General features: G+C 41.5%; 6 protein-coding genes across 12 annotated transcripts in view; 4 read left to right on the forward strand and 2 right to left on the reverse strand.

Moving 5' to 3' along the window:
* The window catches only part of CDADC1 (cytidine and dCMP deaminase domain containing 1), a 25,147-nt gene extending 23,313 nt beyond the window's left edge, over window positions 1–1,834 (forward strand). For both annotated transcript variants that reach the window (XM_080926170.1, XM_080926173.1), the window contains one exon: window positions 1,193–1,834. In XM_080926170.1, the coding sequence (XP_080782296.1) occupies window positions 1,193–1,290 (98 nt within the window). In that variant the 3' untranslated portion in view covers window positions 1,291–1,834. The remainder of the gene's footprint in view (window positions 1–1,192) is intronic.
* A 15,422-nt stretch (window positions 1,835–17,256) lies between these two features.
* CAB39L (calcium binding protein 39 like) lies at window positions 17,257–104,737 on the reverse strand. Of its 3 annotated transcripts, XM_080926004.1 has the most exons (11): window positions 104,692–104,737; window positions 96,181–96,328; window positions 94,860–94,928; window positions 66,962–67,103; window positions 64,357–64,521; window positions 50,079–50,197; window positions 40,008–40,176; window positions 35,551–35,610; window positions 33,565–33,630; window positions 24,884–25,027; window positions 17,257–18,422 (listed from the first exon to the last, which is right to left on the reverse strand). In XM_080926004.1, the coding sequence occupies exons 4-11, from the start codon at window positions 67,070–67,072 to the stop codon at window positions 18,243–18,245; spliced, it is 1,014 nt and encodes a 337-aa protein (XP_080782130.1). In that variant the 5' UTR covers window positions 67,073–67,103; window positions 94,860–94,928; window positions 96,181–96,328; window positions 104,692–104,737; the 3' UTR covers window positions 17,257–18,242. The 3 variants fall into 3 exon arrangements, with proteins under 3 accessions (XP_080782130.1, XP_080782132.1, XP_080782131.1); XM_080926006.1 differs by lacking the exon at window positions 94,860–94,928; XM_080926005.1 differs by lacking the exons at window positions 94,860–94,928; window positions 96,181–96,328; window positions 104,692–104,737 and adding an exon at window positions 80,464–80,716.
* A 297-nt stretch (window positions 104,738–105,034) lies between these two features.
* Window positions 105,035–152,246, forward strand: SETDB2 (SET domain bifurcated histone lysine methyltransferase 2). Of its 2 annotated transcripts, XM_080926207.1 has the most exons (23): window positions 105,035–105,170; window positions 107,513–107,865; window positions 110,110–110,235; window positions 111,286–111,351; window positions 114,745–114,841; window positions 116,874–117,434; window positions 119,355–119,471; window positions 121,071–121,240; window positions 122,462–122,660; window positions 123,248–123,347; window positions 123,875–123,968; window positions 126,323–126,663; window positions 128,139–128,227; window positions 131,719–131,801; window positions 140,565–140,686; window positions 142,622–142,729; window positions 144,015–144,145; window positions 145,968–146,017; window positions 146,653–146,717; window positions 147,394–147,457; window positions 148,217–148,348; window positions 149,918–149,989; window positions 151,706–152,246. In XM_080926207.1, exons 2-23 carry the CDS (start codon window positions 107,850–107,852, stop codon window positions 151,924–151,926), a joined length of 3,024 nt encoding a protein of 1,007 aa, XP_080782333.1. In that variant the 5' UTR covers window positions 105,035–105,170; window positions 107,513–107,849; the 3' UTR covers window positions 151,927–152,246. The 2 variants fall into 2 exon arrangements, with proteins under 2 accessions (XP_080782333.1, XP_080782332.1); XM_080926206.1 differs by lacking the exons at window positions 105,035–105,170; window positions 107,513–107,865; window positions 110,110–110,235; ... (9 more) ...; window positions 128,139–128,227; window positions 131,719–131,801 and adding an exon at window positions 136,974–137,143.
* Window positions 152,247–157,625: 5,379 nt separating this feature from the next.
* On the forward strand, window positions 157,626–173,139 carry LOC308427930 (PHD finger protein 11-like; the record flags this gene model as incomplete). The annotated part of the gene is made up of 10 exons (XM_080926208.1): window positions 157,626–157,668; window positions 160,167–160,288; window positions 162,398–162,502; window positions 165,348–165,481; window positions 167,251–167,300; window positions 167,880–167,944; window positions 168,621–168,684; window positions 169,441–169,572; window positions 170,715–170,786; window positions 172,614–173,139. 10 exons carry the CDS (start codon window positions 157,626–157,628, stop codon window positions 172,712–172,714), a joined length of 888 nt encoding a protein of 295 aa, XP_080782334.1. The 3' UTR covers window positions 172,715–173,139.
* Window positions 173,140–174,895: 1,756 nt separating this feature from the next.
* RCBTB1 (RCC1 and BTB domain containing protein 1) lies at window positions 174,896–204,868 on the reverse strand. Of its 3 annotated transcripts, none has more exons than XM_080925955.1 (13): window positions 204,681–204,868; window positions 196,902–196,972; window positions 196,616–196,785; window positions 196,149–196,299; window positions 194,629–194,795; window positions 190,811–190,969; window positions 188,349–188,456; window positions 187,340–187,482; window positions 185,705–185,895; window positions 183,858–183,984; window positions 182,211–182,362; window positions 181,740–181,870; window positions 174,896–176,842 (listed from the first exon to the last, which is right to left on the reverse strand). In XM_080925955.1, the coding sequence occupies exons 3-13, from the start codon at window positions 196,739–196,741 to the stop codon at window positions 176,702–176,704; spliced, it is 1,596 nt and encodes a 531-aa protein (XP_080782081.1). In that variant the 5' UTR covers window positions 196,742–196,785; window positions 196,902–196,972; window positions 204,681–204,868; the 3' UTR covers window positions 174,896–176,701. The 3 variants fall into 3 exon arrangements, with proteins under 3 accessions (XP_080782081.1, XP_080782080.1, XP_080782082.1); XM_080925954.1 differs by having other exon boundaries at window positions 204,595–204,868; XM_080925956.1 differs by lacking the exon at window positions 204,681–204,868 and adding an exon at window positions 200,824–200,861.
* Window positions 204,869–225,375: 20,507 nt separating this feature from the next.
* On the forward strand, window positions 225,376–227,635 carry LOC308428378 (uncharacterized protein; the record flags this gene model as incomplete). The annotated part of the gene is made up of 3 exons (XM_080926770.1): window positions 225,376–225,768; window positions 226,028–226,108; window positions 227,564–227,635. 3 exons carry the CDS (start codon window positions 225,376–225,378, stop codon window positions 227,633–227,635), a joined length of 546 nt encoding a protein of 181 aa, XP_080782896.1.
* Window positions 227,636–288,358: the final 60,723 nt, after the last annotated feature.

Genomic DNA, 288,358 nt, shown 5'->3' on the forward strand with positions numbered 1-288,358 from the left:
ATTATCTGTAAAAACACCCATGGCACACCCAATGGCACAGCAAGTCAGTTTACAAAGATAAGCCCTGGAGGAACTCCTGTCATTCAGAAGTTATGGACAGTTCAATATAATGCTGTTCTTCAGAACGAAAGCTGGAAATGAATTGAAAGCTTCTCTTAACAGATTGTACTTTTAAAGAAATATGTGGTGTTCCCACCGCGGGGACCCACTGTGAAGTAAATGATGTGGCTGCACTTTCACAGGGATGGCTCACAGAGACACTGGAATGAGGGCCGCAAGCAGTGCCCAACTGTAGCATACCAGGAGGGAGCCGAGCAGTACATTGTTTCACAATGCGATAGAATTATCCAAGAGGCGGTGAAATGATAGACAAGTGGGCTGAAAGGGAGGGCGGAGAGGGCAGCATGTGGGGACCTGGGGATTCGGGGCAGCACATTCATCTCTTGGTCCCATCCAAAGTTACTGCAGATTAAATCAAACACAACTCATTGGGGACAGTAGATTCTTAAATGTCTGTTTCTTTGTTTTATTATTAGGCTAAGTTGTAAATATATTTTGAATGTTTCAAATGTAGCACAAAAATATCAGGTGGGCTTTCAGGTCCCCTTGGGAAGGTGAATATGGCAGTTTTATCAAGAAGCTGGAAGTAAAGGGTGGGAGGGAACTTGTAGGTGGTAGGTTTGTTTGATGGCGGATTCACCGATGTCTGGTTATGCCAAACTCATGGGTTTATGCTCTTAATATCCTGTAACTCATGTAGCTTATGGCACCGATAAAGCCATTAGAAACCGGAAGCCAGTCACCTCCCTGGCACGTCCCTTCTGAGAATGCCAGCTTCTTATCTTGGGAGTCTGTAAATGGGAGTCCGTCCTCGATGCCCCAAGCAGTGTGTGCCTCTCTCAGGAGGACATAGCTGTGTGTGTTGTCTCTTCTAGATGAATAACGATTCCTGCACACTCCCCACCCCAGGACAGTTGTGTCGTTTGTCACTGCTGAGTGAATCCTGTTTATCAAGGGTTCTCAGTTGCTGTGTTCAAGAGTGTGGGTGCTGAGACGGGTGAGAGGTTGACGATTGAGAGACAGTATATGTCTCTTTGCCATAAGCATGATTTATCCACCCAGCCGGAAAGGCTGGACCAAGTCCCTGTGTGCTCTGTGTGTGCTTCCTGACACGAAGTTGTTCTTGCACTAGACGGTGTGTTGAGGCACAGGTCTGCAAAAGAAGAGCAGCACAGCAGCAAGAGGCCGCGTCTGGAAACCCGCTCTGCAGGCCGGGCCACGCCGCAGTAACCCGCATGCTTTCTTACTGCATCTCTCAAATCCAGCCTGTGGGGTTGTGAATGGTGGAGAAGCTTTTACAGGCGGAGGTGAAGTCAACCTCTGCGTGATATTTCCTCGGATCTTTTTATTTCAGACGTGTTTCTCAGCACAGTGTGTTCTTCCATTACATTAACTGGGTAGCAACAGTTTGAGACCCGTGTAAGAACAATACCTGCTGTTTATCCAGACACTATGAAGCCAGTTTCAAAAGGCTTCATTCACAGGAGGGGATCTTCTTTTGACAAATAGTAGTTACTTTGGATCACAAGGATGACAATCTGTAACCCCTCCAGGGGACAAGATGACCTGGCCATCTTTTAAGACTTCATGTATAAACAACCAAAAGGCTGCATCACGCTGAATCCTTCTGCTAGGCAGGATCTTAAATAGATTAACTTAAAATGGCTGTGTCCAGTCTCCATTTTCCATGAGTTCTGTATGTGGCCTGGGGATTTAGGTCAGTGGAGCAGTTCTGTGAGAATGTGCGGTGGCCCCGAGTTCCCTCCTTAGCACCACAAACAAATAAAATGTTAATCTCACTTAAATGTGTTGTTGTTATTGTTGTAGGGTCTTGTTCTGCTCTGTAGCCCAGTTTCACTTCAAAAGTCACCATGTAGTCCAGTCTGGTCTCAACTCTCTGGTGGCCGTCCTGCCTTGCTCAGTCTCCAGAGTATTGGGTCCAGAGCCACCCACTGCCATGCCCAGCCTCTCCTAATATTTTTACTGTACATTCACAGTAGTGTGTTGGACCATAGGGCAGTTATGTCACTGGTTTGGGTGGCCACAGGAAGAGAATAGATTCCGAGGCAGTTCTGCTGTTTGATGTCACTGACTCACAATGGCAAGCCTCAAATTTGATCATGGTTTGATCCTGGGATGATAGCTCAGGCAGTAAAGTGCTTGCCTTTCAAGCAAGAGTTCCTAAGTTCAATCCCCACAGAAACCAACTTTAAAAACTAGCCTAGGCATGGTGATGCATGCTTGTACTCCCAGCACTGAAGAGGTGGGTGGTTCTCTTGGGTTTGCTGGCTGCCCATCCTAGCCCACTTGGTGAGTTCTGAACCAATGAAATACCCTGTCTCAGAAAATCAGGTGGCTAGCACCCAAGGAACAACAACTTAAGTTTGTTTGTGTGTGCATGCACACATAACCCTGTACACAGTACATACAAACTTTGATCATAATGTGAGTGGGAAAGAACCATTTGAGTATTAGTCATTTATATACCACCCCTGTATTGTATCTCCCCATCCACGTACCTAATGACAGTGTCTTAAGGCTTTGATTTTGAAGACTTTGAAGAGAAAACCTTTTAAGCACATTTGTCGATGTCAAACATACTCAGTCTTTAAGATAGACCTATCCTGAGTGTGTGAGTAAAGAGAGGGTCTTTGATTCTTGATCCTTCTCTCGGGGTTCTTCTCCTGTTAGTTAGGTAGTGTGGTTTTGTTATATTATGTTTTATTTTGTTTTAAGAAAATGATTATCTGAAAAGAAGAAGAAAAAAAAAGGCACTGAATGCCAGAAATGTTTTTTTTTTTTAAGGTACCACCTTCATTCTGAATTTGATAAACAAGACAAGATTCTAATTTAGAAATTCTGTGGCAGGTCATGCTGGTCAGACATAATAATCCAGGGGAATCAATATAATTCAAATGAGGAAATCTCATTGTGGCTACTCTTGACAATGTGACTGATGATTTAAAGGTAAAAGAAGTTTTTTTTTTTAACTCATAATCAGAATGTCCAAATTTTACACACAGAAATATTTGGCCATTTGCCAACAGGAACCAGGGGCCTCTTGACTGACATTCCCAGTTGTGATGGCATTGGTAGGTAATGCCCTCCATCTGCTGACTAACAGACTATCGCACAACTGCTTTTATTGTTTTACGTGGATCCTAACACCACAGCACACAGATGCTGGTAGTATAATATTTTAATTATTAAACCTGGAATCATAATAGGGACAAAAGAGTCATTTCCAGGATTTATTGGATACCCGTGCTGATATGTCAGTCACTGACTTGAATCACAGGCCTACTAACTTGGGCAAGGTGGAAATCCAACTCAGTTCTTTGATATAAAGACTGTGTCAAATATGACAGACCTCAAATTTTCTTAGATGCCTTAGGTAGAAAAAAAATTGGTTGTTTTAGTATCTGATATTTGATGCAGCCATAAATTTGTGGGGACATGTTTGGATATAGTAGTGGGAAACCATTCACAGTGACTAATAGGGAAGACCCTTTTTGATGGTGGTCATTGATCTAGAAAGGCCAAGATCACTTTTCTTTTAGGGAAAATGCACCACCTTATTTGGGTGAAGCAATGGCCCCACTGCAGGGAAAAACTGCCCTACAAAATCAGTGCCATAGTAGGCATATTGGGCCATTATTAGCACTTGAATTTGTATTTATTGTAAAAAACAAACATTTTCCAAAATCTTTTTTAAAAAGTTATGTAACCTAAAAAATAATTTAACTATCTGATTCTGATGTCTAAAATGATGCCTAGCATAGCATAAAGATTCATTCTTTAAAATGTGTTGTGTGTATATGGGTGTTTTCCTGCATGTATGCATGTGCTAGGACTTTAGAAGAGAGCATTAGCTGCCCTAGACTTAGAGTTAGGAATGGCTGTGGGCCACCACATGGATTCTGGGAGCCCAATCCCAGGCCTCTGCAGGAGCAAGTCTTCTTAATGCCGAACTGTCTCTCCAGACCCCTTGGTCATTTTTTTAGAGTCACTGAGTGACTGCTAGAACATCTGGACCTCAGGTATAAACTGCACGGAAAGCTTCCTAATCTCAAGCTATGCACAGTCTGGTGGGAGATCTTGCATGAAGTTGGTGATGCAGAAAATGATCAGCATGTTGTCCTTGGCCAGCCAAGGACACTTATTTAGAGATGTACATTCTTAGAGTCGATCCCAGAACCCAGGGAAGCAAGCCAGATTGCTTGTTAAGGGTGCCCCAGAGGATGCTAGTGACCCTGAAGGCTGAGATTCCAAATTGTGGATAAGCTGTAGAAACACAGAACAAGGGGCAAGAGAAGGCAACAAATGTCAGGGTCGAGGTGTGGAGGGAGGGAAGACCCTTGTAGACTTGGAGGTGCTGAGCTGAGTCCCAAAGCAGAGCTCAGGGCTTACCAGGCCAAACTGGGGAATGGGAGGAGCTGAGAGAAAGTAACCTTTCTGTGGATGGGGAGGGAGGATGGCTAACTGGCACTGCAGGCACTATCGAGATGTGCTCGGAGCTCATGGGGTTTGCAAAGCTGTTCACTCAATCTGCAAAGTCCCAGGCCAGAGGCTCCCTTCTGTCACTGGTGAGGTCAGTGTGTGCCAAACAACACTAAGTCTTCACTGCTTCCCAAGAAGACCATTTTAAACGGATCATTGGGAGCAAGCAGAGCAGCTGCCTGGGCACTCACTCATCAGCCAAGTAGGCATGGATTCTGTGTTACATCGGATTACTGCCACAACTTTGATTCTTTTGACTGTGGCTTTTCTGTGGTTTTCTTCCTCAATTTACCAAGTTTGAAAATATGGTCTTCACTCATAAGGTTTCTTCTTTGTGCATGAGTGGATCAGCCACAAAAGCTTGTTTTGACACACTTTGGGGCACATTCCATGAAGCACACTGACTTTTAGGAGCCCTGGTATTGGAGGTGAGTGAGTGGATAAAGGCACTTGCCACCAAGCCTGACAACCTGAGCTCAATCCCCAGAACCCCCTAGATTAGCATCAGCTGCCCCATGCACTGAACTGAAATAATTGTTTAACAAGAGAAAAATACAATGCACTTGCTCTAACCTGGGGTCTGGATGACTCAGGGCTGGTCACAGTCCAGGTGGAATGGACCAAGGTCTTGCAGTTTTCTGGCTTCTCTGTGGCCAAGCAGATCCCTTGTTAAGCACTTGGCTGCTGTTGAAGCTGGTAGGAAGACTCCTTTCTTAAGTCAGGAGGGCTGTCAGGAGGACTGTAAAGGAAACACCGCATGGTGGCTCTCTTCTGTCCCATCATCCCCGGAACTGTATCTGGTTCCAGCTACAGGTCTCATGATTTATTTACTGCAATTCAAGCACCTAAGAACCAAGCCCCCATGGTGGATATTCAGCTTGACAGGTAATGGAGGCTAATTGACTTTGGATATGTTTTTAAAGAGAAAAAAACACACAAAGAGAACTCTTGATTAACACAACAGAGTTGGGGGAAATGCAATTTGCTTATTGCAGACTGGACTGAAAGCAATCTTTATTTTCCAAGGAGGTGGGTATGCCTTCTCTTCAACCTGTTGTGCAAAGCTCTGTCAGGCAAACTGCCCTCCGAATTAAGTCCTTTGCTGGTGTCCTCCAGCCTCAGTGCTGTCCTTCTTTGTTTTTATAACACAAGAAAACCAACCTTGATTATAGTACTTTAGAGCTTGGCATTGCTGACATTTGAGGCTGTATCATGGGTGCTGGCTGAAGCTCTGGGGCTGAGCTGTGGGGACCGTCCTCCCACATCCATCCCAAGATACAGCTGCAGCAAATGCAAGCACTTGCCGTGAAGATCAGTGCATGTTACCATGTGGAATCTCAACTATGTATAATTTACTGCTTTCAGAGCTGACTGTGAAAGCCACTGACATGAAAACTTTTTAAAGTATTTGACTTTAAAAAAAAAGGTTCATCCAAAGACCATCTCATGCTGTGTGACCATGGTTCTATAATTTACATCTTTGCCAACTGAGCCATTGCCCTAACTCCACTCCTAGTTCAATGAAGCCGTCTTTCAGAGGGTGGCTGAGAAAGGGTGCACAGTGACTAGATGCCACCAAGCTCACCCTTTCTCATGACAGCATCTGACCCTCACACTGCAGCCTAGTGGATTATAGGCAGGTACAGCAGACAGGTCCACAGCTGTTAATCTCAGAAATCCTGAGCAAATGGCAGGTGTGTGTGTGTGTGTGTGTGTGTGTGTGTGTGTGTGTGTGTCTGTGTGTGTGTGTCTGTGTGTGTGTGTCTGCTGAAAGGGTTTGTATCATGTCTAAGGAGAAACCCCATGTTAGCCAGCTAGCAAGACTCCACCCTCATTGACAGGCAGAAAGCCACGTTTCAGATGAATACAAGCCAGGGATACATCTTTCTTTCTTGACTAGAGTTGCTGCCAAAGTGACAGGTAAACCCCAGCTCCTGCCTCTGCTCCCTGAGGATTGGCTAGAACCAGAAAAGCTGGAAGACATCCAGCCGCCCACACAGCTGTTCTCTAGAGAGCCTTTCAAGGCTTCCTGTAGCAAACAAAATAGCAGTCCAGTAAATGTGCACTGTGTATTGCAGTGGGCATAGTTTGGTTTCGATCTGAAGTCCTAGTGTGTATACTGGACCTCGAAAACAAGCACCACCCACCCAGTTTACCCTCCATAGCTCATGTGGTGTCGATACACAGGGTTGCTATCTCCTTATATACATGCTAAAACAATCTGCGTATGCACCCCGGTGAGTGCATCATAAGCATTTCTGTAACTGTGTGTGTGCATGCCTTTCACATGACTGGATATGATCTTCCGTAGATGCTTGCCTGCTGTGTGCTTCAGCAGCTGCCCGTTGAGTCGCGTCCAAGGGTTTTCTAAGTCAGACGCCCTTTCAGTTAGCGGAGTATAGTTTTGATGACACTTGTCACAGGCCTTCATGTGGTCTACTGGCATTAGCTAGTTGTGGGTTTCCTGCAAGGGACCAGAAGTGTTTTTGGTGTAATCATTTCCACTGTTAGGGTCATCCTGGGCATTGCAGGAGTGCAGCCACACCCACCTGGATGCCCTTGCATCAACCGGAAACTGAGTGGGTGCACTTGATGAACGGCCCTTGTTCAAAAAGCAGAAAATAGATCCCTGTGGTGGTAAATACTCTTTGGGGGTATCTACCACACATTAGACCACTTGGTTACCAAATAAAAGACATAAAGCCTTTGTATTTATGTAATAAGCCTCAAAGCACTGGAGCTGGGCAGAGATCAACTCTATGCTGTTTTGTCTACTTCCCTGCCTATAACCCTGTGATATCACTTGCCATGCTCTTCTTGGGCTGCTCCTTCTCCGACAGACCCACCTTCAAGGCACTCACAATCCACATACCCCATGGCACCCTCTTTCTTCTTCTCTCTCTTCCTGGTCTCTCCTCAGACCCAGAGCCCAGGAACTAAAATCCTGCTTACCTTTCATCTGCCCAGCTGGTGCCACCTTTATCCAACCAATAGTTTTAAACCAAGGAGCAAGGTTTTTACAACAAAAGCTGCACATGTGAGAATTCACTATCCTGGGGTAAGTAGACTTTGGGATACAGGATTTAGCATTCTAATACATAGCAACAGACCAAGCCTCAACAGACACCCCCCCCCAGCCCATCTGTGCAGCCATTTTTTGGGCCTTCTATAAGTTTGACTAGTCACTCAGGCTGGACTCTGAGGCCCTGATAAGGAAGAACTCACACCTCTCTTAAAACAACATTGGGATGTGTTTCTATATCAAACTTATTTTAGTGACATAGCCTCACCCAGCCATCCCCTCTTCTGTGTCGTTGGCCCTTCAGCAGGGACACAGACTTCTTTGTCTCATTCCCCACCACATGATTACCCACCAGTATCTGAAGTTAGCCCTTGTGTGCCAGCATTCTATGACAGCCTCCCACTCATTCTGAAGGCTCGCTGTGCCAGTCTTCTGAGGTCTGTAGTGGTTGTAAAGGACTTGCCACACAAGAGGAGGAGTGTGTGTAAGGAGAAGGGCTAAATTTCACCAGGTAAAGTCAGGGTAAGTTCCAACTTAGACAAGGAGATGGGGCCTCAGGATAACCGACTTAACCATTGTTTGATAATAATGGACAGGACGGTGCCCGGACCTACAGCTCCAAGTTCCTGATCTTCCCAGAAGTCATGACTCTTGTCCAGCCTCCCTCTGATGTGACCATTCTTCTTATGTAGAACTGTTTCCTATGTGAGAAACATCGATGGTCCCAAGTTTTTCCTTTCCTGTCACATTTGCCTTAGTCACTGTTTCATTGCTGTGAGGAGTCACCATTAAGGGCAAGTCTTGTAAAAGAAAACATTGCACTGGGGCTGGCTTACAGTTCAGAGGCTTCGTCCATTACCATCATAGCGGGGAGCAAGGCAGCAGGCAGGTCCTGGTCCACGGGCTGAGAGAAGAGAGAGAGACAGAGACAGCCAGAGACAGACAGCCAGAGACAGTGGCAGGATCTAGCATGGACTTTTGAAACCTTGAAGCCAACCTCCAGTTTCTCCAACAAGGCCACACTTAATCCTTCTCAAAAATCCACTCCCTGACTAAGCATTCAGATATTCATGTTTCGGCTACTGGCCTAGAATGTTTTCCTGGGTGTGAAGTTGCTGTGCTTTGGGGAATTTGTTTTATGACACTTCCTCAACGTTCAACAAGTGGAATCCACCGTATTCCTGTCCTTTCCTTAGTTGGAAGCATGGGCTTCCTCAGCATCTGCACCTTCCATCACAAACCAAAAGCTTGGGAAACATTTCCTAACAGCCAAGCCCTCCTGGGTTCCCACAGCCTTTACTACTGGACATCTAATTCTCTCACTCGCCTCTGGACACTGATGCCACCAAGTTCTTGTTCCCACAGCCGTGGTCCAGTGCTGACTCTACCCCACTCCTACGTCCCAGTTCCCTCTCACACCCACTCCATCTCTTGCTTTGTGTTTCTCATAGGAGCCTTAGTCTTCTTGCACACCCAGAGGGCCAGGTCCACTGGGGAGTTCCATCGGAGCGGTCTGGCCACTGGCTAGAACGATAGTGTACGTGAGTGACCCCGGTCGGGAGTGACCCAGGTTTAGACAGAGATACTGCAAGAGTTCCAAGTTGAGGTGACATAGCCTGGCACGCATCAGGCCAGTCCAGAAGCACTTGCTAGAATTGTCCTAAAGAAGTAGAAACCTGCGAGCTTAGGGTTTTCCACTCTATTTCTATCTTTAGTTCTATAGTGCTGTAGAGGAACTCAGGGCCTCCCACATGCCAGCAAGTACTAAGTAAGCTATGCCCCCTGCTTAGGAATTTTGTTTGAGGGCTTAACCATGCCACTATGTTTTGACCCGTGGTTACATTTAACCCAATTTTGTAACTTGATAAGCTTCTTGTCAATTTTTTTTTTTTTTTTTTTACTATTGAGTAGGCCTGGTAGACTCCTGACAGGCAGTCACTTTCAGTGATCTTCAACCTCACCACACAGATTCTGTTAGCCAAGAGTCCCCCAAGACTCCAATAGAGCATTGTTTGTTTCGGCCAGCAGAGGGCAGCATGTCCCAGAAGTTGAAGGAGAGGCCTTTCGGAAGAGAAAATGATTTGTGCATGATTACATCGGGATTCTGAATGAAATGGAAGGAAGGCAAGGGACAGACCTGTGAGACCTGGCACCCTTCAACAGGCAGGTGCGTTGTGAGCTCGGAGGTCTCAGGTCCTCAGGAGCCAAGAAGGTGACGTCATTGGGGTGTACTGATTCTAAAGTCAGTCGATGAAGACAAGTGGGGGGGGGGCACGAGGTGTGCTGCTTCTGAGATGGAGGGTAAGGCCTGTTGGTGGTAAGAGAAGACAGAGAGAAGACAGAGCTGTGACATGAGGCTACCGCTGGGTTGGGATGTGGTACTTCCCTAGCACGCATGAGGCCTCAGGTTCAATCCTCAGCCTTGCCATCTCAGTAGGTGGGTGGCAAGAAGAGACAGTGAGAAGTTTATGGTTGTACTAAGCTACACAGAGCATCAGAGGCCAGCTTGGGATGCAATAGACTGTCAAAAACGAAAGGCTGTATGTGGGTATATGTATGTGTCAGATGTACATAGGACCCCAGCCATGCAGAAAGTGACCTGCTGCATCAAAGGCTGGGCTGTGAGAAGAGGTAACAGTGCATGTTGTGGGACAGAAGCAGGGTTCGGGGCAGGCAATCTGCAGAAAGGTTTTAACGTGGGCTGCATTGAGCTAAGTAGTGCTGTCGTAACCAGGGTAAATGGCTCTGAAACAGGGCGTCTGTTTGTATGTTCTGGGGACAGAGTGTCAGTGTAGGTATCAGAAGTTGGGAGGTTTTGCGGTTTGGACAGGAAATGTATCTGAACGGCTCTGGTCACAGGCCAGCAATGCTAGGTGGAACTTCTGGGAAGTGACTGGATCATGGGGTGCTGATCTCATCAATGGGTTCATCCATGGATGGGGTCATAATAGAGGCTGGTGGGAACTGGAAGAGGAGGTGCCTGTTGAAGGAAGTAGGTCACTGAGGCACACCTGAAAAAGATTTACTGTCCCAGCGTCTTTACCCCACCCCCACCACAGACAATCTCTTTCTGCTTCATGGCTACCTTGAGGGAAGCTGTTTCCTTTCAATCCTCACCACACATCTAGAAGCATGGGGCAAAACAGATGGGGCAGGGGGGCAAAATAACCTTTTCCTCCTTTCTGTTGTTTTCCTCAGGCATTTTGTAACAGCAAGGGAAAGTTGACTAACAGTCACCTGGAGGAAAGGGCCATTAGTTTAAAATCAAGAGTTTGGGATTATGATTTAGCATTAAAATGTACCACCCAGGTGTCAGAAGGAGAGAGCTCTAAAACAAAGTGCTGCTGGCATGGCATTGAAGAATAGCAAACCTCAGAAAGGAGAGGACCATGGGTGGGTACACATGTTTTCATATTCCCAATTGACCTACAGGTAGACAGAACTAGGCTGGGGTTGTCCGGCATAGTGCATGGAGTAATATGTAGCATGAAAATTCATAATAAATAACATTAAATAACGCAGGAAGCACCCAAGAGATAACATGGGTCACAAGGCAGTGGATGCAGCTCATTGGTAGAACTTGTCTAGACTCTGCAGACAAAGCACAGCGACTCTGTGGTAACATTTTGAACAGTTACTATGTCACACACTAGGTGGCTCACCCATTTAAACAAATACTTCAATGATCTTAGTGAGTTAGCTTACAGATATGTGCAAGCACTACCATAATTAGTCCAAAAGTTTTCTGTTACCTCAGTGAGACAGCCTCACCTTTAGCTGTCTCTCCACATATCCGTCTCGCACACCACCCTCAAGTCTGGAGCTTTCTGTCTCTAGACTTCTCTGTGTTGGACTTTCTATGTGAACGTATCATTTGTTTTTTCCTACCTAGTCAGGTTTGTTTTTAATTTATCTTATTTGCTTTCTTTGTTCCTTTCTTTTCTTTTTTTCTTAGAATGCCTCTTTGTTTTTCAATGAGAGAAAAGGAGGGAGAGAGGGAAGTAGAGAGAGAGAGAGAGAGAGATGGGGGATAGGATGTGGATTTTGGAGGGTGGGAAGGTAGGGAGGAGCTGGGAGAGGAAATCATAATAATGTATAATAAAAATCTATTTCCAATAAAAAAGGTGAAAAGCTTAGATCATGGGCTCTGCCTTCATGTATGGCCATGATGCTGTTGTCTGGCCTCTGTTATTCTGTGCTGATGCAGTGAGGGTCCCTACCAGATGCTGGTGGCTCAGCGGTGGGCATCCCAGTCTCTAGAACACTAGCTGATGCATTTCTGTTCCTCTCACATGACTGGAGCTCAGATATTCTGTTTCAGCAGCAGAAGATGGGCAAATAGTGATCTTAAGTGTCTGGCTTCTTTCACTTAGCGCAGACTCACATGGTGTGAAATGGATCAGTGCATTGTTTACTTCAGTGGCTGGATAGTTTGTGTGGCTACAGCAGATTTTTGTCCTCTTACCAATAGATTGCCCTCTTTGGAGACTTCATCAGGATGCCTCTATAAACCTTTCCTCTTGTGAGTTCCTGTGTGGGCATGTCTTCATTTCTCTCGAGTGTACACCTGGGAGTGAAATTGCCGGGCCATATGACCAGTGTTGTGTTTCACCACATGGGGGACCGCTAGGCTGGCGACCATGATTTCAACCTCACTCATTTCCTGACTTGTAACTACCTATCTAGTATCTTCATATTTTTAGTGTGTGGGTGTGTATGTGTGTGAATGTTTGTGTGTGTGTGTGTGTGTGTGTGTGTGTGTGTAGTTTGATGTTACCCTGTAACTCTGCATTCAAAGCTGGCCTCAAACCACAAATCAGACATTTTGTCCTCTTATTTATTTGCCTATTGGTCAATCAATTGCTTTTTGATGGTTTTGATTTGCATTCAGCTTCCTGGGCTGTGCATCCTGGAGGAAGTAAGTTGAGTGGCAGTTGGGCTATCTCTAGGCTTCCTGCCTCTAGATACCATGTGTCTTCCCCACCATAACCAACTGAACCCTTTACCTGTGACTTCTCACTTTACTGTCAGAATCTAAACAACCCCCTTCTCCCCCCCCCCCAAAAAAAAACACTTTTCTCCTTAAGTTGCTGGGACCGTGACATCCCAGCAATCAGAGAAGACAAGGAGCCAGCTTGCTTTAATTCCACAGCTCCCCTTGCTCCCTGCCACAACATTCTTTCTCTATGTGACTCTGCTTTTAGGGTAAGCGTGATTGTAGGAAAGGCTGCCAGAGCTTCAGCAGGAGAGGAGCTAAACAGACACTGGGAGTTTTGTCTATTTCTCAGTCACGTGCCGGGTGGAATGTTATGGGAGGTTAACAACATACTTCTCACCATATGGCACATCTTGCCTAGGAGTGTACCCATCTATTTAGACTGTGGAAAGGGCCCTCATGATGGCTCTGGAGTCAGCCAGAGTGGGAAACTGAATCCGAAGAGTTCCCAGGTATGTATATATGTATGTGTATATCTGTATATGTATGTATGCATGTATATATGTATTTATAAATTGTTTTCTAGTGTTTTCATCCCTTGCAACTTGAAAAGGTCCTGTCCTATTTGGGTCCCCTTTATCACTATGATTTGGTGCTTCTGAGCTGGATGAAAACATTGCTTTAAGATGAGTCAGAGTGTAATCCTTCATAGGTTGCAGAAGACTTAGGAGTGGGGAGGGAACCTGTGTCTGGCAAAGGCAAACAGTAAAATGATGAGCTTCTAGGGGGTGAGCCTGCAGGCTAGCGGAGCAGGAGATGCTGCTAAAGCCAGTAATAAGCAGGAATGGGCTGAAGGGGGAGCATTCATCCAGGCAGGGAGGGCGGACTGTGGGAAATGGCTCTCCCAGCCCAGAGAAGCTGAGGTCATGAGAGGGCAGATGAAAACGGTTGCCTGCAGATTCAATCTCTGCAAGGACAGATCCAGTTACCAGCTAAAGAATCTAATTTGAGGACTCAGGGCCACTGAAAAATGCAAAAAAAAAAAAAAAAAAAAAAAAAGGTCGAGATGCAGAGGTGGTGCCAACTGTCTCCTGAACTCATCCATCCTTCTCTGTTCCTTGCAAGGCAGATCTTCCGTTTTCCACGTGGGAAGTTTCTTTAAAGGAGATTTTGAGCAACCTGAGCAGGAGGGAGGTGTCCAGCACCAGCCAGAAGGGCTAGGACTGACTGCCTTTGAGCACAGCTGTTAGGACAGGACCCCAGAGCCAAAAAGAGCCCTCATGGCAAAAGGTGACTGGCCACTCTCTGTACTAGCTAGGAGTGGCGCCAACAAAGACACTTATCTACCCGATTCAGGACAAAGTGGCAAATGTACCTAGGTGCCAAGGATGTCCCCTTCCTTCCCTACAGTCAGAGAGATGCAAACAGCCTGACCCAGGAGCAACCTAGGTTGGTGAGCCTCCTGGGAAGGTTGGTGGAGGTGCTGACAGCTGGACTCAGACCTTGCTGGGTTCAACTTGCCTCCTTTGTTCCTACATCGCCCACTGCCCAGAGGGCAGACGAAGCCTCAGTTACCCCAGCACCTCTCCAAGCTGGACCCCAAGGATGTCTCATTTTATGGCAAACTGGCAGACTTTCCTTCTGAGGTTGGTAGGAAACTCCTTTCTCAGGACCTTGCTAGAAAAGGGGATGACATCTGGCCAGAGTTGGAGCCTTCCCAGTATGGGTATGGAGATTTCAGGGGTGCTGTTGCTTTCCTTGGCTTGGCTCTCACATTGTGCGTATTCCCCGGGTGCTGGCCACAGTTCCGCCTGGATTCAGATGGGCGCCACAACTGGACAGCTGAGTAAAGTTTCTGTGCTCTAGTCAAGGTGAAGGTCACAGCTGAAGCTGCTAGAGGCTGACCAGCTGTGGGTGTGCTCTTTTCTTTCCTCCCACACCCCAGGGAATACAGAGTCTCATTCATCCAGGCAGGGCAGGGCAGGGCAGGGCATGGGCTAGTGAATGTCACACTGCCTGAACAAAGGGCAGAGGCTTTCTTTCCTCACAGTCAAAAGTCTGCAGCTAGGTCTTTGCCCTTCCTTTGAGTCCTGGGTCAAGAGGGCAGGCTGGGGACACAGTGAGACCCTGCTCTGTGGTCAGCTACTCTGGTATGATACTATGGTTTTTGTTGTTGAGGATGATGACTTTCTGATTTATCTGCCTCCACCTTCTGAGTAACAAGGTTACAGGCATGAGCCACGATGCCTGGTTTTAGGCAGTGGCTGAACCCATTCTTGCTAGGTGTACTACCACCAATTTGGCTACAGCCCTGCCCCCACACTCTTTGAGATTGATTTTACAATGCTGCTCAGGGAGCTCTGGAGTTCATGAGCTCAAGCAATCTTCCTGCTTCAGCCTCTGGTTAGTCAAAGCCGTAGGTACATAATTGGCCAGTGGATGCCACTTCTCAAAACGCTAGCCTACTTTGTTTAGTGATGGGGTTACCAAGCCCACGATGAGCTGTGGCTGACCCAAATGGCATGACAGCGCCACATGTGTGCAGGTCTGAGACCCAGATGCATGGCTGTGTGTTGCTGAGAGTTGTCCCAGTATCCGGGTCCTCTCTTCTTGGGCCATGTGGGGATGAAGAGCCTGCCTGTAATTCCAAGATTCTGACTTGGGCATCCCTGCTGTACTGCCAGTTGCTTGATCAGGGGAATCCCCCACCCTCTCTGAGGCTAAATGCTGTTCTCTGCCATGGGAGGCAAGGCTGTGTCTGCTGCGCTTTGTGCCAGTTACAACCCACTCTCCACACTTCAAAACCAAACCACGCTCCTGATAGCCATCCAGTTGACTCAGTTGGACCAAATCTAGACTTCCAAGGTCTCATGCTTCAGACCTTTATCCAGTGAACTCTCATTTCCATATCCAAAATCTTCCCGAAGGAATGTCAGTGAGAAGATGGTGGCTTTTCACACCACACATGCAGGTAATAGGAATGAAACATGTAAAATGCTGACTGTCTCTAATACTACTACATAAACTAGCATATTCTGTAAGTGAAGCAGTTTTGTACGGAAGCAGCTCAGGGTGGAGAGAATTAGGGAGGAAGGGGACCTGCAGGAACGGGTGGGGGTGGAAGGTGAGGGTCACAAATGTAATCAGTGTATGATGAGCCACGCATAAGGATGGCACAAGGAATCCTTATTGGGCATGGTGAATATAAACTAAAGAAAATGTCTGTGCTGGGTTTGACTTCTGTCCCCTTCATGCTATAATCGTCCTGGTTCTCATGTACTTTCCAGGTGCTGCTGTGGACTTGGCAGTTGTATCTGATGTGAAAGGGTCACAGCAACCCACAGCAGGGCTAGTGATGGAGACTTGGAGATGCTCACATATCTTTCCTCAGATATTCACCACAGGATGAGAAATGTCTGAGGCAGGGAGTCAAAAACATTTACAAGGGGTGTATGCTGCTTCCCAGCCTTTTCTCGAAGAACAGCCCTAACTTTGGGCAGATGCCTGGCTTTAGTCAAGAGCCTCATCTTCATCCAAGAACATTGTGATCTCAGTGATCTCCCCACTGGCCACATTCCAGGACCCTGCCACTGGGAGCCTCCCAGGTCTCAGGAGAACACCACATAGCTCCGAACACCATGGCCTCTCTCAGGTCACAGCCCTGATGATGCACAGAACAGAAGACAGTTTGGGCCTCAGGTCACTCTGGGTGTCAGTCTGGTGTGTCCCACCCTAGATTTGGGACATTCTTCTTACAACCTCCATGTCTATGTTAATGGAAATGGCTCTTAACTGATGAGGCAGCAACAGTGGGACTTAGTACCTGCTGGGTGGTGCTTGGTCCTAGGATGTAGACAGGGCCTCCTGCTGCACAGGATGGTGGCATTGGGGGCCTCCAGGGGGCCTTTCCTGTTTCAGGACAAGAACCCAAGTGCACAAGTGAAGGAAGAGAAATGAGATCAAGACTATGTGGTACTTTTTATTTGGTCTTTAAACTGTGCTTCTTATTAAATATGACCTTTTCCAAATTCAAGTCTCCCAGTATTTCAGTGCTTTCTGTGTAAACACACTGTGATGGTGCGCTCCATGTGTCCCCTTCTAAGTGAACCACTTATAAACTCACACCAACACCCCAGACACCTCATTTACTGCATCACAGACTCTACAGCCTTCTGTCCAGCAGGTACACAGCCAGGATAGAGGAATGCTGGGAAAGAGCCAATTCAAACCCAGAGAAAATAAGTGTTTTTAACCAAAACAAAATTAAAACATGGCCTTGCCTGTGCCCCATGATGCTATGGAAACACATTTAAAGGTTTTTTTCCATCTCTTTTAGTCAAATAAGCAAATCTAGAAAGGTCAAATTCTAAGGGGCTCCATGCTATCAGGAAATATTGTAAAAACCATCTGACTTCTATGACTGAAGAATCCGGACGCCGGGGAGCACATGGAAGTAAAGCACTTGGACCAGCCAGGAAGCCAGGTGCCTGGCCAGGGAGTTCTCTGGGTGGGGAACCCCTGAGGCATTTATACTGGAGAATACACTTCCCTTCCTTCTCCGGGTGGAGACATATGCCCAAAGGCAGGGAACACAGTAGGCCAGCACGTGGGGGCTGAGGCACAAGGCACAAAGAGCTGACAAGCAACTGCAGCTTTAGTGCCTGGGAAATGTCTCTTTAAAACCCCACTTTACTGGTTTGAGGTCTGAACACAAACCGTGGCCTTAAAAAAAAAATTCTTTCTGTCCCTGTTAAGGAGACACAAATGAACATCTTAGTTGTTCTAGTATGAAAGAGAGAGAGAGTACTTGGAGCCAACAACTTAAGACCTTTTAAGCTTCTCACTGAAGACACTGATAGGCGGTTACAGAATGACAGTTTATTACAGAACAAACTGGACAAGAGAGAACCTTTCTTTGGTTGTTTGAGACAGTTTTTATGCATGACTCACTTTTCCCTCTACTGACAGAAGGCTACCATGACCCTCTAGCCCCATGGTTTGTACCTACTGTGATTCCACCCCTCAAAACAGTCACCACAAAGCATTCTTTCCCTAACAGCTATTAGTGAAATACTCTCACACTCACTGACCCTCCAGAGCCCACAGAACTGGTGATTACAGACACTTGTTTGCAGTTCTCTGAAGGAATCACAGCCACGGGTGTTCTCTGTCCCTGTAACCTCTACTGATCACACTTGACCCTCAGCTGCTCCCAGACTAGCCCTCAAAAGTTGAAATGGGGTGCAAGTGGGAGGAAACTGAGTGGAAGATGGTCACCTGTTCTGTTCTCACATGAGTGAGGAACCACTTACTACTTGGGAAGGGAAGGAAAGGGCAGACAGAGCAGACAATGCAGTCCTGTCTCCCATCTCTTCAGTGTCTAAATGAACAAAAACAGATGGGTCCCCTCCACATTGTCTGTTTCAAGACACACTTGTGTTCCTTGACTTGATGTCCTGGGTGACCCAGGGTCTAGCTCTGGACTTACACTGCTTTTGATCAATGTTTAATATAATGGTTGATTCCATAAACAATCACAGGCTTGATTAAAATGATTATTCTAGATTGATTTCTTTCCACTCAAATGTTTATATTTCATCTACCTTGACCAATAAATTGAGAAATACAGGAGTTCCAGAACCTTCCCAAGAATGGAGACTTTGCAACAACAACACTCTACACACTGGGCAAGGGAGACAAATGGCTGTCAGGGCAGGACCGTCTTCATGGGGCTGCTTTCTTCAAGTCTCGGATCTGTTTAATCAGGTAGTTCTTCTCGTCAGCAAACTGCTCATCGTCTGTCCTTTCTTTCTGGAAGCTGCTCAGAAACTCAATGAGTTTGGGCTGATTTTTTAACAGAATCTCCACAATAGGCTGTGTTTTGTGGGGGCTGGCCACAAATACCTAGAACAGAGGTGAACATTTGACCAATGCATTTATGAAATGATTCACAAACAATAGGAATATGACATGTTGATCCTTGATGCTTCTGTTTTCTCCACTGCCAGTCTTCCTTGGGGAATTTGATCCCTCAGCAGGGCCTAAGCAGCACAGTCTCCCCTGACAACACTCATAAAATAAGTCTTTAGCATTGCTACACACAATAACTCCACATTCATAAGGCAAGAGGCCCACATAGGCCAGAAAGAGGGTCCCTAGACTCCCACCCAGCAGGTCCATAATCATAAGGGGACAAGAGTCTGGCCTTGGACTCCTGGCTACTGTATGTACCTTAAGCTCCTTAAGCCACTGGACCAAGGGAGCAGCGTGAACAGCGTGAACAGCGTGAGAGGAGTGCAGGTGAAATACAAGAAACAGCCGCAGGGAGGAAGCTGAGGATGTAATGCCCACATGCAGAGGAAAGAGCTCCAATCAGCAAACTAGCCTCACACATTAAAGGACCAGGAAAAGCAGGGATCAAAGCAATAAGCAAAAGGAGCAGAGACAGAGGGTCCCATGGGGGTCCCATGGAGCATGACTAAAGCCAGAGACTGGCTCTTGAGATGAAGCCCCTTGATGAGCTCTGGCTAGACTGTCAGACTAGGACTATGGAAAGCTAACCTTGAAGTGGAGCATTGCTAACAACTGAGCAGGGCTGAACAACAGTGGACTAGTTCCCTATCTCCATGCTGCAGAGACAGCAAGGCCGGCCTCAGCTTCCAGTCTCCATTTTACCTGGGCTCTGACTCCAGCCAATGAAAGACTCTTGCCTATATTTAGGATGGGTCTTCCCACTTCAGCTCACCTAATCCAGGCAGTCCCTCACTGACATGTCTGAACCTTGTCTCTTCAATTATTTAGGTCCTTTCAAGTGGACAATATTAACCATCACAGACAACTAAGAAAAATGGTTGAATTCCTTAAGAAATAGAAAACCTATCATGAGAGATGAAATCAGTAACCAAAGCCCACAATAAAGAGAAGCCAAGGGCTTTTGCTGGTAAATTTCTATCTAACATTTAAAAAAATGAACACTAGTGTTTCTCAATTACTTCATAGAAGAATTGTTCCTAGCCCATTCTGAGGCCTGCAATACCTTGACACCAAAGCCAGATTAAACAATGAGAGAGCTTTCAAAGCATGATAGCCCTTATGAATGAAAGAAAACATCAGCAAAGTAAGCCGCACTACCTAATAACAGTTATATACAATGACCAGCTGGGACTTAATTCCACATAAGACAATCAGCAATTCACCAGATGTATTGTTTTCTCCATACAGATGCATTTACATCCTAACCCTTACCATCCAAGCATCATTTTCTAAGGAAACATGGACTTTACAGATACAGTAGGCTAAGATGAAGTCATAGCGGATTAGAGGGCTCCAATCTAAGACAGGTAACATGGAACCTCAGATATAGGTATATAGGCATTCAAAGAGGAGTGCCACAAGCAGTCAGGGAATGGAGTAATGTGTCTACAAGGAAAGACTGCTGGTGATGCTCAAAAGCTAAGAGACAGGACTCAAAGAATCTTCTTGAGGCTTTCTACAAGAACCAACTCTACTGACACCTTCCTTGACCTTCTGGTTGCTGCACTGGGAAAGAATACCGCTTGTTCTTTCTAGCCCTCTGTGGGACTCTGCCATAGCTAAGGAAGCCAAGGCCACAGTGAGTGAATGCAGGAAAACCATGAAGTCATCTCAATTTTATGGTTTGACAAAATTCAATTCCTAAATAAAAAGCATCCATGATACAACTGGAATTCTATATACAAAAGAATGAAGCTGGGCCCCTGTTGCAGCAAATATTAAAAAATAAAAAGCGGTTATCTCTTTACCGGCCCTGAGGTCTCACTCCTCAGGCCCGGTTTTAGTTAGGAGCCCCACGCACCTCTGGAGCTGGGTCCGAGCCACCAACATGGCCCAACTTGTCCTCACAACTCCTGGACAGTTTTCTACTGCCTTTTCTCCGCCTCTGTCCCAGGGTATTTATGTACTCCCAAATCCCACACAAACATAACTCTACAGCCCGATAGCTTTTCATACAGGTTTATATATTCGACTCTCAATCCACAAACCCTCTACACAATAAGATTACATCAAATAGACAAAGATGCAAACTGCCCTTCTATATGAGATATTAGACCTGTAAAATCTTTAATGTTCATAGCTTTTTAACACCAATAAACCCCACCTGGGTCCAGCTGGTCCTTGGGAAGCTCCATGTGACCACGAACTCTAACCTCGGTCCTCTGACCTCTTCTGACCTCTCAGCCCTCTCTACTTCCCTCGCCCTACCCAGTCACTGGTTTTCCTTTATTTTACTATTTAAAATGGGGAGGGTCAGTTGGAGTCAGTTGATTAGCCTGCTTTTCTTGGAGAAGTGGAATTAACATTAAAATACAAACAGCTTTAGGATAATCTACAAGCCCCCACCTCACACCCTCTACAAAAATCATTAAAAATGAACCAAAAGCCAAAATAGAAGAGCTACCAAGACATCTAGAGAAAACTACAAAGGGTAAATTCATAACCTTGCCTAAGGCAGTCAGATGAGTTTCACCAATGGTTAATGCTTCCCTGTAAGAGTGTCAGGGGGTGAGATGTGGGAGAAAATATCTCTTAAGTCATGGATCTGCCTGATCTCAGACCTAGACTATATAAAGAACTACAACTAAGCCCAATCCATCCAGAATGCAAAGAATTTGAGTAGCACTTTCTTCAAACAGGAATAAAAGTAAGTGACCATTAACACACACACACACACACACACACACACTCCTCTTAGGGAAATTCAGATCATAAAATGTAAAACAATGAGTGTGCTGAGCACAAGGAGACACCCCAAGCTGGAATACACAGTGGTGCAGTGGCTGTAGAAAAGACTGGCATCTCCTTGGTAGGAAAACCAGTGAGTGACAAAAAATCCTGCCCCAACAGAAGGAAAGTGTTTGTTCAAATAGCAGCTGTGTTCTGGTATCCACAGCGGGAGCAGTGACCAGCCTCAAGGGCCAACAGCCCAAGTACCCACTAACTGAAGAATGGATGTGCGTGACACAGAGCCTGCCATGGCCATTACAAGGAGCGATGTGCTGATCCAGCTCTGTCATGGATTTGATGTCATTTATACAAACAGGCAAATCCTAACGTGAAAAGCAGAAGGGGGCTGCCAGGTGCTCAAGGAAAGGGAATGGAAAGTCTGCTTAGGGCAGAGGGCTTCCTTCTGGGTGGTGCTGACACAACCCGAGTGAACACTGAATACTGAGTTCTGCTGTTAAAATGGGCAACAAGTTAAGTTTTAGAGATGTGGCTTTTGTTACAATAAACTAAAATTGCTACTTACAAAAAAGGTATTCCAGGCTTGTTTACAGGGTTATACAAATGTTCCCACCTGCGTGCACGGTAGGAACTGCCTCGTTCTGGCCTTTTCTGGTTGGTGTTTGTTTATGAGAGCTGCTAAAGTTCTAATTACAAATTGCCTGGCATTTTGTGGTAAGTACATAAATAACTCAAAAGAACTCTCTACAAAAATCAAAGAAAGACTAGGTACATTAGGCAAACCAAGCTTCTTTCAGAAGCCTAGCAGAGTTTTCAGGCAGCCATGCTGGATGAACTCCAAAGCCCACACCCTGGACTAAAACCTAGCAAAAATGTTGAGGTTGTTTGCAAGCTTTAACATTTTCCCTTAGTTTTTTTTTTCCTTGTTCATGGCACCGAGCCCTCTGTTCAGGAGGCAGTTGTTCATTAGACTTTCATACTGACCCTGACTGTCTGAGGACGCTCACTGCCAACTGATGTGTACAGAACATGCTATTTTCAAAGTCTCTCTAAACAGAGATAAACACATTAAAACAGCCTGTGGCTTTCTAAACTGCTGTCTTATGCCTGCATCCTCAGTTTACATAACAGGTCTGAGAAATACACTGAGTTTTCCAGCACAGAGAAAAAGGCAGTAGCTACATTCAAGTATTTTTAACCCAGGAAACAAAATATTTTGTTTTCTGTTTTAATTCTGAATGCTTTTTTAAAAATGAAAATTAACTCTTGCATACATTTTCACTTACTTCATCCAAATTCTTTTTACCAGGAAGGATTTGAGCTGGCGAGGCACACAGGGCTTGCTACAACTTTGTTGTCTGCTAGAATACTTTGTGAATGTGACATGGAGCTGCCCATGTACAAGCCCATTCCATAGAAGTGTAAATAAAGTAACTATTCTTACACACACACACACACACACACACACACACACACACACACACACCCCTATGACCACCAACTGGTAATCTCAGATACACCTTGCTTCTGTTAAGAATGACTGACCAAGCTCTACCATGGCTGACTAGGCTTTCTGAACAACAATGCACACAGTGAGGGTGGCAGAGGCTGGCAGCTGAAGTCCCCAGAGGCACTTGCAACGCTGCTCTGACTGCTCTGCCTTGTGACACAGGTGAGAAATGATGTGTGAAAAGCACTTACATTTAGCTCTTGTGAGGGTGGGGCATCTGTGAGGCCTTGGGCTACATCTCAGCATCACAATAAATATGAAATCAATCAATATTATCATGTTCTTCAACTTACTACCAATATTACACAGTTGTTTCCCCAAATACCCGATGTGCATGCTAGTAAATTTGTCCTTGACTCTGTCATAGAAATGGCTTCCTCAGCCACAAAATAGGGTTCTCCAACTGCCTAACTTCAGGAGGGTAAGGGGCATGGAGTCCTGCTGAGGAAAGAACTAACACAAAGAGGTGGAATGCCAGCAATGCCCTGGCCTAGGTATTCTGATGTGGTGGAGGGTTCACACAATTGTTCTGCCTCCCACCTGTGCTTTCCAGGGCCATGGACTGCCTCCTTGAATTCAGGCAGGTAACTGAGGCAGGAAGCTGCATTACTAGCCTGCACAGCATTTCCAGGAGTGTGCCCAGGGGTCCTGCATCTTTACAGAGGCTGCTCTGAGGAGTGAGTAACCATTCATAGGAAATGAAAAAGCTTAGGACTCTTGCTTTTCTAAACAGCAAAATATTATTTTGGGAGGTAAGTGCCAGGGTGCAGGGTAGGCCCAGCTTACACACACACAAGTAAACAAGTGTTAGCTACTTTTAAATGTTCCTACTCTGTCCAATGATTAGGGGAACCAAATTCAGATTGTCTGCGAACAGAAGCAGGCTATTTCTAGTTTGCCATGAACTAAATCTTTTTGTAATCATGTATTTCTGAACAAGATTAGATGACACCAGATCTCACGTCGCAGGACAGGGTACAAAGTGGCATGGCACCATTTTCTGAACTGTCAATCCTCACGAGGGTCTGAGGTAGGTCTGCCACTCTCTGATGCTTGGTGTTTCCTGGAACTACACTCGCACTGTTGTTTATTCTGTTGGCTTCTTTTACGTGACAGTTGTAACACAAAGAAGACTGTTGGAATGCGATGCCATGTGTCGTTGCAGATGTACACAAGCTCCACAAGGTCAGCAGCCTGGCTTGCTCTGACTCTGAGCACAGCCATGGCCCCTCCCCTTCCCCACTCATCTCTCTCCTCAGGTGATCACTTTCCTGAACTTGTGTCTGTCTCTTTACCACAGGTTCTAGGACTGTAACTGCAAAACATAAATCTAGACAGCAGAGAAAAATGTTAGAAAAAAGACCCTATTTAAAAAGCAGTAACAAAGGAGCCCAGGGAGCTGGGTACATCCTCAGAACTTCCCCAGCATCTCCATCCTGGCTTCCATCCAGCCTCCGACTCCAGTTATAGTAATACCCTGCTGCGGGTGAGGAATATGCCTTTCTTTCTCTGTGAGATTTATTTTTATTTTCAATGTGTGTGTGTGTCTGCATATGAGCAGGTGCACATGACTGCAGGTACCTTTGGAGACAGAGGCACGTAATGCCCTGGAGCTAGAATTACAGACTATAGTGAGGCACCACATATGAGCCCTGGAAGAGCAGCAAGTGGTCTTAGCCTCATGAAGCCTTCTTTAAGAGGAAAGGAAGAACTGAACTGCTGAAGTGTGGTAGCAGAACCTGGATAAAGCTTTGCCTCATTGCCTTTCCCATACTCTTGGCCTCCGGGGAATACTAATGTGGCCTTTACCAGGCAAGTCAAGCTTTACTTATCAAATGATTTTTAATTTGAAAATGCCTCTTTATCTTACTGCAAAGTACTGGGCTGCAGGCTCTCTGAATTTGGGTCAGTTTGATACAGATGTGAGATTTCTCTAAGTTTATAAATTTGTACATAAAGGTCAAAGGCAAACTTGCCCAAGTGTAGCTAGCATTCAAGTAATGCTTTCTGCAATAGATTAGTAGGAGATTAAGACAAAAAGATTATTTAATTTCCTCTCAAGGAAAGGAAAGCAAAGAGCAGAGGCCTTGCCGTTTCGGTTAGAGAGAACCACACCCAGGCATCAGCTCTTTACCTTGAAGACATGGAAAGCTTCGAACTGGATGTTTGGACTTTTATCTCGAAGCAGGTTCATCATCAGTTTCAGGTTCTCTGGCTTGCTGATGTACTTGGTCATAATGCTGAAATTGTGGCGGTCCAGGATCAGCTCACCTAGCAACTGCAAAGACACACAAACCCAAAGCCATTATTTGATTCTTCAAATATATCTCACCTAAGCTGAATGGAAACCTAAGGCTGGTGTAAGAAGTGAACTATGAGGCGCTTAAAGAACAGGTGTACACCAGGCACAGTGGACCTGCCGTAGAACCAGCTCCTCAGGAGGTGGAGGCAGGAGGATCACCTGAGCCCATGAGCTGTGAGACCCCATCTCAAACAAACAACAACCCCAGTGAGCCAGGCCCTGACACGGTGTTTGCTATTTCTATAAACTTCCATGCCTGGCCGGAATCTATGTCCATCACTTTGTTTCCCGCATCCAGGACCAGTTAGACAGAACACAAGTAACAACACTCAACTGCGTTTCCTCTCCTGAATGGATGCCCTTATTGGTTTACTGAAAACTTTCATGTTCAATAAGTCTTACCCTGGACTTGAATTTTCTTATCAGATTTGTTTGCTTGGTTTTATGTGTTTTGCCTGCATGCATATACACACGGTGTATGTGATTGGTGCCTTCAGAGGTGAAAGGAGGATGCTGGAACCCCGAGAACTGGAGTTACAGCTGCCATGTGGGCGCTGGGAATCAAACCCCAGTCCTCTGGAAGAGCTGTATATACTTTTAACCACTGACTTGTATTATGAAATCTGATCTAAGGTCTAAAAAACAAACAAATACCCTGAGTCTATATCAAATATGTAGAAGTTTTTATAAAATTATATTATGGTGTGTGTGCATGTGTGCACAAGAGTGCAGGGACATGAAAGCAGAGAACCTAGTGAAAACCAATTATCCTCCACAGTAAGTCCCTCAAGCTTGGATCATAAGGTTTTGTGGCAGACATATATACCCGCTGAGCCATCTTTTGGCTCAAAAGTTTTACAAAAAAGTAAACAGCACTAAGGATACATCTCAGTGTAGAGTAACCTTAGCATGAGTGAGACTCTAGATTCAGTCTTTAACACAGCATTGCAAAGAGTGCAGTCAAAACACTGTATAGTGACATATCAAAGGTTCCCAAAAGGCAGCATTATTTTGAAGCAAAATTAAAATATTCAAAGTAAGACTTGCTGTGTCCTCTCCAGCAGCCCAGTAGCAGGAGCTCTTAAGAAATGCACCAACCAGCACACTTTACATACAGATTCCAGTCTCATTTTCTGATTGTTCCTAAAATTCCCCAGAGTGTCAGGCTACACAGGTGGTTACAGGAATCCTGGGCAGGAAGGAAAGAGCACAGCAAGCAGCAGCTATGTCTTTCAGAACAGAATCCCAGACTCGTGTGGAAATGCATATGGGAGGGTGTCTCTTAGGAGATAGCCATCTTGCTCACATTATTTTGTCTATTCGACAGTGAGAACCACACTCAAGATGAGAATTAGCCATTTGCTGGTCCTGTGCCTTCTCATCTTGGTGAGGTCCTGTGTAATTAAACTTTCTTGGAACTTCCCTGTCCCAGTAAAACTCCCAGGGCTCTCCTGGAAGCTGCCCTTGTTCCTGGCTTCCCACTCCCACAGCCTGTCTGTGGCCACTTGTCACTGTACCCTTTCTTCAGCACCACATTTGGGGAAGTCTGCTGGTCCTTTTCTTCCAAAACAGCACAACTTTGTCAGTGGGGACCGTTTTAACAGTGGTGTCTCTGGAATGTCTAGTCAGCACTGACCTACAATTCTGTCTGTTGCACAGACCCACCTGGATGTTGTTTGGCTCATTAACTTAACATCTTTAAAAACATTTCCTTTTTCTTTGTTGGTAACAGAGAGACCTGACAGCTCCTGAAGTTTTCCTCAATTCATTTTCCCTTTGTTCCTTTTGCAATAAAAGGGTTTTCTGGTTTTCAGTGACTCTTAACCACCAGTTCCTCATCTTTACCAGTTTCCTTATTCAAACACTCCCACTCTTCCATCTGGACAATTCCAAAATCACAATGATTTCCCTCAGTCTTTATTAGTCCTGTCCATTCAGCAACTAAAATGATATTCCCGAAAGCCAGCTGTACTCTCTATTAATTCTACCTATACAGCAAGTAAACACACGCTCATTTTTGAGGATTCAGTGGCGACAGCTCGATAGGATGGCGTGTTGGTCACTCACAGAGAATCACTTCTGCATTGCCTCATATAGTCTCCATGTCTGCTGGGACTCTGCTTGCTCTCTCCACTTGAATTTTGAGAAATGCCTTCATTCCTGTCTGTCCGAACGGCCACCTCTCATGTCTAGTTCTGAAGCTTTGCTGACCCTCCTCCTTGGTCTCCCAGTACTGCCTCTTGGCTTCTACTTGTTTCTGGTACACAGGATTTCCATGAATCTGTTTGAGGGGAACCCATAGAAAGCGTGGTGTCTCTGTTTGTGCTCTTCCAAGCTAAGCATGTGGGAGATATTGCTGGGGCTATCCTAGCAAGTAGCATCTCTTTCTTCTCAAAATGCAGAAAAGACATTTTATTATAGCAGGAGTGTAAAACTATGGGAAATCTGTGAAGACAGGACTCTGAAGGCTAAAGCCTACCTCAGGAACACAGCTAAGTACTGAGGTGGCTTGGCTGAGTCTCTCGGGGTGAAAGTAGACTTGCCCTGTGGGAGAATTAGAGCACCACCCCTGCATTTCTGCTTCACCTGAAATTCATCTGGTAACCCAGGGAGGTGTTTATCTCCCTAGACTGTCTTTGTCTGGATTTAAATTTCCTTTATCTCTCTCTGAGAGGCTTGAAAAACTTCTCATTACAAGGGAAAAGGGAGTGTTGCTTTCCTGAACCTTTAGCTCAAAGGGGTTTTCATCCTCAAAGATAAAGAAAGCACTTCTGACTGTAAAGCTAGCAAGGGCGTTTCAGCTCTAAAAATATTGACCTGTCTACCCAGCAAACACACAACAAAATAATGCAACACAAACACAAGCAACAAAGGAAGCTTCATGCTTTGAAACATCCTAACAGTGGCTTTATTTCATGGTCCTCTATCCAGTTCCAAGGGTCTACTTGTCTTTTTTTATTATGATGGCTCTGGAAAATCTGGAATCCGATACAGTGATTCCTCTGGCTTTGTTCTTTTTCCTCAGGGTTGCTCTAGCTATCTGGGATCTTTAGTATTTTTATACCGAGTGTAGGCTTGTGTTTTTCTATTCTGTAAAGAATAAAGAAATATACATATATAATGCATCTTTTTTTTTTTAGACAGAATTTCATGTAGCCCTGGTTGGCTTGTGTAGTCTAGGATGACCCTGAAATTCTGACCTATCTCCTTAGTGCTGGTTTGCAGGCACATGTCATCACACCTGAATTATGCAGCTCTGGAACCCAATGCAGAGCTTTGTCTGTACTAGTCAAGGACTCTACAGTTATAAATCTCACCCTACAACAGGGTTTCATTTAGTCATAAAGAAGAATAGAGTATGTTATTTGCTGGAAAGTGGATGTAACCAGAGATCTCCATATAAAACAAACTAGATCAGAAAGGCAAAAAACACCTGTTTTCTCTCATTTTTACTGACACATAAAATCACTTGTATGCACATACAAGATGCCATGAAGATGAGAGTCAAGACTGGAAAAATAAGGAGAACAGAGGGCACAGTATGATATGGTAGAATGCAAATATCTTTGTGAAGCTCATGCCAAGTACAGCCAATATACTGCAATAACTTTTTACATAAAATTATAAACATACAGATTCTTCCATAAGGATTTTTTAACATTACATTTGAATTCAATTCAGATTAAGTCATCCCAATTTTATCTTCTGTTCACACAAGTTTACAACTATAGCCAGATGTGGTGGTGCATACTTAAAAATGCCAGCTGTGAAGACATGAAGCAAATTTAAGGCAAGCCTAACCTCCATGAGAAAACCCTGTCTTGAAAACTGAAGGGGTGGGAGCATAGTTAAAGCAGTAGAACAGCGTGCTTAAGACCCTGGGATCCCCAGAACCCTCTACTCCCACACAAAATCTCTATGACCTTAGCTCAACATGCTCCAGACCTGTTACCACCATCTTTCCTTCTTGAACTACAACCTTAGAGTAAGTGTGTTGGGGGGGGGGTGGGAGGAGAGAGGGAGAGAGAGAGGGAGAGAGAGAGGGAGAGACAGACAGAGAGAGAGAGAGAGAGAGAGAGAGAGAGAGAGAGAGAGAGAGAGAGAGAGAGAGAGAGAATATGGCAGTAATGGCAGTAATATATCCACCTCTAAAATGATTTCCTATATGGAATAGCTTAGATGTCTTTAATTCAGTAGGGGCATTACTTTGGAACAACTCCTATATTCTTAGTACCACAGGTAGTAAGCATTTTTCTAGTTTTCTATTTTTGGGGAGCCATGCTTACTCAAGCTTTGTATTAATCAAGATGTGAAAAGTATGTTTAGTTTCAAGTCTTTTGGCCATTACCTGTCAATCTATTTTGTAACAGTGACTGGGACAACAATGAGCCATCCACAGAGCAATACAAAGAAGGGTTATTATCCTAAGTAAATGGAACACATCTAAACTTTACTTAATCAAGTAGCTAGTGTAACAAAGAGGTTCTCCTCCAAAATGTGTTGTTTTAATAAAACCGATCAGAGCCAAGAAACAAAACAAAACAACAACAACAACAACAAAAACCCAACCAAAAAAACCCCAAATCCACCAAGCTTCCATTTAATTATAATCTTTCTTGCTAGTAATTAAATGCCAACCTTCTGAATAAGATAAGAAATAATTTCCTAAGCTCCAGCTCACAAGGGACAGGAATTTCTCTCTTAATTACTTTTTACTGGCACCAGGAGTCTAAGTATCCTAAAGCCAAGAAAGTCTGGGAAACTTTAGAACATGACATTACTGGCAAAACCTTACAGAGTACACACTAGCAAATGTGGTTATTAGGACAGTTACGACTATGACCACAGATCTAAGAAAAAAACAAGCTTGCATCAGCAGAGTTCCCCAGGGTAACTCTTTTTCAGAGAAGGGAGGCAGCCATGTTGAATAAGCCTGATGTGGATGTGTGAACCATCAGCTCGCCTGCATCGGGTGCAGCACCATTTCAGCAGCATCTCTGTCTTATAACCCAGCACTTAAAGCCAACTCTCCCTGAAGCACGTTTGCATAGGTCTGCATTCTGACACACACTTTAGTCTATTCCCCTCTGCCCTCAAAGCTCTCCTTTACACACTCAGGCTAGAAAGGAACTTCAACAAGAAAAGCAGGTCTCAGTAGATTAATGCAGAACAGCAAACTAGCCTCATGGGAACAGAAGCATTTGTAAATAAGCCGGAGAGGGAAAGCTGTAGGTGTTTCTGAACTAGGTGCAAAGGTCCGTTCCAGGGCTTGAGTGAGAACCTCTGAGCAGGGGAAGGGTGCTGGGACAATAGGGACAGAGGACTTCTTGCCCACATAAGTTATCCAGCACTCGGGTGGTGTGGGTAGGTCCCCTCTCAGCCCACTAGTCCCAGAGTCACCCAAAGAATGTGGACACCTAAAGACTGAACTCTGGGGAAGGGAACTTGTGGGGCTAGTGACTAGCAATACTCATTTGAAGAACTTAGTTTAATGCACTGAGCACATACCTACAGTTCACAGTTCTGGGCAGAAATGCAGCACAGTGACTGAGGCCCTGGGGTTCCATCCCCACTACTACAAAAATAAACAGAAAACCCAGTAGTTCTTACCACAGTAAGGTTTCTTGGTTCCATATTAAAACATGAAGGGGGGGGGGGGGCTGGGTCAGTAGTTAAGAGCACTGACTGCTCTTCCAGAGGTCTTTAGTTCAATTCTCAGCAACCACATGGTGGCTTACAACCATCTGTAATAAGATCTGATGCCCTCTTCTGGCGTGTCTGAAGACAGCTACAGTGTACTTATATATAATAAATAAATAAATCTTTAAAAAAATATGAAGAGGGAAAGAGGACATGGTGGGGCAAAGGCAGCTAGAGATATGGGTGGGAAGAAGAAAATATGTTAGTCAGAAAGAAAAGGCAAGATAGGCCCAAAGGGACAGAACACTAGCTTTCTGACAGGGCCTGAGGTCTCGGGGGTGGTGGTGGTGGGGTCAGGAAAACTTTGGTTCAAGTTCTTATCAATGCTGAAAATTGATTAATTCTAAAGACCATACTCTTCATATTTTCTCCTTCAATCACATAGGAACTCTACTTTGGTCAGTATGTCAGAATTACACTGAAAAGAACTTAGGAAACACACAGCCATTTCTCATATGCTGGCCCTTAGAGCATTCCCATCTCTTTACTATTCCAATGGCCACCTCTCTCCTGTAATACTGATATACATCTCTGACCGTCCTTCTGCCTATTATACAGGTCTAAACTGAATTTTCTCTGTGACAACTGTGTGGGAGATACATTCCTGGTACTTCTGTTCCCTACTCTCATCTCCCTCTCTCCCTGTTAAGCCCCATAGATCCTTTCCCACATTCAGGCCTTTTTGTCTTGTAGCCTCCTCAGTCTAACCAGAGCCGCCTGTGTGATCATGGGTTTGGAGCTACGCAGTGGAATTTGATGGGCCATCACTGGGTAACAACTGAAGATAAGCACCCCTCCTCTCAGAACCTCCATTTTGAGGTCAATGCTCTGCCTGGAGTTCAGTTCCCTGCATCACTGGCCTCAATATGAGGAGCTCTGGCACAGCACAAAGTTCTCTAAATGGGTCACCTTGCTTTGGCTTCTAGGCAAGGAGAACCTCAATAACAAGTGCTGACTGACTGGCTGAGAACTGACCTGTCAATTGAATCAGAAGGTGGGACAGTGACAGCATAAATATAGGGACACTGCATGCGTGACTAATGCAAAACCACGGTGAGGGAGATGTAAAGGTATGGACAAAACAAACAAGTTCATGGCCTTCATTCAAAACTTCGTGCGATATTAAGAACATATGCACTGTCCCACAACTGTCACCATCCTGACATCACAAGTGAGCTTCTCGGCAGCTGGAAGGAATAAACCACATGGCTGGCACAGGATTACCAGCTGACAGAAAGTGCTACAAAATCCAACAGTGATGTGGAGGACAGAGGTGCAGCCCTCGCCACGCCACGTCACCCGCACTGACCCACGTGTTCTTCACAAATGGCCACCTCTGAGCAACTTTTTCTAGGAAGGGCAGGAACTTGGGGCCCAGAGCTGTACTGTGTTGGGCTCCTGAGCATTTCCACTGGTATCTCATAGGAGTAGGCTCGGCCTCTGGGTTTTAACACACACACCTTATTTGGACTCACTTTACATTTTCACACTTAGGTCTCAGCTCAAAAGCTAATTGCTGGAGAGGCCCGACTGCCATTCCAGCTGCTCTGACACACATCCAGCCCACAGACGTGCCTTTGTTTCTATCATACGAAACCCTGCTTAGAAGAACTGTGACTCTGTTAACTAAGGCTTTCTTTCTTAGTAGGAACATTCCAGATTCTACTGGAACATGGCCTTCAGTCTGCTAATCTTCTCTTTCAGTACTTAGAGCATCTGAAAGCCATCCAAGATCACCTGCTCTCTAAACTAGAGCCCAGGGTACAGTGCTGGCTTGTTGCCACTGCATATCTACAAGAGAAGCACATTAATATCTGCTGACTGAGTGAATGTTCTCCCTCCCTCTGCTTTCTCCAACAATTCACCCAGCATTTGTGAATAATTAAGAACCAGCACACTGTGTGTGTGTGTGTGTGTGTGTGTGTGTGTGTGTGTGTGTGTGTATTATGTGGACCATGGAACCTGTGCAGAGTTTAGAAGACTTGTTCCTAGCCTTCTACTTTGAGAAAGAGGTCTCTCTTGTAAGCTGCTGTGAATATCAGTCCCATAGCATTTAGGCTTCTAACTTCCATATTATAATAAACAGTTGTTTTCCCAGTCAGAATTTTAAACAGTTTGTCATTTACTGAACTTACAACCCTCAGGGGAACTTAAATGTTCACTTTGTCACTTTAAGTCCTCGCTGGCCCACAGGCTTCTGTAGGGCATGCTAGGATCACAGACACAAGTGCCATTGCATTATGCTTTTAACTGAACACATTTTATTTTAGTTTTATGTGCATGGGTGTGTTGGCTGTACCATTTCTACTTCTAGTGCCTTTGGAGGCATCCGATCCCCTGGACTGGAGTTACAGCTGGTTGTGAGCTGCCATGTGGGTACTTGGACTTGAACACTGATGCTCTGGAGGAGCAACAAGTGAGCCAGCCACCTTTCCAGCTTATGCGTCTCCTTGGATATAGGTTCTGGATGAGTGATTTATCCTCAGAGCCAGCTCCTCATCATTACTTTGCCCCTACTTTGCTTTCTTTCACAGCCAACTACACCATCTTCTTCCTTCCTTCCAGATTCTGTTCCAGTGAAGTCCTGCCAGGCTTTATTTTATTTATTTTTCTTTCAGCAAGGTTTTATTTATGTAAATAGACAGTTTTGTTCACATAAGCATGTCAGGCCTCTTATCAAACTCAGGGCCTTGTATATTCCAGTCAAGTGTCCTACTACTGAGCTGTACCCTAGCTTATTTACTTGTGCAGAGTAGATATTGTTTGTTAACAAGATGTTGGCTTATAAGGACTTAAAATAAATCTGGTATTACCTTTAAAGATTGTCTCTTTGTCACGTAGTTCTCAGATTGCAGCAGTTTCTCATAGTCTTCAAAAATCTAAGAAAAAGAAAATAAGTGTGTAAGAGTGGCAGTGTGCCCCCTGTAGCAGGAGTGTGCTCACTCCTTCAGACCCACGCGGCACCACTGCTCACAGCAATGTCTCAAAATGCAGACCTGGATAGGGAGGTGAAGGGATGAAGGATGCAGATGTTCATTAGCTTTACGGACTAGAAATTGTGTTGAAAGAATAACTTTGAATCCTCCCAATAAATCATTATGTTAACATTTATTAAAATTTCAAGGTAACTTATTTTAAAGAAATTTGTTTCTGTAGTTAGTAGCTGTGGGAAAAGACTAAATTAGAGTTAGGACTGTCAAATCTATAACGTCAACAGGTGAGGCTTGGGTGACCACTGCTACACAACGACCATGTCACCCCACTGGCCGGTATGAAGTCCATCCTTTCTCACAAGCAGCCATGACCATAGACATGGATCTTCCTGCATCCCAAGATAGTGACTGGTCATGGGGCCTTTGGGAGCATACAGCATCTCTTGGGGCAGCTTGGCACCAACTCCCCACCATTTGTGGACACACTACTCAGACAACACTGCAGCTGAAGGAGCAAATAGCCAGGAGCAAAAAAGCTCAGAGACAGAGTAGGACAGGACATCCTTAGAGCGCTGAGTGACAGGCTTCTGTGTGAGCCCACCGAAACTTTTGATTTAGAATTGAGAAGTTACAGCTCAGAAATGGAGGCTCTTCCTAAAAGCTTGGATATAGAAAACCTGGTCATCAGCTGTCGGTGCTATTGAAAAGCAATGGATAATAAGAGTGTTAACTCCCTCAATAGGCTAATCCCTTGATGAAGTCATAATTGAATGGATTTTTAGGAGAGGAGAGACAGGTCATTGAGGGTCATGATTCTCCCCTTTCCCCGTTTGTGTATGTGTGCAGTGTACGTACACGCATGTTTACATGTTGATGGTTGTCTTTTCTGATTGCTCTACAGTATATGAGACATGGTATCTTACTGAACCCAAGAGCTCACCAATTTAGCTAGTGGTTGGCCTGCTTGTTCCAAGGATCATCTGTTTTGGTCTCCTATGACTGGGATTGCTGGGGGGGGGGCTATGCCCACCTGGCCTTTTAAATGGGTTCTGAACCCAAACCCCGGTCCTCATGTTATAGCTGCTGAGCCATCTCCCTCTGACTCCGGGCTGCCATGGGGTATCTTTCCTTCACCACATTTTCCAACATGATGTCTGCTCCACAAAAGGTTCAGGAACAGAGCCAAGTGACCATGACTGAAGCCATAGTCCAAAATAAAGCTTTCCTTCTTCCAGGCTATTCCTCTTAGATATTTTGTCACAGCAGCAAAAAGATGGTCAACACACATGATATTTTATAGATCAATATATCCATCAGACAAATTATGTCAACTGTGAATCTAAAATACAAATATAGTAGACCCAGGGCCCCCTACTTCTTTTCCATTGTCCCTTTCAGCCTTTCCTTCTAGCCCAACTCCATTTCTGTACCATCCACCAATTGCAGAAATGCTTTCTGCCATAGCCACCATATGTGACCAGGACTCAGAGTAGGTAATAGCAACCAAACAATTGAATACTTTCCCACAGAAGAATAGATACCTACATAAAACATACTTCCTTCCAAGTGCCAGGCAACAGGCAATTGGAACACAGAGTAGTGAGCCTCAGTCCTGGGCATCTATAAAAAAGCAGTAAGCCTTGGTTCTGGGCATCTCGAAAACAGAGTAGTGAGCCTCAGTCCTGGGCATGTAGAACTGTAAGAACATAGGTTCTTAGTCTTCAGGTCTTGGAACTACAAGCCTTTGAGATGGCCAGCCCAGGCCACAAGCCTTCTGTACTCCCTACCTACATGTGGTTTTCATCTAAAACACAATAAAAGGACCCCAGCCAGCTCATTAGTAACAATTAAAAATGATTTACTTACAGCATCATAATTTTGTTCTAAGAAGTCTGCTACCAACACTTTATGTCTGGTTAACAAATCCTACAAGAGAGCAAGGAGTGAAGGAAAATTACTACAACTCGGGACCTTTATAATTCATTACACAAAAAAAATAACCTTTGCCTCTATGGCTTCATAAATCATTTCACTTGAAACACATGAAAGCTGGTAAAGAACATTTTCATTCATATCACAAAGTTATTTCCATCCCTACTTTAAGATGCAAAGCTCAAGTGTGTTTCAGATGAAAACAATGGCAGAACACAGAGTGTCAAACCTAAGTGTTCTAAACAGTAGAATAATTTAACTAGTAAACACACTTACGAGACAACTTCATAGAACATTTTACATTGTGATTATAATAAATATTCAAACAGTCTCATGATCTTTATCAAAGGTCAGTAACTAATTGCTACTCCCCACACACTTCCTAAGCTGACCTCCAACTCCTGAGAAGGACTGCTCTGAGGTAGCCCTTCTGCCTCACCATGAGTACAGGGATCACAGGTACTGTGGTTCTAACCATTTTTCAAGTAAGGATTCTGAATGGCATAAAACCTGACCTCAAAAATTAATATAAGGGATTAACAAGCATTCTGATCTTTCAGCATTTCCCTAACATTCGAGTGCTGAATGTACAAGTGCACATACTTATGTATGGGTAGGAGCCAGGGGTGATGCTGAGTCCTGCTCTATCCCCACTTTATTCCTTTGAGACAGGATCTCTCACTGAACCTGATGGCCAACATGCCGCAGGGATCCTCTTGTCTTTGCCCTCAACAACACTGGGGTAACAGGAAGGTGTGGTACACCCAGTTTTTTATGCTCCTAAAATGCTGGACCATTTCCCTAGCCCCGACCATTTGGATAATTTATTTCTTTTAAGGTTTCTTTCGTATTGTTGTATTATATGTGTGTGCAGCTCTTGTGTGGAGATGGGAGAGAACTCTGCAGAGCTGGCTCTCTCCTCCCCCTTCAGTGGGTTCTAAGAACTGAACTCAGATCAGGCTTGTGCAGTACCTGCTGTACCTGTTGAGCTATTTTTTGCCTCCCCTCACCGCTAAGGAGGCTGCTGAACTCAGGAGCACAGGAATGACATCAGGTCATCTGACCACCATCTGCTTACTTGTAGGTGAATGAGCCAAAGATACACACTGGGAGTTACTCAGTTCATAATGTGTCTTTTGAGATTTAAAGAGCATCAATCTTATCTTCCTACAGATACAAACTTAGAGAAAACTACAAGAAAGCAAAAGGAACTTCTGGTTGTCTTCAGCTCACACATAAGTCATATCTCCATTTCACTTCAATATTTGGGGAAAAAAAGCCCCATTTAATCCCTTTTATGTACTTAGAGGCTAAATAACCAACTCAGGTATTATGAAAAATTCAATTAAAAAAGGGTTTTTAACCTTTCCAGAATAAAGTTTAATACTTTAAGACACAGTAAATTAAAATTTCCCCAATACATAAAGAAGAGTCAGGCAGTAGAACTGGCAAATTTCAACTGATTCTATTCTGAACAGTTTTTTAGATGTATTTTTATTTGTGTGTTTGTGTGTATATGTGTGTGTTCATGTGTGTACATAGGTATGCAGCCATGTGAATATAGTTGCCTGTGGAAGCCAGAAGAGGGCACTGGATCCCCTGGAGCTAGAGTTATAGGCTACTGCAAGCTATATAAAATATGATTGGAATTACCTGGAATATGTCCTCTGAGACATCTCTTTAGCCACCTATTTCTATTTTAATAACAAGAAAACGTACTTAACGCATTTTGCACAATTTTAGAGTTAATTTTTTTGTAAAGCTGTGAGTACATTTAAAGTATACAAATGATACTTTGAAATATTGTGCAATGGTCCAAAGGTTTGATAGAGATTCTTTGGATCATTTTCCCCATGGTACTAAGGTTCACCTGCAGACTTTGGGTTAAATGTCCCCAAAAGGCCCAGTGCAGTGCTGCTGTTTGAGCTATTGGGAGAGGTATTTTTTCCTTCTTCTTCTGGAAATGAAGTCTCATGATGCTGCTCAGGCTAAAGCTGGTCTTGAAATACTGGGCTGCAGTGACCCTTGAGGCTGGGACTACAGGGTACACATAGATGCTCAGTTGGAAGGAGTGACAGCCTTGAAGGGAATACTGGAACCCAGAGCTCCCACCATTGCTTCATGGTCTACACTCAAGTGTGCAGCACTGATCCACCACACCTTCCTGCCAACAGATTCTGTCTAGTTACATTTTCTTTTTTTAAGTGTTTGTATGTATGATGTGTATTCAGTGTATGTGGATACAGTACATGAATGAACGTCAGAGCACAACTTTTGGGAGTTGTCTTTTTGTCTTCCACCTTTGTTTTAAGCAGTGTTCTCTCCTGTTTCTGTCACTGAGCTAGCTGCACATTACAGGCTAATGGGCCCTCAAGTTTCTGCATGGCTTTCCTTTCTTTGCCTCTCATCTCACTACAGAGGTGCTGCGATCACAAATGCATGTTACCACATTTGGCTTCTTATGTGGTTTTGTTCTGGGGATGAAATTCAGGTTGTCAGGTTTGCAGTGGGCCATCTCACCAGCTCCTGCCTCATTTATCATTTTTTTTATAATCCTGTCTGTCAGTGAGAACAACGATGCAATAATTCTTATTCTTCAATATGCCTGTTTCATTTTCTTTGGCAATATCCATGAATGGTTTTGTTAAGTCCTATTTCACATTTCTGAGTTGCTGATATACTGTTTTCCACAGCAGTATACTAATTTGAATACATGTAAACAATATGCAAAATTTACTTTTCTTGTATAGTCCAGACTACCTTCAAAGTCACTATATAGCTGAGATTGGCTTTGAGCTCCTGATCCTCCTGCTTCTATATCCTAACTGCTGAGAAGACAGGGCTAGGAAGCTCAGCAAGCTTCTCTCTTTTTCTTAAAGATGAAAAACGAAGGATGCTTTTGTAGTTTTATAATTTTCAAGTTCAACCACAATGCCACAAGTCTTTAGCTTGACTGACACTGTGCTAATATATGGAGATGTGTTATTACTTGTCCTAATGGAGCAGGAAATGGAGAATTGACCTCTAACTCGGGTTTTCAAGTAGGGATAAGCTCTATGAGGGCTGCGTTCCCCACCTGGCTGGGGTCTTGCTTAACTAGTTCCTGTGTCAATCCAGGACACAGTAAGCTGTTGCAAAGCATTTGGGGCAATCTCTAAGCAGACACATGGGATCCTCATGTGTAACTGCCCCTCCCTAGTCTGGTGGATCCTCTTGAGCAGCTGGTGGAATTTTCCATGCTCTGTGAGAACAGAAGTTGGTATATCTTTCTAGGTTGCAGCAGACACTGTGAACTGTGCACAGTGCATGTGTGTGTGTATGTGTGTGTGTGTGTGTGTGTGTGTGTGTGTATATGTGTGTATGTGTGTGTGTATGTGTGTATGTGTGTGTGTGTGCGTGCGTGTGTATGTGTGTGTATATGTGTGTGTATGTGTGTGTGTGTATGTGTGTGTATATGTGTGTATGTGTGTGTGTATGTGTGTATGTGTGTGTGTGTGCATGTGTATGTGTGTGTATATGTGTGTGTATGTGTGTGTGTGTGTGTGTGTGTGTTGGGAGGTTCTCTACTTGCTTTGCTAATCAGCAGTGACTGTAAGGACTAACTTCCTCAGGGCAATCAGAGAGCACCTGGCAGATCACAGGAGGATTTCTGAAAGAACAGAACCTTCAAATCAAACAGAAAAAAATAAAGTTGAAATTAACAACAACAACAAAAAAAACCAACAACAAAAACAAAACAAAACAAAACAAAACTAGGAAAAAAAGAAAGGAAAATATACTACAATAGGGTAGAATTCCCTTGTACACATGTGGTGAATTATCTATCCATTTATTTCTCTCAAATATTTGTACTTGAGTGTATATATGATATATACATCAACTTACGCTCAAATTCATATACATAGAGATCATACACTAAAATTGAGGGATCATATCACATATATATGTGCATAATAAGCTCACGCTTTCTTGTTTTAACTCAACTCTGCCTGGATCAGCTTATTAAAGAAGTTAATGAAAACAAAAAGAAACAGTAGAATGAAAGGAAGAAAATAATTTAAGACTTGAAAATAGAAACAGAATGAATAAAGAAAACCCAAAGTAAAGGAAAACTGAAAATGAAAAAGCTAGGAGCTTGGATAGAAGCCTCAGTGGATAGTCTCACCAACAAAATATAAGAGATGGGAGAGAGAATCTCAGGCATTGAGGATAAGATAGAAGAAATGGATATATTAGTCAAAGAAAATGTTAAGTTTTAAAAAAATTCAGGTACAAAACATCCACAAAATCTGGGACACTATGAAAAGATCAAATCTAAGAGTAGAAGTGCCTCTTTAGAGGTTAATCCACTTGAACTATATATGCTTTCTGATTTAGGGGAAAAAAATTACCTTAAAAGTAGCGAAGGCATCTGAAGCAATATCAAATGTGGACAGCTCCACATACTTGAAGAAATCTCTGAACTGATTAGAAAAGAGGATGATTTTGGCAAGTGGCTCATGTCGAATACATTCTCTTAGCATAATCCCACAGCGTAAGGCAATCTGTGGGGCTTCATAGCTAAAACACAAACAAGAGACAAAACAGAACAGTTATTCCATTAACCAAATCTTTCAATGGCATTAAAGAACCAGTTCAGTTCTGATAACAGAAACACAGACACCATTGTCACAGTTCATTCAAACACCATTCATTCAACCTACTGACAGTTATGTGCTAGGCACCATTCCAGATGTTGGGGACATTAGAGCAAACAGAGAAAGGTCACTGTCACTGCATCCTTAGCATTTTAGTGAGGGTGTGTCTGTTGGAAGAGGCAGAACAGAGGCAATGTAAAGGTCATTTCTAGGAAGTGCTGTGAAAACTGAAGGCAGCAAACCGAGCAATTTAGAGTGGGTATTTATTTGTGTACATGTGAGAGAGTATTAGGGAACATTTTTAATTTAGGCTAAAGGAAAGGGCAGAAGCTTCAAAGCAAGAAGAATTTAGTGAGTCAGAGCAGGGTGGGGGATGGAGGAAGCAGTGAGATGGAGTGAGAGGCAGGGAAGGAACAGCCATATATACATTTGAAAGTCAAGGAAAGCAGTTCAGTTTTAAGTGGGATGGGTAGTTTAAAGCAACAAATTAATCCATCCTAATTTATGTTTTAATAGATGGCACTAAGGTTGGGTTTTCCCAGTGATGCAGTAATTTTTTGGCATGCTGGAGGTCCTGGGTTCAATTCCATGTACCAACAAAAACAACAACATAGTGACCCTGGTTATGAGGAAATTAGGAATAGACTGGGCAGCTGGATTAGAAGGTGGGTGAAGGTAAGAACACATGTCTAGCAACAGTAATGGTGGCCTGGTATGGCAGCAGAGGCATGACAGAAAACCTTAGGCAGATGCTGATGCTGTCTAAAGAAAGAGCCAACAAGATTAGGAGATATTGGAGGTGGGGTTAGTGAGGATAAATCCAAGCTGAAGATTCAAGGATGATTGCTATGCATTTAGCTTAACTGGGTGGATGGAGGTACCATGCATAAATGGATAGAGAAGTTAGTGGAGAGGTTAAGAAGTTGCCCTGAGCATCAACATTAATTTGGAGATGGCTAATACCTAAGCAGTGATGACCCCTCAGCTTGACCTGAAAGTGACGGGTCGACAGTAGAGGACTGCCTACATACTGACATTGTGAAATAGAATTCTGACTCACAGGAAAAGTGCACTACAGAAACACACCATTTACTACAGAAACAGAGGAAAACTGGCACCCCAGATCTGCTCCCCTCCCAAATAACAAGTCCTTCCAATGTCAAATTAAGCATCTGCTTAACACAGGAGAGTTATATTTCATTGTGTGTTAGCATTCCAAGAAAATGGGTAAGAGCTAAATAAGACAATTCCCATACTGAATGATTCCAGGAAAACTGTGCTAAGTGCAGGGGAAAGAGCAAAGGCAGCTACAGCTGTAGAACATGGAGAGTTGGTACAAGAAGGTTCTACCACGGCTTTTTCCCATTCACAGATGCACACATACATAATAACTACCTATAAAAACAACTACAACTTTAAAAACTTTATGGAAATTTACCAACAACTAATGATAACATTTTGTTATCACTGTCCAGTGTAGGGGATGCCAGGGTGGGGAAGTGGGAGTGGGCGGGGAAGCACCCTCACAGAGGCAGGAGGAGGAAGGAGTGGGATAGGGGGATTCTGGAGGCAAAACTGGGAAAGGGGATAACATTTGATTTATAAATAAATAAAGTAGGTTACTTTATAATATTTAACTTTACAAAAAACAGCAGGAGAAATAGCAAAGAAAGTTTAGGGTGATACTGATTTATTTTCATTTATGCTAAATTGTAAGCACTATTCAGTATTATTTCAGTATTCCCTTGTTAGCTAACAATAGCACAAAATGCTAATATATTCAGATAGACATAACTCTCTTTAAACTGTAAGGAATGCCGATTTATGTCAGCAATCCCTCTTAAGAAAGGAATTTGGAAATTAGCCTGCTGGAATTCACAATGTTAGATATAATATGGGCTGTTATTAAAGATGTAAAGAGGGGCCTATTTTCTTAAATGTTAAGAAAGAAATACCAATTATACATATGTTATTATATAAGAGCATTGAAGAGTCTATAAAATAGCCTGGCAGTGGTACTGCACAACTTTAATCTCAGCACTTGGGAGACAGAAACAGGTGAATCTGAAGTAGAGGCCCACCTGGTCTACTGAGCAAGTCCCAGGACAGCTGGGGCTACACAGAAAAACCCTGTCTCAAAAACAAAACAAAATGAAACAAAACAGAGGCTATAAAATAAAGGCTATTAGCCTAATGCATTGTTTCTCAACCTTCTAATAGTGTGACTGTTCAATACAGTTCCTTGTGCTGTGATCACCGCCAACCATAAAATTATTCCAATATTATTCTATGAATGTAATTTTGTTATTGTTATGAATCAGGATGTAAACATCTGATACTCGGGTTATCTGATGTGTGACCCCAAAGGAGTTATGACCCACAGGTTGAGACGTGCTGGCTTGTAGATATAACAGGACTAGATAAAGACAGTATCTAGGACTAATTAAAATATACACTCACTAGTTAAGATACCCCCGTGGGCCTTCAGGTGACCAGTTTTGTGTTCCATCTCAGCCATGATCCCTAGAGGATGAAGCTCTCTCTGGAATGTTCTTCATACATGGGGCACCTCTGATGCATTTTTCAGGACTAGTTCAATGGCCCCCTCCACTCCTCTGCACCCCCACACAGTGTCCTTAACCTCACATCAGCACACTGGAAGTCACTACCAGTCAGTGTGGCCACTTCATTTCAAAACCTTTGCTTCTTTCACACGGTCTCTCTACAGTTCTCTCCCCAGTAGTAACTGCATCTTACCTACTGTTCCTTTCCCACCTTCCACATGCTTTTTCAGTGTAAGCACATGATGAATCCAATGAATCTCAAACTCAAATGGAATCTAAAAACACTAGAGAACTCCAATGAGAGTCAAAGTCCGGCTTACACAAAAGCTGAATGATCTCCAGCCAACATGTCTCATTCCTGAAAATAGTTTCCAAGCTGAGACCATCTATAAAACGTTTCCACTCCAAGCTTTGGGTATAATTAGTTCTATTTTTCCTTTCACTTCATGAAGTTTATTGGAACCATCTGTGATGGACTCATGGTTTATTTTTGAGACTCATGAGAACATTTACAAAGTATTCCACTGGGGAGAACACTTATCAATTCACCCAGCAGTTTGTCTCCAACAGTGGGAAATGTCATTCTCTGGCCCAGCAACTGGTTAAAAGTTAGGAAGACAATTGGATATCTGGGAATTTCCTAATTTTCCTCAATACCTTCTATGGGATCTATGACTCACACATATCATTTCAACCAGACAATCCTGAGTTGGTAAGTTACTGCTTACTATATAAAGAAGTGTCCCATATGCTAAGCCTGTCTTAAGTTTCTAAATTAGCCTTTATCCTACCTAATTTATTCTATTCCTACATAAGCTTCTTGGCAGCAGAGCCTGTGACTAATCATGGTGTTTCCCACAATGACTAGCTTAGGGAAAATCACCAGTTAAAATTAATCACTATTTTATAAAACTAAATCAATTTCCCCCCATGATTTATAGTTTAGACAACGCAGTAGGAACCCTACCTACCTGTATCAGTTTGAGAAGGTACACTATTATATATTTATGTTCACTCAAAAAAAATAGTAGCATATCAGAAGATCCTTCAAACTTACTGAGTGGAAAATGTAAGAGCAGACATCTCTAGAGAAATTAACCTTGACTGACCAGGAAGCTCTCTCCCTACTGGCTACCTTAGACAGTGCAGAAAGGCACTATGAAGGCTGCCACAGGAGAAAAGACAACAGTCTTACCCTCTACTGGATCCTGTATGTCATAATACTAACCTGGCTGGCAAGATGAGGATGTGTCATTGGTGCAACAATGGCATGACAGCTATGGGGGTAACCAAACAATATTTTAAACAATTAGATATGAGGCCTGTTCCATAGAAGGGATTTCAATGACTGGTACTGTAAAACTAGTCAAAAGACTATAACCGGGGAGATCCACAGGGCACACTTCCTGTTGTTATTAAATGGTCACATTGTTAAGCTGCCTTCTAAATGTTTGTTTATACCACAGATTTGCATTGTTCTCAGCTTAGGTTAGAAAAGTCACTTTCTGCAGCTCAGAGCAGTGAACACAAAGCTACACATGTGGGAAAGTACAATTAATCACAAGTGTTCAGTTGTGCTAAATAATCTATATTAACTCTTCAACCTCCACCCAAGGTTCAGGAAACACAGTGAAAGAGTGGCCAGAGAGACAATAATGGCAGATGAGGAGGAAAAGTGTGAAGAGTGAACTTTCAGAAATGACATGAATGCAGCACATATCAACTCAAGGAACTAGTGGTTATCTGCATAAGACCTCCATATAATTAAAGGGACTAGTGATTATCTGCATAAGACCTCCATATAATCAAAGGGACTACTGGTTATCTGCATAAGACCTCCATATAATCAAGACAATGAAAATTCTACTCAGAGGCCCTGCTCTTGGCAGAGGAGCTATTAGAAGCTGATGGTTACTGAAGGAAGGAAAGCCACTCTCTTTAGGGAATGTGACCATCGGTAGTTTGCCCATACCTCAGGGGATGGCCCTGTACCTGAGTACATGTGGACAGCATTAACTGGATCCATGGTATGATTCCTGCAGCATGGGGTTATTAATACCAAAAAGGAAGGCATGCCTGACAGGATAAAAATATTGTTTATGTGTATAAAAAATTTTAAATAAATAAAAAGTGTTATTTACCTAAAAAGAATTTTAAAAAAGCAAATGTTCAAATGGTAATGAGTGCAGTGATCATTACATAAAAATCGCCAGAAGAAAGATCTTGTGTAAGAACATCTCAAGAACAAAGACCGTATTATATAAAAGAAAATGACTTGTTGTTACTGTCAGGAACAAACAATGCCATGTGACAGCCCTTGGAAAAGGTCTCAGAAAATGATATTTACCAAAAGCCCTACTCAAGTGTAAAGAAGGCCTGCTTCTAATCTAGAAACATTTGCATAATTTAAAAATAATGAATAACCTTTGTCTACTTTGAAGGGTTATGAGAAGTACGAACCCAGTGTGAGTAAGAATCTGGAATATAGATTACTGTCTACAAGAACTATTCCTCACCAAAAGAGCCAGAATCTGGGTCTGTGTCAGGAGATATGAAGTTGGGTCTGGTAGATCTTCTTGCATCGAAAGGAAAGAAGCTCTTTCAAAATATGTTAGTGAGGTCAAAAACCTGTGTCCTGAAAGATCACAATTAGTTGAAGGTTAAGAAAATTGTGTTCAGTAACTGAGATATGTGGGAATACTTCATTAGTTAATAAGAGACCAGAAGGGTGGGTATGCTTGTGTGTGTGAGAGGAGATGGAGACAGATATGATACAGAGAAGAAGGAGAAATTCACGGGACACCAATGCAAGTTTCTAGGACAATAACCTATTTATTCTCCTAGCTGATAATAAAAGAGGCATTTATTCTGTTTCTCTGAGATGATTTCTGCTTAAGAATAACAGTTACAGTGCATAAAAGTTATTTTGCAGAAAACTACTCTAGCCAATGAATAATTTTGAAAATTATTTTGCTGTGACCCCTAACATAATGAGGAACTCAACAATATAAAAGGGTCAGAAAAGCTTATAATTGATTAGATGCTACCATCTGAGCCTAGAATTCAAGTCTCAGCATCACTAAAGGACTATCTCCCTGATGTGATGAAACACTGATTACATGGAACCATCTACAATATATTACTGCAAAATAAAAGTTCAATTTGAATGTAATCGAGCCTTTAAATAGAAATGCTAACCTAGAAACAGGTAATAAGGGAATAAGGGGGCTGGGGTGGCAGCCTGTGCTCCATGCATAGAGTCCAAAGAACTGTGAGGAGCAGGCTCTTTCCTTCCAGTGTGGGTTTAGTATCAGGTGCGTACAGCAAGCACTTCTACCTGCTTATCCATCTCCATGCTGGGTTACATAATAACTTACAGGATTCTATAAGAGAGCAGTGTCCCAACTCTACAGCACAGGACAGTGTAGGAGAACTTGTTCTTCATCAGACTCACAGCATAGAAGAAATATGTGGGTGGATGAGATGCTGAATGAGAGGGACTTAAAAACGTTTGGCTAAGAAAAATAACCAAATATAGTAAGTAGGCCTTGTTAGGGTACTTCTTTTAGTAAGTGAACTGTAGGGGGGAACAAACAATGTAAACAGAGCTGGCTGTAGGCTGAGTAACTTTTAAGTACCCTGTAGTTTTATGAAATTATTTTTGAACTGTTTCCTGAAGTGCTCAGAGGTTTGCTTTAAGCTGGGTGGGGAGAGATGGCACGCAGTTAAACAGCGACAGCTGAGTGATTAATACATGAGCTCCTGCGTTTGTTACTTTTGAAGATGGTTGCAAATTTTTTCAATCAATTTAAAAAATAAGATTTGGGGAGATGTGTGTAGTTTTAACATTAGATATGTCATGGCCATGGTTTCTTTAGGAAAGTTTAGTGATCGTGGAGTAACATTTATCTCAGCCAGGAGAGAAATTAATTTAGAATAAAATGGTTCTTTAAAGAGTCCTTTTCATAAAACGTGGAATCTAAATTCCTTAAGCCTAGCACGCAGTCCAAATGATGCTTCTTGTTATACAGGTATTCACTTCTGTCTGTGTGGCACATGGCTGGACTTGTGTTCACTATAGCATGCCTCTATTGAGCCCTAAATAATGCCACTGTTCAGTGTATAAACAGACCAATCAAGTTATTGCCTAAGTTTTCAAGAATCTTCAGAAAAGATAATTTAGTGAAAATTCTGAGCTTTAACAGAGGCTACATGTAAATGCTCCTTTCTACACTGGATGAAGCAGAGCTACTTCAGCCAATGCGTCTCATTATCTACTCTGTCCTTAGAAGCACCAACAGCTAATTCCCTCTTCCTTAACATCTGAACTGTCCTAGTGAATGAGAAGTCCTGGAAAGAAACTGTGTCTGCACAATCTGACTAGTAGAACTGTAATGATGAAGAGAGGCTTCTATACTTTAGGTCCAAAGTTTTATCCTGGGGCCAGATTTAGCTCCCTAAATAGCCATTTCTTTTGGCCATCTCTGTGCTAGAACACCCTGTGACTAACAGATTGGAATCTTTTGGAATCTATTAATCTAGCAGACCACTAGCTTCTATCCACCCAAAAGCTAAGAATGTCATCAGAAAGCATGAGGCCTATAGGAGGGATCTCCCCATCTTGCTGTAATTGCTCTGATACACATCAATGTATTTTTATAATTCTTGTTGCTCTGCTACTATCATGAATTGCTTCCATGTAGGAACCTGGATCTGAAGTAACCTAGTTTCATGTTTCCCAAGCCATTGTAATGTGACAGGGCAAATCGGTGAAGATTTCTCTCCATCTTGTATGCTTGCTGAGACCATTTTAGGTTTGACTAGAATATGATCTCCTTGATTGGAAGGTTTGTGGAAAATTACCCAACTCTATTCTAGGAACCAAGGAAAGTCAGGGTGTCCTACCTAACTTATCTTGTCTTGTACTAAATACCTACTTATGGAAACCTCCTCCAGCTAACTGCTTAGCTTCTGTTAAACTGTCTGCTTTAGCAAAACACCCCCTGCAGCTTCCAAGTGAGATACCAGGATGTGCTTTTTGCCTTTAAAAGCCCCTTTCTCCAAATGCTCATGGCTATACTTGGGTCTTAAACATCTGAGCATAGTTCCAATTGGCTGGAATAAAGACTTTAAATTGGCTACAGACTATGTCTCAGTGGTCTTCTCTGGTGGGCTCCTCATCATAGTCACTCAAACTTGGCTCCAGAATATCTTTTTCCTTTGAGGTGAAAGCTGTGTTCTTTGAATTGATGGCCCTTAAATCTTCCTTGGGACATAATAATATTTAAAGAGCATATAGGACTTAATCAAATCTGGATTTAAAATATGCTCCTTTAAGTTACATCTGAGTTACTGTGAATAATTACATTGACTGCAGCTCTAATTCAGAGCAAGCATTCACTGTGGCATCTACAAGACAGAATGTGAAGGAATGAACCCAAAGTAAATAACCATTAGAAGAGAAGAAACTTCAGAAGTGCAACCTCTAAATTGTCATTGATAGTTTTATTGGGAGAGTTTATGGAACACACTCCTTTCTTATATTAAGCATTTCCAAGATAAATAGGTTATTACCTTTGAATCAGAAAAGCGGGAAATCATTTAAAGATTATCTCCCTTGTTTACTACCGTATCACTAAAGTATGGTTCTAATTTTGGTCTCAGTCCCCACTGGACCATACAAGTCACTGTCCATGCTGTACCAGAAACCTTCAGGTATAGTTCAAGGAAGTCACAGAATGACATTCTAGTTCCTTGGGCAAGCATGGAAGGCTCTTACTAATGTGGTCTCTGCCTTTCCAGTCCTACCTCATCCTTTCCTGACTCCTCCTAACCTCCAGGCACACTGGGATTGTCATTATCTGTGCACACAAATGTGTCCATATATATTTTTTACCTGTTTGTGGGCTAGAAAGTCCACGAGCAGAGTGATCTTAGGAAGCATATGTAGAGATGAAACTAATCTGGATCATCTGCCTAGCAATATATTGTGGCACTTGTCCTGTGCTGAGTCACTTCATTTGGAGTGCATTTGCTATAAGAGTTTAGTGTTCTCTAACTAATAGAAAATCCAAGTGAATTTTCTTGTCCAAGGCTAAGAGAACAACCTCTAAAAAACATTACTTTGCATCAGCCCCAAAGCTATCACAGTATATTTCTTTGCTCAACAATGCATAGTAACTATAAGAGTAAGCAACCTCAATGTGATTCATTGTAAACATAAAATCTGTGCTAAAGTATACACAGAGGACAGAGAAGGGGATGAAATGCTGATGGTACTGGAAAAACTAAAAGAATCAGTTTAAATTTGATAAGTTGAAAAATTACGATAAGCACATTATTTACAGTGCAAAGGTAAATAGGTGATGTGTATATTTAAAAATGTATGACTTTCTTAAAAACCCAACAAGAAGAAAAAAAAGACTGTCATTGGGCAATGAGATTGAAGAATGATGAAAAAGCAAAGAGCTCCTGTTGGGTGGTATAGCTGATTTTCAAATTGTGTTATGTATCACTAACACAATTACTTAAAAGTTGACAAATGAGGAGGATGGCCCAGGTGAAGCAGACTTAATGTGGCTCTGTAGCACTGGAAAACTACACAGTAAAGTGAGCTGTGCTGGTGCGAGGTACGGAACAGCCAGGCAGCACAGGGCAGGACCGTCATCTGATGTTCATGCTTCAAGGTAGCTAGACTACCAGTCTTTAGGATTTAGAGTAGCCTCACTATGCTCAAGAAGCACGTGAGTAGATATAAAAAGCAATAATCAGGGCTTCTACATTTTTCCTCCTTTATAGTGCTGGTTAAAAACAGTAACATCGATTGCATTCCATACAGATACTTTATCTCTACCTTGGAGGATGTCAGCACTGCAAGAATGTGGACTTGTTTACGACTGAGAACTACAACATATATGAATTACTTGCATGCACACATGTGTGTGATGAAGGGACACAACATTATGCAAGTAGAAAAACAATACCTGGGCAGTTAGGGACAGGGATGATGAGGAAGGAGAAGAAATATGACAGGAAGAGGCATGGAGAGCAAAAACGTGAAGGAGAGGTAGGAGTCAGAATCTACGGAGACCAGAGGACAAAAGGAGCACGTCGTATAAGCTTGGGGCATTTAGAGATAGATCTGGAGGACCACTCTTACATGGCAAACCTGACCAGGCAGTTCCAAATGAGGCCAAGGAGGCACAGTGCATTCTTTTTAACAGCTATGTGAGACCTACTTCTAAGAAAATCAGGTACCTACCCTTTAAGAAGCATGAACAGGATGTGAGGGTGAGAGCTGATGTACTCCACAGTAGGATACCGTGTACCAATCTGTCTCCTCAGGATGTTATTGAATATCTGGGTCACATCTTTTTTTCCCTGTTGAAAAAACATGTCAACATTAAATGGTATGCTTTTAACAGATAAACTGTATGGCATGTGGGATACAAACATACATTCTCATATAGTGTCATCTGTGTAAAATGCAGAACCAATAATTTCCTATTTTCAATCGTCTTCACAAAGACCACTCAATGGGCACAACCCGTCACCAAATGTACAGGGTGGGAAACTTGGCGGGGGTTGAGGGGGTCTATTGGCACAACTGGAAATACAAAAGCACAGATGAGTACAAAGCAGCGGCAAGAATTGAAGCTTTGATGCTTTCTCCCCTTTTAGCTCTCATTTAGTGGAAACAGTGACTGATTTTTTTAAATCTTCATAAATGAGAGAAGATAGATGAAGCATGTAAGTTACAACTAAATAAAATGCTAAGAATCAAATTCCTTTTTCTTAACATCCAATTCTGGGTAATATTATGTCTTCACTTGATCTATTCATTAACCTTGAGGCTTTTAGAAAATGGTTTTAATGAGATGCAAATTTAAAATGTGTTTTCCCTATGAAATATATAATATGTATATGTATGTATATATATACATATGTGTGTGCATGTGTGTTGTATGTACCTGACATATATGAAGTAACACATAGCCTAGGGAAGAGATTTCTGGTCCCAGTTGCCTGAGCCACAGGAACTACTACTACCAGCAATCTTGAACAAGGTCTGTTAAGAGTCTTGGTGTGTCTTACGACCTGAGCTGAGTCAGGTTCTGCAAAAGAAGCCCCCAGTTGGACCCATATTTCATATATATAAAAAGAGGAGGACAAAATTATACCAATTATTACAGTACACCAATGATTCTGCCCTTTGTCTTTCAACTGTACTATTAAGTGTTCCAATAGTCACTCTGCATCCCTTCAAAGCATCTTCACCTGGGAGCATTAGCTACCAAGAAATGACAGCACTCTCTTCCCTGAGGTGCCTCAGTATTTCCCTTATGCTTAAAGTACAATGCCTTCCATAACACTGCCTCTGTCTATTGCTTTGCACTTCTGAATCAAGCTTTATTCTGTTAACTAACTGTGATGTATACTTGCACACAGTCTTTATTGTTCGTGCATCACTGCCTCACGTTCTCCTTGTGTCCTACGTACTGTTCCAGAGGACATTTTTAAAGACTCAATTCAGGATATTCTTCATTGAGATGAGTGACCCTAGTGTGTTATGGTTTAATACTACCCTTTGCCTACAATGACTGGTACCTCCTCTATATGCCTACTTCTGCCTCCACCTCCAACCAGAGCAGCAAACCTATGAGGAGGACTGATTCTGTACCAAGAACTAATGTTAACAGCTTTGCATGCACTACTCAATCTCTACAACAGTCTTATGAGGGACATATTATGGACAGGGAAAAACTGAAGACATGAAGTGTGGAACAGACAGGATTCTATCATCAGTTGCTGGAACCCAAGGTCCAGTTTTTAGCCTTCATCCTAAATTGATTCCCAACACACACAAGACAATGGATTAAAAGGAATGGGTTTTGTTTCTAACTTCTTAAAGAGGTTTGCTCTAAGGAATACAGGGCCCATTTGAATGTATATATTATAGACTGGAGTACAGTTTGCTCTCAATAAATAGTTATTAGACTGGGCAATTATCTTAGAAGTATGCCTCACCAGATACATAGGCCACCCAAGTATCTCTTACTAAATACATGGAACTTGTCTCTCTCATTTTTAAATTTAGCACCTTTTAAAACAACAGATACTTAAAAAAGAGAAAGAACTAAAACCCCAAAACAAGATCAATAAGATTATTCATTAATCACCCTGCCCTTCCTGGGATCTCAGGTACTCCAGGTTGGCCTTCAACTTGTTTTAGCTAACAATGACCATAAACTTTGATCCTGAGTGCTAACATGATGTGTGTGCCACCACCCCATGCCGATGCAGTGCAGAGATGTGCCCACCATCTGCACCACACTACAAGACTTTGAAGCTGTCAGTTTTATAAAACACAAAGTAAATGTGGGTTAAGGAAAGTAATACAGGGCTTGGAGAGATGTGTCACAATGGCTGCTCTTGCAGTGGACCTAGATTAGCGCCCAGATGATGGCTTAATTCATCTCTAACTCTAGTTCTAGGGGACTTGATATCCTCTTCTGGCCTCCACAGTCACTGGGCACTCTTGTGATACATACATATACATGTAGGCAAACTCTCACACGCATAAAACAAAAACTAAAAATAGTTTAAAGGGGAAAAAATAAAGAGAAAAATTCTGAAAGAGTAGCATTTACCTCATGAAAAACAGTATGTACAAGATCCTGTGTCTGATCTCTGACAATCTTTCTACACATGCAAATTCAGAATATAATTTAGTCTTTTAAAACTAAGATAGAAATTTCAAAAACTGAAAATTTCCGAGATCTATGATTAGGCAAAAAGTTCTTACCCTGGACAGGAACAAGAAGTGAAGTGATAATAAACTAATTTCATGGAGGCTTTAATCCCCTGGGAGCCAGAGGTAGGTAGATTTCTGTGAATCTAAGGCCAGCCTGGTCAACATAGTGAGTTCCAGGACAAATAGGGCTATGCAAATAGACCGTATCTCAAAAGCACACACACACACACACACACACACACACACACACACACACGAGAAGAGGAGAAAGGGAAGAGAGGAAAAAGGATAGAGAGAAAAAACATTGGGGGCTGGAGAAATGGCTCAGTAGTTAAGAGCACGGAATGCACTTCCAAAGGTTCTAGGTTCAATTGCAAGCATTCACATGGTTGCTCATAACAACCTATAGCTCCAGTCCTAAAGGATCTAACATCTTCCTCTGTGGGCACCACACATACATAGTATACAATTACATAGGAAGGTAAAACATCCATACATAGAAAAATAATTTTTTATAGTAAGATTAAAATATGATACAGAGGAGAGAGAGCCGGGTCACCGCCATCAGGACTCAGGACCTGCCTGTAGGCTGCAGAGCACCAAGAAGAGCCTCACAAGAGCTCTCCCACCTGAGCCCACAGGTGAGCTCCCCACTGACCATCAATGGACAGACCCCAGGGACCTCATGGAGTGTAGGTAGCATGGTGGTCTCTGGGAATGGGTGGGTCTGTCCCGGCCTGGGTCACTGCCATCAGGACTCAGGGCCCGCCTGAAGACTGCTGAGCACACAGAAGAGCCTCAGAAATGCTCTCCCACTTGAGCCCACAGAGACAGAGTTAAGTTACTGCCATCAGAACTCACTGCCTGACCTCAAAGAGCCAAACACCCAGGAGCAATCTCCTTCCTGAGCCCACAGGCCCTCAGACCCACGAGACAAGCTCCAGTCAGAGACAACAAGATCACTTAACATCACAGATAACAAGATGGCAAGAGGCAAGCACAAGAACTTAAGCAATGGAAACCAAGACAACTTGGCAACATCAGAACCCAGTTCTCTGATCACAGCAAGTAGTGGATTTCCCAACACACCAGAAAAACAAGATATGGACTTAAAATCATACTTCAAGATGATGATGGAGGTCCTTGAGAAGTGCATGGATAACTCCCTTAAACAATTACAGGAGAACCAGGAGAACACACATAAACTAGTAGAAGCTCTAATGGAGAAAACACAAAAATCACTTATAGAGCTACAGGAAAACACAACCAAACAGGTAAAGTAATTGAAAATGGAAATAGAAACAATAAAGAAATCGCAAAAGGAGAAGACTCAGAAGATAGAAAATGTAGGAAAGAGATCAGGAGTCATAGATGCAAGCATCACCAACAGACTACAAAAGATGGAGGAGAGGATCTAAAGAACAGAAGATAACACAGAAAACATTGACACAACAGTTAGAGAAAATGCAAAAATCAAAAAGCTCCTAACCCAAAACATCCAGGAAATCCAGGATATAATGAAAGACCAAACCTAAGGATAATAGGTGTAGAAGAGGGCGAAGACTCTCAACTAAAATAAAAGGCCCAGTAAATATCTTCAACAAAATCAATAAGCATACAAAGCCCCCAAATAGATTGGACCAGAAAAGAAACTCCTCCCAACACATAATAATCAAAACACTGAATGTTCAAAGCAAAGAAAGAATACTAAAAGCAGTAAGGGAAAAAGGACAAGTAACATACAAAAGCAGGCAGATCATAATTATACCAGACTTCTAAACAGACTTTGAAAGCTAGAACATCCTGCACAGACATCATACAGACCCTAAGAGAACACAAATGCAAGCCCAGGTTACTATGTCAGCAAAACTCTCAATCACCATAGATAGAGAAACCAGGATATTCTAGGACAAAACCAAATTTACACAATATCTGTCCTGAAATTCAGTCCTACAAAGGATAATAGATGGAAAATTCCAACACAAAGAGGAAAACTACACCCTAGAAAAAGCAAGAAAATAACCTTGCAAGAAAACCAAAAGAAGAAAAGCACACAAATATTTTACCTCTAACAACAAAAATAACAGGAAACAACAATCACTATTCCTTAATATCTCTTAACATCAATGGACTGAATTCCCCAACAAAAAGACATAGACTATCAGACTGAATATGTAAACAGGATCCAAAATTTTGCTAAATACAGGAAACTTATCTCAGCAACAAAAACAGGCCCTACATCAGAGTAAAAGGCTGGGAAAAAAACTTTCCAAGCAAATGGTCCCCAAGAAACAAGCTGGAGTAGCCAATCTAATATTGAATAAAATAGTTTTTCAACCAAAAGTTATCAAAAAAATTAAGGAAGAACACTTTTTACTCATCATAGGAAAACTCTATCAAGATGAACTCTCAATCCTGAATATCTATTCTCCAAATACGAGGGCACCCACATTTATAAAGAAACCTTACTAAATCTCAGAGCATACATTGCACCAAACACAATAATAGTGGGAGACTTCCATACTCCACTCTCATCAACAGATGAGAAACTGAACAGAGACACAGTAAAACTAACAGAAGTTATGAACCAAATGGATGTCACAGTCATCTATAGAACATTTTACCCCAAAACAAAAGAATATACTTTCTTCTCAGCACCTAAGAATTGACCATATTGTTGGTCACAAAACAGGCCTCAACACAAAGATTGAAATACTCTCATGCATCCTATCAGATCACCATGGACTAAGGCTCATCTTTAATAACAACAAAATCAACAAAAAGCCCACATACACATGGAAGCTGAACAATGCTATAATCAATGATAACATGGTCAAGGAAGAAATAAAGACAGATACTAAGGTTTTTTTAGAATTTAATAAAAATGAAGACACAACATACTCAAAGTTATGGGATGCAATGAAAGCAGTACTAAGAGGAAAACATAGCTCTGAGTGCCTCCAAAAAGAAACTGGAGAGAGCATGCACTAGGAGATTGACAACACACCTCAAAGTGCTAAAAAAAGAAGCAGATACATCCAAGAGGAGTAGATGGCAGGAAATAATCAAACTCAGAGCAGAAGTCAACCAAGTAAAAACAAAAAAGAACTATACAAAGAATCAACAAAACTGAGAGCTGGTTCTTTTAGAAAATCAACAAGAGCTCTCTCCTCCAGCCGAGCAAGATGCCCAAAGGGAAGAAGGCCAAGGGGAAGAAGGTAGCCCCGGCCCCCCGCCGTCGTCAAGAAGCCAGAGGCCAAAAAGGTAGTCAATCCTTCGTTTGAGAACAGGCTCAAGAACTTTGGCATTGGGCAGGACATCCAGCCCAAAAGAGATCTAACACGCTTCGTCAAATGGCCACGCTACATCAGGCTGCATCCTCTATAAGCGGCTCAAAGTACCTCCTGCCATTAACCAGTTCACGCAGGCCCTGGACAGGCAAACAGCTACCCAGGCCAGAGACAAAGTGAGAGAAGAAGCAAAGGCTGCTGGTCCGTGCTGAGAAGAAATCTGCTGGCAAAGGGGACGTCCCATCTAAGACCACCTGTCCTCCGAGCAGAAGTCAGTACAGTCACCACCTTGGTGGAGAACAAGAAGGTTCAGCTGGTGGTGACTGCCCATGATGTAGACCCCATTGAGCTGGTGGTTTTCCTGCCTGCCCTGTGTCAAAAGATGGGGGTGCCCTACTGCATCATCAAGGGAAAGGCCAGGAAGACATGCACCACTGTTGCCTTCACACAGGTTAACTCAGAAGACAAGGGTGCTCTGGCTAAGCTGGTGGAAGCTATTAGGACCAATTATAATGACAGATACGACGAGAACGTTCTGGGTCCTAAATCCGTGGCTCGCATTGCCAAGCTGGAAAAGGAAAAGGCTAAAGAACTCGCCACTAAACTGGGTTAAATGTACACTTAAGTTTTCTGTACATAAATATAATTACAAAATTAAAAAAAAAAAAAAAAGAAAATCAACAAGATAAATAAACCCTTAGCCAGACTAACTAGAGGGCACAGAGAGTATCCAAATTAACAAAATCAGAAATGAAAGGGAGACATAACAACAGAAACTGAGGAAATTCAAGAAATCATCAGATCCTACTACAAAAGCCTATACTCAACAAAACTGAAAAATCTAGAGGAAATGGACAAATTTCCAGACAGATACCAGGTACCAAAGTTAAATCAGGATCAGATAAACCATCTAAACAATCCCATAACACCTAAAGTAATAGAAGCAGTCATCTAAAACCTCCCAAGCAAAAAAAAAAAAATCCCAGGACCAGATGGGTTCAGTGCAGAATCTATCAGACTTTCATAGAAGACCTAATACCAATACTCTCCAAACTATTCCACAAAATGGAAACAGAAGGAACACTACTCACCTCATTTTTCAAAGCCACAATTATAATCATTCCTAAACCACACAAAGATCCTACAAAGAAAGAAAACTTCATACCAATTTCCCTCATGAATATTGATGCAAAATACTTAATAAAATTCCTGCAAACTGAATCAAGAATACATCAAAACGATCATTCACCATGATCAAGTAGGCTTCATTCCTGGGATGCAGGGATGATTCAATATACGGAAATCCATCAATGTAATACACCATATAAACAAACTCAAAGAAAAAAAACCACATGATCATCTCACTAGATGCTGAGAAAGCATTTGACAAGATTCAATACCCCCTCATGTTAAAAGTCTTGGAAAGATCAAGAATTCAAGGCCCATATCTAAACACAGTAAAAGCAATACACAGCACAGTAGCCAACATCAAACTGAATGGTGAGAAGCTTAAAGCAATTCCACTAAAATCAGGGACTAGAGAAGGATGCCCACTGTCCCCCTACCTATTTAATATAGTACTGGAAGTCCTGGCCAGGACTATCATATCATATCATCTGCAAATAGTGACACCTTGACTTCTTACTGTTCAGTTTGTATCCCTTTAACCTATTTTTGTTGTCTAATTACTCTTGCTAGGACTTTGAGTACTATATTGAATAAATAGGGAGAGAGTGGGCCTCCTAGTCTTGTACTTGATTTAATGGAATTGCTTTAAGTTTCTCTCCATTTAATTTGATGTTGGCTCCTGGTCTTCTATATACTGTTTTTATTATATTTGGTATGTGTCTTTAACTTCTAATCTTTCTAAGACTTTTAACAGGAAGGAATGCTGTATTTTGTCAAAGGCGTTTTCAGCATAACAAGATGATCATTTTTTTTTGAGTTTTATAAAGTGGATTATGTTGATGGATTTCCATATATTGAAATCCCTGGGATGAAGCCTCCTTGATTATGGTGAACGATCATTTTGATGTGTTCTTAAATTTATCCTAATATTCATAAGCAAAATTGGTCTGAAGTTCTCTTTTTTGTATCTTTGTTGGTTTACAAATCAGTGTAACTGTGGCTTCACTGAAGGAATTGAGTAGTGTTCCTTCTGTTTCTATTTTGGGGAATATTCTGCAGATACTACTTATCCATGGCTTTTCAGGTGGCTATCCTCACTCTTGGCTTGAAACTCCTTTGCTTCCACACTCTGTGACAGTAGCTTGTATCACTAGGATCACTAGGTTAGCATAATAAATGACCACTAGATCACAGTGCAGTTTCATGCCTTCGAGCTGCTTTCTAGTTTAGCTGGAACACTTTATATCTCTTACAAACATGCATTGCAAAATACAAGACGACATAAAGCTGGTCATGAATACTGGCCAAACCTCAAAAGACACAGCTCTGTTTCATCCTAAGCCCACAATATAATAGGCCTTGCCATTTTAGTCACAAGTCCCATTTCTTTTTCCTTTGTAAGACAGGGTTTCACTGTGATTCTGCTCCTGCCTGGCACCCAAAATGTACACTAAGCTGGCCTCAAACTAAGAGTTCAGGTGTTTCTTCCATCTGAATACTGGTGCTAAAGAATAAGACAAAGCTACCAGTTACAAAACTACACTAGTTCATTGTTTTCACAGTGAAAATGGTGAAATTTCTATTTGCCTTTCTTGAGGGTCTGGAGCACTGTAGGAGGCTGATCGTGCTGCTGGAGACTGGGGCACTGTCTTAGCATTTAGCAGACGGACTAGTAGAGAATCATCTAGTATCCTTCACTCAGCATACACTGCTCACACATGGTGAGAGCTTGTCACTTTTGGAAATGCTATGATCATCACTTAAGAGCCTAAGTTGTGTAGCAAACAAGTTTTTAGTTCCTTAAAAATGGCATCTTTCTCTCCTTCCCCCACCCCCAGTCAGTTTTCTAAGGAGATCTAGCTAGCCTAAAAGATGTGGTCCTCCTATCTCAGCCTCCTTTCTGAATCCTGAGGTTACAGAGGTGTGCACCACCATGATGGGCTTGAATACCTTTTATTCTATCCTACCTTCCCACATACCAACCAACTAACCAACCAACCAAGTGAAGATTAGCCCATGAAAAGAGCATGATCAAGAATAGGCTAAGCACAGCATGTTCAAAATGCTATGCAACATTACTGATAGAAAGGCATGCGCTAAAGAAAATTCCAGATACCTCATAGCTTTGTTTAGCAGTGGCTCAACTTGAGGAAACGCAGGCCTAACATCCAAGGTACTTTTAAACAGAAAGGGCTTCTGAGTACTCCTTATGAACTGAGAGAAAAGGATTGGGGGTTCTGTGTTGTTAGAAAAAAATTTGAAACCAGGAAGAATTTTATGAAGCTGTCATCACCTTAAATTGGCATTCTGTCTCAAGAAGGAAAACTGTTGCATACAGGCTGCTGGGCCTTGCCTGCAGTTCAGAGAGATGAGCAGCACATTTCTGTAAGCAGGCTATAAAAGCTGATGATCCTGCCTCCTTCACAGTGCTGTGGGCAGTTGACGGGATGCTCCAAATCTAACTGTCCCCAATTTAAATGTTTTCCATCATTCACTCAAGCAAGAATTATTCAGTTATTAGGGGTCAGGGGAGAAGAACAGCTGCGCATACTGAGTATCCGACTGACTCCTAACTGTGTTCTAGGCATTGTACCTTACACAAGAATACATAAAGTTAAGAGCGGTATCTGCTGCCTATTACTGCAGTAAGGACCTCATAGTGACATTGTCTGTGTATTTATTTTTTGTTGCTTTAGGAGTGTCTCACCATGTAGCTCAGGTGGCCTAGAACTCACCTAGTCTCTCACTAGGTAGAAAAACTAGGTCACTTTCTTTCAGCAGGCATTAGCTGGCTATTCGTTGTGTAGAGGTGAGCTCGTGATGCTCCCCTCCATGCTCAGAGCTTTATCCTTCCTACTGCACTCTTAAACGTTGGTCCTGTTGTTTTATGTCACTGCAGCTGACCTCATCTTCTTGGAGTCTTCAAAGCATAATCAATCCTTACTGTATCTCCTCTAGCACCCCTCTATAAACTCTTATCTTTAACTAATTCAAGCAAATCAATGGTAATAATAACTTACAGTGTGACTACTCTCAGGTAACTGTACAAAACAATAAGACAAAAATAAAATCATAATCCAAGAATGACGACTCTTTTTCTTATTCGAGGCTACTGCCCCAAAATATCTAAAACAAATTAAAAAATGGGCCTGCTGCATTGCTGAGTGGACAAACGGGATTGGCATTGAAGTCTGACAAGTTGAGTTGCATCCCAGGTGGAAAAAAGAGAATCAGCTTGTGAAAGATGGCACCTACTCTCCACATGTGAGACATGTTACTCGTGCCACTGCAAACACACCCCACTACCATCCCCCAATGATGATGATTAAGATAAACAAAAACTTCAAAGGTTATAACAAAACAATTCAGTCTGTATTTCATTTACTTGGAAACTAAGTGAAAATTCTCTTTTTTATAAACACTGCATTTATATTTAGTTTTTATAGGATGTAACACATATATGCATGTCTCTTACATAGTTCACTACTGACAGAGTGATGTGAGTTTTTGCCATTGCTCTATATAGATGAGACCATCTGGGCTAGAAGTTAATTTACTGGCTATACCATCAGTAGTAGAGGCTGGACTCCAGAAACCTACATCACCGTGTCAAATACTTTCCACCAGGAAAAGCTTCTACTATGTTCTTAAACTCAATAAAAGAAACGCTTAAGTATATGAACATAGTAACAGTATATTTGATTGCATGCAAACCCAGCTTAAAAAGAAAATGAGAATAAGATGGAAGCAGAGATTTAACAAACCAAGTGAACAGAAGAGAAGAGACTATGAGTTGGAAAATGTCAGAAAGAGAAACAGAATAAGGGAGAGAAAAAGGCAGGGCAACTGAAGGGAGGACTGAGTAAAGTCTGGGTCCTTTGAGGCCCTTCTTCAGCACGTCCTGATTTTACTATTACACCTGTCTTGCTCTGCACATATTTTGTTTATCTAACCCATCCAGGGAACTATATGCTAGTCTCTAGAACCTTAACTTCATGTCAGCTCAATTACTGTAATTTATTTCCTAAAAGCAACTCATTTAAAAACCAGCATCACTCTCATCTATGAAATTCATGGGACATGTTCTCATGCCTTGTCTGACCTCAGTGGAAGAGGAAGCATCTAGCCACACAGAAACATGAAGTGACGGGGTGGGGGGATGCCTGAAGAGGTCCAGAGAAGAAGGGGACAAGGCAAGGAGAAGGACTGTGGAAGGGGATGACCAGCAGGGGACTGTGAACCGGATGTAAAGTGAATTACTAAAAACGAATAAATAAGTAAATAAATAAAAATAATAAAACATGTCTAACTCCAATCTATGAAAATCAATGAGATCAGGTCCTTTGCCACCTGGAACAGAAGAGATCTGGGGACACAGGCCTGGTGATATTGCGCTGTGAGTAACCAAAGTGCAGAGAGGGCTAGGCAGAACTCATGGAAAACTTGCCCGTCCTGCTCACAGTAGGGCCAGACCTCTGGCAGAGGGACTCGTGGTCTGCTCAGAAAGCCCAGGCTCACAGACTAAACATACAGGCCCACAGTAAGGCACAGGCCCATGTAGGTGGGAACTGGGGTCTGCCCGGGAACAGCAGTGCTTGAAGTTCAACTCTATAGGCCCTCTTACATCTGGACCAGAGGGGAGCACACCAGGAGTTCTCAGAGCAGAAAGTACTGTGATATCTGAACAAGAGTCCGTTTTGGCCTAGAGAAAGAGCCAGGTCCCTACCAGTAGTAATCAGGACCTGTGGTACTGGTACAGAGATAGGCAGGTTGATCAATGGAACAGACTAGAAGATCCAAACATGAACCCTCATACATATGGTCACTTGATTTTTGATAAAGGAGCTGAAAACATTCAATGGAAAAAGGACAGCCTATTTAACAAATGGTGTTGGTCCAACTGGCACTCAGCACGAAGAATGAAAATAGACCCTTTCTTATCTCTTTGTACAAAGCTCAAGTGCAAGTGGATCAAAGATCTTTACATTAAAACAGGTACACTGAAACTATTAGAAGAGAAAGTAGGGAAAACCTTAGAACACATAGGCACAGGAGAAAATTTGCTGAACAGAACACCAATGGCTTGTGCTCTAAGACCAAAAATCGAGAAATGGGACTTAATGAGGTTGCAAAGTTTCTATAAGGCTAAGGACACTGTCAAGAAAACAAAATGACAGCCAACAGATTGGGAAAAGATCTTTACCAACCCCACATGTGATAGAGGTCTAATATCCAATATATACTAAGAACTTAAGAAGCTAGATGCCAGAGAATCAAACAATCCTATTAAAAATGGGGTACAGAGCTAAACAAAAAATTCTCAACTGAGGAATATCGAATAGCTGAGAAGCATCTAAGAAAGTGCTCGACATTCCTAGTCATCAGGGAAATGCAAATCAAAACAACCCGAGATTCCACCTCACACCAGTCAGAATGGCTAAGATCAAAAACTCAGATGACAGCAGATGCTGGGGAGGATGCAGAGAAAGAGGAACACTTCTCCACTGTTGGTGGGGTTATAAACTGGTACAACCACTCTGGAAATCAGTCTGGCGGTTCCTCAGAAAACTGGACATAGTCTTACCTGAGGACCCACTTATTCCACTTCTGGACATATACCCCAGAGATACTCTAAAATATAATAATGACACATGATCCACCATGTTTATAGCAGCCTTATTTATAATAGCCAGAAGCTGGAAAGGAGCCAGATGTCCTTCAGTAGATGAATGGATACAAAAATTGTGGTATATTTACACAATGGAGTACTACTCAGCTATCAGAAACAATGACTTTATGAAATTTCTAGAAAATGGATGCATCTAGAGAATATCATCCTGAGTGAGATAACCCAGTCAGAAAAGAACAGACATAATATGCTGTCACTGATAATTGGATACTAACCCCAGAAGCTCTGAACACCCCAGAAACAACTCACAGGCCATATGAAGCTCAAGAAAAACAAAGGCCAAAAAGTGAAAGCCTCAGTCATTCTTAGGAATAAAAAAAATAAGTGTATATATATCACCCTCTCAGAGTGTGGTACACCTGGACCTTAAATCATTAATAATCCAAGAGCTAAGAACATAGGCTTGTGGCAATTTTTGGTATTCAAAAATCATTATGTTTAGTCTGTACACACCAAGAAAATTTTGTTTCCATGTTACGTTCTGTTCTACATTTACTTTATGCTTATGGTAACTAGTAAGATTGCAATGTATACTAATAAACATCTAAAAGAATTAAGTACTGACAAATATATATTCATAAAGTTCTATGCCAAAATGCTTTTAAAAGTCTGTATATGTATCTCTCTTTTTAAAATAAAGTTGTAAGAAAAAAAGAGAGAACTATAGTTGTGTATGTAATAATGAAGAAGCACAAAATGTCTGTGTTTATAATTTTATATGAGAGGGAGATAGAGAAAAGGGAACATAAAGACAAACAAGTGAGACCAAGAAAGGCAAAATAAAATAAAATAAAATAAAATCAACAAGAGACACTTACTTGGAACTACCACGTATACTGGTAGAAAGAAAGCAAAAACCAGAAAAACAAAATGACTATTATCTAAACAGTAAATATACAAATCTTCCTATGTATACAATAAAAACAATATATAATAATAAAATGCGTATAACGTATTTACTGCTTTTATTTTTAGGTAAATTACCTAATTATTTAACTAGCATTTAACAAATTATTGGTTTGGTATAATACATTAATGAGAACAGGCTTGACAGCTATGGTCTCTGAATTCCAGCTTCCCCACTTTAGCTTTATGACTCTGGGAACATCACTTAAGACCTGAATTTTGGGGTCTCTATTTCTAATATGAGATGTACAGAGGCAGTGAGATGGCTCAGTGAGGGAAGGTTTGTGTGGAAGCCTAGAACCTGAGTTTGATCTCCAGATCCCACAATGAGTGAGGAGAGAACCCCTCCCAAGAGCTGTCCTCTGACTTCCACATGTGAAACAGCACATGAACACAAACACACACACCAAGAAGTGAACTCAATTTAAAATGGGATGAATAATGAAGTATTTGCCATAAAGGTAGTTCTAAGAATGAACTGTATGCATGAAATTGTACATTGTAGACACTAACTGTCATCTTTATCTCTTGTGAACAGTAGTAGTCATTAACCTAGTTACACAAAACTTAAATCCAGTATGTCTTTTTGCTTATTGTAAAGGTTTTATGAAAGCCACTGATATCATATGTAGACACTAATTGTTCAAGTTTAGTATGGACACTTGTTGTTTATTGCTAGGAACTAGGAGAGACATCAGTCCTTTTAGGTAAAAGGGATTCTCATTCTTTACTCTCGAGAAGCAGCAGGGACAGACTTGCACAGGTCTTTCACCTCAAAGTCTATGAGCTGCAGGTCAGCGATGAGTGTCACCAGCAACCCACTGCTGTAGAGCTCCTGGGCCAGCTGAGCCACTGCCTCTGTGGGGGGCTCCTTGTCGTTCGTTCCACACAGAGCTTCCTTCATTGCTTGCAGAGATTTTGACACTTCTTCTGAAGCCTAGTGAAGAATTAAAGTATGTTAACAGTTAAAACAAATACAAATTTTAGGCTTTAAGGAAGCAAACTGCTTTCTTCAACATGTACTACACACACACAAACACACACACACACACACACACACACACACACAACATCCATATACACACTTCTTGGGCCTATCTATTTGTAATCAAGTATCATTTTCTGGCTATAAATAAACAATAGTAGCAACACAAAAACATTAGTGGTGATGGGTTTGTTTTTTTAATCTTAAAAAATGTTATTAAATTTATGTGAAAAGTCCCCTAATATTTCCTTTTAGACAATATAACTGAAGTCTCAAGTAATAGTCATATTTTTGGTAGGAACTAAATAGAAAATGTATTCTTGAAAATTAAATTGAGTGTATTGAGGACTGCCAAACTGTTACAGTCTCTATTTAAGCCTTTTGCTGAGGTTTTTCAATAGATTCCTACCCTCTTCATCTTCTAATGCTTCAGGCATAAAATTTCAATTTGTTAAAAATTACATACTTGAACAAGCTTGTTCATCACACACAATCATATTTTTGTATTTTTAAAACTTAGAGCAGTTTACTACAGTTTAGGAACAATGTGCAAGCCACTGAGGCAGCATGTGGAATGGTGTCGGAGCTGGGGAGGGGTGTGAGGCATGTCTGCTGATGGGGGTGGGCTTCTTTTGGGAATGGGAGACATGTTCTCAAACTAGGTAGTGGTGATGGCCATACAATTGTGTGAATTGTAAAAACCCAGAGTTGAGAAATTATACAGAATGAGAAATATCTTTAAATCCTTCATTAAACTGGTACAACTGACAAAACAAAGACTTAATTCAGTTAGCAATTCATGTTTCAGTTGACTTTCCATTGTAGTATGACAGTAATCAAAAATAAGATGAAAATGTGTGGAACAAGACAAAAGAGAAGAAAGTGACTTACGTCAGCATGGCACTACGTTTGAAAGGCATTTCTCAGTCTTTAGCTTGTTACAGGCCTAAGGATAGGTATAAAGAAAGCTCTCCAAGATCACAAGTCCAGATCAAGAGACCATATCTTCTGTACCCTGTCACCTTCAGTGTGCCTTTTAACCCATATGCATGTCAAAAAATTGACAGTTTGTACTTTAAATGTCCCCCAAAGGTCCACGTGCTCGGTTGGGCACTCCTGGGTGGACGGACCTAATGGGAGGTCTCTTCGCCAGCCACTGGGAATGTGCTTTGGAATGAGACTGTGGGTGGACCACATCATTTGCTTTTTTCTGTCCTTTTCCATCCCAGCTGCAAGCTGTGTCACATGCTCCCCACATGTGTTGTCCCTACCAGCAGCCCACAGACTCAAGTTCCCCAAACCCTCCCTTTTTAGAAGCTGGGAGTCTCAGGTATTTGGTTATTCTGTCCACAGATGACTGTTCTACTTTTCTCCATCTTCTATGTCTTGCACCACCTCAGTCAGCCCCGCTGACCCTAACCCTGAAGACTCGCTCCCTTTCAGGTTATGCTCCTTACTCCGTCTCCACCAGTGCAGCTAATCTGCGTGCTGCACGGTGCAGCGGTTCAAGTGCCACCACCTCGACTGCTCCACTCACAGTGCTGCAACTTCTTAGTCCTATGGTTTGTGCACTTGGGAGCTGTTCTCATTGAGAAGCTGTGAACTACAACGTTGTGTTCATTTCACACGTTTCTCCTGTGTGCACGTGCATGGATGTGCTGGGTACCACTAGAGGGGATGTAGTAAGCACATGTGCATGTGAGCACAAGAAGTGTTCCTGCTATTAATCCTTGTCAGCATTGCTATGAATGTGATACAGGCTTAATTCGCCTTTTCCCAATTATTATACAAACTAGAAGTTTTTTGTTTGTTTTTGTTGTTTGCCATTTAGATTCATGCATACTTTATGAAGGTTATTTTTAGTTCCTATATGAACCAAAATTTGGCTCAACATCTCAATGAATATCAGAATCAGAACAAGATATCCAATCTCTTAGGATTATGTTTTTATCACATACTTGGACAGAAGCATACTATGACTCTAAGGTCTTTATTTTATAACAGGCCATCTTGATTCTAGTCACTGCAAAGAGAGTCAAATATTTAGGACTTAAAATTCTTTCAAAGGATGAACAGAAGCTGCTCCCTGCCCCCATGAGGAAGTCTTTGGTCAATGTGACATGAATGTGTGCCAGTTCTTTCTTTCACACCACTGTACACAATACAATAACAAAGCCCAGAGAGCCTGAAGCTCAATGTCTACAGAGACTTGGGGTGAGTCAGAGGCTCTGGACAATGAACCAAAGTCAACACCCAACTGCCACTGCTGTATAAAGGCTGCAACAGCCTATGCACATAACAGGGAGCACATCTAGCAATCCTTCATTAAGCTTTCACACAAGCTTCTCCTTCGAATACACACACTTTAATACGGTTTTGTTTTGAATCATACCTTGTCTGTCTTTTTGTCTTGCTTTTCCAAAATGGCCAGGTTGTCTTTCAGAATTTTGACAATTACTGCTGGATTTTTGTGTGATTTACTAAACAAAGGCATTTTTTTCATGTATAAAAATCTCTTCTTCCAATATGGAATGCTAAAAAACAAACAAGCCTAGTATTAAAAAAATGATAACTCCTAACATGTCTAATTGTTATATCATGGCATAAAGTAAGTTTTCAGTAACACCCATTCAATAATTTAAACATTAAACTGATCAAGTTAAGTTTCAACTTTAATTATTAGATATTTAATTAATAGATTGCTTGACATCATTAGCCATCAGGGAAATGCAAATCAAAACAACCCTGAGATGCCACCTCACACCAACCAGAATGGCTAAGATCAAAAACTCAGATGACAGCAGATGCTGGCGATGATGTGGAGAAAGAGGAACACTTCTCCACTGTTGGTGGGGTTGTAAACTGGTACAACCACTCTGGAAATCAGTCTGGTGATTCCTCAGAAAATTGGACATAGTACTACCTGAAGACCCAGTTATTCCACTTCTGGGCATATACCCCAGAGAAGCTCCAACATACAACAAAGACACATGCACCACAATGTTCATAGCAGCCCTGTTTATAATAGCTAGAAGCTGGAAAGAACCCAGATGTCCTTCAGTAGATGAATGGATACAAAAATTGTGGTATATTTACACAATGGAGTACTACTCAGCTATCAGAAACAATGACTTTATGAAATTCTTAAGAAAATGGATGCATCTAGAGAATATCATCCTGAGTGAGATAACCCAGTCACAAAAGAACAGACATAATATGCTGTCACTAATAATTGGATACTAACCTCAGAAAGCTCTGAACACCCCAGAAAAAAAAAAAAAAAACTCACAGACTATATGAAGTTCAAGAAAAACCAAAGGCCAAAAAAAAAAAAAAAAAAAGAAAGAAAATGAAAAACCATTATACTTAATCTTTACACATCAAGAAAACTTTGACTAATTCCAGGTTACATCTTGTTTTACATGTACTTTATGCTCATTGTAACTAGTAAGATTTTAATACACACTATCAAACCTTTAAAAAAATCAAGTACTCACAAAAATGTATTCGTATACTTTTATGCAAAAATGCTTAAAATCTGTACATTTATCTTTGTTTTTTTAAAATAAAGTTGTTCAATTAAAAAAATAAAATTAGAGATTTCATTTTTTTAACTTAAAAAATAACGATTTTATAAAGATGAAGAATATTTATTGAGAACAAACTGATACTTTAAAACAAACTCGGTTAAGATTCATATACTGCAAAAAAAAAAGTAGTATGAAAAAGTATTGTACCAAGTACAAATAGCAATTCAAACTGCAATGTAAAATCTTTTTTAAAAAAGATTTATTTATTATATATAAGGACACTGTAGCCGTCTTCAGACACACCAGAAGAGGGCATCAGATCCCATTACAGATGGTTGTGAGCCACCATGTGGTTGCTGGGATTTGAACTCAGGACTTGTGGAAGAGCAGTCAGTGCTTTTAACCACTACGCCATCTCTCCAGTCCCACAATGTAAAATCTTAAATCTTCACTGCCAGGGTAGAGGGTGAAAAGAATGGGCAAATTTTCATTTCCAAAGCCTGAGAATACTTGCTACATAGACTAGAGAAGTGGCTGTCACTGCCTGACTGAATTAAGAGAAACAAATCCTGTAATGGAAGGTTCCTTTTAGTAAAAGAATATCTGTTAATACTTCATGTGTTAAAAAATGATAAATACAGTAAAAGGTCTCTGTGACTCAAACACTCAGAGATGATGATTGCCATCTGAAATACATTCCCTATACAGTTTTCTACACATACAAAAATATGTTTAAGTAAACCTAGAATAACAGCAAACATAATATCTGACAATTTTCTATACTGTTTTATAGTCTATCACCCTTCTGCATATTTAGTTTTACTATAATGTTTAAATTTTTATATCATTACTTATATGTGTGTAAAATGTTTGTGCAGGTGGATTATAGGCATTTTTATTCCTTAATGCACATGTGGGGGTCAGAGGTCCGTTTTCTTAGACACTGAGTTCTTGACAAAACCTTAGTCATCAGGCTTGGGTGGCTATGTTTGTAGCCACACCATCCCTATGTCAACATTTTTAATACCAGCATAACATTATATAAATACACTATCATCTATTTTATCAGTACCTTACTGGTAGACGAGAGATTTTTCATTTTTGCCCAACAATTGACATATTAACAATGATGCAGTGAGTCAATGAAGAAATCACGTCAAACATAAAGAACACAGCACTGAAAGCAGCACTCCTGGTGACACTGAGCCACATCCCTCTCAGCTCACCAGAGTCCTATCTATTTCCAGTCTTTTCCCAGAATTTCTGCCACATCTGTATCCAACCAAAAATTCTTTCATAATAAAACCAGTATCTGTACCTGTGATCAAGAATTACAATGGAAGACATAATTTAAATAGAAATCAAGACAATTGGTATGAACTTTGATGATAAACAGCAAATTTAAAAACATTTCATACATTCAGAAGAGATGCCTCTATATGGGCAGGAATGTATGAAGTGAACTTACTAACTCTGAGTCCAAGGAAAAGTTTATATGTGCAAGCAAAATACCTACATAAAAATGCAACCATTAGAATCTTAAGATGTGAAATGCATATATAATCACTCTCTCTGTGCAGTCCTAACCTTGCCAACAGAAAGAACTAAAACACTAAGAATTTCAACTAGAAACTTTGAGACCTTAAAGAGTCCAAATTATCCCATGGTGTAATATAAATGATATGTAAGTCCATCAACCACTTCTCTGTGTGGTTTTCTCTGCATCAGTATAATTTAAATGTTAATTTGATGAAATTTTAAACATTCTCAGGACTTATTGTATTTCTCAACTTTTGCTTGTTTGTTGGTATGTATATATACTCACTCACCATACAAGCAACGTTTCATTAGATTTTATATAGAAACAAAAAGTCATGTGTATTTGTGCGTGTGTACACACACACAGACACACACAGACACACACAGACACACACACACACACACACTCACACACACACACACTCTGAAAGCTAATGAGGAGTGAGCAAGAAGCCAAGCAGGAGGAGGGAGATAAAGGCAAAGAAAAGAAAGGATGTGGGGATTGCATATGATCAAATTACATGATATGTTTAAAAGATAGTATCTTTATGGGCTCTATATAATTAACATGTAACAACAACAAAAGAAAATAAAAAGCTACTCTGCAAAATCCAAAATAATAAATGAACTTCTACTTGAGAGTATTTAGGAAAACAAACAGTTGAAGTCAAGTGTTCTGCAAAAAAACCTTGGTTAGTAGCAGAGTTTTGAGCCATGAACAAGTAAAACCCCCTCTGCTCTTTGGAACTCTGGATTATGGAAAAGCAAATACTTGAGGTACAAGGGGAGGATGCAATAGCACAGTGCTACACAGCACCCCTTTTTGAAACATTTTCTTATCTTAAATGTACTGATGGCTGAAATAAATACAATATTGGATTTATTTAATAACATTGTACAATTGACTGAAACGTTGAGGGAAATCAAGACACACCCTCAAACCATACAGCTCCATTCCCTAGGACCCCAGCAAACTAAGGCAGAGATTTCCTGCATTCCCATATCTCTCTCATCAAATTGGCCAGGCCATCCACTCTTAGCCTGGAACTTTGTTGCCAATTGTACTTTCTGGACACTGTTAGATATGTGTCTAGTTCATCTAGTCAGTCACACTGATCACTTAAAAATGAGACAACTGTTGACTTAGAACATGTACTACAAAAATGCAAACTCAGGTGAACATTTTGCTTGGTTGCCTAGCAAGTACAAAGGCCTCTCTGTAAATTAATCCAGAAAAGGTTAAGTAATAATAATGCTAATATTGTAAAATCTAGATGATGGCAACAGATTATGAAGAAATTAAAGTGCTACCACATATGAAACAATAGTAGAGAGGAAGTAGAATAAGTCAGACACAACAAAAGGAAACCAGGAACAGAATCACAATAGCAAAAGATGCAATTGCTCATGCTTTGTATAAAGACAACAAATAGTTAAAAGCTATCACTGAAAGAACATTTCTAATCAAGATTAATGATAAAATGCAAGCTTAAGTCTTATAGTTTTAAAAATAAACAATCCCATTTCAATGCACATTCCAACAGAATGGCCTTTAAAAAAACAACAGCAATGAAAAACAAAACAAAACAAAACAAAAGCCTAGAACTGGCCAGATCCATCCACCCTCACAGGACCATGAGAAAATAAACATGGTTCTGGGAAAAGTTTATAAAGCCTCACAATTAAATCTCTAGCTAACACATTATTTCTGTACACACAGATTATATACATATATCTATAAATACAAAGTAAAAATATTTACTAGAATCAAGCCAATAAATAGCTTAACAAAACTAATACTAGAAATAAAAACAAATGATTCTTGACAGGAAGCCTTTATATGGTTGGCAGGACATGCTACAGGGTGTGAATCTATAGTTACAATTCATTTGCATGGGAAGAACATTAAGAGAATTTTAAAAGTTAAGAGGAAACCTCCTCAAATATCTCCAAGAAAAGAATAGCAATTGATAGAAGTAGAAAGAACTGAACCAGAGACAAGAAAATTTCTCTGGAGCTACTTCATTTCTGGTCTGGTAACATTTGCCTACGCTGTGCCGCACTCCAACCCGAGGACGGGTGGGATGACCACCTGAGCAGAGCCAGAGCATGCACGACACCAGGCTCCTCAATTAGGTCACAAATGGATTGTGACACAAGCTGATCAAAATACAGAAAGATGAAAGACCACCGTTGGTGAGAATATCACAAAAGGAACTCCAGTATGCTGGCAATGGAGATATAAACTGCTATAGCTAGACAAGAAATGGTGTGTAGGTTCTCAAAAAGTCCTGGTAGAATTACCAACTAGTTGATCAATGTTTTCACTTCAGCAGACATATACAAAGGGACTGAACTCAACGTGTAAAGGGAAATATGTATCCCATGATCACTGAAGCATTGCTCACAGTTAACCCATGTCTCCTAATGGATGAATGAAGATACACCACAGAATGTTAATTGGCCTTAAAAACAGGAGTGATATCTCTCAGGGGGTAAAGCACTCACTGTGAAAGTCTGATGACCTGAGTTCAATCCCCAGAACCTATGTAAAGCCAGAGGGTGAAAGTCAATTCCACAAACACAGCCCACTGTAGACTGCGTGTATACCCAAAGGGAAGTGGGTCATGCCACTTCTGACATTTATGGCTCATTATTGAAATTAACCAAGCACAGAAAGACAAATATTCTAAAAAAACTGCCAAAGGTGGGGAACTGGAAAGAAAGAGAACAAGCAGTTTCTGACTAAGAACTGCAGAAAATTGGTGCATTTTTTGGGTATATGCCCAGGAATGGTATAGCTGGCTCTTCAGGTAGAACTATTTTCAATTTTCTGAGGAACCACCAGATTGTTTTCCAAAGTGGTTGTTCCAGCTTACAATCCCACCAGCAACTGGAGGACTGTTCCTCTTTCTCCACTTCTTTGCCAGTATCTGCTGTTGCCTGAGTTTTTGATCTTAAACATTCTGATTGGTATGAGGTAGAATCTCAGGGTTGGTTTGACTTGCATTTTCCCTGATGACTAAGGATGCTAAACATTTCTTTAGGTGCTTCTTGGCCATTGGAGATTCCTCAGTTGAAAATTCTTTGTTAGGCTCTGTACTCCATTTTCAGTAGGGTTACAGTTTTCTGAAGTCTAATCTCTTGAATTCTTTGTATATTAGCCCTCTAGCGGATGTAGAGTTGGTAAAGATCTTTCCCCAGTCTGTACGCTGGTGTTCTGTACTATTGATTTTGTCTTATAGAAGCTTTTCAATTATATGAGGTCCCATTTGTCAACTGTTGATCTTAGAGCTTGAGTCATTCTCCATTATGTTTATAGCAGCCTTATTTATAATTGCCAGAAGCTGGAAACAACCCAGATGTCCCTCAATGGAAGAATGGATACAGGAAATGTGATATTGCTACACAATGGATTACTACTACTCAGCTATTAAATACAATGACTTCATAAAATTTGCAGGCAAGTAGACGGAACTAGAAAATATCATCCTCAATGAGGTAACCCAAAAGGACCTGATAAGTGGATATTAACCCAAAAGCTCAAAATACCCATGATACAACTTACAGACCATATAAAGCTTAACAAGAAGGAAGACCAAAGTGTAGGTGCTTCAATCCTATTTAGAAGGGGGAACAAAATAATCATGGGAGGTAGAGGGAGGGAGAGAGGAAAAGGAGGGGAAAAAGTAGGGGTAAGATCAGGTATGGAAAGACAGAAGTTCAGAGTGATAGAAAAATGAATAAAAATATGTAACCGAAGGAGGTAGGGAACTTGGGGGAACCAAAACACCAGGGAAGGGAGAAGGGAGAGATTCCCAGGGTCCAATGGGGATGACATTAGCTGAAATACCCAACACAGGGGAGACAGATCTTGTAGAGACCACCTCTAGTAGAAGCACAGCCCATAGTTTAGGGATAGGGCCACCCACCCATCTAAAAATTTTTAGCCCAGAATTGTTTCTGTCTAAAGGAAATGCAGGTACAAAAATGAAGCAGAGAATGAAGGAAAGGCCATTCAGAGACTGCCCCACCTTGGGATCTACCCCATCTGCAAATAACAAACTCTGACACTATTGTTGATGCCAAGAAGTGCTAGCTGACAGGAGGCAGGTATAGATGTCCCCTGAGAGACTCTGCCAGCACCTGACTACCACAGAAACTCATAGCCAACCACTGGATTGAGCCCAGGGGCCCCAGTGGAAGAGCTTGGATAAGGACCAAAGGAGCTGAAGAGGACTGCAACCTCATAGGAAGAACAGGGACTAAACCATCACATGGGTGGGTCCATGACCCCAGCTACTTATACAGCAGAAAACTGGCTTATCTGGCATCAATGGAAGGGGAGGCCCTTGGTCATGTGGAGGTTCCATACACTAGTAAAAGAGGGTGCTAGAGAGGTAAGAAGGGAGTGGGTTGGTCCGCAGAGGAGTACTCTCTTAGAGGCAAAGGGGAGCGAGGATGGGATAGGTTGTTTGTGGAGGGGAGACCAGGAAGGGGTATAACATTTGAAATGTGAATAAATAAAATAACCAATAAAAATTGCAGACAGACAGAAGGAATCAAATTTTGGATATAGTACCATAAATGACTAAGAGTAGTAAAAAATATAGTCTAGTCTATAACTGAAAATAAAATTCCTCAATAGCACTTTCCTGTGTTATTTTAAGATAAACAAAATAATATATTCTCATATATGAAAGGTATTTTACTATAATATTTCATTTAATAACCAAGTATAGTTTTAATGCTCTAAATGGTTATATAAATAATTTAAATAAAATATTTTTTTATTTTTGTCACTTTTAATTATGTTTATTCATGTAGGTCTGTATATAAGAGAAGTGCTCGTAGGAACCAGAGGCATTAAGACCTTCTGAAGTCCTCAAAGTAACAGACCTTTGTCAGCTACCCTTTATGGGTGCATGAAAACAAAACAGCATTCCTCCACAAGAGAAGTTTGTGTTTTCACCTGCTCCTGGAACACCCTAATGCCCCAACTGACCTGTTCTCCAGGTTCTCACTACTCTTAATTATTTGCAATTGTAAACATTACTGTAGCACACATTCCTTTCAATGTCTGCTTACACTTCTGGGCCAGGGTTTCTATGGTGCAGTGGTTTCAACAGTTTTCTTGTCTGGAAAGTCTAAATAGTATTAAAATATCAATTATTCCTAAAATTCATGTTTTGATACAATTATAATGATAGGTTTAAAAAACACTCCTAATTGAATTTATTAACGAATAATAGTAAACAATAAAGATTAGATTTGGCTTTTTTATATTTTTACAATGTAAACTGAAACCAGGACCGTCAAGATATACTAAGCTTGTTTTCTACCATTATACTTTTCCCACATCTGAAAAATATTGCCAACAAGGGAATGACTAGAAAGGGCAATGAGCTACTGAGTGACAGTGACATCAGAAAACACATAGGAGAATGAGACAATAGCAGAGACAGATGCTAACACAGACATATCTCTGTAATTTTAGAAGCAATAAAACAAATCTCGAAGAAAGGGCTGGGGGAGGGAGGGTGTAATACCTTGGTGACATAGTGCTTGCTTAGAACATTAGGGGGTCAGAGTTCTATTATCCCCAGAGCAGCAAAACAAAAGACTGCAAAGTCAATGTTACTACAAATACAAAAATTTTGAATTTTCTATACATACAACAATTAAAACATTAGGCAAACAAGAGAATTCTGTGATAGGGATTCTAAGAATTTGCTAGCATTGCTCTAAAAGACTACAAGGCAGGCACTATGCTGCAGGTTGAAAGGGGTCATGAACTGACGTTCAGTTTGTTCTTCACAGCAAGGCACTGTAAGTTAACCAATTAAAACTCAACAACTCTTTGAGAAGAAAAAAAGAATTAACTCATAGATAACAGAAAAAGACAGAGGAAATAGTGTTATCAAATACATAGTAAAAATTTAAACATCCTCTTGGATTTAAAACTGACCTAAAAGCTGGATGAGGTGGTATACACTTGAAACTTGAATGATGGAAAAGTAGAGACAGGAGGATCACAAGGACTGCTGGCCAGCCAGTCTAGCCTAATCTGTTCAATCTCAGGGCCAAGTGAGACCTGTTTCAACAAGGCGGGCAGCCACTGTTTTCCAAATGCTATGTGTGTGCATGTGTACCTGCTCACATACATGCACCATAACACACATGCGTGCATACAGAGTCAAACTATTTGATGACTGGCAAATAGAAATACTTTTCATATAGTACTTAAAATTACTAAGCAACATTTTTGTTTTAAAGTTCACATTGTGGTGTTCTGCCCTCCCATCCTTTGAAGCCATTAGTTAAATATAATTTCTTTGGCTTTGAAATTTCATGAAGAGTGGTACTTGGCTCAGGTCCTGGAGAAAAAGCCAGAAAGATCATTAAACTCTGTGGCCAGCGAGCACAGCAGAGAGACTGCATAGTCTCTTTGGCAGCACTCTAACCAGTGTTTGAGAGTCACTAGAGATGGCCTGACGTTAGTCACCTGAGCAATTTAAACGGGACTGGGGTATGTGAAGCATTACATGTCCTTGTTGTTGTCTAACTCCAGATATCTCAAAGGTATAAATGCCTTTCTTGGGTGGTTACTGAATATTTTAGGCCTTTTTTCTCACTTCCAACTGTGCTGTTCAATAACAGTTCTTAAGTCAAAGGTTTCAAAGGGTTTTGAAGGGAATGATAAACCATTCCTGAAGTAGAAAGAAACCTCAGGATGAACATTCACAAAATCATCTCTATGACCTCAACTGCCAACTTGTTAGTTAAAAAAAAAAAAAAAAAAAAAAAAAACTCAAATCAATACTAACCTTTTTAAAACATGTTTATTTTTCAATCAAGATGAGACCATTTCTAAAATTCTCACAGCTTGTAACTTAAAGCACGCATATGTGTGTAACAATGTGTGTACATGTTCATAGCATGAGACTGGGAACTGATCATAGGATTTTTGGTATGCTCTACTACTGAACTATACCCACAGTCCCCCAAAAAAACCAAGGTACTATTTTTGATGCTTTGGCAGTGCTGGAGATGGAGTTGTGACTTCACTATAGCTTTTCTGAGCTACAACCCAGTCTTCCACATGCACGTTTCTTAAATGCCCTCAACATAAACCATCACCACATTTAAAAACTGTATCAGTAAGTTCCAAGGGTTGATATTCTTATCTGTCTTCCAAAAGGCAGCTATATAGGAACTAGAAAGAAATAAATGGCAAATGACTAGGTATATAAAGATTTTTTTTTTAATTCAACAACAAGAAGGTTACATCATGAGCATATACAATGCCAGTGCTCAATTGATAAATTTGGGGCTGGAGAGATGGCTCAGTCAGTACAATGTCTGCAATCCTAACACCCCCCCTAAAAACTCCAGGTGTGGTCGTACATCCCTGCAATGCAGGTGCTGGGTAGCTGAAGATAGGAGGTCCTGAGTTCAATTCCCAGCAACCACATGGTGGCCTCCAACCATCTATAATGGGATCTGATGCCATCTTCTGGTGTGACAAAGACACAAACTTACATAATAAAACAAATAAATAACTCTTTAAAAAACTATAATTTGATTAGATGTGAATTTTAAAACTGAAAAGTCTACCTTAAAGTTCTATATTTGCTATGTCCAAGAATACTCCATCAAAGTCAAAACTGAGAGTTGCTGTCACATAGGTAGATTACAAACTGCACCACTATAGTTAGATTTGCCATGGCACCAGCCATTATATATGCAAATACCTTCCAACTTTATCTCAACACTTAAGTATTCTTCACAATATTATTAGAAACCACAAGTGAATTTTGTACTTTAAAACTGACAGACAAAAGTGAAAATCAGCAGACTATTGATAAAGTACAAAAAATAATTTCACAGATAATCCATAAATTATTCCATTGCTATTTCACAGATGTAATTTTGCTGCTGTTATGAATCATGTCATGGTCTTACACAACCCTTGTGAAAGTCATATGACCCTCCAAGAGGGGTCCCAACCTATGAGTTGAGAACCACTGCTCTAGAGGTCAACTTGTTTGAATGACCTCCTTTGACTCTCTGATGCTATGATTACAGGCTTGTGCCACCAGGCCTAACAGTGTCTGAAGGAGAGAGACATTTTCTAAAACTGAATAATTTCCACAGAAATAGAAAACTTGTGAGAAATGGCTCATGAATTCTCATTAATCTAGACACTTTTGTCAAACTTATGTGATAATAAAGTCTTTTGTAAGAGAGACTTGTATCTTTTAGTAACTATGCTTTTTCTCCAATGCACTATATAACAAATAAAAAAATACATATAAGGCTAGAAAGACATAAAGCCACTAACATTTTTGCTGTGAGTTTAGGAACTTACTATTGCTCCAAAAATCCAGGAACTTTAGTTATTAGTCTCATAGTAACATTCCTGCTGACAGCTTCAGTCACTTCCAGAAGCAGTTAACTATAATTGATTATTAATGAAGTGGTATTTTTATTAGAGTTTCATAATCTCAATTTATAGTAGACACCTGTAGTAAATCAGTTATTTCCCCAAACCAGTAGCAGTATGAAAGCATTTAGGTTCACCACAATTCTCAAATGGATCAGGATGCTTTCCTGTTGTATGCACATGCATGCATGCATACATACATACAAACTACATAGATGCTTATTTTGTCACTTGGAGAAACTAGCCCATTGCTTTTAGAAGAAAACGATCATTACAACCATGTTGACATTCACATCAGTCATACTCATGCTTTCATTGGTGATTTAAATAATTGTCTTAAGCAGAAACCTTTACTGTCTGTGAGAAACATACTTTCTAACTTTGTGACTCACGTTTCCAGCACAGACTAATCAAGTATCTTCTTATTGCAAAGACAAAGGATTATCTTTACATCTCAGCCAGAAAAACTAATATTGTGGGTGTATGTTGAGTAATAATAATACTTTCGTGTGTATCCGAACTGGCCTCACAGAGAAGTAAAGGTTAGAAAGGTTCCTGTACCAAGAGATGTCTGACATCGATGTCAGACTGAATACTATATGAACTGCAAGCACTCTGGACATACCTAAGAATCCCATTTAAGCATCCTTCCAAATGCACCGAGCTTATATTATACTTACATTGTATTATATATTATACTTTAAGCATTGATATGTTGCAGAAATAAAACTTTCTCCTGGTTGTTTCAGACTTAAGTTTTGACATCAGAACTGATTTTCTAATCTCTCCCAAGGTGGTAATGGTCTTTCGTAGTATATATATATATATATATATATATATATATAAAATCAGCCTAGCAGCTACTTGATATATTATCTTTCAAGAAAATGGGCTCTTATATTCAATAGTCTGCTCACACGTGAACTTATGAAATGCAGTGTTTGTAAAGTGGAATGCCTGTTTCTTTCTTTCTTTCTTTCTTTCTTTCTTTCTTTCTTTCTTTTTCTTCCTTCCTTCCTGTATTTACATTACTGTGGGCTTAGGAAAGAGTGCCAACATTAAGGCAACACTAACAAATTACTAAAGCAGCCCCTCTAAAGACTATTAAGTTTAATGTAAATTTTCCATCTACCTAAGGATGGAGTATTGATATATTGACTTTAGTGTATTACAGTATTCAGAACTTTCCACAGATTAACTGAGTTCTTATACATAAATCAACAAACTGGAGGAAAATAAGTCACAAAACAAAACCTGTTCTACAGGCTTTTGTGCCCATGAGGACCGATTGGAAAAGCAAAGCCATTTTATGTCCAGGCTCTAAGCCTGCCATGTGTTTACTGGCTCTCTGCAGTCTTCATTTTAATTAATATTTTTCTGCCCTAAATAGACTCACTTGAATCAATAACTGAAGACACGTATTTCTTGAGGCTAGTACAGGGCAGAGTAGAAACTTTGCTCAAAATAGCCATCTTTATGTAATGAATCTACTTAATAGTTAATAATACATACTTCCTTCTACAGAAGAATGATCACATACTTTCTATGCATGCCTTTAAATAGAACACATATGTTTGAATCTATATGTATATATCTCTCACACACATATGTAGCTGTAGAGAGTATACAACAACATCCTATTAAAAATTATACAAATGAAGCCTTTATTGAAATGCAAATAAATATAAGAAGAATTTATTTCCTTTGCTTTTCTATACATTTCTAGTTATATTCTCTGTAAAAGAACTTGACATCACTTCAAGAAAAAAACAACTGTTTAACTCATATAACTCAGAAATGTATATATATATATTCATCTTATATCAATTATGAATTTTATATGTAGATTATCTTTTTATTTTTCTTACAGAGCTCTGGAGAAGCCAGGTATCACTTTGGATTTCATAGCAGCATTTAATGTTTAAATTAAATGTACTTTCAACTAATGCTAGCAATACTTTAAAGTATATTATGGCTGAATGATATTTTATAAAAACTTATAATATCAAACACCATAAGGGTAGTTTTAAATTTACTGATAATACACTTTCAGATTTTCAAGCACTTTGAAGAAAACATGAAAAACAGTACAGTGCCACTATTTTATTTTTAGAAACTGTAAATTAAAACCCATTTCCAAAATAAGATATTTGGTGAACACAAAATAGTTGGTAAGGATTCAAGTGCCTTAGGCAACAGAGAAGTATTGTTTTGTACTTTTTTTTCAAACTTCTCCTAGTAACAGCAGTTCATTATGCAGAGAAACGAGGCAACAGTCTAATTTAAAATGAATATAAACATAACAGTAGAAGTCAACTGTTCCTTATTAATTCATTTTCCTCAACCAAAACCAATACAGATAATCTTGTTGATACTCACCAAGAGCTATAGAAACTCCCAGCTTGTCTAAGCAACAAGAAGACCCATGGTGAGGTGCTGAAGACAGCTCTTTTCTCAGGTTCAAAACACTTTAGATGAAGTAGCCTTTATCTTCCATTTAATAAAAGATGCCTCCTCCTACTCAAGTGTAGTAGAGAAAAGACTTAGCACAAAGTCGTCTTGACTTTCTGACTCTGAGGAGTAACAGTTACCACCGGAAAACGTTAGCAGAAAACGATCACTTGAACACTCACAGAGCTGCAGTAAATTTCCACTCTGCTTGCTCTCAGATTCCAAGCCTTGCTTGTCTCTTAATCTGTCATAGGCAGTTCTGTTTCTAGTCAAACCAGCTTGCTGATTCGCTCTCTCCTCTCTAGCACGGGGTGTGAGAGACACACCACACAGTCACAGCTCCTTCTTTCTCCCTCCCTCTCCTATTGTGTAACATTACAAGAATGCCTGTAAAGCAATTAAGCGGAGGCAAAATTAATTCCTGGGCAAAAGAAAAGCCTAAAAAGAAGAAGAAGAGGAAGAAGAAGAAGAAAAATATGATATAACTTCTCTCCCTTTAAGTCTCAAACCAATTCCTGGAAGGGATTTTGTCAAATGATTGAGTTGCCTGGACCATCTTGCTTTAAAATGTAAATGAAGATTCCCAGCAACTGCTTATTGCTGTAATAATAACTGATCTGTGTAATGTGCAGCTCCCCAGGGAGGATTCGCCTCCCTGTTAGAACGAAAACGTGCAGTGAAGACATATGTAGGCACTACCAATTCAACCAAAAAGCTGGGAAAGCATAGGAAACTTTAGAATGTTTTCAATCCAACTTTAACTATACTTTCATAAAACGGCAGTGAATTTAGTAAATTATGTTTTTAAGTGCAGATCAATACTTGCAGTCATAATGAGACAATTGTAAGAACACAAAAAACATCAGAAATCTAACTAGAGCCTCTTAATGTTTTATTGCAGAGATGTAACTATTTCAATGGAAAGTTTTCTAAGCACTTGTGGCCAAGCTCCATCACACCTTTTCAGTAAGGACTGGAAAGGCCACAGAGAACATTTAAAAAATTCTCACATCTACAAATATATAGTAAAATACCTTAAAAGTATCGCTCTTTCTGCAAAGCTTGAAGACGAGGCACTGGGGAAGTCGAGTGGAAAGATGGCTCAGATGGCTTTCAGGTTTATTTGGATTTGCCAGCTCTGAGTTATAGCTGAGCTGGAGTTACATTCCAACTCCCAACCCCCAATGTGTAACAGGCCTTGAATTTTCTCCTGACATAACTTCCAATTATGAGTCTAACAGCAGTAGCTATGGGACCCATTACTCATACACTAATCCTTCTCAACAGAAATAATGTATCTCTAAGAATGTGAGCTCAATTAAAGTATAAATATTCCTAAATAGTTGTTTAAGTACCAGAAGAAAAATACATATATAAAATTTGGCCTTAAAATATAGATTCTTGGGCTAGTGAAATGGCTAGGCACATAAAGGTGCTTGCCATCAAGGCTGACGACTGAAATTCAATCTCCAGGACCCACATGGTAGACAGAAAGAACTAACAACTGCAAACTGTCCTCTGACCACATGCAAAGTGGGGCAAATGTGCACACATACACATACATAAATGTAATACACACACACACACACACACACACACACACACAATGTGGCTCATTTACAATAGTGAAATTGGGGAGTGAAAGGATCTGTTTTACGGGGATAGGATTCAAAGCCAGAGGTTTATGAATATTAGGCAGGTGCTCTCTGCCACTAAGTTATATTCCCAGGTAAAACAGAGTTTTCAATTTTAAATATACATCATTATTTGAATATTTCTTAGCACTTAAGAGTAGGTATCATATTTATCTAGAGATCAGCCAGCAAATTATTCTTTAAATCTTATTTGAAAAAAAATTAATTTTATTTCCTTCCTTCTCTTTTCTTGCAAAATAGAACCTCACTGCTTAAGTCAAGTCTGGCCTTGAGCTTCTGTCAGCTTCCCATGACTTTTTTATGTTTTAAAGAAGATATCAAATGCAAATTATTCTAAATTGATAAGGGTGATTCAGTACCCCATAACTTGGATATATTCTTAAAAGTCCTACCAAAATGAAAGAATTTCAGATTAAGAGTAGTTCTTGGGTCAACCACAAAGGCAATGTTTACAAGTTCTTTTATAATCGAAAGACCTTATATGAATCAGCAATGCATTCAAAACTCACCGTGGACAGTAAGATCCATAGAGAATAAGGCAAAGCAGCCACCTAATTTACCCAGCATGTACGAAGACCTAGGGTTCTGTCCCAGGCCTCACGGTTCCTCTCACACACAGATGTGTATGTATATATACAATTAATAAAAAGCCTACTAGGGCTGGAGAGATGGCTCAGTGGTTAAGAGCACTGACTGCTCTTCCAGAGATCCTGAGTTCAAATCCCAGCAACCACATGGTGGCTCACAACCATGTGTAATGGGATCTGATGCCCTCTTCTGATGTGTCTGAAGACAGCTACAGTGTACTTATATATAAAATAAATAAATCTTTAACAAAAAATAAAAATAAAAATAAAAAATAAAAAGCCTACTAGATCACAAAGACATCTATCCTACTTTCCCTAAAACAAAACAAAATGAAATGAAAATGGGATGGGCTTTCTTCTCTGACCATAGCAATGAAAACAGAAGTGATTTTAAACTTCTAGTAGATATCATTTAATTATCTTTTAAATAGTTGATTAACACTTGTAAACAAAAAAGAACATTCTTATAGAGATTGTTTAGAATTAAAAGCACAGCTGTAGGGACTTTTGCCTCGGGATAGATAAACATGGATGGGTGGATTCTTACTCTTACTACAGAACTTCAGAGATAAGCAGCACACAGTGAACACTGTGCATAGACAAGTTAAGTTGTAACCACTGCCTCATCCACAGCAGACCCCAAACACTGAGGTCATCTCCCCAGGAAACAGCTGAGAACTAAAGAAAGCAAATGGGACTGGAAGGCACCCCATGAGCACCAGACAGGAAGAGCGAGCGCTATAAGGACAGCCCTGGATATACAAAGGCTTCCCTGCAGCTTACAATCAGAAAGCTGGCAAACACAAGTCTGGGAGCTACTGGAAGGGAGCAGGTACATGGATCCTCAGGGTGTATAAGGCTGGTGCTAACCATCATTCCAACAGCACATGGAAAGAAATCAGGTACAGACTTAAAAACTATTGTCTAAGTTCTAAGACCACATTTGCACTAAAAATAGTATTGGTGCCTCTTAATAGAACTGAAAATAAGCCTTGAAAAGATAAAATTCTTTTGAAAAGATTTAAGTGACCCTAGAGAAGAGATTTAAAAGAAAAGACCCAGAGAAATTCTTTTTTTTAAGGTTGTAATTAAGTATTTGTGTGTACATATACATCCATACACATATGTATATATGTAACAATAATATAGGAAAAGAGGTTATTAATTTGAGGGGATAGGAAAGAAACTAGGAGGGGCTGTAGGGAGGAAAGGGGGATGTGAAACAGTTCTATTTTAATTTAAATATATTCTTTTTTTATTGTTGTTGAACTTCACACAGTCTATGAGTTGTTTCTGGGGTGTTCAGAGCTTTCTGGGGTTAGTATACCATTATCAGTGACTACATATTATGTCTGTTCTTTTGTGACTGGGTTATCTCACTCAGGATATTCTCTAGATGCATCCATTTTCTTAAGAATTTCATTACGTCATTGTTTCTGATAGCTGAGTAGTACTCCATTGTATAAATGTACCACAATTTTTGTATCCAATCATCTACTGAAGGACATCTGGGTTCTTTCCAGCTTCTGGCTATTATAAGTAGAGCTGCAATGAACATTGTGGTGCATGTGTCTTTGTTGTATGTTGGAGCATCACTGGGGTAAATGCCCAGAAGTGGAATAACTGGGTCTTCAAGTAGTACTATGTCCATTTTTCTGAGCAACCGCCAGGCTGATTTCCAGAGTGGTTGTATCAGTTTACAGCCCCACCAGCAGTGGAGAAGTGTTCCTCTTTCTCCACATCCTCGACAGCATCTGTTGTCAACAGAGAAATTCTTAAGTCTACCACACAACATAGACTTTACATAGAATTTTGGCATGTATTCAAAATAAATGTGCATAGTAGAAAGCCTGCTTAATTATTAGCCTGTGAGAACTCTTATCCTTAAAGAAATGGGGAGTGTGTATAGCACAGTCTAAGGAGAGACAAGGAGAGAGACAGAGGGGGGTGTATAGCACAGTCTAAGGAGAGACAACGAGAGTTGTTCCTTGGTCTCCACACAAGAGGACACACGCTGGTAACCAGTACATAGAAATACCCTCCTGTCCCCCATCAGCTAGGGTGTGGGGCTGTGAATGGTGCTCAGAGTAGAGTCCTCGCCCACCATCTGCCAAGCCCTGGGTTTGAATGCTAGTGCTAAAAAAATAAAAGACAAACACCAAAAACAAACCCAAAGAATAAGACAAACAAACCAATAAACCACCCAACATATAGTGTGCATATATGTGTGATATGTATGTATGTATGTATGTATGTAGTGTGTGTGTGTAGTAGGTACATGGGCAAACCTACTACTGCACGTGTGTGAGTTCAGAGGAAAAGCTGTGGGCATCAGTTCTCTCCTCCCATCATGTGGGTTCCAGAAGTCAAAATCAAGCCATCAACCTTGTTGACAAGAGGCTTTACCTACTGAGCAATCTTATCTTGATGGGGATGCACTCACATTTTAATTAAACTATAAACACACAAATCCAAGTACAAAAATCACCAAATGTGAGAAACAAGAAAATAATACCAACATATATCAAAATCAAATCACTTAAGAATGTCCTTAAAGAACTTTTAAGAAAAGGGTCATATTACATGTGAATAAACAAAACAATAAGAACAAACATCAAAACCCAGCAAATAAAAAGGCAATGAATGGAACAGTGACGTCAAAGTACTGAAAGGAAACAACTGTCAATTTCATTCAGAAATAAAGATGTGGTGATTTATCACCAGGCTCAAAACCATAAGAAATGGCATAGAATTTAATCCCAGCAATCAGAAGGCAAAGGCAGGCAGATCAAAGTCAGCCTGGGCTACAAGTGAATTCCAGGACACCCATAGCTACATTGAAACCCTATGCAACAAACAAAAAAATTAACAAACTAACTAACTAACTAACTAACTAACTAAGTAACTAACTAACTAAAGTCTCTTCTGAAAGCAGAATTACAGGAAATTTGCACCAAGCAGTCAACAATGGAAAAAATAAAACATGTTTATCTTTATTTCAAAAATACTTTTCAGGGCCAGCAAGATGCTTCAGTAGATAAAGATGCTTGCTGTCAAACCTGATAACCCATATGGTAAGAGAAGACAACCAGTTTCTCCAAGTTGTCTTCTGACCAAGCAAATATTTCTGCCCCCTGACCTAATACAAACACCAAGTTAAGATGCAAAACAAAACAAAGCATTTAAAAGCTAATGTATGATCCTCCACCAGGAACAGCAGAGATCCAGGGACATAGGCATGGTAAGAAGGTGTTCCGAGTAGCCTGGGAACAGGAGATCCAGAAACACAGGCCAGGTACAACACTGACAACAAGATCACATATAAACACAGACAACAAGATGGCAAGAGGAAAGTGAAAGAATGTACCCCAGGGAAACCAAGACAACCTGGCAACACCAGAACCCAGCTCTCCCATCACAGCAAACAGCGAAACGCCAAACACTCCAGAAAAAGAAGAATCAGACCTGAAATCATACCTCAAGATGATGATAGAGATCCTTAAACAAGAATGGTAGAAAAAGAATGAAGAATTAGAAGCTTTTAAAGAGGAAACAAGAAAAACACTCAAAGAACTAAAAAACTAGAGGAAAACAGAACCAAAAAGATGAAGGAATGAAAGAAGGAATTTAAAATGGGAATGGACACAATAAAGAAAACACTAAAAGAGACAACCCTAGAGGTAGAAAACCTAAAAAATAAATCAGGAGTCACAGATGCAAGCATTTCCAAAAGACTACAAGAGATGGAAGAGAGAATCTTGGGGGCCAAAGACAACATTGAAAACATAGACAAAACAGTCAGAGAAGATGCAAAAACCAAAAAGCTCCTAACCCAAAATGTCCAGGAGATCCAGGACACAATGAGAAGACCAAACCTAAGGATAATAGGAATAGAAGAGGGAAAAGAATATCAACTAAGAGGCACAGTAAATATCTTCAACAAAACTGTAGAAGAACACTTCCCAACCCTTAAGAATGAGATGACCATGAGCATAAAACAAGCTTACAGAACTCCAAATAGGTTGGACCAGAAAAGAAATTCCTCCCCACACATAATAGTGCCAAGTGCCCAAAGCAAAGAAAGAATACTAAAAGCAGTAAGGGAAAAAGGTCACGTAACATATAAAGGCAGACCAATCAGAATCACACTGGACTTCTCAACAGAGACTATGAAAGCTAGAAGAGCCTAGACAGATATCACGCAGACCCTAAGAGCCAGGCTGCTATACCCAGCAAAACTCTCAATCATCATAGATGGAGAGACTAAGATATTCCAAGACAAAACTAAATTTACACAATATCTGACCACAAACCCAGCACTACAATGAATTATAGGTGGAAAACCCAATAACGAGGGGAACTACAACCTAATAAAAACAAGAAAACTCCTAAGCAAGAAAACCAAAAGAAGAAAGACATACAGGCACAATTCAACTTCCAAAAGCAAAAATAGCAGGAAACAGCAACCATTATTCCTTAAAAAAAAAAAAAAAACAAGTACTGACAAAAATGTATTTGTATACTTTTATGCAAAAATGCTTAAAATCTGTATATTTATCTTTTTTTTAAATAAAGTTGTTCAATTAATAAAAATCAATTACTGACAAAAATATATTCATATAGTTTTATGCATTTAAAAATGCTTTAAAAATCTGTACGTTTATCTGTTTTTTTCAAAAAAAATAGCTGTTAAAAAAAATATAGAGTTGACATCATATCTCTTTACAGCACCAGAACACTGACTAAGACACACGTGACAAAACAAAGATGAAGAAACATCACCATATGTGGTCCACACACAAGGGAGGAAATGCTTTTCTTTTGACAGGCACCATGGGTTTTCCTTTCTGAGATCTTTCTGATTGAACCAGTAGATGTGTAGACACAGTAGCGTGTGTGCATATGCATGGATGTGTAGGTCTCTTGAGTATGATTCAGCTGAGTGGTTTCTATATGTATGTAGTGCTTCTGACTTATGAAATTTCCCCAAAGCACACAAGATACCTACCTACCTTATGCTCTAGTCATTCCCCCCAAAACAATTACATGGCAACAAGTTTATACTCAAAGCAAGTTACAGCCAAAATTATTGTATTACTTTACCTTCATAAAATAACCATACATGTATATGTTACACTATGAGATATACAAAAGATATACTGGAGGCCCGTAGTCAGAATTTTCTAAAATGAGTAAAAACAAGCCTTTGCTTTTAAAGTAATATTTATGTCTTCCCTCACCATCTTTCTAAAACTTCATTTGATTGTCAATAAAGATTTCAGTTGTTAACTAGGTGTATGTGTAGGCCTGTGTGCAGTTATGCAGACATGAGAACAGTTATGGAGAACAGAAGGGAGCAAGTCCCCGAAGTTGGAGCTGAAGGTGACTGTGAACCGCCTGACATGGGTCTTCATTCCTGGGCCCCTCTCTAGCAGCTTCGCACCGTCTTTTACACCCTCACTTTCTGTTTATCGTCTATCTCAACATTTCTCCCATCCTTAAACACCAGAACTTAGGTATAAATGATTATGGATTTCCCTTCAGCTGATATAATCAGCATAGTATTTAGTTCTCAATAGCCTTATACAAGAAAGGAGCCACAGAGCAAAGAACCTTTCTGGAGGACTGCTGGGCTGCCCATGTGTGGAGACAACTCTAGATTTTCTTTCTTCTCATTTCCATTTCAGGAAGAACTAACTGCATGGCTTTGGAAGTTGATAAAGATACGCAGTTTGGCTTTCATAAAATCAGAGCATGGAGGATGAATGCTTTGGAATATTCCAGATGTGCCTTGTTATTAATTATTAATCCAAGGTCAAACATAGAGTAACAGAACTCATCTGCTCTGGTTTCTCTTGGTTCATTCCCCATCTCCATTGGTTAATCCAGGGAAAGGAGTTGAATAACAAATCAAGGAATATCCCCATTTTAAATTATTGATTATTTTATTTATTTACATTTCAAAATTGTCTTCTTCCTGGTCTCCCCTCTGAAAACTCCCCATCCCATTTCCCCTCCCCCTTGCCTTTAAGAGGGTGTTCTCCTACATACCCACCCACTCCAGCCTCACCCCTCTAGCATCTCCCTGCCCTGGGGCAACAAGCTTCCACAAGACTAAGTACCTCCCCTCCCACTGATGCCAGATGAGGCAATCCTCTGCTATATATGTAGTGCGAGCCACAGAACATCTGATGTGTACTCTTTGGTTGGTGGTTTAGTGCCTGGGAGCTCTGAGAGGTCTGGCAAATTGATATTGTTTTTCCTATGTGGTTGCAAACCCCTCAAGCTCCTTCAGTCCTTCCCTTAACTCCTCCATTAGGGTCCTTGGGCTCAGTCCCATGGTTGGTTGTGAGGATCTGTATCTGTATTAGTCAGGTGCTGGCAGAGCCTCTTCAGGAGAGCCAAGGAGGCTCCTATCTGTGAGCACTTCTTGGTATCAGGAATAGTGTCAGGGTTTGGTGATGCATCCCAAGGTTGGGACAATCTTTGGATGATGGCCTTTCCTTCAGTCTCTGCTCCACTCTTTGTCCCTGCATTTCCTTTAGACAGAAACAATTCTGGGTTAAAAATTTTGAGATGGGTGGGTGGCCCCATCTCTCCACTGGGGGACATGTCTATCTACTGGAGGTGGTCGCTACAGGTTCCATCTCCCCTCTGTTGGGGATTTCAGCTAATGTCATCCCCATTGGGTCCTAGGAGCCTCTTGCATTCCTGGCATCTGGAACTTTCTAGTGGTCCACCCCGCTCCTTTACTCCCACCCACTGCTACATATTTCTATTCCTGGCCCTCTGGACTTCCATCCTGTCTCTTCTCATACTGTCTCTGACCCCCCTCCACTCTCTCATCCAGGTCCCTCCCTCCCTCTACCTCCTGTGATTATTTTATTTATTATTTAGTTTGCAAAGTACTATGGTGAAATTGCTATAATGATTCTCTTTACTTAGTGCTTAATTAGATTCTCCCAAGTTTCTTTGAGCCCTAATTGGCAACCTCATCAAAGGACACAAGTCTACAGCTTCCTTAAGGCCGGAACTTCATGCTTTCACTCAAGTAGATCTGCAAACCCCACTCACCAATCATCCATTACTGACCTCAAAGCTACATATACTTTACAAGTATTTGTTCTAAGGTTAGAGGGATGGCTCAGTGTTTAAGAACACTGACTGCTCTTCCAGAGGACACATTTCAATTTCTAGCACCCATAAGGCAGCTCACAGATCCTGTGCAATTCCAGTCTTAGTGATCTTATGCCCTCTTCTGGCCTTTGGAAGCATTGTCTGCAAGTGGTACAAAGACATATGTAAGCAGACACTCACTCGCATGAAATGAAATAAAATTAAATCTTTGTTCTAACAGCATCTTTCTTGTTCTGTTTAAGCTGCTACAATGTAATACACAGACATTTCTATCGTGTTTCTGAAGGTTGGAAAGTGTATGATCCTAGTTCACAGAGGTCAATCTGATCCTCTATTTTTTTAAATAAACTTTTTTTTTTTTTTTTACTGGATAGTTTGTGTATCTACATCCTCCTTCTATTTTTACATAGTATAGAGTTAAGCAAGCTTTTCACAAGGACTGTCAAGCCTTAAGACTTATCACTTAAAAAACCATCTCGCTGGACTTTAGGTTTCAATATCGTTCAATATAGAACTTTAGGTTTCTCCACTATTCTCCAAGTCCATCAGAGTACCTCTTGACTTCTTGCTAAGTCCAGTTCATGAACTTTTAGTACACATACAAAAGTAACAATTACATGACCTCTATATGCCAGATACCATGCTAGCTGCTTTTAGTTAAACTATTAATCCTCATCAGTGATTAAAGACACAACTCTACTATCCAGGGAATACACTTCTAAGACTTGCTGTCTGTTCCTCAACATTAAGGTCCTAACTAAATGGTACCCAAGAAGCCCATGGAGAAATGTAACTTGATTTCATGAGGCTGATTTCATAAAATGATTTAGGTTTGTTTCTTTTTATCATAATATCACATATATCCTGTAAATAAACTTTTTGTTCATATTTAAACTTTAAGGAGATTCAGGCATGAATTTGTTTGGAAGCCAGTTTTTCCATCTAGCTTTCCATTCTCTTCCCTTTCTATCTTTAATGTGGGACACTCTTGATTCATTCACATTTCATGTCGCCTTCACCCACCTCTTCTTTTCTGTGACATTGGTTCATAGATCAGTTTTCACCTATACTGCAGGATTTTTCTGTCAAATCTTTATCCAACAAACTGTAGCACCTGACTCAAAGTCTCTCCTAACTTTGTGACTTTCAGGATGCCTAAACAAACAGAATGCTACAATTTAAACATGTGATTTATTAACATTAATTAATGCATTTACTTCAATGCCAACTCAACAGAAAGGCACTCTCAAGCACCAGCAAGATGGCTCTGAAGGTAAAGGTGCTGCCACTAAGTCTAAAGGTCTGAGTCCCAGCCCCAGAACCATGTGATTGAAAGAACAAATTACAAAAGTTTACCTCTGATCTACACACGTGTATACAGCTCACCTCTCTCTCCTTCTCCCTCTCCTTCCCTCTCTCTCTCTCTCCTCATTGCTCAGGAATTAAAAGTATTCCAAACCAATACAGGTCATTCCATTGCCCTTAATTCCCTCCAGATATTGAAGGTAAGACCCTAGTGTTGAGCACAGAACTCGGAGGAACTGAGCTAGAACTGCCCTAGGAGTTTCCACTCTGGAGGTCTTACTCTCATGATACAAGGAGGAAGACCAATCAGTCATCTAGCTGTGAAATATATGAACCACAGGAGTGTCTGGACTGGCAAGCTATCTCCAGTCATTCAAGAGATGTACTTTGCTTGTGAGTAAAGAACATAAGTCTAACTGTATGAAATAAAGCCCACTCAATGGGGGTGGGGGGTGGGGAGTCATGCCTGGTACTATAAAACTAACCAACTCTCTATGGGTGAAGCAGGAAAACCTATTATATCTAAATTAATATAATTTTAACTGAATTCTAAGTACTTATCTTTATACCCACAGGTAAGTATGGTGGCCACCCCTCATCAAAGCTTCTTTATGGAACAGATATACATGATTACAGAGATCCATAACTGGTCAAACTGCAGAGCATAAGTATCCATGGGTCTTCAGCCCAAATTTCTATATTTGCAACATAATCCCCTATGCAAACCTTAGGGACTATCAAGAGGGGTGGAAAGTCAGAGGACCAGAGCTGCTAGTGTTCCCTATACATGCAGGGAAAATGCACCCATGGACTCTCAAAATCTGGTTGCCTGAACAAGACAGGCATAACGACAGTATCAACTGACATTCTAATGTGCGCAGGGGATCTCTACAAAGTTCTGCTTCTAGCTGAACTATTAGAGGCAGGTGAGCAATGGCAGCTTAGAGAGAATATGTTTCCTCTGGTATCAGCTACTGCATAGGTTGTTCAGTCCCAAGTGCTCAGTCACTGACACATGTACACATGAGCAAAGGTAAATGTACTTTAGTAGGCTGTGTGTGTGAGTTGTGAATTAGAGGAGGGAGATGGGAGGAGTCAGAGTAGGTAGAGATGAAAAGAGTCAGGTGGATATAGTTCCCATGTATAAAGTTCTCAAAAAAGTTAAAATGAAAACACAAGTGTCTAAACAGCATTATTATGGTTGGGGACATAGCTCAGCAATAAAGAGTTGGTCCAACAAAAGGGAGGTTCTCAGATCTATCTTCAACAAGGAAAGAGAAAGTCAGGAAAAGGCGAGGGGAAGGGAAGAAAGGAGATAGGAGGAGAGGGTTATAGATGTAGTAAACTCAGCAATGGCAGTTCTCAATTTCAAAAACATAACTTAGAAGACTGCAATACAGACAAACACACATACATATGCTCACAGACACACACATACATTTATAGATACACATGCATACATATACTTGTACACACATTTACAGACATCCCTCCTTCCCATTTTATTATTTTAATAAAAATAATACTAAAACTAAAGAAAAGGTCTAGATGTCACCTATCAGATAATTTGCATGATTAAAACACCTGTACATGCAACCTTTGTCTCTCTACAAGCCTATGAACTATAGCTTCCAATATACTCTTAAACCCATGAAAATTGATAGGACCAATTTGAATAAATATCATTCACAAATAAGGAGAATGTATCATACATTATATTAACATGAGTTCTTTTTTGTTTGTTTGGTGATTGGGGACTGAAGCCTGCCGCTCATACATGGTAAAACTCTACACTGAGCTCCCAGCCCTAAAGCACATTTCTTCCCTCCATAGCTTTACTATTCTTTACATGGTCTAGACTGACAGTGCATCACTCCATCACTAAGCTACATCCTCAGCCCTAGCAACACTGCTAAATGTGAAAGTATCAGACACGTACAACACAGTAATTACTTCTAAAAATTAAAGCAATTAAAAAGAAACCCTAATGTCAATGGACTTGAAAAGAGGCACTTAATTTCATTAAGTGCCTGGCAATAATATATAACAAAAACTTTAAGGGAAACACTGTCATTCAATGAGTTTATAAAGTATAGCATCTTTTGTATAGACATTTAGAAATACTATCACTTTGACAGCACATCATTAACCTATGGTAATTTTCTCATTTGTTTCCCTTTCATTTGGCTTTTTTAACAATATGTGTACAAAAACTGTTTTATGATCCCTAAAGACTCTTCAAGGTTTTTGTGTAACTCTTTACTGAAAAGCCAAGAAGCTACCAGTTACCAACAGAGTTAATAAATATTCTACTAGATTAATTAGCTAAATATCTGAAAGACTTTTTTTACTAAGTGAAGTGAAGGAACAGAAAGAACTGTGAGCAAAGAAAAAGTGTAAGCACAAGTAAGCCAAGTCAAACCAAACCTGGGAGAAGCAGACAGCAACAAACAGGGCTAAGCTAAAGCACTGTATTAAAACTTCAGTGCCAGGGCTGGAGAGATGGCGCAGTGGTTAGAGCACTGACTGCTCTTGCAAAGGTCCTGAGTTCAAATCCCAGCAACCACATGGTGGCTCACAATCATCTGTAATGGGATCAGATGCCCTCTTCTGGTCTGTCTGAAGACAGCTACAGTGTACTCATATAAATCAATCAATCTTAAAAAAAAAAAAAAACTTCATTGCCAGTTCCTAACCAAATACTCAAATAGGAAGTTGAATTTTAAAAATGCCTTATCATCAAGGAGATCAGTGGAAACATGAAGGGCTGGCTTGGTGAATGAAAGTGTGGGATCTTTATAATCTCTACCAGTACCTGAACCCAATACCAGGAAACAAAACTTATTTCAGTCAATCCTTTGTTTTCTACAAAAAGATATAGAATCCTTTGCTGATGTGACAATACTCTTTCTGTTGAAACTCTGAAGATGTCCTCAAAGTATCCAGTGACTTCAGAACCCATTCACCTTACACAATATACTTGTTTTGGTCCCAACCCCCAAAGTTCTTATTTTCTTACATGTTTGTCCCTTTGTTTTATATTTACACGTTCAGTAGAAGGGGGAGATCTAGCTCTGGTCTGTAAACTACTGAAAATGAAATTATACTTCTTAAATAGTTTTGTACAATGTCAGATTGAGATAGTGTACTGGCTGGTTTTGTGTCAACTTGACACAAGCTGAGTTATCACAGAGAAAGGAACCTTGGTTGAGGAAATACCTCCATGAGATCCAGCTGTAAGGCATTTTCTCAACTAGTGATCAAGGGGGGAGGGCCCAGCCCATTGTGGGTGGTGCCATCCCTGAGCTGGTAGACCTGGGTTCTATAAGAAAGCAGGCTGAGCAAGCCAGTGGAAGCAAGCCAGTAAGTGACATCCCTCCATGGCCTCTGTATCAGCTCCTGCTTCCTGACCTGCTTGGGTTCCAGTCCTGACTTCCTCTGGTGATGACCAGCGATATGGAAGTGTAAGCTGAATAAACCCTTTCCTCCCCAACTTGTTTCTTGGTCATGATGTTTGTGCAGGAATAGTAAACCCTGACTAAGACAGTGTATTTGTTCTTGTTAAACTCTTAATGTCCAACAGAGTTAGGAAAGTTTCCAGAGAAATGATAATGCAAATCTTACACCTTTATTATTTCACCTTAGAAACCCTTGTCTTCTGAAAATCTGTTCCAATGCTTGCAGCTTTCAATCACTGGTCAGCGCAGTTCTGACAACCAGAAAAGGCTCAGAATTAATTCTATAAAACTACAGAAAACATTTTATGCCAAATCTAACATAGTCTCTCACACTTTTCAGTTATAAAGAATGACAAATTGGATTCTCAAGCATAACTACACACAGACAAATAAAAACAGACCAAATTCCCTACCCAACTACACCAATAGGTAGCTGAATTTAAAGAATGCCTCATCATTGTGGAAACCTGTGGAAATATAAAGGGTTGGCTGGCTTCGGGAAGGGAACTCTGGGATTGCTGTAATCTCCATCAGCATCTGAACAATATGAGGAAACACACTTATTTCAGCCTATCCCTTGGCTTCTATAAAAAAAATATTGAGAGCCTTTGCTGATGTGAGAATATTGTCCTTTGTCTGTCTGGTAAACTTTAGCTCTTTTATTTCACAGCAAAAACAAAACAAAACAAAATCCACAAGAGAACTTTGAAATGTCACAAAGAGATAGATCATCTTCTGGGCTTTTCAATTTTAATTAACAGTATCATTAAAAACTCCACTTTAGGATTTTTCTTTTCTTTTATAGTGTGTGTGTGTGTGTGTGTGTGTGTGTGTGTGCAGAATTGCAAAGCAGGGGTCACGTCTCAGGGTATGTATGTAGGGGTCAGAGGACAACTATAAGGTTGCTTCTTTTTATATTTCATGGGTTCCAGGAATCAAGCTTAGTTGTCAGGGTTATCTGGTAACCACACTACCTGCTGAGCCTCCATGCCACCCACGTTTTATTGTTTTCTAGTTGTCCATAGTTAGCCACTTGGGCATAACTCTAATATTTATCTCTACATCAATATAGAAGTTTGTATATATATATGGGTATATGCTAGCTACTTTATATTAACTTGACACAAGCTAGAATAACTGGAAAGCAGGGAACCTCAATTGAGAAAAAGCCCCCAAAAGATCTAGCTTAGTGACTAATGAGGACCCAGCCCACTATGTGTAGGCTCATGCCTAGCTGGTGGTCCTGGGTTCTCTACAAAAGCAGGCTGAGCACATCATAGGGAGCAATCAAGTAAGCAACACGCCTTAATGGCCTCCACATCAGCTCTTGCTTCCAGGTACATGCTTTGTTTGAGTTCATATCCTGGCTGCCTTCAATGATGAACAGTGGTTTGTAATAATAAGCCAAAAAGCCCTATCCTCCCCAATTGCTTTGGTCATAGTGTCTTATTGCAGCAAGAGAAACCCTAAGACAATCCCTACCAGAAATGAAAGAAAACTTACACTTCTTTCCTTTAGGATGCTGCTCTTGCATGACGAACATATAAGCCAACAATCTGGAGTCTGCATCTTCATTTTCCAAGCAGCCACTACAGGTTTAAACTAAACTGTAGCTCCTGATGTTCTTTCTTCTTCACAGTAGGTGTTTATCCTGCAGTAATGTAGTACAGTTAAGAAAAGGAGAAAAGCTCAGGCTTTAAAGTCACATGGACCTGGGTTTATATATCAAGTCTCCTACTTAATTGTATAAACTGAATCAAATAACTTGAAAAACACTCTGAACCTACAAGAAAAATAGGCTGCAATGTATAGATATTTAATGTGACAACATAAATGAAAACCAAATGCCAGCACAGTGGTAAGCTGCTGTGTAAGTTGTCACGTTCCCACCTCCCCAGTTTTCTTCCCTACTCTTTCTTCTTCAGCATCTTCTCTCCCTCTTCCCTCTTTCTCAACAGGTTCTTACTGTATAGCCCAGGCAGGCCACAAATTGACTATTTTTCTGTTACCACCTTGCCAGTGTGGAGACTGAAAATGTGTGGCACATCGGGATCAAGGGACTACTATTGTTTGGTGTACTTCTATGTAATTTTTTACTTAATTCAATCCGTCCAAAGGCCTTCCCAGAATAAATCTGCCTAAGTCATGGGCTTGATAAACTTTTTCTGAGTGATTATCAACATTCAGCAATACATAAAATCACCTAGTAATGTATAAAACACATTCTCCTAAAAGCAACACACTCAAACCCTACTGCCAAATACACCACTGGGCGTCCAAATCTATGTCCAAAAACCACTAGAAAGTTCCTGTTATGTGGTGATGCTTGGAAAGTGTAAAAAAAGTCTTCGTTTTTCGGCTTTTCTTTCATTCTATCATTTAACTTTGTGTTTGAATATATATAAATACATGATTTTGTCATCAAAATATAAGCAAGTTAAGAAAAAGAACGACCTCTGTCATTGGCATCTTCTTGAAGATATTATTTAGATCCCTTGTCTGGATAAAGGTAATCTGAAAGGATATCATGTACCTAGAGACTGTGCTATTGGCTGCACAACATTACAATACATCCAGTCAGTTTCCTATTAATGGACATCTCAAATGGTTCTAATTTTTAAATTAAGTATGATGGTTAAAAACGTCAACTTGGTGAGATCTTGTGTCAATTAGCAGACATGACTGAGGACAGGTCTGTGAAAGAGTTTCTAGAAAGGACTGAGGTCAGGGAGACTCTCCACAGAATGAATGCATCATCCAAGACTGGCCCAGATACAGGGACCAGAAGAAAAGGTAGTGTGGCCTGTCTGCCTTTGTTTCTTGCTAGTGAGAATGTCTGCTGCTGCTGCTGCTAGAGACACCATGTTTTAGAGTTCAGACGACTGCTCCTTTGACTTTCCAACACTGAAATACAGAAACCTTCCAAGAATCCTCCAGGGCTTCAGCACCAAATTAAGCATCCAGTTTCACAGATGGAATAACTATTGGGTTCTTCAGCCTCTCCAGCATACCGATAGCCATTGTTGGAAGACCCAGCATTTAACATGTAAGCCATCTGAATGAATCTTTTAAAATGTATATTTATTTTACTGGTTCTGGATACCAGGGCACCCTGCCTAATAAAAGTGCTCAGGGAGCGCAAATCTGTAGAGTGTATTCTATTTAGTATTTTTAAAGTAGATTACTAAAAGTCTTAATGCCTGTGCCAAAGGATACATGTACGTGATTTCACTGACTACTGCAGGATTCTCTCCCAGGTACTCTGTGTTAATGTATCCAATGTACCCATTTGCCTATCTTCCCGCCAGCTGAAGTATAACTTCTAGATTTTGGTGAGAAATGTCTTAAAGTGGGTTTAACTTTGCATGTGTATGTATTGTGAGCACACAAGTAGATGTGGGCAGAGGTTCATTTTAGTTCATTATGATTCCACATCTTGGTCTTTGAGACAGAAACTGATCCCAGAGCTCACTGACTAGCTAGGCTGGCTGGCTAGTCAGCTCCAAGGATCCTGTCTCTACCATCCTCCTCCCTCCTCTCCCAGAGCTGGAGTTACAGAAGCATGCTGCTGCTCCTGTTCTTTATGTGGGTGCTGGGGTCCAGTTACCATTTTCCATCATCTTCTTTCTCTTCCTATGAAGTCTCTTAGTAAATCTATGGTTCATGATTTGCCCAGATTTTTAGAAACTGGTTTTAATTAAAATTAGCTTCAAACATTTCCCCCATTTTGTCACTTGTCTTTGCACATGTAATATTTCACTATGCAAATTCATGGTTATCAATAGTCTTTATCTGGGCTGTTCCACAGGTGTTTTGCTCAGTGTCACAGTTAAGAAGTCTGTTGCTAGCCTCTTTTCTTCCTGAAAACCCAAGGAAAAATGTAATTTTCTTGGAAGAGAACTAAGCTATAACTCGAAGGTAATCATTCTGGATTAATTTTCCTTGTAAACAGGAACTCTAAGATGGGGGAGGGGAAGCACTGTCCCACGGTGTTGGTACCATGAAGAACGTGGTACATCATGAGCACCACTGTGACACTGACATCTCCAGTCTGAAGGCATTTTTATTATGTATACTTGAGTCTTGTATACTTAAAGAACGCTTCCATAAGTTTAAATATCAGCCCTATTATTATTGCTTTTTTTCTTAGGAACTCAAATCTTTTACTCTATTTTAATCACTTCCCAGACACTGGTGATGGGACTCTGAAGTAGAACATACCTAGACTGTAAGGCCTAGTTCAAGCCTCAGGAGAATACAGGTGTCTGTTTCCCCGTGTGCACACACATCTGTGTAACTTTTCATTCCTCGATTCCCACTGCCGTTTTTCTGACTGTCATCATGACTTTGATCAGTATCCCTAATTTAGTGTTTCCCTTAACTAACTCAGAGTTTAGCTACATCTTAAAAAGATAAAAAAATTTAACAAGAATTTTATTTTCTAAGATTAGAAAATGTATCATCACTTTTTGCTGCTGTTCTTTGGAGTTCTGGACTTGGGTTTGGGGCTCTTGTGTCTGCAGCTGCTCTTCCTCCAGGAAGAAGCACAGCATGCAGGAGCGTACTGGAGTTCTCTTTAGCTCCACCCCAGTTCTCAGCAGATGACCAACACCTGAAATGTCTGGAATAACAGTCTGGTGGTTTGAATTACTGGTTTTCCTTCAATAGTTGTTTTTTTTTTTTTTTTTTTTTAAATGTTGCTTTATTATCTAGAAGAAAATATTGCTGCCAAAAGCACCAAATCCATGTGATTTTTTTTTCCAGGTCATTTGGTCTTTTTATCATGACTAAAAAAAAAGGTTAGTTTTTAAAATCCAACCATTTTACAAGACTGCATCTCAGTGTTGAGTGTTCTGGGCTGAGTTCCAGATGTTGGGGTACCTTCCACAGTCGGCCTTTACCCTTCAGTGCCAAGTGTTCAGAACTGTAGCTCTAACCATTGCTGCAGAGTATGCTTTGGGTCACAGATTTTGTTATGGCAGAATGAGCACACAGGCTCTAGTTCAAACTACTTTCAATCCACTGACATTAAGCACACAATGTTATACAACAACCATTCAACTTTGGTTTACATGAGAGGAACTCTATTTGGCTGCCTGTCTCTTTTATCTAAATAATGTTGTGGTAGTTTGAAAGAAAATAGCCCCTGTAGGCTCACAAGGAGTGGCACTATTAAGACATGTGCATTGTTGGAGGAAGTCTCTTCCTGCTGCCTTTGGATCCAGATGTAGAATTCTGATACTTCTGAAGCACCATGTATGTCTATATACCGCCATGCTTCCTATTATGTTGACAACAGACTAACTCTAAGCTGTAAGCTAGGCCCAATTCAATGTTTTGCCACAGTCATGGTGTCTCTTCACAGCAATAGAAACCCTAAGACTGAAGTAGTCCCAGGCTGGCCTAGAACTTAAGATATCCACCTGCCACTGTGTCCTAGGCTCTGGGATTAAAGGTCCCTACTACTGTATCAGTTTTTGTTTTGACTTGAGCTTTTAAAGACACTCATTTCTCATTTCTTTCATTTCCTCTTATTGGGCCATCATCTGGGGGACACATTCATTTTCACGAAGTGTTTCTCAAACCTGTCCTGAGTTCTACTAGCCTTCACATATCCTTACTTCTGACCTCCTTTTCTTTTTATTTATATGTTTCTTCATCTTAAACCAGACATGGTGACTCAAAGCTGCAACTCTAGCATTATGGAGATAAAGGTAGGAGGGTCCAGTGTTTCCAGCCAACCTCAGCTACAAGGGAAACAACAAAGGGATTTTACCTTAGCTACAATTTCTCTAAGCTGAAATACTTAAGATTACTATCTTTTTGTCTTATGGGCATTTATTTTTATTTATTTATAGGTATATGTTTATTTCTCTGGTGTCTTTTCTTAATAGAATCTAATATGGTATAAAATTTTGTTTTTTCTTATAATTTATATATTTACATAGCTTCCTGGACTAAAATGGTTACTGTGTTAGTTTTATGCTGTTTCTTCTCACTCTTTATCAGAGAAGGCCCTCATCACCATAAGAGAAATGCAGACTAAACCCACCATAAGATCCTATTCTATCTTTCCTGTAACAGCAGAAATTGAATCCACCGCCCCCCCTATAAAAGAATAATGCCAACTATGGCTGTAGCTCTGTGTAAATGCACTGTACCTAGGAGCCATGCTAGGCTGTGGACTCACTTCATCCAGGACCCCGGGACTGTACTGTTTGCACTACACATCAGCACATCAGCAACAGAAGACTTGCCCTGCTGTGCAATTTATTTATTTTTTCTCCATTTTCACAGCTTGTTTCCCTAGTTATCCCACGCCCTTTTCATCAGAGAGAAAATGGTTATCACTAACACCCTTTCAGAAGTTGAAACCCAGCAACCACAATGGTCTTTGCATTATGGAAACCACAGAGTAGTTCCTGTATCACAAGAATGAAGTTATAGGAGAGCATAAAGTTTGGTCTCATTTCCTCTGGATTCTCTTAGAAAACGTCAAGACAGACTTGGTTGTTGATGCATCTTTACACAATGTTTTCTGAAGAGTGATGCTGCCCTACCTGAGGCAACCAGGGACTTTGATCTTCTTATGTCCCAGAGATATTTATCTTGGAAAGCTTTTAAGAAAATAATTTCATTGATTCTATGTTCTTTATTTTTATAAGCTGTTCCTTGTAAAAGCTGGTTTTCCTTGTTCCTTTGTATTCTTTTCTATTTGGTACTGTTATTTGAAAGAAAGGAACAGATTATGAAGATAAAGACTTCCTGCACTAGTGTGTCCAACCTTTTGATACTACAACTCAATGTTGTCAATTACAAAGTCCATTCCTATAATCTGTACAGTCAGGTTACAAAGACTAGCTATGCTGGGCCTGAGTTCATTAGACCGCTCCACAAACCTTTTTGCTTTACTTGACATATACAAACATTCATCAAATATAAAATTAGTCCATTACTTTATGTAAGAGGTAGTATTTCCTCTGAAGAAATTCCCATTGGATTAACTGTAATTGAATGAACCCTGCCTACACTTTCAGGAGGCAGTTTGGCACTATAATCCAAGGATATATAAACCCTCCAGCTTCACTTTTAGTTGACAATGAAACAAAGAAATCCACTAACTCTGGTCAGATTTGTTGGTATAGGCCTCAATACTAGCATGTGTCAGGTAGAGAAGCTCTCAAGTCCCAAACTAGCCTGGATATATAATGACACTGAGTCTTTAAAACAAAAGAAAACAATATCACTGGACATAGTGACACACATCAGTAATGCCAGTGCTCAGCAGGCTACCAGCCTAGGCTACATAGTGTGGTTCTGTTTGATTAATTTCCCACTACTTCAACATCCTAATAGGCTCAAACTGTTATTTTCCTCCAGGAAAGTAAGCTTTAAAAAAAGTTTTTTTTATTGTTTTAAGTCTTATTATATGATTAGAGAATTCTTAATTCTCCTCCTGTAGGTCATAGGCATGAGTTAACTCACTCAGCTTCAAATTTGCAGCTTAGTGATTAACTGCAAGGTTAGTTACTTCTGGGGAAAGGAACTAAGTATCTACAGTGGGTGGGGGAACTCTCTCATAGAGGCAGGGGGATGGGGGATGGGATAGGGGAATCCCAAAAATTTGACATATAGGTCTCACTCGAATTAAAATGCTAATTTATGCAACAGGAACTAATGAGATTGTGAATACCTAAGTTAAAGGTTGGCCAAGATAGGATCTCTGTATCCTTTAACACACATAAACAAAGCAACAAAAGCCAATAAAGAGTTCCCAGGATTTCCTATATTTAATCCTCAGTATCTAAGGAGACACAAGGCAAATAGAGCTAGGAAGAGACCAAGTGCTTGCCTAGCACGTGCAAGGTCCTGACCTCAACCCTAAGCACTATGAACCTAAGCAATCACGAGTCCAAATATCCCACCATATAAAACACACTGGTTTATAGGAACTCTCTTGACATTTTAATTATTTATTTGGGTGCTGAGGATTCTCTAGCATGCTTAGTACATGATCTATCAATGAACCCTTTAAAATTATTTTTAAAGGGCTAGATGACACCTTAATAAGAATTATATAAGATACCATTTAGGGAACAAGTTGAATTTCCATAAATATATGTATACTGTATTTTAACTTGGTATATTTACCATCTACTTTCTAGTAATCCATTATGAGGATAAACAGTGCAACTAAACAAGGACTTAAAAGTCTAAAAGTCAAAATGACCAAAGGTTTTTTTTTTTTTTTTTTTTTTTTTTGTGACAGTCATCTAATCAATGAAACCTTAACATTTTAAAGACTCGTCTCACACCTCAATTTTCAAATTAGCCTTTGCCTCAAACCTTTCTGCAAATTAAGACCACTGACATAGCAAGGAGGAATTTAGACTTTTCTTCCACCACTGCCCTCAGCTAATCTAGAGACAAACACACTTTCCTTTATCAAACTGTTTCCTAATTCTTTTGAAAACAGGAAAAGTAAGTCAGTAACATCAATAATTCTGTGATCACAACTCACATTAAAGTATGACCAGTCAACCTTTTTGTTCAAGAAACATTTAGTATGGGTTGCAGCTTTAAAAAGTAAAGAAAGCCAACTTTTGTGTGTGTGATGTTTGTGTTTGGTTCTCTCTGTCACAAAATATCCCCATCCTCTACTGTTGACTCAGTGGATTCGCCAGTCAACCTTCAACCTTGAAAGAAACTGAAGTGAAGATACTGAGGTTTAGTCTCATGTTTATTAAAACTGTTAAAAGTTAATCACAAAATACCTGTCTCTAACAGGCTAGATTTTCAGATCTGGCAGCTACTTTCAAATGAAAAATAACAAATGCTTTCTACTTCCTTTTCTAATTTTTTTTTTCAAGAGAAAAGTGGAAAGTAGTGTCATATGCTTCCCAGCCTTGTAGCAAACTCAAACATCCTCCCTAAATAATACCCTGCTCCAAGATAGAGCCAGCCAGCATCACATGACAGATCCAGAAATGTACAAAGCTGTCATGGCTTTTTTGTTTGGTTTTGGCTAAGTGCATAAAACATATTCGACATGTGTAAAATTTAATGTGAAGCTTCACAACTTCCTTTCTGAATGTCTAATTTTAAATTGCATAGGCGTCTACATTGAGTTGTATTGTTTGGGGGTTTGGTTAATTTTGGTGTGATGTTTTGTATTTATTTGCAAAGTTCTTTTTTAAAATTAAGTTTATAATGTTAAAAATATGTAGAGAAATTAAAAAAAAATTCAGCACCCTTGAAACAAGGACAAGGGTGTGGCTCTCCTTTAAAACCAGCAGTGGCAGAAGGATCCGTTAGGGTCACCCTGAACTACAAACCTAGGTTGAAGCGAATCTGGAGTATACAAGACTCTGTCCCACAACAAAATGATAGTTTACTTCTGGCTACTGCGGACCAACCCTTTTTAGTTTTGTTGTTGTTGCCTCTCTCTAAGTCACTGAAGGAACGCTGGCTGCACGTTTATGAATAAAACTACTCTCACACAACCTGATGTCCATTTATACCAAAGAATGGCCTTAGTCTAAAGGGCCACTCCCAAGAACTCTCGAGAAGGGTAACAGTTCAGCAGTCGGTCCCTGGCAATTGACCAAAAACCAAAAAAGTTTTCTATGGACCCGGAGGCCAGTTGTTGGGACATCCCCCTCTCCCTTCCACGACTGGCTTTTCCATTCTGAATCCTGCAGCCAGCCTTCTTTAGTCATGGTAGGAATCTTCGCGCCACACTGTTGAGAGACTCTCGGAAGCCAAGAGATCAAGGTTAAGACATGTAAGCCCAGGCCAGACTTCTCAAGACCTGCAAAGCCGGGGCTACCACTACCACCATCACGCCTGCCTCCGAAACCCAGGGAGGAGACTCCGGCCGAGAAGAACCCCCGGCTAGGGAAGCCTCCCCGTCACTCCCAACACTCCCGTCACCCTCAGGGCTCTCCTTCCAGAACTAGTAGCTCCACACACACTTCCCGAGACAGAGAAGGCCCGCTGTAGCCACACACCTACCGAGGAAAGCGCTGCGCCACCACTCCAGCGAAGCGCGTCTCTAGACTGCGGCGAGCCCTATTGGCCAGAGCGGTGAGCGCGAGACAAGTCAAGAGACTCGCTGACCAATCAGGAGGCAGCGTGTTCTGCCCGGAGCCACCAGGGCGGCGGAAACCGCGCAGTTGAGCGGCAGGTGCTGCAGCCAATAGGCGTCTGAGCTGGCGCAGCGAAGGTGGAGCATGCCGTGGACTTGTTTCCTGGGCTGTTGTTTCCCGGGCTGAGTGAGGTGAGGGCGCCTCGGGACTCCAGGCTCTGGTGGGGCTGTGCAGGGCTCGACCCGCCGTCCTGGTAGCGGAGGTGGCAGGGGCTCTCAGCCGCGTTTCTCCCCATGCCTTGCGGAGCTCACTTTCATGGCTGGTGGTTCCTGAGTAATTTGGCTATAGTGGGCTGTAGGCAAGCGGTGCGCAGTGTAAATCTCAGGACGCGGGTCCATTCCACAGGTAAGATCACACTGGCCATAAACAAAGGAAATTATCAGTTGAAGTTGATTTTGTATCCTAGGAACGACGGACTGACTCACCACTCACAGTGCAAGATCAGTAAAGTGAGTGCACCACGGTATATATTAACAGCTCTCCAGCATAGCTTGCGGTTCTCTATGTATTAATGAAGAAAACCAAAGTGGAGGATTAATTTACGTTTAATCTTAGGTTGGGTAAACAGACTGCCACATCAGAAGCCTTTCCCCATTATTGTTGTGTGGGCTAAATAGGAAAACATGACTTATATTCCATAAATGGCATGCCTATCAAAGAACCGAGGAGATACCACTATCTTAGCTTTTTTTTTTTTTTTTTTAGTTTAGTTTATGCCCCGCCCCCGCCTCCCAGTAAAAAGGAAAATTAGATCTAAGTTAATTTGGCTGTATTTCTTTGCCAGATGAAAGCTTGAGATGGGAAAAGAACCAAATAAAATCCTACAGACAAGCTGGGAGGTAATGGCACAGGCCTTTAATCTCATCAAAAGGGAGGCAGAGGCTAGCAGATCTCTGAGCGCTCTGGACTGAGTTTCAAGACAGCCAGGATTACACAGAGAAAGGTCTCAAAATTAAACAAACAAATAAAAAGTACATTGACAGTGAAATATTAGTCTTGTCTTTGGAAGATGAGCTTGTGGTTTAAATTTTCTTAAGTTTTTTTGGCACTTTGTTTTCTTTTTGTAAATTAGCTTTCAAGCCGCACTGGTAAGAGCTTTTTTTCTAGTTTGTTTGCTATGTGGAAGTCCAGCCTAGTAGTTCAGGATGACCTTGAACTACTGGTCCTCCTGGGCCCACCTGCTCTTTGCTGGGATGTCAGGCTGTGAGTGTACTGAGGTGGAAGCTACTAGAACCATCTTGGAAGGCAGCTTGGCAGTGTCTCTTTGTGGTGCTTGGGTATCTGTAGTCTTAATTTACAGTGGGCAGGTTGATTGGCTGAGGTACAATTTATGGTTTTATGTTTACCTTTTAACAGTTTGCATTGCTGTTGAGTCTCATTACCAGAGTGATACATACTTCTTTTTGGTTAACAGATTTTTCAAGTTTCTAAGAATGTTTGGTATTCTGAAGCATATCATGATTGGTGGTCTATGCCAAAGTATGTTGTAGGCTGAAACTGTAGGCCAGTCAGAATGCTCGCCTTATGTGTACAAAGCCCTGGCTTGGAACTTGAGCACCATGTAAGTCCAGTGTGGTGGCACATGCAATTGATCCCATTACCTAAGTTTAAGGCCTTCCTCAGTGTCAAAGCCAGTTCAAGGCCAGCCTTTCCCAAAAGGAAAAGAGAGAAAAATTGTATTCCTCTTGGTTATTTTCAGAATTAGGCTTTGGAGGATCAAATATACTCACATTTGTTTTACAATATTTAATTCTCTTAAACACAATCCCAGCAGTTTAGTGTGCTTATTACTGCTTACCCACAATGCAACCTTCTTCCTGTGTTTCAGAACTCTCATCTCCTTGGAGAGTTTCCTGACATCCTTTTGTTGTGTTGTTGATTAGCATTATCTTAAATTCCCCATAGAGACCTCACAGACTGTCTGTTGACAGTTCCCTTTTGGTTTTAAAAATGACTGTTTACAGTGTTTTAAAGCCTTCTAACATCCCACTGGTTTATGGTGTGGAAAGGACAGAAAAATTTACCATGTATTGAATAACACTTTGATAATTCAAAAAAGTTTTATTAGTTCTGCCATTAAATATATAGCTTAAGGAAATAATCAGAAAAATACACAAAATGTTTATTCCAGCATTATATGTAACAATTTTAAAATATACAAAAACTTTATGCCAATAATTAATAATTTAAAAAATTTGCTAAAGCCTTCAATATATGAGCTATTGATTGAAGTATTTAATGTAGCCATTTACTTATATATAGATAATAGTGATGGGGAGAAATTTTTTAAATTATATACTAAAAAATAATTGCTACATTTGTGGAATACTTCCTGTGTGTTAAACATCATTCTAAGTGATAATGTGATCTTCTAACAACACATAGGCAGTTAGCATTATAATTCCTATTTTTTTAAGTTTCTGTGGTATATTAAGATAAGGTGGATAGTTTGTTGGTTGGTAATGCAATGTAAGTGTTAACATGTTAAATATAAACAATGGGATTATGAGTGGTTCTTTTTTTCACTTTACCTAATTTTGATGTTCTGTAGGTTTTTTTTCCAGTTAATGTTTATTTTTTTCTTAATGTTTTGTATTGTTTTTAAAGATAGAGTTGCTATAACAGTATCTTTTTCTTCTTCTTATTTTTTCTTTGCAAATATGTACCATTCTTTGTTTTCACTGCAGTGTTTCATGTATTTTGTGAACAAAAGCACGGGATGAACTTTTATTTTTAAAAAGACATTGTCAGTAGTCCTGAACCAGTTTTCAACCTGGCATTGATGAAGATGCTGTGCCTGTTTTTCTTGGACTGGTAGTCATTTTGAAAGTCTATCCAAGCACAGTTTCTATCTGAAAATTCAAATACTAAAGAATATTAGGAAGTGGCATACTCTGTGAAGACACACTCTACTTGAGGACTACAGATTTCATAGAGACTGCACTTGGACCCCAGTTAGTCTCCAATCAAAGTGGCTTTGATTAACTTAATTTTGAAGAATTTTATATTAAGCAACACCAGAAGATGGAAGAAAAAAATGGTAAGTCAAATAACTCATTTTTAAAATATTGTGTTTAAATTTTTATATAAATTCATTCTAAAGTTCTGAATTTCAGTGTTTTTCACTCTGTATGACTTCTTTTCTTTTTCCCACCCCTTTGGTGTGTGGGGAGCCAGCACAGCCTGGAAGGGTTTGAAGTTGAGTGAGGCACAGAGTTGGGTGAAGAGGAAGCTGTAAAGACTGACTTTCTAGCTCTCCATCAGTACTGAATGCTTGCTGATAACTTCTTAAAAATTCTACAAGCTTTCTGGTTATTCTGTGGCTAAAAGCTGCTGACTTGGGCAATTAACAACTGTTGCCTAGAAGCAGAGAATTAAGTCAAAATATTGCTATAGCTCCTTTCTCTGGCCAAGCAGCCAGGAAGCCTCTCTGGCTAGACTGGTTAACTTTAAGAACCAAAGAGGAAGAAAAGGAAAAGAACCAAAATCTTTTATGTGGGCAAAATGCACAGAAATATATACATTCATACACACATTTACATTTTCATTTACACATTAACACATTCACATTTTGTTGGGCCTTAACAATCTGCCTTATATACTCCACAAGTATTCACGCATGCTTTCACACACACACACACACACACACACACACAGAGAGAGAGAGAGAGAGAGAGAGAGAGAGAGAGAGAGAGAGAGAGAGAGAGAGACAAGCCGGCATATGGATGGATGGATGGATGGATGGATGGATGGATGGATGGATGGACGGACGGACGGACGGACGGGACGGGGCAAAGCTCCCCAAGCCAAACTATCCAACCAATAACTTAATTTCTTTTCTCTGTCCTTTTTGATACCTTCTTGGAAATTACCTCAGATATAAAATATTACATAAAATGGGAGTTACAGAAGGATGCTGGTATTAAGCTCAAAGCAGTGTTTCATTATAATATGCTCATTATAAGTTTAAAGCAACAGTTTTTTCATGGCCTTGCCTTAAAACAGTGCATACCCGTGGCTTTATCCTTGGATCCAAATGTTTTCAGTTGAATACAAAATTGTCCCAAGTCTACTTCTCTTTTTAATGTGATTATGAAAGCACATTGTATTTCTTTTCCTGCACCTTTACTTACTATTATAAGAATTGGACACATCCTATTTTTGATTCTAATGTTATTTAATTTCTGTAGCAAAGTAACTAAGACCATATGTTAAAACTTTCTATCTAAAATTATTTTAATCAAATCAGGAGTTATATAGAATCATTAATTCATCTAAGCAGCATTAATTCATCTAAACAGCATTAATTCATCTAAACAGCATTAATTCATGAAAGTTCCTCTTTATATTGATCTACAGCAAACTAATCAATAATATGGGCTAACCCCCAAGGATTATTATATTAATTTAATAATGACAGGAAAGGTATATCAGTTGCAAGAAGCAACCCTGAGATGAAATATCTTTGGTACCTTGCAAGAGGGAAAGGAGAATAACATTTGAAATGTAATACATAAAATATCCCGTTTTTAAGAAAGTAAGTAAGATTGTTAGACATTTGGTTATTTCAGAAATATCTTTGGTACCTTGCATGAGGGAAAGGAGAATAACATTTAAAATGTAATACATAAAATATCCAGTTTTTAAGAAAGTAAGTAAGATTGTTAGACATTTGGTTATTTCAGTGGCCATTGAGATGTTTCATTCTGAAATGATCTACTTGAAGAGGTTCTGTCCTAGAAATGCTGAAGATGTGTGTTATCTACATGTATGTCCTTCTGTGATTCTGACTTGGAGTCATTATTCCTGTTTTTCAGTTAAGAAATCGTGTCATTAAAATTATTTTATTTTTATTTTTTAACATAGGATGTCTTGTAACATATGCTGGCCTCAAGCAAATGTAGCGAGAGATGATCTTCAAATTTATTTCAATACTTTTGAGTGCTGGAATTATAGGGTATTCTACCACATGAAGTTTTATACAGAATTATACATAATAAAAATTCAGGGCTTCATCCATGGGACACAAACATTCACTCCTCTATCAACTAAGCTACACCCCCAACCCCACTTTCTGATATATTTTTTAATTTAGCAACAATGTATGAATGAGACTCTTGGGTCTTATTCTTGATATCTAGATCTTTGTAGGGAAATATTATCTAAATCTTTTTTTTCCTCAAAGTATTAGACCAATTGAATCTTAATTTTTGTTTGGAAGTGCTATGTTTTTTCTGTAACTTATGCCTTAAGGAAACTGGTGTGTTTTTTATTAAACTCTTAGGTGATGCAAAGACTTTCTGGATGGAACTACAAGATGATGGTAAAGTTGACATTATGTTTGAGAAAACACAAGATGTCCTACATTCACTGAAACAGAAGATAAAAGATGGGTCTGCCACAAATAGAGGTATGAAAAATAAAGACGTCTGATACTTCCTCCTAATGTTATATACTAGAAATGCAATATAATGCTACTGTTGTTTATTTTAAACAACATATAAATGCTTTTCTGAGGCCCTAGTGTGAATTTCATCTGCTTCGTGTATAATAAACTTGCTTTTCCCATATGTGATGGTTTGTGTATGCTTGGCTCAGCGAGTGGCCCTAACAAGAGGTATGGCCTTGTTAGAGGAGATCTGTCACATGGGGGTGGACTTTGAGACAGTCTGCTCCTGGCTTCCTTTGGTTGAAAATGTAGAACTCTCAGCTCCTCCAGCACCATGTATGCCTAGATGCTTCTGTGCTTTCTGCCATGATGATAATGGACTGAACCTCTGAACCTGGAAAGCAGTCACAATTAAATATTATCCTTTATAAGAGCTGCCTTGGTCACAGTGTCTGTTCAAAGCAGTGGAGCCCCTAACTAAGACACCATACATCCTATACAAGTGGATAACTCTGAGTTTTGTGATAGTTACTGAAGCTTCCCTTCGCCATGTGTGTCCTAGAACTCCCTTAAGCACTCCTCCTTCAGCCTCCCTCAGAGCTGAAATCAGGCTATGGTTTCCTCCTTTGTTTATAATTTTTCCTTTTATACCTTCATACCTGAAGTGGAGGGGAAGAATATTGCATAGATAATACCTGCTTCTTGTATAATTTTGGCATCAATAGAAAAATCCAACAGAATTTTGTTTACTCCATTTAGACAACTGGTCTATATATGATTCATTAGTGGTAATACAACAGCATAAAAATGTCCTAAGCAGCTGACTTCCAGGCTCTCTGTTACAGATGATCATAGGCTCTTTGCAGAGAGGTGTAAAGATTCGGTGTTAGTTGTTTACTATTGGAGTTTGGCAACCTGAATGGAAGTGATGATTGTGTTTCTCTCTGTCTGTCTCTCCCCCTATCTCTCTTTCTCTGTGTCTCTCCCCTCCCCCCATCTTTTCCTCCCTGTCTCCCTCCCTCCCTCTCTCTCCCTTCCTTCTTCTCTCCCTCCCTCTTTCTCTCTCAACAGACTATGTCCAAGCAATGATTCTAGTAAATGAAGCAACTCTGAGTAACAGTCAAATACTGGAAAAAGGTATGTTCATTGCTTACTCCAATCCTGGTGTCCTTTGTTCTTTTCTTGCCAACTGAAATCTGTCACGTTAATTAAAGGTAACTTGAGAACACACAAGATCCACATTACTAAGTATTATGAACTACGGTTTCTTTTATGAAAAGTCCTACTCCTTCAGAGATAGGGAGCACACTCCTACAAAGTGCCAAGAAGAATGAAAGTGTATGCCTTTTCTTCATAAAACATCATGTAAGGAGGGCAGATAGAATTCTAAGAGTCTATAGCACTGTGAACCTGTTTCCTATAAAGAGCACTGTTAGGAGGGTACATTCCATTATAAATGAGTTGATATTTATTTATTTATTTTGTTCTTTACTTATATTTCAAATGTTATCCCCTTTCTCGGTTTCCCCTCTGGAATCTTCTTATCCCTTGTCCCCTCTCCCTGCCTCTATGAAAGTGTCCCCCCCCACCCACTCACCCCCTCCCACCTCCCTGCCCTGGCATTCCCCTACACCGGGGTATTGATCCTTCATAGGACCAAGGGCCTCCCCTCTCACTGATGCCCGATAAGGCCATCCTCTGCTACATATACAGCTTGAGCCGTGGGTCCCTCCATATGTACTCCTTGGTTGGTGGTTTAGTGTCTGGGAGCTCTGGGAGTCTGGCTGGTTGATGTTCTTCCTATGGGATTGAAAACCCCTTTAGCTCCTTCAGTAACCTTTGGTTTCCTAAGAACTAAGCATGTTTAGTTTTAAAGGATCAAAGGTAATAAAGAAAAACTTTATTTATAGGACATGATATTAGATGTGTATTTTCCACAGCAAGCAAGTCTCCAGTTTAAAAAATATGGCTCCCTATGAGTCGTCACATGTTAAGTAGTCAGTACCCCAAGACTTGCCCTTACTTGAAATGTCAATCATAAACCTTGGGCCTCTGTTATTTCTGGCTGACTTGGCTAGAGATCAGGGGTTCTCATAGTACCCACTGTAGGTGTAATAATGTGATAGTTCAGTGCTTAAGACTGCTTTTTGCTTTTCCAGAGAATCCATGCTCAGTTCCCAGCACTCATGTTGGGCACCGTACATCCACCTGTAACTCCAGCTCTGGGAGCTCTGACACCCGTCTCTGGTGTCTGTGAGCACCTATACTAACTAATATGCACATAACTCCTCCACACACACGTAGAAGACATGTATACATATCATATAATAACAAAAATCTGTTGTAATTTTTTTTTGATGAAATAGCTCAAGAAACTGGAGGAAATTATTTCATCCTCTTACCAGTTTATTATGAAAAGTACAAGATACAAATTAACAACCTGATGAAGCAGCATATGCGATATGAGGAGCCTGAATGGTGGTGGGGGGTACTCCAGTCTCACGTTTGGCGAGTATGCCACCCTCCTAATACAGAAACGCTTTCATTAACCTAAAAATCTCTGTCACCCCCTTCCTATTATTTAGAGCACTTGTAGAGATCTCATACATAGGCATGGATGCATTAATATTGGCCACTGGTGATTGACTGTCTCTCCCTCTCTTGCTTCCTGAACTTTGAAAATTCCAACCCTGTATTTATTCTTTGTCTTTTTCTAGTGGGACAGCCACCATGCTGAAGCTCTCTGGGGATTCTAGTTAGTGGTCCTCTCAATAGCAATCTAGACAAACATCACCCTGGAGGTTCAAAGCCCTTAGAAATGTTTGGAACAAAGACCAAAAGTTATAATAGAAGATGCTGCTCTCTCCCTGACACTTGAGAGATCACAAGGATTTTAATAATTTGATATGGAACTAGGGCAGACCAAATACATATTTCTTGTTATGCCACAAATACCAAGACTAAAAAAGACAGTTTGACATTATTTTATCAGTATTATCATTCCATAAACTTTAATGTTTCATAACTGTGCCTTATGTGTTAAAAGTGCATTTATCAAATTTTCATTTACATTGTTAGATATCTTCAACAAACCTTGCATCAAAATTGGAGACTGAAAGTTTTTAATGCTGTCTCCAGTGTACTTTGGAAAATGTTTTTCTCATTATTCTTAATCTCAGTGCTAATGTGTATTTTTACAATAGGTTCTGAGAAACACATTTTTTTTTTTCACAGTTTTCTTCAGTAACATTTAAGATGTGCCTGGGATTGGGGACTGTAAATTGGACTCAGAGGTGTGCAGTTAGTTGTGTTGATGCGATGTACGTGTTGTAGAGTTGAACTTTCCACATAGCAGTGAGCTTTGATCAGTAGGCCGAGGTAAGGCAGAGGGATGTGTAGACAAGCAGTGGAAGAACAGAGAAGCAGGTGTGACTTTTGGGAGGTAAATGAATCCTGAGGAAAATCGATGTGATGTACAGTCTGCATCAGCATGTGACAACCTTCCTGTATTAAAACTTCTGGAAGAGAACACTTATAATTTTTTTTTTTTCCTCTCTTTTTGAGGATCTATTTTTAAACAGTTAAAAGAGGAGAAAGCCTTTTCCTGCACCTGTTGATAAATTTCAGTTCAACAATCCTTTTGCTACTCTGCACAGCTTCTGAATGAACACACCCTTCAGGGATTACAGTTTCATGGGGGAGGGAGAATGGTAACAAGGAATAAATCCTAAGAAACACTATTTTCCCTCTCTAAAATAACTTATTTTTAACTCAGTCAATTTGTTGTTTGGAGTCATTAGCAACAGAAATGATATGTCATAATTTTATGTTTTATATAGCCTATTCACCCGAATTGCAACAATTTTATGAAGACAAAATATATATTTATTTGTTAGTATAGAAAAACAAAAAGGGCTTGGTGTTAGTGTCAAAACAAGACCTTGGAAATCCAGTCTATACTCTCTAGATACTGATTAAACACTAATTACCTTTTCTTCCCTTACTTAGTTACAACTGTAATCACTTGTTATTTCCCCATATTAAAAAAAATAGAATAGAGGGTAAAAAGATACACGTGGAAATAATTAGACAAATAGATCAAAAGCGGTAATCCAATGCCTTAAACACTGTCTCCTCCAACACATAATTGTAGAACAATAAGGAAGCAAAAAATACCTCAACTTGACATTTTACGGCCTCCAAAGGCCTGAAAACACTATGTCACTTGTTTATAAAATATAGGCACAACTACCACTACTTTCAATAACTATTATTTTGATTGAATTGATATCAAACTCATTCTCAGGAGTAGTTTCTCCAAAGTTTTAAATTTTGTATTGAATTGTTTTCTTAATACTTTTAAAAATATCTGCAATCTTATGGCTAAATCTCAAAAAATTTTAGTATCTTTGGAAATTTTAGTGTTTCATTTGGGCAGAATTTCTGGTCAGTGAAAATATTATGGACTATTTTAGTGAATTATTTCTAACGTTGTGTTTCTATTGCTTGTGTTTGTACTTTTCCCTGTAGAACATATACCTGTGACTCAGAATGAACATGAAAATAAATCAAATGCACTTCCCTCTACGTCACATGAAAACTCCTCTCCTGAGGACTGTACCATTCCGTATGTATATATTATCAGTGTTAATACTCCCTCAATATGCTGTTTACTAAATATTCCTAAGTAATTAACTCCTTTTATAAAATTTAGCTCAGGATATCTGTGTTTTATTAATCAACTGAAATCTTCCAAATCAACTTTGAGGATATTTCATGTATTAAAATTGCCTCCAGTGTCAGCTCAGTGTTGACAGCAGCTTGTAAAATATCAATCGTGAGGAGAAGCTTTGTCTGACCCCTTCTCCTCTGTCACTGAGTTCAGTGAACATTCCTTAACTTTCAAAAGACTTACACAAGAGTAAATCTGATACCTGCCAAACAATAAGGCCAGCACCAAAACCTTCAAATGCTGGTGAAATTCCTAACTTGTTGCTCTAATCTTTTTCCTTTCAGCTAAAATTAAACTAGCCCTTAAAAAATTCTCAAGAAAAAAATTTTTTTCTGTTTTACTTTTATATCTTTTTGGCCATTGTCTTAGGGTTTTCCTGCACAAACATCATGACCAAGAAGCAAGTTGGGGAGGAAAGGGTTTATTCAGCTCACACTTCCACATTGCTGTTCATCACCAAAGGAAGTCAGGACTGGAACTCAAGCAGGTCAGGAAGCAGGAGCTGATGCAGAGGCCATGGAGGGATGTCACTTACTGGCTTGCTTCCCCTGGCTTGCTCAGCTTGCTTTCTTATAGAACCCAGGTCTACCAGCCCAGGGATGGCACCACCCACAATGGGCTGGTCCCTCCCCGCTTGATTACTGGTTGAGAAAATGCCTTACAGCTGGATATCATGGAGGCATTTTCTCCACTGACTCTGTGATAACTCCAGCTTGTGCCAAGTTGACACAAAAGCAGCCAGTACAGTCATTGTAGATAAAATCTGTTACATTTAATTTGCATTTGTCAATAGTAGAGATATCTTGTTGGGTTTTGTTTGGTTTAGTTTTTCAAACAAGGTCTCAGTAGGTAGCTGAGACTTCCCTTTAACTGTGACCTCAGCCTCCCAGTTGAGATGTTAATGTAGTCTCAAGTCTCAAAACAATTTAATATGCTCATACAGAAATCTAAGTCTGTGCTTTTATAACCCCTCTAACTGTGCCTGACAAAATTTTGATTTTAATTAGAAATGCTAACCCAATATACAGCATAAAATCTTATTAGTTTTAAAACACAGACCCAGCCATTCTAATATAAGATGTTTCACAAAATTGTCTGTCCATAACCTTAGAAGATTATACTATAGGTATAAAATTAGTTTTTACAATAAATTATAAATGTTTTAAAGCCATTGTGCTAGTTTGTTTGATTTTAGAGTACAAAGACTATAAATACACTATGTACTCAAGGAAGGAGTCACTGGGATGGAGGCTTTTTTTTGTTTTTGTTTTTTTGTTTTAAGATGTATTTAGTTTCTTTGAGTGCTCTATCTGCATGTATACATGCATGCCATAAGAGAGAATCAGATCCCATTACAGGTGTTTGAGAGCCACCACATGGTTTCTGGGAATTGACCTCAGGACCTGTGGAAGAGCAACCGGTGCTCTAACCACTGAGCCATCGCTTCAGCGAGACATTTTCTTAATGATTGGTGTGGGTGATGCTATCCCAGGGCAGATGGTCCAGAGTTGTACAAGAAAGTAAACAGAACAAGCCATGAGTAGTAAACCAGAAAGTAGCTTCCATCATTGCCTCTACTTGAAGTCCTGCCTGATTTCCCTCAGTGGTAGACTGTGATCTGAGACTTGCAAGCCAAAATTAACCCTTTCCTCCTCCAGGTGCTTTGTTCTCAGTGTTTTATGACAGAACTAGGAAGCCGAAGCCTGGTAGACAGTCACCACTATCATTAAGCTTCCTTGAATCGTCTTAATTACTTCTGACCTCTAAGTGCCCCCAGAGTATATAAAGTGTCCCAGAGTCTAGGTCATCTTACTGCTGTCCAAGAAGATATAATAAGTAATCGTCACCTTAGTGTGCAGTATTTTTAAAAATGAAGTTATGCTATAAGTTTATAAATTTGAGTTATAATGATTATTTATTCTAATAGATCTACAGGAAAAACAGTCTTTCTCCCTGTGAACAATAAAGCTGAAGACTTAGGGAAGAAGGAAACCCCTCTGCATACGTCTTTCCATCGCCATGTCTGCTCCAGGGCTTGTCTGATGGAGACACCACTGTCCTTGAAGGGAGAAAACCCTCTGCAGCTACCAATCAGATGTCACTTCCAAAGACGACATGCAAAGACAAACTCCCACTCTTCTGCCCTCCATGTGAATTATAAAACGCCCTGTGGACGGAGTCTGCGAAACATGGAGGAAGTTTTCCATTACCTGCTTGAAACAGAGTGTAACTTTTTATTCACGGACAACTTTTCTTTCAACACTTATGTTCAGTTGACTCGGAACCACCCAAAGCAAAATGAAGTTGTTTCCAATGTGGATATTAGTAATGGAGTGGAATCAGTGTCGATTTCTTTCTGTAATGAAATTGACAGTAGTAAACCTCCACAGTTTAAGTACAGAACGACCGTATGGCCCCGGATATATCACTTGAACTTTTCCAGCATGTTTTCTGATTCGTGCGACTGTTCTGAGGGCTGCATAGACATGTGAGTAGAAAAACATGGCATTTCAAACAATCTTCTGACTGTAGACACATTTGTCTAGTCTTGCTGTGTTCCTGTCTGTTGAAAACCAGTGGACAAATTGTATAAAATAGATGAAAAAAGATAGCTTGCCTCATAACTGCCCAAAATAGTAATTTGAAATTTAGGTGTTTTTTTTTTTTTCTTCTCTTATTTTATTTTATTTTCCCATACCTTCTCTCTGTACCCCTGTCTCCATGAGGATGTCTGGTCCCCACCCCACCCACCCTGCCAGAAGGATGAGTGTATGTAGAGGCATACTTAATAGAATTGCAGTGCCACTGATGGATGACACATATGCCCAAACACTTCCAATGCATTCTCCTCACCATCACAGCATCCGTGCATTAGGTAGTCTAAACTCAAGGAAGTCAAAGAGCAGACAAATTGGAGAGGCAATATTTGAACCTTTGCTCCTAGTTTCTCTGCCACTTGTTACATTTTAGTTTTACACATTACGTGTTATTCCTCTCTGATTGTTTTCGGAATGTAAATGTACTCACAACTTAACAACTGCATTGGCATTCCATCAGGAATATGAAAACATGCTCTGATACATCAAGATCTTGAGAAACATTACTTTTAAAGATGCATAATACACATGCATTTGTAGGTTTGCAGATATTTGAGTAGATTTGTGTTATATGTGTAGTTAACAGTGCAAATTTAGCTATTTATACTAAGCAAAAGAAAATGGGAAATCGTTTGAATATAGTTATTCCCTCATCTGAGAGGTATCTCCAGGGACTCCTGAATCTTAAAATCTTGTATTAGTACCAAAGTCTGTCTAGTTGTGCTTTTCCCATACTCTAAATCATTGCAAGTATGACACTCAATCTGTTAATTAATATGGCTACTAAGTGACTAACTGACTGGTAGGCAGTGGGATGTGCTTGTCCCTTTTCCCTTCATGTTCTGAGTAAGACAGTGGAACCTATATGACAGCAGGTTCTTCCTTTACAGTGGCTTTAGTTCCTGTGGCCATCTGTAGTCCCAAAAGATTGTCATGTGCCCAGCACCCAAGTGGTAATTCATATCCAGTGCCAAGGGAACTGCTGCCCTTCCTAGACAACAACTATGAGGCATGCAAGCTGTGCACAAACATGCAGACAAGATAGCCATGTACATGAATAATAATGGTAAAATATTAGGAGGAGAGCTCCATGTACACTTAAATCATAAATATTAAATCACATGCTGTTTGGAGTCGTGTGATGGAATGCCCCACTTCGTCCCACTTGGTGAATCATCTCTGTCCATACTATTCCCGACTTGCCAGCTAGTCACTTAACAGCCATGTTGAATTTTTCCAGTCAAGTTTCATACTTGGCAGTGCATTCTAGCAAAGCTTATTGCATTTTATAATGGCCTCAAAGGACGAAAGTAATGATATATAAAGTTAAAGCATGTGAGGAGATATTGACTGATAGTGTATGGTAGTGTTTGAGAGCACAAATAGGCTTTAGTACTGATACAGGGGTTAAGCATTCAGGAGTCCTTGACTATATGCCTCAGATAGTAAGGGAACATGAAAGTAATCTGTGGTAGAAGAGCATAATTAAGACTAGTCAAGAAATGAGCCTTTGCTGAGGAAAACATCCAGTTTTAAAAGTTAAAAATCCACATAATTAGATGTCTGTTTTAAGGTTAGAAAGCTCAGTGCAGTTTATATTAGTGTAATAAGCTTTTGGTTGGTATTATTTCTCAGATAGACCTATTGTGTTTAGAGAAGTTTATCATATAGTCCTTGAGCAAAACCTCTCTTATAAATAAAAGTCCAACATTATGAGTGTCATTTACACTTTTGCCAAGTCTCATAACTTGGTGGGTTTTTTTTTTTTTTTTTTAATTCTCACTTCTCTATCTCTACTGCCTTTCTTTTAGAAAAAAATGTGCGTGTCTTCAGTTGACAGCAAAGAATGCCAAAGCATGTGCCTTGCCGCCTGGTGGAGAATGTACTGGTTATAGATATAAAAGACTGCAGAGACTCATACCTACTGGGTAGGAACCTTAGGATTTGTTGCAAGTTATTTTTAACTATGAAGAATGTCGTGTTTCTTACGTCATATGCATGGGGGTGCAGTTCCTGTGCCTGTGAGTGCACATGTGGAAGCCAGAGGTGGAAACCAGGTGTCTTACTTGTTTTTTTCAGATAAAGTCTTTCACTGAGCCTGGAGCGTCCCACATTGGCTAAACTGTCTCTGCTGTCTGCCGGCAGCTGGAGCTACATATGTGGTCCACCATGCCCAGCTTTTATATGAGCTCTAGGGATCCAAACTCAGGCCCTCATCCTTGCAGAACAGGCATTTTACTGACTGAGCCATGTCCTCGGCCCTACAAGGACTTTTTTTTATCATGGTCTAAGGTCTTATAGGTTTTATTTATATTTGTTTCTCATTGAAAATTCTAAAGTATTAGGAAATAATAACATGAAACCATTGTATATTAGGAATGGAAGTCAGCGACCACACACACATTAGAGTATATTCAAATAATCTCTCATCTGCTTCAAATCTGGCTCTTCAGGAAATTCGTGACTCTCGGTAGCCATTTTCTCATTAAAACGTGTCTGTGGCACTTGGGAAGCAGAGGCTAAATGAGTGACGCTGAGCTGAGGACCAGCCTGGGCTACATCTCAGAAACAAGGGAAGTGCGTGAGTGCCTGAGGTCTATTCCCCAGTCCCCAGAATCTACATAAAAAGCTATACATGCCTATTAACATAGTTCTATTAGAGGCTGGAGATAGTCGGTCCTTGGGGCTTGCCTCCAGGCTCTGACGGGATCCTTCTCAAGGAAATAAAGCAGACACCTGACCTTCTCTGGCATTGTGTGTGTGTGTGTGTGTGTGTGTGTGTGTGTGTGGTGTGTGTGTGCTCGAGTGCGTGCGCATGCGCTCGTGCAGGCACACATGCATGGCAGCGAAAAACACATGCATGAGCATGATTTCCAGCCGCCCCCCCCACATCCTAATAGTGTTAAAGATACAACTTCTTAAAAGAAAAAGTGGTTGAAAGAAACAAACTTGACAGTTGATAATTTTCAGCATGTGGATTAATACTTAGAAATAGCACCAGCAGAACTAGAATTAGAAGAATTTGATCTTGGACATGTCCTTTACGTATTTTAAAAGCTAGCATTTACTGTGTGCCAAGCACCAGGATACATACCTTGTAAATACTGACATATAGATGTTAATGAAAAGCTGATAGGTTAATTTCTGTTATGTAAGCTTCTTGTTTGAGGTTGGAAAGATGGCTCAGTGCTGTTCTTCTAGAGGACTCAGGTTCAATTCCCAGCACCCACATGAATATTCACATTCAGTTGTAACTCTGGTCCCAGGGAATCAGTGCCCTCTTCTGTTTTCAGTGGGCACCAGGCGTGCACATGGTACTGTTATATACACAGGCAAAACACTAACACACAAAACATAAATAAAAATAAATTCCACTTTAAACATAGAAACTGTAGTCAACCCAGGCAGTCTAACCTTCCGCTTTCCCACCTCCCTCAGTTTCATTGTTAGCTGAGTGAAGTAGCAATATATACTTCATTTTGCTTTTTAGACTATCCACTGATACCGTCTTATGTGTATATTCCCAGCATTTATGAATGCAGCCTGCTCTGCAAGTGTAATCGGCAGGTGTGTCAAAACCGAGTCGTCCAGCATGGTCCCCAGGTGAGGCTGCAGGTGTTCAAAAGTGAGAAGAAGGGCTGGGGAGTGCGCTGCCTGGATGACATTGACAAGGGGACATTTGTGTGCATTTATTCAGGTAATGCAAAGATATGGGGTTTTTTATTTTTGTTTTTGTTTTTTAAAGAATTATTTATTTTAAGTATATGAGTACACTGTAGCTGTCTTCAGACATACCAGAAGAGGGCATCAGATCTCATTACAGATGGTTGTGAGCCACCATGTGGTTGCTGGGACTTGAACTCAGGACCACTTGGGAAGCAGTTCGTGCTCTTAGCTGCCAAGCCATCTCTCCAGCCCCAAAGATTTGTTTTTTAAAATTATACATCTGTATATAAATTGTCCTAGTCAGAGCCATTGGCATCCTATAGCCAGGTGCAGAACATGAAGATGTAGGGGCAGAGCACAAGGAGACAAGTGACTGGACCTTGGGTCCAAAAGGGCTGAGAGGTACCAGGTGATTCAGAAAGAACTTAAACAGCATAGTGCCTCCACAGCCACAGATGCTCTGGAGTAAAACCTAATGACCCACTTACTAAGGTAAAAGCAATCAATCAAAAGCTCCTTAATATTTTGAATTGACTAGAATTTCACAAGCTAGTATTGTAATGTTGATTCAGATAGTAACTTTAAGCATCTCACTTAGTTTCAAGGACTCCATAATAGTTGGTCATGCTTGAATCTGTCACATACCACTTCCATACACATTATGCTGCCCAGCCTGCCTAGACATTCTTCCTGTGTCTCAGACTAGCCCCCTAGCTGTCTGCTCACTCTAAGTGGTGTCCAGGAAGTGTCATTGGCAGTCTCTGCAGAGCTAGAGCATGGCCTGAGGCTGACCTAGAAAGGTGAGTGGCAATGTCTAGCCTCCAATTCTAGCTTGATTAGTATAATTTTGACTCTTGAAAGAAGATGCATTAAATGAGACAGACTTTAATATTAAACTGAGTTTGAGCATTATACTAGATTGAGGTCATACATTTTAAATAGGTCATTTTTCAGAAGAGTTTAAGATTTCAAACTTAAAAAACAAGTTTTGTTTAGAGTGCTTTTTTGTTTTTACATTACTGTGGAACTTTATAAAATTTCAAAATGGACTGGTGCTTCTTTCCTATAGTTTATTGTGAACATAAGACAATCTCCCATTGGTCTTCTTTAGTGTCTTGGAATGGTTTTCTTTGATGTGTTCTAGAATTTGTAGGGTGGATTTATCTCTCCAGAAACAAGGTACTCCTAGCACAGAGAAGACCCATGCCTACTTGTTGGTAGTGTCCTGTTTTGAACACTGACTTTATTTCAGGAAGGTTACTGAGCAGAGCCACTCCTAAGACAACTAATAGTGGTGAAAATGGAAAAGAGCAGCAGCACATTGTGAAAAATTCCTTTTCCAAAAAGAGGAAAGTAGAAGTTGCATGTTCAGATTGTGAAACACCCCATGAAAGTCCTAAAACTGAAGAATGTCCTCCTAAGTTTAACAGTGATCTCAAAGAGCCTGTTGTGTAAGTAAAAACTGAAAAATGTTTGGGGTTTGTTCTCTTCGTGTCTCTCTTTATTCTCTTCCCACCACTCTCCCCGAAACATAATCTAGCCTCACAATTTAAGTTTAGCACTTACAGAAATCCAGCATTTTTACCTTAATATCTAGCCAGCACGTTTCCTTCTGTGCCCCATTTCTGAGTTCACAGTGGCTAACTTTCATCTGATTCTTTAGGAATGGTATACATTTTAATTTTCTGTATCAGATATTATATAGATTAATGTATTAATATTTTAATTTTGAATTTATGTGTATGGATGTTTGGCCTGTATCACTTGTGTGCCTGGTGCCCTCAGGGGCCAGAAGTGGGTTTTGGATCTCCTGGAACTGGAGTTCTAGATGATTAGGAGCTGCCATGTGGGTGCTGGGAATTGAACCATGTACTCTGGAAGAGCAGCCAGGGCTCTCAACTTCTGAGCCATTTCTCCAGTCCCTAGATTAATTTTTAACAATAATGGGAATTTATCAAGTAATGATGTTACCTATGTTTAAGGTCTAATAAAATGAGCTTTTAGTGATACACAGAAAAACTTTTCTTTTCCATTTCAGGGAAATGAACTGTAGAAATATTTCAAGAACTCAGCGTCATTCAGTCATTAGAAGACCTAAATCCAAGACAGCTGTTTTTCATTACAATGAGGAAAACATGGTAAAAATCACAAAATGAAACTGGGCTCACCTGCAGTGTGAGTGCTTGGGGCTGGGGGGAGGGACAATTTAGTAGGATCATGAGTTTGAAGTCAGCTTGGGCTACATAGTAAGACACTATCTTGAAAACAAGAGAAATGCCTTTCCAAGGTCATCAACCATTGTCTTGCCTTCCTAACTTTAGTAAAATATTTATGCTACATAATACTGTTTAGGATCTATTTTGTTGTTTTTAACATACAGGCTATGTTCAAAAGTCTGAGATACAAATTTATTATGTTTTTAGCCCAAATAATATCTTGATAATTGTTGTAGTTGTAGCTTACTAACATGCCTAGAAATAGCTTAAAACGAACATCATGTTGGTCCCACTTATGCTGAGGCTCCTTATAATACCAGCTTTGAGGCTTTTCATATCTAACCAACTGTATGTCATCTATAACGAGTGACACTTGCTGAAGAGGCCCAGCTGCTAAGCACTTTCTCCTGGCTTAGAAAGCACACCTGTCTTTCTTAATTTCTTTGAAGGGATTTGTTTGCTCAGATTCTGCTGTCACAGAAGATAAGGATGGATTTAAACCAGCTCAAGAACACTTGAACTGTAAAGCTAGGAGAACTTATGGTAGGTTTCATTTCTTTATGGTGGCCTACCTGCCCTGCCTTTTTGTCCCTTTTATTCCAATCTACAGCTCCTGTCCATAGACTTCATGACAAATTGATGGGTTTATCAAGTGGACACTGGTAAACTATACTCCAAATCTGGTCTGCCAAATGTTAGTTGTGGCTGGTGAAAGAATGCTTTTTGCTTTTTATGCTTTTAAGTAGTTGAGAAAAATATCAGACTGTGCATAATATTTCATGACACTTGAGAATTAGGTCCATAAGTAGTTTTAGTTGACTATAAGCTGTAGGCATTGATTTTCAGGTTTCTATTTTTCCTCTACATCCTTATAATTGAATAGTCACAACAGTGACCCTATGATTGCCAAATTCTTGGTTAGTTCTGAATTTACAGGAGTTTTCAGACTTCTGGTTTGATTTCAGCAGTGACCTACCCATGGCTTTGGGTTGAGTGGATGGCTCTGACTACATGGTCCCCGGGTGTTGTCTGCGGCTTCAGAAGTGCTGTCCAAAGCAGCACATTTCAAATCTTTCCTTTGGACTCTCAAAGATACATCACCCTAGCAGTTCAGTCCACTGTACAGGATGCTCAGTGTAATGCTAGCGAGGGCATAAAACCCCTCCTGAACATGTCTTTCAGAGTACGGTCCCTGCAAGATAAATGTTACACCTTGCACAGACCTGGGTTTCTGAACCTGTGTATTCAGTGGATCCCTCAGTAGAGAGAGGGATGACAGATGTCCTGTTCAGAGAACAGGCCAGCCACTGCAGCCTCTTCTCCCATTCCATATCCTTAATCTACAACCCACACTCCCCAACTAGTGTGGAAGGATAGATTGGTGGAGGCATGGCTGCTCCTCTCTGGGAAAGTTCTATTAAGAACATTTTAATAATAGTTATTTTACTTGTTAATACACATGAGCCATAATGAGTGTGGCTGCTTCAGCTCTTTCACTATTTGCATCATTTGCTAAGCATATGTAGCAGGCAGTCCAAATAACATCATACAGCCAGAAGAAAGTATCAGAAATCTTTGACTAAATTACGGATACTGTAGGATCAGTATCCATGTGATAATGATTAAACCAGAAGCCTTTCTTTTTAGGAAATAGAATTTCTTTATAAAAACATTATAATTAACAGTTACTTTTATGTATTAGTGTAGCGTGACATTCAGTATACATTGTATAATGGTCATTTACCTCAGGGATTTGTCCTTTCTTCCCTACTGGCTATTTGGAAATATGCCATTAATTATTGCAACCACTGTTATCTTCCTGTGCTGTCTGGGACATTAGGAGTTACACCTCCTATTCAGCTGCACCCTATACTCATGAGCAGCCCCATTCTGCTCCTCCTTACTCATGTCCTTCCCAGGTTCTCGTATCCACTATTCTGCTCCTGCCTTCTTTGACATTAACTTTTGTTTTTTAAGAAAAAAGAAAAATACCTTCAAAAATTTTTACTCCCTCCTCTTTTAAATTTTTTTTTACCTATTTATTTGAAGAAAAAGAATGTTCACGTATGTATGGCATGGCAAGATCAGAGGACAGCTTTTGGGAATCTATTCTTTCTTCCATTATATGGGGTGCCAGGGATTGAACTCAGAACTTCAGGCTTGGCAGCAAGTACTTTTACCCACTATATCATATTGTCTGCCTAAGATCAACTTTTTAACTGAAGTATAATTGGGGGGAGGGACACTGGATTATTGCATTAGTGGGTTAGCTTTTTCCTTTCAAGTACATGAATTTACTTATTCTACCTGACATTAATTCATACCTTGTATGTTCACAAACAGTTAATTCCATTATGAATGCAAAACATAACTAGACAGCTCATCACCTTTATTGGTTCATCAAAGTCATTTAGTAAAGGCACCGAGCATTCAATATGTGCAAGCCCTTGGAAATGCAGTTGCTTTCGCTGGGGCTCAGGGAAAAAATAGCTCCTGACAGTTTCCTTAGGACTATGACACGTTAAAGGCCGAGCCACTCTCTTTGTTACATTTGTCTAGAGTATACTTAACTGTAGATTCCAGAGTCGATGAAAAGAAAGTCACTGTTTTTGGATTTGCTATTAAATACATTAATGAGAAAGGAGCATGTAGGTTCATTAAAAGAGGTGATGCCACAGAAAGAATCTTTAGAAGCTGAGCGCATAGGTGTGTGCAGCAGTTCCCTGTAAGAGTCCGGTAAATCTTCTAAGTTCATTTATAAAATTCAAGTAATACTGCCTATCTTAACTGTGGTAAAGATTAGTGATAACTAAAGCAACTGTCATCTAATTTAATCTCAGCACCATTACTCAGCCAGTTCTATGTCCTGACAATTCCTTCCTAACAATGTCTACTAGAGGACTTACGTTCAAACCAAGCTGGATGTTCTGCAGACAAGCCACTGGCGGAACCAGGTGTGATAGACATAACTGCAAGTAGAGAAGACATGTCCCCAGCACACACGTGTGAGCACACAGCCGAACTGAATAGTAAGGACATGAAACAGGTGCTTGAAGTCCCAGGAAAGAAGTCCCAAGAGGAAGAGCCTGCAGCCTCTCAAAGCCAGCAGGTCTTGTGTGATGAGGAGCTGCCAAGTGAAAGGACAAAGATTCCATCTGCCTCCCTGATGCAGCTCAGTAAGGAGAGTCTGTTTCTACTGGATGCTTCAAAAGAAGGAAACGTGGGCCGTTTCCTTAATGTGAGTATCAGGGTTGAGGTTTCTATTTTTAAGCACTATTTTCTTTAACATTTATCAGGAAGATAAGATTAATAGGTTCTAAAGACAAAACAGACTACCTGAGTCAGTCCCCTGTATATCTATCTGTGTGTGCTGTCTCCTGATGCTTAATTCCTGCTGCTGATATGGGAATGACAATTTGGGTTTTTTGAGGATCATACTAGACTAGAAATTGTTTGGGAGTGCTTCCCATACAATAAACACTTGCGTTAGAAAACATAAGAAATGCTGGGCCTGGTGACTCACACCTGCAGTCCCAGCACTTCTCAGGCTCAGGCAGGTGGGTTTCTTGAATCTTAGACCAGCCTGGGCTACACTGTAAGAACCTGTCTTTAAAACACAAAACAAGACAAAAACAAAACTGTAAAACCAGAGAATGTCAGAACATCAAGAAGTTTACAGGCTTGGAGGATGACTCACTAAAGTGCTTGTCAGGCTAAATAATTGATGCTGATTGATGGCTATACACAAGGATACTGTAGAGGGTCCTGCAAGTCTTCTGCAAGTCTTATGCTGAGAAAACAGTGGCAGCTAAGACGTGCTGGAATGGTGGTTAGCTGTTGGCCTGGAGTTCACATATCAGGCTGGGCTGTCTGGCCAGCAAGCCCAGGGATCCTCTTGCCTCTACTGTTCTGGTCCTAGTATGAGCACTTGCCACCACACATGGATTTCTCATATGGGGTCAGGAGATTGCGCTCAGGTATACATGCTTGCACACAAGTGCATTCCTGACTGAGTGTCTCTCATATTCACTTTTGAGCTGACAGCACTATCCCAGAGTTTATTCTGTATCAGTTCACAGGAGCTCTTGGTCCTCTCCTATTTTACATTTAGTTATTTATTTCGTATGTGAGGGAAGGGGATACACATATGCTGCATGTGTGGAAGCCATGGAATAACCTGAAGACTTGGTTCTCCCCTTTTTACTATATAAGCACAAGCTCAGGTTGCTCAGGTTGTTCGGCTTGTTGGTAAATGGCTTTCCCCACTGAGCCATCTCACTGGGCCTGATTCTTCTTGTTAGCATGTGTCTCCCATTATGCTGCATAGAATTCCATGTACCAATTTTAACTAGTTTCCAATAGGCAGGTATTAAGATTTTTATCAAATGTTTCCAGTATTTATTAATTGTCTTACACATAGATATCTATGCAGATGGTTCTATACAGAATATTTTAATATAGTATTAATGAGTCGGAAGAAAAGTGTATTTATAATAATATTAAGTACTGACAAACAGTCCCCATATGTGGGTTCTATTTTGTATTTCTATCAGCATGTGTTGGTTCCTGCTGTTAACTACACTGCTAAGTGGATTGCATACTGCTTAAACTGAGAAAGACAAGATCAGTGAGATGTGTAGGAAACAGAGATATTCACATCCTTTCTAAACTTTTTTCTGTGTCTAACCTCTGTTTAATTTTTTTTTTTAACAGCATAGTTGCTGCCCGAATCTATGGGTACAGAATGTTTTTGTAGAAACACATGACAGGAATTTTCCATTGGTGGCCTTCTTCACCAACAGGTTTGTGATTTATTTTGCTTATATAATTTAATGCTGCAGCTTTGGCTTTTAAGATACTAAATATGAAAAAATATGAAAAGATGCAGCATAACCCCAAACATCTATTATCATAACACAGTCAGTTTACTTAAACTGTTAACTATCCAGTAAAAATTTAAGTGGTTGGAATTTCTATTTTTATTTCATTTAAAATAAATTTCCTAAGGTGCTGAAGACATCAGATTACAAAATTCAGTTCAAGAAACATGAGGGAGAGTGCTGTTTTATTTTAATCAACAGAATTAGTTTTTATTGTGCATACTCACAATCACATACACAGTGGGACTGTGTTCCAGGGCTGGGTGCCAGAGGCCCCACATGGAGATCTCTGGTCAGGGAGGGGAATGGCTTCCACTGCCTACGCCACTTAGTCCTGCTAGGTGTGTGGGTTCCAGCAAGGAGGAAAGGGCTCAAGCAGGGAGGGGAAACTGGTTTCTGGCTTCTGCTGCTGCTGCTGCTGCAAGATGCCAGAGCAGGGCCAAGCCAGCAGGGGACTGACTAGCCACAGTGAAGGGTGCAGGAGCTCTTCCAGCAGTGATTTCAGGAGAGCAGATCTCTTCCTAGGTGGCGGTGTTACTGCTCTTATGACAGAAGGTCTCAGATGATGAAGTAATTCCTGCACACCTTTAATTTTGAACAAGCCTCACATATATAGGTGCTTCCTATTATCTTGGCCTGAGGGCTTGGGGAATACCTTATCTACGTATTTGGGGGTGTGGTCCTGCTTCTGTCCTGAGCCAAAGTGATGTGTGGTCACCTCCTCACCTGGGGAGGAGGGACTTGGGGTGTGACTGACAGCACTTTGGGTGGGGGGGCTGTGGGGTGCTGCAGCTGTGGGGGAGGGCGATTTCTCGGGAGACAAGGAAGCTTCCCTCATCCCTTGGGGTCCCCCGGTGCTTCACTTACCTTGATGGAGAATCAGGGTACCCTTCGCCGATTGCCCCACAATATAGTATACAATATAATGTAAAGACAAACTTTTTAATATGTAGTTTTATAATTTGACTTACTTATAAATATAAACATTTTCTTTTTACACCAGTTCATTGTATATATTGTAGAAAACAGACAGATTAATTTAGCTTTGTGTATTTTTTGTGACAGGGTTTTGCCATTTACTCTTTGATGACTTGGTACTCAGTACATAACCGAAAACTTTTTTGTTGTTGTTAATTTGCTTTTTGTTTGTTTGTTTTTCAAGACAGAATTTCTTTGTAGACCTGGCTTTGAACCCAGATCCTCCTGTCTCTGCCTCCCAAGTTCCAGTATTAAGGCATGGGCTACTACCACCAGGCTGGCCATGAACTCCTAGTCCTCCTACCTTGGCCTCCTGAGTGCTGGAATTGCTAGTGTGTACCGCCAGGTTTGGCTAAATGATTAGCTTTTTAATTTGCTTCTCTGTGCCCTCCTCACCACCAGTCAGGTGATCCAGTCCACCTTCCTCAGTTGTTCCTACCGTGGGTCCCTCCTCACAGACCCCCGTTACTTTTCTGGTTACGTAGAGTTTTGTTCTGTTATGTTTGCTTGTTTGTTTTTCTCTAAGATAGGATCTTATTTGTCCTTCAGTAGATGAATGGATACAAAAATTGTGGTACATTTACACAGTGGAGTACTACTCAGCTATCAGAAACAATGGCTTAACCAAATTCTTAAGAAAATGGATGCATCTAGAGAATATCATCCTGAGTGAGATAACCCAGTCACAAAAGAACAGACATAATATGCAGTCATTGATAATGGGATACTAACCCCAGAAAGCTCTGAACACCCCAGAAACAACTCACAGACTGTGTGAAGTTCAAGAAAAAAAAAAAAAAAAAGAATATATTTTAATTAAAATAGAAATGTATCACATCCCCCTTTCCTTCCTACAGCCCCTCCCAGTTTCTCTCCTATTTCCTCAAATTAATAACCTCTTTTCCTATTTTATTGTTACATATGTACATATGTGTATGTATATGTACCCACAAATACTTAATTACAACCTTATTAAAAATGTATTTATATACTTTTATGCAAAAATGCTTAAAAATCTGTACATTTATCTTTGCTTTTTAAAATAAAGTTTAAAAAAAGGAATCAAGAAGGAGTCCTTGATGGAGGAAAAAAAAAAGATAGGATCTTACTTTGAGGCTCGGGCTCGCCTGGGACTCACAGTGATCTACCTACCTTTGCTTCTCAAGTGCTGGGATTGAAGGCCTACCTTTACTTTTTTTTAGGATAATGGTTTTTCATCTACTTCAGATTTACTCCCAGTCTCACACAAGGTTTTACTAACCTTTAGGATTATTTACAAGTGTTAGAAAGTAAATGTACGAGAGTTGTATTTATGAAGAAATAAAGGGTGTGGACATGTGTTAGACAGCACTTTTAGAAGTGAAGTAGCTGTAGGGTGGGAAACATTAGAACATCCAACACATACAAAGCAGTGGCTCTGACCACCAGCTCAGGCAGAAAGCATGGGTGAGTATTGCAAAGTTAAGGCATAGTCAGTGCTTTAGACAGCATGCTGGGCATTGCTGTGGAACTGACAAGTGACTGGCTCTGTTGTAGGACACTGGTCATCAGATACATATGGCAATTCCACTTGAATTTCTAGGAAAGGGGTCGATGTTATGAGATCCTGTTCTATCACATGATCATCATAGCCAGGTGGAAAGGTCTGAGGAAACCAGGGGAGCCGACAGGGAACATGCGTGCCTACACAGGGAACATGTCTAGGTGCCATGTCATTCAGGCCCTCCGTATTTTTTGCATACACCATGTTCACAGTTGCATCCATAGAAGGAAGGTAGACAGATACCTCCATTTGGACAGCACATTTTATTTAGCATCTTACTGCAGGTTTCCCCTGGGTCTGAATGGAGTTGTCTCTCAACTGTCAAGTCTCCTAGAGATACGTTAACCAATAGCCCAACACAACAATGAGTCTAAATTCAGAGGTATTAGAAATGACCACAAGAAAACAAACAAAAACACTAGACAAGAAGTGAGGATTTTCTACAGTTCTTAAAAATTGTGGGAGAAAAATACAAGAAGAAAAATATTAAGGAAAAAGATAACATGGCTTTAATTCACAAAGTCATTGCCAAAACACTCAAATGAAAACATTTCTATCCTAAAGTAAAAATAGCAATTGAAAAAGAAAGCTATCCCACAGAAGAAATAAGCTCATGCCCTGTATCTTCTTTAAAGTCAGATTTATCCCATTTACTTGTATATCACAGCCTTCATGTTTGCAAAACACCTTTCCTCATGGATATTCCTTCGTACATAGGATTTTAAGAAACTTGATATAGAAGTCAAATGACTACTTTTAGTAAAGATTATTTTGAATGGTGGACAATGTGGAAAGAATAGACTGACTTTAGGGTGGCTGATTTTGTTAATTAAAATATTCAAGGTTGATAATTTAGCATGACTTACAGTTCTTTTTTATTCCTACTTTGTAGATATGTGAAAGCAAGAACAGAACTAACATGGGATTATGGTTATGAAGCTGGGACCATGCCTGAAAAGGAAGTTCTCTGCCAATGTGGGTTTAATAAGTGTCGGAAAAAAATAATATAACTTTTATATCCAATATCCATTCAAGAAATGAGCTGACCATTGTGAATCTACATCAGTTGTCAGTGAGATTGTGGTTAATACTTCTGTTTCCTTTGTTCAGGGTATTGATGTTTTATATCTACTTTTGTGTCTCAGGTTAGAAACAAAATGAGGACACTCATATGCATCAAGTATCACGTGTTATTACAGTTATTTAACTTTATACAAGTAGAATGTAAATAATATATTTTATGTACTTACAACTGTATAATTTATACATTTTGTATTTTATATAGTAATACAAAATTACAATAGAATTTATCCATTTCTAAATTGTTTTGTGATTATTATAATTTATGCTCCAAAGGACCAACTTTTATATCTTTAACCTAGAAGCGATGTTAATTGTAGATGACAATTCATTGACTATTACGGGTGTCTGGAGACTATGTAGGGGCTAACTTTATGCACAGTAATTGAAAGTATTTGTTGTTGGGGAGTAAACCCATGGCCTCCTGCATACAAGTACTCACTCTACCACAAAGCAACATCCTCACCCTCCCAAGTAATTTATTACTTCTTTGTCCCATCAACCATCCCTGCAGGGAGCCATTCTGAACACACTGTGAACTAGAAACTTTCCAGATTTTCTGTAGTGCCTGAGTACACAAGACAAGGAGCACAGGCAGAAAGTAAGAAAGGAGCAAGGAAGAGATTCTGTACAGAGAGTAGAGTTAGGAGTTGAGGGAATCTTAAAGCTAGTCAAATTTGTGCTGTGTAACCTGAAAGGAATTACATTCAAAGGAGAAGCAACAGTTGGAGCTGCAGGTAGGTATGGCAAGATAGTCTCAGTAGTGATGTAAGGACTCGGGGAAGTCACTAAGACGAAGCAAGAAGACTTGACTGTTGGGGTGGGTGGCTCTGTCTGAAAGGGACCATTTCCTTGAGGTCTCCTTTAAAACACGGTGTTTTATCAACGTCATCAATGTCATCCTTGGAGCAAGGTCCCAGAAGTCCTGATCTGCATTACCTGGTCTCCATCCATGGCCAGCACTGTCCAGTTCATACCCTACACTTCCCCTTTCCCTGTTTGTTGTTTGTTTGTTTCTTTCTTTCTTTCTTTCTTTTCCTCCAGAGGTGGATGAAACAGTTACCTTTGGAGCAAAAACTAAGAACTAGATGTTTTGAGAAAAATCCTTGAAAATGTCTGTTTTCTACTTTATTGATACTTACTTCAGGATATTAAATGCTTTTCTTTGCGTGTTTGGCAATGACTTTGTGAATGAAAGCCATTTGGCAGGGTACCAACCTCTTTGGCACTCTGTATTTGTATTTTCTTTGTCCTGCTGCGTGGTCTCTAGACAACATCTGTTTCACCCCTTCTATTGGTGCTTGGTGAGTTTTTCGGTCTGAAGTCTTTGTCCTTCAGTGTAAGAAAATCTTAAAACAGTTTAAGAATTTCTCTTCTCTTTGGAATTATTCATCAAAATGTTACAATTAAAAATGGCTTTCTGATTCCTAATGTAATATTTTTATTTTCTTAGAGAATTTTAAGCAATGTAGTTCGGTCTTATTCTCCTATATCCATCCACCATTTTTCACTCCCTCCCAACTTCATGTTTTCTTTTTTCTTTTCTTTTTTTAAAATAACCCTTCAACTCCTATTTATGTTGCTCTTTTATTCCTGAATATGAGGACACCAGGTGCCACATCCTTAAAGAAACTTATTTTCCTTTTCACAAAAGCCGTCAACTGTGGATATCTCCTCAGGCTGGGAGCTCATGAGATCTGGTTCCTATGGCTAGAAGGTTGACCAGTTTGATCAACCACTGTTGCCCAGGACAGTAGCGAACCCATGACATCCAGTAGACACTGCTTCAGTTCCCCCTGAATTCTAGCTTTTATTTTCACTATGCCCTCCTCTGTGACAATCCATGAGTCAGCTTTCTGATTTTCTTAAATTATAACTTTCTGTTATAATAAGATCATAATAAAATTATGTCACATTCCCTCTTTTCACTCTACAATACCTCCCATGTACCATTCCCCCACCCAGCTCTCTTCCAAATTCATGGCCTCTTTTCCTTTAATTGTGTGCATATCTATATGTGTGTTTATTTAGTGATATATCTATATTCCTATATATCTAATATATATTATGTAGACTGAGCATTTGGATATTCTATATGTTCTGCTCAGTCTGTATACTGATATTTGTATGTACTGGTTTTCATCATGCTATTGGATGACCAACTGATGTGTTCTTCCCTGGGGACGACTTATTCTGCTTTCAGCACTCCTTGGCTACCTGTAGTTCTTTTTATGTGAGCATGTCCTTTGGTGTCTGTTGTTCAGCCTGTGTTTAGGCAGCCATGTTGGGGAGACTTCATGGCTGTAGCTTCTCTATCAATCCTAGGAGACACAATCTCACAGCAGACTTCCTGTTCATCTGGCTCTTCCACAATGAATCTTAGGTGTAGAGAATGTGATGTGCTGATGCCTTAGTTGGGGCTGGGCTTCACAACTGTATATTGGTCAGTTGTGGTTTACCATTAGGATTTTCATCTGCCTTTGCAAAGAGAAGTTTCTTTGATGCAGGGCTAGAGCTGTGCTCACCTAAGGGTATCAGGACACATTTCCAATGGAGTTAGGGATCATGCTGGGTATCAGGACACATTTCCAATGGAGTTAGGGATCCTGTTGGATTAGTAAGGTGGCAGTTGTCAGTTCTCCTCCCTGATTCATGACTTCACTAGCCTTGAGTACATGGCTAGGTTTCCAGGCCCAGTTATGATGTCCTTCTTATTGAGCAGGCTTTAATACCAGTTAGAGATCTGTCGGTTCCTGTGTGTATTGGACAAACATATTAGGAAGTAACACCGAGTTTCCAGCTTTACATTTATGTGCAATTAAGGCAACAACTGAAAGCACTTCTCCAAGAGCAAGTCCAGATTCAGATTCTCTACTTTCACATTACATGTGTCTTCCATCTTGTCTGTTGCATGATTGTGAGTCTGTGCCTGCCTTTATCTATTACGCTGTAGTTCTCTGATATTTTTTTCTTTCAGTGTATATGAATGAGTATGGGCATTGGATATTACACTTTGTCAATCTCCATCTTGTCCCTTTGAGAAAGTCTGCAGTGAATCTGGCTTGCCATTCATCTAGACTGGGTGGCCAGCAAGCCAAAGAGTGCCCCTGTCTGTCCCCTGAGTCCTGAGATTGCTGGTGCACATCCCACCCCTGACTTTATGCAGTCCTTAGGAGTGGAGAACTTATGTCCTGTGTCCTTACACCTAGTGCTCTACCCACTGGTCCATCTCTCCAGCCCCTGCTACTTTGTATCTAAGAACATTCTTTTCCTTGAGGATTTGTTTGTTTGTTTGAGACAGGGTCTCATATGTAGGCCCAGCTGGCATCAGACTCATAGAGATTGGCCTGAGTTTGTCTCACAGGTTCTGGGGTTAAAGGTGTGTGCCATAATGCCCAGGGAGAATCCGTTAAAGAATTCTGTTTTGTTCTGCAGCTGTAATAGTTTTTTGTCTTTGAAGATATTAATTATGGGCCAAAGAGATGGCTCAGCAGGTAAAGACACATGCTGCAAAGCACAGCAGCCCGACAAGAAGAGAATTACTATAACATAAAGTGACTCTAACTGTCCTGTGTGTCATGGCACACATGAGCACACACTAAAGTGCAAACAACATGCAGTAAAAGCCTAATATACTATTTTAATGAGTATGTGTGTGTGTATATATATATACATATGTGTGTGTGTATATATATATATATATGCATTCATGTGATATTTCCCTTCAAGACCTCTACCCCCCACCCCCGCATGTGTCTGTCCCACCCCCAAACTTGCCTGGTTTTTATCTTGGAAGTTAGAGGCTTTCCTTAGAAGCACAGGTCTTGCCCATCTATTCATTCAGAAGAGTGTGAGAAACAATGTCTCCAGGACCTACCCAAGTCCCTTGCCGTCCTTTCATGAAAGGGTAGGACCTTTCATGTTGCCCAGTTGAGTTGCCTTTCTTCTGCCAGACACAGGCTGCCCTTTGTCCTCCCAGAGTGCAGGCCTCTCTGAGTTTATCTTTAATTCCCTAGCAAAGTACTGGGCTTTTAAATTTTTACTTTCTGTAACTTGTTGCCTGTGTGGATATTTTTATTTGTCACAGGAACTGAAAGGTCTGCATCTCTGTGGTGCTTTGTAGCCCATGGGTGCTAAATAGACCCTTTACTGGCACCTGAGTTTAGGGTTTTGACTTTTGTGTCATATAAAGATATTCCTGCATAGGCCAAAGGGTGTGCTACAAGTTTCAGGAGTACAGACCAGTTGTTTCTTAAGCACAGGCACAGTAGAGGTATACTAGTCAGGGTTCTCCATAGTCACAGAACTTATGGGTGGCCTCTATATAATAAGAGAATTTGTTGATGACTTACAGTCTATTATCCAACTCTCCTACAATGGTCAGCAGCAGCTAGATCTAGCAGTCCCTCAATCCTACAAGGCAAGCAGGCCAAGAGAGAGGGCCTTCCTTCTTCCAATGTCCTTATGTAGGTCTCCAGCAGAAAGCATGGCCTAAAACTGGGACTTGCTTATTCCCAGATGACCTTGAACTCAGAGATTTTTGCCTTAGTGTCCTGGGATTCATAGCCACTATGCCTCAAGATCTCCATGCCAAGACCCAGGTCAGAAACTTGTATCTCCCAGCCTCAAGGTCAGGATCACAGGTGAGCCTTCCTGTTCTGGATTGTGGTTCATTCCACATATAGTCAAGTTTGCAGCCAGGAATAGCCACTACAGGGTGTTTGGTGAGGTTTTTCTCAAGCTCCTTGGTGGCTGTTTGCAGTTGTGGACTTGACACACCTGGTCAGAGTGGCCTTGAGCATTTCCCAAGTGGTTGATGGGGGAAGGCACAGGCCACTGTGTGCAGCCCCAGCACAGGGCAGGTGGTTGTCTGCTGTACTGCACAGAGGTTTAGAGAGCCAAGGAAACAGACAGAAAGCCCCCTGCTCCTGCTTTCTTGTTCTCTGCATGGTGACTGGAACCCATTAGTCATATAAGCCCTTTCCTCCCCTACGTTGTTTTGGGCCTGGGTTTTCATCACATATGCAGAGAAACCAAACTAAACCACTCTTTATATGACTGTTTAGAGTTGAAAATCGACAAGGAAGCCGTACCTATCTTGTACTTCCTCCCAGGATGCTGCTTGCTATCACCACTCAGGTTTAGAGAAACGAAACTAGAAGCTTCCCCATTGCATTTTGAGGAGTGCAGGTGTCCAGTCATGGCCCAAGAGACGCCACCTGACCCAGTCCTCACTGGTGAGTATTACAGATTTGGTTTGCAGGAAGACCACATTCCACTTCACCTGGGGAGACTGCTGAGGCCTGAACTAGGCTTACAGCTTCTGGGAAAGCTGTAGGCTCTGAGGAAGGACCTCAGAAAGTTGAAACCTCTGGGTTGGCTGGTTCCTCCTATGGTCTTTGCTTCACTGGGAGCTCTCACTTTAAAGTTCGGAAATACTGAGGTCATGCTGTTAGGAAGGGAAGGTACACTTTATTGGAGATGTTGAAAACCTAGAAATGAAGACCCAGACTTTGGGGTAATTGGGGAATACTGAGGACCAGGTTGAAAGTAGCCATTAGTTTCCTAGGGGCTTGAATTTAGGCTGACATTTCAGGGCCACCCATAGTGACAATCTTCTTGAGATGTTTTCTCTTGTCTTGAGGGCACAGTGATCCTGGTTCTTGTCAGCTTTGTGGTTCACAGTTCTCTGGAATCATCTTAGAAAATCATGAATACAATAAAGCACAGAGGACAGCGGGAATAACAGGAAAGCTGGTGTTGACAGGCTAGTACAGCCCTGCCCCAACTTGTCTCTCCAGTAGAAATCTGACCCCCAGGTTAAAGCAGGAAATACAGAAACAACAGGAAGGCACTAATGCCAAAGCTTTTCAGCCCTTTAGAGCAACAGGGATCATTGCCTAAGGGAAGTCACTATTTTGAGCAAAAGTATCCTTCCATTCCTGAAACAACTCAGGGATCCATTATCCTCACCCACATGGTAGAGATGTCTACAGACAATCTTGTGGATGTCCAATGATTTATTCTAGGCTGTGACCTTTCTTCCCAGCTAGTGTACTTTTAAGACTTGGTATATGACTTTCTTGCCTGCTATGTACCACATTGTACTTGGCACTTGTGTTGTTTGGGAGAAGGCATGGGATTCTATCTGGACCTAGAGTTAAAATGTTTAAAGGTCACCATGTAGATGCTGAGAACCAATCCTGGGTCCTCTGCAAGAGCAACAAGACATCTTGTCTACAGAGCCATCTTTCTAGTTTCCAGTATGTATGTAGGTAGGGAGGTAGGTGGGTAGGTAGGTATGCACGTATGTATGTATGTATGTATATGCAGATGTATGGTGTGCGTGTATGTATGTGTATGTGTGTGTGTGTGTGTGTGTGTGTGTGTCTGTCTGTCTGTCCAAAAAAGTGTGTGGAGAACCTGGAGCTATAGTAACAAGAGTTTGTAAGCTGTCCAACATGAGGGCTTGAGTCCTCCAGAGGAAGAACAACTCATCTGTCTCTAGCCCCATTCTACTCTTAGTCCAGAGTCAGCCATAGGGAGGAAATGTGAAAGATTGTTTCAGGCAGAGGATGGCACAGGTAAGGGTAATAATGTCCAAAATAAATGGCAACCGATAGCCATCTGGTCAGCTATTTACTTAGCTATTCCATTTGTGGATTGTAGAGTAAGGAGCTGGAGAGAGAAGGCTCCATCTCACTCCTCACACTTTAGATTTGCAAAGTCAAAGTGGGTTTGTCTCAAAAGAAATACAGTTGATTTGCTTTGCTTTGAGACAAAACTTTAAAACAGATTCCATATTAATATTATAAAAACCAAGAGTTCACTAGTTTCTAAATACATCATCCTTCCTAAGACTAGAAACTGTAAAGTGGTTTTAATAGTGCATAAGCAGGTAGGCTTAAAACATTTATTATGTATGAGTATGGCGTGTATATATATGTGTGTATGTGGGGGTGTTTACTGGACCAGAGGAGGATGCCAGATGTACTTCTCTTGCCAAACTTTGTTTCACTAACAAAGTGATAATATTCTAACATGTGATAAGCTCTTAAAAATCAGTAAGACACTGATAATTAAAAAACAGGCAGAGGCATTGCTGCTAGTTAGGAAAAACAACTGTCATCCACTGAATTAGAAATGTGGGGTGTGGCCCATGTTTGCCTGTATTGTCAGTTCTTTGACTTGTTCATATAACTATATGTCTAAGTGATTGTATGAACATATGTTTTTAAATCAAGCAGGTAAGAGGCCTCTCTTGTTTTCTCCAAAGCATCCTCACTATCTGTGCTGATGTAGTCTTTCTAATAATTGCTTTTATTACACACATTTGAAACTTCCTTGGGGGAAGTTGTGCAGAATTGCCATCATTGTGTATCCAGCCTCTGGTCCAGACGCTGTGTAGTCTACATTTTCATATTGCTCCTCCCATGCTGAAAGGCATTTACCTTGTGTTTTTCTCCATTTAGACCGGTTTACTGTATCCAGATTATTCTGAACGTGTGTGTGTGTGTGTGTGTGTGTGTGAGAGAGAGAGAGAGAGAGAGAGAGAGAGAGAGAGAGAGAGAGAGAGAGAGAGAGAGAGAGTTTCCAACCACTGGTTCATGGCAGACCTAACAGGAACACACCCTAAAGGGAAACTAACACTTCCTCTCCCACAAACCATCAACTGATCTCTTCAGTTAGGGGTGAATGCTAGTGAGTGCAGCTCCCTAACCCCTACTACTATCCCAGCTTGAATTTTAACTAGTTAGATCCTAGGCAGGCCTTTTTCAGACTTCTACAGATGCTTTGAATTTATGCTTACAGCATTTCTATCATGTCTAGAAGATGCTGTTTCTACAGATCTTAGAACCTGTCCATCACCTCTCCCACAGTGTTCCCTGAGGTGAGGTGATTGTAGTTGTCCCCTTTATGGCAGAAATTTCTACACTTATTCTCTTCTCTATAGCCAGGTGAGAACTTAATAGGACCCTATTGCCAAAGGCATCACACTTTTCAGTAACAGGACATAGAAAAAAAAATCCTGTTATTTAAGGTTAGGTTATTTAAGCAGTAACCAGGAGGTTCTTTCTGCTGGCTAGCTTTCACAGCACTGAAAGGTGCCGTGTAGTTTGTTGGGGAAGAGTAACCCACAGTCTGACAGTGCTGTGAACACTGAGCTATAGTAACAACCAGCATGGCAGGACACGCTCCTGGGTGCAAGAGTGACAGTGTCATAGCAGTGACAACTGATTTCTAAGTGGAGTCAGGGCCAGCAGGGGAAGCACACGCCTCCTACTGTACATCTGGACAAGACCCCATGGCAAGGGAGCTCATAGGCCCCGGAGGTGAACCTACTTCTGCTGCCTTTGCTAAACAGACATGGGATAAACATTTGCTCCACATTCCTGTCTGCCCATGGATAAGTGCAGGCCTCAGACATCATCAGAGATTTCTTCCTGTATTATATGCGTTTCAGTAAGGTCCCAAGAATGTTTTCAGTGGCGGCATAGCCAACCTTTGTGGCTTGCTGTTTCTGTTGACAGCACTGCTCTTCAGCACTGAAGAGAGGCAGCACTATCACAAAAAGAAGGGCCTGCCCCCTTCTCAAAGACATGAGGAGCCACCAAGGCCATCAATCCTTTTCTGTTTTAACCTGGCTGTTATTTATAGGTTTCTGTCAGGTTACAGAAAAGATGGAAAAAAGGACATGTGCCCTCTGCCCTGAAGGCCACAACTGGAGTGTGATATACTTTGCACCATCAGCAAATATAGCTGCGCATGAAAACTGTTTGGTAAGTTACAGGTAAATAACTTTAAAGTTACTTGCGTAGGGCCAGGGACACGGCTCAGTGTTAGGAGCATTAGTTGTTCTTCCACAGGATCCTGGTTCCATTCCCAGCACCCACAGAGTGGCCCACATCCATCTGTAGCCACAGTCCCAGGATGTGTGGTACCTTCATCTGGCCTCTGAGGCTAGCCTAGGTCCTCCAGCTGAGCAGCAAGTGAGTTTTCTTGACAAGCCACCTTGCTGGCCCACCTTCTTCTGTCAGCATCTTTCAGGGAGCAACTTTTAATCCTGATAAAATATAACATATTAATGCACTGAGCTAGCAACTGGAACAGAACAGCAGAAACAGAGAGAAGCCCTACTCCAAACCATGGGGGAAGGAGAGAGCTAAACTCAGTCATTCTTACACTCCCACATGCAAGTATTAATATTTGCATTATGGTTTCTAATTCTTATACAATTCTTTGCATATAAGTATTATAATTTTCCCCACATATGTATATATGTTCTTTTTTTAAAGTTTATCTATAACATGAACCTTCACATGAAAGCAGGCAGATTGTTTATGTGACTCACAGTAACTTCAGCTCTCTGGAACTAGAGAGCTGGTGGCTCAGTTAATAAAGTGCCAGAGACAGAAGTGTCCATGAGTGTTCTGACGTCTATCCCCAGGACCCATGCAAGGAGCTGGACAAGGCCCTGTGAGCCTCCAATGCGATGGGAGGGTGGGATGGACAGGAGGAGTCGAGGAGCTCGCCGGCCAGCTTATTGAACTGAATTTATGAGCTCTCCAGGTTCACAAAATAAGCTGGAGAAGGGCTGAAGAGATGGCTCTGTGGGAAGCTGCTCTTGCAGAAGACCAAGGTCATGTTCCCAGCACACTGGGGTTACTTCACAAGCATTTGTAACTCCACTTCTGGGGATGCAATACCTTGTTTTAACCAGTGGAGAAACCAGCCCACACGTGATGCATAAAGATACATCATGGCAAAACACACATTTTCATAAAAAATCTTAGAAAAAAAGCTAAACAGGAGTAGACAACAACAGCCAAAGTAAATCTGTCTTCTACATGTAAACAGGCAGGTGCAAACACAGAGAGAACATATATACAATATTGCACAGATGCATACAACACACAAAGAACACACATGCATGCTTTTACAACATAAACATTTGATAAAATTTTCAAAAAGATTTTAGTGTGCGTATGTGTATATACGACATTCTGGAGTAAGAGTTCAAGTGTGAGCTGGGTGCTGGGAGCTGGTTGTAGGTCCTCTGGAACACTGGAAGAGCAGTACACATGCTGAACCACAGAGCTGTCTCAACATCCTCTAAAATGCTGAAGAGGAAAGAGACTTGTGGCCTCTAAAACACACAAGGGAATTTGGGGCTAGCTGTGGTCACAATGCCTGCATTTCCACTGCTCAGAAACTAAGGAAGAGGCCAAGGTCCAGGTAAAGTGGTTGTATAGCCAGATCCTATCCTTAAAAAACAACTAAAACCAGGTGCAATCGTGAACGGCTTTAGTCTCAGCACTCGGGGCAGAGACAGGTGGACTCTGGGTTTCAGTCCAGCTGGGCTACAGTGAGACCCTATCTCAACAGTGACAAGAACAAGGCCTGGAAAGCCATCAGGAATGGCCTCTGTCCCTTGCTTTGGCTTCTCTGACTGCATGGCTTCAGCCATTGCCTGCTCTGCATCCTTGAGCAGGGACAGTAGTGTCTGCCTGGGTAGAGATCAGTTACCAGGTACAACTGTGTCTACAGACTGAGGTCTCACAGGAGTCACATGGCTCCAGTCTGTTCATCTACTGCACAGTGGCCAGTGCTCTGAGCCATTGTCCTCTCTGCACTTCAGCCGTTTTCACAACCATCTCCAGCATGTGTGAGTCAGGACCACAAACACCAACTCTGGGTTTGTTCTCACTCTGCAGCTGTACTCATCAGGACTGGTGGAATGTGAGGCCCGTGATCCATGTAATATAGCTGGAAATTTTGACGTGAGATCAGTACTAGAAAATATCTGGAAAGGAAGCACGTTGGTAAGTTGGCATGTCCTTTTTGCTTACAAACGATGAGTCTTGGGGTCTACATTCAAAGGACGGTCTGTTGGGGGGGTGTGGAGAGATGGTTCTCAGGAATTCTTACTACCCTTTCAGCACTGCTACTCACAACTGCTTGTATCTCCGGCTCCAGGGCATCTGACACCCTTTGCTGGCTTCCACAGACACATGCACTTACATACTTGATCTCTCAGACACAGAAGTAAAAATAAAATAAATCTTTCATCTAGAATCAGTCTGTAAAGTACAGTTTGAGAAACCTGTGGAGAGCTGGAAACTGGACTGTGAGACAGGCCTCAGCTGATGCTGTCTGCTTATAACCCCAATGCAACTAGCTGACCCTCTTGTGCCACAAAGCTGCAGGCAGCAATGAGAACTCAGGACTTTATATTTGACATGGAGTAAGATGCCTTCTGAATGTCAAGGGTGGCTGAGTGTCTTTCTGTGTGTGGTGTGTGGTTATCACTGTCAGTGTCTGCCTGGGAGCTGGGGACATGAGGGGTCTAACCAGGGAAGGACAGGTAAGGCTTATCTCTGAATCGCACTGGGTCTCTGGGCTTCTTTATGGAAGGCCATTCACAGATTAATAAACAGGTTGGCAAGGTGAATGATTCATGGCTGGCCATAAGCAGCATAACGTGTGAATGACTGGAACCAAACAGTGCCTAAACATTGTACATCTACCTTCATATAAAATCACACAGGGACATTAAATCAAGGGATCAAGAAAAAACTCTGTCGTTCAGCTATGCTTTCAATGTTGTTTAGTTTCTACACACTGGAAACAGGTTTCATTCATTTTATAGCCACTCTGAAGAGCAGGCATCACCATCCCAGGGAGGAATGTCTAAGAGGAAGCACAGAAAGTGCCAGCTGAGGTCACATGTTTGGGTACAGCAGGAGCTGCTCTGAGGCTCAGAGTCTCCCAAACAACCTCTTGACTAGGGATAAAAAAGCCTGCTAGTCTCACTTTTAAGAAATCTTTATTTTAAAAAAATATTGGTTATTTAAACCATCTACATGTTTTTGCATTTATGTATTCCATGGTACAACTGCCTGTGACAGGCCTTTGATGACACTTGACTGCAGTTTTGCTGAAACTTCCACCTGGGTTGCCAATTCCTATTTAATGTGGTATGGAGGCTGGGATAGGCCAAAGATAGGCAGGACAAAAACACTGGGCTACTGGCTTAAACAACATTTAATATCATTCTCACTTTGCAGTAGTGAAACATGTACTAACTCATAATGATCTATTCTATAGATGTGTTCATTTTGTAATAACAACGGAGCCATCATTGGGTGTGGAGAAACATCCTGTGTCAAGAAATACCACTTACTCTGTGCCAAGGAGGACCATGCAATTCTACAAGTTGGAGTTAAAAGAACTTACAAGTAATCAAAGGGCTTTAAAACTCCATGGTGGAGGGGCAGGGTGCTTAAGGAATGCTAGACTGTGACAGTACTTCTCAAGTTCTATTTATGCAAATGAGTTTCACTTGAGAACAGGATAATGGGACACCTTCAGGAACTCAGCTTTACTTTTCTGCACATGACAGGGACAAGAGAAGTACTCTTGGGTTTGCTTGACTTTCTAAATCTCTGTGTCTCCTCCTTCTGGGAGAGCCTCATTCATGATGGCAGCATCATGTCCTACAAGAAGCAGGACTCCGCTCAGGCCTGTTCTCTCTGCAGCAGGAAGACAAGGTCCTTCACTCTGACACCCACAGGTCGTGCTGTCTTCCCACCCTGTGGGAATAGGCTCTCTGCTTCCAGGGTTGAACCCAGGCATGGAGCTGACTGCAAGCACCTTCACCTGTGGAGTCTCCTCAGCCCCGGCTTCTTATTGTTTGTAAAGGTTCATTCAGTTTGGAACAGTTCCTTTTACATCTGAATTATTGAGAAACTTTTATGTTTAAATTATTGAGAAACTGATAGGAGAGCTTCACATTCATTGTTTGTGTTTACGAAGATCTCACTTTACAGTCACTTTTATACACATAATCCATTGAGAGGACTGAAGTCCCTGCTGGATAAAGGTTTTATATTTGAGACAGAATCTTACCAAGTAGACCAATCTGCCCTTGAAATTACAGAGATAACTTAAAAATAAAAGGGCAAAAATGTATATTAATCACACTGGAAATACTTAATTCAATATTAAAAAAACTTTTTAATAGTTTCAGCAAGGAACAAGTGTTTTTTTTTTAATTTTTTTATTAAAAATTAAAAAAAATTGGGTTTTTGTTTTAATTTAAGCATTGCAGTCTAAATTTTAATTAAAATATTGAGGTGCATAGAATAACATATTTCACAAGGGGCTGAGGGATAATGAAACTGATAATTTGTCACCAAGTTTGGGTGGGGCAGAGGTACAGACAGGCAACTCTGAACACTGGCTCATGGGAGGGGCTGAAGCAGGAAGGGGCTTTGCCTAGACTTAAATATTACTGACACTGGGGATGGAGAGGACACTGGTGAGAGAGTCTATCCTAATATTTTCTATACTTCTCTATGTGTTACAAAAACTCATAGGCAAGCATGGTAGCAGAAGCCTAAAATGAATGTACAGGAGAGGTAAGGGCACAAATCCAAGTCCCTCTGGAAATGCAATATGAGACCAAAACAAAGGTACACAGGGGTCCCAGATCTGGAGGAGGTGACTTGAGCTGGTGTTGCTGGGAAGGCTGCATGGAGGGCACTGGAGTAACTGGAGGATCTTGGTCTCATAAGGGCTAAGACAAAGGCAAGCCAGGGCAGAGAAGTCCCTTAGAGCTCCTCACTCCAGTCCTCTAGCCTGCTGTGCTGGCTTCTCTAAAGACACTGGCCAAATGCTTGGAAAGTCATTCTCCACAGCACTGCACACGTGTCCGAGGGAACTGTGAAGCAAAATAGTGGGTAATCAGATAGAAGCTTCAGGTCTCGGAGCATAGTTCTTTAGATACACCTCGTCGAAACACAGGAACAAGACTGCTCCAAATATTCACCCAGCACTCAGGCCTTCAGAGACCAGAGTCTCCTCTCTGCTGCTCAAAGGACCCAAAGACAACCCACCCTCAACCACACTGCATGTGGGTTGACAATTTGACACAGTCTTAAGCACATTTCTTTTTAAACATGAACACTTCAGCCAGTGATGTGGCATGCAGCTTCCTTCCCAACACTGGATCTTTACAAATTAAAAGATTCAGTGACTCTTTAAAATCTGTATTTTCAGAGTATTTTGCCCAGAACATCCTCCACAACAAGAAGAGCCCACTGAACAGGGTAAGTTTCTAAAGTGAGTTTAAAGAAAGCCCCTTACTTACTTAAAACCTTCGATGAGGTAATTTCTTCTCCATTGTAATGTTTTATAAACATCTGTTTGTGTGGATACCTAGGTTACATATGGTTGTGAGTCACCAGTGGGTGCTGGGAACTGAACCTGGGTCCTGTGGAAGAGCAGTGAGTGCTTATGTCTTATCATTGTCATTAGTTTATAACTTACTGAAAAGCACTCTTAAAGGGTTCCTTTTAATTAGGGTATATTGACAGGGAATGGACATAGCAGTGTGTGTGTGTGTGTGTGTGTGTGTGTCTGTCTGTCTGTCTGTCTGTCTGTGTGTCTGTCTGTCTGTCTGTGTGTCTGTCTGTCGCTGTGTGTGTCTCTCTCTCTGTGAATATATATATATATATATATATATATATATATATATATATATATATATATATATATATATATATTCAGATACAAACACACACAAAGACAGACAGCTGTCCTGGATCTTACTCTGTTGATTTGGCTAGCCTTCACCTAGTAGGTCCACCTGCCTCAGCCTAAGTGCTGGGATTAAAGGTGTGCACTACCACAACTCAGCAATCTTGCTTCACATATTTTAACCCTTAAATTGTTTTTGTTTTAGCTGCTGGCCCAAGCATGAAGAAGAGGGGAAGGAAGAAACGCTCCTCCTCAGGCCCCTGTGCACAGGTAATTTTCTATAATGTTCTTACTTACAATTGTAAATGCCAGAGACTCAGTTTTCAGGTCATTGGAGGAGTTGGCATTTGCACACAATGGTTGGTGTGTGTTCTCTCCTCCATGGAGCTGAACTAGTAGTTAGGGTGGCATCTGGAGAGAACCCTGCACTCAGGAAGTCCTGACATGGCAGAAACAAACTGAGAGTAGTAAGAGGCTAGAGGCTCAGGAGATGACATCATTCCCTCAGCTCCTGTCAGTCATTCTATGGACCAAGCTAACACTTAGTCCTAAACAGGCTCAGAGTACAGACAAGCATCCTTTCAGAACCCAGTGTCTCCCAGCCACTTGCCCACACCTAAGCAAATTTCCAACTTACAATTTTCTGGATTAGTAGGTACAAAGTGTAAAAGAATTTGGAGAGATTTGAAACAGTTTTTATATCAGTTTCTAGTCATAATTAGTTTCTGACGACAATCTCTCCCTCTTATTCAACAGATGTTTTTCAGGCCATAAACAGCATACCCTATAGGTCCTAGCTCTTTGATGGTGCCTCTCAGGAGTTCATCAAGATAAAAACAAAACTTTATTTAATATTTCTATTTGATAATGTATCACAACATTTTAATTTTGTGTAGTATTCTAGGGCTACATGGAAATTCAATATAATCTTTGTTTTCTCTTCCAGGCAAAAATGGTGAAATTCACGAGATCTAAAAGACATGCAACAGGAGAGCCTCTAGGCAACAGAGGTAGTTTCTCAGTGATGACTGTACAAAAATGATGGAATCAGAACCCTTGTAGAAGTGCTGACACGTACCATTTTACGCTGGTCTTGTACTTTGATCTTTATTCTTCTGGGCTTTTGGTACTTAATAATCAGGAGACAAATCTTTATCATAACTGTACACTGTATTAGAACCCGTACCATAGCAAAGTTTTTGGAGCTGGAATGGCCTATTCTTCTCAGTCTGAGGAGACAGAAAAAGGCAGGTATGTATGCCTGAGGGCACAGTTTTGTGGTGTGCCACCCTCACAGTGACAAGTGAGATGTTTACCTGAGGCACAGTTCTGTGGTGTGTCCCTCACAGTGAGATGTGGGACATTTTGGAGGCCAAAGTTATGTGGTGTGTTACCCTCACACTGACAGGTGTGAAGTTTGTCTGAAGCCACAGTTCTGTGGTGTGCTACCCTCACAGTGACAGATGGAACATTTCTCTGAGGCCACAGTTCTGTGGTGTGCTACCCTCACAGTGACAGGTGACAATGTCCTCACTATGCCAAATCTGGCACAAGTACGAGGGGCTGTCATCTCAAGGGTTTAAAGTAAATTTTACAAAACCACTTCATACAGTTACTACAAGCAGATAAATGTTTCCGTTTTGACCTTTTCCTATTTGAGCTACATACAACGAGACAAGTATGGTCACCCATCGATTGGTAAAGTATAAAGTGACTCATGATGTGAACAGCTGCCTACCTCTTCCTAAAGATGCACCCTTTGTTTGTAGATGCAGCTGCTAAAGCTCCTTTTCTTAAGAAATGCCAGGAGGCAGGACTTCTCAATGAACTATTTGAACAGATACTAGAAAAAATAGATTCAGTTCATGGAAGATTCATGGATGAGACTGCTTCAGAGTCAGGTAGGGCTAAATGTAAACACATTTTTGGAAACACACCCTCCCTTCTTTCCCCTCCCTTCTTTAACCCTTTCTTTAAAGACACACATCAAGGGCTGAAGAGATGGCTCAGTGTCAAGAGCACTTGTTCCTCTTGCAGAGGACTCAAGGTTGGTTTCCAGCATCTGCATGGTGGTTCACAACCTTAACTCCAGTTAGAGGGGAATCCAGCACTGTCTGTCTTGTCCAGTTTCTAGGCATGCACACTCACACACAAAATCATAAATAAACCTAAAGATTTAAGTTAATAAATCAACAGAGTATGAAAGATACAGATTGTTTAGTTGGAGGAGAAAGTGCACTGATGCGAGGAGGTCTGCCTCCCAGGGGTGCCCACAGCTGGAAGGAGACATCATTACAACTGTGCTGTGCTGGTTCGGCTGCTTTTGTTGCTGCTGTATCTGCTGTTTTCAGACCAACTCTCGTTGTGCTTAATCATGTGAACATGTGTGCATGTGTGGAGGATATGGACAAGGTAGTGCACGTGTCCAAAACAGAACTGTCTGATCCTCTGCAGTCAGAGTCAGAGGTAGTTATAAGCCACCCAACATGGTGCTGGGGAGCATCCCTTAGGTTATTGTTCTGATGTGCTTCAAATCCTACTTCTTTACCAGTCCAGGGTCTTAAAAAACATTACAGGGGCTGGAGCAACAACACAGTGATAAAGAACATGTATTCTTTCTGAGGACTGGAGTTTGGTGCCCCACACCTATGTATAATAGCTCATAAAGCCTGGACCTGAAGCTTCTGGGCATCTGACACTGTTAAGGACTCTGAGGATACCAAACCCATACACACAGGCGTGCACACACACACACACACACACACTCACATGCTCCCACGCACACACACAGAAACCTGTTTTTAAAACATTACATTGTGCCCCTGCCACAGCAAATAGGTGTAGGACAGAGGATAAGACAGAGGAGTTGGTTCTACTTCTACCATGTGGGTTCCGGGGAGTGAACTTAAGTCATCGGGTTACCACCAAGCCCTCCCTGCTGAGCCATCTTGCCACACCAGGGATGGAGTAGTTGCTTAGGTCAACTGCATAGTGGACTATTCTTTCTGAATGGCCCCTAGGGAATAAAAACTCCACTTTCAGTGTACAAGTATATGGCTTCTGTGACACCCTGTCACTACAGCATAACAGCCAAGTCTTACAATTCCTTGTTAGTGTGACCTGAGTGTTTCATACTGTAAGGGACAATGTAAAATATTGACTCTTAAGTGACTTTTTCTATGACAAACCAAAACATAAATTAGCGGTTTACATTTCCCAGAGCTCATTTGTTGCATAATTTTATTTCCTAATTTTCTTAAAACCAAGAACGCTTAAATTAGTAGGCGCCTCCTAATCAACTAGGGGCCAGCTGCACAGAGATTGTGAGCTGATGCTTCTCCAGGTCCCTGCTGGGCCTGCACTGAGCTGTCCTCCTCTGATCCTGTCTCTTCCACAATGAGGTTATTTTTTTTCTCCCTGAGTGATTTATTCACAAGAAAATTAACACAAGAAATTGCTTTTTTCTCTAGACTATGAAGGGATTGAGACTTTGCTGTTTGGCTATGGATTATTTAAAGACACATTAATGAAATTCCAAGGAGGTAGGTGATTCATAGAATAAGGAACATGGGTCTTAGGAACATTTGTTATTCAGATAAAAGTGATTAGGTTATATAACAAGCAAATATTTCTAAAGAGAATATTTGTCAAATGAAAATGGCCATTACAGAAAAACACAACACATGGAGAGGAAAAACCTGGAAAAGGTAGTGTACACATAGTCACAGAAATAGTTGACATATGGATAGACAGACAGATAGACCAACCACACTATACAAAATGAATTAATTTGTGGGTGGTTGGATCACAATGCTGTGTTTTCCAGGTATACAGACAAATACTTTTGGGTACAGAAAAACAGACTGGCAAGGCAGAAACAAGCCAAGTTTTTGACTCCATAGACAGGCATAGGCTGGAGCTGAGGAGGCTTCCTGCAGCTTCTCTGCCCACAGGAAGCAAGATGGAAGCAACTCTGACCTACCCTGCAGCCTGACTCCCTCTTTCGAGAAGAGATGTCAAGTTCTTTTATTAAGGTTTGGCTTCAAAGCTTATCTCCCTAAGCAGTGAGTGCTATAATCTTAAATTAATCAAGTAAAAACAACACAAAGAATGACCAAGAAAGATTTGGGTTGTTGTTTTGGGGTTTTGTGTGTTGCTATTTTATTTAAATGGTAGTAGGCAGACAGGAATAGGGAGACCCTGTTTTCAAAAACATGACACATTTCTTCATTGATGGTGGTACACACTTGTAATCCCAGCACTTGACTGGGCGAGGCAGGAGGATTGGAAGCCAGTGAGACTTTCTCCGAAGAACATAATAAACTTGCATTTATTATGAACTCTTTGAGTACTAACCACCTCAGGATATAGGTGAGGGACAGAGTCACACAGAATGGCATGAGGAGCTTCTCCTTTTTGCTCATGGCCACGGCCCTAGTGTTCTTCTCTGCAGCTGTGCCTGTTAGTAAAACTGTGCAGTAGGTTTTCCCTAGAGTGGTCAGGTTGCCTGTACCACCTTAATATGCACAGCCTCTCACATTTTCATTTTCTGTTATTGTTCTTATTTGGACTCTGTAATACTCACTTTTGGCCAGCAAAAAAAGTTACATTAAAAATCATGTGAGAATGTCTGTTAATAAGACTTGCTTAAAAAAAAACAGCAAAAACCTGTATTTCCTTTGGGCTTACATGTGTCACTTATTATGAAAGTCATGTGTCTGGAATATATCACTCTGCATAGAATCAGGGCCCCTCAAGACACTAACTGATACGGTGCTATTCTGGTCAGGAAGAGTCAGCCCAGCATTTCAAACTAACTACAGGTATGCAGTCATCCTGACAAGAATTTAAAGATTCAATTGTGAGGATTCTAAACTCAACTACAGTCACCTTGGTAGGTTTCTACAGTAAACATTTTCTGTTCCTAAATCACACCCAAAGCTGAGATGTACCAATGTCCTTAGGGCCAGAGGTGGGCTCACTGGAAGGCCAGCCACATTCTCCAGACTCTGAATGGTTGAACAGCATGTAACCTTGTTCTACCATGAAGTACCAAAGTCATGTGACACATGCTGGTGTTCACACTGAGTCAGATAGGCAGCAAAGATGTTGACACTTGTCTCCTCAGACCACGCTGTCTTCTCATTTGAGGCCCAGTTACTATGGAGGGGATATTTGAACTGATCCAGACTAGAGACAGTATAACTATTCCTAATCAAACTCCTGCAAGCACTGAAGCCACTTTCCTTCTTTTAAAGTAATCAGGAGCAGAACTTGTGAATATGAAGAAAGGCAGAGGCAGATGAAGCAGCAGCTCGAGGCACTTGTAGACTTACAACTAAACTTGTCCTCATTTCAAGAAAATGGGGATCTGGACCGCTCAAGCTCTACTTCAGGATCCTTGCTACTTCCCGAGGAACACCAATTCAGATGCCAGGAGTCTCCTGAAGTGCAAGCAGGCTCAGGAGACAGCCCGTGACAGATCCAGTCCCCTCCTTCTCTGACCTGCTACTGCTCTCCTATGCTCCACACCTGACTGGGTGTTAGTTGTCTCCTCTCCTGCCATCTCACGTGTCCTGCTTCCCCCTGACAGTAAAAGCTGTTCCTCAGGCCAACTGGATCAGGCCCCCATGTTCTCCAAGGATTGAGGAAGTCCTCCCACCTACCCTGACCACCCCAGTGAAGGGCAGCAACACCAGAGCCTCTGCTCACCCTTTTGTGGAATCTTTCTCTTGCTTCTGCTGCTCCTGCTATAGGTCTCATAAAGATCTCCTCTCAGTATTAGTCACTCCATCAGAATAGAGCAGAGCCTCACTCCTGTGCATAGCTTGCTGTAATCCTGGCTTTCTGCCTACTACCACATTCCCAGTATTTAGCAGACTTAATAAATGCTTGACAAAAACACTGAAGAGTTGACAGTTTATTTAATACAGCCCTCAGCATCCCTCAGCTATAACAAGACATAATGCACTATTCTGCTTTTACCAACTTTGTGGGTCTTCATCAGTCTTTTTAGAAGTGTCTTTCTGGCCACAGTCATTACAAGGGCAAGCTTCATCTTCAAGACCGACTCCAGCATTTAGAACTGTGTTCTTTAAATAAGAGCACCCTGGGAATAGGGATTGTGGAGTACTAAGACTTTCCCACCTGACAGTATGCATCAGTTCTGTGCCCACACTGCCCCTGGCCCTTTATTTCTCTCAAGTTCACATACCTAATCTCCCATGATCCTCTGGGCTACAGTAATGCACCTGCCAGAATGGGTTGAACTGTGTCTCAGCATTGTGTCTCATTTGTAGCAAGTGCTCACACATACTTGTGAAGGAATCATTCCTGGTGCAATACTGTGGTTTCCAAGGCCCGTCTAAGCCCCTTCATGACGGATCAACCGGAAGGAGTAACGTCTGAGCCCCATCAGAACAGCTGGGACCCTCTCGGTGCTTCCTCTGCTGCTCTACACTCAGCTGGGGTGTGCTCATCAGGAACGTGTGCGGCACAAAAAGCACCTCTTGCTTGGTGTTTACAGAGTAGGTGCATATTGGGCAAACTGTTCAGATAAACCTGCTGTGTTACTACTGGAGAATGAGCCAAGTAATCACAGCCATAAGTTTAATACCAGAACCTAGTCAGCTGAACTGACTTACCAGTTGCTCTCTGGCCTCCACAAGGATGCCATGGCACATGCACCTCTCCATATAGCAAGCTCATGTTAAAAATATTACATATTCCATTATATCATTGGTTCTTAGCCCAATCTTCACTTTCTCCTAAGAACCAGTATTTCTCACAAGGATAGTGGCTTTTTCTATCTGATAGTTCACCTGTCCTCTTGTAACAGAAATAAGACGTTTTGGGTGGTGAGTTAGTTGAGAGTTAGTTGACACATTCAGTGTAGTGTCACGTGCCCCACGTCCCAGCGTCAGGAAAAGGCGTGCAACAACAGGATTCTTCTGCAAACAACCTTTATTGTACAACGCTCTGAGCAGGGGATCCCCCGTGGCAGAGAAATGCACTGCTTTTATATGCCCAGGAGATTGGTGCACTCTCCAGTAGCTCATTAGTGTGCCCTGAGAGCGGGCTATGACGTATGTGGCGCATGCACTCTAAGTCTCTTGGCTGGGCAACAGCTGTTTGCTGAGTCCTCGGCGGGAAGCCGGCGCCATGTTTGGGTGCGGCACAAACGGCTCTCTACAGTGTAGTACCTTACTTTCATTCTAACATTGCTAATTTTTAAAATTGTGATACAATGCATGTAACAAAATTTAACAAGTGCCTCCCTCTTTCAAGCTATATGTACTATACACATTTATTTATTTATTTATTTTTCTTAAATCATTTTTTACAATCCAGTCTTTATCCCCCTACTCCAACTGTTTCACATTCCATATCTCCACACCCTCCTCCACCCCACCAGACCTTCCTACTCCCTGAGGCCTCAAGTCTCCCAAGGGTTAGGTGCATCTTCTCTCACAGTCCTCTTCTGCGTATGTGTCAGGGACTTTATATCAGCTAGTGTATGTTGCCTGGTTGGTGGCTCCATGTCTGAGAGATCTCAGGGGTCTTGGTTAGTTGAAACTGCTCTTTTTCCTATGGGATCGCCGCCTTCCTCAGCTTCTTTCAGATTTTCCCTAATTCAGCCACAGGGGTAAGTAGCTTCTGTCCATTGGTTGGGTGTAAGTATCTGCATCTGACTCTTACAGTTGCTGTTGGGCGTCTCGGAGGTCAGCCACGAAACCACAGTGCCCCAAAGCACTCACTCATAAAGAAATGTATTGTGCTCAGTCTGTATACTGGTACTTGTATGTACTGGTTTTCATCGTGCTATTGGATGACCAACTGATGTGTTCTTCCCTGGGGATGACTTATTTCTTCTGCTTTCAGCACTCCTTGGCTACCTGTAGTTCTTTGTGGAGGGTTGAGGCCTTCTGGGCTCTTACCTTCCCATGTTAGCATGTCCTTTAGTACCTTTTGTTCAGCCTGTGTTTAGGCAGCCATGTTGGGAAGACTTCGTGGCTGTATCTCCTCTGTTGGTTCCAGAAGGCACAATTGTATTCCAGACGTCCTCCTGTTCATCTGGTTCTTCAGTCCCTTTGCCTCTTCATCAATGAATCTTAGGTGTAGAGGATGTGATGTGCTGATTGATGCCTTAGTTGGGGCTGGGCTTTGCAACTGTATATTGATCAGTTATGGTTTGCCATAAGGATTTCCATCTGCTTTTACAAACAGAAGATTCCTTAATGCAGGGTGAGAGCTGAGCTCAGCTATGGGAATCAGGACACACATTTACAATGGAGTTAGGGATCATGTTGGGTATCAGGACACATTTACAATGGAGTTAGGGATCATGCTGGGTATCAGGACACATTTACAATGGAGTTAGGGATCATGCTGGGTATCAGGACACATTTACAATGGAGTTAGGGATCATGCTGGGTATCAGGACACATTTACAATGGAGTTAGGGTGCCTGTTGGATTAGTAAGGTGGCAGTTGTCAGTTCTCCTCCCTGATTCATGACTTCACTAGCCTTGAGTACATGGCTAGGTTTCCAGGCTTAGTCACGATGTCCTTCTTGTTTGAGAAGGCCTTGAGACTAATTAGAGAACTGTTCATTACTCTGTGTATTGGACAAACATATTAGGAAGTAACACCAAGTTGCTGGCTTTACATCTATATGCAATTAAGGCAACAACTGAAAGCACTTCACCTCAAAGTCATTTACTAAGAGCGAGTCCAGCTTTGAATTCTCTGTTCTCCCATTCCCTCTTTCTTTCACCTTTAATCTGAATCTTGCCTAGCCCCCAATCGATTGCACTGCATTTTAAAATCTGGTTTTTTTTTTCTTTGTTGTTGTTCTTTTAGTGTATGTGTTGAATATGGATACAGGTGTTACACTTTATCAATCCCCAACTTGTTCTGTTCAGAAAGTCTGCTCTGAACCTGCTTTCCCATTTCACCAACTCTGGGTGGCCAGAAAACCCAGCAATCATGCTGTCTCTGTCCCTTAAGGTCCTGAGATTCCTGGTGCCCATCCCACCCCTGACTTTATGGCCTAATGGCAGGAGAACTCAGTCCCTTGTGTCTATACTACTCTTGCTCTACCCACTTGTGATAGTTTGTATGTGCTTGGGCCAGTGAGTGGCACTATTAGGAGGTGTGGCTTTATTGGTATGGGTGTGGCCTTGTTGGAGTAGGTGTGTCACTGTGGGTGTGGGTTTAAGACCCTCATTCTAGCTGCCTGGAATTGAGTATTCTACTAGCTGCCTTCAGATGAAGATGTAGAACTCTCAGCTCTCCCTGCACCATGCCTGCCTGGACACAATGCTCCTGCCTTGATGATAATGGATTGAACCTCTGAACTTGTAAAGCAGCCCCAATTAAATGTTGTCCTTACAAGACTTGCCTCGATCATGGTGTCTGTTCACAGCAGTAAAACCCCAACTAAGATACCACTGCTCCATCTCTCCAACCCCTGGTAATTTTCTTCCTAAGAGTTTCCTTTACCTCCTTTAGGATTCTTTGGTTGTTCTGGAGACAGGGTCTCACTCTGTAGGCCTGACTGGCCTCAAACTCAGAGATTGGCCTGACTCTGTCTAGGAGGTACCTTGGTTAGAGAACATTCCTTTCAAGAATCCTGTTTTGTTCTGTGGCTTTAATAGTACTTTGTCTTGTATGGGCCAAAGAGATGAGTCAGCAGCACATAAAGGCACATGCTGTGAAGCATGACATCCTGATCAGACCCTGGGACTCACGTGACAGGAAAGAATTACTGTAACCTGAACTGAGTCTAACTGCCCTATGTGTCGTGACACACATGTGCACACACTAAAATACACACAGAAAGGCTAGAGAGATGGTTCATCAGTTAAGAGCACTAACTGTTCTTCCAGAGGTCCTGAGTTCAATTCCCATCAACCACATGGCTCACAACCATCTGCAATGGGATCTGATGCCCTCTTCTGGTGTGTCTGAAGAGAGGGACAGTGCACTCATACACATAAAATAAATTAAAAATACACACAATAACATGCATTAAAAGCCTAATAAACTATTTTAATGAGTATGTGTATACACACACACACACACACACACACACACACACACATGCATTCATGTGATATTTCCCTCTAAGACCTCTTCACCCCCACCCTCCATGTGTCTGTCCCACCGCCATAATTGCCTGGTTTTTATCTTGGAAGTTAGAGGCTTTCCTTAGAAGCACAGGTCTTGCTCATCTATTCATTCAGGAGTGTGAGAAACAACGTCTCCAGGACCTACCCAAGTCCCTTGCCATCCTGGGCTAGGACCTTTCATTTTGCCCAGGCTGTTCATGTTGCCCTGTTGAGTTGCCTTTCTCTTACCAGGCACAGGCAGGCTGCCTCTTGTCTCCCTAGAGTTTATCTTTGATTTCCCCACCAAAAGAATGAAGTTTTAAAATCCTTCTTCCTATAAGTTGGTGCCTACATAGATATTTCTCTTTTTCACCGGGACTGAAAGGTCTGCATCTCTGTGGTGCTTCGTAGTCTATGGTTGATAAATAAAGACTCCTTACTGGCACCTGAGTCTAAGGTCTTAACTTTTGTGTCATTTAAAGATATTCTTGCATAGGCCAAAGGGTGTGCTACAAGTTTCAGGAGTACAGACCAGTTGTTTCTTCAGTTAAACACAGGTACAGTAGAGGTGTCTGGTGAGGTTTTTTTCAAGCTGCTTGATGGCTATTAGTGGTTGTGGACTTGACACACCTGGTCAGAGTGGCCTTGAGCATTTCCCGAGTGGTTGATGGGGGAAGGCACAGGCCACTGTGTGCAGCCCCAGCACAGGGCAGGTGGTTGTCTGCTGTACTGCACAGAGGTTTAAAGAGCCAAGGAAACAGACAGAAAGCCCCCTGCTCCTGCTTTCTTGTTCTCTGCATGGTGACTGGAACCCATTAGTCATATAAGCCGTTTCCTCCCCTACGTTGTTTTTGGCCATGGTTTTCATCACATTGGCAGAGAAACCAAACCCAAGCACCTTAGAAATGACATTTCAGAGTTGAAAATCTGCCAGCACAAAGCTCTCGATGTCCATTTCCTCCCAATTAGGTCTCTGCTTTCATCACACAGATTTAGAGAAACGAAAGTAAAAGCTATTCGTAGAATCTGGAAACCAGAAACTAGAAACTCAGTCACACTTCCAGTCATGGCCCAAGAGACAGCACTGCCAAGTGGCCCAGTCTCAACTGGTGAGTACTAGAGTAATGGCCAGCAGGAAAATGCCATACTCCACTTTCCCCCAACCCCTGGGAGACTGCAGGCTGCTGCTTAGGGTGGAGCCCGACATCCAATATCTGGGAAATCTGTAGGCACTGGAGTCCTCAGGAACATGAAACCTCTATGTTGGCCTGTTTCACCATCTTGTGTCCTTTCTCCAAAGTTCTGGAAGCTCTGCACTGTAACGTGAGTAGCCAAGACCTGCTCTTGGGAAAGGAGGCTAATCTTCACTGGGATGCTGGCAATCTAGGAAGGGAGGCCAGGTCTTTGTGGGCAAACGGAGAATACTGAGGGCCAGTTTGGAGGTACATGTTGCTTATAGTCATCAGTGTCCTAAAAGCTTGTGTTGTGTAGGCTGACATTTCAGGGACACCCGTGGTGACAATCTCTTTGAGATGTTTTCTCTTATTGTAAGAGCATAATGATCCAGGTTTTTGTCAGCTCTGTGGTCCCAGAACTGTCTTAGAAAACCATGAACTCAAGAATGCACACAGAAATGAAATGAAGACAGAAAACAGAAATGAAGCACAGAGGACAGCGAGAATAACAGGAAAGCTGGTGTTGACAGGCTAGTACAGCCCTGCCCCAACCTGTCTCTCCAGTAGAAATCTGACCCCAGGTTAAAGCAGGAAATACAGAAACAACAGGAAGGCACTAATGCCAAAACTTTTCAGCCCTTTTGAGCAACAGTGATCACTGCCCAAGGGAAGTCACTATATTGAGCAAAAGCATCCTTCCATTCCTGAAACAACTCAGGGATCCATTATCCTCACCCACATGGTAGAGATGTCTACAGTCAAATTTGCAGTTGACTAGTGATTTATTTCAGCTTGCAGCTAGTCTATGGTTGAGGCTTATTTTGTGTTTGACTATCTTGCCTGCATAAATATTTGTATAGTCCCTGTGTACTTGATGATCTGGTGTTTAGAAGAAGGATCCCCCCATCCGAGACCTAAAGGTAGAAATGACTATAGGTCATTGAGGTGCTTGGGACTGAGCCCGGGGTTCTCTGCAAGAAATATAAGAGTACTTGTCTATAAAACTATTACTCTATACCCTGGTATGTATGTATACATGTATGTATGTACTTTTGAATGAATTATTTCTATATGTATGTATATTGAGATTGCATTAAGCTTAAAACTTTCTTGAGGACAGTTGTGTAGAATTTCCATCTTTGTGTATCTAGTGTCCAGTACAGACATGGGGTGTTCTGGTATATCCATTGAAATCTTCATCTTGCTCTTGTATTGCTGATAGTCTTTACCTTGTGTTTATCAAATATTCCTATTTGCTTTTCTCTATCTGGACTAGTTCACTACCTCCAGATTGTGGTGAGCATATCCCCCCCCCCCCGTGTGTTTGTGTGTGTGTTCAACCACAGACGCAAGGTAGGCTTAATAGGGGCCACACCCTACAAGAAAACCAACACACCCTCCCCCACATACCATCAACTCACAGGTCTCCTCAGTTAGAGATGGAGGCTAGTGAGTGCTGCCTCCCAACCCCCACCACCATACCAAATAGACTTTTAACTGGTTCGATCCTATGCCGGCCTTTTGCAGGCAACCTCGGCTGCATACGTGGATGCTTTGAGGTTATGATCACAGCATTTCTGTCATGTCTCGAGGAAACTGCTTTTTTGGATTGTAGCAACCTTCTATCCAAACTTCTACCATGCTGCCTGAGCCTCAGGATCAGTGGTGTGATTGGTAGTTGTTAGTTGTCTAGACGCTGTTCCCTGTACAGTGACAAGGTGAGAACTTTATAATAAGGCCCTATTGCCAAAGACACTACATTGTTAGGTACAGGACACAGAGAAATTAAGGAATAACCAGGATTTTCCCTGCTGGCTAGCTTTCACAGCACTGAAAGGTGCCGTGTAGTTTGTTGGGGAAGAGTAACCCACAGTCTGACAGTGCTGTGAACACTGAGCTACAGTAACAACCAGCATGGCAGGACACGCTCCTGGGTGCAAGAGTGACAGTGTCATAGCAGTGACAACTGATTTCTAAGTGGAGTCAGGGCCAGCAGGGGAAGCACACGCCTCCTACTGTACATCTGGACAAGACCCCATGGCAAGGGAGCTCATAGGCCCCGGAGGTGAACCTACTTCTGCTGCCTTTGCTAAACAGACATGGGATAAACATTTGCTCCACATTCCTGTCTGCCCGTGGATAAGTGCAGGCCTCAGACATCATCAGAGATTTCTTCCTGTATTATATGCGTTTCAGTAAGGTCCCAAGAATGTTTTAAGTGGCGGCATAGCCAGCCTTTGTGGCTTGCTGTTTCTGTTGACAGCACTGCTCTTCAGCACTGAACATGAGATGTTAGCTTTCACTCATTAGATTCGCTGTTGTTCCAGGAGTTAAGACTCTATCGTAAGAACAGGGCCGTGCCTGCTCCTTAAGTTAGAGGAGCCACCAAGGCCATCAATCCTTTTCTGTTTTAACCTGCATGTTTTTTGTAGGTGACTCTCCAGTTCCAGAAAAGATGGAAAAAAGGACATGTGCCCTCTGCCCTGAAGGCCACGACTGGAGTGTGATATACTTTGCACCATCAGCGAATATAGCTGCTCATGAAAACTGTTTGGTAAGTTACTGGTAAATAAGTTTAAACTGCATGTTTAGGGCTGAAGAGGTAGCTCCGTGGTGGAAAGCACTAAATGCTTTCCCAGAGGAACCAGTTTCCTTCCCCAGTATCCATGTAGTGGCTCACAACCACCATGGAAGATCTCTGATAGAAAATTATCATCACATAAATCATGTTTCCACAGGCAGAGGGGCTTTGAGGTCGAAATGCTCATTTAGGTCTGTGCGTTCCAGTCTCCTGCATGCTAAGACTCATGGTGCATATGGCCACATCCACCTGTCAGATCTGTTTTGAATCATGTACCATCTGTCCTGTATGAGTGTGCAAGAACCTTCTCTCACACAAGTACAATTTAACAATCAACATTAGACATTAGCATTGGCCCAACTTGTTCAGCATCTTTCAAAGAGCAACTTTAAATCACAATAAAGTGCACCGTATCAATGCACTAAGCTTGCAACGGAAGCAGAGCAGCAGAAACACAGAGCGATCCTAACTCGAACCACCGCCAACAAACAACTACTTCCCAGGGCCAGCCTCTGACTTCTACATGCAAGGATTAACATTTGCATCATGATTTATCCATCATATGAAAAATCTCTGCTTATGAAAGTGTCACAACCTTTTCTCACATTTTACCTGCTCTTCTTTTTTTTTTTTTTTTTCTGTATCTGCATATTGACCTTCAATTGAAAGCTGGTAGATTGTTTAGGTTTATGTGACTCACAGTAACATCAGCTATCTGAAACTAGAAAGCTGGTGGCTCTGTTAGTGAGATGCTGGGAACATGAGCGTGGAGTCCAGACTCCCATCCCCAGGACACGTGTGAACTACTGCTAGCAATCCCATGCTGTGGAGTTCAGTTCTAGGACCCCGCTGGCCAGCCAGGTGAGCTGAATTCGAGAGCTCTCCAAGTTCAGGGAGCAACTATCTTATAAAATAAGGTAGGCTGGAGAGATGGTTCTGTGGTTAAGCTGCTCTTGCAGAGGACCCAGGTTCAGTTCCAAGCACACAGGCATTACTTCACAAGCAGTGCTAACTCCACTTCTGGGAATCCAATACCTTCTTCTAACATGTGTCAAAACCAGCCCACATGTGATACAAATAGATTCGTGCAGGCATAACACTCATTTTTATGTTAAAAAAACAACTTAGAAAAATGCCAAAGAGCAGCTGAGAACAAAAGCCAAAGTAAATCTTTGTCCTCTAGATGCAGACACACAAACAGACACAGACACACATACTCATGAACACTCACACATCAGGATACACACACATCAGAGAGAACCCACACATACACAAACACACACACACAAATGCCCACACACATTTAGTAAAATCTTAGAAAGATTTTAATATATGTGTGTGCCCATGTGTATAACCCTCTGGTGCTGAAGTTGAGACATTTGTAAGCTGGTGGCCTGGAGCTATGAGCTGGATGTAGGTCCTCTGGAACACTGGAAGAGCAGTACACATGCTGAACTACAGAGCTGTCTCAACATCCTCTAAAATGCTGAAGAGAAAAGAGTCTTGTGGCCTCTAAAACACACAAGGGAATTTGGGGCTAGCTGTGGTCACAATGCCTGCATTTCCACTGCTCAGAAACTAAGGAAGAGGCCAAGGTCCAGGTAAAGTGGATGTATAGCCAGATCCTATCCTTAAAAAACAATTAAAACCAGGTGCAGTCGTGAACGGCTTTAGTCCCAGCACTCAGGGGCAGAGACAGGTGGACTCTGGGTTTCAGTCCAGCTGGGCTACAGTGAGACCCTGTCTCAACAGTGACAAGAACAAGGCCTGGAAAGCCATCAGGAATGGCCTCTGTCCCTTGTTTTGGCTTCTCTGACTGCATGGCTTCAGCCTTTGCCTGCTCTGCATCCTTGAGCAGGGACCAGTAGTGTCTGCCTGGGTAGAGATCAGTTACCAGGTACAACTGTGTCTACAGACTGAGGTCTCACAGGAGTCACATGGCTCCAGTCTGTTCATCTACTGCACAGTGGCCAGTGCTCTGAGCCATTGTCCTCTCTGCACTTCAGCCGTTTTCACAACCATCTTCAGCATGTGTGAGTCAGGACCACAAACACCAACTCTGGGTTTGTTCTCACTCTGCAGCTGTACTCATCAGGACTGGTGGAATGTGAGGCCCGTGATCCATGTAACTCTAGAAACTTTGCTGTCCAATCAGTAAAGAAAGAGATCTGGAGAGGAAGAAGATTGGTAAGCCGACATGTTTGATTAGTAACATATTTTGAGTCTTCTGTACCACATTCAAAGGACATCCTGTCATGGAGAGATGGTACAGTCGTTCAGAATGCTTGCTATCCATCCAGAAGTCCTGAGTTTGTTCCCCAGCCATCAAATGGCAACTCACAACTGCTTGTAACTCCGGCTCCAGGGCATCTGACACCCTTTGCTGGCTTCCACAGACACATGCACTTACATACTTGATCTCTCAGACACAGAAGTAAAAATTAAATCGTTCATCTAAAAATAGAGCCTATGATAAAGTATGTTTTGAGGAACCTGTGGCGAGCTGGAAGCTAGACTGTGAGACAGGACTCAGCTGAAGCTGTCTGCTTACAGCTGACTGTGACTGTCCCACACATCAGGAGAGCAGGCTTGAGATACTTCTGTCTGAGTGAAAACTCTCTGGTCAGACAGGCTGTAACAGGTCCTTACTGTCATCGCAGCACAGCAAGCAGCAATTTCAGCATCTCAACAGCACCACCTAGGCTCTTCTGTTCTCCTGGCCCTCTGTTGCCAGGGATGCTGAAGGCAGCATCCTGAGCCAGAGGCTTCATCCTTGGCATGGAGTAAGATGCCTTCTGAATGTCAACGGTGGCTGCTGGTCTTTGTACCTGTTCTGGCTGGTTGTCATTGTCAGCAGCTGCCTTGGAGCTGAGGGCAGAAGGGACTTTTCAGGAAAGAAGGATGACTCGGAAGCTATCCTCTGAGGTCAACCATGTCTCCTGGCCACATTTATAAAAGGCCATTAGTAAACAGGATGGCAAGTGTGATTGTGTCATGGCTGACCACACCCACAGTAAGACATAAGAGACTGGAGGCTTGAGGCACACTGGTATGTTAGGTTACAAAGTGTCATTATCTATACCGACAAGAGCTATGCAAACTGTCCTAATTAGAAAGCGGCAGGTCATCAACAGAAACGTACTTTTTATTATTCTCTGCTAATTGGTTTTGAGGCAGAAGGAAAGTTCTCATTGGACTCTAGAGCAGTGGTTCTTTCTCAAACCGTGGGTCCTTTGCAACAGAAAGCACACATTTCACATGGTCATAGGAACCATCAACCATACATTTATTTTCTTTGGTCATTTATAGCTGTAATTTAGCCGCTGAGCTGATCCTAATTTCTTAAGCCTATCAGAAATATGTTTTCCTATGGTCGTGACTCACAACTTGAAAAACACTGTTGTAGAGTTTGTGCTTTGGGAGGGATCAGTATCATCCTCAAACAAAGGATCCTCATAAAATAGAGTCTATGAACCCTTTCACGGTGTCAAAAATAAAGGTAAGGAATTCCCAAGGGAAATGTCTAAGTTGGGATTGTCATTGCTATGAAGCACAAGGTCCCCAGCAAGTTGGGGAGGAAAGGGTTTGTTTGGCTTATACTTTCCCACCTCATAGAATGTAGCCAGACAGGAACTCAGAGCAGGAACCTGGAGGCAGGAGCTGAGGGCATGGATGGGTCCTGCTTAGTGACTGCTACACATGGCTTGCTCTGTCTGCTTCCTTATAGGACCCAGGGACGCCAACCCAGATGGCTCCATCCTCAGTATTCTGGACCCTCCCCTATCCATCACTAATTAAGTAAATGCTCTTCAGGCTTGCCTAACAGTTCAGTCTCCTGTAGGCATTTTGTCAGCTGACCTTCTATTCTCGGACAGGACTTACCCTCATTGCAGAACTGTCAGCAAGTGTATTGTGAGGTAGCAACTTCATGCATTTCTCAGTTCATGCAGCTACACTGTTCCTCCACAATTAAATATGTCCTTTAAACTAGGAGCTTTGGTTTAGAACTCTACCTATCTGTTAATCTTGTTATTCACCTACATTTGACTTTTCCTTGTGTGTTTTCTTATAAATTATGTTGGATTTTTACCTGGGATCCCAAGAGTGCTGTCTCTTGCTTTACAGAGTGGTCTCATCTGGGCTTAGACAAAGGGTGGAGCCAATCATCCTTGGTCATTGCTGGCTTGCCTGTCATCATAGGCTAAGACTCTAGCAGTGCACACAAGCTTCCTGCAGGCACACAGTGATTACGTGTCTATCCCACTTCCATGTAACACCAGATGGGGAAATATAACTAGGTTCCAAAGAGATAATGTGTTGTTCAGCTGTGTTTTCGGTGTTGTCCACTTTCTACACGGTCACAACAGGACCTCTTTATGCCACATTACCCCCAAGAGCAACTCTGTAGAATAGGTACCACCATCCCAGGGAGAAATGCTTACGAGGAAGTCAGAAAGTGCAGCTGAGGTGACAATGTTTAGTGACACAACAGGAGAGCCCTGACCTGAGAACCAAAGTCGCCCAACCAACTCCCTGCCTCGGGAAGAAGAAGCTGGCTAGCTTTGTTTAAAGAAAAAATCTTATAAAAATATTTACTTATTCTCTTTACAACCCAATGTCAGTCCTTCCTCTCCTCCCAGTACTCCTCAGCAAAGTATTCCCCCCATTCTGCCTTCCTCTTTGCTTTAGGAAAGGGGCAGGCCCTCTCTGGATGTCACCCTCCATGAAATCTCCCCAAGAAGACTTTATTAGAAAAGGAAATTTTTTTTTCTCATTTAAGAATGTTCCATGTAGCCACCTACATGCTTTGCATGTGTGTAGACCACGATGTGACTGTCTAGGCCAGTCTTCTGTTCCAGTGTGATGCAGTTTTGCAGAAACTTCTTCTTGGGTTGCAAATCTAAGTGACCTTTTGTGTGAGCAAAGACTGGGACAGGCCAGTGATATCCAGGACAAAAACACATGTCTGTTAGCTTAAATAATATTTAACCACATCCTAAATACTAACTCATTATGATCTGTTCTTCTATAGAAATGCTCACTGTGCAAGAAAGGAGGCGCCACCGTGGGATGTGATTTGTCCAACTGTAGGAGGAGTTACCACTATGTCTGTTCCAAGGAGGACAACGCAATTCCTCAAGTTGATAGACATCGTGGAACTTACAAGTAATCAAATAACTTTAAAACTCCATGGTGGGGATAAGTAAGAAATAGTGAGACTGTGACAGTACTTCTCAAGATCTATTTATGCAAATGAGTTTCACTTGAGAACAAGATAATGGGACACCTTCAGGAACTCAGCTTTACTTTTCTGCACATGACAGGGAAAAGAGAAGTACTCTTGGGTTTGCTTGACTTTCTAAATCTCTGTGTCTCCTCCTTCTGGGAGAGCCTCATTCATGATGGCAGCATCATGTCCTACAAGAGGCAAGACTCCGCTCAGGCCTGTTCTCTCTGCAGCAGGAAGACAAGGTCCTTCACTCTCACATCCACAGGTCATGCTGTCTTCCCACCCTGTGGGAATGAGCTCTCTGCTTCCAGGGTTGAACCCAGGCATGGAGCTGACTGCAAGCACCTTCACCTGTGGAGTCTCCTCAGCCCCAGCTTCTTATTGTTTGTAAAAGTTCATTCAGTTTGGAACAGTGCCTTTTACATCTGAATTATTGAGAAAATTTTATGTTTGAATTATTGAGAAACTGATAGGAGAGCTTCACATTCATTGTTTGTGTTTACGAAGATCTCACTTTACAGTCACTTTTATACACATAATCCATTGAGAGGACTGAAGTCCCTGCTGGATAAAGGTTTTATATTTGAGACAGAATCTTACCAAGTAGACCAATCTGCCCTTGAAATTACAGAGATAACTTAAAAATAAAAGGGCAAAAATGTATATTAATCACACTGGAAATACTTAATTCAATATTAAAAAAACTTTTTAATAGTTTCAGCAAGGAACAAGTGGGTTTTTGTTTTAATTTAAGCATTGCAGTCTAAATTTTAATTAAAATATTGAGGTGCATAGAATAACATATTTCACAAGGGGCTGAGGGATAATGAAACTGATAATTTGTCACCAAGTTTGGGTGGGGCAGAGGTACAGACAGGCAACTCTGAACACTGGCTCATGGGAGGGGCTGAAGCAGGAAGGGGCTTTGCCTAGACTTAAATATTACTGACACTGGGGATGGAGAGGACACTGGTGAGAGAGTCTATCCTAATATTTTCTATACTTCTCTATGTGTTACAAGAACTCATAGGCAAGCATGGTAGCAGAAGCCTAAAATCAATGTACAGGAGAGGTAAGGGCACAAATCCAAGTCCCTCTGGAAATGCAATATGGGACCAAAACAAAGGTACACAGGGGTCCCAGATCTGGAGGAGGTGACTGAGCTGGTGTTGCTGGGAAGGCTGCATGGAGGGCACTGGAGTAACTGGAGGATCTTGGTCTCATAAGGGCTAAGACAAAGGCAAGCCAGGGCAGAGAAGTCCCTTAGAGCTCCTCACTCCAAGCCTCTAGCCTGCTGTGCTGTCTTCTCTAAAGACACTGGCCAAATGCTTGGAAAGTCATTCTCCACAGCACTGCACACGTGTCCGAGGGAACTGTGAAGCAAAATAGTGGGTAATCAGATAGAAGCTTCAGGTCTCGGAGCATAGTTCTTTAGATGCCCCTCATCGAAACACAGGAACAAGACTGCTCCAAATATTCACCCAGCACTCAGGCCGTCAGAGACCAGAGTCTCCTCTCTGCTGCTCAAAGGACCCAAAGACAACCCACCCTCAACCACACTGCATGTGGGTTGACAATTTGACACAGTCTTAAGCACATTTCTTTTTAAACATGAACACTTCAGCCAGTGATGTGGCATGCAGCTTCCTTCCCAACACTTTACAAATTAAAAGATTCAGTGACTCTTTAAAATCTGTATTTTCAGAGTATTTTGCCCAGAACATCCTCCACAACAAGAAGAGCCCACTGAACAGGGTAAGTTTCTAAAGTGAGTTTAAAGAAAGCCCCTTACTTACTTAAAACCTTCGATGAGGTAATTTCTTCTCCATTGTAATGTTTTATAAACATCTGTTTGTGTGGATACCTAGGTTACATATGGTTGTGAGTCACCAGTGGGTGCTGGGAACTGAACCTGGGTCCTGTGGAAGAGCAGTGAGTGCTTATGTCTTGTCATTGTCATTAGTTTATAACTTACTGGAAAGCACTCTTAAAGGGTTCCTTTTAATTAGGGTATATTGACAGGGAATGGACATAGCAGTGTGTGTGTGTGTGTGTGTGTGTCTGTCTGTCTGTGTGTCTGTCTGTGTGTCTGTCTGTCGGTGTGTGTGTGTGTGTCTCTCTCTCTGTGAATATATATATATATATATATATATATTCAGATACAAACACACACAAAGACAGACAGCTGTCCTGGATCTTACTCTGTTGATTTGGCTAGCCTTCACCTAGTAGGTCCACCTGCCTCAGCCTAAGTGCTGGGATTAAAGGTGTGCACTACCACAACTCAGCAATCTTGCTTCATATATTTTAACCCTTAAATTGTTTTTGTTTTAGCTGCTGGCCCAAGCATGAAGAAGAGGGGAAGGAAGAAACGCTCCTCCTCAGGCCCCTGTGCACAGGTAATTTTCTATAATGTTCTTACTTACAATTGTAAATGCCAGAGACTCAGTTTTCAGGTCATTGGAGGAGTTGGCATTTGCACACAATGGTTGGTGTGTGTTCTCTCCTCCATGGAGCTGAACTAGTAGTTAGGGTGGCATCTGGAGAGAACCCTGCACTCAGGAAGTCCTGACATGGCAGAAACAAACTGAGAGTAGTAAGAGGCTAGAGGCTCAGGAGATGACATCATTCCCTCAGCTCCTGTCAGTCATTCTATGGACCAAGCTAACACTTAGTCCTAAACAGGCTCAGAGTACAGACAAGCATCCTTTCAGAACCCAGTGTCTCCCAGCCACTTGCCCACACCTAAGCAAATTTCCAACTTACAATTTTCTGGATTAGTAGGTACAAAGTGTAAAAGAATTTGGAGAGATTTGAAACAGTTTTTATATCAGTTTCTAGTCATAATTAGTTTCTGACGACAATCTCTCCCTCTTATTCAACAGATGTTTTTCAGGCCATAAACAGCATACCCTATAGGTCCTAGCTCTTTGATGGTGCCTCTCAGGAGTTCATCAAGATAAAAACAAAACTTTATTTAATATTTCTATTTGATAATGTATCACAACATTTTAATTTTGTGTAGTATTCTAGGGCTACATGGAAATTCAATATAATCTTTGTTTTCTATTCCAGGCAAAAATGGTGAAATTCACGAGATCTAAAAGACATGCAACAGGAGAGCCTCTAGGCAACAGAGGTAGTTTCTCAGTGATGACTGTACAAAAATGATGGAATCAGAACCCTTGTAGAAGTGCTGACACGTACCATTTTACGCTGGTCTTGTACTTTGATCTTTATTCTGGGCTTTTGGTACTTAATAATCAGGAGACAAATCTTTATCATAACTGTACACTGTATTAGAACCCGTACCATAGCAAAGTTTTTGGAGCTGGAATGGCCTATTCTTCTCAGTCTGAGGAGACAGAAAAAGGCAGGTATGTATGCCTGAGGGCACAGTTTTGTGGTGTGCCACCCTCACAGTGACAAGTGAGATGTTTACCTGAGGCACAGTTCTGTGGTGTGTCCCTCACAGTGAGATGTGGGACATTTTGGAGGCCAAAGTTATGTGGTGTGTTACCCTCACACTGACAGGTGTGAAGTTTGTCTGAAGCCACAGTTCTGTGGTGTGCTACCCTCACAGTGACAGATGGAACATTTCTCTGAGGCCACAGTTCTGTGGTGTGCTACCCTCACAGTGACAGGTGACAATGTCCTCACTATGCCAAATCTGGCACAAGTACGAGGGGCTGTCATCTCAAGGGTTTAAAGTAAATTTTACAAAACCACTTCATACAGTTACTACAAGCAGATAAATGTTTCCGTTTTGACCTTTTCCTATTTGAGCTACATACAACGAGACAAGTATGGTCACCCATCGATTGGTAAAGTATAAAGTGACTCATGATGTGAACAGCTGCCTACCTCTTCCTAAAGATGCACCCTTTGTTTGTAGATGCAGCTGCTAAAGCTCCTTTTCTTAAGAAATGCCAGGAGGCAGGACTTCTCAATGAACTATTTGAACAGATACTAGAAAAAATAGATTCAGTTCATGGAAGATTCATGGATGAGACTGCTTCAGAGTCAGGTAGGGCTAAATGTAAACACAGTTTTGGAAACACACCCTCCCTTCTTTCCCCTCCCTTCTTTAACCCTTTCTTTAAGGACACACATCAAGGGCTGCAGAGATGTCTCAGTGTCAAGAGCACTTGTTCCTCTTGCAGAGGACTCAAGGTTGGTTTCCAGCATCTGCATGGTGGTTCACAACCTTAACTCCAGTTAGAGGGGAATCCAGCACTGTCTGTCTTGTCCAGTTTCTAGGCATGCACACTCACACACAAAATCATAAATAAACCTAAAGATTTAAGTTAACAAATCAAGAAGATATGAAAGTCACAGATATTTTACTCAGTGCCAAAATACACTGATGCCAGGTGGTCTGTTTCTCAGACACAGCTGAGTGGAGAAATCAGTGAAACTGGGTTCTGTTAATTTTGCTGGTTCCAGCTGCAGCTTGAAGGTATATTTTCATCATATTTAAGAGAGAAAGGGAGAGAGATGGGAGGGAGGAAGGGGGAGAGAGAGAGAAACACATCATGGGTGCTAGAAGTCAGAACCAAGGTTATACTTTTGATTTGTCTCACATTCTATTCCTTAATAAATCAAGGGTCTTAAGAAAACTATAGCAGAGGCGAAGGAGATACGGTGGTGGTGAAGAACACATATGCTTGAAGAGGTCTTGAGTTCACTTTCTTTCAGCCACAACTTCCTGGGAATCTGACACTCATATGCACTCTAGGACACACACACACACACAGACACACACACACACACACACACACACACACACACACACAGGTTTTGTACTGCTCTGTCCCTGCCACAGCAGACACATACAGGTCATGACTAAACCAAAGGATATATTTGCAATAAAAATTTCAAGGATCCCTTTTGTTTCATAATTTTATTTACTTATTTTCTAAAGACTAAGAACTCTCAAATTTCGGGTGCCTCCTAATAACCTGGGGGCTCCTTGGAACACAGTTGTTCCCTCCCCAGAAGACCCAGCTACACAGAGTTCATGAGCTGATGCTTCTCCAGGTCCCTGCTGGGCCTGCACTGAGCTGTCCTCCTCTGATCCTGTCTCTTCCACAATGAGGTTATTTTCTCTTTCTTCCCATGTGATTTATTGACAAGAAAATTAACACAGGAAATTGCCTCTCCCTCTAGACTATGAAGGGATCGAGATCTTGCTCTTTGACTGCGGATTGTTTGGAGACACACTGCAAAAATTCCAGGAAGGTAGGTAATTCATAAAATAATGAACATGTGTTTTAGAAACATTTATCATTCAGATCAGAATAACAGGTGACAAAATAGTGCACACTTTTTTTTTTCCAAAGACAGTTTTTGTCAAATAAAAAAGCACATTGTAAAAGCAGCAGGACAGGGAGAGAAAGAACACATGCAGAAACTCCCCCATAATAATACATACCCAGAAATACACATACAATAGAAAAGTAGAAATGCAAGTAGTAGGACAGCTGGACAGGGGCTGGAGAGATGGCTCAGTGGTTAAGAGCACTGACTGCTCTTCCAGAGGTCCAGAGGTCAAATCCCTGCAACCATATGGTGGCTCACAACCATCTGTAATGTATCTGGTGCCCTCTTCTGGCGAGCAGGCAGAATGCTATATATAAATAATATATCTTTAAAAAAAAAACAGATGGACAGACAGAAGGATAGATAGACAGACAGACATAAAGAACGATAGACCATTGTTTAGAACAAGCAGCTATTTGTAGATCACTGGACTACAGTGCTGTGTTCTCCAGGGAGACACAAAATACTTTGCCAAGGCAGCAAGGTGGAAGCATGTATGATCTGTCCCACAGCCTGTGTCCCTCTCTCCAGTTCTTGTCCTAAGGTTGGTCATCAAAGTTCATCTCCCTAAGCACTGAGTACTATAGTTCTAAAATTAACCAGGCAAAGAAAAAAAAGTAAGACTCTTCAAGACAGCTTAATATTATTTTTGGTTGCTTATGCTTTTGAATTGTAGTATACAGGCAGGAATAGGGAGACCCAGTTTTTCAAGAGTGATGTGTTAGGCTGTATTTTGTGGTGCACGGCTTTAATACAGCAGTTGAAAGGGTGAGGCAGGAGGATTTCCAGCCTAGGTGACACAGTGAAACCTTGTCAGAAAAAAACCATGAATTATGACCCCTTTCAGTGGTAAAGACTTTGGTGTGCTGCACCTCTGGCTACAGGTGAGGAACAGATTGACACAGGATTGGTATGAGTAACTTCTCCATTCTCTTTGAATAACATACCAGCTGACAAAGTTCTTTTCTAGTATGTGCCTGTCAGTAAGACAAACAGCAGTTTTTCCCGCTGAGAAGACCGTGTATGTCCCATCAATGTGCACAGCCTGTCTCATTTTGATTTTAAGCTGCTCATTCCTATTTGAGCTCTGTAATCAGCAGTTGTAGTCAGCAGGAACGTCACATGAGACTGTTTGTGATTAAGACTAGCTTTAAAGAACCAGTCTGTAAAAACCTGCATTTCCTTTGGACTTGCATTCGTGTCTGGAATATATCACTCTGCATAGAATCAGGGCCCCTCAAGACACTAACTGATATGGTGCTATTCTGGTCTGGAAGAGTCAGCCCAGCATTTCAAACTAACTACAGGTATGCAGTCATCCTGACAACCAAGAATTTAAAGATTCAATTGTGAGGATTCTAAACTCAACTACAGTCACCTTGGTAGGTTTCTACAGTAAACATTTTCTGTTCCTAAATCACACCCAAAGCTGAGATGTACCAATGTCCTTAGGGCCAGAGGTGGGCTCACTGGAAGGCCAGCCACATTCTCCAGACTCTGAATGGTTGAACAGCATGTAACCTTGTTCTACCATGAAGTACCAAAGTCATGTGACACATGCTGGTGTTCACACTGAGTCAGATAGGCAGCAAAGATGTTGACACTTGTCTCCTCAGACCACGCTGTCTTCTCATTTGAGGCCCAGTTACTATGGAGGGGATATTTGAACTGATCCAGACTAGAGACAGTATAACTATTCCTAATCAAACTCCTGCAAGCACTGAAGCCACTTTCCTTCTTTTAAAGTAATCAGGAGCAGAACTTGTGAATATGAAGAAAGGCAGAGGCAGATGAAGCAGCAGCTCGAGGCACTTGTAGACTTACAACTAAACTTGTCCTCATTTTAAGAAAATGGGGATCTGGACCGCTCAAGCTCTACTTCGGGATCCTTGCTACTTCCCGAGGAACACCAATTCAGATGCCAGGAGTCTCCTGAAGTGCAAGCAGGCTCAGGAGACAGCCCGTGACAGATCCAGTCCCCTCCTTCTCTGACCTGCTACTGCTCTCCTATGCTCCACACCTGACTGGGTGTTAGTTGTCTCCTCTCCTGCCATCTCACGTGTCCTGCTTCCCCCTGACAGTAAAAGCTGTTCCTCAGGCCAACTGGATCAGGCCCCCATGTTCTCCAAGGATCGAGGAAGTCCTCCCACCTACCCTGACCACCCCAGTGAAGGGCAGCAACACCAGAGCCTCTGCTCACCCTTTTGTGGAATCTTTCTCTTGCTTCTGCTGCTCCTGCTATAGGTCTCATAAAGATCTCCTCTCAGTATTAGTCACTCCATCAGAATAGAGCAGAGCCTCACTCCTGTGCATAGCTTGCTGTAATCCTGGCTTTCTGCCTACTACCACATTCCCAGTATTTAGCAGACTTAATAAATGCTTGACAAAAACACTGAAGAGTTGACAGTTTATTTAATACAGCCCTCAGCATCCCTCAGCTATAACAAGACATAATGCACTATTCTGCTTTTACCAACTTTGTGGGTCTTCATCAGTCTTTTTAGAAGTGTCTTTCTGGCCACAGTCATTACAAGGGCAAGCTTCATCTTCAAGACCGACTCCAGCATTTAGAACTGTGTTCTTTAAATAAGAGCACCCTGGGAATAGGGATTGTGGAGTACTAAGACTTTCCCACCTGACAGTATGCATCAGTTCTGTGCCCACACTGCCCCTGGCCCTTTATTTCTCTCAAGTTCACATACCTAATCTCCCATGATCCTCTGGGCTACAGTAATGCACCTGCCAGAATGGGTTGAACTGTGTCTCAGCATTGTGTCTCATTTGTAGCAAGTGCTCACACATACTTGTGAAGGAATCATTCCTGGTGCAATACTGTGGTTTCCAAGGCCCGTCTAAGCCCCTTCATGACGGATCAACCGGAAGGAGTAACGTCTGAGCCCCATCAGAACAGCTGGGACCCTCTCGGTGCTTCCTCTGCTGCTCTACACTCAGCTGGGGTGTGCTCATCAGGAACGTGTGCGGCACAGAAAGCACCTCTTGCTTGGTGTTTACAGAGTAGGTGCATATTGGGCAAACTGTTCAGATAGACCTGCTGTGTTACTACTGAAGAATGCGGCACATAATCCCAGCCATCACCTCTCTAAGGAAGTGTATGGAGGCTGGGAGCCTAGCAGAGGGCACTGGGTGTAAGAGTTTGGGATCTAGAACACAGTATTCAATGCTGCATATTCCCCCAGACTTAGAGCCAGGTCCATGATCTGCCATGTCCGTTGTACTGTTTTCTAGGTGAGCTAACACTTCATGTTTTTGTCAGGAGGGTACAGAAAACATCTTCAAAACAATTGTGTGTTGAGACCAATCCATTTGGTTCCATTAAATAAAAAGAACTGCCTGTGAGATGTTCAGCATGCGTCACCAAGCCTGAGGCCTTGAGTTTATTTGCCAGATCCCACACAGCTGAACTTTTACCAGTAGTCTTGTGACCTCCACAAGAATGTCATGGCATACACACTCTGCCATGTACAAAGTTAAAGACTTTGCAAATATTCCATCACATTATTGGTTGTTAGTCCAATTTTCACAACTGATATGTATAACAAGGAAGCTTTTTCCATCTGATGATTCAACTGTCCTAGCAGAAACAAGCTCTTTTGCGGGTGAAGTAGTTGAGAAATAGATGACACGTTATCCATAGTGGTACTTTATTCTAACATTGATAATATTAATTGTGATACAATGCACTAACAAAATTTAATATTTCAACTACTTGTTTTCTCCATATCAACCCTTAAAATATATAGTTCAGTAGCATCAACTGAAGCCAAAATTGTCCTTCATTCTAAACCATGTCACCTTGCCAAACAGAAACTCTGCATTTAACGTCTCTGTTCTCTCCCAGCTCCTGCCACCCGTTCTCTGTCCTCCAGGAACTGGACCACACATTATTTGAAGTTTTTTGTATAACTTTTTTTTTTTTTTTACTGAAATCCACATATTAATCAAGTTCCTCCCCCCTTTTCAGGTATTTTATATTACTAAAGGGGAAAACAACCACAATTGTACACATGTGCCTTAAGAGATTGTTTATTAGCATGTCAATCAAGAAATTACATAAACATATCCTAGTTACTGAAGTATAAAAATTGGATACAGTTTGGGCTCTTTTACGAAATGTGTGACTTCTCTGGCTTCCATTATTATATCAGAAGAAAACAATTTCAAGAATAGTTTTTTTTGTTTTCTGATTATAACCAAAACCAAGTAGAAAAATAAAAAGATTGCATTAAAAAAATTAATCAAACCCCTTTTAAAGGACTTTTCTTTCACACACACACACACACACACACACACACACACACACACACACACTCACTCACTCACACTCACTAGCTGCTCAGCAAGCTAACAGTGTGTCTTCAGCTGTATCAGGAACTCAGTGTTTTGTCAGGTGAACTATCTATAGAAGTGGACTTGCACCTGTAATTTGTGCTTTTTTATGGAGAAGTTTTTCAAGTCAGACCACCAGTTCATTTTCTAAAGTTACTGCTTTGAGGCCCTAAGTCTACAGGACTGTGGTTCTACAGGTGATCTACTACAGCAAATCCCAACAATGTCCAGTCATCACCTGGTCAGGAAAACTGTCACCTGGGAGGCAGTCGTCACTTACCAATGCACCAGGCAACAGCTGTGACCTGATCAGGAAGAGGGGCTTTGAGCTCGAGTTTGTATTTAGCCTGTGAGCATGCCCGCCTCTCTTTGGTGCCTCAGTCACCATCCACCTGATCCAGCCTTTTACAAATGATCTTCTCAGGAAAAACATGACTAGGGAGCCCTAGCTTACCTAGGACAAAAATATTCCTAACTCAACTAAAGAAGGGAAAAACCAAACTGCAGAGCTTCAGTTACATTTGATGGAATCTGGCCCACACTCCTCCCACCAAACCAGTGAGCATTGTATGGAGTCCTGTAAGAGGGGCGGTTTTAACAATCACATCACGTCAGAAAAGAGCAGCCATGTAGAGTGTGTTGTGAGTAATTACAGGGAGAGGGAAGGGTAGTAGTGTCCTCCCTGATCTCCAGTGTCACTGGAGTGGAGCTCTATTGGGTAATCGGGGGAGACTCTCATTTATGAAACACTCTCCTTTTCTGAACAACGCTTCCTTATCATCAGCTTTTCACAGGTATTTCCAGTTACTTCTCGATAAGTACCTAAATCTTTTATTCTTCTTTATTGTGCTGTGTGTGGACATGGTACTCAGGTATCGATAAGAGGACAACTTGTAAGTTTGTTGTGTGTTTCCACATGTGGATCCCGGGGACTGCAGTTACGTCATTAGGCTTGGTGATAAAAGCCTTTACCTGCTGAGCCATCTTTCCAGCTGTAGGTGCCTATGCCTTACGAGCATCTCAGAAACCTAAATATTTCTTGACTGTTTAAGTGGGTTTACTGTACATTGAGAATATTCCTTAAGAGCTCCCACAGTCCTGGTGACCCCACAGGAGGTTGGTGACAGTGAACATCACCCAGGAAGCACTGGGCAGGGCCTGTCCTCCACAGGCAGTGTGGAAACGCTTGTGGCCAAAGGTTCAGGGATATTTTACTGACTTTGAAAATCCAAGTTCAAAAAGTCTTCTCATTAAAATTAAAAGAACAAAAGCATGTAAACTATCATCCTTTCCCAATGTTCAGTCAAATGTAAGAAAATCACATGTAAAATATACACATCTAGAAACAAGAGTTGTAAAAAACAGACTCACAAGAACCAAATATCCTTCACATATTCCTACGGAGCACTGTCCCTGTGGAGTGTTACCTGCAGTCACCTCACCCACAGTGCCCCAGAGCTCTCAGACCTAGCCCAGCAGCCTTGGCTTCAGTTCTTAAAGGCTCCACATTTACTGGCTTTAGCAATGAACTCCTTTAGCAGGGGACCGTCCATTTGCCAGAACGCCGCAGTCTGGGTAACTTCTGTCAAATGATTGATGCAAAACTTAAAGCAGAATTCTTCTAAATCCTGGACACACACAACAAAAACAAGAACAGGAAGAGGCCTTTGTTTATTAACTGTGAACTGTTTCGATGCTAAGCCCTCATCCCAACTCTCTTACCCTTCCCAAAAGAGATACTAGAGAGCAGATACCTCAAACCATGTTATCAGAAAACCACCTGCCATCTACTCAGCACAGTAAAAGCAAGGTTTCCCTAACTCAAGTTTGATACACATGCATGCACGCACGTACACACATGCACACAATCATCTGGGGCCTCCCACAGCTAGCACATACTACAAGTGTCTCAAAGCAATGTACAAAGCCCAACAGCACTTTAGTCCTAAGTATTTTGTTACATTTAAGAACAGAAAATTAAGATGTAGGCTAGTTAAAAGAAAAGGTTTATAGAAATAGATAAAATATGTGATCTACCTAAAATGATATTAAAAAAAATTCCACAAACTCTACTTTCCAGGTCTCCCAATAAAAATGACTTCATTTTTAAAGGCCCAAGTAGCATACAACATCTTATAGCATGCTGTTCATAAGGAACTGGTGAGTCTTAGACAAATTAGCATTCTCAGATAGATGAACGAAGTCACCAAACTACCAACATTAGGCAGTGAAGCACAGTACAGAAATGGTGTCTCTTACTACACACATTCACCAGTATCTGGGCCCCTAGTAGTGACTTGTGTAAACAAAAACTTATCACACAAATTGATATGTATATTGAGACCACTCCAATGTATGAATGTAAAACTGAGAGTCTTTGTACTAGAAACTAAAATGTGTAAGTCTGTGGAGAAATTACAAAGTGGATCTTGGGCAGACACAGTGTCAGATTTACTGTAATTAGAAGGGGAGAACACATTTTTAAATCGCTAATTTGAAAAAAAAATCCAAAACCCCAAATATTGTGTGTGTGTGTGTGTGTGTGTATGTGTGTGTGTGTGTCACAAGCATGGAGGTCACAGTACACCTTGGGGACCTAGTTCTCCTTGTCGTGTGTGGGTTCCAACTGAGCAGGGTCCCTGCTACCCACTGGGCTCTCACTCCTAAGCTCTCAAGATGAAATTATTCTAATCATCAATCTGAAAACTAAGCTGTTTCTTTCTTTCGACCAATTTTCTTAAAACACTGGGCTAGTGACCACAACACTCTGGTTGAAAATGCTAAAACACCAATAGTGTTCTTGATTAGTGGTGTTCTTACTTAGTCCAAAACTTCAGCGGTAACAGTCAAATACTACCCCGTCTTTAAAAAAATCACTCGGCCAGAGAAACAGTTTGTCCAGGGTTATCCCCAACAGTGAGGTCCACTCCTGGTGGTAGAGACCACCATCCACGCTTAGTCAAATGCAAACACTGCATGTTTACCTCAGTATATCAAATACTGCATTCTGGACCAACATGGCCTCCACTTTTGTTTTTCAGAACATATTTAAATGTGTTATTATGTGTATGTGTGGGGGGCAAGGGTGTTTTCTCTTACTACCCAAAGAATCTTGAGGCTCACTAAGGAAAACTGCATCTTGCCTTCTAGTACAACAATAACAACAATGCTGACAGCTTAGCGCTGGTGTTAAACAACATTCACACACAAAGCAAATTCCTGAACCCCTCAGTCACGGGAAGACTTCCCTCCGTAGGCGCAGCTACTGGAAAGGTTCTCCTGTAACTTAGTGTTTAAACACATCCTGTGCAGTGGCATGGAAGAGCTGCTCTGCTGAGGTCGTGCTTTAGCTCCTCACTGCTGTGCTGGAGCACTGAGGCGTGTACCAAGTCTGATAGCACGCATTCCTAAGTGTTCCCCACAGCACTGCTTTTGAACACACAGCTACTAGGCTCCATTTCTTTTGTACACTAACTTCAAGTTTCCTTCGCATGCAGGAGTGGACATTGTTACAAAGAAGGTAACTGAGGAGCGGGCTGCCTTCATCTTCTTGGCATAACCAACAGATCTGCTACCCCAGAGCTGGGTTTCCAAAATTCGTGTTTGTAGTTGATTTACCAATCTCAGTCACTTCCAATCAACTAACAATACACATAAGTGGATTTGATTTGAACACTCACTACTATGGACACTTACTACATGCCAAGGTCTGAAGAAAAAATGTGAACATTTACTCATTGATTATATCAGTATAAAAATCTAAGTGTGTCATAAGGATTCTACTCTTTTTCCACATCGAATGTGACATATTTGTGGAATTTAAGGTTTGTATGTTATCTTGAATACTTTATAGTGAAATGCCTTAAACATATTTTTCTATTCAATACATGTTTTTGGTGGTTCAAACATCCGATGATTCAGTCCAGCATGTTTTTGAGCACTGGCTCTGCTCTCACGGTGACAAGCTCCAGGCAAGCACATTCATTTGTAGTCTCTGTAAAGGAACAGTTCTTAATGTACTATGCATAAGAGAAGATGGGCAAAGGGTGTGGGCTGCTGCCAGCCACAGAGACAGAGTTCCTCCTGTCAGGTTGTTTCATTGCTTCTTTCTGAGGCAGGGTCTCACTGTGTAGCTCTGGCTAGACTGAAACTCATGCTAAGCAGGCTGCCTCAGCTCCTAACTGCTGGGATTACAGGTGCACGTCTGGCCTTTTCCTCTAAACCTTTAAAGGTAGGTTTTAGGTGAAAGTGGGGAACAAATTTCCAGTAACAGGATCTAGGTTGTGGCCTCTGGTCAGGTTGTCCTGGCTGTTGTAAACCAACAGGATTGATCACAGAACATGGAAAAGTATGGAAAAGGACAAGAGTGTAGAATCAATCTCCTCTAGAATCAATCCCCAAATGGAGAAAAAAGGGTTCTTCGAAGTGTCAGTTGTGTTGGATGGTGTTTTGCTGGGGCAAACACGTGAAGTGCTTTCCTGAAGTGGACACAGGTGAAAGGCTAAAGGCAGACTCGTGAAGGAACATTTTCTGAAGCAGACATAAAGCAAAAGGATGTTCTGCTAAAGCAAGCACATGAAAGGACACATGATGAAACATTCTTTGCTAAATACACACGTGTTGGTCTGCCTTACACTCTGGAGTTGAGTTCCATTTGTCAGGACACCATAGAAAGAAACCATAGCAAAAATCTTCTTGCTGCTTCTGAGGCAGAGTGATGTGAGCTGAGACAGACGCACATGCTGAGGCAAGCCCGGTGGGGGCCATGTGATGTTTGAAGGGATATAAAAAGGACTTGAAGGGGCTGCGTCAGGCTTGCTTATACAGCTAGCTGTGCAAGGCTTCTTGGTCTCATTTTCGATCTCTTCACTTTGACGAGACAGGCACAGCTGTGAACTTTTCCTGGTCCCTCCTGCTGACTCGTGCCAAGACCGAGGCCTGGCTGTCTCTGCTAGGTTGTGCTACTGCTGCAGCTGTGTGTTTGCTGTCCCGACTCTGCTGGACTGGACGGCTGGTGTGTGTGTTTGCTGTCCTGACTCAGCTGGACTGGATGGCTGGTATGTTCATGAACTATTTGCCAGGGGCTTGAGCTGCTGCTGCTGACCTGTGAACTGAACTGCTGATTTCCAGACAACACTGATGGGAGTTACCCCAAAGAACCTTTCTAAACAGGTCCACTTCACCCCTACCTTTGGTTGGTGGTGGGTTAAAAGGGAGGCTAAAGTGTTTAAGAACCATCATTAAAAGTAGCAAAAAAAAAAAAAATTAGTTACAATCAATCCAATTTAAAATTATACTGTTGTATAAGAATGAGTCTAACAGAGGCTCCCAGTGGTACAGGAAGGAAGGGAGGAAGTCAACCCCACCTCCATCTTTCATTAGCTGTAATTCATGCTAACCACATTTCCATTTGTTGTCAGGTTCCAAAATCATCTGCATCTGACCTTGTGAAATATTTATTACCATAAAAGAACCTCAAACAAAAATAGGACACATTTTGAAAATAAAAGGCATAATGGTCAACTCAACCCCCAAGTGTTACAGACTGTCTGTCCCCTGTGACACCTCAGGAGCTAGAATGTGTGTCTTTGATAAATTCCCAGTTATTGAGGCTGCATCGTCAAATGGCAAAGTACTCTAAAAGACAGGCTTCTGGTGTACTCAGCAAAGCCAGCCTTGTCCGCTGTGCGCTCATTAACATCTCCTGCAGCCTTTGTGGCATTGTCTCTACCGTTCACCAGCATGGCTGCCGTGCACCAGCACTGTACAGTCAGCCAGGGGCAGGTTCTGCTCAGAAGCTGTGGCTCTGCTCAATCAGGAATGGTCAGTGGCATACACACTCCAGAACACCACTCACCAGACTCTAGAAATCTGAGAAACGCAGACTTGAAAACAAACAAAATGGAAACTGCGGGGATGGCTTAGTGGGTAAGGACATCTGCAGCATAACCCTAACAACTCTGGAGTCCATGTAAAGGTGGAAGAAGGAACTGACTCCCCAGAGTTGTCTGAACATGTACACACACACACACACACACACACACACACACACACACACACACACACACACTGCATGTGCACTAAAAACCTTTAAGTTAATAAAAAGAGGCAGTACACAGTAGTCTTCACAGAGGAACTAAGCTACATGACAGTAACAGAATTCCAGACCCACACGGATGGAAAGCCAACAGTACTCTGGGCTTCTGACTGTGGACTCAGCAGAGCAGGTCTGCAGACAGACAGACAGATGCCCCAGGTCAGAAGACTGGAAGTAAAGCTCGCTGCCTGTCAGTCCAGCGGAGCCCAGCACCCCGTACTCCCACTGTACAGCCCTCAGCCAGTTACTTTAAAGCAGAGGCAGAAAAACACCGATTCTGAACTGTGAACAGAGATGTAAAGAAGCAAAGGCAGATTTCATCTGAGGCTTGCCACTGAGTCAGTAAAGGAGGTGAAGCGAGCCATGCTGTGTCACAGCAGAGAGGGAAGTGGGCTGGCAATGAGGGAGCTGGGGCACTGCGTTGTTACCTCTGCGTCATATCTGACTGCAGCAGAGAACAATGAAAAAGCATTCTCCACAGTAATCCCTCGCTTGATGATGTGCTGACAAAGCCTCTTCAGTCTGTTCTCACAGTACGATGTTGCCAAGTCCAAAAGGCCTGAAAGGCAGAAAGCGGAATCTCAGTGGCTCGCAGTGCACACTGTGACTGACAACGCTGTCACTCAGGCTCAGAGCTTGGATTTACTTCTTGATTTTGTTTCTAAAAGGTTAAATGCATTAGAAACTCATACTTTGATATTAAAAAAATTTAAATACATTTACAGTTACAAACTATGTCCATAATTTTAAACTATAGTAACATTTTAGAGATGTTCACTTACATATTATTATTTTTAAGTACATAAAAGTCTATACACCTGTAAATTACTACACATTAGAGCTCTCTAAGAATAGGATACAGCCATGGCCACATGGCCTGGCCAGTCCCAATGCCGTACCTATAGCATCCTCAGGTGGCAGATCCACGGTGTCTGTGTAGAGGTACTGGAGGAAGGCACGGTACACGGGGTAAGAAAACTGGTCTACCTCTATCACCTCCTTCATGTCCTCATTCCAGTAGGACTGAAACATGGACCGAAAGTGCTCACACCTACAACAAAAGCAAAGACTTACCTACTGAAAAGGCTGAGATAGAGTAACCAGATATTAGAGGTACCCTTTACCTTCTGTGCTGGCATAAGCTGGGATCATTAACTATTTAGCGTCAAAAGTAATTGCTATGGAAGGTCTTTTATGTATACCTGATAAAATTATTTTCATCTTAATATCACCATTTAACAGTATCAATTATCTAGAGAGCCCAGAAATCCCTAGCACTTCAGCAGCACTGCCCCCATTCTAAGCAAGTGTTTGGATCATTTTGTTTTGTTTTATGTATGCAGAAATGCATTTTAAACAACACACGGAGGGCTGGGGATGTAGCTTAGTGGTAGAGTGAAATATGGTACAGGAATACAAAATATTCACTCAGAGTCCAAACAAATCAGTTCAGGGATAGTTTCTTTGAGAAGTTAAAAAATATTTCTAAGCAAGGCACGATGGAGTAATGGGTTAGAAATTATAGAACACAAACACACACACACACACACACACACACACACACACACACACACACAGAGTTACAGAGTAGTAGGTAAAGACATACCTAGTCATCTTTTCATCTGCTTCTGTGGCTCATGCAGTTATTAGTCTAACTAACAACATACGGCTTTGCAATGGTCTTAAATTTATCGTTCTACTGCTTCCACCCATAAAGTGCTGGGAAGCACCGGTTTCCTGCAGTGCAAGTTCTAGCCCAAGGCCTCTCCTAAGTTAGGCAAGGACTCTGCCAACCGAGCTGTATCTCCACCCACCAATGGGTTTTAAACTTTGAGGAAACAAAGGCATAATGGTTAATTCAATGGTTTGAGTTTTCGTGTGTCTTCTCTGTGGTGGTGATCTAAGTAAACAATCATCTGATCATTACTAATTAGTGCTCCGGCCCTCACATTCATTCAGGAACTCCTGCCCCTTGTTCTGTTTAAACAACTTTCCTTTAGTTAGTAATCTGCATTCCTGATTATAAGTTTTCTATAAGGGGAAAACTAATCTTGAACAGAAGAGGATATATATTGACATTTACTCACAAATTCAGCATGCAAATAAAATATCTACAAAAGATATTTTCATTTATTTTTACTGTTGGGGAATCAAATTCAGGGCATTGGCTATGCTAGGCAAGTGCTGTACTACTGAGCTATATCGCTAGCCCATTTGTAATGTGGGCAAGAAAATAAGAACTAGGGATACTTGCCTACTATGCACAAGACTGGTTACAATTTCCAGGACTGGGAAAAACTAAACAATGGGAAAAAACCCACTCCTTCCCCCTCAAAATCTTCCAGAATATAAATATTTATACTCCCCCATTTTCTAAAAGTTGCATGAACACACATTAAAATACCCTTGGGAAGGAGAAGGAACTGTCTGTGGTACTTCTCTGTACTGCCATAGTACAGAGACATAGAACACATACTATGTCTGCTCTGGGCTGTAACAGACAAGTGGAGGTAACCACGTTACTGACAGCTCGAATGTGAAAATACCTGATTTTCAAAACAGCTTTATGGACGTGAATATATTTCCCATCAATTCGAAACTTGAGATCAGCCGTTTCTGGACTATCAAATTCTTTCTTCAGTGACTCTGCAACTGTTAAAAAGTCTTCATGCTCTGAGGGCAACAGAGAGACGGTTAACACACACAGCTCAAGAGAAAGAGTCAGGCATGAAAGGCTTCCAAATAGTAATCATGATGTTCAATTCCACTCAATTTCTGGTCAACAAAGCCCATGAGTCAGCTGGCAAATCTACTTCACAGTATTAAAGAAATTCATCTATAACCTACCAACAAAACAAAATACGTTGGGTTAAGTCAAATGACAGTCTTCCTGCGTAATTAGACATAAAAATAAACCTCGCAGGTAGTTTAGGGGGATACAACTCATCTCTCATGAGCTGAGTAGTTTCTCTTCTGGACTAACTGCTTACCAATTTCCTTAACTAAGAACATCTTGGCTCTGATTTGGGTAGTTAGTTGGCACATTCTAAAGGTAAAGAATCCAAAACACCTTACCATGCAAACAGTTCTTAAGCAGAGAAATTTTTAGCCATTTGAAATCTAAACATTGCACTTAGCTCTGAAAATTTATGGTGAAACAACAGTACTTCCATGTTGTCTTTTTCTGTAAGGAGTCAAGCATTTATAGGAAATTCAGTGGTGTTACCTGACATAAAATGCTGTGATGAGTCTACCTAAGGAGCACAGTGTTATTGTGAACACAGTCAAGGATCCAGAACAAATCCATCTGATACTTTGTATGTGTGAAGGAACAAAAGTAACAAATGGCACTGAGGAAGATCTACCCAGAAGCTGGATACTGAGCCATAGCAGACAAATCTCCACTGGCCTGGGCTAAGAACAGTGGATGAACCCGGAGTGCTGCTGGCTTTGAAAAGCAATTAGGCCTTATATGAAGGACCAGTCTCCCCTGACCCCATGGCCTACAGCACTCTAGAGAAAAGGGCAGGAATGCTGAGCTGGGAGTGTGCAGGGCACGAATGATGGCAAACTGCTCACCCACAACAAAGGTTTTCATAGCTCCTCAGCATCTCCTCACAGAATGGAAGTAATGCTTCCCCTCTTGGTCATGATGGTCAGTACAATCCTTCTGACTTTTAGGAAAGCAGCCATGTATGAGATAAGGTAAGTGGCTAGTTTTACTCTCCAAACAGTATTAAATAGTGTTCTGAGAAAGATCTCTGCACTTTAACATACAAAGACCTGGAGAAGCCTTTGAAAATACAGGCTGTGCTGCACAGACCTATCTGTCTGTGTGTGCTAAACATAAGTGTGATTATAATCAAACAGTCCCACCCACTGAACCAATTTTCTTTTTCTTTTTTTTCATCATTGTATTTATTGCAAATATACACTGTGTTACACTAACAGAGATGGTAAAATACATTTTAAAAATATTCTTTGTTTTTCCTTAAGTTAAGCAGCACCTTAATTCCTTTTCTCATTGAAAGGGCATGTGGATGAGGCTTGGCTGCTTAGTGAGCTGTGGGTGCCGTTAGGAGTAGTGAAAACATCTGGAGCTTCATCTGGTGCAACGTGGGTGCAAAGAATTATGAATGGACTAAATGCCACCTGACTGTATTGATTAATTTTGTTATTAAATATGAATTCAACTAAAATACAAGTACTCAGGGAAGAAAAACGAAGACCGTGGAAGTGTTTCATGATCTATGCATGAATCTGATTATTATTCAGGAAAAGCATTAAAGCCAGCATACAGAAAACACCCTAGAACCTAACAATGTACAATGTACCCAATATGTAGGGAATGGGAGTTGGTGACCCTGGGTGGAAGCAGGCTTAAGCAGCTTACCTACAGACAGGAGGCGCCACGAGACAGCTGGGGTGCCAAAGCAGGCAAACACATCGTCTGTGCAGGAGAAGTGGGTGAGGTGTGGAAGGGTCACTGACTGGCCGCGGCACTGGCCCCACATGTACACGTGCCCGCCTTGTGTCTTGGCAGCAGATGTGTGGGTGGAGTGACAGGCCGCAATCTCTATAACCCTGAAAAATTAAGAAAAATTCATGTTACCTCCTTTTCACATTTGTCTCTAAGCACACTCCGCAGAGTAACTTAGAAGTTCATGACTGAACAGCTCAGGTGCCAGCCCAAGATCAGTGACATCAGCAATAAATCCTGCTTACAAAACCAAAGGTCAGGAAACATCCCTGGTCCCCTAACCACACACACACACACACACACACACACACACAGACACACACACACACTCCTCTGAGGGTCCCATTTATCACCTAAGGTCATTTGAGAATATATAAATACCACATACTGTTGAGGCAAACCTGAAAAGGGACTGGAAGCTAAAAGCAATGAGGACAGTGGACAATGACAAAATGTCTTCCCTGTTCTGGGATAATAAACCGTAAACAAACAAACTGGAGAGATAGCTCAGAGGTTAAGAACACTTTTTTGTTTTTGTAGAGGACCTAGGTTGGGGTCACAGCACCAACATGGTGGCTCACAATCAACTATAATTCCAGTACTAGAATATCTGAGACACTTTTCTAACTCCACAGACATCAGCACACACACACTGTACACACATATACACCAAGGCAAAAAACTCATACATTAAACTTAAAAAAAAAAACTTAAAAAAACCTTTTTTCTCTCTGTGTGTGTTTTCATGGGGGTGTGTGTGAGGGTGAAGTGCACCTTTGTGTCAAGGCTGGAAGACAACCTCAGGTGTAATTCCGGATACCTTGTCCCCACCTTCCCAGTGCTGAGATTCCAAGTACACACACTACATCTGGCTTTTTACATATAGGTTCTGGGGACCAAACTCAGTTACTTACAAATACTTCCCTTATCCAACCATTCCTCTCCTCTCCCCCACACCCCCTTGGAAACATCTTCAATACATCATTTCCTTTAAGATACTTCCCCTCATCTCCATTCAGAGTTCAGCATCTTCATTAGGATAAACACCACGGGGCAGGGCAGGGCCCACAGACCCTGAACACTCCAAACCAAAAGCCAGACCTGCTTCAGTTTTCTCAATGCTCCTTAGGCAGGATTCCAAACAAATGCTCTGCATAACTCACAGTTTGATGAACAACATTAAGTATGTATCCCAATAGCAGACATTAAAGAGAAACCAATATTTAAACAGCAAATGCTCTTTAAAAAGCAATTTTAATTATTTAAAAGTGAATTTAGTTGGTACAGAGTTCGTGCTACACTCTGCATTTCAGTATTACAGACCCTAGATAACCTCCCTTTGTAATGGACAACTCCATGTCTTTCATAACTAAGAAGCTTTAGTTTCTACCAATCACAGGTGGGCACCTCAGAAGACAGGGCAAGATTACACATGTTCATTCTGACTCATAAATCACTTCCATCAAAATGAGAATGTTAAAAAACTAGAGTCCCAAGCCAAATGGCACAGCTCTGCTAACAGTCCCAAGACATGGCATGGCCAATTACCTTTCTTTTTCCACCATGATTTGTGTTGGGCTCAGCAGGTTGTTCTTACTTCCAGTTCCCAGTTGCCCATAGGTGTTAGCTCCCCAGGCATAGAGCAAGCCCTCGTCTGTGAGTGCTAGTGTATGTGCGTAACCGCAGACAATCTGAAAGGAAACACACATGCTCACCATACTAGGGGACAGGCAGAGCAGGGCAACCAACCGTTAGCCCAGCCAATCTCTGCGGACTGCATTTGCTGGGATAGTCAGAAACACCAGAGAACCCCAACCCTTTGACTACTGGACTTCTTCATGAGCTTCTTTACTCTGTGAAGAAGACCATGTTCAATACCAAGGGCCTCCCTTTTCTTATGGAGAAATCAGAAGGCTAAAATATTAAATATAAAAGGTAAAGGAATAAAGAGTTGCCAGAAATGAATGACAAAACAATTAACCTCCAACACATCCTTCATCACGTGGGAGCCATGAGATGGGGAGTGGGCTGGAGCAAGAGTGGCATTAAAGCATGTCCAAACCCAAAATCTGTCTCTAGACCTTCAGGAGTAGGACTGCCCCCTCACTGCCCTGGGCCTGCATGTCCTGACGCACATGTCCTTATCCTCCACCTTTGCTACCCTTGAGGTGGTCAAATAGCCCGGTGGCCAGGTTACAGGTTAGCTTCCTATATCCTTATAAGGTTTTGCCCAGCAAGCACCTAGAATTCCTCTTCATGCAAATAAGGCAGTCCCAAAATCTTGTCCCAGGCCAATGATGCACATTTATCCTGAAAGCTTTTACCCACTCCCCAGAGGTTTAGCCTTTGTTCCCCCAATTAAATGAGCGGTCTCACTGAAGCCATCTCCTTAGAGAGCTGTTTTTGGAGCCTCGCAGCTGCAGGCCAAGCGTCCCTCCCTCCAGTCCAGCTCCAGCTCAATAAGCCTGGACATCCCGAGGAAGAAGTAGACAAGGGGCAGCACCATCAAAGCGTGAAAGGTGAGTGGGGCTGCCTGGCCAGAAAATGCAGCGTGTACCTGGTTCACACACACACCGTGCAGGGCTGCCACTCTCACTGGGGTCAACTGGTTGCCGTTGTTTCCCAAGCCCAGCTGCCCATTGCCGTTGTAGCCCCAGCCATATACCTGAGAGGAGAGAAGAGAGGACGGTGGAAACTGCCCATGGGAGCACAAGTCCTGTCCTAAACTAATCAGAGCCCCCAGAACCTGTACTGTGCACGATGTCATCCTACAGGTGGAATTCAGAGACGTTGAGGGTGACAGTGATTGAACTGAGCATCTACTCCCATCTCTTCACTCCACAGATGAGGGAGCTGAGGGCCACTGATGATCAGAAGTACCTATCACACATCCTACATAGTAAAGACACTAAGGAGGAGTCTTTAGCCAAAGTTCAACAGAGGCAAAGAGCATGTGCACACTGGGTGAATGGGTAGCAGAAGCCATGCCAGAGGTCATCGAGGTCACAGGAACAGTGAGAACAGGAATTCTAAGAGGAACTGTTAGGAAAGGCTTTTAAGTGGAAGTACCAAGCAGGGCTAGATGATGGCATCCCAGGCAGAGGGCACACAGAACGTCCCAGAAGGAACTGAAAATGAGTAGGTACAAACGTGGTAGGAGAAGAGTCAGATAATAAACTGATTTAAAAAAAGCCAGGTATTATGTGAATGCCTGTCATACCAGCTCTAAGGTAGAGACAAGGAGACTGACTGCTACAAACTCAAGGCCAGACTGGGCTAAATATGAAGAACCAGACCAGCAAGTGCTACACACCAAGACGCCATCTCCAAAACAAAGGGACAGACAATCAGACAAAAAGCAAAGTGAAATATGAAATACATCTAAGAAGTTCTACTACAATATTTAAAATGGAGATTAAACTTTCACTTTTAAAAGGTCGGAGAGAGAATAGAGTAAATGGGTGAGAGACAGAAAACTATTTAGTAGGTAATTTCACATCCCATCAGTAACAAGTGAGCACTCACGGGCTCTGAACTAAGCAGTTACAGGGGATCTCAGAACCGGTCCCTATGCACCACGAGCTGGAAGCAGCAGCCAGCACAGGCTAGTCAGGGGGGCGAATGACCTGGAATGTACAATGAGGGTCACAGTAATAAAGTCTAACAAGAACAGATTTTAAAAGATTACGTTCAAATTAGAAGTCTACAACCTTTGGTGGCACCAAGCCCTGCACTGAGGTAGCGAATGCACGGTGAAGCTTTTAGGACAAAGTAGAGAGGGAGAGAGGGAGAGGCGGGCACATCAACAATTCCATAAAAACAGGCACCAGCCTTCTGGAGAGGAATCTCCAGTAGTTTGTCCATATTCTTAATGGCACACTTCATGACCTAGAAATTCTATGCTGGGCATGTATTCTATAGAAACACCTACATAATATATTAAGATATACACACTGATAGTGCAGTGTTACTCTCAATAGCAAAGTGACAGAAACAACTGAAATGCCCTTCTGCAGAGTTCCACGTGCACGTCACCACAGAAGCAAACCCAAGCAGCATGAAGATATGATACAGAGACATCTGAGACGCCAGAGACCACAGATGCTGTGAGGCGGGCCAAGGAACAGCAGGCCAAAGAATGACAGAGAGAGGCAGAGATGTATAATTGTCACATTTGTTAAAAAGTAATTAGACTCATCTGTAGAATACTGCTTATAGAGAAAAGTATGGAAGGACACACACGAGACTATTAACAAAATGAGGAAAAGGCTATTTAATGTATAGAAATGCATACAAATTTACACGCTTCATTATCTTCCCCTTTGTAAAAATATGTAACAATCATCTTAAAGTTAAGCTTACTAAAAGATGTAGTGACAGGTCTAGAGAAATGTTCAGCAATTAAGAGCTGGTACTGATCTCACAAATGTCTAGTGTCATAAGATATTAGATGACTGCCCACAGAATTCTGAAGTACTCAGGGATGATAACAGAATTGAATAAAGAAAAGAAGTCAACTTGGCTTGACTCTGTATAATTTCCATGTACCAAGGAAAGCATAGGTGGTAAGTGGTCCATTTAAGCTTCGCCGCAATTCCAAAGAAGTAACCATGGTTAAGGGTAAAAGAGAACAGTCTTATAAAAGTAGCTAGCAATGATCAACATCATGATGCTTCTTACAATAAAACATCTGAGATGCTGTTTTATGAAGAATTCCTTAGCTAACTTAAAAAACAGATGGTTCTTCCACTGGAAGAAAGGAAGTTCTTTCTCAGCAGATAGCACTAAATCCAAATACCTGAGTATTAGCCTACAGGATCTAACATTTACCCATCCTTTGCCTTTACCATGTGACTATGGGGATCTTTTGAAAACTAAAATTAAGACACATTATAATGTCTAGTGACGTCCTCAGATTTGCAGTCATTCTGAGGACTGAACACCGCGTTAACCAAGACACGTTCTCTCCACGTTCGCACCTTTGGATGGAGGCGAGGGAAGGGGATGAAGAGCACGCACCTCGCCACTGTCCAGAACAGCCATGGATGAGGTCTGACCACAGGCAATGCTGACCACTCTCTTGGTATGTAAACAGTTGGTAACTTTCCGAGGAGTTGGCTGGTTGGCTGTAGATCCTGATCCCACCTGACCACAGTTGTTATAGCCCCAGGCAAATAACTACAAGAGAAGAGGAAACCATGTCAGGGCTTTGGCATGGTCTTAAATGCTTCCTATGCACTTCCCTTCACCCCCTGGGATGAGCCCTGCTCTAAGTTACTTCTCACCATGTAAAATGTCTTTTCAGACTGTACCTTGCCCTGAGAGGCTCCATTTTCTAAGCAGCTTTTCACTCTAATATGAAGATGACCCTGCACTTTGTGGTCAAATAAACAGCACCATGTGCCTGGCACCACCCACAAGACAGTATTCAGGGATGATAACAGGAGGACGGTAAATAAGGGCACTACTATGTAAATTTAACAACACAATAAACAGGGACTGTAGGAACTGGGGCTGCACATCTATCCATGTGTCCATTCACTCCCTTAGACCCAACCCTACCCCTTGCCTCGACTCCACCTTGCTTCTGAAACTCAGTCTTGACCTCACACTTTGACTCTAGCAGCAGCAGCTGTCACCTCTCCCAGAGAGCTCCAGCCTGGCTTCAGCATTTTGTTCCCAGAGACTCTGCACTTCTGCTAGCTTTTACCTCTCAGGTCTCTTTGAAACTCCTGTAGCTTTGTTGTGGCCCCTTTAACTCCCATATAATATTTATGTTTTATATGCAAACACAAACACACACACACACACACACACACACAGAGAGAGAGAGAAAGAGAGAGAGAGAGAGAGAGAGAGAGAGAGAGAGAGAGAGAGAGGACGCACATTAACGTGTGTCTGAGAGTTAATGTAAGTAATCAATATTGGAATTATAAAAAAAAACTGGAATAGTCATTTGTGATGGCCTTCAGCCAGGATACTAAGGAAGGCTGGGCTACTTAAAGAATTGCTACTAAAGCTGTGTACTCAATACCCTGACATGTGAAGACACAAACATGCTCGACTATGTGTCTGACACAGTACATTACAACAACCATCAATCCTGTAATTTCTCACTATAACACAGTAATAGTTGTAAGTGCTAAGGACATGTCTGTTCCTATGGAAACACCATCAATTTTGAGATTGTTATTACAGCACTTGAGTTCTCACTTGCTATTTGTCAACTTTGCAAACCTGCTTTTGCTATTATTCACTGCAATCTGAACACTCGGTTATTATTGGAGACACAAAAACAGGTTTCTATGATACAGCAGCTATTAACTACCAATAGTTCTCAGAAAGGAGTGGAACCTAGTGATATTTCCCCACCTGTTGTGGAAATTTGGGTTGTCGTGGTCTTATGTGGGTAAGCACAGCTGTTGTGAGTTTCTGAGTAGGATGAGCATGTCATGTTCAGAAACAGTATTTTACAACACCCCATCACAGCCTCCAGCCCTTACTTTCATGACACCCATTTCATGACACTGAGCCAATTTCCAGTGAAGGACCCCACATGCATGCACACATGGGCAGTACATATTGTACCTGGATGGCTTATCAAGGAGTGGGGTGAAGTTAGGAGGGATGTAGGGGACCTGGAGGAGGAAATGGACAACAGAGAGGCTAAATGGCAGAAGAACTTCTTCCAACACTAGCAGAACTTCTAAGACCCCGACTCTACCCCATGCCTTTGCTGTGACAAGCAGTATCACACATTGCCATTTTGGCTTCTATATTCTATACTGGCATCTTCTTTCTATTTGACACATTCCAAGTTCACATGGCTGATGCTGTCCAGACAACAACAGTAAAACCTACTGTTCACATACTAGAAAATGTGCTATGACTATGAAAACCTAGATGAAAGATGGGTTTTACAGGTTCAAGAAAAATAACCTATACTTCACCAAGGGACATTTACAGAAATATCTAGTTTAACTATGTACCATTTATTACCCGAAGTAAAACATGCTAATAATCAAAAGAAAGCAAGAATCTAGGCTTCAGAAATAAACAAAATTTGTCTAACTTCAATAATCATTCTTCTGATACTTCTGAAATATTCCAAGTTCCTTTAAAATACCATTGCCTTTTATTATAAATGGGGACCATGGTTCCTCTGAACAAGCAATGGGCAGGGAGACAGTGGGTTTGGACATCGACGTGTGCTATGCCTACCTCTGGTACATCCCAACTACAAAACCTTGCTCCCCATCAGCTTTGTGGTCTTTTCTCTATAACTTGTTCCCACGTGATAGAACTAATTAACACCACTGGAGAACTTTAAACAAGGAACAATGTGATTGACCTAATTTATGCTTAAGAAATCACAGAGGGTGAGGGAAGTTAAGACTGGACAGGTAGATCTTAAAGTTACTCAACAAAGACCAATGGTACTAGACCAGCAAGAGATACGACCTGAGCAAAGGCATGAGGTAAAGAGCAACAGCCACATGAGAGCAGAGGGAAAGTGAACAGGGTGAATAGCCTTCCAGATAAGCAGGGGATATGAGGCTGAACAAGTTACTCAATGTAATGCTGGGAAAGTTGCTTTCTTCCAACATAGACACTGAGAAACACATACACCCTAAGAAAGGGGTCCTTAGGAGTTTATATATCACATCTGGTTTGTAATAATTGCAAAGAACGTGAACCTGAATAGTAAGTTTTCTCATCAAAAGGGTTTTTTTTGAGAGAAACAAGATAGCTCAGGGGTAAAGGCTCTTGAGTTCCATCTCCAGAAAAACATAGTAAAAGGAGAGGACTTCCACAGGTTGCCCTTTGACCTCTACATGTTCATCACGGCACAGCCCCCAAATAAATAAATAGATAAAATAATTAGATAAATAAATAAAAATTCTGCTTATTGTTTTCATTTGTTGAGATAAGCCCTTCCTCTGTGGCACAGGCTAGCCTAGAAATCTCCACCCTGCTTTCGGGTCTTTGTTGCTGAGACGGTGGGCACTTACATACCAGCTAATGGTGATTCTGACCACATGGCACAGGTATGACTGGAGAAAGAATGTGTTCACGTGGGTTTTATTGGTTGTTATTTTAGCTTCTACAAGGTGTAACAAGTAAAGCAGGAGATTTTTACAATGGCTGAATAGTGGGAATTCCCAATATATTCTTCAAGATCAAAGAAATGTGCCTAGAGTAGAGCACTTGCCTAGCATGTGTGAGGCCATGGGTTCAGTTCCCAATGCCCCCTTTTATACACATGAACAAAACGTAAGACACACACACTTGGAAAGGTGCTGTGAAATGCTGTCTTCTGGATAAGACATGGCGGTGCATTAAAGAACTCACTGCAATCACGGTTACCTGCACAGGATAAGATAGATCAGTCAACAGCCCAGCAGCACTAACTCAGTGGGTTACCCCCCAAACCCCCAAAGTGACACAAAGGTAGGAGGAGCATGCCGGAGGGGTCCAGAAGAGTGGTGGAGTAAGGTGGAGAGGATCAATACACTGTACAGATATGCATGAAAATGTCACACACTACAGAAGTGCATGGGCCTTGAGGATACTTTGCTAAGCAGAAGTGGTCACCAACTGACAGATATCTGATTCTATATGGGCAGTACCTAGAGCGATCAGTTACAGTGTCAAGGAGAACTGACATTTAGCAGATTTGGAGCTTCTGCTTTTTAGGAAGAAAGAGACCTGTGAATAGACAGACCAAACAGCGGGACTGTACTTAATGCTACTGAGCTGTGCACTCAGCATGCTTATGGTAATAACCTCTGTACCATGCACCTGACAGCGTAAGAGAAATCAAAGAGCACACTTACCTCTCCATCAGCTGCTAAAGCCATCGAGTGATGGGAACCACACGCTACCTCCACCACTTGCTTGATCAAGAGGTTGGTGCAGACTTGGACGGGAGCAATGCCTTGGTTGGTGGTCCCGTTTCCCAGCTGGCTGTATCCATTATGGCCCCAGGCATAGACAACTCCATCTACAAACACAAGCACATGAAGTACTAGCTCCAACAATGATGGTACCCCTGCACCTCCCACTGCGCCAGCATTTGTGCCTTCCTCTGTAAGACGACCACTGGTAGGGAGTGAGGGAGTGAAGGTTAAAGAAAGAACAGGAAGGGCAGAAACAACCTCTCATGACAGGACTTGACACTCACACACAAGATTAGCACTGTGGCCAAAGTCAATGTTTAAGTATAAAAATAGGCTTCTCTAGATTGGACATGAGGATATAGGGTTCAAGGTCACTGTTGGCTATACAATTCTTCTGAAGCCAGCCTTGGTTACATGAGACAAAAACTTTGGGAAACAGACAGTGTAATTAACAAGGTAAACCAGAAAAGACATCAACCAACATCTGCCAAAGGGGAAGCGGGCAGGAAACCAATTCCAGCCTAGATTTCCAAGGTGTGCCATTATTTATGAGAGACTCACAGCAAGAACATACTGGGTCCTGTCATCTCCAGCTGGGTACACACACACACACACACACACACACACACACACACACACACACACAGTAATTTTCCAGAACATATATAGGAAGGAAAATGTAAGATTAAGAAAATCAGGTCAAAATCTCTTATGTAAGAAAAATTCCAAAAAGAACAAAGTAGAAAAAAATGCGAGCAAGAAAGAAATTATCTATGAAAAGCTGTAAAAATCTTTTCTAGAAATGAAGGCAGGGCGTACAGATTACTAATATGTTAAAAAGTGCCTACTCCAGAACAGCCATGACTCTTAAAATACCCAGAATAAAAAAAAAAAAAAAAAAAAAAACTCTCTCCAATGTGGCAGATAGAATTTAGCTCTTTGTCTTCCATCTTTCTTGCCTTTATCCTTTAAACACAGGGCTGCTTTCAGTTAGATCAGTATTGCCATTTTCATTATTGGAGACTGTATAAGTATTATTTATAGCTGGGCTTCTTTTCTTCTTCAGAAAAGAAAAAAATAGTCTCACATAAAAGAGTAAAAAACAGCAGGATTGAGGAGATGGCCAAATGCTTGCAAGCACAAGCATGAGGCACTGAGTTCAGATCTCTAGCATGTGTAAGGAGCAGGCCTGACAACAGAACTGTAAGGCAGAAACAGGAGGGTCCAGGGTGCTCGCTGGCCAGACGCTAGTCCGTGGATGAACGCTAGGCTCCGTGGAAACTCACACTGCTGCTACTCTAGAGTTAGCGTCACGAGTCTGAAATCGTTCCTTCTTTGTATATACTCTCCGAGAGATAAAGCAAAATCCAAAGTTAGTTATCTGATCTGCTTTTTCTTTGGCTCAGAATTAACATTCAATTACCCACAAACAGAAGGCCACAGTTTTCCCTCTTTACCTTCAGTGCTGAGGAGGACATGGGGGCCACTCCCGTAACTAAGGCTTTTGATCTTTTTTCCACACAAAGCTTCTAGTTTCTTGGGCACCAGAGTGCTCTGGTTATCTCCAGTTCCTAGACAGTTACTGTAGTTCAGTCCAAACACGAAGACCTAGAAAACAAATACCTTGGCCTACATCATCTGACCTGATGTCACAGCCCCCTGCCCCCTGCTCAGAAAACAAGATAAACTCAAGTCTTGTGATAGCCCAGGTGACAAGAAGAGGCTAGTAAAGATATTAGAATTTGCGGTGCGACTTCGCAATGTCACACTACACTATAGAGCAGAAGGCACAAAAATACAACTAGAAACCCCATCAAGCTTTTCAGATTCTCTTTATCCAAAGCCTGTTCTCAGCTTTCAAGCTGTCAGGTTTCAAGTTCAACCCCACAACAGGCTCCCAAACCAAACTTGTTTCTGGCCTTACCTCATCACTGTCAGTGACATAGATCGCCTCGCTGGCCGAGGTACCAAAGACACATGCTTTCCTGATAGATCCAGTTTCCTGGGGCGAGAGCAGAGTGAAGATTGGCCACTTTCCTACGTCCACCATGACTGTGGCTTTGGGTGGCTCCTATAGATAAGCTGATATCTCTGCTGCAAGAAGTAAAAAATAATTCAAGAAAAAATTAACAGCCACTAAGCTAAATTTAACAAGTTTTAAGATTATTGATAAAAGCCACCAAAAGATAATTCCAGAAAAATCTACCTACCATTAGTGAAATGGATCACTCCTTCCCCAGTGTGTCAAGTCCTTCCATTACCTTCAGAACCAGGTCTTTTCCTGAAATGAGAGCACAACACACTAGGAAAAGGTGTTCCTCTTGCCAAACACTAGCAGACATGCACATGCTAGTATCCAACACAAAAGGCTGGCTACATACACAGATCTGGCCTCTCCCACGGATATTTCACTCAGGGATTCAGAAAAACATTACACAACTAAACCAGAATTCTGGAGGTAAGAGGTAGGTAGATCAGTGAGTTCCAATACAGCTAGCGCTACATAACAGAGATCCTGTCTCAAACAAACAGACGTTACAACCCTATTTTTTTCTGCAGGTTGGGGGTGGGAGGAAATTAAGAGAAATCAGAAGCATCATTTCCACCTCCACATTCACTGTGCCCAAACCAAACTGAAAAACTTCTTCCTTGCAGAAGGCCCCTACCACCCAGAGCCACTGCTTCATGACAAGAGCTAAGAGTAGGTGACGCTGCAAGAGGAAGCGAATGAAACTGTCTACAGACACACAGACATCACCTCACATTTACAAAGAGAAGGCTGTTTACTCCAGTCTGGGTGTTGGACTTTAGGCCAGGCTCAGTTAGCTTAAACTGTGTTCAGAACACAAACTCTGAACAACTGTTCATGAGCTTTATGCAAAGAATACTAGGAGCGGCTCCAATTTCTGTAATGCTGAAAAGTGGTGGTAATTCCAGGGGTCTGCTCAAACACAAAACCCTATCATGCTAGTTGGTGAATTTCCATTCTGGCGCCCAGTTCTGGAAACAACAAAAGTAGGCTTTCCTAGTGAGGACCCAAAGTGCTGATATTCCCACTAACGCTCCCTTTGCTCTTTAAAATCAGCCAGGAAGGGCAATTCTTTCTGCATTAACACCTGCCTTACTTAACGCACACTATTATCAATCAGCACACGAAAGCCTCAGTTCCTATCACCCAGAGACTCCCAACCGCACCAAGGATCTTACTACCCTAAACATATGTCACATTCAATGAGGAGTGAACACCATAAAACATCACTAGAGGCATCTGTTACTGCTGCCAGACACCTCTAGTGGTTTTTAACCAGTCATAAGGATATGGGTAGGGCAAAAAAAGCCCAAACAATAAAAACCGTTTCAAATGGTACAAAAGGACATTGGAGAGTTAAGTCCTCCCTATAGTGAAAGTGGTTTGTAATTCTTTCCAGGAATAGCAAATACGTGTGTGTGTGTGTGTGTGTGTGTGTGTGTGTGTGTGCGTGTGTGCGTGCGTGTGTATGTGTGTGTGTGTGTCTGTGTGATAGAGAGGGGGGGGGATCTTCGTGCACATGTCTAGCACAAGTGTGTTTTAGAACAGAACACAAACGGGAGTTTTATCTCTTCTTTGCAGTGGGGCTTGCTCCTGCTCAGCACTAGGAGAGTGGCAGCGCTCCAGCAGCCGTCAGTCCAGCTCACTGATGTAACAGTGTCTCTTACTAGAGGCATTAAGTAATTTGCTGCTTTATTCTCGGACACTGGAAGTACTGCTTAAATGTATGAAAATACTGAATAAATTTCCAATGTTATACATAAATTTCTAAGAATGAAATTGCTGGGTTCAGGTCCAGTAACTATTTTACCATTGACAACGATTCCAAACTGTCCTTTATAACTCACCATAAGTGTAGAGTAGTGTCTGTTTATAAGAAGGATGAGAGAACCTCAAAAGGCAGTGACAGAGGGGAGGGGAGAAGAAGGAGAAGGAAGCAAAAAGAAGAAATGTCCCCAAATGTCAGGTCTGCACCTCCTGAAGTAAATGCTGCTAAGCAGGATGCTGTTTCAAGAAAAGTCAGAAGCATCTTTTCTTTTTATAACGCAAAATACAGAATTAGTGTTTTCCATTCAAATTTTTATAATACAGAATTTATTGAAAACTTAAGATTCAAGGCCAGCAAAACTGGCCAATGACTAGTCAAGACTGGTCATCTCTTGCCAAGCCTGAGGACCCGAACTTAATGACAAGACCCAAATGGTAGAAAGACAGAACCAACTTCCAGAAACTGTCTATGCTGCCCACACCACAGAACACCCACATCAACAATGAACTGCCACACAAAATAAATGAAACTAATTAAAAAAGCTTTAATGTAAGACTCATAGCTGGGGACTGCAGCTCAGTTGGTAGTGTTTTCTCACCAGGCACAAAGCCCCAAGTTCAGTCCCTAGAATACCTACTCTATAGAAATGGAGGCAGAATCATAAAGTCCAAGTCTCTGCAATGAATTTGAGACCAGCTTGGGATGGATACCTGAGACAGACAGACAGACAGACAGAAGATACACACACACACACACACACACACACACACACACACACACACACACACAAGGCAGGTATGTTATGTAGAGTTAGAGACTGATTCAAAACACTGTTACTACTATTAAAACCATAAACTTTCAATGGTACAATTACTCTGACAGGTAACTCTGCCCTCAGGGCTTGGCAACTTCCCTCAAGACCGAGCTCACCTTGTAAATCAGAGTTAATTTTATGAGCTGAGTTTGAATATGGATAAATTAAATGAAGCTTTATTTTACAAGGTATTTATACAAAGGCCTGTAATTTAAGAGTCACTGTAAGAACCTGCTCAGACATATCACACAAGGAAGAGTACCACCTTGGTATAGCAGCAGGGACTGTGTCCTGAGTGAGTCCAGTGCTTTAGACTTTCAGCCAGTCAGTGTGCTATGCTTTGATCTTTTCTGAGCCTCATTTCTCAAAAATCTGTTCCAGGTCTAAAACTGTATAACTCATGTTCAACATGTAAAGAAGGAGGCGGAGGGGACTCTTGAGTACATGAAAGCCAGTGCTAACACTGGTCAGTCAGGAAGAAGGCCCGGCTAACAGTGTCACTGTTTATCATATAAAGAGTAATATTAGTTAGGCTGGTCCAAACAAGAAACATAAGTATCAACAGTTTTACTATCAGCATGGGTTATTGTGTATGTAATCATATAATTATAAATATGTTAATTTACTTATTGAGGTAGGTGGCTAAGTAAACACACACACACACACACACACACACACACACACACACACACACACACACGGATGCACACATCCATGCGTGTGCAGGTGGGAGCCAGAGGTCAAGCTCGGTATCTTCCTCTGTCTTACTCTCTGAGATTGTCTCTCACTAAACTTGGAGTTCCCTGGCTGGCTAGACTGACTGGAGCAAGCCTGGGGACCCACCTGCTTCTACCTCCTAGAAATAAGATCACTGACCAACATGATCACATTCTGCTCTAAGAAATACTTTCTTACCAACAGAATGAACACATTCAGCCCACATTATTGTTTTTTAATTATGTGTTTGTTTTTGGAGATAATGAGCAAAGGGAAGAACAGAGAAATGTCCAGCAGAGGTAGAAGTTAGAACACCTTTCACCCACTCTGACCTTAGCCACTAAGACCAGACCTTACATCCTCTTTGCCCATTAGCATTGCAGATCAATAACCCACTCTCCGGCAAGGCTTTTTCTAGCAACGGTGCTATCTCTCAGAGAGCCTGTGGCATACAGCGGAAAGATTATTTTATACTCTCAAAGGTAAATTCAGAGAATACACATGCATAACTTCCAAATTTAGAGCTGATAACTGAAGGAACAGTGAATCTTCTTACAAGCCTGTTTATCTTACTTTCCCCTAGGAACCAAGAGCAGGTGAGATGGAGAAATTTTTATTTTGTTGTCCTGGCAAAAACCATTCTTGAATGGCTTACAGAGTTTAAAAAACCAGGAAATCGAGATGAAGAGTATAAGAAAGTTTGCTTTTGATAAAACAGTCTCAATAATATAAAATATAGGAATTTACAGCTGACCTATACGTCTATCTCATCAATAGACCTCAGGGCTCCTCTCCCAGACTAACCAGGATGTATTTGGAACAAAGGAAATGATGTCACTCTCTGACCTGCTCTTCTGCTGACCTGAAAGGGAAAAAAAGAAAGAAAGCAACTCTTCCAAGCAAAATTCTTTTTTTTTTTTACTTACAACTTTATTTTTTTAAAAAAATCAGAGATACATGTAGATTATTAAAAGCATTTTAGCATAAAACTATATGAATATTTTTGTCAGTACTGATTTTTTTAAAGGTTTGATAGTATGCATTGGAATCTTACTATTTACAATGATCATAAAGTATATGTAAAACAAAATGTAACATGGAAACAGTCAAAGTTTTCTTGGTGTGTAAAGATTAAACATAATGATTTTTAAATACCAAAAATTGCCACAAGGCTATCTTCTTAGCTCTTGAGTTATTAATGATTTAAGGTCTAGGTGTACCCCACTCTGAGAGGAGCACCAAAATTCTAGCCAGTCTGCTGTGGTCTGGGGTGGAAAGAGCCAGGACTCCGGAGGCTGAATGTGCCCAACATCTGCTTTATAGCTGCACATAAGCTACGGGACACCGCAGTGTCAGATACACAGGACTCCTACACTGCAAATTGTGTTTAACCTTGAAGATCCCTACAGCAATGTCTTGTATAAACTGGATGGGATATGATTTTAGTCGTTGGCTTGAGAAGCGGAGCTGCTTTACAGCTCAGCTCTTTTTGTAGTGCATAAGGTATGAGGTATTGGTAAAGTCTAAGCCACACACATACACACACACAGCCAAATAATAATAAGTGAACCAAATTAATAGTGTAACTATTTCCTCTGCAGTTACCATAGAAACCACTGATGCTAGAGTCACTGTAAAGAACAATACAACCATGGCCTCTGCCCTCTGAAGGTCAAAGGGCCTGATAGGGATTCGCCCCCAAGTGGAAACCTTAAATGCAAAATCCATTCTGGACTAAGCAAATGATGGGAGAGAACATGCAATCACACATCACCATACCGGGATGATGGGAATGTGCTACACTGTTCAGCTCTAAGAGCCCATTTGTGGTCTTCTGCTCTACTTTTTAGTTCACTATATCTGTATTCTAGGAAAACTTTCAAATAAAGGGGTTCTAGGGTTTGGGGCAAACTTTTTGTTAGAGTAAGCTTTGCAACTATCATCCAGCTATGTTAAAACAGAAGATCAAGAAAGCCTTTGGCTTCCCACAGAGCCAAAATGCTACCTGTACCACCTCCTCCCATACCTACACTGGTGGGCTTCTGAAGACTGAGATACTAGCCCACCTTAGCTTGGCAGTACAGCTCACAGGTCCAGACAAGTCTCTAGGACAGATCAGCCTCAGATCTACCTCACAGTTCCTTCTCTCATTCGGAGTTGCAAGGGCTACGGGTACAACACACTTTCAAACATTTGCTGAGACACTAAGTCAGCGCTGTCCCAACTGCTACTACAGCTTACGGAACTGGAAAAGGGGACAGTGAGCCCTGAACTAGGACAGGACTTAAGTGTGGGAACACTGTATTCTCTCTTCATTACACACGGCTGAGGCCACCTGTGAATATCAGCCTCCCAGCTTCATTGACAGACAGCATGACTACTGTCCTAGAATTTCCCAACCATGGTGTGTCAAATTCATCGTTTAAGACAAGAATGGAAGGTCCTGTAGCTGTTCTTCCTCAAGAACCAGAAATTATTTGACTTGAAATACAACCTACAGTAATGGCCCCTGGGAACATTTCTTCAGCCATGTCACCCAAGGGGCTGCTTTTATTTCACTGGCTAGAAGTTTCTGGCAATTTTAGGACAGAGATTCTGACAGTTCATAGTTAAGTGAAGAAATCATGTGCTCTGGTTGGGAAACAAATCACCCAAGTGGCTATAGGATTAGTGGGAGAGAACGTATCCTGTAATGTAGACTATGACAAGGATTTCCGGCAGTCAGCAAACAGAGGCAGGAAAATCTATATGGGTTCAAGGCTAGACAAAGCCACTTCTAGGCCAGCCAAGGCTACATAGTGAGACCTAATGCTAAAAACAAACAAAACAAAACAAAAAAGTAAGACAGAGCCCAGAAGTCTAATACCATCATCTAGATTCTACAGTCTAAAGGTATGTCTCCATCTCAGAATTCTCTCCTCAGGAAACAGGTCTTTCTGTTGTTTTTAAAGCTGTGGTCTCCAGTGGAACAGGAAGCTGCTCAGAGTACTAGGAAAGCTAACCTTTTATTTGTCCATTTCTGAACTGAAAAACACATTAGAAACGAGTTTGCTTAAGATTCCTTCTCCCACATGTGCTTATGAAAGATTTTTTTGTGCGCAGGCTTCAATCTTGGGACTCTCTGCCCCTACAATTTTTTTCTCATAATTCTGAAAGTTACTCCAGCTAACAGTTGGATCCTTGAAATGTTCATTTTTGCAAACTACAGACTTCCCTAACATCTTCAGGTTTCGGAAGAGAGCTTCCTGAGTGGCCTGAACAACTATCATACCGTGAGTGTGATAATGTGCACCTACTACCCCCAAATACAGAACTCGTCTCGTTATTTGAACTGCTATTCAATATCTGGGTTCCAGAATCAATGTGACTTTGGTAACTTCAATGCCCAAACTCTTGCTAGTGGCTTTCTCTTATAATCTGAGATCTTACTATGTAGACCCTGGAACTCCCCAGTTTTCCAAAGTGAATAGAACTCAAACCCTAAAATACAGAATGTTTTATCTAGGTAGTAAAATTACAGATTATGTGCATTTTCTTTTATATTTATTTATATTTTTTAAAGCTTTCTTCATTCTTTGCTTGTAAATGTTTTGTTACCAAGACAGGGTTTCTCTGTAAAGTCCTGACTGTCCTGGAACTCGCTCTATAGACTTCTTATAAACCGTATATTATGGCCTAGATATGCTTGAAAACTTTAAAGTTTGAGTCCATATTATGAGCCAAACAGAGTAGACAATTATTGACTGCCATCTTAGGAAATCTATTCTAGTTAAATTTCGTCCAGCAGTTTTTCATCTCATTCCTGGGTATATACATGATAATGAAATGTCTTAAAAATTTGAACTATAGATCCTAGTAGGGAAGAAATGTATCTCAAAGTCTTGTCTGGCCTCTAGATTCATGAAAGGCCCAACCTTTGTTCCTTACCCTTCTTTTTAAGTACCAGATACAGAAAGAGCCATTCAATTGCACGACTCTCGGATAAAGATCTCAGACGTCTCAGCTCCTGGAACACACAGGCACTCAATGTTAAACCTTAGAAAACAAAGTTTAAGCTACAAGCTTCATAGCTTTGTTTTTTTGTTATTGTTGGGTGTGTGTGTGTGTGTGTGTGTATTTTCTGAAGACTTAAAAATCAGAGAAGAAACACTTCGAAGATTAACAAGCACATCACTTCCTCTTCTATAGGCACAAAGAGGGGGAACGAAAAGAAAAAAACCCGCCCAGAAGTACTAGCAAAGTCACTGGTGTTCACACAATGGAGTAAAACCCAGGCCACGTATGAAGAGAACCTAAATACTGTTGTGATTTAAATTGAAGTCAGCATGTAAAAGACACTCTAAACTTCCATCAAGGTCCAAGCATCATCTCCTGCCTGCCCGCATTTCTTGCTTTTGATGCTATCCCCGCTACAGCGCACGCCAGTCCCAGAAACTCCGATTTTTGCCCACCCCGAGCTTTTAAGGCTCGCAGTAACGGGGCTAAGGCAAGGGAGACTACGCACGCCTTTTTAAAAGCAAGCTTTATTGTTTTGTAAAACTGCAACCCTCGGCTTCCACGCTTCCCACCGCTAACCTGCGTGCCGGTGTCCCCCAGGAGGGCGGGCGGCGTTTCCTCAGCGGCAGGCCGCGGGCAGCGCCGATTCCCCAGCCGCCGCTCACCTGGGTGAAGTTCCCGCAAGACGCGATCCCGGAGTGCGGAGTGCGCGTGGCCCGAGAGTCGCGAACGCGCCTGGTGCGCACGGCCCTTCCGCGGCCGCCCAGCAAGGGCCCGGCCGGTTCGCCTGCTCGCCCGCCCTGCAGCGCTCTACCTTTCAGGCCGCTCGGCCAGGTCCAGACGCCACAGCGCCGCCACCGTAGCCGGCTCCTCCCCCCGCAGCCCGGGTGCGAGCGCAAGCGCCGGGGACACCGGTCACGTGGGCGGCTCGCGCCACGTGACCCCGGAGCTGGGGCGGAGGGGCACGCGCTCGGGTTGTGTTGTAGGCCCGGCTGCAGACCCAGCTCAGGCTCGCGTGGGTCGTCCCGAGAGAACCGCCGGAAGGCGAAGGAGTCCCGCGATGGCGGCGGAGCGTGGGCCGCTGTCTATCTGCACAGGAGTCTCCCTGTCCGGTCTGACGAAGGCCTGGACACCTAGGTCAAGCGGGCAGAGCAGGGATCCTGAAAGCTGCCCATCTGCCCCAGAGCTCTCCTTGTGCCAAGCGGGTAAACTGAGGCCCGGAAGGAAGCGGCTGCTTTGTGCATCATGAGTCCATCAGAAGAACAAAGTCCCCTACCGCCCTAGGCTCTCCCTCTTGGCACCAGAGACCGAAGTCTGTACTTCTTGGCACCCCAACATTCCAGCAATCTTGTTCAGACTCACCTTCCCCTTTTGAGGTCCCGGTGGTAAATATCAATCACCATTGTTTTCTGTTTACCACTAAGCAGAGAGGGTCGTGCAAAAAAGCCTTACAGTCGGCCAGTACTTTCCCCAGCTACAACGTTCTTCCCCCTATTGGGAATTCTTGTTTCTCTTGCGTACTTTCGGTGAATTACGTATTTTCCCCTTAAATTGCTGTAGTCCTCTCTGGGTTTGTTTATTCTTTTTGCCTTGATCTCAAATGTTCAGAAGCACCGTCACCTTTCTTGAAGAAAAACAAGGAGGAAGAGGTTAAAAACAGATTTTACTCAGAAATTATTGCAATATAGTACTTGAGCCACATTTTATATTCTAATGTCCTTTTCCCTATTGTAGTAATCTCTGAGTAAAATCTATTTTTTACCAGTTTAATGACTCAGGCTCTTTAAAAAAATTTTTTTTTTCCTAACAATTTCCAAAATATTCATTGGTCTCCTCTCATCTTTCAAAACTGTGGTCAGATACTATCTACTTTTCTTGCAGATTCAACATCTTCAGGGTTGTGAAAATTTATTCGGAAAGTTTATTTGGGCTGCCACTACTCCTCGTTTCCTTAACATTACATACTCAAAACAGGGATTTCACAATGCAGAAAAAAACATTACTGTCACTTCTGCTAAGAGATTAAGTATCTATTGTCACCCAATCCCACACAATGTGAACTTTTCATAACAGATCTGTATGGTGTTACTTGATAACTGACAACCGACCAGATTCTCACTATCAGACAATGGAGTAGCTCCACCAAAAGAATGGAAATTTGTTAGACTCAAGGGGGGATAGAAATGGAAAATTGTGGGGACACAGGGAAGAAAGGAGTCCCTTACCTCGGTCTTTCTGAAGCCTCTTGGCAGCTGTGATTAGAGTGCAATTAATGTTTATGCTGAAGGTTGCCCTAAGGAGAGACAGTAATACCTTTTAATATAGAAATATTTTCCAGTAAGAATGTTGAAAATACCGATGAACGATAAGGCCTGAGTGTATCTGACCTTAGAAAACCACCTTAATTCTTTTCCAGATGTTTTGTAGATTTCTCAAATAAAAGTCTTTCTCTGTGTATCTCTGTCTCTTTCTCCCCCACCCGTGTGTGTGTGTGTGTGTGTGTGTGTGTGTGTGTGAGAGAGAGAGAGAGAGAGAGAGAGAGAGAGAGAGAGTCTCAGGAATACACACACAGTTACACACAGTTTGCCTGCATATACATTTGCGCTCCCCCCCCCTCTCTCTTTTGCCTGCATCTACATTTGCGCTCTCTCTCTCTCTCTCTCTCTCTCTCTCTCTCTGTGTGTGTGTGTGTGTGTGTGAGAGAGAGAGAGAGATCAAGAGAGAGAGCAAATGTAGATGCAGGCAGACTGTGTGTGACTGCGTGTATTCCTAAGTCTCTCTGTGTGTGTGTCTGTAGTCTAAGTGTCTCAAGATAGGGCAGAGACAATGAGAATTTAAAAATTGAGTAGGGGATGAAGAGATGGATCAGTAATTAGAAACACTTAGTTTTCCCACAGGGATAAAAATGTACCCCTGCCACCTGGAGCAAATATGGATGCAGGCCAATTATATTCATAATGAAATATTAACTTCTGTAAACATTGAAAACACCCCACTTCCCCACACTTCCTTGTGATCTTAGATTTTGTTTTTACCTATTAGCTGTATCTGTATCCACTTTGCTGCAGGACTTCACCATAGCTGCTTTTAACCTTCCTTAAGAGCCCTCGGAGGTGCAACTCCAGAAGCCACCAGCATCCATATAACAAATTGAAAATATGGTGAGGATTTAAAAAGGGGGGAAAAAGCATTAAGATTGACATGAAGAAAGCGAGACGGTGAAAAGCCTGGAAATCACTCCCAGAAGGCACACGAAACAAAAGCAAGCATCCCAGAGAAAAGCCTCATGTGGGAGAATGCTCATGCCTTTCAGCCTACAAGAGTCATGACATTGGAACTGAGAGTGTTCCAGAATTGGCTCTGTCCCACCTCTCTGGGCTCCTCCCGTACTGAGGAGAGCTTCTCTCTCTTCTTACGGAACCTCTGTTTCCACCAGGCTCCTGTGTCCTGTATTATTTTGATGCTAGCAAAAGACAAAAACTTTGCACTTTGTGATCTCACGATCTCTTTACGCAGGAGGAACCAATCTAAAGGAGCATTAGTATTGTGCCATATGCTTTGAAGGTGCCTTTTCACAATGGTTCGGTTAAGCTGACTCTCATACGTTTTTGGAGTTCTACAGATCCAGAGATCACAAGCATGACATTCCAATGGCTCCTGACTTTCATTGCTTGTACCTCATCTCCCATGATCTGCACTTTATCACATAATGTGTTTATCTTTGTTCTAGACATCCTTCTAAAGGTGTGTCAGGAACAGATGCCCAGTTCGGCTTCCCCATCACCATTGTCAGAGCACTCACCAAGGCCACAGTCAGCGTCATTCTCTGTCTCAGCATCAGCATGCCTCACCAATCGCTCTGGCAGCCACTCTGCTTCTTCTGTATGGCTCAAAAAACACAAACTTCCCTCTTCCTCATATTAATACCATTGTGACAATGACATATGCCAGTGAGCAGATTCTTCCATTCACCTGGGCATAAGGATGCCTAGTTGTAGAATGCCACAGATGCTCAAAATTCAAAGAAAAATTTTGTGGTGAAGGAGTATACAGTTCTGCCCCTGTTTTTTTCTAACTGATTTTTTTAGAGCTCCATGGGCTCATTCCATAATTCTATGTCCTTGAAGACATGCAAAATTACATATTTTATATGGACTGTGACACATTTTATATATTTAACTGATTTTAAGTCATATTTTAACATAACATTTAATACATGGTTTATATTTACTGTATATATTAATGTATATAAATCATTAATTGATATAATTTATATTTTAGTTATATAATTTTTCTCTAATGTGGATAATTTATATATACACTTGCATGTGTGAATATGTATGTAGTTATTAAGGATGGGCCATAAAATATACATGTTTAATGTTTATGAATTCTAACTTTTGTGATATGTTAGTTTATATAATTTATATTTGGGCCACCTGCTAGATTGGATCAGAACAGGCAGGTGTGTTTATCTGGGGTACACTTGGTCTGTTACAGATGGGTTCAAGTCTTCGGAGTCTTGATTCCCTGAAGCTAATGTGACCTTTAGTTTACAAAAGGATGTACATTCGGATTTACCATTGTATCAAAACCCATATTTTAGAAAAAGCAGTCAATAGGCGCTTGTTAGACAACAGGAGGCAACTTGTGCCTCTGAGACCCAGTGAAAGCTATAGGTTACAGCTATAGATTTGCAGATTGAACAGAGGTGGTTTTAGAATGATGACGAATACCTTTAAGTTCATTTTCAGAAGATAACCAAAGGGAAATTAAAATTTTGAGCCTGTGACTAAATTGTAAGCTGCCAGTGTTCCATCAGCTTATCATAGCTCCATTGGTCAAAGTTACTATTCTGAACTTTGAAATAAGCTTAGCATGTGAGAGGAACATGAAACATCTCCCATTTTAATTATTTCTTACGTCTCTGTAACTTGCATTTATATACATTAAAACATCTTCTTAGACCCTCCAACATGTATACCTTGCATTAACCAACTTTAAACATCTTTCATCTGAAGCATCTGTTTTTACTAAGCCGTTGTTGTCCAAGTTTGTTTACATCCTCTAACCTTCATCACTTGCTATCATCAATCTCAAACATTTTACATAAACTATTCTTAGATCCTAACCTTCTGGATTGGATCATAAATGACCCAGGCCAGAGCTCAAGAGTCCATGATGCTGTCTGCTGTGGTGTTGCCTCTGGAGGAGGAGAGGGAGCCACGTGAGAAGGTAGGGGCAGGAGCAAGCTCTGGCAACTGGCTCCTCCAGCCACATAATGTTACCACTCCCTGTATCCTGTTGCCACTGCTGGGAGGGGACATTGAGACCAGTTCCTGAACAGCTAACTTCCACTTTTTCTCTTCTTTGCCAAAGTATCCCCAGACAGGGAGGATGGCTGCTTCTCCTAAACCAGTTGTCTCTCCTACCTCTAATTAAGGTCCAAAGACTAAAAGGATACACATTTTACCTAACACATGCACAGTGTAATAAATTTGAAGTCTTTCTCCAACTTTTTTCCGGGTTGCTAAATTTAGTGTACCTTACTCAGAAAACCAAGGACAAGCCTTCTCTACAAAATCTAAGAACAAAACAAAACACAACCATGTGTTTGCTGTTGCCCTGCTTTTCGCATGTGTACAAAAAGCATATGGGCACTTCTGTTTTTCTTTCTTTTCTTTTGATTTGATTTTCTTTTTCACTTTTACTTTTTACAAGTTCCCTTACTTTTTCTGAACTACCTTACCGATTTCGAGCTTTCTTACTCTTTCTGAGCTCCCTTATCTACGTTTTCCCATGTCTTTGCTCCTGAAAGTTACTCAGTGCATAAGATCCCCTTTTCTGATCTCCCTTTCCTTTTCCTTTTTCCGGAGCACTCACCTTTTCCACGCAGTTCTTCACTGCATCCCTCGTCATCGAACTGTCACTTCATCACATCGGGCACCATTCTGCCAGAGATTGCTGGTCAGTCAACGCTGTGGGAACCACTACTGGGGAGTGAGGATGACTGTGGGAAGGGCAGAAGGAAGATGCCAGCGACAGATATGGGAGGGCTGCTGGTTAATTCCATGTCAGCAACGAGTGTATTTTCTCAGTGTCGTTTAAAGGTGAGCAGCAGAAAGCAAAACCAGTTCCAGGAAGTTAAACAATGACCGCAAATACTTGTACATGGTGAGTTTTGGTACACACTAAGCCCATTTCCTTCGGGCTTGGACAGTCTCTCAAGCTGTATGTGTAAGTGGGAAACTTGGCAGAATATACAGCACATCTTAACTAAAAACAAAGGTAGATGTCAGCGGGCTCATTTATGATTAATCACAAGCAAGAAGTCAGCCAAAGTTAATTCCGGATTTGCTCCCCACAGACAAAGATCTAACCAACAGGATCTTGCTTGTCGTGATTGTCATTACTCAGAGACAGCAGCTCTGTTACACCATTGAAGAATATGTTTGCCACTGACCAGTCAATGTGTACGACTTTTAGTACATGCAGGTTCTGAGGTGAAGCAGGAGAGGAAATCGCACAGTGCTGGAATTCTGAGACACTTCATGAGGTAAGTCACTCGGACTTTCACAAGTGTTCATCCCCAGCAAGGATCTGGAAGGAAGACAACACAGAAGGGAGAGAATTGTTGCCTCTTGCAGCTTCAAGACCAGCTGCAGCTGCAGGGGTAGTAGCTCATCCTGCTAACCTTCTTTACAGGTTATTACCAAGAAAAGTGGTCTGCTAGTGTGCTAAAGGAGTTTCCCACAACTCACTGGGGGAGAGGCTCTGTTGGTACAGAGAACAGACCATCCCGGGTGATACATTGTCTTGCCTTAGTTACAGCCATTTGTCTTTTTTTGGATTGCTTCAGCCAAGGAAGGCCTCTTCTGGGCAGCAGGTGTCCACTGATTAGACTACCAGTATTGCTTCTTTCCTGTTCATCCAAGTTGATTAGATGCTTCTTTAAAATCAGTCTTGTTTATGTGAATGGGTGCAGACACGTACATGCTATGGTATGGGTGTGGAAGTCAGAGGACAAACATTAGGAGTCAACTTCCTCCTTCTGAAGTATAACAAGGTAGGAAAAAAGCATTGTTAGGTATTGATTTCTTCAGTGATTTACTTAAAGCACTGCTATTTGCCAAGCTTGACTTCACTTGCTACCTGGAACAGAATGACCTGCAGAAATTGCTGGAGCTATGGGCTGTTGCCTGTAACAATCCACTGGATGCCATGCATGCTTCTGTACAATCTTGGTTGCTCACCCCAATTTTTGATTTTAGCATAAAAAATGAGAATACAAACTAGACTTGATATAGCATCTCTTCAGGAGCTTCAGCCCACTAGTGACAACTCCTATTCTCTACTCTCATTGATGTCAGATCACTCATTCCAGAAAGATCTCCCCAACGCTGGTGCCTTCAGTAAAGGTCAGAGAAGGATACTGGAATGGAAATGGTTGTGAGACACCATGGATGTGCTGGGAATTGAATCCCCAGTCCCCTGCAAGAGCAGCAAGTGCTCTTAGCTACTGAAACATCTCTCCAGCACTTAAGACTAAGATTTTAAGTAAGGCTGCATGAGGGATATTTACTATACTAAACACTATGGACCTTTATATCTCCTATCTTACATGGTCTTTTAAAATAAAGTCCATGTATTTACTTTTATATAAAGTTCACTGATTTATTTCGAGGCAGGGTCTTACCATGTAGTCCTTAACTGGCCTGAAACTCACAGAGATACAACTGCCTCTGCCTCTTCTTTTCTTTTCTCTTCTATTTTCTTTTCTTTTCTTGGATATTTTCTGTATTTACATTTCAGTTGTTATCCCCTTCCCCCAGTCCAACTCCCTCCCCCTCTCATTGCCTCCATGAAGGTGCTCCCTCTCGCCACTACCCTGTCCCACCTCAGTGCCTTTGCATTCCCCTACACTGGGAAAATGAGCCTTCAATGGACCAGAGACTTCTCCTCCCATTGATGCCGGACAATGCTATCCTCTGCTGCATATGCACCTGGAGCCTAACCCTAACCCTAACTAACCCTAACCCTAACCCTAACCCATGCGAACTCATTGGTTGGTGTTTTAGTCCCTGGGAGCTGTGGTGGGTTTGGTTAGTTGATCATTTTGCTTTTCCCATGGGGTTGCAGACCCTTTCAGCTCCTTCAGTTCTTTCTCTAGCTCCTTCATTGGGGTCCCTGTGTTCAGTCCGAGGGTTAGCTGCCAGAATCCTCCTCTGTATGAGTATGGCTCTGGCAGAGCCTCTGAGGAGACATCTATATAGGGTTTCTTCCAGTAAGCACTACTTGGCATCAGCAATAATGCTTGAGTTTGGTGGCTGCATATGGGGTGGATCCCCAGGTGAGGCAGTCTCTGCTCTTCTATTTGTCCCTCTATTTCCTCCCATGAGCATTTTGTTCTCCCTTCTAAGAAGGACTGAGCCTTGGCCTTTTCTTAAATGCTAGATTAAGTCATCGTGCAGGTCCATTTTGATTATGGTAGACATAACTGATAATCCAGAATAATTTTCCATCATAAGATCTTTAGTCACATGTAGAGATGGTTACCACATAGCATGACATATCTGTAAGCTCTGAAGCATAGATAGCTGTGAGTATTCCGTTTATTGCGTCTTGTAGTCTTGCTGAAAGATTTTTACTTATGCCTAGGATGTTCCGTTAGGATTGTCTATTTGATCCCCATGTGCCCTAGAGAACTTTTTTCACTTTCTCTGTTGGAGTCATTTTAACTTGTAGCTTGTTCTGCCTTGCCTAGCGCATCCCAGGAAATATGCATAGAGGCGAGACCGAGCATCCTTGTCTTGTTGCTGATCTTAAGTGGTGTCCTGGTTTGCTTCCCAGTGCTGTGATAAAACACCATGACCAAAGGCAACTTGAGGAGAAAAGAGTTTATTTCCATTTATCGTTCTATATAGCAGTCCCACATAGAATAAAGTCAGGGCAGGAACTAGAGGCAGGAACCTAACTAGAAGCAGGAGCTGAAGCAGATACCACGGAGGGACACTGTTTATTGACTTGATCTTAAGCTCACAACCATCCCTGTCTATGCCTCCCAGGATCAGCTTCCCAGGGGCTGCACTGCCTTCATTCTGTTCATGTTTTGTTTAATTGTGAAAGCACAAGACTAAGCTATTGATATGAGACCTTGTTTCTTTTTAAATGCCACCATTTGAACTATAAACTTTCCTTTTTACCATAATACATTTGTATCCAGTACATTTGGGGATGCCTGATCTTCATTCTACACATTTTCAAACTCTTTTATTGTTTATCCTGTAGGTTTCTTTTAGTTCATTCGGTAGTGCACTGTTTCCTTCACTTTCAAAGCTCAGGAATTGTAGTGGATGTGGTGGTTGAAAGTGAATGGGCCACATTAGGATCAAATAAATATTTGAAAGCTTGGTCATCAGTGGAACTCTTTGGGAAGGATTTGAGGTGTGACATTTTGTAGAAGATGGGTCAGTAGGGGTGGACTTTGAGTTCCCCCCAGCCATGACAGTCATAGACTAACCCTCTGAAACTGTAAGAAAGCTCCCAATAATGTTTTCCTTTATAAATAGACTCAGTGAAGGTGTTACGTTATGGAGATAGAAAATTAACTAAGACAGCGAATTTCTGAATTCTTTTTGTCAAATACATAACACTATCAGATACTCTTTGGAATCACTACAGAACTGGAGTTTGATCACAAACTGACAAAACAACACACTATGGGATGTCAGATGGACATGAACACAATTTGCCTTATCCTTTGTACTTTTGTAGAGAAATAAGTGATTTAACTGTGATGCATGAGCGAGAATTAACTTCTGAACAATCTTGGATGATGATCACAGGTCCATTACATCACAGGTCCATCACACCACAGGTCCACCACACCACAGGTCCATCACATCACAGGTCCATCCCCACAGGTCCATCACAACACAGGTCCATCACACCACAGGTCCATCACATCACAGGTCCATCCCCACAGGTCCATCACATCACAGGTCCATCACAACACAGGTCCATCACATCACAGGTCCATCACATCACAGGTCCACCACAACACAGGTCCATCACACCACAGGTCCATCACACAATAGGTCTATCACACCACAGGTCCATCACATCACAGGTCTATCACACCACAGTTCCATCACACCACAGGTCCATCACACCACAGGTCCATCATATCACAGGTCCATCACAACACAGGTCCATCACATCACAGGTCCACCACACCACAGGTCCATCACACAATAGGTCTATTACACCACAGGTCCATCACATCACAGGTCCATCACACCACAGGTCCATCACATCACAGGTCCATCACACCACAGGTCCATCATATCACAGGTCCACCACACCACAGGTCTATCACACCACAGGTCCATCACACCACAGGTCCATCACACAATAGGTCTATTACACCACAGGTCCATCACATCACAGGTTCATCACACCACAGGTCCATCACATCACAGGTCTATAACACCACAGGTCTATCACACCACAGGTCCATCACATCACAGGTCCATTACATCACACGTCCATCACACCACAGGTCCATCACATCACAGATCCACCACATCACAGGTCCATCACACCACAGGTCCATCACACCACAGGTCTATCACACCACAGGTCTATCACACCACAGGTCCATCACATCACAGGTCCATCATATCACAGGTCCATCACATCACAGGTCCATCACATCACAGGTCCATCATATCACAGGTCCATCACATCACAGGTCCATCATATCACAGGTCTATCACACCACAGGTCCATCACATCACAGGTCCATCACATCACAGGTCCATCACATCACAGGTCCATTACATCACACGTCCATCACTCCACAGGTCTATCACACCACAGGTCTATCACACCACAGGTCCATCACATCACAGGTCCATCACACCACAGGTCTATCATATCACAGGTCCACCACAAGTGTCTAAAATTTTCTATCATTTTATACCTAACTAGGTTAAGTTATTATCTCCATGGAAATGAGTTCTAGGTACCTTCTGACCCAGAAAGAATCAATGACATTTCCCTAGAAAGAATTGGAAATGGACTAGAAAAGTAAGACCATTTGTGTTCAAAGTTATTGTATAATGGATTGCTCACCTCAGCAATAGAGTAGTTAACTCACTAGGGATGCTTAGTCATCTGCTTTTTTTCCTGTTCAGCTACTTAACCTGCACCACAAATCTACTAAATGTAAATCAGAAGGCTTTTAAAAAATCAGTTCAGTCAGTATGACTCTAAACTAGTTGAAAATACCACCCCTGAGTTTTCTCTTCTAAGACATTTTCAACTGTTTCCCATTGAGTAATATATATATTTTTTGTTTTTTGGGTTTTGTTTTGTTTTTAGTTGCAGTATGTTTTCTGGATTTGCAAGTACTTAGTTGAAAAGTATATTCCATTTTTTTCTCCTTGCTGTGGTAAAATGCCTGACCTATAGAAAACAGCCTTTATTCTTGCTTATCTTTCTAGGAGAGCATTCCCTCGTGGCTGAAACCACATGGCAGCGTGCAGAGGAACCAGCAGCTAGTGACAAGACAGAGCAGTGGTAGTGGAGGGTAGGATGGGAGATTGGTGGTATAGTATTTGAGCATATAGGCCTGCTCAGGAAGCAGAAGGTGAACAAAAGGTAGGAGTTCAAAGCCAGCCCCAGTGACTCACTTCTCCCAGAGAGCCTTTTACCTTCTTAAAAGTCCCATGACCTTTCCAATCAGCACCACCAGCAGGGAAGCAAGTGTTCAGACAGACAACCCTATCAGGGACCATTTAAACCATAATCAGTTATCCTGGCCAACTTTTTCACTGTAGTCAATAATCTGAAAATGGACAGAAAAGGTAAGTCAGATGCACTCTAATGTTACACCCTCTGTGAATACTACCTTACTTACAGAAATGTAAGAACAGCACCCTTAAAAATTAACTCCAAAACTTATGTGCTATCATATAAAATAAATAATCTCCAATTTACACATTTTGCATTATATATAATAATAAAAAATAATCACAGGGGCATAGAGAGATGGTTCAGTGGTTAAGAGCACCAACTGCTCTTCCAGAGGTCCTGAGTTCAAATCCCAGAAACTACATGGTGGCTCACAACATTCTGTAATGAGATCTTATCCCTCTTCTGGTGGGTCTGAAACAGCTACAGTGTACTTATATGTAATAAATTAATAAATCTTAAAAAATAATCACAGATCCAGTTTTTTATAGTAAGAAGTTTAGGGAATCACAGGTTAAAAGCACGTGTTGCACTTGCAGATGGCAAGAGCCTAGCTCCCAGCACTTATATACATTAGGAAACTTAAAACTGCCTGCAGATGACATGATAGTGTATGTAAATGATCCCAAAAATTCCACCAGAGAACTTCTACAACTGATAAACAAGTTCAGCAAAGTGGTTGGATATAAAATTAACTCAAACAAATCAGTAGCCTTCCTCTACTCAAAGGACAAACAGACAGAGCAAGAAATTAGGGGAAAGATACCCTTCACAATAGTCACAAACAATATGAAATACCTTGATGTGACTCTAACTAAGCAAGTGAAGGACCAGTATGACAAGAACTTCACATCTCTGAAGAAGGAAATTGAGGAAAATCTCAGAAAATAGAAAGATCTCCCAAGCTCATGGATTGGAAGGATCAACATTTTTAAAATGGCCATCTAACCAAAAGCAATCTACAGATTCAATGCAATCCCCATCAAAATACCAACCCAATTCTTCATTGAGTTGGAAAGAGCAATGTGCAATTTCATCTAGAATAACAAAAGACCTGGAATAGCGAAATCCATCCTCAACAACAAGAAAACATCTGTGGGAATCACCATCCCTGACCTCAAGTTATATTACAAGGCAATTGTGTTAAAAACTTCATGGTGCTGGTACAGAGATAGGCACGTGAATCAATGGAATAGAATAGAAGATCCAGAAATGAGCCCTCACATATATGATCACTTGAATTTTGACAAAGGAGTTGTAAACATTCAATGTAAAAAGGACAGCCTCTTCAACAAATGGTGTTGGTCCAACTGACACTCAGCATGCAAAAGAATGAAAATAGACCCTTTCTTATCTCCTTGTACAAATCTCAAGTGCAAGTGGATCAAGGGTCTCCATATTAAACCAGGCACACTGAAACTATTGGAAGAGAAAGTAGGGAAAACCTTAGAACACATAGGCACAGGAGAAAATTTCCTGAACAGAACACCAATGTCTCGTGCTCTAAGGTCAAATATTGACAAATGGGACTTAATGAGATTGCATAGTTTCTGTAAGGCTAAGAACATTGTCAAGAAAACAAAACGGCAGCCAACAGAATGGGAAAAGATCTTTACCAACCCCACATCTGATAGAGGCCTAATATCCAAGGTATACAAAGAACTCAAGAAGTTAGACACCAGAGAATCAAACAATCCTATTAAAAATGAGGTACAGAGCTAAGCAAAAAGTTCTCAATTGAGGAATGTCCAATGGCTGAGAAGCATCTAAGGAAGTACTCGAAATCCTTAGTCATCAGGGAAATGCAAATCAAAACAACCCTGAGATTCCACCTCACACCAGTCAGAATGGCTAAGATTAAAAACTCAGATGACAGCAGATGCTGGCGAAGATGCGGTGAAAGAGGAACATTTCTCCTCTGTTGGTGGGGTTGTAAACTGGTACAACCACTCTGGAAATCAGTTTGGTGATTCCTCAGAAAATTGGACATAGTACTACCTGAAGACCCAGTTATTCCACTTCTGGGCATATACCCCAGAGATGCTCCAACATACAACAAACACATATGCACCACAATGTTCATAGCAGCTCTATTTATAATAGACAGAAGCTGGAAAGAACCCAGATGTCCTTCAGTAGATGAATGGATACAAAAATTTTGGTACATTTACACAATGGAGTACTACTCAGCTATCAGAAATAATGACTTTATGAAATTCTTATGAAAATGGATTTTTCCTAGTGACATTCCTAGAGAATATCATCCTGAGTGAGGTAACCCAGTCACAAAAGAACAGACATAATATGCAGTCACTGATAATGGGATACTGATCCCAGGAAGCTCTGAATACTGCAGAAACAACTCCCAGACTATATGAAGTTCAAGAAAAACAAAGGCCAAAAAAAAAAAAAAAAAAAAAAAAAAAAAAAAAAAAAAAAAGAAAGAAAGAAAGAAAGAAAGAAAGAAAGAAAGAAAGAAAACCATTATGCTTAATCTTTACACACCAAGAAAACTTTGACTATTTCCAGGTTACGTCTTGTTTTACATGTACTTTATGCTCATTGTAACTAGTAAGATTTTAATGCACACTACCAAACCTTTAAAAAAATCAAGTACTGACAAAAATGTATTCATATACTTTTATGCAAAAATGCTTTTAAAATCTGCACATTTATCTCTGTTTTTTAAAATAAAGTTGTTCAATTAAAAAAGAAAAAGAAAAAAATAACTGCCTGCAACTCCAGATCCAGAATATCCTTTACCCTCTTCTGGCCTCCACAGGCACCCACATGAGTATGTATACACACATGCACATGCACACACACATGAGTATGTATACACACATGCACATACACACACACATGAGTATGTATACACACATGCACATACACACACACATGAGTATGTATACACGAATGCACATACACCCATGAGTATGTATACACACATGCACATACACACACACATGAGTATGTATACACACATGCACATACACACACATGAGTATGTATACACGCATGCACATACACACACACATGAGTATGTATACACACATGCACATACACACACAAAAATATGAATACATAAAAAACAAAACTAAAAATGTGTTTGCCCAAATGGATGTCATTAGTACACATGCTCTAATTTCATTGGCTTTTCTTACATAATTGGGAAACTCAGAAATAACCTATAGGTACAGCCAACAGAGTTAAAATTTTGGATGCTGTTACATAAAATTCACTATAAAGTATTTAAAGATTGGTTTATTTTTAGTTTCTCTGTCTGCCCTAGTGGCAGCATATTGTTGGTGTGTGTGTGTGTGTGTGTGTGTGTGTGTGTGTGTGTGTGTATGTGTGTGTACCATGTAAATGTCTAATGCCAGAACAGACTGAAAGAGAACATCAGCCCCCCCCCCCGGAACTTACAGGTGGTTTTGAGCGACTTGATGTAAGTACTGTGACTGAAATCAGGTTCGATGCAAACACGGACAGTGTTCCTAACCACTGAACTATTATCCCAACTTGATCTTTCCTTAATTTATATTTTATTTATATTTACATGTTCTATTTGGTTTCTATGGCATTAATATTTCTCTAGGATATTTTTTTGGAGACTGGATTTCTCACTGTGTAGACCTGCCTGACCTGGAGCACACAGAAATAGGCCTTCCTGTGCCCTGCAAGCACCAGGATAAAAGGCATGAGCCAACACGCCAAGTTCCTCAGGAATCTTTAACTCTAAAACAGATATGCAGTCCTTCTTAGAAGGGAGAACAAAACACTCACAGGAGGAAATAAAGGAACAAAGAGAGGAGCAGGGATTGGAGAAAAGATCATCCAGAGATGGGTGCGGATTCACCTGGGGATCCACCCCATATGCAGCCACTAAACCCAAGCACTATTGCTGATGCCAAAAAGTGCTTACTGGCAGGAACATGATATGGGTGCCTCCTCAGAGGCTCTGCCAGATCCATACTCATACAGAGGAGGATGCTGGCAGCTAACCATCAGACTGAACACGAGGACCCCAATGAAGGAGCTAGAGAAAGGACTGAAGGAGCTGAAAGTGTTCACAGCCCCATGGGAAGAACAACATTATCAACCAACCAAACTCACCACATCTCCCAGGGACTAAAACACCAACCAATGAGCACACATGGAGAGACCCATAGCTCCAGTTGCATATGCAGCAGAGGATGGCATTGTCTGGCATCAATGGGAGGAGAGGCCTTTGGTCCATTGAAGGCTCATTTTCCCAGTGTAGGGGAATGTCAAGGCACTGAGGTGGGAGAGGGTGGTTGGGAGAGGGAGCACCCTCATGGAGGCAATGGGAGAGGAAGAGGAGGGATAAGATTGGGGGAAGGGGATAACATCTAAAATGTAAATGCAGAGAATATTAAAAAAAAAGAACAAAACTAAGACAATGAGGCTTACAGTACAAGAAGGTAAGAGTCAATGACCATCATGGTAGGGCACATAACAACAGGTAGACAGGCATGACACTGGAACAGTAGATGACACCTTACATTTAATTTATAAATAATACATAGATAGATAGATAGATATGATAGATAGATAGATAAATAGATAAATAGATGATAGATAGATAGATAGATGATAGATAGATAGATAGATAGATAGATAGATAGATAGATGATAGAACAAACTGGTAAGTCTGGTTCTTTTAAAGCTTCAAAACCTGACACTCACCAATATACTTAATCCAACAAGGACATAAATCTTATCTTTCCTAAATAGTTCTACCAACTGAAAAGTGAGTATTGAGATGTATAAACCTATGGGACCATTTCCATCCAAACAACCACATTCCATTCACTGCCCTCTGCCCCCAGCTATGTATCTATAATTCAAAATGTACTTTGCCCAAATTCCTAAGTACCCATATTTTTCAGCCTCAACAGTTTAAAAGTTCAACGTTTATTTGGGGACTCAAGGCAATATCTTAACTGTAACCCCGTATAAAAATTAAAGAGCAAATTACACACCCCCAGTACACAATGGTAGAGAACATACATCACCGTTTAAAAGGGAGGAGAAGGTTCACAGTGAGGATACTGGACCAGATCAAGGCTCAAAGCCAGAAGGAGAACTCCAAATGCTGTGGCTCCCTGCTGAGGTGAAAGAGCTCTGAAGGCTCTGTGCTCCCAGCTTTGGTGACTGCAACACACAACTCCCTCACACAGATCCCACTCCCTTGTGCAGGAGACTTTGACAGATGTCCCTCAGCTCTGGCATCTCCAACATCTTGGGTACTCCAACCCAATCCAAGCTCCATAGTCCTGGTTTCACAAAATGGTCCCTCAGGGCCTCCACGCAGAGACTCCCCTGCCACATGGCAGGGCTCAGTGGCTATCTGTGAAAAAAATGGAGGAAGATTCCATAACATTATTTTTATATCCTTCATGAATCCAAAGCCAGAACCAGGTTGCCCAGGGCTGACAAGTTATGCAGCCTGCTTGGGATGGACCTGCCCTCCCTCGATCACACTGCAAAAGCTTTGATTTGTTCTTGCTTCCTAGGAACAGATAATTCTTTAGGCCTTTTCACTCCACAAGTTGCAGGATTAACTGGATGGAAACTGACCCCGAAGGAGACCCTGAACACAACACTATTTCATTTCGCCTCACCTCTTTAGGCAAAGCCCTTAACTCTTAACATTCAATTTCCTGGTGCAGGTGGAAGCCATTCCAGAAAGAACAGGTAAGAGCCCCACCTGTACTTGGAACTGTCCCATGCCTTTGGATCAGATCCCAAAGACCTACCCCACAGACATCCCCCCTTTTTTTGCCTCCTCCATCCCCCCTTCATGATTAGGCAGATACTTGTTACTTAGGTGCACAGACACCAACAAGACCCTGCCCTTGGGTTATTCCCACACCCATGGTTCAGAACTGAAAGACCCAAGCTGCTAACCCAACCCCGACCTACTGTCTGCCCAACCCTGCTGTCCTGCGGCCACAGGTCGACATCTGCTGCTCATGTGCAGGCTACACCATTCAGAAGAAAAGAGATCACCTGCTGGTCCAGTGCCCATGCTTGCTATCAAAAGTCCAGTCTCCTGCCCCTCCCATATTGATGGAGACTCTCTGCTGGATCAGAGGTCACACTGACTGCCAGAGATAAAGACCACAGAGACCAGAAAGTCAAAGGAGAAACAGAAACTAAGGAACAAAACAACCCCTCCCCCCAAATCAAACACAGAAATTGGCACCTAGACCAATATCCATCCTAAACCCAGATGCCTATATGCCAGGGCAATATGGCACCACCAGAGACAAACTATCTTAATACGGCAACCCTGGAGTAGTCCCATAGAGATGAAACACACAAACTTAAAGCCAACTTTAAAAAGATGGTAGGAGTCCTGTCTTAGGGCTTATATTCCTGTATAAAACATCATGACCAAGAAGCAAGTTGTGGAGGAAAGGGTTTATTCAGTTTACACTTCCACATTGCTGTTTATTACCAAAGCAAGTCAGGACTGGAACTCAAGCAGGTCAGGAAGCAGGAGCTGATGGAGAGGCCATGGAGGGATGTTACTTATTGGCTTACTTCCCATGGCTTGCTCAGCTTGCTTTCTTAAAGAACCCAGGTCTACCAGCCCAGGGATGGTACCACCCACAATCAGCTGGGCTCTCCCCCCTTGATCACTAGTTGAGAAAATGCCCTACAGCTGGATCTCATGGAGGCATTTCCTCAACTGAGGCTCCTTTCTCTGTGATAACTCCAGCTTGTGTCAAGTTGACACAAAACCAGCCAGTACAAATTCTTAAAGAGGAAATGAATAAATCTCTTAAAGAAATCCAGGAAAACACAAAGAAGCCATGAGAAGAAATGAATAGATGCCTTAAAGATATCCAAGAAAAAAACCAAGCAGATGAAGAAAATGAACAAAACCCTGAAAACTGAAATATGAGCAATAAAAAGAAAACATGCTAAGGAAATCCCAAAGATGGAAAACCTAGGTATGCGAACAAGAACTACAAATGCAAGCATCACTAAAAGAATGCAAGAGACAAGAGAGAATCTTAGGCAGAGAAGATACGATAGAGGAAATTGATACATTGGCCAAAGAAAATGTTAAATTTAAAAAGTTCCTGAAAAGACTAAACCTAAGAATTATAAGGATAGAAGAAGAAGGTTCCAGCTCAAAGGCCCAGAAAATATTTTCAAAGAAAAAAAATCATAGAGGAAAAATTTGCTAATCTAGAGGAGATGCCTATAGATTACAGTTCACAGAACGCCAAGTAGATTGAACCAGAAAAGAAAGTGCCATATATATATATATATATATATATATTCAAAACACTAAACATGCAGAACAAAGAAAGAATATTAAAATCTGCAAGAAAAAAAGGCCAAGTAACATATAAAGGCAGACCCCTTAGGATAACACCTGCATTCTCAACTTGGACTTTCTAAAAGCTAGAAGGGCCTGGAGAGATGTCATGGAGACTATAAGGGACCACTAAATAGATACCGTGGATAGATTGAGTGTAGATGGGGCTGGGTTGGATGGGGGAAGAGTACTGAGAGAGACAAAAGAATTAGGGCACATTTAGGGGTTGAGGTAGAAATGTAGTGCAATAGAAACTCTCAGGACTCTAAGAGGGTGACCCTAGCTAAGACTCCTAGTAATGGGGGATATGGAACATCTTCTATAACCAGGCAAGTCTTTCATGGATGGACTGGGACACCAACTAACCACAAAACCTTTGATATACATTTGTTCTGCATACAAAATGTGCTGGGGTGAAGATGGTGTAGGAATTCAATGACTGATGCAGCTTGAGTCCCATGACACAAGAGGGACCCCACCACTGACATTGCCTGGAAGGGCACAAATCAGGGACAATAGGCCAGAGACCTGGACTAGAACAACAACAGAAATGAAATTATTCCCAGTGCTGTTCTGCTATACTCATAGACTGGTACCTTATCCAATTGTCATCAGAGAGGCTTCACCCAGCAACTGATAGAAACAGAGATCTACAGCCAAACATTAAGTGGAACTTGGGGAGTCCTGCAGAAGATGGGGAGGAGGGATTGTAGGAGCCAGAGAGGTCAAGGATACCAATAAAACAAAACAAAACAAGACAAAAAAACCCCACACAGAATTAACTAGCCCATGTCATAGGGCCTCACAGAGACTGAACTGCTAACCAAGGAGCTTACAAGGGGTGACCTTGTGTAACTTGGTCTTCCTGGGGGTGGGACTGGGGGCTCTCTCTTACTCTCCTGATTTTGGGACCATTTTCTTTCTACTTAGTTGCCTCATCCAGCCTTAATATGAGTCTTATTACAACTTGATATGTGGTTACTATCCCTTAGAGGCCTGCTATTCTCTGAAGGGAAACAGAGGAGGAGTAGGTGGAGGAGGGAGTTGGGGGTGGGAGGGACTGAGGAGAGGAGGGAGGAGAAATTGTAGCAGTGATGTAGTATAAAAGAGAAGATTTAAAGAATAATTTCTGTTGCTCTTCTTCTTCTCAAACTATATATGTTGTAGTCTTTTCCCATTTTTTCCTTTTTTACTGTAGACCTGCTTGAGAGTAATCATTAATAGCCACATGCCACAGGCTATATTAGGGTGTCCTGGAATCTCCTCTACCAAAGAAAGGAGTCCAACGCTCTTCAGTTCAGTCTCAGGCAGAATCTCAGGATGAGGGCTGATGGAAGCCACAATCCTTGTCAAAATATCACAATGGTCTCTACCCCAGTTGTGAAGGTTGTTTCCCCCTGAAAACTCTTGAGCTGGGGCTCCATAGTCCACAGTGCTCAAGGCAATAATGTCTTCTGAGAGCTTCAGGATGGTCTATGAAGCACTAATCACATGTTTAATCTCTTTCCTAGTCTAAATTTCCAAAATCTTCCCATTGTTCCCCAAACCATCATGGTCAGGCCTGTCCCAGCAATACCTGCACTCCTGGTGCTGTGTCTATCTTAGTTACTGGGGAGAGACACCATAACTAAGGCCACTTACAGAAGAACGAGTTTAATGGGTTTATAGTTCTAGAGATTGAGTCCTTGACATCATGGTGGGTAACATGGCAGCAGAAAGGCAGGCATGATGATGGAGCAGTAGCTAAGAGCAGTAGCTAAGAGCTGCCATCTGATCCACAGACATGAGGCAGAGAGAGAAGTGTGCTTTAAAAAGGGACAAAAACCCTCCAGTCATTCTATTTGTCCAACTACATGACACAACAATCCTTTAGAAAGGCAAGTATCCTGACTTCCACACAGTTGCCCAGTTCCTGTTTTAGGGCTGCTGTCCCAGGACTGGACCCATGTGTCTGACCACTCTCTTCCAATGCAATGAAAGTTATATCCAATGTCAGAGATGCATGTGACAGCCCTGATGCTCAGTGCCATTTGCCATGGTCACTTCTAGCCCTAGATCCTGTTTGTTTGGTTGGGCCTGAGGCTGGGTACTGGAGCAGAGGAAGGGTGTGTGCACCTCACATTGGGCATTCTGTTATGGAATGAGGTGAGACCTCATCTGTGACATAACTGCCACCTCAGGTCTGGCTGAGCTCACTCACTAACTGCCATTAGTAAAGTAAGGGCTCTGCAAGGTCTATGAAGATGAGAAGGAAGCGTCCAAGGGTTTTGGGAAGTCTACGCAACCCTGTTCCCCATAAGTTGTGTTCTCTGCCCTCTGTTCAGCCAAACAGCAGTCATTTCTTCCCATCGCAGAACCCCGTGCCTCAGCCTGCCCTGCGTACCAACCCTCTCTCTGTTTTCTACCCTACCTCTTTCCCTGCTCTGAAGAACACTTCCTACTTCCCCACCTTAATGATTGCTATGCCCAGCTCCTCCTGTGTAAACAAGCTTCCCTCTAAGGGTCCGGCTTATTTCACTACCCCCTCCTACCGGTCTACCATCATGACCACCTCTTTTACAAGAGCACCGCTGGATAGTTCCCCAGTCCTTCTTTCTCATCTGGAAAAAAAAGCTAGTCATTTTCGGCCAGAGTGGGTAAGTAAAAAACCTCAAACAAGAAATCCTTGCTGATGGTTCACTTCAGAAATGCCACGGCTGTTTTCTCAGCAGCTCGTCACACTGAACACAGTGGAAGCAGTATGATGAAGTCAGCTGATAGCCTAGATCTCATCTCCCTGATTTCTCTCACTGAATCTGGCTGTAAGCGAGGAACACTCTAGAGGGTTTAGCTACATGGGAGCCCTGGGGAGCTCCTTCCTCAGTCACCAGAAAGCCTTTTCTGAATGTGTTTCAGCATATCCTTCAGGGATTGAGCAAGAATTCTCTAGACCCAGAGCCTGGACTTGGAGAAAACAGATGGGACCTCACATCCTTGGTAAGTGAGGGTTAGCATCAGGAAGCTCAGCAGCACTACAGGTGGTGGCTAAGTGGACCAGGAGTCGGCCCCAGCCAGGGTCAGGATTCTGGCTTCAACTTAGGAGTAGCCTTGATTGTGGGTCTTGTTAAGCTGTTTTATGACTTGGCACGAAAAGGAGATACTGTGGAGTATGTCTTTTCACAGTGCAGGGATGTCATAACAAGTAAAAATTGTGAGGACATCAGTAGATGCTTAGAGTACTTCACAAGAGAGAAAAGGAAAAGAGGCAACGAAAGAGTCTGCATTCAACGAGAGCACCACACACACACACACACACACACACACACACACACACACATACACACACACATGCACACACACATACACTACAGAGAAAAGCATTACTCTCTCATGAGTTAATAATACAATTTTCAAGTATAATGAACATTTTGTAGTTACAATATATTGTGTTGTCTCAAGAGGAGTATAGTGCTATATGAGGTTGTATCTGGAACTATAAATTCAGGGCAATCAGTAAAAAGTTTACAATGTGGTCATAACTGATAGGAAAGAAAATATACTTCATATATGAAACATATCTGGGAAGCAACCTGCATTGAGAAGACAGTAATGCATCATGGGAACAACCAACAGTAAACAGGGCCAGACGTGGTTGATGATGATTCAGAAATTACACAGCATATTTAAGTTCACCAGCTACATGACTGAGAGGGTCTCCAGGAACAAAATATAAGGTCCATTTATTTGTTATCTTTGTGAAAACTGATTAGAATAAAGACACATTCATGATTAACATAGAAGGCTGGTGTGCCTTCTGAGGAGACTGCTCTCCTGTCTCTGGATACTTGATAGGAAGGAAGAAGCTTATCTTCTACAGCTGACACTTGTCACCAGTGCTATAATGCTATGAGAGGCCTTTGGAAGATATGCTTATGAAGTACTGACGCTTTTCCTAGTTTCTGCTTCAGGAAAGCTCCCCCAGGTCCCAACAAGTTGCTTTGATTTTTGCCTTGGCCCTGTCATCTGAAGGAAGATGTCCATGCTATCACACAAACACACACTAATGTTATGGCTCCATTTGTTTAATTTTTACCTCCCCCAGTTGCCCTTAGACTAGAACATGGGGTACTCTTGCCGGTTGATGAGGTTGATGCACTAGGAGGAGTCAGGCAATGGTGTTTCAGTTTCTTTCAGTCACAACGGGACATGAGATACCTGGGTGGTGACTGACACAGCTGGTCTGGCACATTTAAAGTCCCTCTCTGAATGTCTTCTGAAAAGATGACAAAATGGCTTCCCAGAATTTTCCTTATGAAACCTAATTCCCTAGAGATATGAGTGGGCCACTGCCCTGAAGGTTTTATAGCCAATTGTCAGGACAATGACCTAGCTTTTCCCTGATAAACTAAGAGACCTAGAACTGGTCATGAATCCCATTCACTGTTTCCTCAGGTACAATGGAAGCTGCAGCCAGAGACAAAGACTGGAAATCAAGAAGTGGAAGAGACTCAAGCCCTGAATTAGCTTGCTGCCTTCACTCAGGAAGCACTGGCAAGTACAGCCACAATGGAGGTGCTGCCTAAAAAGACAGGATCCAATCTTGCTGGGGTTTGAACGTGGACTCAGTTCCCCCACTTGTTTTTAGTTTGTCTGAAAAGCTCAGCAATGTGGTCATAACTGGAGATTTGATGGCAGTCTGGAGCTGGTGAGGGGCAAATAGGTGACCTTGGTGATTACTTTTGAGGGTGTCTGTCACACTGAAAGGCCTCAAGAAATCTAGGCTTGTGCTTCTGGATTTAGATTTACATGACTAACTGGTCTATATAGAGATGAAGCTGAAAGTGCAAATAACAGTGAGATCTGTTCGAAAACTATCTCAGGACAGTGTGAGTTGTCATTGTTCAAGAACAGAAGGCTTACCAAATAACTGTTTTGGGATGGAGAAAGCAGAAGGTAAGATAAAACATCACCCCATTCACATGTTGGGAAACTCAGACCCTCTGCACAGGCAGAGGCTGACCTGTGCACGAGCTGCCATTTGCATCTGCCAGGACATCCTTAGCAAGTTCATCAAGCCAGAGAAGCACAGCTGTGGCTGGCCTGGCCGGAAATACAGCGCAGACACTTCTGTACATTTGAGATCAGAGGCTGTGCTTGTCCAAGCTACCCACCTATGGCCAACAAATTCCACATGCTTGTAAACCTGGGGACAATGCCTCTTGTTGGCACTGTTAGCAAATCATACTCCTAGAAACATTGGGACCAGGAGCTTGAGACCTTTAAGAAGTAAGCTGGAATTCCAGAGTGATGTGGCTGCAGCTAGCAGAGACTTGATTATCCCCCATGTGGGATTCTTTGCCCTGGGAAGACCATAAGCTCTTCAGTGTAGGAAAAGAGAAAGTCACACCCAATGGGAAGCTTTGCCTGACGTCAACTTCCAACATTAGAAGCATTTGTCCTTTACATTAATTGTACAATATAGATTCTCTAAAGCTTGTCTTTGAGGCTTGTTTTCTTTAATTCCTGGCCCTCACTCCTATCAACTGGACACATAAACCCATCACTTTAAACTATAACCTTCTACCCCTCATCTTTAAGTCTTTTGTTATAATCTGATAAGATACAGTCCAGCTTTAAAAGCTCCAGAGTTTTTAAAAATTTCAGTTATTTAAAAAGTTCAAAGTCTGTCAACTGTGAGCTCTTATAAAATAAAAATCAAGTTTTATACTTCTAGTACATACAATGGCACAGAGTAAAAGTTCCTACTCCAACATGGAAGAATCGGGGGCATCACAAGGAACGATTCAGAGCAACCAAAATCATCAGGACCAACAAAACCCACATCCACCAGCTAAGGCTCTTAATGTGGTTTCCTGGGTCCCATCACTTCAGCTCTGCTTCTTGCAACACACACAGCAACTCTTCTAGGCTTAGGCTCACTCCATATTGCCAGTTTTCTGTTGCATATGTTCTAGGGTCCTGGTTCATGGATTAGAAAAATATTAGTGATTGACTCTAAGTCACCGAAAATGCACTGCTGTAGCAGTAAGGGAAGAAATTAAAGCACTCCCTTTCCCTTGGAGGCATTAGCCTAAAACGAGCCAAGATTTAAATTTTCTACTTTATGCCCTTTGTCTTCTGTCTTCTCTGTTTTATAATCTGTGCCTGACTGAAGGCTGTCTTGTGAATTTGTCCTTGTCTGTTCCTGTGACTGTATGTCTGTGTGTGTAGTCTGTTGTATGACTGAATGTTTGTTCTTAATAAAGGACTTTCCGCTGTATCGATTAAACTGTATAGAAAGCATCATGTGGGGAAGGAAAAGGATACTTTATAGAAATCTTTAACTGAGTTTTACATGTGATTAAGTCACTGGCTTCAACTAATTCCAATGGACCCAGACAACAGATACCACTATTTATCAATATCCATAAAAGGATGCCTTCAACCTTTAAGATAGATCTTAGAGGGTTTCTTTCAACCTCTGCGTTTGCTGATTAAAGCAAATGATACACATGCATTGTCCTGGGTGAAGCATGGAAAGGTTAAAATTGCAGCTGTGTCTTAGCTTAGGTTACAAGAGTTGGTCACATGGGGCATCTAAGGCAAGTAAAGTTGATTGTTATATTGTTCTCTAAAAGGCAGGTTAAACAAACAGGCTGAGTGAGTACATAATTGGATAGCAGTCTTAAATGACTTCAACAAGTATTATTAACGCTGGGTGTGAAGTCTAGCAAAATCTCTTAGAATGTTGGATATCATTATTTTTTTTAATATTTATTTATTTTATCTGAGTACACTGTAGTTTTCTTCAGACACACCAGAAGAGAAGAATCAGATTCCATTACAGATGGTTATGAGCCACTATGTGGTTGCTGGGATTTGAACTCAAGATGTCTAGAAGAGCAGTCGGTGCTCCTTTCTGGCTGAGCCATCTCTTCAGGCCCCAAGTGTTCACTGTTTTGCTGAGACATTAGCCACACCTTCGCCTCCCAGACTTGTGCTTCCCCTGATTATCATGGAGTCATTAATGTTAACAGGGAGGACATTCCTTGAAGGAGGAATATAAAACTATGTACAGTATTTTTCAGACAAGCCTTATGCCCACAGCAGTCACTGACACTCGTGGAGACACATGCCCTGCTGGCTCTGTCCCTGGGGTAGGAACCATGTCATTCCACCCTACCAAGGCCAAGCCAGACCTGACACCATTTCTCAGCCCAGTTGCAATGCACTGCTGACATGAAAATGTCTCTTAATTCAACCTCATTTAGCTTCTCAAGACACAGGTAGAGAGTAAGCCACTTTTTTGGGTAAAGTACCACACAAATGGCCTCCTATGCTAATTCTCCATCAAGTCTTTGTTGCCTCTGAAATACCATGAGCTGGGCTTCCACTGTTCACATTTCTGTCAGAGTTCTTATGCTCCAAGCTCCATTATACCAAATGTTCAACATTCAGTGGTTTCTTGAGTCCGAAGTTTAAATCTCTTCCGAATTACTGGGAAAAACAACATGGTCATGTTTATCACAGCAACGGTTCTCTGTACTTTAACACCAACTTCTGCCCTGATTACATCCTGTTGCTGTGATAAAAGATCCCAACAAAGAGCAGCTGAGCAAGAAAACATTTATTTGGCAAGTCAGTTACAGTTCGTCACTGGAGGAAAGTCAAGCCAGGAATTGGAAGCAAGTGATTAATCCTATCCACAGTGAAGAGCAGAGAGGCCATTCACTGTGGCATGGACAATCTACCAACAGCCATGCCCCCACAGGAGAGTAATCCTCCCTCCAGCCCTCCCTATATCCCTCTCTTCCTTCTTTCCTCTCTCCCTCCCTCCTTCCCTCTGAGCCACTAAGAGCCAACAACTCCTCCACTAATGGTGGGGCCAAAGGATCCCTTCACATATCCATGTTTGAGTTTCTACTTGCTTGCTCTTGTAAAGGTCTGTGTGGGAACCATAGCGTCTACGAGCTAATGTTAGACGTTGGCATTCACAGCATCCAATGCCTCTTACATTCTTTCTGTCCCCTATCCCACAATGTTGTCTTATTCCTCGGATAGAGGGAATTGATTAAAGATGATCCCAGATGAGATTTCACAGCTACTCATACATGGTACTTTGTCCAGTTAGGAGTTTTGGCATTAGCCACAACCAATTGCAAACTGAGTAACCACACAGCACCTTCCTAAGAATCTCATCAAAAGCAAGTGCCAAGTGGTAGTCCAAGGCCTCAAGGAACTTGACTCTGCAGCCCTTGACTCACTTGCAGTGCTTTCTGGCCTATTCTGTGGTTTTATTGTCAACATCTTTCCGCTACTTTTGCAATCTGTGTGTGCCTTTATTTCAACTCCTTGAATAACTGGCTGAGGACCTGGACACTGATCACCAGTACACTAGATCCTTTTTACCCATTTTATTGGATATTTTATTTACATTTCAAATGCTATCCCCTTTCCTAGTTTCCCCTCTGCAAAACCCCTATCCCCTCTTTCTCTCCCTGCTTCTATGAGGGTACCCCCCCTACCCACTCCTGCCTCCCTGCCCTGGCATCCCTCTACACTAGGGCATTGAACCTTTACAGGATTAAGAGCCTCTCCTCCCATTGATGCCCAATAAGTTCATTCTCTGCTATATATGCAGCTGGAGCCATGGGTAACGCCATGGTACACTAGATCCTTAACAAGACATAAGCATCAGACACTTCTTAAAACAATGTATTCCTGAGAACCCTCTAACTATACTCTCTTGAAGCGAGATAGCCCTCTATTTGGAATTCAGGAAGACTCAAATGAATATGCACATTCCATTCTCTTTCAACTTCATTACACTTCTGATGTCATGGAAGGAAGAAAGCATGTATATGCTCTTGTCTGTACTGAAAGATATGAATTGAAATATCCACAATTCAGAAAAGGAAATGTGAGGGTATGGTTTAATCCAGGTCCACATACAGACTGTTCCCACTTCCCAGAAGCTTCTATCTGATCCTGTCTTCCTCTCTCCAGGGAACCCTGAAGTGATGGGACCTCAAGATTTCTAAACAACTTCAGGACCCAAAATGAGGCCACTGCTGCAAAGCTAAAATATCTGGGACAGACAGTCATCAGAAACAGAATGTTGACCATGTATCATTCCGTGGATAAAATAAACAAGGTGGACATGGTTCACAGAAATGTTACATTCGTAAATAATTTAATAACTGAATCAATGTTAACTACAGATCTGCAAACAAGAGAAAGGAAGTTACTCTATACTGACCTTGGGTCACTACTAAAGGAAGAATGCATGCATAAGCTTTAACTTGTACTGAAAGGACATGATGTGTCAACATTTTTTGAGGAAAAATCATGAAAAAAATAAATATGCAAATAGGAGAAACTGGCATTTTTCATGGAGATTTCAACCTCTGTGTGAGAAGTGGGATGAAGAAGGTAATGAAGGAGACAGCAAAGACCATTGAGGATGCTGCTCTCCTCAGTCATTCCTTCATGAGTCAACAGCAGGCTGAACGGTAGTCTCAAGGTCACAAGGTAGGCCAAACACAAGGTCAAAGCACACCCTAAACCACTGAAAATAACAGAAAAGCTTCGGCTCTGAAACCATCGGAAGTTAAGCTAGAAATCAGAACCAAGAAATACACACCAATATACTAGGTATAGATATGAAATCATAATTTTTTAAAAACAAAATTTGTGAGTTTGTGTACAATACAATCATAGACGAAAACTGACATCATGTAATATAGACAAAAGGAAAAAAATATGCTTTTTACTATAATCCAGGTACTACAGAATGAATCAAATTGAAAGTAAACAGAAAAAAAATATAGCGGTAACAAATGAGCCAGATAAAAGAAAGAAAGGAAGGAAGGAAGGAAGGAAGGAAGAAAGGAAGAAAGAAAGGAAGAAAGAAAGGAAGAAAGAAAGAAATAATATGCTCAGGTCAGTTTTGTAAAAAGATCAATAAACCAACAGTTTTCTAGCTAATCTAAAAATATGGGTTAAAGAGATTTGCCCATCTCTAAGCTAACATATATTAAATAGTAAAACAAACTATTCCTGAAATACAAAATTAAGGAAGAATATGACACAAGAGACACTGTATCAATGTACTAAAATATGTCAATTATCTGGATTAAGGGTATAATTTGCCAATCATGTGACTCCACAGGTGTGGGCTAACCTAGTCGAACTGTCCTTTTACACTGGTGAGTAGAGGTTAACCTAATCTAGACAATGCCTTATACCTCTGCCTAGAAGCCTTGTATCATGGGGGCTTCCAGATACTGTTGACTCAATAATACAAACTATCACTGCTAACTTCCAAACATCTTATAAAAGTGAAAAACATCTTTTCACAGGCTAATGAGTAAATAGCACATGGACTAGATAAAAGCTCGGAGACTGAAGAAATTACATGCACTTTCCAAGTCTGACATTTGAGGAAGAATTAGCAGGAAAAACTATCAAAGCAATAGCAAAGAACATTCAGAAAACACCTAGTGCATGTGTGGAACACCAGCCAAAGGAGGAGGGAACGTGACAGTTGAGGCAATAGTGGGTACAAATCCCCTCTAAACTAAGACAGGGCCTGAGACAACAGTGTGGTGAAGACCAGAGGGTTGCAGGGTGGGTGAGCATCAGAAAGATCTGTTAAGTAATATTTAATAAGTAATTCTATTAGATAATGGATGATCAAATGATACCTATTGCCTCATAACAATTTCATAGAAGTAATCACTAAGAAAATACTTAACAGGAGGTGACTGGGTTGGGGGTTCACATGCCCTGGAAGTGAGATAGAATCTCTGGATCCAGGGTGACAGCTCAGTGGTAAAGTGTCTGCTTCTCAAACATGAGAGTGGAGTTCGGTTCCTAGCTCTGACGGACACACTGGCATGGAGCAGCGTGTGTCTGTGATCCCAGAACTGTGGGGACTTCATGTGGATACAACCTGAAGATCATGGGTTCACCTGAAGCCAGACTGGCTAAAAGTGCTGAGTTATAGGTTCTGTGAAAGACTGTGTCCCAGTCTCAACACCCACAGTCACAGGCAAGTGTACATCGCTCACACCTGCACACACACCTGCACAAACATCGCAAAAGGAACTGCAAAATACCTCAGAGCTTAGGCAGGGGAGTGAATATGACTAAAGCTTTTTGTATAAAACTCTCTAGGAACTAATGACATTGTTAATCTTAAAAGACATAATAAAGTTTTGACAAAAAATAAGACTAGTGAGTACAATTTAAAATGCCATTGCTGATTCATCTCGTCAAAAGCAATCTCCACCCTCACCAGCAGCAAAATCCTAGCAAAGATATAGTTTGTCCGTGGCCACACGGGAGTAATGTAAGCGACGTCAGTATAAACGAGCACATGTGTGCTTGTGGATGAGAGGAATGGCATGTTCTGCTCCCTTGATGTCTATGTTTGAATACCTGGTACCACCACGATGGAAGGGCTGCCAGGTCACCCAGCAGATCACCAACCAGAGCCGAAACCCCACCACCAACCACATGGAATGTGAACATGTCTTGAGGCTGGTGCTGGTTGGTTGGTGGTGTTCTTCGGTGGGTTGCTTCTTGCATGGAACATGGGACAGACATGATGGGGCCTTTGAGAGTTTTCTCCTCCAGTACATATCAACTCCCCACCGACACTGGGAACAGCTGCTTGAGGGAACTGGGGAGGAACATTAGCTGTGAGCCCTGAGGGGCGCTGGGACTACCCTGCCTGACCCTGAGGTGGGAGAGGCTCACCCACTGTGACTTTCTAAGAACTCTTTGCACGATGGGGGGAAGGCACAGGTTCCTTACCACCCCCCAGTCCTTCCTCTGGACGGGAATTTGAAGGACAGAGACTCCTCCCAAATGGTCTACTTTGGGAATAGACTTTAAGAGTGTGTGGCTGGTATAAACTCTTGGTTCCTTTAAAGGGAGAATTTCATTTTGTTTTGTTTCAGTTTAGAGACATTCCTGGATGCAGTTTGATTGTTAGAATTGAAAGTTGATTGTCTTTTTCCAGAAAAAAAGAAAAGAAAAAGAGGAGAATTAGGAGTATTTTAACATATAAAGAATTATAACATGAATTTTAGCAGGAGATATATGTATATTTCTGAATTTTACAGAGAAATTCATTCAACTGTAGGATTAATAAGAGAGTTAAAATAAAACTTAGATATTTCACTACCACGTGCACCATAAGGCAGTATATGCAAAGTGATGAACTAGTTCTGAAAGTATATTTGATAATCTGAGGACTGAAAAACAACTGTTAAACCAGCAGGCAGAATGCAGGTGCTATGATGAGCAAATGTGAATTCCAATAAAATGTTCTTTATGAGAAGGGGGGAAAAGACAGGGCTGAGAGAAATGGGAACAAAGAGCAGGAGAGGAAGAGAAACATATAAGAGACTCTATAGGTGTCAGTTCTATTAGGGAGTGACTTTAAAGTGACCACGTTCCATGCCTGGCATAGTTTTCCCTCTTTAGAAGATGGTGGTGGGGGCATAGTATCTGTGGTTCTCATGGGGCAAAACCAAGTCTTTAGAGAGTAAAAGTTACTTATTAATAATATTCATCTTTTTAAATTTAATTTTTATTGGATATTCTTTGTATTTACATTTTAAATGTTATGCTCTTTCCTCCCACTCCCATCACCCCTTCGCCTCTACTTGTTTCCATGAAGGTGCTCCCTTTCCCAAACACCCTCTCTACCTCAGTGCCTTGGCATTCCCCTACACTGGGAAAATGAGCCTTTACTGGACCAAAGGCCTCTTCTCTCGCTGATGGTGTTTTAGTCCCTGGGAGTTCTGGAAGGGTTGGTTGGTTGATAATGTTGTTCTTCCCATGGGGCTGTGAACACTTTCAGCTCCTCCAGTCCTTTCTCTAGCTCCTTCACTGGGGATCCTGTGTTCAGTCCTATGGTTAGCTGCAAGCATCCTCAACTGTATCTGTATGAGTCTATTTGATATGGCACCCATATATGGTTCCTGCCAATAAGCATTTCATGGCATCAGTAATAGTGCTTGGGTTTGGTGGCTGCATATGGGGTGGATCTCCAGGTGAAGCAGTTTCTGGATGATCTTTTGTTTAATCACTGCTCCTCTATTTGTACCTGCATTTCCTCCTGTGAGTGTTTTGTTCTCCCTTCTAAGAAGAACTGAGGCATCCCCATTTTGGCTTTCCTTCTTTTTGGGCTTCATAGGGTCTGTGAATTTTCTGGGGAGGGTATTCAGAGATTTCAGGAGCTAGTATCTGCTTATCAGTGAGTGCATACCATGTGTGTTCTTTTGTGACTGGGTTATCTCACTCAGGATGATAGTCTCTAGTTTCATCCATTTGCCTAGAAATTTCATGAAATGATTGTTTCTAATAGCTGAGAAGTACTCCATTGTGTAAATGTACCACAATTTTTGTATCCATTTCTCTATTAAAGGACATCTGGGTTCTTTCCAGGTTCTAGCTATTATAAATAGAGTTACAATGAACATGGTGGTACATGTATCTTTGTTGTATGTTGGAGCTTCTCTGGGGTAAATGCCCAGAAGTGGAATAACTGGGTCTTCAGGTAGTACTATGTCCAATTTTCTGAGTAACCTCTAGACTGATTTCCAGTGTGGTTGTACCAGCTTACAACCCCACCAACAATGGAGGAGTGTTCCTCTTTCTCCACATCCTTTTCAGCATCTGCTGTCACCTGGGTTTTTGATCTTATCCTTTCTGACTGGTGTGAGGTGGAATGTCAGGGTTGTTTTAATTTGCATTCCTCTGATGACTAGTGATGTTAAGCATTTCTTTAGGTGCTTCTTAATCGTTCGGTATTTCTCAGTGCCTATGTATTCTAAACTCTTCCCCACTTTCTCTTCTAATAGTTTTAGTGTACCTGGTTTTATTTGGAGATCTTTGATTCACTTGGATTAAGTCCGTATCTTGTTTTTCTGGTGTGTTGGTATATCTACTACTTGCTGTGATAGGAGAGCTGGGTTCTGATGTTGCCTGTTTGTCTTGGTTTCTATTGCTTAAGTTCTTGTGTTTGCCTCTTGCCATCTTGTTATCTGTGATGTCTCTGACTGGAGCTTGTCTCCCCTGTGGGTTTGTGGGCCCACAGGCTCAGGAGGGTGTTTGGCGTTCTGCAGGCAGGCAGTGAGTCCAGATGGTGGTGGCTAAGCTCTGTCACTGGACCAGAATAGACCATTCCTAGTCAGCACCATGCTGTCTGTGCCCTGAGAGTTCCAGGAAGTCTCTCCCAGGATAGCCAGTGGAGAGGAAATATGAACTCACCCTTGGGCTCAGGTGGGAGAGCGCTCAGCAGTCTGCCTGCAGAGTCAGATTCTTACAAAGAAAAGCTTGTACACAGGCAATATGCCCAGACACACATACATTCATATAAGACATACACACACATTCTAGTTGTGCCTGACCACCTGTTTTTTCAACTCCACAAATATTAATGCATCATTATATACACACACCTATACATACATATACATACATACATAGATACACAATACATTCATACATACACAACCTATATATACATATACACATATACATACAAGCATACACACATACACACACCTATACATACATATACACACATATACACATATACATACATATACACAAATACACATACACAAACATACATACACACACATACACAAACATACATACATACATGCACATTCAGTAGATGGAGCAAAAGCCTTCAGGATCAGGTTCTATTGAGCAAGCCCCAATGCAGAAAAGAACATTCATTCTGGCTGAAAAATAAACTCCAACCGTTATTGCTCATAGAAAGAAAAAGCTTCTATCTTTTGATGACTAAAAAACAATCTTCTTTATTGCTCAAATAAAAAGGCTTCATCTCTACTGGTGAAAGAATAAAAAAAAACGCTTCTTCCCTACTTCTGAATGAAAGAAACTTTGTTTTTGTCAGCAAGAAGAAGCCTGCATTCTCTCTCTCTCTCTCTCTCTCTCTCTCTCTCTCTCTCTCTCTCTCTCTCTCTCTCTCTCTCTCTCTCTTTCTCTCTCTCTCTTACTGAGGTCAAGTTCATTGGGATGATTTACATGATATAGGGGAGGTGCTTAGTCTGCTATGGACAGGACCATCCCTAAGAAAGGGGTCCGGAACTGAACAAAAAAGCTAAAGAAGGGATTAGCTCAGAGTCTTCAACAAAAGAGGAGCTACTCCCAATAACAATCACTGAGCTTAACCGGGGTTCACAAAATTTGTATGTGCATAAATCCTTTGCAAAACACCTTTAAATATAAATTACCTTTACAAATGCCAGGCTTGCTCTGACGCCATTTGGTGGATTATTTTTCTTCCTTACTTGTTATTGTTCTTTTACTACACACAAATAATGTTCATGTGTCTCACACTATTCTTTTTTTTTTTTTTTCTGGGGTGTTCAGAGCTTTCTAGGGTTAGTATCCAATTATCAGTGACTGTATAATATGTCTATTCTTTTATGACTGGGTTACCTCACTCAGGATGATATTCTCTAGATGCATGCATTTTCTTAAAGATTTCATAAAGTCATTGTTTCTGATAGCTGAGTAGTACTCCATTATGTAAATATATGACAATTTTTGTATTCATTCAACTACTGAAGGACATCTGGGTTCTTTCCAGCTTCTAGCTATTATAAATAGGGCTGCTATGAACATTGTGGTGCATGTGTCTTTGTTGTATGTTGGAGCTTCTCTGGGGTATATGCCCAGAAGTGGAATAACTGGGTCTTCAGGTAGTGCTATGTCCAATTTTCTGAGGAATCACCAGACTGATTTCCAGAGTGGTTGTACCAGTTTACAACCCCACCAACAGTGGAGAAGTGTTCCTCTTTCACTGCATCCTCTCCAGCATCTGCTGTCATCTGAATTTTTGATCTTAGCCATTCTGACTGGTGTGAGGTGGAATCTCAGGGTTGTTTTGATTTGAATTTCCCTGATGGCTAAGGATGTCGAGCACTTCCTCAGATATTTCTCAGCCATTTGATATTCCTCAATTGAGAACGTTTTGTTTAGCTCTGTACCCCATTTTTTAATAAAATTGTTTGATTCTCTGGTGTCTAACTTCTTGAGTTCTTTGTATACCTTGGATATTAGGCCTCTATCAGATGTGGGGTTGGTAAAGAACTTTTCCCAATCTGTTGGCTGCCGTTTTGTTTTCTTGATAGTGTCCTTAGCCTTACAGAAACTTTGCAATCTCATTAAGTCCCATTTGTTGATATTTGACCTTAGAGCACGAGCCATTAGTGTTCTGTTCAGAAAATTTTCTCCTGTGCCTATGTGTTCTAAGGTTTTCCCTATTTTCTCTTCTAATAGTTTCAGTGTACCTGGTTTAATGTGGAGACCCTTGATCCACTTGCACTTGAGATTTGTACAAGGAGATAAGAAAGGGTCTATTTTCATTCTTCTGCATGCTGAGTGCCAGTTGGACCAACACCATTTGTTGAAGAGGCTGTCCTTTTTCCATTGAATGTTTACAGTTCCTTTGTCAAAAATCAAGTGACCGTATATGTGAGGGCTCATTTCTGGATCTTCTATTCTATTCCATTGATTCACGTGCCTATCTCTGTACCAGTACCATGCAGTTTTAGCACAATTGCCTTGTAATATAGCTTGAGGTCAGGCATGGTGATTCCTGCAGATGTTTTCTAGTTGTTGAGGATGGATTTCGCTACTCTAGGTCTTTTGTTATTCCAGATGAAATTGCACATTGCTCTTTCCAACTCTATGAAGAATTGGTTTGGAATTTTGATGGGGATTGCACTGAATCTGTAGATTGAGAAGCCTGCATTCTTATTGTTGTCATTTTAAGTTTTTATACCTTCTCAGGAGAATAGATCACATGGTCTTCCAAGTGTTAAATACTGCATAGCCCAGAAGAATGGTGTGACAAGTTTTGATGCTCTTGGAACAGAGCCAACAGAGTGTGAGCCTCCCGGAGTGTTAACGGTTGGTGGGCATGAGGCTTGTTTGTATAAAAAGAGATGTATTTTATTCTTGTTCTTCCTTCAGGAAATATTCTCCCAAGGTTAATGACTCTGTGATAAAGCCTGAGTTCTAGAGGCAAAGGTGTGCTTAATGTCTCAGCAAATGCTAAATGCTGAGACCTTTAGAGCTGTCCTTACGGCTGTGGGAAAGTTCTCTGAAAACATAAGTCCAAAAGTATATAAATTCCCAACTATTCAAAATTTAAGGTTGCAATATGGATTGTATAAGGAACTTCATGAACCTAGAAGAGCAGAGGCAGTGCACTGTGAGCTAGCTTGTTAGAAAGATACAAAGGCAGGAAAATTCCCAAGTTCAAGGTCAGCAAGGGACAGAGAGAGTTTAGGTCCAAGTGCAGGCCTGGTCGGAATGGCAATTTAGGATGGGATCCCACCAACCCAAACTTATTGTCTGTGATAACAAAGGCAGACAGATCTCTGAGTTCATTTGCAATGTTAAAAAACATGCTTGCTGTCTTTTTCTAAGAATCAGGGGGCTGGGGTCATGGAATGCTAATTCATGGGATAATTGAGGGGAAACCTGGACTAAATGAGTGAATTTAGATTTAAATAAAAGACTGGGCTTTTGTCTGGGAGAGCTGAGCTATCTGAATAAGCTGTCTGGTGATCTCTAGAAGAAACTGTTTTAAGTAGCACATATGCTGTTAGGTTGTACCCCAGGCTTGACTTTGAGTAATTTTGTTTTTTCTCTTCTCTTCCTTTCTTTTTTCTCTTCTATTCTTTTCTTTTCTTTTCTTTTTCTTTTCCTTTCTTTCCTCTTCTCTGCTCTTAAACACCCCTTCTCTCAGGAACTGCTCTCCAAGCTGAGGCTGGTCCTTGGCATCCAAGCATCTTAAAAGTTAATCATAAATCAAATAAGGAGTTTTAGCAGGAATGTTTACATGTGTTTCCATTAAGACTAGTTGTCTAAGTAAGCGTTCATTATCTGTCACTAGTACCACAAGTTCATTAAAAGTTTAAGACAATAATTCTTAAAAGTTAGCACAGTTTTGTCAAGAGGCAAGTCATCTGCCTTGTGTCTCATTACTTTTGAAGTTTTATATAGATAACTAGACAAAATTTTATCTCCTGTCTTTTCAGCTATAATAAATTGTCCATTCCCAGTGTATGACATTTTACATATCAGATAATGATTTCACAGCTAGCCTAGAAGGAATGTTTTCCCTGATCATAAATTTGTTCCAAGCCTGCTTTCTATCCTAGAGCAATTAGATTGTGACACATGAATGTTTATAGGGTCCTAATTGTAGCTTTTTTTTTAATAGAGAGAGCTCAAAATTTACCTGTATATATATTTAGAATCATTAGTGGGAACTTTGAAATAATCAATACAAGAGAGTATATTTTCATTAATTGCAGCCATGCAAAGATGGTGGACCATCTCCAGGAAAGTTACCTGCATGCTTTTAGCCTATCTTAGATGGCTCCTGACAAAAATTCATGATCTAAAATTTTGTTTCTATTTCTCATAGTTTGAGAATTTCACACTCTGACCTCTTATTCCCTCCTCTTTAATCTGCCCCATATCTCTTTTCACTCTTATTCTTCTCTCCTAACTTCATGTACTCTCCTTTTACAAAACAGAGTCCTATTAGTGCTGTCTGTGCTTGCATCGGTGTAGGACCACCTGTGGAAACATGGGTAGGATTCAGAGACTACATCCCTGAAGAAAACTGACATTTCTCCTGTAGATATCAAGGTGAACTGCCTGGGAAGGGAATCCCCTTGAGAGTGCATTTCATGGAATGAGCCACAAAGTCCATGCACTTGGCTCCACCCTACAGCAGCGTCCATAGAGCGAGACCTAGAGGGATGATAAAACCTTAAGTGCTCCTTTTAAAATATTTGCTGCAACAGGTGGCACACCAAGTTATTAGGCAAGAATCCACTAAAAGGTTATGATTATCAGTTTAAAAGTTTGAGAAGATGTTTTATTTTCTAAGTAAGAGGGAGCCAGTGCCATGTGGAGTCATGTAATGTCTCAAGCACTGGAACCTTAAAGAACCACAGAGACAGCTTCTACTGACAGGCTGTGGGTGTCCTGCTATGAGAAGGCAGGTTAACACAAATAAAAATACTTTGGACTAAGGTCTTGGTTTTACAGTATTGTTTAGAGAATGTATTAATAGGTGATTTGTTTGCTTTAAAAATAATATACAGAATTAATGACCAAGTCAAATTTGTTTTTTTTTTTTCTTTTTCTAGTTAGAAGAAGAGATTACAGAGTTTACCAAAATCACATGGGAATTTTCACCTGTGGTTCAGAACTAAGATAGAAGTCTGTACACCAAAAAGAGTGAATACAGAAATATGTTACAGAAGTTATTAATAAACAAAAAATCTGACACTTCAGACTGAGAGAAGGACAAATCGAAATACTTTGGACTTTACAAAATTGTTTAGTAAATGTATGAAAAGTTGGTTCAAAATTAGATAAAATTAGTCACTGATCCCGAGAGAGAGAGAGAGAATGGTGATTTTTTGCAAGTGAAAAAAAGGTCATTATTGATAGAAGTCTGTACACCAGACAGAGTGTATACAGAGATATATTGGGGAAGTTATTAATAAATGAAGATTTGATATTCAAGATTGAGAGCTGAACAGATCTAAATACTTTAACTAAGGTTATAATTTTACAAATTGCTTACTCATTGATTTGTAATTGATAGTAAGTTTTCTTTTGTGAACTACCTGGCTAAGGCCATATGGCTTGTCAGATGCCAGCTAATGAGGATTTATGATTATCTTAATTGTTTATATTGTTTCAAAATGGGTATGATGTTGAGTTTTGTAATTATATTATTTCTCTGGGAAAAGTAAAAGATACAAGATATTCTAGTTGCCAGCTAATGGACAGACTATTTTGGGAGAAAGGTTTTGTCTTTGTGTTTTTAAAAAGTGTGATTTGGCTCTGTGTGCCTTCTAGAGGTATATGGATTAGATTTGATAGAGGTAGGTCACCTGAAAAACTAATTTCAAGAGAATCAAACAAAATATATCTCAATACTAAAATGTTTTCTGTTGAGTTTTATATATATTACAGAATGCACAACTATGGTGAAGCTTGTCATCAGAATGCTGAACTGGCCTGATTCCAGACATCAGAGACTACAACAACCATCAATGTGGCTTTACTTCTTGAGGCCTGTCTGGCTTCCTCCTCCCCCTCTAAATTCTCTTCATATATTCAACTTGAAGAAGGTATGAAGAATTGTCAACCGATTCCCTGGACTTTGGTGGGTGGTTGTTGTAAGGCTGTTTTTATAAAGAATTTAGAAATGGTCTAATCTTAGGGAGGAATTAGCCAGATTAAATTCTATAGCCATAATCTTTTGGTAACTAAGCTAAAGTCATATCTTCACTGGTAGGAATCTTTTTGATTGATACAAAGTTAAAGTTATAATCTTTACATTGCTATAGAATTTATTTGATACAGATTTAATGTTTATACACTGTTTTTAGTTGATTAAACAACACTAGTTAAGGACTGGATAAAAAACTCATGGTTCTGAGTCAATAAAAGGGTGTTTTTGAGACATTTCAATTAAAAATGGCCAAGAATATTAAAAGCTTAACAGTTCAGAAATGCTTTATGTAGTTAGATGTTTTTAAATATGTCAGAAATCCGTAAATTATGACATTTAATATTATTTATCTTTTGTTGAGACATATCTGCTTCTTACAGCTCCCTTTTGGTGGATTTAATGAAGAAATTGAAGATCTCTACCTTGAGGTGAGGTGTACTTTGTAGCTAGGCAGCCACTGGGCAGAAACTGCCAACTTCATCTACAGACTAATACTGTCCAGAAAGAGACACTTTGTGCAGAATAGTCAACTGATAATCTTTGCCAAGCTAAAAATTATTAGCCCTTCAAGATTTCTGCATTTCTAGGTCTGTCAGTGATCCTGGGCCAGAAGGTCGACGACTTACTCTCACATGTTGCTAACAGGTGACTGCTAGTGGAGATTTGTCTCTACAGCCTCTCTCAGCTCTGGAAACCGTGTTAGGCTTCCTAAGTTTTTAGATACTTGGCCATTCCCAGATTTCTGATGGAGTTGAAGACTAATTTAGTTTTATAGCCTGCCCAGCATAATTATCTTTGAGAAAAAATAGTCATTTAGAATATTTTCAAGTGGCAGTAGTTGTAAACAACTTACATTTAAAGGTAAAGTTTTTTTTACAGTAAACAGAAAAGATGATATGTAGATTGATGTTAATGTGTTCCATGATTGGACAGTGGAGAGGTAGAAGGAGAAAAGTTAGGAAAATGGAATAGTGGGCAGAGAGAAAAGTGAAATCAAGATGAAGCTGGAGAAAGCAGATCTAGATCCTGGTGGCCATTATTGACGATAGGTAGATATGAATATTCTTAAGAGATTCTAAAGGTTTTTTTAAATCCCTTATAGAAAAGTAGCTTGTATCTTTTGTCCATTGGATTTAATCCTACTGTGTGCAGTGTTTGTAGATTGAGAATTTAATATATAAACCAACAATGAAAAGCTACTGGGCTTTGGAGTAATGTTTGTGTCAGGTAGTAGGGTAAAAAACCACACCGGGGCGGTCATATCCATCCTGAACAGAAACAGCAGGGTGGGCAGAGTGAATTCTCTGGGAAGGAAATCTTGTCAAGAGTGTAGTTTTTGGACTGAGTGACAGAACACAGAACTGTACCCTTGGCTCCATACTAGAGTGGCATCCTTGGAGTGAGACCTCGGGGGCTATTAAAACCATAAGTCCTTTTTGAACAATAATTACTGCAACATTCTTCCCTTACAGATCATCAACAACCAGCAGCTTCCCAGTATTGGGTGGGATTTAATGAGCTCGATCCTGACTATGCTGGGACTTTGGCTGGCTTGATCATTTGCACGTCTTGTGTGAATTGAGTTCCCATGTGTAACAGCTTTGTCATGTCCAGTGAATGCTGTTTTGCTGAAGACTCCTATTATTTCCAGTTCCTACAATCTTTCTGGCCTCTCTTCCATGATAAGACCAGACTCTTATTCTTTGCACAATGACCACTTGTACATTTCTGAAGTAGTCACCATCTAGTGCAAAAAGAAGCTCCTTGTTGAAGGCTGAAAGTCGCCAATTAAAGAGAATGAGTCAAGGTAGAAAAAAATTAATTTGATATGTCTGAAAAGCATCCTTATGAGACATCTGTAGACAGGTAGGTAGGCCAGGGCTGTATAAAAAGCCAGCTGATCAAGCATAGGTGGCAAAGCAGGAAATAGTGTTTCTATCTGGTTTCTGCCTCAGTTCATGTCTTAAGGTTCATACCTTGGCTTCCCTTAACTGCTGGCTATAATCTCTAATCTAAAATGATGCTTTGCTTTCTCAAGTCCACTTTGGCCAGTGTTTTATCACAGAAACAGAAAGCAAACAGGATCGTGCAGTAACCATCTCTTATCACCTGTACTTAACCAATATCTCCTCTACCCGATGCTCTGTAACCTACACCTGCTCTCACTAAATCCACAGTATCCACCATGTGCTTCCAAGATGTCACTTGTAGCCAACATCTCCCAAAAGACAATCCCTGCTTATTTATAAGTTCACCAACCCAATTCATGCTAAATATTTCTTCTTACCCAGACCCAGGTAATCAAAGCACCCTCTGCTATCTAGTGCTTGGAACCCAGGATCTCCACATCTGGGCCCTGAAAACCAAGAATTCACTCAGCCCAGTCCCTGTTGATCCTCATGTACCTCCATAATATTCCAGATAAATGAACACTTTTATCCACTTAGTCTCTAATTTAACAACCTTTCCTCTCACCAGTCCCTTACAACCGGGTTCTCTCTGACCACACGTATCACTCTACTAACTAGCTCTTGGTCACCAAGATCTTCTTCAGTCAAGTTGTTAGTAATCAACATCTTTCCATGAGGAACCTCTGGTATCCAATCATTCTCACGGCATTGCTTTATTGATCAACATCTCCCTTTACCAAGTCCCTGAGCAAATTTCTCAGCCCAGTTTTAGGTAATCAATATAACCCCACCCAGTTCCTTGGCTTTGTCCCTGGTAACTAACATCCCCAACCATCTAGTTCCTTGGCAGTAACATCTTCCAGAACATACTCTGAGTTAATTAAAATCCCTGTCTGCAATATATCCCTATTAAGCAACCAATTGAAGCACATGGTCTCCTGTAACTGTGATTTTCTTTTTCCTAGCCCTTGATTCCACACAACTAAAGGAAGAAAGCATTTATTCTGGCTTCTCATTCCATCGCAGTCAGAAAACCTGACAGAAGACAGAGAAAAACAGACCTGGATGGAGAGGAATTCATGTCAGCAGAAGCAGCTGGCTTTACACCCCTGCTCTCACTCCTACTTGAGAAGCTGAGCAAACAAGTCAGGTCTGAGCTATAAAACCTCAAGGTCAGCCCCCAAGGACCCACTTCCTCTAGAGTCATCACTTCCTGGATGTCCTAAAAACCTCTGCAAACAGTGCCACTCAAAGTTCAAATACTAAGACAAAGAGAAGTTCACATGCTCAAAACTCCCTACAAGAAATGAAACCTTTTAATCATGCATATTTTAATGTGTAAATTATAGTATGATAAAAATATATTTATGCAGCTAATATGTCAAGAACTGGCAACAAATCTTTTTTTTTTCCTTCAGTGTACTGAGATCAGTTTTAAAGTCCCTGGAGCCATAGAATCATCTGGCAAATTGTTAAGATCAGCGCGCACACTTCTGGCATGTGCTGTCAATTTACAGCCTTGGCTGTGTGGAGAGAAGAATTTCCATAATTGTCTCACATGGACGCTGAGACATTCACAATCAGGGTGAAAACAAAAGGATTTGTCGTGGTGACAACTAAAAAGAAAACTACAATTTCATTTCCAAATTTCAATCACTACTGCCTATAATTTTATAAATTAAACAAGCAAATTCTTCCTACTTCTAGAAACTGCACATCAGAAGTATTTTGAGACCTTTTGTCAGTGGTGTATCTTATCTATTTATTCTGACTCTCTCTGTCTCTCCCTGTCTCTGTCTCTTTCTCTGTGTGTGTGTGTGTGTAAGCGCACGCATGTGTTCTCTCTTTGTATGTGGCATATGTTGCATGTTTCTGTACATATGTGTGCATGTTTATTTGCACACATATGTTGCATGTGTGTGTGGGGCAGAGGTTGGTCAGGCATCATTCTTGTTTACTATCCATCTTGTTATTTTTATTTTTTGAGTATTTTTGTTCTTTATCACTATCAATACAATAATAATAATAATTGTGACCTCTAGTGCTCTGATCACACACAACATTTAAAGCATATATGGATACAAAAGCCTTTACAAACAAACAAACAAGAAAGCAAGCTAAAAACAAAGAAGAGTGGAACATTTTATTTTTATTCACTGCACAGCTTTTGGGATGTGATGGAGTGTAAAAATTAAGCTGTAATTCATTTGATAGCCATATTAAGTGATTGCTAAGCTATTGAATTTCCTTTCTATCAACTCCTTTCTTCATTCAACTCATGTTGCTTGAATGTAGATTGTCCCAAAGCTGTTTCCATTTTAATGTTAATTTCACTTCCCCTAGAAGGGCTGCCTAATCTGGAGACTCCAAACTGAACCTTCTCATTTTGTAAAATAAAGGAAAGCCAGTGACTGGGTGGGGCGAAAGGGGTGGGGAGAAGGGAGGTCTAAGAGGTCAAAGAACTAGAGGTCAGAGGAGGTGAGAGGACAAAGGTGAGAGGTCTAGGCAACATGGAGGTTCCCAAGGACCACCTGGACCAAGGTGATATTAATTGGCGTTAAAAAAGTTATAAACATTAAGGATTTTATAGGTCTAGCATTTTATATGAAGGGCAGTTTGTATCTTTGTCTATTTGATGCAATCTTGTTGTGTAGAGGGTTTGTGGATTGAGAGTTGAATATATAATAAACCTGTATGAAAGGCTAAAAAAAAAGCTTAAGATGAGTGGTCGCCCGATTCCCTGGACATTGTAAGTGGGGGTTTTTATAAAGAATTTGTAAGGTTGTTTTTATAAAGAATTTAGAAATGGTCATAATCATAAAGGGAAGAATTAGCCAGATTTGATTATACAGTCATAATCCTATTTTGGTAACTAAGCTAAGGTCATATCTTCATTGGTAAGAATCCTTCTAATTGATACAAAGTTAAAGTTATAATCTTTACAGTACTAAAGGATTAACTGATACAGATTTAAAGTTTAAACGTGTGTAGTTGGTTAAACAATCTAGTTGAGGGCTAGATAACAAGCTCCTGGTTCTGAGTTATTAAAAGGCACCTTTTTTTTTTTTTTTTTAAAAAAAAGACAATTTCAATTTAAGATAGCCAAGAGTAGTCAGGTTTAACAGTTCAGAGATGCTTTATGTAGATAGATTGAAGAGTAAAAAGTTGTCAAAGGACACTGATTCCTTGCCCTAGGGCCCTCTCCTCTGCAGGTAATCGCTCCCAGAACTTTCTTGAGATTTGAGTTCCCAGAATAACCACAGAAGGTCCGGATGACCTCTGTGGAATGTTTCAATGCCCTAGGTGTGCCCCAGGTGTATGATTCATGTGACACATGGTTTAACTGATAAAAAATGTATGATTCTTCCCCTTGAATTTCCTCATTGTCCCCTTTGAATTTCCTTATTCTCCCCCTGTCCTCCCCCTCTTTTGTGGTTTTTGCCTTTATAAGCCCATTACAAGTTCAGGCTGGGGTCGAACTCCTCTTCCCCTGTGTGGTGTATGAGTCTCGACCCCAGCATGCTGGCCTGAGATCTCACTCTGTTTCACTTTCAATAAACTTCCTCGTGCGATTGCAGCAAGTCTGGTCTCCGTGCCTTGCTGGGTGTGCACCTCTCCTGAGATTTGAGTGAGGGTCTCTCTTCGGGGGGGTCTTTCATTTGGGAGCTCGTCCAGGATTTGCGCGACCACCCAGGGGTCCTAGACCTACTTGGAGGTAAGGATTTTCTTTCCTTTCTTTCCTCATTGTCCTGTTGTGATTCTGTGTTTGTAGATTGTGATTCTGTGTTTGTAGATTGTTCAGATATCTGGTGCAATCTCAGTTCCGTTTTCACAAACGCTCTAATCGAGTCTGCTCTTCCAGAGGAGGAGTGGAGTGGACGGGGATAGATGTATACAGGTGTCCGCCGTTTGTTCACCCTGGGAGATGTCCCAGGAGGACAGGGGGAGGACCAGGGACGCCTGGTGAACCCCCACGGGGAAAGTCAGGAGATCAGTTTTTCTCCTTGACGATCTGTGTCAGAGGGCCAATTCTAGACCCTCTGACTCTTTTCAGGATTTCCGGTCGACTCAAGGTCGGCGACTGACTTTGTCTCTCTGTTTTGTAGTATTTGTGATTGTTTTTCTTGTGTGTGTGACAGAACTAGAAATGGGCCAAACTGTGACGACCCCACTAACACTGACTTTGGACCATTGGACAGACGTTAAGACAAGGGCTCATAATCTTTCTGTTGAAGTTAGGAAAGGACCATGGCAGACTTTCTGCTCCTCCGAATGGCCGAGTTTTGGCGTAGGATGGCCTTCAGAGGGAACTTTTAATCTATCTCTCATCTCTGCTGTCAAGCAAATTGTTTTTCAGGCTTCAGGGGGACACCCTGATCAGGTTCCATACATCATCGTGTGGGAGGACCTGGTCTAAAACCCGCCACTCTGGGTGAGACCCTGGACAGCAGGGGCAGAAATGGCGACGTGGCCGTGGTCACGAAACCAAAAGTACCTCATCCAGACAAGCCGGCACCCGCTCCATCGGCCCCCATGCAGATTTATCCTGAAACTGATGATGGTTCCTTTCTTCTTGACCACCCTCCACCCCCATACCCTCAACCAGTTTCTCATGCAAGTCCCCCACAGGTGCCAACTCCCACTGACTCCTGGACGACCTCTGAAACAGGACCGGCAGCCGGGACCTGAAGCTGCCGGGGTCGCAGTCCGGAGGGAAATGACGCGGGGCTTGGCTCTGCTATTGCCCTACCATTATGGGCTTATGGACCCGCCCCAGCTCCGGGAGAACTAGTCCTGCTACAGTTATTGGCCGTTTTCATCAGCCGATATGTATAACTGGAAAACTAACCACCCCTCTTTTTCAGAGAACCCCTCGGGCCTGACGGGACTCCTTGAGTCCCTGATGTTTTCTCATCAGCCCACTTGGGACGACTGCCAGCAGTTTTTGCAGGTCCTCTTTACTATGGAAGAGAAGGAGAGGATCCTCCTGGAAGCTAGAAAAAAATGTTCCAGGACCAGATGGGACCCCCACCAATTTCCCTAATCTTATAGATGCAGCTTTTCCCTTGATCTGCCCTGACTGGGATTACAACTCTGCAGAAGGTAGGGAGGTCTCACGGTCTACCGCCGGGCTCTAGTGGCAGGTCTCAAGGAAGCCGCAAGGCGACCCATGAATTTGGCTAATGTAAGAGAGGTTCTTCAGGGACCTGTTGAACCACCGTCTGTGTTTCTTGAACGTTTAATGGAAGCTTACAGGGGTTATACTTTGACCCAACCTCTGAGGGTCAGCAGGCAGAGGTGGCTATGGCCTTTCTACAGCAGTCAGCATCAGATATTAAGAGAAAGTTACAATGGCTAGAGGGGTTCCAAAACTATACCTTGCAGGATTTGGTGAAGGAATCAGAGAAAGTGTTTCATAAGGAGGAGACTGAGGAAGAGAAGTGAAAAAGAGAGAAGCAGAAGGCAGAGGAAAGAGAGGACCGGAGGGTAGTAGACAAAAAAGGAATTTGTAAGATTTTGGCCACAGTAGTGAAGGGCCAGGGAGTTAGAAATCAAGTCTGGCACTAGGAGGGAGCCTCTTGACAAAGATCAATGTACTTATTATAAAGAAGAAGGCCACTGAGACAAAAATTGCCCCAACAAGAAAAAAAGGGGACACCAGCAACAGAAGCCCCGGACATGTGGCTCCAAAGTTTTAAATATTTATGGACTACCCGAAGATCTGTGGCTCTCGGAGTGGGCCGGGTATCCCACTTATTCATTGTAATGCCAAACTGTCCCTGCACCCTGTTGGGGAGAGACCTCCTGACTGAGATGGGGCACAGATTCACTTCCACTCTGATGGACCACAGGTTAGAGGTCCAGAAGGGGAGCCTGTGCAGGTTCTAACCATCCAGTTGGAGGACGAGTACCAACTCTAAACAGCCTGCCTCAGATCAAACAAACCGGTGGCTGCAGGCATATCCACAGGCCTGGGCGGAGACTGCAGGAATGAGGGAGGCTAAGAACCAGCCCCTGCCCATATGGAGCTGAAAGTCCAGGCTAGTGGTGCGTTAGTACCCCATATCAAAGGAGGTATGAGACGGGATCAAGACACTCATCATTTGGTTACTCCAACAACTTCGTATGTGTCCATCATCCTGAAGTGTGCCTCTCCTACTGGTGTGGAAATATGGAACTAATGACTACTGGATAGTTCAAGATCTCTGAGAGGTAAACAAATTGGTGGCAGAACTCCACCTCACAGTACTTAACCCCTATAACCTGTTGAGCTCATTGCCCCATCCAGAACCTGGTGTACAGCACTGGACTTGAAGAAAATGCATCAATGGACTCATCTAGAGGTAGACAAACTTGTAAAGACTGTCTTGAGGTCAAATTCTTTTGTGCCAGATTTGACTAGATAACTGTGTGCCATGTTAGAAAGCAAATGTATGTAGAAGGCCGGGAGGAGAGAAGATAGACCTGAGGTTTACTGAGAAGTGGATTTTACAGAACTGAGCCAAGAAGATATAGATATAAGTATCTATTAGTCTTTATAGATACCTTTTATGGGCGGGTAAAAGCCTCCCCACAAAGAGAGAAATGGCAGCAGTGGTCATAGCTAAGAAGATTCCAGAAGAGATCTTCCCTAGGTTTGGCCACCCTAAGGTAATTGAATCAGACAATGGGCCATCTGTGTTGCCCAGGTAAGTTAGATATTAGCTTTTTTATTGGGGACCAATTGGAAATTACATTGTGCTTACAGACCCCAGAGCTCAGGACAGGTAGAAAGAATGAATAGAACGCTAAAAGAGACCCATACTAAATTAGCTATTGAGACCGGCAGCAAAGACTGGGTGACCCTCCTCCCCTTTGTGCTTCTTAGAGTCTGAAACTCGCCGGGGCATTTCGGCCTTACCCCTTATGAAATCCTACATGGGGGACCGCCCCCCTTAACGAAGTCGTGCGGGATATTGGATCCTAGCACTAACTCCCCCTCCTCCTCTGTTCTATTTACCCACTTAAAGGCTTTAGAAGTTATTAAAACACAGATCTGGAGTCGAATCAAAGAGGCCTATGCTCCAGGAACCACCGCGGTGCCCCACGGGTTCCAGGTCGGAGACTCAGTCCTGGTCAGACGACATCGCGCTGGCACGCTTGAGCCCCGGTGGAAGGGACCCTTCCTGGTGCTGTTAACTACCCCCTCGGCAGTCAAGGTCGACGGGATTGCTGCTTGGGTCCATGCCTCCCATGTAAAGAAGACACCCAGTCAAGGCAAAGATAACCATGAAGACAATTGGACAGTGGCAGCTGGTGACAATCCTCTTAAGCTGTGCCTTTGTTGTAGCCCCAACCTTGGGTAATAACCTCCATGCCTCTCAAAAATTAACCTGGGAAGTGCTTAATGAAGAGGGCGACGTTGTGTGGTCAACAACCGCAGTGCACCTTGGTGGCCTGATCTTGCACCCGATGTCTCTTCACCCCACAGGGAAAACAAGATCGTCAGTGGGTAAGAGGAAACCGTTGGAGATGGAGAGTCCATACTGGCAGAGGGGACCCTGGATTCGTTTTTGCTATTAAGATAAAGATAGAGAGTCCGCCCGCACGACCCGTAGGCCCCAATTCGGTGCTTGATAACCCTGTACCCAGGCCTGAGAGACCTCCTCGTCTCACTCTGTCACCAAAGGAGGACTCTGTACTTCTCTAAAAGAAAAATGTTGCTTTTACGTAGATCATTCTGGTGTCATAAGAGATTCTATGGCAAAGCTTAGAGAAAGACTAGAAAACAGAAAAAAAGAAAGAGAAACATACCAAGGATGGTATGAAAATTGGTTTAACCGGTCACCCTGGTTCTCTACCCTAGTCTCCACTTTGGTTGGGCCTTTACTCATTTTGATGCTAATCCTAACCTTTGGGCCATGCATCCTCAATAGACTGGTGACTTTTATAAAAGAAAGGGTGAGTGCTGTATAGGTAATGGTCCTAAGACAACAATACCAGATATTACAAGAAGCTGAGGGATCGCTCTAAGATTAGAGCTTTTTACAAAAAGAAAAAGGAGGGAATGAAGAGTAAAAAGTTGTCAAAGGACACTGATTCCTTGTCCTAGGGCCCTCTCCTCTGCAGGTAATCGCTCCCAGAACTTTCTTGAGATTTGAGTTCCCAGAATAACCACAGAAGGTCCGGATGACCTCTGTGGAATGTTTCAACGCCCTAGGTGTGCCCCAGGTGTATGATTCATGTGACACATGGTTTAACTGATAAAAAATGTATGATTCTTCCCCTTGAATTTCCTCATTGTCCCCTTTGAATTTCCTTATTCTCCCCCTGTCCTCCCCCTCTTTTGTGGTTTTTGCCTTTATAAGCCCATTACAAGTTCAGGCCAGGGTCGAACTCCTCTTCCCCTGTGTGGTGTATGAGTCTCGACCCCAGCATGCTGGCCTGAGATCTCACTCTGTTTCACTTTCAATAAACTTCCTCGTGTGATTGCAGCAAGTCTGGTCTCGGTGCCTCGCTGGGTGCGCGCCTCTCCTGAGATTTGAGTGAGGGTCTCCATTCGGGGGTCTTTCAGATAATCTTCAAAAGCATCAGAAGTTCACAGAATATGATATTTATAAACTTTTCTTTTAAATTAAAGGACATTTGACTAGAGACCTGTCTGCTCCTTCTTAGATTCTAAGAAGAAATTGATCATCAGTAGAGTTGCTCCAGTTGTGGCAAGACAGCCATTTGGCAAGAATTGCCTCATTCATATACAGAAAATATTGTCCAGAAATGGACACTTTTGTGGAATAGTCAACTAATAATCTTTGCCAAGCCAAAATTATCAGCCCTTCAAATTTCTGCATTAAAAGGTCTGTCAGATATGATCCTGAGCCAGAAGGCTGAAGACTGATGCTCCAGTGTTTTGAGAGAGGTGGGACTGTCCTAGTGATCAGCAGCAGTCTCTATTTATTGGCTAGTTTTGGAAGCTGTGTTTTGTGTTTCTCATTATCAGGTAATATTAGTCATTCTGAGATTTCTGACATTGTTGAATACTGGTAGCCTCTTAGCTTAACCAGCTGTTTGGCGTTAAGAAAGTTAATATAGATTTCAAAAGGTGATTTTCAGATGACATACAATCTAAAACTGAGATGTAAGTCAGATATAAAATTATAGTCTTTCAAGATAGATAAAAGGGTGTTTTATTTAATAGATAAACTTGATAGGCTAGATGTTAAGCCTGTCTTTATAAACTGTAAACTGTAACAGTTATTTATTTCATAATTGGAATTTTTTTAAACTGGACAAAAAGGAGGAAATGTCAGTTGTCCTGAAGCTGTTAGTATTTTAATGTTAATTCCACTTCCCAAAGAAGGGATGCCTAATCCGCAGACTCCAACTGAACCCTCCCATTTTAATTAGTAAAATAAAGGAAAGCTAGTGACTGCATGGGGCGAGGGAAGTAGAGAGGGCTGCAGAGGTCTGAGGAGGTGAGAGGATGGAAGGGGAAGATCTGGCAACATTGAGCTTTCCAAGGACAAGCAAGACCCAGGTGATATTTATTGGTGTTAAAAAGCTATGAACATTCAGGATTTTATAGGTCTAGTATCTTATATAAGGGGCAGTTTGTATTTTTGTCTATTTGATGTAATCTTGTTGTGTAGAGGGTTTGTGGATTGAGAGTTGAACATACAAACCTGTATGAAAAGCTATCGGGAGTTGTGTTTGTGTGGGATTATGGGGCACAGAAATACCCTGGGACAGAGGCAAAGAATAGGTGGTGGAAAACCGCCAGGGAAGGGAGTTGCACAGCCAGAGGAGTGTGTGGCTTTGAACTAAAACTGGGCTTGAGGAGTGAGACCTCAGGGCTGGCAGAGAGATAAACCTTATGCAGGCTGTGGTTTCCTGTAGCAAAAAAAGCTTGTGTACCGCAACACCATTCCATGAGCACTTTTTCACATATCACACAGCTAATTGTCTACCCTGTTCTCCTGTTTGCTGTAAGATCCCCCCCAACTTCTGCTTATCCATAAGACTAAATTCAAGGTGACTCTACCCCTTCAAAGGTTTTTCTAGTGATCACAGACATATCAAATTAATTGTCATGATCCCAGTCTTATTTGTGTTGATTCTTTGTATTAGATTTAGCATGTGACACACAATAGGAATGTTATATTTAATATTAAAGTGATCAAGAACACTGGCTTTGTAAAGTTAGCAGATAAAGGAGACACATATTTCACCAAGTACAAATTATATTATTTTAAAACTAGATTGACTATATATTCCTTCCATTATCTACAGTTATTTGTATACTATAAAATATTTTATTTCATATTTAAATCATTTAAGGGAAGGTTTTGTTAATGCTTCTAATTTTAAGTTTTTTCCCCTGAAGATTTTATAGCCATAACTTCATGTGGAGTGACTAGGTCCAATTCTTTAGAATGCTTTGCCTTTAGCATATACATTTTTATAATTCTTATTTGTGAATACTGACTTAACTCCTGTAAGTAGAGGGTGATTGTTTTAGTTAGGGTTTTACTGCTGTGAACAGACACCATGACCAAGGTAACTATTATAAAGACGTTTAATTGGGGCTGGCTTGGGGGTTCAGAGGCTTAATCCATTATCATCAAGGTGTGAAACATGGCAGAACCCACGCAGGCATAGTGCAGGAGGAGCTGAGAGTTCAACATCTTGTTCAGAAGACAAACAGGAGAAGACTGGCATCCTTAGGCTGCCAGGAGGAAGCTCTCAAAGCATACACCTACAGTGACAAACTTCTTCCAACAAAGCTATACCTACTCAACAAGGCCATATCTCTAAATAGCGACACTCCTTGGACCAAGTATATTCAAACTACCACAGTGCTATTTCATAAACTTATCAGGGTAAATTGGGACTGGAAGTATACATACCTGTAATAAAACCGTACAGGGAAGTGTGTAAGTCATCTGCACTCCTAGCACTGTGGTGGTAATGGCCACTACTAACCCAGTGTACGTGTCAAGGGCCTCTGAGAGAGAACTAGGCAGTGTCTTCTGATCTTCATCTCAGCTCCACTTCTGCTGTCTATGTAGTCTGTTTAGCTGTTGTATGTTTGTCTTCCTATTTGCCAATCTGGACTCCTCTCAAACCTGTGAGTTACATTGGCTTCCTCCTTGCAAGCATCTCTTTGGGCTTCCATTTTTAACTTCTCTCTCTCTCTCTCTCTCTCTCTCTCTCTCTCTCTCTCTCTCTCTGGAAACTCTTGCTTTTTGCAATCACTCTATAACTTACATGTATACACATACATTCATATTCATACACATGCAAACACATACATGCACACACACAATCATGTATACTTACACATTTACACATATAGTATGTGATGTGTAATTTATAATGCTGGGAGTTATAATTGATTAGTTAATATCTAATCAATATTTAAGATTAGAACAGAAGGACCTATGTTAACACCAGCCACCATCACCAATAGAGTAGGGTCATCTGGCAAATAGTTACCTTGCTAAGACCATTCCTTATGATTTATGTTGTTCAATACATTGATATTGGCACAATAGAGAACTTTTTGAGCAGGACACTGATCACACAGGCACCAAGACCAACTATTAATAAATGAGATCTCATGAAGCTAAGACATTTCTACATAGCACAATAGCAGCCTATAGAGTGGGAAAAATTTAAAAATTATATATCTGACAGTGGGTTAGGATCTAGACTATACAAAGAACTAAAAAATAAGACAATTCAAATCACAAATAGGTTATAGAACTAATTAGAGAATTCTGAAAGATGAGACAAATTGCTAAGAAATATTTCAGAGTTCAATATCCGTAGTCATCAGGGAAATGGAAATTAAAAACTGCACTGAGATTCCATTTCACCCCAGCAAAGAATGGCCAAGATCAATGAAGCAAATGACATTTTGGCTAGGGAGAATGGGAACATGCAGGGAAAAGGGAACACTCATTGCTGGTGTCGGTGAAAACCGGTACAGCCCAAAAGGTTCCTCAGAAAGCTTAAAATCAATCTACCACAAGATCCACCCATAACACGCTTGGGCATATATCCAAAGGGCTCTACATTTTACTACAGACATACTTATTCATACATGTTCATTGGTTCTCTGTTCACAATAGCCAGAAAATTTAAACCATCTAAGATTTCTACCAAATAATAACTAGATAATAAAAATGTATATTTACATAAGGGATTATTATTAATTATTATTATTAATCATCATTATTATTAAGTTAAAAAATTAAATTTCAGGTAAATGGATGGGGCTAGAAACATACTAGTTAAGTAACCCAGACCCCAAAAGAGGCGTTCTCTTAAACTCTCACCTTGGGTTTTTCAAGCAGAATAACCCCAGTGGACAGGTAGCTAGTAAGGGAAGTAGAGGAACAAGAGAGAAAGGAGGAACAGAATATAATCTTATAAAGAAATAAAGGAGAAACTAGAATGGAGGATCAAATAGGAGGGGGATGGGAGAGCAGGGTAAAGGACGGAATATGGACAGGAGCAATTAGCACTAATGACCCTTTAAAAATCATATGGAAACCCATTACTATAGAAGCTTCTTAAGATAGAGATACAAGTTAAATGGGGGAGTCAGTGCTTCAAGTGAATTATGCCACCCACCATAACCTCCAGTGGCAGGAATAGGCTACATGTAGTTGAATAATTGACCAAAAGGGGCCCCATGAGACCCATTCCTCAAACATCAGAGGCTATTTCCAGGGCTATTGGTTGCTATCCACAACCTGACTATAATCCCTACTGTTGAAGACACTACATAAAGTCATTGAACATGGAGAGATAAAACTGGTGCCAAACTAGAAGTTTCACCCCTGTTGGGAGGGTGAAAGTCCTATGCCCACAGATCTCCAGGGAAACCAGGAAATGTTAAGCATGCATATTGACCTCCTAAAGAAAGGACATATAGCTTGTTTTTCCATCTAGAAGGCTGGGAATTTGAGGTGATTAACAGCCCAGTGAACTGTGTTATCTGTTGGGCCAGGCCATATGAAGCTCCCACAACCAGGAGCAGAGAGGGCTAGCAGTATAAATGACCCTTACATATCCACATATCCAGGGTTTTCCCCCAAGCTCTCAGAACAAGAACCAGAGATGGCTGGTAGCCCAAATAACCTTTATATTGTTTGTATGGCTGAGACCACACCAAATTCTTCCCCGGCCCTTAAGCTAACCCAGGTAGCCTATCTCTAGAACCCACCTTCTTGAAAGGAATCACATATACTCTGAGTTGGGTTTTGATGTAATTATGCCTCATTGACCAATGGGAATTGTATTATACCAGTATAATTTTTTCCAAATTGTACTGTGTTTAAACATGCTGCCAATCAACTATGTGGTATCAGATTCCTGAAGTTTGATCCAACCTGGCTGACTACCTCAGGCTAAACTGAGTTTTTCATTCTCACCTCTTTATGGATTGTTTCCCAGTCAACCATAATGCTTTCAGGGGACTTCCTCCCTCACTCGCTAGCACTCACGGTACTTTGCACACTGCAGGCGGGGAAAAGTAATCATCAATGACACCCACAACAGTGACCCACAACAGTGACCCACAACAGTGACCCACAACAGTGACCCACAACAGTGACCCACAACAGTGACCCACAACAGTGACCCACAACAGTGACCCACAACAGTGACCCACAACAGCTACCTACTGTTAGGGTTCAAGAATCAATGAAGAAAGACTGAAGACTCAGTTATTATGCAATAACAAAGAACATTTATTTAGCTGAATTTAGCAGGGGTTCCCCCATTTGGGAATAGAAACCTCTGTTGGAATCTCAGGCCCAGCCTTTATTGTTGGTTAGGGGAATTCCAGGGAGGAGTATGTGCCCTTTTGCCTTGATTGGTTAGCTCTATCTCTAGATCTAACTGATTCTACAATTGGTTAAGTCTCTGGACAGTTCCCCGGGGCTTGCTTACTCATTCTAGCTACCTATTCTTACTCCAGGCCTGGTGATAAGTTATCCTTGGATTGACTGCTCATGGCTGTAGTTGGCTGATCACAAGTTCCTGGATCTGGGATTCTCATTTTTGGAAAACAGAAACTTAGATCTAGTCTCCCAAACTGCCAGTTTGCAGCCTGTCATGAAGTCAGCCTGGCTCTGGCTAACTCAGTCCTCTCCCTGCAAAAGTGACCTGCCTGCAAGATTTATTGGTACAATAGTAGCACAATTGCTTTGATAATAACCAACCACTCTTTAATTTGACTTAAGACCCACCCCATGAGATGGAATCCAGGCCTAACACTGCCATAGTGGCCAAGAACCTGAGACTAGATAGGTTATGGACCCTAGGGAAACCAGATATTATTATGCCAAAGAAATTAGCAATACAGTGGCTCTTAATGACCTATTGCTATATCTATAGATCAGAACACCAAAGAGGCATTTTCTTTCAACAGATGATAATTAAAACAAAGGCCCAGAGCTAATGTGCAGAGTGAGAGTCTCTGGAACACTTGGTCTTAAATGAGATGTTTTTACCAACCCCCCTCCTTCAAGGATTAGGGACTGATGTGGAAGATGGGCTGGAGAGATTGTAAGATCCAGGAAGACTGTCTTCCAGGTACACAGGACCAGTACAGATATAAATGCTGGCGACTATGGCAGCGTGCACAAGACCTGCACCTGTCCCAGACACAATCCCAGCACAGAGAAGCCTAAATGGCACAAAGTCCCAGCCCCCAACCAAGAAGCTATCTGAAGTTGATACCTCCGGGAGAAGAGAAAGTCAGTTTTCTCCAGTGGGATGTCGCTAGGGTTAGCGAGCACATCCAGGACAGACCCTGTGCCTGGGAGTAGGTGGCCAACACAAAATAGGCTCCATTTCTTAACACATGCCTTTTATTTTTCTTTTCTAATTGTTGGTTTTTAAAATTTTTTGTTTATTTGCAAAGGGAAAGAGAGAACGTGAGGATGAGAGGGTTGGGAGTCCTGGAGGATCTGTGAGAAGTGGGTGTGTGTTTGTGGAAGAATATTATCCAAATATTATATGAATATTATATGAAATATTTAAAAATAAAAATGAAAAGAGAAAAGGAAATGGAAAAACCCCCAATTTTAACCTAAAAAATTGAATGATAATTAAAATAAGAACATTTCACAAGTTGAGATGGAGTTTTCTTTGGTTACAGCCCATGCTCTTCCTCTGCTCCTCTTGGCTCAGCAGGCACTGTTATTGGACATGAGTAGCTCTAGCAGATTTTTGATGCCGTTGTCTGAAGTTTTGTTTTGTTTTTTTCCCCATTATGACAGGGGCAGCAAGAACAGATGGTTTTGTAATACATGGATGAGACTGGAAGATGAATAACCATTCCCATGGTGTATGCGGGCTCTAAGACCCTCACCCTAGCTGCCTGGAAGTCAGTATTCTGCTAGCAGTCTTCAGATGAAGATGTAGAACTCTCCTGAACCATGCCTGCCTGGATGCTGCCATTCTTCACCTCGATAATGGACTGGATCTCTGAACCTGTAAGCCAGCTCCAATTCAATATTATCCTTATAAGAGTCACCTTGGTCATGATGTCTGTTCATAGGAGTAAGACCCTAACTAAGGCAGGTACATTTGCATTTATTATTTTATACATTTTAATCCTTTTGAAAAATGTATAAAATTTTTCATTAAAAAAAAAAATTAAAATTAACTAGTTCCTCATTATTACCACACGATGGCAGTATAACCCCAGTAATATACTCATAACCCATTAATGAAAAAAGGATTTCATTGATTTATGTAGAAGACAAATTCATAGTTCTCTCAGTGTGGGCAACAGTGAGCTATACCCGCATAAGTGCATGCGTGAGAGAGAGTTTTTTCCCTTAGAACAGCTCTCTCTTCCTGGGACTTGGAAGTTAAAGACACAATTTCAGAAATACTGAAGAAAAGTACATTAATTTGGAATGTACTAAATTCCAATTTATGTCATATAGAAAATATTATCCTTTGCATTAATGTAGCTGTCTAGCCAAAGAGTTATTTCTGATAGCAGGAGTTCATGCATTTACAGTGTCTCTTGACTGTACCTTTGTTGCTTACTGGTTTTGAGATAGGAAACACAGCTGAGATTAAAAAAATGATAGAAAAAGAAAATTAGTTTGTAGTGGCTATCTTACTTCCTTCTTACTAGCAAGGGAGTTAATTTATGAGGAATCAAGGTTTCCACTTCTTTATAAAGTGGACTCGCTGTAGCTACTGCAAAGACACTGCTGTAAAATGTGCAATCACGGATGAAAGACTTGCTTAAATCAGAATTCAGCTTGCTGTGTGTGACATACACACCTTTAATCCCCATGCTTAGAAAACAGAGGTAAACATATTTCTGTTTAAGGCCAGCCAGGGCTACATGGTATAAAATGAGGCTTTGTTGCTGAGCTCTTGGGGGTTATCTCTGTTAGCAGATGCTTATATACCATATACCATATACCATATACCACCATATATCATATACCACCATATACCATATACTATATATACTATATACTATAAGTTTTTCTATATACTCATTTATATAGAAAATCCTAAAGCTACTACCAAAATTAGAAAAATTAATAAATCCACTTAAGTCACAAGATTTTAAAAAATCAGCATATTTAAACAATAGACTTCTACCTGCTGATAGTTAGATATAAGGTATCTGAGAATGATGTTGAGAAAGTAATCCATTTGTAACAGATCCAGAAAAGTTACAAATATATTTAACTGAGGTGTTAAATATCCCTATAATGAAAACAAGATATTTATGAAGAAAAGAAACATCTTGTGTTTGTGTATTGAAGGAATTAATATCATTAAAATATCCATATTACCAAAAAAACTCTCCCTATTTAATGCAATCTCTATCAAAATTCTGTTGAATAGAAAAAATATGTACAAACTCATTTTGGACCATAAATGACCCAGAATAGCCAAAACACTTTTGAGAAAAATCAAAACTTGACTTTAAAATATACTACAGAGCTATAATGGCCAACAACATATGGCACTGTGATAAAAATAGTCACAGATTGATGAAATGCAATCCATACACTTAAAGACACATGGTTTCCAGTAAAGGTGCCAATAAAATACATCTGGCTAAGAAAACTCTCTTTAGTAAGTGATGCTGGGGAAAGTCTGTGTCTGCATTTAAAACAATAAGACTAGACTCTTTTCCTGACCAAACTTACCTCAAAATAGATTGAGATTTAGATAGATGCAAAATACGAAACAATAAAACTACTAGAAGAAAATGTATCAGAAATGCTCTGTGACTTTGGTTGGGTGAGGATTTACTTTGTGTTTGAGATAAGGCTTCTTTATCTGACCCAGGCTGGCCTCAAACTCCAGATCCTTCTGTCTCAGCCTCTCAAAGGCTGGAATTATAGGAATGAATCAGCAAGCCTGGCTTCTGGAAATGCTATTTTAAAGAAGAGTATAAAAATCAGGCAACAATAAGAGAACAAACAGATGTTTTCCCATTAAATTAAAATGTTTCTGTAACACAAAAGAAGAAATTGATGGTGAAGAGACAACCTGAAGAATGAGACACTATTTCCAACCTGTGCAGGAAAATCACACCCATCATGTTTGAAGACCTCAGAGAACTTAGGAGAAAAATAGAAATAAATAAAGACCTGTAAATGGCTGAGGGTATAATTCTACATCACTAATTACCAAAGAATGAAAACTAAGATCACTATGAGATGTCATTCCATTCCAGGTACACAGCCATTAAGGAAAAACCATCAAACAAAAAGCCCACTGTCACTACCACAGAAACCCAACCTGCCTCCCCAAGCAAAAGGCAAACCAAGCCAAAATAAGAACCATCCCAGTAAAAGCCAAAATTTGAACGCTGGGATGGTGGGACTCTTTTTCTGCAGTCTGTTGTTAGAGCAGAAAAATTAGCACAGCCATTCTGGAAAATGCTCTAGAAATTAAAGATAGAAGAGCCAAGAGATTCAGAAATGGGTACATTTCTGCTCCTGGGAGTATAGCCAAAGGAATAAAATCATTATGTGAAAGAGGCAGGTATGTCTGCATTCCAGTAGTGTTTATATTACCAAGGACATGGAAACATGGAGGTGTTTATCAATAGAAGAATGGATACAGAAAAATTGTCTATCTTGTCTGTCTGTCTCTGTTTAAGCTCCACCTCTATGCACATGAGTGCTTTCTCTCTGTTCTCTCTCTCTTTCTCTTACACACACACACACACACACACACACACGCACACGCACACGCACACGCACACGCACACACACACACAAATGGAGTACCTTTCAGCCAAGATAAGATTGAAATCCCACCCTTTGTAGCAATATGGATGGGCTGGGTAATCAAACACTCATACATTGTCTAATACTAAAAACCCCTAAAGACCCTTAGATTCCCCACTATCCAAAACCTCTTTTATTTCTTGTAATGAAAACATTCAATGACTGGGGATGTAGTTCAGTGTTACTAAGCTTGCATCACATGTATGAGGCCCTTTGTTTAATCCTCAGTATCAAAAACAAAAAGGGAAAGGAAAGGAGAGAGGGAAGGAGGGAGGAAGGGGAGGAGAGAAGGAGGGAAGGAAATGAAGGCAAGCAAGGAAGCAAATACCAAACTCTTCTCTCCCAAGTATTTTAAACCTTGCAATGCAAACTTGCTAGCTATCATCCCCTTTCGTAACAGAACCCCAGAAGTCTTTCTGCTTTTGACTTTGTTTTGGTAACCAGCTTTTAATGTCTCCTTTCTCCCAAACCCTCCTGGCCTCTGGTAACCACTTCACAACCCTTCTAAGGACTCTGTATTCTTAGATTATAGATCCAAGATCATGGCCTGTTTGTCTTCTCATGCCGCCGTGAGAGTTGGCCTCACCAGGGTCATGGTAGCAGGAGAGCGGTCCCTGCCTCTCGGCTGCTGCAGTAGTCCAGAGCGAGGCCCTCGCCTCACTGGAAAGTACAATAGAATTGACCCTGATGGCTGGGTTCAGATGAGTCTCCTCAGGGTGTCAGCGTGGGAGAGCCAGCCTGAAACTTGTCTGCTGTGTGACAGTATGAACAAAGGAGAGATGCACACATGCACACACATCCACATGAACACACACATGTGCACACATGTTCACACATGCACTGAAGTATACACACACACACACACACACACACACACACACACATACACACACATGTACACACAGATTTAGACCCAGTTGTAAAGTGACAAAGCAAAGAAATATGATACCACTGGTTTTATTTCAAGTAAGGATGTTCTTTGATACTCTGGGACATTCTGGACACCTTGATTCTCAGGCCAGGAGAATGCCCCCAAGTACACAGGGTGGCTGACCAATCTATCCATTTTTGAGAATATGATCAAAGACAGGCATCAAATGAGGCAGTGTCCTGCTGCAGGGTAGAAGACCACAAAGGACAGTCAATGAATGGTGTGTCATTGTGTCCGTTTCCAGAGCCACCACTGCTGACCTGGAGGGTCCAAGTCCAAGATGAAGGCATCAACTTTCTCTGTAGGTACCAGGGAAAAGTACTTTCCCTGCTCCAGAGCCTTCTCCTGCTGCCTACAATTCCTTGGTGTGTGGTAGCAAGAGTTCAGCCTTCACATAGTATGATCCTGTGCATGTGCGTGTATGCTGCCAACTATGACCTATCTGTCTATTTTCAGGGCAGAGTTTAGCTACATACTTTCTCCATGTCGAGAGTGGAAAGGTATCTTACTTTTGTCTTCTCCCAGGCCCACTCAGTGATAGGATTCTCTCTAACACCCAACTGATCCATCTCTCCCCTCTCCTACATGAGACCAAGCTTCTGCTCTCCCCCTTTCTTTTATAGTTCATTTTTAAATTAAGGACTGAAAAGCCTCTGTTTCTTGTGCTCCTCCAGTCACACATATTCAGCCTCTGCATCTGTGGGCTCCATGTGTGGGGATGCCTCCAAATCATCTGGACAGCTAAGGCTTTTTGCTTGTCAGTCTCTGGATAATAAGCCATTACAAGCACTTACACAACACTCATTCTCCTGGTTAATTTTTCCCCCCAATTTATTGATGAGGAAGGGCACAGTTTGTTGTGAGTGGTACCACTCCTGTGCAGGTGGTCCTGGGTGGTATAAGAAAATAGGCTGTGTCCAGATATAATGGCTAAGTGATCAAGAACATTCAATACTCTTCCAGAGGGCTTGGGTTTGATTCCCAGCACCCATGTGGCAGCTCACAACCGTCCGTAACCACAATCCTGGGACTCTAATGTCTTCTTCCACCATCCATGGGAACTCAGCATACATGTGGTACTTAGGCATATCTGCAGGCAAAAAGTTCCCCCCCCCAAGAATAAAATAGCGAGCGAGCCAGTAGGAGCAAGCCATTGGGAGCAAACCAGTAAGCTGTGTTTTTCCATGGTCTCTGTTTCCATTTCTGCCTCCAGGTTCTTGTCTTGAGTTCCTGTCCTGACTGCCCTTTATGATAGACTACAACTGTAAGCAGAAACACACCCCTTTCTCCTTCATTGTTGGTCATGGTATTTTATCACACTTGCATTGTATCAGCCATCACAGACAACACAGAAAGCTTCAAAACTGGTAGAGGACATAGATGAAAGATAGAGAACTCAGAGAAAGAAAGCACAGGGAAGCAACACTCTGGAAGCAGGCAAGCCATCTTCAAAACTTACTGACCACTACTTACCAAAATGAAGGGAGGAGAAGGGGGTTCTCCTGAAATGTGGAATTTTATTATAGTTGAGGGAACAAAAGGACAAACTCTCTCACTAGAAGACCAAGTACTGCCTTCTTTTGGTGTGCTTGTGAAGGTTATCTACCTAATAATGGCTGAAGAGAGTTTGGTTTTCCCCCAGAAAGTAGAGACCGTGCTTAAGAAAATGATTAAGGAAGACATCTTGATGTTGACCTCTGAGTTCCACACAGATGCACATGTTCATGCGCACACACAAATCACAGCCACACCACCTGATTTAAGTTTCTACCAGCTTAAAAATATTTTATTTGGAATGAGTTAATAGATCACAAGTCTTTGCTTACTTGTACTTAAAAAATAAGTTTAAAGTCCCTGACCTGGCTAAATAAAGACTTGCTCTTAATTAAAATTAGCCCAAAGTCAAGGTGTACTGCATTGCATGATTGGCATTCAGGGAAGAAAGTTTTGAGAAACCCAACTTTTGTGCTATGCAGTGAGTCCTTTGCTAAGGAGATAAGGTTTGACGGAGAATCCATGCTGGTGATAAGACTAAGTTTCCATCCTGAGTCAGAGAGAAGTGGTCTAAGTGTGTGACTCCCAACTCACTACTGTGTCCCAGACTTATCTCCAGCCAACCTCATAGTCACTCAGCTATTTGGTATTAAGAAATAAACATGTGGTGTACAGCCAGGATGTCAAAATGGATGGGGAAATCCTACAAGCCTGCCCCCCCCAGATGTGACGTAGAACTGCAGGTAATCAGTGGCTGCCAAGAAAGAGAGAATGAGTCTTCTCCAGAGATGAGCTTCCTCATTGGCTATCCAACCCCAAATGGTCATCCCTAAATACAGGCACATATGAGCAACATGTATATATTATCAGGTTGTGTTTGTGTATGTGTACATGTATGTGTGTGTGTATGTGTGTGTGTATAACAACAATAATTAAGAGGCCATGGCTTTTAAAGGGAGTGGGAGGCATGGGGACAGCTGGAAAGGGGGATGGGGAGGAAATGATGTAAATATACTTCTCAATATATATATATATATATATGTATACATATGTATATATATATATAACAAAACTTGAAAAATCTTACAAAAGAAAATGGTATGACAGATGCAGAGGTATTTGCATCAACTTTTGACCTTAGTGTCCCTTAATAACAACAAGATGTTGTGAGCTCTTGAGGTTAGACTGTGGGACACAGAGAGCAGAAACAAACGACTCCGGTGTCTTGTGGTTTCCATCCTAGGCTGCCCAAGCAGATAAAGCTGTGCAGACTGAAACAAACAGTTCACTCAGGCAGTGGGCGGCAAGGAATTCCTTCTTGCAATCAAGATCCACTTGAACAAGAAGAGCTTTGACCTCCTGTGAGAAGGATCGATTAATCGCTTCAGGTGTTTTGGTCCAACTTTGCTAACGAGGACGATTACTGTCCTCAGAATACTGACCTTCCAGAAGTAGCTTCAGGACATTCCAGTCTCACCTTACCTCAGAAGGCAGACCAGCATTCAGTTGGGTGCTTTGTCCCCACAGCTCCTGGAAACTATCCCAGCGAGAAGCTTTTCCTTCACCGCTCTCTCAAGTGACCCATTTTAAAGCTTGCAATTTAATGAATTTTAAATTAAGAACATAACTGGAAATACAAAATGAACTTGTCAGCTCGGTGTTTGTTTGCTTTGCATCTCTTCTCCTTGGGGGTGGGGGAGCAGCATATATCCAAGCCATCCTCATCCTTCCCCAGGTCACATGTTCATGCAGTGAACTTGGTTCAAGCCAACAGGTAATCCACCAGGCTGTGCTCCAGACAGCTAAGTGGCCTTAACATAAACTTTGCACACAGGAGGGAGCATGCTAGATAAAAGCATCATTTGTCTTTTGCTTACTTGCTGCCCTACCCCATTGTCTGGTGAGAACCCCTGGGAGGTGGGAGACTGGGAAGTCCATGAACAGTTTTTCTTCTGTTTGGCACAGAGTGGGTATTTACTGTGAGCTTTGATGGATGGTTGAGCTGGACTTCACCTGCACTGAGCTAAAGAGATCAAGACTTGGACAGGTCTTTTCCCGTCCAGCGGTGTTAGCAATTTAGAATAACCACCCTGCTGACTCCATGGTCTTCAAGGGGAGGGAGCATCCTTGAGGTCACAGATACAGTAACATAAGCAAACAAAGGTTTGCTTATGGTGCAGTGGCCTCTGTTAGCAAAGAGGTTTTGTACGCCCAGCTACCGTGGGCTCCCATCCTCCTTGCCCTTATACTGTGTCTGTCCTCCACTCTGACAGGGTCTGAAGCCTTTTATCTTCTAGTTTGAACATCACTTTGAAGCCTCTGCAAGGACTGTGTTACAAGTTTAGTGATAGACAAACTCAAATAGTTGAACAAGAAGTGAGAGAGGATGGGGAAAGATACAGATAGACCTGCTAATGGGAAAGTGGAAAAAATAATCTAATCGTCCCTGAGTTAGAGAAAAACATCCTTTGTTCTCCATCTCACTGAAAAAATCCCAGGTATGCAGGGTCACGGCCTCAGGCTTCACCCGGCTCCGCAGCTGGGTTATGATTTGCAATAAAGCAAACCTTTCAAAGGCGTTCAGCCTAGCAGGTTGTTTTGGTGCGCAGAGCTAGCTGGCAGTGGATGGGTCCTGGCAATGCTTCTCTGGAGGAGGACACTGCTCCAGTCAGCAGCGACACTTCATTTCACTTCACCTGTCTTCATCCAGAGACCAGAAGGATGACCAAAACAGTGTTTCTGTGAATTTTCCTCCTTCAGATTTAAGTGTAACCTCAAAGAGAAGTATATTCAGTTCTGATCCTAAGCAGCTTTAGATCTTCCATAACGTTGGTGAAAAGGCCATTGAGATTGAATCCAGGGCTCACGTTAGCCAAGTGCTAGATGTCTTACCTACATTGCCTACCCTTCTGATTTCATAGAGACAGGGTCTTCTGGAGGTGCCAAGGCTGATCTTGGGCCCTGAATATCTAGCGTTACACATGTTCTCCATGGAGAGCCACAGTCTGACGTGATGGACTACATGTTACTGAGGGTCATGCACCCTAAGTGTGGGCACTGCATATTTATTGAAGACAGCATGAAATGATGCATACGCAGAGGACGGCCTTGTCGAGCAGCAATGGGAAGAGAGCCCTTGGTCCTGTCAAGGCTTGACGCCCCAGTGTAGGGGTAGTGGGTAGGTGGGCTGGGGAGCATCCTCATAGAAGCAGGGAGAGGAGGGATGGGGTAGGAGGCTTCTGGTGGGGAAACTGGGAAAGGGGATAACATGTGAAATATAAATATAAAAAAATCCAATAAAAGAAAAAAAAGTAATTCATACTCATATAACATCTTAAAATTTATTTTTTTCTGGTTTTCAGGCATAAACCCAGAGATGTGCACATGCTAGGTACACCTGGTATTCTGAGCTGTATCACCAGCCTAAAAGTACTTTAGTAGGGAGTCATATTTAGCAGCTTTCCCCTATGAACCTCCAATTGTTCATACCTGATGGGAAACAGGACACTGGTGTTCTTGATTAAATATACCCTCAAATTTCTTTTTGTTTTGATCACCCCCTTCTGATCTATCTAGTATGGGTCATTGAAAAGCATACCAGATGCAAATATTTCTATATACATGCATTTATTTTACTTCCATGCCCACTTCTGATTACTTGCAGACCCATCCCATGGGTAAGCATCAATCCTGACACTATTAATGATACCCTGTTATGCTTGCAGACAGAAGTCTAGCAAGGCTGTCCTCTGAGAGGCTCCGCCCAGCAGCTGACTCAGTCAGATACAGATACTCACAGTCAAATAGTGGATGGAGATTTTGAACTCTTATGGAAGAATAGGAGGAAGGATTGTGGGCCCTAAAGGTGATAGGAACTCTACAGGAAGAACCACAAAGTCAACTAACCTGGGCCCTTGGGCTCTCAGAGTTTGAGAATACACAGGGGCTGGACCTAGGCCTCCCTGAACATATGCAGATGTACATCTTGGTCTTCATGTGGGTCCTGAACAACTGGAGTAAGGAAGAGGTATCACAAAAGCTGTTGCCTGTACCTGGGAAATATTCTTCTAGCTGGGCTGCCTTGTCTGACCTCAGTGGGAGAAAAAGTGTCTAGCCTTACAGAGACTTGAAGTGACAGGGTGGGGGAAGTACCTGGGGGCCCCACCTGCTCAGAGGAGAAGGGGATGGGGGATGGCGAAGGACTGTGGGAGGGAGTGACCAGGAGGGGGAAGTGAGCAAGCTGTAAGTGAATAGGTAAAAAAATTAAATTAAATTTAAATTTTAAAATGTCATAGGGTAGAAAGAGATTGCTAAGGGCCCTGGATACTCTTGCAGAGGACTTAGGTTTGGTTTCTAGCATCCACAAGGGGCTCAGGATCATCCATAACTCTAGTCTCAAGGGCTCCATTGCCCTCTTTTGACCTCTGCAGGGACCAGGCAAGCATGCAGTACATATACACACATGTAGGCAAAATATTTTTACCTAGGTCATACTAACTAAAAATGTTCTTGTATATCTATAAAGATTTTAATTATCTCTTAAGGATCTAGCTCGTTCATTAACCATTTTTTGAGCACCATGGTTGTAAAGGAAAAGTACATAGTTAATCTTAAGAATTTATGTTGCAGTTGGCTCTGAAAATAATAAAAAGTGCTGCAAACTTTATTAAGATTTCTGTGTTTAAAGATGAAGTCATTACCACATTTATAGTAGCATGAAAAGAAAAAGGAGTGGGGGAAGTTGGTTTGTGTAAGAAGCGACAGCGCAATGCTTGCTGTTTATTTAACATGTTTCCAGAAAGTGGGTCACTGCAAGGTTTTTCAGATAATTCAGTGCAAGTTATTCAAGTAATTAATTATTAATAATACATTAATTAATTAAATTAATATAAAGCAATTATTCAAATTATTTTAAGTATTTGCTTTGAAATCTACAACCTCTTTTTTAAATGACAAAATTATAGTAAATGTAAGGAAAGAAGCAGCAAGATTAATTAATAAAACAACAGCAATAACAATAACGAAACAACAGTGGCAGCAGCAGCAGCAGCAGCAACATCAAACAGAAAAGTCTAGTACTATTATACAACCAACCAAAATTTGTGGAACATTTCTTTTACTTAAGTTGAAAGCAAGATCCCTCTGCATCCTTTAATACCCAATTCAATTCAAATTTCCTAACCCTGAAGATTGTAATGAACAGACTGCCTTCACTGTTCTCCAGGTACAGATCTACAGAGGTAGTTGGGCAACTGCTCTGTTTCCTGGAGGGTCACATTTGCCCAGGAGCTCTTCGGATTTGTGAATAAAAGAAACACACACACACACACACACACACACAGATACACACATACACACACAGACACACACACACACAATAATTTTTGACATGTCGTGACTAGCTCACAGGCTGTGCAGTTCTAATCTTCCCCACAGCTAGCATACATTTCCCTCCTGTAACCCTAGCTTACTGCCCTCTAATTCTACATTTTATCTTTGTTGTCCTGGTTCCTTCTGGGCTGCTCCCTAGATATTGCTACCCAAGATGCTTTTGGCCAGCCCTTCTAGGGGTCTGTATTCCTTCTCACCTACATTTCATATGATTTTCCTTCTGCTGCTCTAAATCTGACCTGTCTCCTTCCGGATTCTCTCTCTACTTCCTTTCTCCAAGTTCCTAGCCCACTAATATAAAGGTCCCACCTCAGTCTGTCTGCTCAGCCATTGGCTGTTGGCTCTTTATTGATAGATCAAAACCAATTGGGGAAAAGGACCTTCAGTGTTTGGATACACAGATTCCCGATTTGGGGGCCAGATTAATCCAAAGCATTAGAACCAATCCCCAACATGGATATGTGACATCTTTTGGGTTAAGGATCCCCCAGTCCTCATTGTTCTGACACGGCTGCATGAGGGACTTTAAAGGGAAACTCGGAAAGGAGATAACAAAGTTTTATTGTCTAGGGTGGATTTACTCATTTCCTTAGCAAACAGGCAAGTGTGTTTGTGTTTTGACACAAGGAACCTTTGATGACACGTGACTCCTGTGTTTGTTTTAGTTTCTTACATCTAGCTAATTTCAACCTAAGAAGGGCTTTTACACTTGGTTTCTATTCAGTAGCAGCATCAGTAGGACACTGTCTTGCATGTTCCAGCAACTTTTCCAGTGCGGAACACTCAGATTCTTTTCACATCTTCACTCTGGAGAAACCTCTGGAATGAACAGGAGAGGGCAAAGGACTATTCAAACTGGGGACTTGTCTTTGCTTTGGTTATCTACCTGGTGGTAGGATTGCTGAGTTCTATGAAGGTTCTCCTAGATTGTTAAAAACACTACCCTGTTTTCCATATTAACTGAATTCATTTCCATTTTCATCAGCACTGTGTAGTGTTTTCTTTTCTTCATGTCCTCCTCAACACCTGTCATCTATTATCCTTTTTTATACTCTGTCTCTCTGTGTGTGTTTGTGTATGTTGGTATATGTATGTGTATGTATGTATATGTATGCATACATGGTAGGGAGGAAAATGTTTCTTAAAAATAATGTCTATCTTAAAATTATAATTACACCATTTCTCCCTTTCCATTTCCTTCCTCCTTCCCCTCCATACATCTCCCTTGTTTTGTTTTCTCTAAAATTCTTAAATTCATGGCCTCTGTTTTTTAAATTATTGTATGCACACACACACACACACACACACACACACACACACACACACACACATTCCTAAGTACATAAATACTAACTTCTCAGCCCATATGCTGTTACCTGTAGTCTGTGATCTCAGAACTGACCACTTGGTATTGGATAACCAGTTAGGGAGCTCTTCCTGAAGAAGACTGTTTCTTCTGCTGTAAGTTTTCCCCAGTTGCCTCCCCTTTCTGTGCCAGCATGTCCTCTGGTACTGTTATGACTCAGGTCATCTTTAGGAAGCCATGTTGATGAAACTTCATAGGTGTAGCCTTTCTGACATTTCCAGAAAATACAATCTCACTGCAAGCTTCCCATCCCTCTGACTCTTGAAATCCTTTCACATCTTCTTCCATATATATAAACATTATATATGAATGTTATATATAAATGTTATATAAAAATTAATAAACATTGAGCTTTAGGTGCAAAGAATTTTGTGCTGATGTGTCAGTTAGTACTGGACAACACATGGTCTTTTGTTTACTGCATTTTAATCAGCTGTGGTTTTTTGTCATGTCTCCATCTGTGGCAAGTAGAAGTTTCTTTGGTGGCAGGGGTAAGAATTACATTCATTTTGGGGGTTATAGAAACACATATTTACAGTGTAGTTAAGAATTATGTTTGTTTAGTAAGGTGGCAGTTGTAGGTTCTTTTCCAAGATTCATGATGTTATTAGCCATCAGTAGTAACTAGGTTTTTGTTGCCAGGCATGGCTTCCCTCTTGTTAAGTTCAATTTGAGAGCTATTGGTTACCACCAAGGTGTGGGTAACACTATCTGACCCTTAGAGTCATTGTACCAATGCTGGTCTTTGTTGTCATTAACAGGTATCTTAACAAAGTATGGCTGTTGCTTTTGTCCTTTGGACGCGTACATGGCATGTTCCAGTACCAGAAAAACTAGTCTTGGGGGGGTCGCATTCAGGTCAAATCCAGCTTAGGGGTTCTCTGGGTCCTGTATCCAATATTCATGGCATCTTCTGAAATAGAAATTTACCTTTTATGTTTGAGAGGCAACCAAGGGCAATATTGGTAGCTTATAATGTTCTAAGAGTCTCTTGGACAATCCAGACCAACAACTGAAAATGAACCTTTCATGCCTGATGTTGGTATGATTGCTAGAAAGTCTGTGACTTTTGGGTCAGGGGTGTGCAGAGCATTGACGGCCTAGATGGGAAAATAATACATGTCTATGTCTATGTAAGCATATACATATTACGTGTATGCACTTTTAGGTAGAAAAATAGCAATAAGACGTACTATGACTTTTTCAGAATCCTCACTATCTACCTCATTCCTCCCACCATAATTAAAGACCACTCTCCTGGTCCTTTGGACCAGTTCCCCTGCACCTTTGCCAACAGGGCTATCTCTATGGTTCTGCCCAGGTGAGGTTCAGGGTCCATTCTCCTGAGTCTGCAGCCAAAGAAGGGCAGGGACAATTCCCCTGTTCTCATGACCTGGGGTCCAGCACACTTGCCTGCTCATCCACACTCCTGCTACCAGGGTCAGCTCTGCTGTACTGCCAGAGAGAGGGGCAGCTATATTTAGTTCTTACATGATGCATTTCTCACTTTATAAAAGAACAGGTGCTAATTTGTGGAACTTTTACAACAGGTAGTTACAGGTCCCCATTTAGTTCCCCAAAAGAACCTCTCTTGGTAAAAAACACAACAGGAAAGTATGTCCTCGTCCCATGTGAGCTTTCAACTTCTCTTCAATCCTCTATTGCTTCTCTATCCACACATGCAGGGAAGAGAAGGGTCAATTCTACATCACTGAAAATCTGTGTTTAGGAGGGATGTTCCCACCCGTGAAGAGAAAACAGTCTTGTCCATGCTGGGATGCTTTCTTTCACTGTGTTAGCTAATGCATCAAACTCTGACTTTCACAATGGCCTCAGCTAAATGGAAGGATATGATTATTCAGACGTGCAGCTAAGAAGAAACTCCCACACCAGTGTGGTGAATGTAAACATCAGAAAGTCGAAGGCAGCATGATAAAGATTGTAGATAAAGACTGTATGCTGAACTTAATTAACTGGTGATGATGATGAGACTTTGACAACGTAGACCAGTTTGCTGAATCAACTGCCATTCCGCACCACTATTCTTGGTTTCATAGCATCTGTGTTCTGGAAGATTAGAGAACTTTCTAAAATGCTTTGGACGCTTTCTCCTCTTTTACAAAGCACAGCCTTCTGAATGGACAAGGCCCTCTTGTTGCCATTACTGTTGGCTGCATCAGTTGTTGACCCTTAGTCTTGATCAGGCATCTCTCGACTTTCCCATTACAAGAGCTGCTTGTTTCTGTCTCTCTATCTGTTCCATTGTGTATTGTCCAGAATCCTTTATGTTCCTTTCAGAGTTTGGGGTGGGGGTGAGCAGAGGTGATGCCCGCACACCCAGTGAAGACCTTGGGAGAATTAACATAGCTTAAATGAATATATTAAAGGAAACCGGATTTCAGCTGCCTTGAATGGGAGACTGTTTCTCTTTGTAATCAACACTTGAGTTGTAACTGATAGGAGACATTATTAAGGAATGTCCTTTTTAAAAGCATTAATGGTGGAACTGTGTGTTTCCTTTACATACAGGACTCTCTTTGAGGCCTAGAACTGCTCTGAGACTGGAGGGCCCAGCAAGGAGGTGCAAAGAATGTAGTTGAGCCTTTGAGCAGAAAAACTCAGTACTGGAAAAATATCCTGCTAGGGATTGAGAAAGATGTGTGCTTCTTCAAGGTATAGTTCTGGCTTTGGCCATTTACCACTCCTTTCGCTTGTGACCAGGCCACTGTGAGCATCTAAAACGGGTTGAGGGGTGCTATGGTCATGACATAGACCAAAAGACATTGTCCACAAATTGAAGTGTCCAACTGAGTCTGGGCTTCTGATGAAGACATGAGACTTGGTGAGAACATTGAAAATGTTTAATAAGAAATATAGCATACATTTTAGAAATCAATAACATGAATAAGGAGAATAAAAAGAATGATAATATGGGCAATAATATCAGATGTAAAATGATATTTAAATGTAATCATTATAGTGTTATTACTTTTAACATAAGGACTAATTCAAACTGTAGTGTGTCTTTTTCCCTATCAGAGAGAGAAAGAGAAACAGAGGCAGGAGGAGGGAGTAAGGGATAGAAGGTATGGGAATGAATATCTCATAAAAGTAATGGAAGAATGGCTTCTTTGATTGACAGTGTTGGGGCAGTCACTAACTGGACTATCTGGAGAGACTCATCTTTGTTCTCAGCAGCCACCATTTGCCAAAACAAGAACATCCAGAAAAGCACTAGTGCTCAATGCTGAGGTCATGGAGGAGAATGTGAATGTCTTCCAACTTGCTTTAGTCCAAAGGTCAATTTATGAAGGCTAAGAAAATTTGCTATATAAGTGCTATCTTGGCCATGAATTACTGTAATATAGAAAAGTTTGTTATAAATAATAAAAACTAAGTTAAGTCATTAATGCAAATGACCTAAGACCAACTCATAAATTTCATATGATTGGCAAATCAATTCAAAACTGATAATGTGCGTATGAGTTGTGGTAGCCAGACTCCAAAGGCTATGACCAGGGCATGGTGGAAGTATAGCTGACTTGAGGTTAGGGAGATACTGAGGAGGCAGTTCTATGAATACGTTAGTAGTGTGATTCAAAATTTTAAAATGTTTTTTAGTTTTAGTCAAACAATTTGTACTTCAGACTCATTGTTGAAGACCTGACCCAGGATCCAAATATAGGAATGATGATGAAATGACAGATACAAGAGTGTGGACATGCAAGTTTTCAGAGGGCTGCTCAGATAACCTGTGGTACATTTATATCAGTGATACATTAGGTGGAGCTAGGAAGCATCTGATGAATTACAGAACTGTTCATGATATAATATGTAAGACACACATGTAAACCCTGTACATTATACAATGCACATCTTTATATAAATAACAGATACACATGGGATATGATTGTAGATGTACAGACGCTAGATAGCACATCAAATAAAGTTTTATGTCCTCTTTATCACATATAACTTATCCATTGTATTAGTTGTAAAACTCATGAATTTAATGGATGCTTAGCTGTGCCCAGTGGCTCATAACACTCAGGTCGCTGAATCAGGTTTCTGAGTTCCAGAGCAGATCAGGCTAAAAAGAAGAATCCCACCTCTAAACACGGCAGCCACAGAGGCTGCCGCAGCAGTAAATCAACCAACCAGCCAAGCAAGCAAGCAAGCAAGCAAGCAAGCAACCAACCAACCAACCACCCACCCAACCACCCAACCAACCAACCAAACAAACAAACAAACAGAATCAAGAGCAGGCTCTGAGTTACCTACAAGCTCCTGATGATGTGAACAGAGACCTCTTAGCACCTTAAATGCAACAACTTTTATTTCTGGATAGTTGTAGATTGTTTCTAATTTTTAAATACCTGTAGTGATTTCTATGCTGAATTTAGTTTAGTTAAGTTAGACTTAATTTTATGTCAAACCAAAATTAGGGGAGAGTAAAAAATCCAACTAACTTTTTTAAAATTTGTAGTGAGAAAAAACAGACTTTATCCAGAGTAGGGATTTGGATTCATTATAAAGAAAACAAGAAAAGTAACAACAAACAAAAAAGCAAGGAGACAAGGAAACAATTCATGTGAGTGGGGTGTGTGAAGTGTATGGGATGGTGTGGGTGTGTGTGGGGTGTGTGGGATGTTTGGGGTGTGTAAGATGGTGGGATGGTATGGGGGTGTGTGGGGTGTGTGTGGGTATTTGGGGGTGTGTAGGGTGTGTGGGATGTGTGGGGTGTGTGGGATGGTGGGATGGTATGGGGGTGTGTGGGGTGTGTGGGGTGTGTGGGGGTATTTGGGGGTGTGTGGGGTGTGTGGGGGTACGTGGGGGTGTGTGGGGTACGTGGGGTATGTGGGATGGTGGAATGGTGTGGGGGTGTGTGGGGTGTGTGTGGTGTATGGGGTGTGTGGGGTGTGTGTGGTGTGTGGGGTGTGTGGGATGGTGTGGTATGTGGGGTGTGTGGGGTGTGTGGGATGGTGTGTGGGGGGGTGTGGGATGGTGTGTGGTGTGTGGGGTATGTGGGGTGTGTGGGGGTGTGTAGGGGTGTGTGGGGGTATGTGAGAGTGTGTGGGGGTATGTGGGGGAGTGTGGGAGTATGTGGGGTGTGTGGGTGTGTGTGGGGTGTGTGGGATGGTGTAGTGTGTGTGGTGTGTGTGTTGTGTGTGTTGTGTGTGGTGTGTGTGGTGTGTGGGGTGTGTGGGGTATGTGGGGTGTGTGGAGTGTGTGGGGTGTGTGGGGTGTGTGGGGTGTTTGGAGAGTTGGGGCATCCAAAGAGACCAACTCAGTAAGGTTCATTGATGTTCAGGCCACAGATGGTCTGATTTCATCTGATGCTGTTGAGTCCATGTGTTCCCAGGGCCACTTGGACTCAGAAGTACTCAGAATGTCTGCTGAAGAAATGAGGGAATTGGGCATTGTGGGAAGAAAGGAAAAGGATGGCGCAGACATCAGTCACTTTGTGAGGCATGTGGTCTGTCCTTGACCAGATTGATGTGCACTAGGAGGTTTGGACGGAAACAGAAGGCCGCAGCCAAGCTGAGATGTGGGCAGAATGCTCCCTGCTAGCGGAGGCCTGTGCTTTCTGCAAGGAAAATAAGAAAGTAAATCCATTGGGTGGTCTCCGGCACCCCTGAACTGTGTGCTTAGGGGAGCTCTCGGGAAACACCTGAATTTGTCTCAGTTCTGAGTGAATATGAAATCAGCATCCATGATGAGTACCAAACCAGGGCAGGGGTGGAGTAATGTGTATAGATTCTATACTCTGTATGGACATGGGTCTCTTCAGTATTGTTTTATTTCCATAAGAAGGGCGTTGAGATGGGGTGCTCAGCTTCAGAAGGAAGGGGGAAGTTCTTCCTTCTACGGCCTCTTCTGAGAATGATGGCACAGCCAGTGCTCAGCACTGCCCTGGAATATAGGAAACCAAAACATATTTTTTAAGGAGGCAGATGGCAAACAATATTCTGGAAAATCTCCAGGAAGATCCTAGTTTTCTTCTGGGAGCTGGCTTTCTATGGCAGGTTAAAATAAACCGAGGCTGGCCATTCAGTCAGCAATAGACACTGTAGGCTGTAACTGTTTTCAAGGCTAAGGATGAGCCAGGGACAGGAGCTTTGAACTCGCCCAAAGGTAACCAACCCGGAAGGTAACCTTATTAAAGTGCTCTGCCATGCCTTCCTTCCCTGACTCAGTATCAACACAACTGAAAAGTAACCAGACAGTGAAGAACGGATAGAGAATATTCCTTTCTATCTTAGACACAGCCTGAGTTCTAGGCTACCGAGAACAGCTCTTAGCTAACTACAAAGCTACTGCACAAAATGAAGGTTAAATATTTACCTCTTGGTAGGTGAAAAAGGAGGGAATGTATTTTTTTTTTTTTAAATCCAAGGCTTACATCACTAAGAGGAGAAATTTTTGTTCCTTCAATGGTTACAAAGGATATACAGGTTACAAAGGCCCCAAAAACCTGCCTATTCTTTTTCCTGTGTGCCCTTCTCTCACACTGAATATTTTTCAAGATGCTGTCTTTGTCCTCTTTCCTGCCTGCTTCCTCTGTCTAACTCTAATAAATTGTACCTGGACTCCCCTTTGAGCCTGTCTTTAAATTCTTTTATCAATGAAACTAAAAGCCTGAAAAACAGGTTCTGTGTCCCTACAAGGACAGATTCGACTTTAAAGACCAACTATTTTAACAATTATAACGCTTGATGTGTGACAGGGATACGTTCAAATAAACACATCACAGGCTGAGCAAGTGGAGCCTATACCCAGTCCACTGAATGCATAAAGCCTACGAACAGTGAGATTTCAGCAAGAGCGCGCTGAATAGATGTAGGACTTCAAAACTACTTCAAAAAGAATCCGAGTCAGAGGCAGTGAGTGACAGCTCCTCATATCCAAACGGCATTTTCAGCTATGAAATATTTACTATTGCCCAACAAAGAGGAAATAAAGGTCAGTGGGGCGTTCCCAGTTTTAGAATACCCAAACAACGGATAGAGCGTTTACAAACCCATTTCAAGGAATGATATTTTAATACCCTTTAAGAAGAAAGTAAATACTTGTGTGGAACGGAGTTAGATTTACAACTGGAGCAACCTCAGGGGTCTCAGCAACGAAGCATTTATTTGAGACAGGAGAGTCTTACTCACTGCGAAGATCCAACAGTCAATGCTAGAACGCCGGGGACAGGAAATAAAGTCGGGTGTGGAAGTGGCAATATCTAGAAACCTAGAGCTTCTTCGGGCTGGGGGAAGGGGCCATGGATCTGGAGCTGTCACAGACGCAAGAATCAAACATTACTTTGGCTCAACGGAAAAGCGTGAAGCCCGGGAATAGCCAGGACTGCTCTCACAAAGGAAGCCCACTGAGGGATAAACACGGGGAAAGCAGCGTTTGAAGTTATTGTAGCCGCGGTGTGCCTTAAGCACACTGGACTGCACACACAGGTTCACACCCGCTGCAGAACAACGCTGCTTATCCCTCCTGACAACCAAAGTGAACTCGGGGGCACTCTCCTTGCTTATCCTTTGATAGGTTGGATACTGACGGGGAACGACACGAATGTCAGAAGCCAGTAAGGGGTCCTACAGGTTTTCTTGACTGAACGCTGTCCCCATAGATGGCCAGAACCGGAAAACATCTCTGGGATATGAGCCAGGGGATGCAAACTATCAAGGTGAGTTGTTCGTGGCAACTAGAAACCCCAGGGCCAGTGGCTTTTCTAGGAAGTCACATTTTGCTGTCAAAGTCAGTGAGTAGCTGATAACTCTAAGTGAATATAGAGACAGGAGATTAAACTCACAAACGTTAATTCATTCTTGGGGCTGTAATGAAAAACAAAATCTCTGAAGTGGAAAACAAACAAACAAACAAACAAACACAACAACCATCACCACCAACAACACAAACCAAAACAAACCTGAAAGTAAAACTGAAAAAAAAATGTGGGTAAAGCTTTCCATACTCGGGACCAGAGACCAGACTTGGGATGGCCACATCTGAGGTCTCTCTCCTCATCTGTTACCAGGAAATGGTAAGAGCAGCCAGACACCTCTGTGGAGAAGATTCAACATGATGAGGCAGGAAAAGCCATTGATGGGTGCTCTGTGAAGGGTTGTGGCTGCCCTGCACAGTAATTACACAGCTTTTCTGTGCATGCCTTTTCCAGTTCTGGGGTAGCCTGCATAAAAATACCCCAAGGGGGGTCACTATGTATGTGACATCACATGATAATGGTTATACATCATTGTTGTATACCTGAAGTATATGCAATAAAGCTTACTAAAAAGTGTATTGTGTAGAAGAATCCTTCACACAAAAGGACACATCCCTACAATACTTGCGCCCTGCGGTTTAGGAAACAAACTGAAGGCACAGGAGGAGAGATGACGTGAGGAGGGAAATCACTGACTTGGCTTCCAAAGGACACTTAGAGCGGTACGTGGTGCTGGAGTGCCTCATACAGATACCCAGACAAATTTTAATGTCCAAAATGTTATTGGCCAAAATAAAGCAAACCACAGATGCTTCTGATCCAGTATTAGAAGCTGCAAAACAATGCTGCCAAGTTTTCTGTAAGCATTTAGACTTAAAATTCAAGGTTAGTCTGCTGCAATGTGTCTTCAGCAGGAAAAGCACGAGTCATAGGGTCTCTTCAGACTGGAACCAGGTCAAGATTGCACATTTATTTCTTGTGCAATGCTACCCCTTGACACGAACATTTGCCATGAAGCATTCAACTGACGTGAAGCATTTTTAATAACTGGTGTAGTTTCCTCTGATGAGCTGTAAATTCTCACACCGCCATGTGGTGGGGCTAGTGGACAAAGGTTGGTTCCTGGCGTTTGCTTTTTGGATCTTTGCTATGTGTGAAATGTCAGTTTTTGCAGTTCTCACTAGCTTGTTAAGTCTGATAAATTTCCTGTGGGACTCACTGCTTACTTTCATACTTCTATTTGAAAATTCCTGCACTGCACCATAGTAAGTCAGCTCTTAAAGGGCTGCAGAGACACATGACAATAAGGACTTCTCAACCAAGAAATTTGGTGACAAAAGGCAGTTATGAGACATGGTACCTATATTGTAACCTTAATACCTATGCAGTATCTTTGTTGTTTGGTAAGCAAAGTACACTATTAGTAAAGAATAATATATGTTGTGTTAGTGCAAGTTGTTAATTCCAGAACCCAGGAAGCAGAGGCAGGGGGATCTGTAGGAGTTCGAGGTCAGCCTGGATAACACAGGGAGTTCCAGGACATCTAGGGCAGCACAGTGGGGAACCTGTGTCAAAATAAAGACACGATATCGTACATAAAACACTTGATAATATTTAGATGACAGCTTCTCTGAGAATATGCAGACCTGTCTATTTTACTCACTAACTTTTCTTCAAAGCCAACAGAGTATTACTTTAAAACCAGCATGTTTCTACTTTGGAATCAAGAACCATTTGGGACAGGGCTTGTGAAGATTGTCAACATTGTTAATGATAACTTATGTAACATTATACCTGCTGATAAGAAAATAAAACGTATTCACAGTGGGTGGGACTGGAACATACATAGTGAGAAGGAAGATCTTAATAAAATGAATTTAATTCATGTGTACACCTTCCAATCTATGTATAGATGACATAGTGTATAAAAATCTATTAAAATCTTACTCCAGATGAAAATTGAAGAGCTATGAATTCCAAAGAGTTTGTATTATACAGAAAGACTTGGCATTAAATCAGCAACTATCTTACATTTTATGATTTAAAATAAAGTATTAAAATATCTTCATAGGAATATTTATTGTAAGTCAAAAGCCATACAAAATGTTTAGACACATTTAAAAGACAGTAGGGTTAATTTTTTGATCCAATACACCTATAAATATAAACCAAAGCATATTTTCCTTTGATAAAAACCTATGGTTAGATACAACTAAATGTTTATCACAAAATTATAAACTCATTTCTCTGTAGGGCTATGAAATTGAGCTTGACATAGCCCGTGTCTCCAAAAGAGATTAGGTTTCAATGGGTTTTCCAGGAATAAAATGTATTAGGGAGAAAGTGCATCAGAAAGTAGAGAGAAGCTAAAGAGGAAAAGACTTTCACTGAAGTTTGCTGAAGTGATACTTCTAGCTGTGGTACAGCGTACAGAGGGAGACCATTGTGTTCCCAGAGGATGAGCCTTACTTAGTCCTTTGCTGAAGCACAGCCTTTCTGTAGTATATACATTAATCCAGTTTGTTTATGTAGGTGGAGAAGGAAACTGAGTCCTACATAAGTTAATAATATCCTCAGAATCCCAATCTGACTCAGTTTCTGTTTCTGACACCACATATACATAAGGGTAGCCCTTGCAGCATGAAGATTGGTAAGTACCACTAATAACATTTCTGGAAGGATTAGCAAACGCCAACCCAAGGCCATAATAGGTCCCACTACCTCGCTGACAAACGTTTGTTTGGAGTATAATTCTCCACACTGCATCTTCAAGACTGTGCACACACCACAGCAGAGGATCTGAGCATTTGCAACAGACACTGCCTTTGTAAGGCCTGGGTCTTTGTTGTCAAGACCTTTCCAGAATAGGTTGGCCAACTTCTATGATCCTGGCTTAGTTTTCTGACTTATTTTTTCTTATTTAACACTGGAAAACAGTAAGAGAAAAATAAGGTTACCAATAAAGCAAGTCGAGAGTAAACAAATATTTTTAATCTCAATCCTAGAAACAATTCTATTCCTATCTGGGGATATGAACAGAGTGAAAAGACTTAAACAAAACACAAAAATCAGAAAGATGAGACAAGGTGGGAGAAAATTGTACCCCTTTGAAGTGATTAATTTCTAAATAGAGAAAGGTCGAAAGGAACAGGAACTAAGAAGACTATTAGGATTGAGATTAACAGCTCAGGAGACAGTCTTAGATCCTGGCAGCAAGGTTCCTGCTATCTCTTTTTCTTTTTGTTCAACTTCATTCTGGTTGGCAGTCACATCTGGCACAGAAAAATGCTGTCTACTACGTCCTTATGGTTTCTGCCATGTTGCCTTATACATTTTAAAAATAACATCATATATATTTTTTAAGTTTGTGTGTGAGTAGAGATGGGGCTTTGGGAAGGAGCATAGAGTCTACACAACACGTACAGGTAAAACAAACAAAACCCAGAAAAGAGGCAGATTTTCTGCAAGGAGAAAAGATGCAGGTTGCACTGAGATTCTCGGTGACCTGAGGAGGAAATGAAAGCTGGGGAATTTAGCATTTTATACCCAGCCAACCGCAATTCAAAAGTGAGGCTAGGAGGGACACGTTCGGTGTTCCCAAATACGAAAGTAATGAGAGAGAAAGGAAAGAGAGGAAAGAAGAAAGAGAGAATACAAATCTCACATTTAGACTTGGGGCTTATCCCCAAGATATCTCATAATGTATTTGCAAAAATTTCAAACTTCAAAAAAACATCTGAAATCCAAAACACTTTTGGTATTGTGCATTTCAGACTTGGGATCATCCCGGGATTGTTAGGTGCACATTGGGAATGAGGCTCCAGCCTTCGGCCGTGACGAGTTACAGCTGATATTGGGAAGGAGCTTCCTGTGTACAGTTTATTAAAAATGACTCCATCACACCAAAGCTTTGTGGGAAGTTTGCCGGCTGAGAGAGGCAGTAGAGACAACCGCAGAAGCCTCTCCTCAGTCCCGAGGTGGAGTTTTCTGAGAGAAGTGAGATATCTGTGTGCAATCCAAGTGCACCTTGGCCACCTCTGTCACCCACACATCTTGTCTGTCTCATAAAACATTGGTCATGATGAGATGAGCCCAGGTACAGCAATCAAATGCCACACATTCTCACTCATAAGGAGCAGGTTAAAAGTTGATTTTATAGAAATATCAGAGGCTGAGCAGGGTGAGTGAATGGAAGGAGACAGAAGTTAGTTATCAGTACCAGAGCCACAGCTATAGAGGAACATAGCACAGTAGGTAGCCACAAAGAGCCATAACTTCCATCCACTCTAAAATATCACACGCAGAGATTCTGAATGTTCCTAACCTGAACAGTAAATATATACATTGAGGTAATAGACATATTAATCCATTCTAAAAATGTATCAAAATTTCATATTGTACCTGTAAATATATGTAATTACTGCATTAGCTTAAATGGATTAATAATAATAATAATAATAATAATAATAATAATAATAATAATAATAATAATAAAACCACAGGAAGCAAAACTCTGGTATTACCACTTTGAGGTCTGTGCTGACAACTTGGGTCCATATTGTGTTCACAAAGGATTACAACTGCTTGAACCACACATAGACTTTTGTAACCAATTTGCCAACATGCAGCCCAGGTCCACCTCAGGGTTTGTGCTATGGTCAGTTCTGCTAGGGGTTCTTGCGATGGGTAATCTTGACAGAATTCAGGATTAGGAGACATCTCTAGAGGCATGTCTGTGAGGGTGTCTTTAGAGAGGGTTAACTTGGGAAGGAAGACACCCTGGCTATGAGATGGCCCCATGCACCCTATCCTGAATAAAAGGATGTAGGATGGCTTTCCTTCTTATTGCTTCCCGACTTGCCCAGATGTAGATAAGCAGTCATACACTCCTGCAGGTTAGGCATGGTGATGACAACAGTTGTTGGCTGGGGTTGGGGGTGGGGAAGGCCATCACTTAATTACCTGAGTTAGAGCAGCTAAGACATTTGTGGTCATGTGTTTATAAACTAAAATCAACTTTACAGGTGCTAAGTCTATCCTTCAAAGTGAAATTTTGTTAGGAGTGCTTCATAATAAAACTGTCAAACTTTCTGTAATTTTTTAAAAATAACTCACTGTTTAAGAGACCACGTAGAAAGGAGTGAAGACAGCAAGTGAATCCTTGAACACATCCAGATCTTCTGAACTATACTGAATGCAAGTTAATGAAAAGAACAGCTGCTTGGTATTAACTCCATGTCATCTAAGCTTGGGAAAATTGGTCCTGTCTTGGGGTGACACACAGGGTACTGACATAAGCAGAGTGAGAATGTCACAGGGCAGAAGTTGTCGTTGTGGACTATGGTGCACACAACTTTAGTCTCAGCCCTTGGAAGGCAGAGGCTGGTCTACAGAGCCAGTTCCAGGCCAGCTAGGGCTACTCATTCTGAAGAAGAAGGAGGAGCAGGGAGGGAGGGGGAGGATGAAGAAGAGTAGAAAAGGAAGAAGGAACCAGGGGAGAAGAGGAAATACACAACAGTTCTGTGGAGTGCAGCATTTCACATTAAGGGGGAGAAGGGAATCTTAGCTTTCGGCAACATCCGGCAGTGTGTTGGGCAGTTTCAGCTGTCAGCATTGAGGCTGACATATTGAAGGACAGAGGGTGTGACTGGTATAGATCAAGTAAATATTACAGGTACTGTTAAAAATTATCCAGGAAAATGTCTCTGATACCAAAGCTGGGAGACGGTGTCCTAGTCGTGGTGAACACTCTTGAAGAGCAAACAGCCTCATCTGCCACGCACATTCTCAAGGCTTTACAGGTTTTATTTTAGCAATTCCAGTGCTAAGACTCACACTCGTGGCCGTGTGCATATCAACCAGATGTTCTATCAGTGAGGTATAACTCTGGTAAAGGCGGTATGCTTAAGAATAGAATTTTTATACTGTTTCAATATATTTTTCTTTTTGTCTGTTTATGGGGACCTCTCTTACAGCAAACATGCCACTCAGGTGACTTGCCTGTCTGTCACTGATCAATCGGCTATATGTCCATTGTCAGCAGATACAAACGTGTCCAAGCGTTCTGACTTTAACTTTGAACCTTGCAATCATGCCCTTGGAGACTGCGCCTTGGAGACCCTCACATAGCCACATTGTGAGTCTGAAGTTAATTAGTATGTCTGTACCCAGTGTGGATAGTTTTAAGTGTTTTGTAGATGTCAGCTCTCTGTATAAAGGGAAATAGTAGAAGTGAAGGCCTTGCACACACAACATCACATGTGCTGACGTTTCTGCAAACAAAACTCTGAGAAAGCAGTTTCTTTATAAACCCCAGAGGGAACATCTAAACAGAAGCCCTATCAGGATTCATAGCTACATCAGCACAAAAAGCAACACTTGAGCCTGGGGAGATAGCTTAGTCAGTAATGTGCTTGCTGGACAAACATAAAGATCTACCTGAGTTTGGTTCCAAGCACCCACAGAAAACCAAAAGTTCATAGCATGAGCCTGGTGTGCCAGAGCTGGGGATGCAGATCTAGGAGCTCCCTAGAGTCTGGTGCCCTCAGGTTCAGTGAGAGACTGTCTTAAACAGTACAGTGAAGAGTGAGGAGAGTAATGGAGAAGACAGGGATGTTAAACGCTGGCCTTCAACATGAACACCTCCTCTACTTTATATGTGCGGTGTGTGTGTGTGTGTCTGTGTGTGTAAGTTCGTGTGTGCATATGCAAGTGGGAGGGTGTGCTTGTATGTGTATGTATGTGTGCACAAATGCATGTGTGGATGTGTGAGTATGAGAGTGAAAGTGTATAACAGAGTGTGTGCATGTGCACAAGTGTGCATGCATGTGTGTGTTTCATTGCACATAAACATGCATATACACATACATTCTATAAATAAGAAAAGGAAACTCAGTGATTCAGTCTCATTCCACGGTCTTTTCCTTTAAATCATTTCAACCCATCAGTTCTCAGAAATAAAATTTCCATTTACTCATTGCTTTCCACTTTGATAAACCTAATATGTTACACCAATCTAGGGTCCTGAAAGGCTGAACCCTGCATCAGCTTGAGATGCAGTCAGCTCTTTGTAATAGTGTGACTATCTCTTGAATCCACAAACTGTACATTTCAAAAACCTCCATGAAAGCATGTCAAAAGCTATATTAGGAGAAAATAATGTCCAGGGAGGAACGAGAACTGTTCAGCACACTTCTGCAATGCATACATTATAGAATTGACATATATATATATATATATTATATATATACATATATATATATATATAGACATATTACCATATATATATATGGACATATTACCATGTTCGTCAGCATGTGTATTTTTCCAGATTTATTTTTTTCTATTTTATGTGTGTGAGTGGTTTACCTGCATGTGTACATGTATACCACATGTGTGCCTGGTGCCTGCAGAGGTCAGAAGAGGGTGTTGGATCCCTGGAAATGGAGGTCATGAGTTCACGTTATGAATGCTGAGAACCACATCTTGGTCCTCTGCTAAATCAACAAGAGCTCTTAACCTCTGAGTCATCTCTCCAGTGTTCATGACGTCAGCTAATTTGAAAAAGAATAAGCAAATCAACGGATTAATTGGTTACAACACCCATTCTATGGTTCTGTTCAGGTTTTTGTAAGGCATAGCTTCAAACCCTTTCCTACTCTGGCTTTCAGCTTAAATGGACACAGAGATCTTCTCACAGGAAAATACAAAGAAAGTGTGTGTGTGTGTGTGTGTGTGTGTGTGTGTGTGTGTACATTCTTGGTTCCACACGAACCAGTCAAGCTTCCTCCTGAGGAGACAAAGCACAAGACTGAGGCAGATG

Source organism: Micromys minutus (genome assembly GCF_963924665.1).
Source record: "Micromys minutus genome assembly, chromosome: 12".
Lineage (NCBI taxonomy): Eukaryota > Metazoa > Chordata > Mammalia > Rodentia > Muridae > Micromys > Micromys minutus.

Bases quoted from the DNA above. Each gene is read 5' to 3' on its own strand.
- RCBTB1 (XM_080925955.1), bottom strand. From the start codon at position 196,741: ATGGTGGACGTAGGAAAGTGGCCAATCTTCACTCTGCTCTCGCCCCAG. The intron at 190,970-194,628 runs GTAAGTGTGCTC...CTTCTCTTGTAG, and splicing joins CTTTAGCAGCTGATGGAGAG to TTATTTGCCTGGGGCTATAA. The intron at 176,843-181,739 runs GTAACAACGCAG...GTGTGTGTCCAG, and splicing joins CAGTCAGATATGACGCAGAG to GATTTAGAAGAATTCTGCTT.
- CAB39L (XM_080926006.1), bottom strand. From the start codon at position 67,072: ATGAAAAAAATGCCTTTGTTTAGTAAATCACACAAAAATCCAGCAGTA. The intron at 50,198-64,356 runs GTGAAAGACCTG...TTTTTTCAACAG, and splicing joins TGCAGCTCATAGACTTTGAG to GGAAAAAAAGATGTGACCCA. The intron at 25,028-33,564 runs GTAATACCAGAT...GTGTCTTTGCAG, and splicing joins CAAAGAGACAATCTTTAAAG to TTGCTAGGTGAGCTGATCCT.
- SETDB2 (XM_080926207.1), top strand. The intron at 126,664-128,138 runs GTGAGTATCAGG...TTTTTTTAACAG, and splicing joins ACGTGGGCCGTTTCCTTAAT to CATAGTTGCTGCCCGAATCT. The intron at 140,687-142,621 runs GTAAGTTACAGG...CTCACTCTGCAG, and splicing joins CTGCGCATGAAAACTGTTTG to CTGTACTCATCAGGACTGGT.